At 39.5% G+C, this 288,358-nt stretch overlaps 6 protein-coding genes across 14 annotated transcripts in view; 4 read left to right on the forward strand and 2 right to left on the reverse strand.

Moving 5' to 3' along the window:
* Nucleotides 1-16,315: 16,315 nt before the first annotated feature.
* On the reverse strand, nt 16,316-28,875 carry ANGPTL5 (angiopoietin like 5). Its single transcript, XM_050915126.1, has 8 exons — nt 28,777-28,875; nt 26,915-27,062; nt 25,802-25,905; nt 25,134-25,227; nt 24,108-24,208; nt 19,118-19,238; nt 17,878-18,063; nt 16,316-16,635 (listed from the first exon to the last, which is right to left on the reverse strand). The coding sequence occupies exons 1-8, from the start codon at nt 28,873-28,875 to the stop codon at nt 16,316-16,318; spliced, it is 1,173 nt and encodes a 390-aa protein (XP_050771083.1).
* A 3,673-nt stretch (nt 28,876-32,548) lies between these two features.
* CEP126 (centrosomal protein 126) lies at nt 32,549-73,490 on the forward strand. The gene is made up of 11 exons (XM_050911478.1): nt 32,549-32,643; nt 33,645-33,770; nt 44,267-44,412; nt 45,743-45,863; nt 50,379-50,577; nt 61,281-63,411; nt 67,478-67,602; nt 67,901-67,988; nt 68,521-68,730; nt 71,186-71,250; nt 73,071-73,490. Exons 1-11 carry the CDS (start codon nt 32,549-32,551, stop codon nt 73,176-73,178), a joined length of 3,414 nt encoding a protein of 1,137 aa, XP_050767435.1. The 3' UTR covers nt 73,179-73,490.
* A 30,355-nt stretch (nt 73,491-103,845) lies between these two features.
* Nucleotides 103,846-125,356, forward strand: CFAP300 (cilia and flagella associated protein 300). Its single transcript, XM_050914715.1, has 7 exons — nt 103,846-103,955; nt 104,446-104,527; nt 106,191-106,263; nt 111,996-112,162; nt 114,382-114,554; nt 120,713-120,779; nt 125,179-125,356. Exons 1-7 carry the CDS (start codon nt 103,846-103,848, stop codon nt 125,308-125,310), a joined length of 804 nt encoding a protein of 267 aa, XP_050770672.1. The 3' UTR covers nt 125,311-125,356.
* Nucleotides 125,357-126,569: 1,213 nt separating this feature from the next.
* YAP1 (Yes1 associated transcriptional regulator) lies at nt 126,570-221,075 on the forward strand. 9 transcript variants are annotated; one of them, XM_050891122.1, is made up of 9 exons: nt 126,570-127,087; nt 130,091-130,338; nt 179,138-179,253; nt 187,515-187,628; nt 200,365-200,558; nt 202,069-202,116; nt 214,381-214,511; nt 219,848-219,960; nt 220,576-221,075. In XM_050891122.1, exons 1-9 carry the CDS (start codon nt 126,770-126,772, stop codon nt 220,812-220,814), a joined length of 1,521 nt encoding a protein of 506 aa, XP_050747079.1. In that variant the 5' UTR covers nt 126,570-126,769; the 3' UTR covers nt 220,815-221,075. The 9 variants fall into 9 exon arrangements, with proteins under 9 accessions (XP_050747079.1, XP_050747090.1, XP_050747101.1 ...); XM_050891133.1 differs by having other exon boundaries at nt 200,365-200,546; XM_050891144.1 differs by lacking the exon at nt 202,069-202,116.
* A 37,904-nt stretch (nt 221,076-258,979) lies between these two features.
* Nucleotides 258,980-269,585, forward strand: BIRC2 (baculoviral IAP repeat containing 2). Its single transcript, XM_050891884.1, has 9 exons — nt 258,980-259,057; nt 260,767-262,845; nt 262,955-263,054; nt 264,275-264,353; nt 264,940-264,988; nt 266,023-266,265; nt 267,498-267,752; nt 267,915-267,956; nt 268,806-269,585. Exons 2-9 carry the CDS (start codon nt 261,972-261,974, stop codon nt 268,997-268,999), a joined length of 1,836 nt encoding a protein of 611 aa, XP_050747841.1. The 5' UTR covers nt 258,980-259,057; nt 260,767-261,971; the 3' UTR covers nt 269,000-269,585.
* Nucleotides 269,586-277,315: 7,730 nt separating this feature from the next.
* Nucleotides 277,316-288,358, reverse strand: part of TMEM123 (transmembrane protein 123) — a 12,834-nt gene continuing 1,791 nt past the window's right edge. The window contains exons 2-5 of the mRNA XM_050915053.1: nt 287,766-287,831; nt 282,913-283,104; nt 281,293-281,446; nt 277,316-279,330 (exon numbers count right to left, since the gene is read on the reverse strand). Of these exons, the coding sequence (XP_050771010.1) occupies nt 279,306-279,330; nt 281,293-281,446; nt 282,913-283,104; nt 287,766-287,831 (437 nt within the window). The 3' untranslated portion in view covers nt 277,316-279,305. The remainder of the gene's footprint in view (nt 279,331-281,292; nt 281,447-282,912; nt 283,105-287,765; nt 287,832-288,358) is intronic.

The raw sequence follows: 288,358 nt of genomic DNA on the forward strand, positions 1-288,358 counted from the left end.
GTGGCAGAGTAGCAGCCTTGCAGGGTTCTGCGGACTCCTGCAGCACTCATTTGCTCGATCATGTGTGAGGAGCACAGGAGGAAGATGTTTCCCCAAAAATAAAACTGACTTTTTGTCCAAAAAAGTGGAAAGTCTGAAAATTTTGGCTGAAGACCTGTGAGTCTACATTTTCCTTCCCATGGCAATTTTAATACATTTTTCCGGCCAGGCCTATTGATAAGCCAAGCTCCCATCTGTTTGCTGTCATTAAAAATGTAACTGTTATTTTTAGATTAATTTAAGCACTAACCTCAATGTCCAGCAAGGGAGGGTATTGTGCCCAGCTACTGAAAACCCCAGTATTTTGTGCCTTATGTGCCAGAGACTCATCCCATCACAGGACTGACAGCTTCTACTTAGCCCATGGAGTACTCCCTAATTGCAGTGCCAGCTTTGCTATTTCCAGCACCTCCTAGACAATTAAGCACCAGCATTTCACTGCACCAGCTCAGTATTCCCACCAAACTAAATGTTACTTTTTGTAGACAGAGGCTATACCATTGCAGAGGGGTTTACGCACACCATCGTTTCTGAAGCGGGGAGAGCATAAAGGCAACCCAGGAGGTGCTCTCTCTTATAGGACAGATCCCTGCTGAACACATTCGCAACCCCGTACTATTTGCTAATGCTCATTGCCAGAGCCAAGCTCTTGTGAAATGGTGAGCTATCAGGTGCAAATCAGGTACTGCCTACCCTGAATTACCAAAATCAGGATAAGGGTACTGAGCAGACTGCTTTATTTCACCTTGATGGTATCTGTATCTCACTGGGAATTGAAGTGCTTGTTTGATATACACCACGGCAAAGCAGTGATTTGTACAATAGGTCACACCTGAAAATTTTTTTAAAATCCTCTAAATAAAAGGTGTATGTGATGGGTTGACCCTGGCTGGATGCCAGGTGCCCACCAAAGCTGCTCTGTCACTCCCCCTCCTCAACTGGACAGGGGAGAGAAAATATAATGAAAGGCTCGTGGGTCGAGATAAGGACAGGGAGATCACTCACCAATTACCATCATGGGCAAAACAGACTCGACTTGGGGAAAAATTAGTGCAATTTATTACTAGTCAAATCAGAGTAGGATAATGAGAAATAAAATCTAAATCTTAAAACACTGTCCCCCCAGCCCTCCCTTCTTCCCAGGCTCAACTTCACTCCTGATTTCTCTACCTCCTCCCCCTGAGCGGCACAGGGGGATGAGGAATGGGGGTTTGGGTCAGTTCATCACACGTTGTTTCTGCCGCTCCTTCCTCCTCAGGGGGAGGACTCCTCACACTCTTCCCCTGCTCCAGCGTGGGGTCCCTCCCACGGGAGACACTCCTCCACGAACTTCTCCAACGTGAGTCCTTCCCACGGGCTGCAGTTCTTCATTAACTGCTCCAGTGTGGGTCCCATCGACGGGATGCAGTCCTTCAGGAGCAGACCTGCTCCAGTGTGGGTCCCCCACAGGGTCACAAGTCCTGCCAGCAAACCTGCTCCAGCGTGGGCTCCTCTCTCCACAGGGCCACAGGTCCTGCCAGGAGCCTGCTCCAGCCCGGGCTTCCCACAGGGTCACAGCCTCCTTTGGACATCCACCTGCTCCAGCCTGGGGTCCTCCACAGGCTGCAGGTGGATATCTGCTCCACCGTGGACCTCCATGGGCTGCAGGGGGACAGCCTGCCTCACCATGGTCTTCACCACGGGCTGCAGGGGAATCTCTCTGCTCCGGTGCCTGGAGCACCTCCTCCCCCTCCTTCTTCACTGACCTTGGTGTCTGCAGAGTTGTTTCTCTCACATCTTCTCACTCCTCTCTCTGGCTGCAATTGCTGTTCCGCAGCGGTTTTTTCCCCCTTCTTAAATATGTTATCACAGAGGCGCTACCACCGTCGCTGATGGGCTCGGCCTTGGCCAGCGGTGGGTCCGTCTTGGAGCCGGCTGGCATTGGCTCTATCGGACATAGGGGAAGCTTCTGGCATCTTCTCACAGAAGCCACCCCTGTAGCCCCCCCGCTACCAAAACCTTGCCACGCAAAGTGTTTTAGAATGATAAGCACTAATCAATCATTCATTTTCATTAGAATGAAGGAGTTATTTCTGCTTCTGCCTTTTAATTATTAATTAAAAAGGACAGAAAGAAAGTGGAGACAAATTGTTTAAGCATCTAAAAAGATACTAGTAAAAGAATGTAAGGCAAAATCTGAAAAATTACATAGCTGGATTCCTTCAAATATATGACAAGAAAATAGAGTGTGCTTTTTCTTCTGATTGCAATTTTCTAATAAGGAAAAAGTTATTAAAATTGTAATTTCTAACAGACTTTGTATCAAAATATTCTTTTATATTACTTGGACCTTCTCAGCTTTTGTACTCTCGTCTGCTGAATTCTGTTCTGTTTATTTCTTGGCATTTTAGTGGACTGTCAATCTATGTGGTTGGATCAGAATTAAATCAGAGCACTAGAAAGGTTTGCAAAATACTTAACTTTGCAATAATGCAGGACCTTATTGAATATTATGAGGCAAAAATAGCTGCAAATATAAAAATGAATCTGTTGTCATAGGCAGGAGACATACAAAATGAAGTCTTATTTTTTAAATACTTAGTTTTGTATTTGTGTGTCTGTGCCGAGTTCTCAGTTTCATAACTCATGTATTTACTTTTGCAACCAAAAAAACACAGAAGAAAAAAATAACTTCTATTTTATATCTCCTTATTGTAGAAAATTAATTGGGTTTTGACATTTTTTATCTGCAGCTACATACCACAAAATAGCTGAGACTTGGAAACATTTACTGCGTTTTCCTGTATATCTCATAGTTTCCCCATCCCTGGTTCAGTTTAACAGCTTTGTCAGAAGTTTGTTGTCAACTGAGTGTTGAAAGAAAATATGATATTACAATCTGCAAAAAAGGTTAAAGGGAAAGTAGAAAAAGAAGTTTGGAAGAAATTATTTTATAAAGAAAATGTCATCTTGTGTCCATTTATAAGTTCATTTTTGCCATATTCAGAATAGTCATGAAACAACATCCTAAAAGCGATGTCTGCTGGCACTGGCAATTAAACTGTTTCCTGATTTGCAGTTCAAAGGCAAAAAAACCATATTAGCTGTTTCCTAAATTCCTAGCCAGTGAAAATTTACAAAAGATTTTGCATAAGCCTAGTGCTGGCAGCCTGAACTCTACTATAATATTAATGAAAATTCAGGGATTGCTGTCTCAGAATAACGTGTCCAGGTGTTAGTTTATGGGAAATGACACAGTTAAATACATCAGAAACAGAGGTGACTCTCCGAAGTGCCAACTAACTTGATTACCGCTGCAGTCAACAGCATCCAGCCATAAGGCTCACCTGCAAGGAGACATTAGCACGCACAAAAAGTTGCATCCTTGTTCACAGCACACCGGCTGCTCCTCATGCCCCACAACTGGAGCACCAAGACGCAAACCTACATTTTTGTACATGATCCAGGAAAAGAGGCACAAGGAGGGAGAGGGTGACATCTTCTCCCTCTGCACTTGGGTGTGGGTGCATGGTGAATTCAGAAGTCCTGGTCTGCCAAGTGCTCTGACCAGCACCTGGTGAAACTGTGCTGTAATGCCTGCCTAGGAAACGCCACGTGTTACTTCTGCATGAAAATGCAGGTGCATAAGAGGAATAAGGGTCTGGCACGCACCCAAGCACAAGAGGGGTTAAGCACAAGCGGCGTTAAGCCACTGCCAAAGCTTAGCTATCCCACCTTAGGAACTAGGAAGTGCTTCCCATATCTATACTATAAATGCAACTTCTGAGCACTTACAGAAGGAGACTACCCACCCCGCACATTCCCATTATACAATCTTCATCCAAAGGTCCTGCTGGGAGCCAATAGCAGATGCCTGTGGAAGCTATCAAGATAAAACAAGACTCAGTCAGCCTCCAGAAACCTCTGGTGCAGGGGTTTCCTGATCTCATGTCAATGTTTGTGAATGTAATAGCCTTCATACATTCGTCTTCCATGAATCCATCCAAGTCCTTTTTGCATACATGCAAACTGTTACTGTCTTTTTAGCAAACTGCAAAGCTTCACTAGAAATTGTGTGCAGACATACTGCTTTTTGTTTATTTTAAACTTGTCATCTGCTGATTTTATTTGCTAGGTCTTGGTTTGGAATATACACGACAGCTCTTCCCACTTCACCCTTTCCATGTCATTATGGTGCTATAGACCCCTTTTATATTCTCTGCTCCCCAAGGGGGTCAACTTATTTAACAGTCTTAATCTATTTATTTGCTCCCACATGGAAGCCATTCCCTAGCTTGAATCATCTTTGTCTTCTTTCTTTGTATCTTCTTTCTTTGTAGCTTGCACCAGCTCTGGTCCCACTATGTAAATGAGATGAACATTGAGGCTACTGGACCACATAGCTTCCCATTCTTCCCTCACCACCAGGGGTTCTGCTTGGGCTCTGAAAAAGTTTGGGAGTGACTTTATTGTTTTATTTGGTTTTTTTCCCCCAATTTCATATTGCCTACAGAGGGTCATTAATTTTTTCCCAGCCACTCCAGCACTTGCCCCTAAGTTCCATCGCCCATCCAGAAGCAGGTAGCAGCCAGAGCTGCCTCTGTGCTGTGCTGTGGATGGACCCCATGAAGGTGCCTCAGTGACTTTGGTTGCCACAGTTTGAACACCCTGGAAATGTCCCGTGCAACTACACTTGTACCTTCTATTTTACTATTTAACATTCAGTGCCTGTGCTACATCAGAGTCGCAGAGAACTCAGTGCAGTTACTTTTATGTGCAAAGATTCATCGCCATGAGACCCTCTTCCTTAGTGCTAAATATAAAATACCCCCTAAAGCATTGCACGGCACTGCACAGGGTAAATACAGAACCATACAATATTAAAAAAAAGGAGATGCATGAAAACCACAGCGCATGAAAGCTCTGATGGGCAGTGCATGCTCTACGTGTTTTCTCATGGAAAGCAAACACCGGCGACTGCGGTCCTGGCTACAAGGGGAGCCCAGCACCGGCTGTGCCTCCTGCCACCGTGCATCCTGGGCTGATACAACGCAGGTGAGTAACAAGTGACAACGCAGCTGGAGGATACTGTGTGCAAAAAACACTTAGGGTTAAAAAAAAAAAATTCAGAATAATTAAAACCCAATAAAACAAACCAACACAAAATAAAACAAAATAGAAACGTTTCTTGGAAAGCGGAACCAGGGAGGCTGGGAAGAACAACTCCTCCCCTGCCTCCCCGAGGGAGTCCCTCCCGGCGGGTTCACCGCCTTCCCAGGGAGATGTCAGCACGGCGGAGACCCGGCTGTGTGAAGCGAGAGGCGGCGGGGCCGCCGTCCCGGGGGTGCAGCGGGGCCGGGGGCCGGGGGCCGGGCCCGGCCGCCAACGCTGCGGTCCGGCCGCGGGGGAGGAGACGGCGCCGCGCACGGCGCTTTGGCGCCCCCTGCCGGCGGGCCCCGCGCAACGGCAGCGCCCGCGAGCGCCGGCCCCGCGGCACACGGGTTACCACGGCAACGAGGCAGCCAGCCCGCCCCCGCGGCAGCGGGGCCCGGCGGGGCCTCGGCCAGCGCGGTCCCGGCCGGGCGTGAGGGAGCGCACCCCACGGGGCACCGCGGGGTACCCAGGGCCTGCCGAGGGCCGATAGTCCCCGGGGTCGCAGGAGTTCAGCCCCGGAGGCCGACCTGCGCAGTGGGAGAGAGCCGGCGGCCCTTTGGCGGGCGGCCCCGCGCCGCCCCGCCGCCGTCACCCGAGCCGGGGCATCCCGCCTGTTTTGACTAAGACTTGAAACCACTGGGTCAAAACCAGGCGGGCCTTCCCTCCCGTCACACTCCTGGGATTTGAAATCGAGTGGAATTTAGGCACTTGGCAGTCCTCCGTAGTTGACAGAAGAAAGAGGTGTACCTGGAAAAACTCCCCAAGTTTTGAATGGTTTTTATAACAAAGCTTTGCTGGCCTCAAAGCTGAGCCTGGTATTTGCTTCTGAGGGCTTGTTTTTGTTACGCAGTCTTGTCCGCAAGCCACCTGCCAAGGACAGTCTTCTGCAAAAATAAAAAACAAAACTGTCAGACCATATGAGGCTGGGGAAAAGCTGAGGCAATGGAGAAAAGCACATGGAAAATAAATGCTTGCAAGCCCATTTTGTACTGGTCTTACCAGACGTCTCTCTCACTGAGAATTGCATTAGGAATACATACCTGGGTATGTCTGCTCGTGTGTGATTTCTACACACACACTCGCACACACAAAGCTAAAATTTGAAATCATGGCACAAAAAAGTTTTCTTTAATGAAAGGACTATTCCCTTCTTTACATGAATTGTATCTTTATACAATACTGCACAGTACAGTGTTGTTTGCACTGTTCCGTATAAGAAGTATTTATTAGAGCATGTTGTAAAGTAAGAACTTAACTTCTGGTCAATGAGTATAGAACATGTCAGCAAAACCTGCATCCGCTGAAAGCCAAAGATGCCTTTCTTTCCTCAATTTTAACTCATTTTACAATGAGATGCAAAATGAAGTGCAGCCTGTCTTTATAGGTTAGAACACGTGGCAGATCAATAGCCAGCCTGGAAATGGGTGTGCGTGTTTCCAGTACCCCTTTCATAAATAAATTCCATTCTCTGTACGGCCATGCAAACAGAAATCCCACAAAGCAGCTCTCCCGTACTGATGGATTATCTCTGCTGGCTTCTGGGTCAGTAATGGGGCTCCTGCAGGGCATGCTCCGGAGGGAGCAGTGCAAAACAAAACTAAAGTCACCAGAAAGATTTTTGATTCACTGACTGTAACTGTAAAATAGCTTCTATACTTCAGGTTTAGGTGTAGTAAATATAAACCTAGTTGCAGTGGCTGCATTTAGAAAGGATCTAAGTCAAAAGTAGAATTGGTGTACATGCAACATCTTGGTAACTCCCTGATTATGTATGGTTCAATGCAGTTTGCCAGCTGGAAGCTCATCTCCAGCCACGACACCAAACACATCTATGGCAGCATTTCTGGTATGAACCACCACTGCAGAGATTAAAAGAGAGAACAGATAACATCAGTCTCTATCTCGTAAGACCTCAGGGGGAGGCACAGTTTCACTCCCATGGAGACCTGTTTCATACTGGCCTGCCCTGCCAGGATGTCACTGTCAAAGTTATTTCTAACCTCTTCTCTGTCATTACAGACAGAGCCTGTGCCAGGACATTTCCAAGGACTCTGATGCCTCTGTGTAGGCAAGTTAATCCCTTTCTGAAGGTCTCTATGCCCCCAGGACTTGATTTCTCCTGCTGAGCTCCTGGCACCCTCCAGGGGAGCTCAGGTAAGAAGTGCAGGTTTCCTTTGCTCCCTGTGTAATCAATAGAGACAATTTGACTTTCCTCAGGCCCACTTAAGATCTGGCTCAAGCTCTTGATATGCATGCCTTCCACTGATGAGATGGGGAGCACTGAGTAACTACACTCCCAAGTTAAAAGTCTCAGCATATCAGCATTTAAACTCCTTTTTTTTTTTTTGTAATTCCAGTGATGAGACCAGCATAAAATTCTGGCTGCTCAGATGGTTATTTGTTAAGCCTGAGCGCTGTTCACAAATTCAGAAAGCAAGCGATAAGGACTTCAGGGCACCTGCAGATGGAAACCTCTGCATAAGCACAGGTTCAGTGCTGGAGGAGCACCACTCTGATGCAGATTCCTTATTTTACTGACTTATCACTAACACAAAATAATCTTGATCCGTACAAAGTCATGAGCCATAAGCAATATTATCCTGTCCTGAGGTATGCAAGTTTAGAAAACTTGGTTAATTTATGTTAAGACTGGCTTTCTGACCTTTGCATGTGGAAAGTATTGGTTTATTTCTCTCTTCTGCAACTTCTTATCTGCAATGTTTTCCAAGTCATCTTATTTCCTACTAATCTAACTAAAGTTAAGTTTAAAAAATGCTGCCTGTTGTTATTCATATTGGGGGAGCAGCCCACGTCTTAGAAACCACAACACCTGCTCAGATCACTATTTTGAGCAAAAAAGTAATGATTTTGTTCTCTGTTTTAATCTTGGAAAAAATCTAATTACATGGTGTCCAGATGTAACAAATGTGTGCTTATTTTATCTCACTCCTTCTTAGTGGATTCATTCCTTTTGCCCACAAGGAGAAGGACCCACACATCAAAACTTCCTTACCCACTGCAATCTCCTCTCTGTGCTGAATGCCAGATTTACACAGTGGCTTTATTTTTATTTTGATCAGACAAGAACCTTCCACCACAGCCTTCACAGGTCGCTCTCAGTCAAGCCACAGAATGTCATGATTCAGCTACTTCGGTCTCTTCCCTTTGCATTTCATAATAATATTCTCCCACTGTCATCTTTACTGTCTTACTCTTGAATATCTTTCATCTATGGGAATTCTGTAATTAGGCCTCTCACCCCTTTATCGACTTTCTTGTGTGACATTCCAACTACCATCACAGGAATGTTGCATACTAGAACTTTTTATGCACATAAATCTCTCCTTAAGTTTGAACAGTGATTCAATTACTGAATCATTACTAGGCTTAATCCAGTAATACTCTAGTCTTACCATCAGAAGCCAATTATATTTTTTCTCTGTAGGGAACCCAAAGTTTGAGTTCACTCTCTTTGCTTTTAGTTTAAGATACGACATTACAAAACCTAATTTTGTCTATTACTGGGAGTGAAATCACCTGTTGTAGTTTAGAACTGCATTTCTCAAAATCCAGCTATGTTGTAGGGCCAGCTCAGAGAGTACTGTTTCCTACCTTTTTTTAAAAGATTCATTCAAGCATTTTTGTCATGACATGGCTTATCATGATAACAACTATCTTCTGCCTAACAGATCAGTGGTTAGAGCAGCCACCCATGAAATGGGACATCTAGTTTTAGGCAGTCTTCAGCTGGAAGTCCAGCAGAACCATGTCCTATCTACTAGACTAGTTTCTTACTGAAAGCAATCTCTACCTCGTCCCTTGACTGTTATATTCATGACTGTTGAGTGGCCAGTTCCAAAAAGAGGTTGCTCTAGAGCTTATAGCCAAAATAACCTCCGACATATAGGTGATCTGATACAAACCCTAAGCTTCAAGTTGATCTACACTCCTACTTCATGGCAAAGTATTGTAGACGCTGAAAACTGTAAGCCATTATGCAAACAGGGAGCATTTCCACTGCTATTATCTTTTTTTTATATAAAATCCAAATGTATCCTCACAAAAGGGGAGGAGTTAGGATCCTGAGTGAATGAGGGCACTAAAATTTCTTCTTTTTTACTATATAGACAATGAAGGGAATAAAACATTGGAACTCTCTCTGGAGGACTTCAAAAGGTGGATCTCTGGACAGTGGAAAACACTTTTTTACTGTGGTGGTGGTTGAACACTGAAATAGGTTGCCCAGAGAGGTTATGCAGTCTCCATCTGTGGAGATACTCAGAATGCGACAGGACATGGTCCTGGACAACCTGCTCTAGGTCACCCTCCTTGAGTACATGATCTCAAGAGTTCCCTTCCAACCTCAATGATTCTGTAATTCTGTGATCTCTCTCCATTGATCTTATCAGAAGTTGAAACAGTACTCCAAAAAAAAGTGTCATTGTCATTGCTCAGGACTAGGCAGCTGAATTTCAAGTGCATCTGGGCCTACGCTGTGGACACTGGATCCTACCTTAAGTTCCTAGTGAACTTTAGGCAGTGATTCAGGAAAAAAATCACCACACTGCAATTTTAGTACTTATTTGAAGAACCTAACTTCTACAGGGTGAATATTTTGTGTGCTAGAGGCTTATTTTTTTGCCATTCTCACATTCCTTTTCAGTCACCTTTCAACTTTGGAAGTAGAGAAAAATAAAATTATGTGAAGAAGTTCCAAGAATTTTTTATTCTAAGTTTGAAGAGAACAATCCTATCCTCCTGTTTCATTCCTGGCAAAGTCCTTCAATTTACTATTATGACAGGAAGAGCTCACATGTATTTCCCTATGCATTAGAGATTTGTTGCAGAAACTTGACTTTACAAAGAAAAATGATGTTATTGTTTGCTGTTGGTTTGTAGTTCTGTAACTGGGATGATGTCAGCACTTCTGTAACAAATAATTGCACTGCAATGAACTTGGAGGGCTTTTTAATTAAAGACTTAGTATATACTGTGGAGAGCCAGATTTTTCTCCAGAAAGGGGAGTAATCAGTTCTTAGAAAAGTAGAGTTCTTGTAGGTGAAATGTAGTAATGCCCTCAGGCCCTGGTCCCTGCTCTGTTGTAATAATTGCTATTAAAAACCCCACACAATAAGAAAGATGATCATTGGAGAGCTTTAGAATCTAGAAAAACACCGCAAAATGTATACATGTGCGTATCTATTCCAAAGAATGGGAAGTTGAGCAAGCATGGCAGAAGGCCAGCATGGGTGAACGTGGAACTCATGACTAAGCTCAGACACAAAGAAGGACCCAGAAGGTGGAAGCAGCAACAGGCTGTTTGAGAGGAACACAAAGATTTTGCCTGCACGTGTCAGAGTAGAGTTTGCAAGGCCGAAGCTCAGCTGGAAGTGAAACTAGCAAGGGAGGTGAAGGGCAACAAGAAAGGGTTTTATAATTACATTGGCAGCAAAAGAAAAGGTAAGGAGCATGTGAGCCCATTGCTCAAGGGGGCAGGGGACCTCATGACCAGGGACATAAGAAAGGACAAGGTACTCAGTGGCTTTTTTGCCTCAGTTTTCACTGGTAAGGCTTGTCCTTAGGCTTCCCTAGTCCCCCAAGCCTGCACCCAGAGCCTGTGGGACTGAAGCAGGACCCACAGTAAAGGAAGAGAGAGTTCGGGATCACTTAACCCACTTCAGACATACACAAGAAGTCAGAGTCAGTTGGGACAGGACAAATGGCAGCAGACACAAGCTGGAACGTGGGAAATTCCAATCAGATATTGGGGAAAAAAAATCACCATGAGGGTGGCCAAATACTGGAACATGTTGCCCAGAGAGGTTGTGGGATCTTCATATTTGGAGGTGTTCAAGACTCAAATAGAAGGGTCCCTGAGCAATCTGATCTAATTAGACATGCTGTTAGCAGGTAGCTGGACTAGATGAGCTCCAGAGGTCATCTATGATTCTATGAACTTTAGCTTGTTTTATAACCCCATATAATGAATACTTCTGTCTCTACATTCTTTACATGCACCATGAAAAATGTAACTAGAACAGATGAGAGAGAATAAGGGCTATAGTGAAGGTTCCCAGAAAATACATGTTAAAGCATCAAAATGTGTGCAATGCCATGTGCGCGCACACACAAATATTCTAAAGGACATAAGCTTTTCTCCTGGCTTTATATAAGCCTGAATGGAGTTTGATCCCTTAAATAGACCCAGCAAGATCATCTGACCACAGGAGTCACAAGGAGCTACTAGTACCTATTTAGTTTTCTATTAAAGGTAATGGCTGATAAAAGACAGTACCTGTTGGGACTGATGTTTCTGGACAACTTGTACAAAACAGGATCACTGTTTCCTCTGAAGAGCATGACAAGTCAGGACTGTCTCTATTTTACTGGATCATCCAGCAACCTTGGTCAGGAAGAATGAGAGCCCATGCTTATTAGAATACCTATGGGCTTAGTTTGTACACTTTCAAGTAAGCAGGAAAACTATCTCGCTCTATACAGACCAGTCACTGAACGGAGTTTCCAGATGAAGCTGTGGGCAATTACGTGATGAACTACATGTAATTGATAGTTACAGCCTTCATGAAAAGAATAGTGGGCTTGGACATTCAAAACAAGCAGCAGTGGGGAGATCTCGAATTTTAATCATCTGCCATTACTTCTTCTTTCTTGTCTTCAAAATGCAGTCATGCACAAGTTTAACTATAGGCCCAGTCTCATCTCTCCTTCCATTCTTCCTTGCTCACTGCAGTGTTGAGTTCTTGTTGAGCTCTGCATCCCAACGAGCTAGTATTTCCATTAAAACCACCACAGATTCTGTTCAAGGGAGTCTACAGACATTAGAGTGAGGCTAAAGGGAACTTTACCATGTTACTGCATTTAGTGTTTTAGTGTTTAGTGTCCCCATCAGATGGGGGGAGGGAAAAGCAGATATTCCTTCAGTCTCAGAAACTTCTTCATATAGCTTTGTGCTTCGTATCACATCATTGTACATTGGCAGTGGATCTGTGCACTCTGCTTTAACCCACTAGGGGCATGCATCAGAATTTCTTGGTATCGTGCTTTTCAGGTTGAAGCACCTTCATGTCAGTGATCATGCTGCCAACATTTGCAGAACATCCAACATAGTAGATTTCAAGCAAGGGTTCTTGAGATGGTAGTTTAAATAACTGCATATTAATTGTGCATTACATTAGTGATCCTTAAATAATTGGGAAGACTTATGGAAACTGTTGCATGCAACAAACTAAAATTTAGAGTCAGGCTATGAATCAAAGTTTCCTACCTGCAACTTGGAGTACTGTACAATGCATATAAACATGCTATGTATTTTGTAGTGAAGTATCAATACAATGTAGTGTTATTTTTTCATATGTTCCATAACAGAGACCAGTAATAAAACCAAAATGTTTTTTCATGTTAATGAAACATGACTGATTATAAAGTTTTAAATACATGCCAGAATTTACAGTTAAAAAAAAAAAAAGAAGTAATCTAAGTAGTTTAGAGGATCTTTTACTGCCCAGTTAAGGATTTTCCAAGTGGAAAGTAAAATACCTTTAGTTGTACTGTTTTGTTATTTCCAGATGTCTAATACACTGAACCTGCACTGCCGCATCAGTAGTACTCAGGCTGTGGAAACCATGTTGTCATTTATTTATATTACTGTAGCATCATAAACTGGGTCAAATAATTGGAGTTCACCAAACTGAGATTTATAAATTGAAGACATACTCTTGGAAAAAGAAAACAAAAGAAAGAAATGCAGTTTCATAACATCAGAGATTACATGTCCTTTGAAGACAACTTCTCATAGTCTGAAGTATCATTCCTGGAATAGATACTAAATGTAGTTTAACCAAGCTACTTTTTATTTGGAACACTCAATCAGTTTCTTTTAATATGCTTCACCCTACATGTTCCTTTTTATTTAGTTGAAACAAGACTGTTTGGGCAATAACCGGATGATTACCAGCCCTAAATATATGGCCACAAAAATCTTATGTATGGTGGTTGGGAACCATCAGCTGTAGGTATGGAACATAGGCCCCTGGAGTCAGTTTAATGTCCTTGTAAATTCTCTGTGTTTAACTAAAAAATTATTTGTTTTCACAGTTGTTTTATTCTTAGAGAGGAAATGGAATGAATCTTTGAAGACAGTAGCCATCTATCACATAGAAAATGTTCTATTGTCATTGCTGTATTTCAGATTTGCACAAGGCAAGCTGCCAACTAATCTCTAGCACTCTGCTTTTCTAAGCATATGTTAAATTTTAAAACAAAACCAGACTATACCAATACTCATATTTCAGAACATTCAAATGATGATAAAACTATGAGATTCCCATGCTCAAAAGCTTTTCATAGAAACCTTATTCAGATCCTCTCAGCTGCTAGACTCCATGAAAGGAAATAAAATCATTAAATGATATTAATTATTATCTAAGTACTTGTTTTGGTGCCACAGAAGCACTAAGTGTGATTATGACTAGTAGGTAATATGGCAAATACAAGAGGAGCAATTCATAACAACCTCTATTTTCATATATGGTTTCTAATCTGAAAAAGGGATAAAGCATTGTCCGTCTTTTGCTTAAGACTGCTATATTGAAAACGGAATGATTTCAAGGAGTTAAAACCTGACTAGTATTTGGAATTTGGACTTCATCCTGTCTGCAGTTTACACTTCAGATCCAGCTCTCACAGCACAACAAAGACACAAGTCAAGCCTGGGGCAAAATGAATTCATTTTATCTACAAAGGAAAGGAACTCTAAGCCACAGAGAACATAGTGTCTACCTGTGACCTTGCTAGTAGAGCAGTACTTAATGGTATTAAAGCATATGGATTGTGTTCAAAGCAGTCTCTGCAAATAGTCTTGGAAATGTTTTTATCTTCCAAGGAACAGTAAATATTCAAATGCCCTCCCCAGTACTGATATTGAGAATTCAATTCATTTTTTGTATAGGTTTACAATTTGACTTGACTTTAAGATCCAATATCTATTTGCAAGAATGAACCTTCAAGCTTTAGTTATCTTTTCAGGCCCATCTCCTCTATGATTTGTTACTGCCAGCTAATCTAGCCAACGCTGACAAAGGAGAGATTAAACTTGGTAATTAAATGTGGTAATATCTGCCAGCACAGATCTACAATCTTCATTTTCCACCTTCATTTTTAAGCAGGGATTCTAATAAAGCCAAAAGGAGCCTCAGGGTGTCAGTAGACTCTAGTTCTGCACTCAGCATCCAGATTCCTACTTAGACTCTTCCTTTCTGCTCACAGGCTTGGACCTGGTTGTTAGAGCAGAGGTCCCACTGTCAAAGTTTGAGGCTTTCATCAAAGCCATTAAATTTCCGTGAAATTTAGCCACCGGCATTCTCCAGTAGGATCGTTGTACTGCAGCCTGGGGACTCTTTCTGACATAATAGCCCTAACACAGTGACAACATCCAGGTTTGCAGCCAGAATTAATACTCTTTAAACAATCACATACTGCTCTAATGCTTGTTAATCATAGTGCAGAAGCTCTTTCATTCTAGTATCTACCTTTATAGGTCTGCTGGGTCCATGTCGCTGTTAGAAGGGATTGCATTCCTAATAAGCCTGGACTGGGAGGGAGGGCTAAAGAGGGCATACATACTATCTCTCCACCTCTAATTCCAAAGACTACATGGTCTGACCACAACACCCCCCCGCACTCAGAGAATTCAGTCTCCCCCAAGAGCATGAGCTACCCCCTCTCTCACAATCCCTCTACAGGGCCGGTGATATTTTTCCTCAAGCTACTTCCTACCGTGCTTCTACCATAGGCCCCTGCTACAAGGATAGTCCTCAGTTTCTCTCTAGCAGAGAGAAACCTTCTGCCTTTAGCAACTTTTAACCTCCAATTCTTAAGGACTAGTCAAGCATAGAAGAAAAGAGGAATTTTTTCTCTCCCTTAACCTTGTAACATACCCTATCAAAAGCTTCATTTCCTCCTATAGCTACATATATCTTCAGAAAGAAGTTCTAAAACATGGTGGTTCTGAACTGATGATGGTTTCTGCTCACTCTGTTAATGCTTGGTCGAAGTGCGAGACAGCAAAGAAGAAACCGATAGAGTTTTTAACTGATTTCGTTCCACGTGTTACTACAGAGCTGATCTACTGAAATGGAAGCAGAGATGAGAAGTACCACGTCTAGTTGCCACAGAATGGATGCCAGGTTCCAGAAACACTGCTGTACTGACAATATTCACATTTTTATTGATATTATTCTATTTTTACTGACAGAAATTCAAACAATTCGCCCTACTTAATTTAAAATGTACTTATACAATTCAAATTGTTTTTGTTGATTACCACATGAGCGTTCACAAAGTGAATGTCAAAAAGAATGAAAAACATAAGATCAGGCCCATATATCCAAAAATTAAAACTCCACAGGTTATATGAAATGTTATATATTTTATTTGAAAAAAAGTGTCCATTTGTAGTGAATTGTGAAATAGACAATGGTAGAGTAAAAATCTGATTATGAAGCACATTGACTGTGAAAATTGAATACAAAACAGACCATAGTTCTTGCATGTCAGTATCTACCTTACTTGTACAAAAATCAGGCCCTGAGAGTATACACAACCTTACATATGTGTTGAAATAAGTCAGTGTTATCTTGCCTCATAAGGAACATAGAAAGAAGAGCTGATTCTGGAAAATTAACCTCAGGTGAAGAAAAGGTATTTTTTCAAAATATAATGATGGAAATGGCAGGTATATGGCTTTTTAAAAGAAAATTTGCTGAAATTTCTTGGCAATTCAGATATGCAGAGAGCAGAAAAAACACATTCAAAAGTCAGCATTAGACTCCTTTTTATAATTTTTCCACTGGCTCTGAGATTGCATAAGAGACAGTTGAATAAAAGCTGACAAACACTAAGCTTCATCCGTTTTCTGAAAACCCTGTTCTTCTTAGGACCTTCTTACTCAAGTGGGAACACTACAAATGCTGACATTTCATAATAAAAATGAGTAACTGTATTATGGAAATATCTAATAAAGTTTTAAGACTGAACTGTTCAAGTGAAAATGAAAGGTATTTATGATGCAGTGATACATTATCCCACGTAATTACAAGAAGAGATATATTTCTATTTTCATAGGTTAATGGAAATATGGATTATAGGTTCTCCGAATTTTCATTGAAACTGATTTAATTTTGACTGGTTTATTGTTCATTGTCCATGTATCCCAGTGAATCCCAGTTGCAAGAAATCTACCTGTGTAGCGATGAACACCGTTAAGATTTGCAAGGCCACACTGGTTGAACCACCATCCAGTGTTATCACTGAAGTTGCTGCAGCTCTTTACAGGCTGTTCTTTAATAGTGCACATTGGCCTGCATCCATCATTATCAACATCAAATGTGCTGAAAGGCATTGAATTCTGGTTATCTTCTTTTCTATATCCTCTAAATGCATCACCTAAGTACAACAGATAAAACAGAAGGATAAAAGAGTTATTTATGGAGAAACATAACATTTCTTACTTGTTGCATACCTCACAAACTTCTCCTCTGAATTTATTAGAAAAATAGATTTCTTCAAAAGCTGTTCAGGAGCACCAAATAATGAGCTGGCAATGTGTTAAAGACATAGGAAAGAAAAAATATAAAATACTGAGAAGTATGGAAGAAGTTGAAATTCAATGAAACATCTTTATATTGTTGTTGCTTTTAGTGACACGCACACCAGCTATGAAGGTAAAGGCTTCTGTCCTCAAAGACAGTGGAAAAAAAGATAAAAGAAATGAAAAGGGTTGTTAACTTCAGATTTTCCAGTGATGTGCCCAAAGCCCCAGAGTGAGTCATGAGATAAAATGGAATTGTTAAAACACAAAGGTCAGTGATTACTGGTTCTGTTGTCTTACTAAAGAAATAATGGTTCTTACAAATACAGGTAGAGTAAAGCACCAGCACATTCAGAGAATAACTATTACGTTGGTAATAAGGTACATTCTTGCATATTAGTAAACATGCAAAAAAAAAATTAGAAAAAAGCAGTAAGACATGGTTACTTAACCATGTCTTGTGTTAACACTTAACACAAATCTTTGCACATTTGGTATAGTTATGATATTAAGGGATGTCTGGAATTGTAAATTAATTTGTGTCTATATATTAGCCAGTAACTGTTATACACTGTAGGCCTCATTTTCTCCAGCCGATTTCTTTTTCTGTCCTTTGTATGCCACTGTCTGGGCACTTCTGAACTAAACAAAGCAACAACATCAGGAAGACTTCCACTAACATCAGCAAATTTGGGATGAGATAATGGACATCTGAAGAATTGGACCACTAGATAGATATACACAAACACACCCAAAATCCCTTATGTATTATATATATATTCTGTGGACTTGAATCCATTAAAGTTCCTTTATTTTCTTTATTCATTTTCTTTATTAAAGGAGTGTTTATTCAATTATTTCATTAAAGACCTTGAAGCAATAGAATAAAATTATTTCTTACTATGTAAAGATTGATGTTGGCATAACCAATCACTACATCATTAACCATTTATCTGCATGTGTTCATTATACACCAGAGAAAAACAGATTAGAAAGAAACATTTGTAAAGTTATCTTAATTAAGTATTACTCTTTTGAATGCATTTTTTCACGTTAAAAAAGGGAGCAGCTATCTTTAAATACTTTAAAGTTCTTACCAGCATTTCCTGAATAACGCCCCAAATGGATCTTAAAAGAACATGCTTCATCCTCTATCCAAAATCCATCATATGATGCATAGGCATGCTTGTCATTTTCTGATTCCAAATCCACATAAAGACTGAAACTAGTGGCTTTTTGATTTACTATGTGAAAAATCTTCCTCAGTCCAAGCCAAAATTCCCCTAAAACAGAAATATAATATAGAGTCAATAAACTTCTAGAAATGGAAAGTGTAAAAGAAAAGAATGGACTCTTCTAGTTTTTCTACTTTCCTTCCTGAACCAAGTGTAATAAAAGTTGTATGATAGGCTTATATTCCTTTGAAAGACTAATGAAGGTACAGAGTGATCTTCCTACTTCATTGAGAAATCCATGGAAAGAATTCCCATGTGCGCACCATCTTTTTTCTCTGTGACATTTTTAGAAAATTGTCCACATGATAACTTTCAAGCGTTCATCTTCAATATACCTTAGAAGACCACAAAAACTGGATGTGCTAAAGATCCACTTGATTAAACAGAATTCAGTAGCATTCCTAAGGGCAATACTGAGAAATGATAAATGTTAGCATTCTATGAAATGCAACAAAACTCAAACCCTCTTCTTGAGATTTGCTGCCTCTGTAAATCACACTTTTTCTTCCATGAAATGTTGCCCCATATGAGCTGTGCTTTTTTGTATAGTTGAGAAGTTGTGTGCTTCCATTGCAATCCCAGATAAACTCTTGAAACAGCAACTGGGTTTAGACTTGCTGGATGAAAGGTGGCAGTAAAAAAGTAATAGCAGAGTTGTGTTGGTATTAGCTACTGAAGTATTTCCATTCTGTTTCTAACTTCACATGCCCTGTGGTGAAATATTACTGATTTTTCTCTGCTTTAATGAAATATTTTGCAAATGTGATTAAAACCAACTAAGGCTTTTTTTTTTTAAATCTGAAAGAAGGGGAAATACAATTTGTACATTATTTCAGGAAGAAAATATCACAAGATTTTAAACACCTCGTGAGACTGAGGATGGGCAATGGCTAAAGACTCTAGTAGGGTGATAGTCATTATTGAGAAGATCACACAATAGATTTAATGAAAAAAACCTCTTAAGTATAAATAAGACTTTTAAGAAACAAGAACTTTACTCTCTATACTACTACAAATCCCACACAATTTAGTGGAATGTAGCTCACATAAAGACAGCAGAAACGTTGGGTCCAAAGCGCTTTAGAGTATTTAAAATTAATACCAGAAAGGTCACCAAATCCATCTAGATATTCAGACCATGTTCTCTGAAATGGAATGATTCCATCAGTTCTTTTCTGAACCACAGTCCATCCACCTCCTTGAAATTCCATGTCACACAAAACCTAAAGTAGACATAGATATGATTAAGCATTCTTGAAGCAACTGTTATGAAGAAAACATTTTAATTAAATAAAGGTGGACTATTCAGAGTTTTGCTAAGCAACATACTTTTCAAATATCTTAATAAAAAGCATAAAAACCGAAGCTGCAGTATTTTCTTACACGTTCTTGTTGGACTGCTTGATTTGGATATTTCCTCAACCAGTAGAAACTGTCGTGTGCAAATGTCTGCTCGTATCAGATATAATAAATAAGCTTTGATGTTACTGTGTATTAATAATAGCATTAATTGAAAGCAAGATGCAATGTCATGTATTAATCATGCAAAGGATTACAGATACAGGCACTAACACTGAATATACCTTTATTTCAGCAAAGCAAAATAGACACAACTTCTTATGTGTTCTCCCTCACCATCATACCTTTCTTCCCCAGAAATACTGTGTTTGTGATGCCTGGGAAATGTAGAGCCCTTAATAAAGGTGAGGAAATGGAAAAAGTGATAGCAATAATCCAGTGTATAATAATTTACGCTGGAGCAGCAAAAAACTCTACATAAGCACGGGCCCCAATCCAGGGAAGTCCCAATGTGAACTTTTAACAGCCTGCAACTGAGCAGTCCCACTGAATACAGAAGATCAACTCTCAAATTTATGAGTCTTTATGAGTCTTCACTAAAATTTGTGCCCAACAGCATGTCAAATGGCAGTGGTCCAGCTGCCCTCTGCTCTGCTATGGAATATCACATTATGTGGCACATTTTCTCCTCAGCCCATTTAACTTTAGACACATAATTGAGTTCCCTAAGTTAGGAAACTTATTGCCCTTGTCTCCCCTGTAATCCCCCTTATCTAGAGAAATGTGCATTCATTGCATGGCTCTGGGAAACCAAGATCTAAATCACCCTCTACAGATGTTAGTCACCTCCACTGTCTACAGGAAGGGCCCCTAGACCCTTAGCTGCTCTCTAGGGATTTCAGCTAAGTGCCTAAAGTTAAGTGGAATGTATCTAGGTCACTCTGGGTATTTTTCAAGTATGTCCCCAGTGGCAGAGCTCGACCAGTTCTAACAGGAATTAGATAGTCTGGGCATCCTAATGTGGAAAGCTGCATATTGCATATTTAGACGCTGCACCACCTAAGCTGTTCAAAGTAGTTCTAGGGGATACTATGCTTAATTAGTGTTTAAAAACAGAGGCTCATTTCTCAGTGTCTCCCAATGTGACTAGTATCAGGAGAATTAACCTGGAAAATGCTTATAGCTATGGAGCCATTAAGCTACTTGTGATAACAAAAGTCAGCTCAGAATATAACGTTGGCTATCAGTAAATCATAACAGTAAGCAGATGCACAAGTGATGGAGTAAAGTAGGAATTTTTTGTTCATGCTACAGAGAATGTACACAATGAAACACGTTTCAGAAAAGAGAGATTTGCAATCTTAGCCAGTTGCTAAAAGTAGAGTCTAGGTGGACGACAGTTTAACCCTCAAAAAAATTGTGGCAGTTTGAGCTTTATTTGTTGCACTCCCATTGCCTGTACCAGCCAGATATTTTTCATGAAACCAAAGACTTGTTCCTTGGCAGGAACACATTGACATCACATTCAGAACCTCTGTGACTTAACAACATCTTCTCTATGAATGACGAGAAAGCAACAGGACAGAGCTGCAATGTGATCTAATACAACCTGGGGAATCCTGGATCTTCAGGTAAGTCAATGCCATTGGATGCTTTGAGCAATCCTTGCAACACAAATACTGAATGAATCATAGTAAGGGTCACGTGCATGAAAGAAAATTGTGGGCTTTATTCCCTGGAGAATCACATGCTTATTTCAGTCACCCAAGGAGGGTGGAACTGGAGTAAAAAGAAATACAGAAGATGCCAAAATGAATATTTAGATGCAAATAGCTAAAACTCATTAAAAATAATCCCATTGCCTCATCCACTGTCTTGAGAAGATGATTGCGTGCTTGGCTACTCCTCTTACTATGAGTCAGAAATACAAAGAGGAGCCCACTTGGTCACCATATCAATCTTCAGTCCAATATAAATCAGTGGGAGTGTTGATAATTCTCAGAAGGAGCAGATTTGGTTCTATATGAAAGGTCATCAGCCAATTAGATATGGCACCAAAACATACACCAGCTAAGTAAAAATATGAGATAGATACACAAAAAACAGTCATCGCTGTGGTTTCTTAATCCCTTATATACTGGAAATGATGCAATTTTCTTTCTTAAAGCCTTATAATAGTTAATCCATTTTACAGCTTGTTCTGTGTCTCATATCGTGCAAGGTATGAGGGGCATGACTGTGCCAGGTACAATTTAAATTAAATGAGCAGGAGGATGCTTCTACTGAATATTTCTTCCCTTTCCATCTTTAGTGTGTATGAGAGGTATATTCCAAACAACTGTTTAGTTTGTCTGACCCACCTTAGAAATATCATTAATCTAAACTTATTTATTGAAAAATGTATCAGAAAGTGATCATGATTCAGTTTTCCAGAAGTGAAATTGGTTTTAATTGTCTCATGTTTGAATGCTCAGACAAAAGCCCATTTGGGACTAATTTTCTGAGATGACGAGAACCTGCCACTGCCACTGAAATTGGATATTCTTAGAGCTCCTGGAATTCAGGTTCCAATTAGCCCGAGTTAAGCATCAAAATCTATACTCACTTTCAAAACCATGAGGTTTTAAACATGAAAACATGAGAACAGGATCAAGTTGTCTAAATAGTTTTCTTCATTTATCTGGTATCTTTATGCAAATGATTCTAAAGACATTTTGGTTTAGTTTCAGTTACACTTAAAGGACAGCTTATTGCTGAAGAGGTCCTCACTGAAATAAATTTTCATGCTGGCTTTGTTTTCTGTTTTTTAGTTTCTTACTATGGTTTTCTGCTTCTTTGTGTTTTTCTTATTTTGCTAGTCTACAGAACTTCCAGAACTCTTGGCTATTAGCCCCTTAAAATGCATTACAATTTCTTGTTTATGTTTTAATGTCTTGATATTTTTGTTCATCTATCATTTCTCTTACACACTTTTTATGCTTCAACACATGGAAGAATTTGCATTAAACAGTTTTCCTTAAAATAACATTCTTTATGGAACACACATATTTTAGATATTTTTCTTTGAAAACTTTTTGGCACTATCTTTTCAGTTCTGTGTAACATCTACCAGACAAGAAATGAGATGCTCATTTCATGAGTGCAGACGTTTCTTCTCATTATTTATTGTTACCTTGTGCTTTTAATCAAATTATTATGATTTTTCTTTTTGTTTCTTGTTCTCCTTAAGGAACCTTTCCACTCATATAACCGATTCTCAGATTCTGGCAGTAACTTTAAAATGTGGAAAAGTGTCAAAAATACTTTTGAAGTGAAAGGAATTGTATCATTTCAGATTTATTTGCCAAAAGCTAAAAGTGAACTGCAAAATCACTTTTCTCACATAGATTCGTCATACCACCTCTCAGGAAAAGTAATTTGGGTGAGGTATGAATATTTCCTTAATGGAATCCCCCTCAATCCAGAAGAAATTCTGAAACAGATGCATTTTGTGCTATGGTTCATCCTGGGGTGAGGCAGACAGCATTTTCTTCATACTATAAATATGGTTGTTCTGTGAACACTTCTACCTGTCTTTGCCTCTCTTTTACCTGGAAGGAACTTGCCGATGAGTTACAGATCTTCTCCCTGAGCTTGCTGCATTGTATAGAGAGAAATACACATTTTTCTATCAGGGGTCTGCAGAACCAAGTTCATTTTTTCTTTTGAGATCCCAGCATACTTCTGAAGCCTTTTCATAACCAGTTTGAATTCTTTTTTTGTAGCATTTTGTAGGGTTCCAATTGGCTAGAGATAAAGGGATTCATCTTTCCTTTGTTACATATAAAGGAAGACTATAAAGTTAGATATTAAATTTTGCTATTTATTAGCTGGCTTAAACTCCACATTTTTTCTCCAAAAACTAATGACCCCAGCATGTACTGCAAAATTAAAGGTTTGCAAGTTATCTGTCTTTCCATTATGCATAAGGACTTCCTGAAGTAGAACAGCCTGAAATCGAAATAAACAGACAAAACAAAGTACACCTTGTGTTTGCACGGATCTGAATGTCCTGAGCCTGAGGAAATTAACCCAAAACTCTATTCTCCTAGATGAGCACTATAACGCCGAGCAATTACAGAAAATGCAGGTGGTGATAGGAAGCATGACTGCTGCAGTTCATGCTGAATTTCATCCTTTTTTTGTCTTAAGAATGTATATCCTGCAAACTGGATATGAAAACTAAAAGTTTAGATGCCTCTCTGCCTCAAGACTGAGTTATAATGATGCTCAGACAAGAGCTAAGCACCTACTCCTCAGACCAATGTACATCTGCACCTACATTTAGATGCCTATACAGTATCATGTCCAAGCTAAAGGCATCAGCAGAGTCACCTCTCAAGAGAAGGCAACGCTATACAGTCATCCAGCAGAATAATTCAAAAGCCAAAGGTCCCATTTTAGGAGCCAAATGGATCAGTCACTTGGCTCCTCAGTTTTCCATTTCTAAAACAGAAAAGAACAGCACTTCTCAATCAAGAGGGGTGCTGGAAAATACCTTAGGTTTTCCTCTTTGGCACATTTTTCACTGTATATGAAAACTGATGATGGGATCTTATGACAGATTAAGTTTCTTTGTAGAAAATGAGAAACTCATCAAAATTATTGTAATGGCAGACACATTTGGATGATTTAATACATTTCTTATTTATCTGTTGAGAAATTGTCAAGGAAAACACTTTAAATCTATTAAATATATTGTAAGTGCATATTCTCAAGCAAATTGTGACTATCGTGAGAGATAAATTTATTACCTCAAAAGGATAATTTGATCCTTCTGGATGGATAATGTACAGACCAGTTGGAGTTTTTGAAACTGAACCAACGGTATCTTTAATATCGGTGCAATCCAACCCTAGAGAACAAAGTATTTGATGAAGTTCATTAGCAAAATATGTTAAAAAAACCAAATACAGCTTAAGCACAGAAATATTACTTTTCTTGGTAACGTATGAATGATTTCAAATTGCATTTTCTTGTCATGCAAACTTTAAAGTCATGTTTTGTCATGAATTTACCTTATAAATGAAAATTCTCTGAACCCCATTAAGCTCAGAAAGAAATGTAAATTATATTGCATAGAGAAAGTTCTTTCTAATCTTAACGGATATGATACAGAAATTAAAGATTACGTATCTGGATCATTTTACAGATTTTATTTGGGTAACACTGGTACTGAGAAAAAGACATATTATCTGGGGAAGGATGTCTTTTTCCTGCAGATATTTGTAGTTATACTTGTAAAAGCCTTTACATCATAATGTATACATAAAAACCCCTTTGCTTCTAAGTGTTAAGCCAGGTCTATGTTAAACATACTCAAACAAGCAGTTTCTACGGCCAGTAGGACTGCTTAGAAGTAATGTTTCCTTTAGTTGGGATGGACACTACACACAAGATTAACTGTCCAGTGTACAAGAGACTTCCATCCCATTTAAAGAAGAATATTGCAAATGCAGAGCACACTTTATTTCATTGCAAAAGAACGTGCCATTTACCAACATCAGATCACTTACAAACTGATGATCATACTTGGTATTTTGCGTAAAAATCAACAAGATGCTAAACAGGATGCCCAGAATTATCAGTTGCAAGTGATTTAAAGCAGTCTGTATGATGACGTTCTTAAACAGTTCACAAATTTTCCAGAGTTTATATGTTATTAACACAGAATAAATACTGTAAATGTTATAATTGCTTACCTTTGCTTTAATTAGTTCTTTGTCAAGATACAAAGATAAAAAGGCAAGAGGTCAAGACTAAATGCAAAAAGTACTTGCCATGAGATTGAACTGCTCTGTAAGGAAGTAGATCCAAATGCTTTCTCAAAACTTCTGCATTCAAAAGAAGAAGTCTGTTCATGAGTTCATTTACCTGCAAATTCAAATAAAAGATCTTTAATTAGGTTGCAATGAGGAATTTTACATTCTAAAGATGTTCTTTTTGACTCCTAGTAAATATAATCTGAAGTTCATTTTTGTGATGTGTTAGTGATTCATACCTTCATTAGGTTAATTGGCCTGATTTTTTTACTTTTTTCATCCAAAATCATTTTTTAGGCACAATTGCAGTTAATTAAAAAAAAGTCCTTCATTTGATTAAGGCATTTTATCTGAGTGATGCACAATGTTTGTAAACTACTATCAGAGTTAACGATAATATAACACGTCATCTGCACAAATACAACAGGACTGGAGATAGCAATCAATGTGGAGGAATGGTCCTCCACTTACCCTACTGCCATGTATGCCACTAAGCTATGGACTAGGTGGTGCTTATCACTCCTCGTAGAAATGGAACTCACACCCTACCAGAGGTACAAGGAATGGTGATAGAGACTCTAATTCTACTGTTTTAATGGCAATATAAATGCTTAATTTTCCTCAGTTAGACCATACCTGTAGTGATAAATAATAAATAAAAATCTTTATGATAAAGAAAAAAGTACCTGATTAGAAAGGTAATCCAAAGAAGATTGTTGATCATCCATCATGTTTCTTACCAGTTTTTTTGTACTTCTTGCATATTCAACAAGAGAGTTCTGCAAATTTCCTTTAAAAGAAATATGTTCATCCACTTTGTTATCATAAATCGAGAAATATTATTGACTGAATGACAACACACTTATTTATGATATCTAAGTGAATATTGCAGGTGTTTAATCTTAGGGTACTTAAAAGTGAAAGCAAAGTAGTACAGAGACCACAGATTAAAGCCAAAGATGCTAAAAACCTCAGCCTAACTCGTTGCAGTGAAGACATCTCAAGAATTGATGGCTCTTCTTAAGATTTGAAGAAGAATTTCATCTTATCCTTGGGCAACTTGGATGACCAGTTAATGGATATCACAGAAATACAAATGCAAATGATAAAAGACAGATATATAAGGTTTCCTGTCATCCTGCATTTACTCATTCACTCTGCTACTCCTGTTTTTTGCCCTGATGCTTAAAAAAAAAAAAAAAAAAAGTAAACCTGTCAGGTAATTATAATACATATTAAAAAAATCATATGGGAAAGACAAGAATTTTGACAATTTTTTTCTGAGGCTGATTACATCATTTGCTGTGTAGTTTGTCAAGGCAGTGAATAGAGAATGTCCTGCATAAGTATCTATAAAAGGCAAGCTGAAGTATAGATTTCCTCCCACTTTAATGAACTAACTAACTAATTAACTCCCACTTAACTCCTCCGTACCTAATTATGATGTTTAAATGGGGGACAGACACCCAACTCGTCCTCTCTAATGGAGAGAGCTACCAACATTCAGGGTAACACAGATCTAGGGGGGCTGAGCTGCTGCCTGGATTTGCCTGTCTTCACCAGTGATTATAGAGACTAGCATGATTGTACTTTAAATTTGTCACACCAGCTGCATCCCAAAAACACGGCACCCCAAATTTTTTCAACAATACTCAGCCTGGGCAGCAGAGGCAAAGGCTGTCACATGTGCTCAAGAAGATTAAAAAATAAATTAGCACAGCATAGCGTAGCATAGCAGAGGATTGCATAGCATGGCATTGCATAGCTTGTCGCTGAGAGTATTCTTTATGAATACATACTGCACATGTAATGTTTTTCCCCTCGTAAAATTTTAGCTTGAACATCACATGGTACAAGGCATTGTTCTTTTTGTTTTGAAATATCTGCAGATTTAATTTTCTCTTCTGCCTTGAGTGGTTCCTCCACAGCTGCAACATTCCTTGTGCCCTGTTGTACCAAAGAATGGAGGGGGAAATAAATTGATCATAAGGCATATATAAAATAGCTCAGTGTGCCAAAATGAAGTAGATTACTCTGTGGGTCTTCCTTCAAAACCTATTTTTTTAAAGCTTTATCAAGTGGTAATTGACAGAGCTGAGACCAAGGCCTGTTAGGTGTCTTCTGCTTAGCCAGACCTCACAAGAGAAAAAGGGTGTCAGAGGTAAAGAATAACCTCTATAAATTTAAAAAATACCATCAACATTTCTGGTAAAGTATTCTACCTGTAAGCACCGTGAACCAGAGGCAAGAACTTGCAAATCTTGCATTTAGGAAGCTCACATTTTAGGAATCACCACACCCAACAGACATCTCAAATGCTTACAAAGTTATTTTCACTGGAAAGGAGCAGGCTTTTGGATTTACCACATATTAGCAAAACACTTTCACTCTTGAAAGTCCCTAAATTAATTACTTAGACTCTGATCATGGAAATACTTGCACAAGTTATTAATCTATGCACACAAGCAGTCCCAAGCAGATTTGCAGACAAATTCAGCATTAAAAAATTATTTTAAATGCTCTTATAGAGGAAAGAATAAAGGGACACTATTCACAGGCACACAATTATGTGAAATAGTGACAATAAAAGCATTGGTAAAAGTAGTTACACCTATTAATGCTCTTTTAAAATAATATTTTCATATTTAGTATTTTTTCTTCCATGGTGCCATGTGACATAAAATAAGGGAATGCCTCTGACTCATCACTTAAAGAAATGCTAAAAGTAATTCCTGAAATATGTGTCATTGTCAAAAGACTAAGAAACATATTTTCATTTGAGTCTTTGTTTGTTGATTCCATAATCTCAGCAAAGCATAGTATGTTCATATACTCTATTTTCAAATGTAAATAAGATCCTTAGAAACATAAATATTTTAATGAAAAAGAAAACTTATTTAGACTTGAATATATCTTCGACATAATTGTTCTCCTTTCCTGCTTCAGGTTTCTCTTTCTGGTATTGGCACTACACTGGCAAAGCACTGAACAGTTTTTTTCCCTGATTTTTGCTTTTAAAAAGTGAAAGTAAAAATTACATAAAACTGTTAACACGAGATTTTACCAAAAAAAAGGCTTCTGAATTATTAATGTAATTGTATTTTTGTGTCTGGAGATAAATGCTAGAGAAGTAAAAGAATATGTTTCTTTAATTTTGAAATGAGCACAAAATAAAGGAAGAAAAATTCTATAAGAGTTATAAATAGATCACTTGAAACTATGGTTTGTTCCAGGGCTTTATCACAGCTACTCACCAGATGTTCAATTAAATACTGTCAAGCAAATATTTTTAATCAATATTTATTTTTAACAAAAGCCAACATGAAACAGGCAATTAAATCTGACCTCAGCAATTCAAGCAAAAACCGTGACTCTGCCAAAAACAATAGTTACTCTGCATTTACAGTCATGCAGATGAGATTAAAAATATTGCCTAACAACTGAGCTGTGATGAAGGACATTAATACAAAAATGTTCTAATATACTGAATTCCTACAATTTCAATGTAGTTTCTTTCCTCTAACTGAAAATACCTGATTCTTCTGTATTTTTGTGTCTATCCTGAATAAAGCAATCTACATTTTAAAAACATCTGTCACTTTTCTGAGAAATCATCGTTACATTCATTATCTTATCTAAGCAAAGTAATTAAAAATCTTACCTTAGATGAACAAGGCTTGACATTACTTATGACAGTCTCTCCTAAACTGAACAAAAAAATATTAAGACAAATCAGTGGAGTTACCCTAAAGCAGTTCATCTTTTACTCGAAGAAATGCAAATGTTTTGACGGGTTTCAAATTTCCATGGAAAGGATTGTACACTATGAAGTCCTCAGCTAACTATTTGGGAATGTCTACAGCACAAAGAGCAGCCAACACATCACTCCTTTAATGCCTGGATTTAATAAACCACATTTCAATTGCACAGTAGATTTTATATACTACTGCTTGTATCCTGAGAGCAATTACCTCAAACATATATATTTTCATTGGGATAAAACTGTAACAGATTTTCTTAGATGCTATTTTTGAGCATTGGTATATATTTGGTATTAAGTAGTCTGGGCTACTTGAAAGAAAAACTAGTATTAATCAATGTTTTCATCTTTTTACAAAAGTTTTTATCATTAAAACGAAAGTGTTTATATTGGTGTGGTGGTAGTGCAGTAGAACAGGCTGTGAAGGCAATTTTAGAATATGTCCTAAAAGCAAATTCAAAATAGAAAACTGAAAAATATTACTTTAAATTCATACTTTGTATTACATAGAAAATTGTTTACTGGGAGGACAATAGCAGTCTCTTGGTCTCACTGGTAGCCCATCTGTAGGAACACAGGTACTGAGAGTGAGACAGTCATTCAAATACAATGATTTTTATCCCTGAAGAATGTCAAAGTACAGGAGAATGTCCTGAAAAGAAGAAAGTAAATGTAGTCCACAGAAACTTAATTAAAACTATGAGGCACTTAGAATTTTCACACACTCAAATCCACTATTTTTGTATCTTAAAAACTGGATCTGATATTTTAACCAAAAAGCAAATTATTTGGAAAGTTTATTTGGAAATTTCATAAAGGTCCAACAGATTTTCAACTCCTCATGCATATTAGAGAATTTAAATTGTTTGTGATCTGGCTGAATAAATGAAACCTCAGCTTCTAACGTACCACTGGGAGATACACTGTCTAAAGGATCGTCACAATATACTGTTCAACATCACCTTACACTGGTACAGCCAGACAACATTCCAAATTTGTCTCGATACTGTGGTTCATCTCCATCCCTGTCTGAAGTTGGAATACACTGGAAATAGCTTTTGCTACAAAGAGATTTGAAAGCAATTGGAAAGGAGGGGTTAATACAGTTTTAAATCCAGATTTTAATCCAGTTTTTAATCCAATGTTTTCTTTCAAAATTAACAGCTAAAGGGCACTAAGCACCTATACCTGGCCTCTCTATGAGAGGAGCACATTTGACTGCCTGTGAAATTTTTAACAACTTTGAATCTTCAGTATCTCTCAAAATCAAATTTTTAATTTGTTCTAAAGTACTGCATAGCACATCATAGTTTTCCGATATAAGAATTACTCGAATTTAACTAGTGCATCAGTTGATGCTCTCTCAGTAAGATGCAGGTTGTGATCCATAGTTTAGTCTCAGGAAGAAAGTGAAAAGATTTTCATGGCTACCCACATATGACATTAAGGGGGAACAAACAGTTTTTGTTCCTCTTCCTATGCACAGAAATAGGAAGAGGTGACAAATTTCAGTTAAAATGGTCAGAACGCTGACTGAACTCCTTCTCCCGTGGAGTCGCCTACACAGTTAAACTGAAGCTTGGAGGAAAGCTAAAGGGCATTAGCAGATTAATCCCCCACTGGAACAAGAAGGAAAAAAAATATGTTTCTGCAGCAGCATAGCTATGCTCCAGCCTTCAAATAAGATTTGTAATAAATTCAGAATCTGTCCCACAAAGATTTAAGAGCTGATCTTTTTCCTTCACTGGAATATCAGTCTCTAGCCCACAGTAAAATTTATGAAACTTCTTTCAAACCAGCTGTAAGAGTGGGACCTTCCATTTTGTAACCACTTGAGATCAGGCTGCTTGCTGTCCCAGAATAATCATACTGTTCTGAAATAAATGGTCCCCAGCTAGCCACCTTCTCAGCCCACAGTCTGAAAGATGTGAGGTTACTTACCAGGAGGAATTATCTAATAACCGTAAAGGAGGGCTATGAAGAAGTAAGAAACAGGAAAAGGTAAAAAAGCGAAAGACAGAAAGATATATAAACACCATTCTTAATTGTAAATTGCAGAAGGTATCTAAGGTGAAGTTGCGAGTTGCGCTGGATAAGATCAGATTTGCAGTAAGTCTAAAGCAGCTCAGATTCTGCCAGCATGAGTTGACCGTGAGCTTGAATCTTCCTAGGTGTGACAAGGCCTCAAATTCTGCAGTTGTTTCCCAGCTCTGCTTCAGTCCTGTTTGGGTGACTCAGTTCTCCATACTGATAAAGGCTTCTACTGCATCCTAAATGAAACAGTGCATTTTATCAATCAGGCAAACTGGGAATTTTAAAAGTGTATGGGGGTTGAAAGGCACATGGTAGTAAAGTGACAACCAGTCTTCTACCTGCAACACAGAAGACTTCAGATTGGGCAAAGAGGTGGTGAATTTGGGGCTGGTATTCTGAACTAGAGGTGAAAGACTTCCATTTTAGAGTCATCTTCTGAACTGTGGTAGCTGTTGGATATTATAAACATTAAGCACATTTGGCAACCCTGGTATCAGTGGTCTTGAATGTAAAATGGTAATAGTAACAGCTACTTCACAAGATGTGCTACAAATACGGGGGGGGGGGGGGGGGGGGCGGATCTGTGGAGAAAAGTATTTTACAAATGCCGAGTACTATTTTTAGCCTTCTAGTCAAAGACATAGAACAGCTGCACACTGAAAAAGAGAAGAATTGGTTTAAGCTCAAATACAACAGCCAAGAAATGTCTCGCCAGGAAATCACCAAGGCATTTAGCCTTTTGCTGACAGCTCATCCAAGGCATGGCAATATCTCAAGACAACACACCCTGCTTTGCCTGAAAAAAAAATGAAGTTTTGCAGTCTTAAGAACAAACTACTTTTCTTTTTACTTTGTGTAACTTTATTTACTTTTTTATGTACTTTTTATATTTTTCTGTAAGATTTTATACAATTTTACTTTTTTTTTTTTGCATTGTGATTTCTGCACCCTGTGTTTAAAAAAAAAAAACAAAAAAAAAAGTTTAGCTTGTTAACTCTAAGTCGTTACCGTCAACAGATTTAACAGACATCCGCAGAGAGCTCTGCAAACCCACAAGCAGCAAACGGGCTCAGGGAGGTGTTTCGTTTGCCCTGCAAAACTAATGAGAAACGTATTTGTTCGGATACCGTTGGGTTTTGGGGTTTTTTTTTGTTTGTTTTTTTCAAATGGCATCCTGTTATTTATAAAAGCGCAGAGAGGATGGAAAGCCCGGTGAGAGCCAAGCACCGTGCCTTGGCACGGAGTCCGGCAGCGGGGTCCCTAAAGAGGCGAGCAGACACGGAGGGTGCCCGGCGGCGGAGCGAGGTGCCCACGCCTGGCTTCCCCCCTGGGCCGGGGACCTCCGGGGACCTCCGAGGCCCGGCCCGGCCCAGCCCGGCCCCCGGCGGGAGCGCTCCCTGCCGCGCCCCACCCGCCCTGTCCCTCGCGCCCGGTTCGAAGTCCAGTAAAGGCAGCGCCGGCCAAACCACTGCCGCCGCCGCCGCCCCCTCAGCCGCGGCCCCGCCCCGTTGCGAAGGAAGCGGCGTCTCCGGTTGCTACGAAGGCGGCGGCGCGGCCAGGGCCGCGCTGAGGGGCGGGCTGGCGCCCGGCACTGACGGCGGCGCGCTCCGGTATAGGGCCGGGGGGCCTGGGGCGCTGAATGGAGCCCAGCGGGAAGGGCGGCGGGGCGGCGCGGAGGCAAAACCTCCCCGGCGGACTGCAGGACTGCGCGGGTGGGAGGCGCCACGTTACTGTGTATCCTTCCGCGGGCTCCGCCGGCGGTGAGGGGCTGGGGCGGGCTCTCGGGGCGGGCGGTGGAGCGGTCCGTGAGGGCGGCCCTGAGGCGGCCTGCCTCGGGAATGGCCTCCCCGCAGAGAGGCAGGGGCGGCGGGGGCCGTCCTGCGCCCTGCGAAGGGGGGGAAGGGGGCCGCGGCGCTGCGTGGGGCCCGTGTGGGGCGGCGGCGGCGGCGGTGGGGTAGGGGCGGTGGTGGCACAGCCGCCGCCCTGCCCCGCGGTCAGGGATCGCCTCAGGGATGGCTTGAAATAAAACTTGTACGTTGGGTTTTTTAAACTGCTGTAGAAAAGTTGACTTCTCAGGCAACTTCGGAGTTTTCTTGGTTTCCCTCTTTTAAGAGGTACTGTCATTGGGAATTGTATTTTCCATCCGAACGTGGGGATCCTTATTTTCTTGAACTTAAGTAACAAGAAATACTGCCACAAGTTCTAAGCTCTGCCTGTAGAGTGCTACTTAAATCATTACTGGCATGAGGCAGGACTGATCTTGCTCTGTGGAGAGCTTTTATCCAGTGATATTAATGAATTTCAGTGTAAACAACTAATCCTTTAGATGGGGGGGGGGCTGGTTTTACTACTGAAACATTTTCCCTGTGATACATGTATCCATATGTTACAGGTTTAGATAACAACAGAAAGATGTCTCTTCAAATACACGTAATGAAGGTGAGATTTTTCATCTGCTGATACCATGAAAGATGAGTGCAAAGCCTCTGTTAAAGTCCCTGTAAACAGTAAAATGCAATTACATTTTTTCTGGATGAACATAAAGTTAGTTATGACTATAATATACAATTATGGGACCAACTGTTGTGTGCTTAGTCAAAAGGCATATCAGCATTTTGTATCTCATGGATAAAGTTTGCCCTTTCCCAAAAAGGTATATAAATCAATCGAACAGGCTATTATATCTTTTAATGAGCTGTTTGATACAGTTTCCATTGCCCTTAACACAATACTAGGGATAGAGCTTTAACATTTCATTTTGAATGGGATTTAGAAGAAGAACGTCGGGCATTGAAAGAAGATCAAAAAATATGTTGGAGTAGGGCACAGAAGTATTTGATAGAGACAAACAGAAGAAGAAGGTAAGTAACTAGGGTTCTTTTGATGGGAGATTGTTAAAAACAAAAAAGTCAAAGCCTTGAGACAGCTGAATATATTTCTACTATTTGCATGTTCACTTTGTTAAATAGCCTCACTGTTTTGTTCTAGAGGAATCTAGGCTGAAAAGTTTCACCAGTCCAGTTTCTTGCTATAGGACAAATGAAATATAAAAGGAACAATATTCTGATTTACTCGCTACTTTGTGGAAACTCACTGTAGTTACCTCTTATTGTATAAAGTAAAGGTGAGTAGCGGTTTCATCTTGTGGCTCTGATCTGCATTTCTAGTATTCTTCTGGTTTTCAGCAGCTTCAGTGGATGTGTGAAAAATGCGTTCAGGTGTACAGTATGGGTCAGCAGGCAGGCAGTTGTCGTTGCCTTCTGAAGTGTATGCTTTTCCATCTGCATGGCATAACAGCTGCACAGCCTCCCCTGCGTGGTGGGGCTTTGTGCTCCCACTTCCCAATAAACACAATGCAAAGTCTTTCTAGTACACGATTATATTTATAATAAAGTTATTCTGTACTGACATTTTAAACAGAGCTTTGAATATTCTGTCTTTCTGCATACATGAGAATGCAAAGTCATGAAATATTCTGTGACAAATGGATTAAGTAAATTACACACTGAGATGTTTCAGTGAAGTGCTGTAAGTAGTTTAATAGGCATAGGGGGCTTTTCCCTAGCATTGAGATCATACTTGCACACACAGGAGACTTGGCTGTGTATACTGTAGAGGCAGATGGGTTCCTCCTTGCAAGCCCCCAGCCTCAGACCAGGTTCCTCTGCCTAGTGTTAACTCGTTAACGCTCATCCCCCATAGTTCCCGTATCAGATGATTTCTGTTGTACAATGTTTACTTATTGAAATATGTTGATAACTCAGAGGCAGTAGATATTGTTTATACTGCCATTTTGGCTTGACAGTATGTGCTGTCAGCATATGTTTTGAAATATAAAGAAAAATGGAAGAGGAAATATAATCACCTGGGAGTGATTAAAGACACTGTGCAACCCACAACCTTTGCAGATAATAAACTGAGTCTCAGTTGAAACATCAAATATCTTATTTAGTTTTCTGGAACAGTACCACTGTAACACTACGCATCTCAGATGAACACTGTTTATTGTATTACTGGTCTTGAAATATTATACCCTAATGTAAAAGCAAATACCAGACAGCCTGCGTATTTTTGACAGACTGCTGTAGTTAAACTAATACTCGTTGATACATAAATACATTTCCATATGTATTTCATTGCAGCCTTAAGAAACACAGTATAAATCCAAGTTACTCAGGTGAGCCAGTTAAAAATTTAGGTATGGTATTCATAAAATTAAATTGTTTCCATTTGTGATAATTGAGAATGGCATAACTATAAGCATAATAAGCAGTTCAAATGGAAGTCTGTGGTGACAAGTCTTCCCCTAATAACTGAAAAGGAGTTAGTTGTCTAGTGTTAGAAAGGTAGTAAGTGCATACAGTATTAATAAAGTTGTGGGATATAATTCAAAATTAAGGGTCATTGGATATATGGAGGAAAGTAATTTGGAAATAAAAAGTTCCTTGAAACTGAATATTTTTTTCCTGACAGTTATGCAGGTAGGAAGTGATTGATCAACCATCAGGTCATGTCTCAAATCTGTGTATGAGCCAAGATCCATTAGCTTTGTAACACATGTAAAGGTGTTAGCTATGATGATGGTTTCTCAAGGGTAGCATAACTTCCTTAAGCTCCACATTCTCACCTGGCAGCACCCTAAATTCTCCCTGACAGGGCTTACAGGCTTGTATCAGAAGTTATTCTTGGCACTGCTGGTTTATAATTTCAAAACTGAAATTGTTTCTTTCATATTTTTTTTCTTTCAACATATGGAGAGTAGACATGAGTGCACTATGAAGATGACAGTCCATTTTCTACTTCTAACCTTCACACAGAATGGTTGAGGTTGGAAGGGACCTCTTGAGGTCATCTGGTCCAACCCCCCTGCTCAAGCAGGGCCACCTAGAGCTGGTTGCCCGGCACCCGCTTTTGAGCATCTCCAAGGACGGAGGCTCCACAACCTCTCTGGGCAACCTGTGCCAGTGCTCGGTCATCCTCACAGTAAAAAAAGTGTTTCCTGATGTTCAGAGGGAACCTCCTGTGTTTCGGTTTGTGTCCAGTGCCTCTGGTCCTGTCACTGGGCACTGCTGAAAAGAGCCTGGCTCCATCCTTTTTGCACCCTCCCTTCAGGTATTTTTAGACATTAATAAGATCGCCCCTGAGCCTTCTCTTCCCCAGGCTGAACAGTCACAGCTCTCAGCCTTTCCTCATAGGAGAGGTGCTCCAGTCCCTTCATCATCTTCATGGCCCTTCGTTGGACTCTCTCCAGTATGTCCATGTCTCTCTTGTACTGGGGAGCCCAGAACTGGACACAGTACTCCAGGTGTGGCCTCACCAGTGCTGAGTAGAGGGGAAGGATCACCTCCCTCAACCTGCTGGCAATGCTTTCCCTAATGCAGCCCAGGATACCATTGGCCTTCTTTGCAGCAAGGGCCCATTGCTGGCTCATGTTCAACCTGGTATCCACCAGGACCTCCAGGTCCTTTTCTGCAAGGCTGCTTTCCAGCTGGGTGGCCCCCAGCATATGTTGGTGCCTGGGGTTGTTCATCCCCAGGTGCAGGACTTTGCACTTCCTCTTGTTGAACTTCCTGAGGTTCCTGTAATCCCATTTCTCCAGCCTGTTGAGGTCCTTCCGGATCCCAGCACGACTCTGTGTATCAACCACTCCTCCCAGTTTGGTGTCATCTGCAAACTTGCTGAGAGTACAGTCTGCCCCATCATCCAGATCATTTTTGGTCAACAGCCGGCTGAATAAGAGCCGGCAGTGTGCCCAGGTGGCCAAGAAGGCCAATAGCATCCTGGCTTCTATCAGAAATAGTGGGGCCAGCAGGACTAGGGAAGTGATTGTGCCCAGGTACTCAGCACTGGTGAGGCCGCACCTTGAATACTGTGTTCAGTTTTGGGCCCCTCACTACAAGAAAGACATTGAGGTGCTGGAGTGTGTCCAAAGAAGGGCAATGAAGTTGGTGAAGGGTCTGGAGCACAAGTCTTATGAGGAGCGGCTGAGGGAACTGGGGTTGTTTAGTCTGGAGAAAAGGAGGCTCAGGGGAGACCTTATTGCTCTCTACAGCTACCTGAAAGGAGGTTGTAGTGAGGTGGGTGTCAGTCTCTTCTCCCAAGTAACAGGCAATAGGACAAGAGAAAATGGTCTCAAGTTGCAGCAGGGGAGGTTTAGATTGGATATTAGAAAATACTTCTTCACCAAAAGGGTTATCAAGCATTGGAAGAGGCTGCCCAGGGAAATGATTGAGTCACCATCCCTGGAGGTATTTAAAAGACATGTAGATGTGGTACTTAGGACATGGTTTAGTGGTGGACTTCGCAGTGTTAGGTTTACTGTTGGACTTGATGATCTTAAAGGTCTTTTCCAACTTAAATGATTCTATGATTCTATGATTAATGAAGACATTAAACAGGACTGGGCCCAGTATTGACCCCTGGGGTACACCACTAGGTACTGGCCTCCAACCAGACTTTGTGCCACTAATCACCACCCTCTGGGCCCGGCCATTCAGCCAGTTTTCAGTCCACCTCCCTGTCTGCTAATCCAGCCTGTACATCAACAGCTCGTCTATGAGGATCTTACGGGAGACAGCATCAATAGCCTTAGTGAAGTCCACATAGACCATATCCACTGCTCTCCCCTCATCTACCAAGCCAGTCATTTCTTTGTAGAAGTTTATCAAGTTGGTCAAACATGACCAGATTTAATGTCAACCTTAAATTTATAAAGCCTTTGCTGGAAAGTAATAGCGGTGAATTCCCTTTAGCAAATAGATCTAGGGAAGATATAGCAGAGCTTCTGCTCTGTTCTCAATCTTGTGTCATTTAGGTTCATTCTTTTTGTGTTGCATTGTGGAGGAAAACTTTTCTGTGGGTTTTTTGTGGTTTTTTGAAGAACCACCACCAGCCTACGTTTAAACAAGGTTATACCAAGGCTGAGTCCAAGTCTGATAGCCCCTAGTGCCCAGCACTTTTTAAGCTAATGAGAACTGCATATGCAGAGCTTGCAGATTGAGGTCTTCTGTTTTCAACCTTTTCTAAATGTACTTGTAATGAAATTTTCCCTGACAGTGTTGTATTGATCAGTTGTCAATACCTCTAAAATGCAGCAGCTTCAGCATTAAAAATACTCAACTTCTGACAAGATGTGCGCAGTTAATTGGTTTATTAGTAAAAGACAAAAACATCACTTGCACAGAAAAGAGCAAGTATAGCTTTGGAAAGCAAAGTCTCAGCAACTTAAGTCACAGATCTTTTTCAAAGTGAATACTTAGAGGAACCCATATTCCTATCTGATGCCATCGGTTTCTTTGCTTCTCTTGTACTGACCAAGCTCCTTAGTTTTGTGTTAAGAGTAGTACTTCAACACAGCGAAAAAACAGCCTACTGACCATCTTTACACAAGTTGCCTGAGTATCAGGAAAGTAATTCCTTTATTGTCTCACTGATACGTGAAGTTGCAATTTCAAGATCAGCTTAAGAATTAAATGTGCTCTGGGGCAGTAGTTAACAGACATTTTGTTTAAATAACAGTATTCTGGAAATAAGAGCTACTGACTAAGCACATATTTGATGTAAATGAACAGGATATCATATTTTGTGTTTATATACCACACTACTTTCTAAATACCAGCTGCCGATTTGCTGGGGACTGTAGCCTTCCCGCTGTTATTGCTCAATGCAAAATGTGCATCCCATTTTACTGTGATGTTACTGGCTGCAGGTAGCTGGTTCATTCTGGAAATGCAATTGTCTGTGCGCATTTTTAAATAAACCTTACAGTCAGCTATCTTGGTTCAGCGTTTTGAATTACCTTGAAATCTGAATAGCTAATCCATCTGTTGTAATTGGGGAAGGAAATGTTTTCCCTATTTATATCAGTTTCCAATCTATTCCCATTACTGTTGTTTTTTTCAATAATACTTTATTTTCAACATATGCACAAGCTTTGTGCTCCACCTACTGGCTGATTATCATTGATTATTTAATAAAAGATCTTTAAATTATTCATCAGTGTTGTTGATAGAGAATGAAAAGCAGTCTAGTGCCAGAAATAGGAGAAAAATGTTAGCACTTGGTAAACAGAGAGGGCAAAGTGTTAAGAATTTTGTATTGCTTTCTGCATCAGAATGAAACTGTGAAAAGTAGTGGTCACTGTAACCACGTAGACCTGAAATGCAGTATTGCCATTTCTGGTAACGGGCCACAGGATTGTGCTGAATTTGCAAGGCCTCAGGACAGATGCTTGCCAAGCTTGCTTTCTCTGAACTTTTCTTGACCTGCCCGCAGCTTTGTTTTGCTTGGTTTAGCCGTAAGCAATTTCTCTAATTGACCAGGTGTCTGTGGCTAATTTATTTTGCCTTTGTTTATCTTTTTATGGTATGACCATAGTTTTACATAGATAGCAGTAACAAGCAGTTATTCTATGTAGAGAATGAGATATTTATGGCTCTAACATAATGATGTAGTGTAGGGAAATACAGGCCTGGTACGATAGCAGAGGCCTTGAGAACTGGAGGTGCAGGATGCGGCGTAGAGGAGTACAGGCAGGGGATGATAAGAGGTGGCACACAGGCTTGGCACTGGAGACCCCACAGCTATAAACAACTCACCAGTAGTCGGTTAAAGAAATGCAGACCTAGATCTGACAAAACTGGCTTTAGGGGTAACAAAGAGAACAAAAGAATAGTATGTAATATATGTAAAAGGCACCATGTATGGAATATTTGGAGGTACTGTGGAGCTGCAGATTGATGAAGAAAGAACAAAGGTGTAAAAGCACGTTAGCAAATATAAAAATGACTCCAAGTGGATCCTGAGGTGAGGAAGAAGAAAGCATTAACATGAACATCATATTGTTCCTGGTGAAGGGACAGTACCTCCAGATGCTGGCAGCTCACCATAACACCCCAGCACCACCAGAATGAAACTACCAGCCTTGGGATGCAGAAGAGCAATGGAAGTGTGAGCATCACCAAAAGGGGTAGAAACTCAATGTGTGAATAACAGTTCAAACTGTTTTATCACTATTATGGAGGCTTTCTCTGTATAGAAGTATTCTAACTGTATTATTATTTTTTGGTAACAATTATATCTGGATTAATAATGACTAGACTCTTAAGGTTTGAATTATGCCAACAAAAAAATTCTTGGCTTTATATAAGGTGTGCTTAATTTTTGTCTATAAACAAGATTTGGAGTGTAACAACTGGTGGATAGTGCAGGCAGGCCTCCTGTGAACCTTTGGGGCATTTTGGAGGACAGCCCTCTGTGAGACCTTACAGCATTGTAAGGGTCGGTCCTTCTGAAGCTCTTACAGCAATTTGGGGCTGTCCTTTTGTATTCAGCATACAATAATCAAAGAAGATGAGGGAATAGAGTTAATATGTGTTCCTATGGTCCTGGTGAGTATCTCACTTAAAGAAAAAAATTGATTTATGGGCAACGTCTGCGGATCTTTTTAAGGATACAAGGTGTGTTTCCTGTTTGCCCATGAAAGGGATTTTGGGTGTGACACCCCATTCTAGCCTTTTCTTGATCTTGCTGTAGTCATTAAGTATATGAATACCCTCCTGCCTCAATTTTAAAATTACCGTGCACTGGTTTGCAAACATGCTATGGCAGTGGATGAATACTATCAACTCAGTATCAAAAGGTTCATTTCATAGCATTCCATATGCACTGTATATATTCCTTTTTTTATTTTCATCCAAGGCAGTAGTAAGCATTTAGTCCACCTGGGAATGTAGCATCCATCACTTCACTGTGAAGATTTTGTAATAAAATTAACCAGGAAATAGTTCCACCATCTAGTCATACTGTTTTTAACATAAAAATACCTTCCACATAATGTCTGTATATGTGAAACTGCTAAATATTTTAAGTTTCATATTCCAAATTCACTATAAACATTTTGGCAGCCATTTCAAAAATTGCTGCACCGCTGGGTTGTTTATAGTAGACAGAAAAACTGGGTTAAAAAAACACCAGTCAGGAAATTCTTCTGCTAACTCTCCATCTTAAAGCTATACTCTTTTGCCAATGTTACATCTGTGATATGAACTTAAGCTGGTGGCTTAAGGAGAGTGGATGAACAAACATTTGCTTTAACTGTTTTTCTGTAAGATGTCAATGTGCATTTGTAAAATTATTTATTTTACATAATGCACCTGGGTGTCACAATTTACATTCTGTGAGGTCAAGAAGTTAATGATGCAGGCTTCACTGAATATCTTTAATGCATTTCCTTACATTTAAAATAAGATCCTTTTTCTCCCTCATGTCTTAATCCAAACCAAATAGTGATCATGATGAGCTGTGGTGAAAAAGACCTCTTGCATCAGCATTTGGACTTGCCCATATCCAGCTATATGGAACAACAGCCTTTTTTTTATGCCAGTTATTAGGAATGTGGAAGAGTGCAGCTAAGTCATACTCCAAAATCGTTTGAAAAATAAATAAAGACTCTGTCAGAATTTACTCTTTCCTTTTTGGAGTTATACGCTGGAATTACTCCAGGTGCAAAGTTGTAGAATTTCCCATGTCTGAATTTAACAACTACAGTTCAACTAAAGGGCTTCTTGAGCGGCTTCTAGAAATATTAAGGGGATCAAGAAGAATGTGTTTAAAATACTTATTAGGATAAGCAAGTTTGTTTCCTCTGTTGTGATTTTCCTATTTGTTTAGTCAGGATAAAGATGTAAAATATTGCAGATTTCCGTATCAGATTTTAACGTGAGTGAAATACAGGAATACTGAAAGTTGACAATGAACTCTAGTTCTGCTTTTTTAGTTCTAACTTCTGGATTGTATGAACAATCAAAGTTCCTGTGAAATTTTAACCAAATTGCAATAAGAAGTTTTATGTGGATAGAGTTGTCTGCAGATTTTTTCTGGTTTTGGATAACTGCTTGTCTGGCTTCACCTCATGCCTCAAGTGAAGCCATTCCTGCTTGCTGACAAACTGAAATTTGCAAATGAAACTTGCAGCGTTGGGATCATATTTTAATTTGTTTCTCTTTGCATAAGTTAGTCTTCTGTCTTATCCTTCATTTCAAGCTGTAGAGTTTTATAACTTCACCTCTAGAAGAAGAGTTACCTTGAATTGTAGAAATTCACCTGGATTTTTGAAAGTGTAACTGTTAAGTGTCATTTGCAATAAACAGGTTGTTAAGATAAAACGTAAGCTACTGTCTGTATGCATTACAGGATGTAGTCTCAGCAGTTCTTGTGATCCAAGACAATTGTGAGGAATACTGCTGCTGGGAGATCTGGAGCTTTCTGAGGGGAATGTACTCCCAAAGTAGAAGCAGTAATTGCTTATGTTGTTCACTGGCATTTTGATTTCTGACCTTGGAGAACATTAATCCAGAGTGCTATATACGTTAGCAAAAGCAGTGGATCCTTTTGCACATTTTGTCTCTCTTCTTGCTTTTGGCTTTTCATATGCTCCATCACTGTCTTTCTTGAGCTTAACATTGGTAGTACTGGAGATGTAGTATTGAAGAAAGGAAGATCAGATGTTACACAACTTCCAGTTTCCCCTTATGATATGGGGAGGAGTTTTAAGGTGCACTCGATGGCAGCAATGCAAGTATGTAGTCTTTGTGATTTAAGGTTTGAATAGCTGCATGGAATCTATTTATAATGCATTTCCACTTTAAAAAAAAACAAGTATCTATTTTGGCTTCAGTTTCTATTAATGAAACGTAATAATTTGTCCATAAAATTGGGAAATCTCAGTCATTAGTTTCAGTATGTTTTGACAATGATGCCTCTATGAATTTTCAGAATAAAGTTCCTTATGTCTCTCTCTGCTACGCTTTGGCTTCCAAGTGGCTTAAAGTGGATATTCCTGTAAAAGTGTGTACTTGGGAATTAGTTGGCAGTTTTCCTATTTTTTACTATTGTGCAATTACAGCCTTTAGACTTTCTAAAATAAAAAGTACCTATTTCAAATTATTTTCTGTTTGTTTTCACAGGTGATCAGTCAGCACTTTGAAGGGATACTAGGGAGGGTCAAGTTGAATATTTCAGTTTGAACTTTTTCCCTGAAAAGCAAAGGGAAGAATAATTAAAATAGCTTGAGTTAAGGAGTAGCTCTGTTAAGTAGCAGCTTTGCTCTGTTACGCAAGAAGATCTATGAAGCAACTGCAAGTGATTAAAGTTATGGGAAGGTATCTTATTGTGATGAGAGAAACAAAGAACACATGGCTAAACATTACTACCTTTCTTTCCACTAATGCTGGCTAGGAGTGGGACCCTACTTAGTGTACTAGTGACCTGTTAAATCACATTTCTAGCACACAGAGAACTTTAAAGATGGGAAGCTCCCAGTTGTGATCCTTGCATGGCAGGCTTTAGAAGTTTAACTCGAAGAGTATTACTTTTACAGTATTACTGTATTTAGAATAGAATGTTTCCAGGGATGGGACATCTGCCACCTCTCTGGGCAACCTGTTCCAGTGTTTCACCACCCTCATTGTAAAAAATTTCTTCCTTATATCTATCTACCTTCTTTTAGTTTAAAATCATTATTTAAATATGACTTGCCTACATAGGTACTGTGCCAATAAATTTACTGGGTATATTTCATTCAAGGAGCTAGTTTAAGTTTGTCAGTAAAAGTTGATGTTTTTGTCAGCAGGAGTAAAAATTCCACATAGCTTCATCAAGCTTGTGCCTACCAAAGGCAAGCTTTGTGATGATGGTTGTTTTCAATTAGAGCCTGCTTTGCTTTCCAGCCAGTCGAAGGACACATTTAACATATTTGATATTAACAACTGATTCTGTCAATCACAGTTTCACATTACTGTTTTATCCCATTTTGTGCTGCTAATCTGGCTGTCTTCCAGGAAGCTTCTCAAACACTAGAAGTTGATACTAACTCTTACATATTTATAGGTAAAAGCTGTAGTTCCTTTGTGTCATTTCTGAATAACAACTTTTAAACTGTTACTATTTCCCCGACAGCTTGTGAAAGGCACACACAGAGAGCATTTGCAGTTCACCTTCCCATTGATCTGCCCACTGTGATACATTTACATGGTAATGTAAAGACTGTGGTGAAAGTCACACTGGTGACAAGAACTGGTTGAGTTTGCATGTTATTCACATATAAGAAAGAATCAAATCTCTAGTTGAGGCTAAAAAATAAAAAGATTATGGTGTGTCTCTTCTTCACCACCCACTGTCCCATTTACATTCAGACAAACCATAAAAATCCAGCTGTGCTGAAGTTTATAGCATTTAATTTATGGACAAACAAGCTTTTGTACTAAAATTGCAAATTGATAAGCAAGTAAGTTACTAATATTTTGGTAAATGTAATTAGAAAACATAGGGATCATCTACTTTTGCTTCTTAAATACAGAGCCTTTGAAGAAAGACAGAAGCAAGAAGAAGAAAAAGAACAAAGATTTAGAGAACAAGTTCTGCAACAAAGAAAAATTAAACTTCAGGAAGCAACTGATAAGTTCCAGCGTGCTCATCTGCCTTTTTCTCAGCACAAGCAAATAGGTTTGTAAATTCAAATTTAACCATTATTCACAATACAAGTGTTTTTCTATTAATATAATTAAGGCAAACAAAACAATTAACTTCACTCAAATTAATTGAATTCATATAAGCAAAACTTAACTGACAAGACGCTCAGATCTGATACATACAACAAAATTGGGTAGAGGGAATTAAAAGAACCAACATTTTTTTTCTAAAAATTGTATTTTGAGATATTTAATTATATTCTGGCCACAGTAAGTACATCACCTCCTTGGGATATTGTGGCTTCCTGGGTTTTCCCCACTTTTTTCACTGTGGTATGCTTATTGCTTACAATAGTGTGCTTTCACAGCTGGATGTGAGGTGTTACAAGGCCACTGAAAGTTACTAGGATAGTATAATGATCCACTATTTGAACCCCTGAATATGAAACATTCAAGAATGTGCATTTTGTTTATCATCAAGTAAAAGCAGTCCTAGCATATATTAATGTATTACATAACTTTTGCTGAATTAGTCAGCTTTTTAAGCTGTTCTCTCGCTGCTGGGAAGTAATGATCACTTCAGCTCAGTTCCTGCTTTCTTGGAATCAGTGCAGATTGGCAGGAGTTTTTAACAGTATCAGCCAAGTCTGATTTCCAGTCAACTTTCCAGTGTTGAAACTCTTAAGATATGGTATATTACTTAGGTCTTCTTTAACAGATTTACTCTCCCAACTGCAATTGTGCCAACTGTGAGGTAATGTCTCTGACTTCAAGATCAAATGTCAGATTAAAATAACAAAATAGAACAGTACTGGTTTAGGGCTTCTTCATAGCTCTACTGACAGCCCAGACTGTGTAGCAATATAATGAATCACAAGGTTTTTTCTTTGTTTTCCTTTATAGCAATTCTGCCTCTGCCACTTTCTGCCCTGCTTTTACTTACTTGAAAGAGGCAGCACCTTGTGCCTGTCTGGACTCTTTCTTTCTCCACTGATTCGATTATTAAATTACAATTTGGCCTCTATAAAATATCTGCAAGCCATAACTTTGACTTAGTGCATGAGCGGAATAATCATGATGTAAAAACAAAGTTAGTGCTGGATTTTTTAACCTCCTACTTTTTCAACAGTGCAGTCTAAAAACACATAGCAAAACTGTTGAATACATGTGTTACTGTAAACACTTAAATAGACTGGGGTTTTGTTTCAGAGGAACTAGAGATGCTCCAGCATGTCTAATGATGCTAAACCACTCAGTTTATTGTAACAGTCTGGATTTAGGCTTCCAAACTTCAGAAACTTAACCAAACCACTTATGGTAAAATATTCCAATTTTGAAAATATTTTTTTCCATTGTGTTTTTTACTCTAATCCCTCTAGTCCAGACAAAAGCAGCTTTTCAGTTAGAAGAAGCTCTTGAACAAATTAAAGGATCAGTTTTAACACCAGGACTGTGCTTTCCCAGCAGAAACAAAACCAACTTCAGGTAAGCATTTCTGTTTACTCTGATGATCAAAGGAAGTAAATTGCTTAGTGTATTCAACAAACAGCAGACAATTACTCTTGAAGAAATTGTAGGCCATTTCTCTCGTGGCAAAGAAAGCATTTCTGTGAACTGTTCCAATGAAACATTATGAAACATCCTTGAGTTGTTTGTGTCCATTTGGTAAAAAGGCAGAGGAGATGACACAAACCTTTTCCCTCAGCGGAATTCTGGGAATAGTCGGAGCTAACCCAGTCCCCATTCAGTTATAGCATGACTCAGATTGCCATGGTTATCAAACCATCTGCTGTTCTATGAATTATAAAGTAGTCTGTCTAGATGATTTCTTATTCTCATCCAGATTTTTTCCTTTTGATATTCAAGGATAGTTGAGTTTGTATATTCATCCCATGATCTTATCTTCTTCCCAGCTGTCATCCCTTTAAATTTCTCATCCTCTATATGTGTCTTGAGCATCCTGATAACAATTTTACCTGCAATTTCATTTTATATCACATACAATTTGAATTACGTACTTTTCACTCTACCCAAGCACTTTTTCTAAGGTACCTTGACTTATCACAGAATGTTTCCTTATGCATAATTTATCTGCTGTATTTAATACTCCTTCCTGATTGTCCCCTTCCTAAACTCTCATTTCTTTAACATTTCAGTTCAGAGTTTTATTTTTGTTGTTGCTTAATTAAATTATTATTTATTATTAATAATTAATATTTATTAATTATTAATACTTAATTATTATAATTATTTTCTGCATGCTGTAAATTGTGCAGATGTTCAGAGTAGAGATAAATTCTGTTTAAAAGGGGTCTCCCTACTTTTGAGCTTCAGTGTGTTCTTCGTTGTGATGTTAATATTCAGTTTGATTACATATCTACTGCTGATTAATACATGTTTGCAGGCAATAAACTGGGCAACTGAGAAAACATTTCATACCTCTTAGAGCTAAATACTCATGCTATCTGCCGGTCAACATGCATATAGTTCTGCAGCTACTACACTGGATTGACATAATAAAGCAGGATTGCAGCCATAAAAACAAACAAACAAAAAATCTACCTGCTAAATATAAGTTAAAATTATGGCAAAAAAATGTAGGTGTTTCTGAACCCTGTCTCAGGGTTCCTGATCGTTTGTCTCATTTCACTCATAGGCTCAATTAAGGACAGCAGCTCGGTGCCTCTTCCCCCTGCCTTTATCATTTGTTTCTTTATTTTTCATCTTTCTTCAAACTGCTCCTTGTGCCTCAGGGGCTCATATTTTTCTCTCAGGACCTCTTCAAACCATTTACCATTTCTTACAGTATAACATTGGTGTCACTCCATATTATATTTGTGTAATTTTAAAAATTCACTATCCTGTAATAATGATAGTGTGTTCTTTTCCTGTTTTTCATTTTTATAACCTGATTTCCTAAGGCAATTAAATGTATACATTCATATTCTTTTACAGTTTGTGTTCCCCTCGTAACAAAATTTGAGAGAGCGCTAAGAATCTCAAAGATAATTATATATCTACAGGTTTGAAATTGGTAATTGAGCAAGGAAGAAACTATTCAAACAAGTGACCCCAGCATGAAAAAGGTTTAAAACTGGAGTCCATATGAACCCGTTGGCAGGTCTCAAGACAGATAGTACGGATAAGACAGCACACGAATATCTTAGAACTTACCACAGAATGTGCTGCCTCTTCCCCAGCTGGTAACTAGGAGGCTTGGGTAGGAGCCACATGGGGTGGGTGAAGGAGGATGTAGAGAATATTGGCAGTATGGTAATAAGGCAAAAAGAATTAAGTTATTGCAGTACAGGCTTGTGTATAAAGGCAAGGTATATAAATTAATATGAAATAAAGCTTTGCTTATTCTAATGCTAACAATTTGACTTCCTTCCTTGTGACAGAAAATACTTTATGCATTTTTGTCTGCATCTCACACAATCCCTTACTAAGCACTGAGATTCAAACTGAACACGTGCTATGCAGCATAGATTCTTCTGGTCTGCTGCAGAAGATGTTAGTGCAGGGTTGTTCCTTTTAGTTTTGGTCTGGGAGCCATAGTTTGTGTGGGTCATGAAAGTGGCATTTCTGTGTTTTCAGACTTGGTTCCAAAAATTGTGCAAAATTCTCTTAGAGGGCAAATAAATTTCTTGCAAATCAGTGCAGCAAAGTAAGCTTTGATACAGAAAAGCATTTTGAGAAGGCTCTCAAAGATGAAGGTTCTTCAAAACTCACCAGTTCTGAGCTGTAAATCTTTAAAAATGTCTTATAACCCCTTTAATTGGAAATTTTGGGACAGCTAATAACTAACTCAGATGAGGTAGTAGATCCCTTTCTCTATTTCTATCTCTTCTTACACTTCCATAAAGTACTTAGATGTACTAAAAAGAAAAGGGATAGATTTTAACGGGGAGTATAATTTTAGATACAGAAAGAGGATGAAACAGATGAGGGCTCAGAACAAGGAACTGTGGAAACTTAGGCTGAAGAAATGGAGAGAAATGAAGGAAAGGGGTTATTGAGTTTCTGTACATATATTAGACATATGGTAGCCATCTCCAGCTAGGAACAATACATGTTTCTTAATAATGTATCTCTGCTGGATAGGCAGTAGAGGAGGATGAGGTCTGTGTACGTATTGTGTGACTGCACTGTTCAAATTTGCTCAATAGGGGTGCCAGCTGTTAAGGAAGATAGCTTTGTGTGGCATGAAGTAGTCATATCTTTTTATAAGTTCCTACACTGCATGTTGGCCATATATGAAAGGAACCATCATCTTCACCATCACCTTCACTGAAAATGAGGACAGGTAAAATGTGCGTGGTAGATCATCTTGTCAGGCCAGATTCCAATTAAAAAAAAAAAAAGAGGGAAATATGTGGAAGTATGATTTTCATATTTAGTTGCGTATAGACTAAAAGTTAACTTTTGCCACAAATTTAGCTAAACACCTTCACTCAATTTAGCAATATTTAAGGGATCGTGTTGATGCTGCTAAGGAACTATATATGAGAAATGCAGCCTGGGAATGTTAGAAAGCATCTGCATATTGAATGGACAATAAGGTTTGGTTTGTTACTCAAAATCCAGTGATTGCTGAGACAAAGTATCATTTCAAATATTGGACCTGATCAACCTGGTAAAATAAAAGCTGGATCTCCCCTTTTTGGTAAAAGTATACCCATTTTACAAATAACTTCACTGAATCTGTTTCCAAGATCTGTTCTCCTTCTACCACCATTTGTAATCATTGTGGAGTACAACAAATACTTGATTCTAAACCAGAGAGACATAAGCTTGGCTTTCTAATCAATTGTAAGGGTTATGGCTCTACTGAACCGATGTGAGAACTCAAAGCATGGACCTGGTGAGAGATTTCTGTAAGTGCCACTTTGGATATGCCAGCCTAAGGGCATTTAGGGCCCTTGAACCAGGTTGGAGCCAAAAGACAGGATCAGTGTCCTTCGCTAAACTGTTCCACCTAGGCAGTCAAGCATAGCTGGCAACCTGGTAATAGTTATACTTCCAGAAGACTAAAGCTTGATCTACCTATGAGCTGGTGGGTTTTAGTGTGGGGGTTATTTTTACTTTTTTTTAAGGCCTACCTTTCTTATTGGTTAAAGCTACTTGTTTCTTGTTTTTGTCATCCTTGATATCTACCTAGTTCTTGCTTCTTGTTTTCCAAAGCTTAGTTCCTATTCCTAGTGATCTTATCCAGCCTTGTTCCAGTTCTATCTGCTTTTTATTCTTGAACATATCTTGTTACACACTCCCTGCCTTCCTAGTCTCTGACTGCACATTTTGCTTGTCATTTGGCTTCACATGCTTCTTGGCTTCTTTGATTCCTGGGTGTCAACCAGCCCCATGGTTCTTGCTAATTCTCACCCTGTAGAAACCTGTGGTTTCCTCTATCTTAATTTGGGCTCACCCTGACCACAGTACCCAGCTACACTAGCTACTCCAAAGATTTTTTTTTTTTCAGGTAGCAAATACAAATTCTTTAATGTACCACATTACTGACATTACACATCGTCAGTAGAGTTGGGCTCTCTAGATACTACAAAGCCTTCTTGCTATTTGAAGTAAGGGAATATCTGACAGCATTAGTATATAGTTATCCTCTATATAAGCCAACCTTATGGAAAAATAAAGGCCATTTTGCTTGGGTTTTTTTTTTTTAAAAACCCTCCGTGTTCCATTTCTGTAAATGACCAAACTGTTGGCTGACATTTTCCAGATTAATTCAGCCTGAGGCAGTCACCCAACAACCCAATCAGAAAAGTCTGACTATTTATAAATAACAGAAGAGAAGGTTTAAAATGGAAAGTGTTGGACAGTTTTAGATAGTACTAACAGCACCACCTGTAGTTAAATATAGTACAGCTGTCCTTCACTTGCCAGGCATTTATTGATGATGTATACTTTTGGAAAGGAACATGTTTAAAAGTGTACAGTTGACGCATAGAAATAAGCAAAAGTAATAAGTTATTTGCTTGCATCAAGAACCACAGATGACACTTCACCTTCACCAGCATCTAGAAACGATTCTTTCCATCAGAAGCAGATTTCAACAATGGTTGGCTGGGATAACACAATAGAAGAGAGCAGTAGAACAAACATGGATAGTAACCAACTTCTCTTCCAGAAAAATCTGAAAGAAATGCAACAACTCCTTGAAAAACAACATCTCAGCAACTTGGAGGTATGATATTTCCATGTGATTCATTACATGATGCTTCTTAAATGTAATAGAAAGTTTCTTGAATGTGATAAAAATGAAAGGTCTGTTAAGCACTCTACCAAGTAGACAACACCTGAGGGCACACTGTACTATGCCTTACCAATAGATTGTTTATAGTAAAATTATACATATTTTTCAGTAAGAAATCAGAGATCTTTAAAAATGTTTGTAAGAATATTTTCACAAATTCTTCAAAGATATCTGTCATGTTGTCTTTCTTTCTGTGAACATAAGATTTGTATGTCGGACTTCTTGGCTCTGAAGTAGCTAGCCATTAGTCTATATCGCAGGAGTCTTGTGCTAGCTCCAAACTTAAATTGGCAGCTTGCTATTCACACTTAAGTTTCTGCTTTGCTGATTGCTACAGCTCAGCACAAAATGCTATAGCAGTATAATTATGGTAGGTCAAATGTTAGGGGTTTTTTTTGTTTCTTGTTTTTTTTTCCCAATGTGTGGTGATTTCATAGGGATTGACTTCAAGTCTCTTGAGATCCTTTTTTGTCATCTTTGGAATAGATGCAGGTGTTCCAGTAACAAGCCCATTAACGTTCTGCCTAACCTAATTTTTGAACCCAAAATCAGTTTCAAAAGTCACCTTAGAAACACAGTAAAAATCAAGAAGAACTGAGCTCCAAAGTGATTTCTTATAACTGCACTTTTAAGTGTGATTTTAGGTCTGTCAGTGTTGTCTTTGATTTTGGAAATATTGTCTTCAATATGACATTTTTTGGAAACCAGAGAACATAATTTTGGACTCATTCTTTTATTTCTATAATATTATCTACTGGTATCTGGACTCGTGGTATCTGAAATGACCTTGACTCTATGAAGCGCTGTCCCTTTATATTGGTGATGGCTAGAGGCATGGGATCATTGGTGGCAATAGAGCAATGGCTTTTCCTTTTAATACCTGTGTATGGATAACTTTTGAAGACTGTATACACTTCAGATATATTTCGAGTTCTTTGATATTGATGTTTTCAGGCACATTCATCTCTCTCTTTGTACCTACTTTGTTCTGATGGGTATTCATGAGAATCTTGAGCAGCTGATGGCTAACACAGAAAATCTCACTCAACTGGAGTAAATTTCAAAAAGGTTGAGAAGACAGAAAGTACAGTTTGTACTGGCAAGATTGTTGATTAGTGTTCATTCTTATTTTCAAGCATAAAAGAAGGCAATTTATAGAAGAGAGCTGATAAAACTGAATTCTAGATAACCACTCTCAAACAAAATACAAAAAGGTCTAAGCTTTTTTTTTTTTTTTTAATACCACATTGTGCGTTTCGTTGGTATAGTGTTTGCAAATCCCTCCCTAAATGATGATGCTGAATTTGGCAGTAGCTGCATTAGGACATATTAGAATTAGGAAAAAAAATGCAATCTCTTTGAGAAAAACATATTAAAAGATTCTTCTTAATATATTGTAAGACAACTATATGGTAGCGGATTTTATCAAACACAATTATCATATTCTAATTGAATTTTAGGGAAAAACTGCTGTGAGTCATGCATGATTTTTTACTTATAGTTTTTTTTAAATGTTATCATCAGCTTTGGGCACTGCATATAATATAGGAATTTGTGTTTACAAATTAATGTATTTTTGAAAATGCATTGGTCCTGTAAAAAATTTTGCTTTTTTTTTCCAGAATGCATTTTTCTGCTACCACTAGGGGTTGCTCAGCTTCTTCCCTCTGATAAATAGTTTCAAATTGTAAATATTTGTACTTCAAACATTTGGACTTTCTTTCTTGAAATTGCATGCTTTGGACTCTGATTAGAAAAATGGTCAAGAAAGCTATTGTCATTCTAAGGCCTGAGTTTTGGAAGTTTAATACTTGGATTGTGCTGGTGTGCATGTGCATTGTGACTGCCTGTGATACGAAATAGTATTTATAATACTTTTACTAATAAAATTTATAATTTATAATTATTTATAATACTCTTACTGACATGAATAGGCTTCAGTAGTCTGGTTACTGTCTGTTGTCCAAAGTCATTTCAACAGTGCTTGCCTTTCTGAACCTAATGTCAAAGTATTTCACTGTGCACATGCTTTGCAGTCTAACCATCCATTGAGATCCTTTGACCTCTCTTTGTTTCTGTTTTTACAGGCCCAGCAGGATTATAAAGATTCCTAAAATTCTTTTCTTTCCTACAGGGCAATAAAGTTCTATGTAGACCCTTACCAGTGGATTTGGTCTGTTCCCTGCTTTCCATCCCTAAAAATTTGTATAGTTTCAGCAGTAAGCCAAGGTTTTTGGTGACCCCTCTACCATTCTCCAAAACTATTTTGCTTAAAATATTGAGAGCAGTAGATTTTATTGTGTGCAACAGTTACATCTAAGCCAGTACATCAAATTATTATTTGTTATATGTCCATAAGTATGTTCTGTTTTGAAGAAATTAATATTGTTAACTTCATTCACGATCAAAGGTTTTGTTGCACAGTCCTTTCCTGGTTTTGTTGCAGGCATAAATAAAATCTTTAAGGTGGAGCTGGTAGCACAGTCTTTAGCTAAAGCTGCATGCAGCTTTTCACAAAAAGACATTACTCCCAAGTGCTTATCATTTTTCCAAATGTTAACTGTTTATGTTGAAATTTTCCATTTCTGGCACCTGCCTTGAACTGAATAATTTAGAAAATTTCCATTAAAATGGCTCAACTGTGACAAAGAATAGTATTATTCAGCTATCTTTTGTCTTTTTCTTTTCATCACCTCTTTAATTTTGTGGCCATACAAAATTGTTTTGGTCAGTACAATATTTTTATGCTCTTCCAGAAAAATACATTATGCTTGAATTAAATTGTTTGATTGATGTAATATTTTACCTCTGTTGTTTCACTTTTTAAACAAAATACTTGGAAGTAAGAGCTAATTCACAGATAAAAGAGGTATAGATTACAACATGGAGGCTGTATTTTCCTCTTCCCTCCTTTATATGACCATAATTAGGTTATTCAAATGGTATCTGGGAAATCCAAATTTAAATCCCTTTCTGATTGATTTGAAGCAGGAATTTTACCTTGGCTCTCCTTTTTTTCCAAGCATATTGTGCAGCCATTGAAGTACTCAGTATCAGTCTTTCTATGGATACTGTTCCCCTTGGCATAAAATACTTCAATATTTATTGAAATAGGGACTGGAACACAGGTATCATTTCTCAGAAATTGCAACCCAAACCATGAGGTCAGAGTGTTATTCTTATATTATCTCTAATACAATAAAATTTTGTATCCTGTTGTACTGTGTGTGTGTTTATCTATGTTACATATAGAATTAAATAAGTCTCTGAGAAATAATGAAGAATATTTTCTAAGTGATGTTCCACTGAATGAAAGCAGCAGATGCCACAAACACATAGGTATGGACATCACCTTACTTGCATGAGTGAGTTGACCTGTATGACTGTTAGCTGTTTGTGTTACTATGCTTTTGAGGTTGGACTGTGTCTATGAAATGGAGATGTTTCAGGTAACTGATGGAAAAACTGATTTCATTTTCAAGTGCATTTGTAGTATGGCTGGAATGAGTTAAACAAGAGTTCCTTCTGCAAGGTGTATTGTATCAGTCTAACTCTTCAGAGGCATAGACAAGACCAGCATGGAAAAAAGGAGTGCCTGTGTACAGAGTCTCTCCTGAGTGTCAAGAACTTGTAGAATGCTCAGGGCTAGTTAGTGGGAAAACAGACTCTTAAGGGGAGGGTTAGGATAAAATGGCATTGGAACTGAAGTCAGACTTGATTTTGAAGAGACCATGCAAAGACTTGAAATAGGTTTCTATGGTCACCTTAAGTCTAGAAACGTTGGCCATTTTTTACTTATAACTGTGAACGTTAACATATTTTATGTTGATCACTTAAATTATATGACAAACTTGAGTGATTTCCCTACTCATTTTCCTTTCGGCAAGATCAGAGGGGTTCAGTTTTTATTAGCTTTCAACCGATATTGCAACATACCACTATGTTCCACGTTATTTCACTAATCCAAAATTCACATTTGCTATAAAGGCAAATTGAAATGTATCTCCAGACTAAATTATTTTACCCAAATACTCGAACTTGTTTTGATTGTGTATTCCTCAAGAGCACGTTTTTTTTACGTAAAATAGTGGTTTATTCCAAGCCTGTGCTGTATAAAATGACATTACAATCTTTGTATCTGACAATCTGGATGTTCAGTCATTTGAAGTGTCTTGCCTCAATTCAAAGCCCTGCTTGAACAGGTGATAATGTAGGATTGAAGCTGAAACAGCATTTTCAGTACAAAAGAGTTTGTTTCACAGGTAGATTAATACATTAATAAGTTAGGATTATTATACATGCAGCATAGCTCACAGACCACAGAACCAGGGAAACTGAGAACTGTCATCTTAAATATACCTGGTCCTTCTTTACAAGCATATACTTTTTTCATAAGAATTGCTATATATATTAGCATGACTCCATTTTTGGTTTTACATTCATATCCATATATCCATATATCTCTCTCTCTCTCTATGAAATATTTATATATAGCTATGCACTAAATTACTTCTACCATACTTCACAGCTATTTTTGAAGTTATTTGTTTTACTGCAACAGAGTAAAATGTTCATAAATGTAGCTAAAGGAGAGGAACAGAGGAAAAAATAGCAGTATATGATCTTTAGTTTACTGCAGTTATGGTAATAATAAAATGTTTGCTTGGAGGAAGGGAGTGGAAGATAAAAAAGTTTGTGATTACTGGTCTGCCAGCATGCTATATTATATTATGATAACTTGGTATTATCAGAGATAGTATATACTTATGTCTCAAGGGGATGTTGGGAAATCTATTGCTTTCTCATCAAGATTCAAGTATCACTGTCCAGGGTAATTCTTCCCCTTTGAAGATGGCAGAGCTGTGTTTTGGGGTTTTTTAAAGAGATAAACCTTTTGTGAAGTGGAAAGCAAAACAGAATTTAACTACTTTTTTCTTCCAGTATTCTGCTTCTGTCCTAGTAGGCTCATGGTGGCCTGGGTACACAGAAATCTAATCAATTCTTTCAATTTTTTTTAATATTAATTATTATAAATCCACAGCAGCACTTCTGTGGTATTTAGTAGCTTTGCTGTGCAGTTTATGCCTGATACTGGCATGTCTCCATAAGGAAGTATGGCTCACCAACTGGGACATAAAGCATTAAACCAAACACCCAGAATTCAGAGGACAGGAATAAGCAGAGAATAACTGGGACCCAGGAGACTGAAAGATCTTGTAACAAACAAAGAATTACTCTGTTTGAAACAGTGGCAAAAAAAAAAAAAAAAATCAGCCTTTAAATTCAGTAGGCTGTTTAGGGGAAAGTAGATGCTGGAATCTTGTACATGCTCTTATAAATCGTATATGTAAAGTTCTTAAGAGGAATGTATGTCTTGAAGAATATCTGATTGAAAAAATGGAATTTGTAAAACAGGTAACATGTAACAGTCACTAAACTTTTTTTTCAAGATAAGTAATTATATTAATGAAGCATGCAGTGAATGTTGGCAATTACATGAAACTGTCTCATTAGATAAACTTATTTCTAGAGAGGTATAAATATATAATATTAAAAAATGCTCTTAGATATATGGTTTAACTTTTAGGTTGCCCTGTGTGGAGTCAGGCTTTGGACTCAATGATCCTTGTGGGTCCCTTCTAACTCAGAATATTCTATGATTCTGAAAGTATTTCTCTACCTGACCTTTAGGATTTCCTAATATAAATCCACCTTCTGCCTTGGTTGTGGCTATGCAGTGCACAAGATAGAGTGGAAACATGTTAAAAACTCTTCCATCTTTGCAGTGTATTTGCATTGCTAAAAGAAAAAGTAATGCTTTTTATAGACCATAAAAAATGTATACTAATTTTTTAGCAAGTCAGAGAGATCTGGTAGCATAGTCCCTCAGCTGAACTAGAGATTATTTTAAGAAGTATATTCACACACTGTATGGTTGTGGGTCTTTTAGGAGGTGTGTACTGGTCAAATAGTATTAAAACTTTTTTTTCTGATGCTACAGCTCCAGTTCACTTAAATCTGTCAACCCTAATGCTTTGCCTTATTTGTGTATTTGTGAATAAGAATAAACTGGGAAGACAGATTCTGAGTTTTCTAGAAGACGAAGAAATACTTTCCTCCATCAGTTATTCTTCTCTCCCCATAAATCACACTTTGATGGAAAGCTTTTCTGAAAAGGATAATTTCAGGGCTTTGAGTCTCGTCATTAAGACCTGAACCATCAATGAGAGAGAAGATTATTTCTTTGCTTTAAAATGGAAAAAAATCTCTGATAATTGTTTCCCTTTCATTTCTGTCTCTGAAGTATTGTCTAGAAATAGCTTCAAGTACAAAATATTTTTTAAAACATCATTTCTCCTACAACCTGCAAATTCCAAAGAAGTGAAAATGGATAAGTCTTAACTGATTTCCATTCTCCTTTTTTGGGATAACCAAAATGACATTGAATATAACACAGATTGTAAATAACTATGAACTTGCTCATTAAATTATGTCACTGCATTTTATATATAACATTAAAATGATTATTAGTTAAACAGTTAAGAACTTCTAGAATTAATATTGCATATGCACGCCCAATTTTTCTCCATGTTTATTTGCCTTATGACGGTTTTCAATTATGCAGTCCCATACTATTTTTACATGACCTCATCTCTTAAATTTGCAAAGTAGATGGTGCCTGCTCAAAATAAATTTATTAATGGGTTAGAAACAAAGAAGGGACTAATGCATTGTAGTGCTCAGTGCCTCAACATTTAATCATTTAATAATTTTAATAGTATTTAAAAAATAGTATTATGAATTCCACTTCTGGAGCTGACTGACTAGGTTAGTCTGTGAGTGTTAGGCACCTGGAACAGGGATCCTGAGGAGCAGCACTCTGAGTACTGAGATGCTAAATTAGTTAATAGAAAGCAACAGAGAGAAGCGTTTAGCTGAAAACCTGTTTCCTACACAGTTATGTACATTTACCTCAGCACTTCAGTAAAACTGGAAGTCAGAACTCGAAACCCTGACATTCAGTGTTCAGATCACCTTTCTTTAAAAATCCTTCAGTACAGTATGGCTTACTGAAGTGCCTGGGTGCCTATGAAATTGGAAACTTGAGTTCTTTTTATCCCAAGAAGTTTGAACCTGTATTTCTAGCATCCTGTGATGATTTTCCAAACAGGCAAATCAGGTCCTTTTAAATACTCAGGTTCATAGATAGCTAGTTTCTGTATCCTAGATAGCTTGGGGGGAAATTAGGCACCTAGGACTTAGCCTAGGAAAGACAGGGGTGTTGATAGGAAGCTTTTCTCTGGTCATCTTACACCTCCATAGCTTCTTTGGTGGGTTTGGCACAGTATAATGGATCTCTTGTGTAACATAAGCACCAAAATCCTTTCTCAGTGGCATTTGCTTTCTTGGGTCTGCCCAAATCTTCTGTGAAATCGGTATTGTGTAGTGCCGTGTACATTTTGTTTTCCAAACTTGCATAGAAAAGAGATTATTCATTTTCTAATGGACTTTCCTATTCCATAGTTGGTAAACTCAAAACCAGTAAAGGTGTTTAGGTACCTCACTGGCTTTGAGAGGTAGCTTTGTATCTGTATGACCATTGGTGTCTTTTACTTCACAATGCATGTGAAGTATAACATTATATATATACGTGTATAACACGCAAAGAACTCCTGTAAATAAACTGGTCGAAATCATCAAAAATAGCAAGAAGTGTGAGAGGTGAGGGGCCTGGGTTTTCAGAGTAGGTAGCATTTTTCCAGCATTTATCTTCAGAAGAGTGTTCCCATTCACCTCGTGGAATTGTGAACAGTCAGCACTTCTTTCGCAGAAAATGTCAAATATACATCTAGCAGCTCTTTAGCGTAATAGCGTTCTGACAGAGTCCTTTGGCAGAAAATTCACTTGTCAAGTTCTCTTAAAATTTTACTTGTTGCAATGTTGTTCTTTCATTGGCCTCATGAAAGATTTCTTAGGCTCATGTTTTCTCTTTGTTTTAGTGCTTTACTGAAATGAAATTGCTTGACACAGCTGTTCTAAGTCTTAAGACATACAAGTGACCTCTTTAACTCCTCGTAAGTGTTCCCTTTCCTAGAATACCAAGTATGTGGACAGGCTGGGTTTAAATTTCATGCATTAGGACATAAGATAATGCAGGCAACGGGCAATACAATAAATTGTACTTATATAACAGAAACAATATGCAAATCCAGAAAATAAAAAGATAGTACACTCTATGAAAATTTTCGTTTCCTTATCATCCTATAATATTCTCACAGATTAAATCAAATTAAATCATTGGGATTTCCAGGTTTATTTCCCTGTAGCTATTGGCCACTAAAAAAGAATAATTGTTGAATGCTTTTTTAGGTCTGCAGAAGTAGTTCTAGTTATGCACTTTTACAAGAAAACGTGACATTCATTTTCATTACAGAGTAGGCTAGAGAGGGAAATAAAATATGTAAATATTTTAATGAGAATGATAAGCATCTTTAATGTGTGAAATGATGAAATTGTATGATGCAACAAAATAAATGTAAATGAACTAAATTTGCATGAACTAAGTAAAAGTGAGTATGTGTTTAAATGAGGAATCCTTCTTTATTCTTTAATTCCTGACTTATTTCTGGAGGTTGCCTCAACTGAGATTTTGTGTTCCCATGAGGTTTTGTTTTACAAAGAGAGTAAAATTATATATAATGCAGGATCAAGTCTATTTTCAACCTCTGGAGCACAACTGGGTAGAATTTTTTTGATCTTAATTTTCAAAAGTTGCAATTTTTCTTGCACCTTCCAGATTTACCAGTTTAAGCTAACCTGCTATCAGAACAGGTTTTTTAAAATCAAGCCTTACAAAATTTTTCCTCTGTTTAACTTAGTCATTTTAGAAACACATGTTTAGCTATACAGGTGCAGTTTCCAAATTAGACAAGAAATAAGCCTGACACCTATAATTTCTTTTTACTGTTTTTTTCCCATCTGAAAATTTCGAAGTTAGTTCTTAAATTTGGCCTGGTACAGAAAACTCTGAGCATATGCCTTTTCCTTGTTTGGTGAAGTTCAAGCAGAGGTTCATAATATAATTTAGCCAAACATAAAGGTTAATAAATAAATAACAAAGCGTTATTTATTCTTTTCTGTTAGAAAGACAGTGGTTTGTATAGCTTTAGTTTGAAAATGTTCCCTAAAGGAATCTTTCCCTATGCTTGGTTCTTTGTTCTTCTATTTAGTTTCTTTATCTCAGATCATAACTATAATGGAAGACTGCACCAACCTCTGAACATTGAGTGCAAGATAAGATTTAATTCAATCATAAAAAGTCTGTCAGGACTCACTAAGCTTTTTATTCTGCAATTTAAAATATTTGTACAGCTATAAACTATGCAATATTATGGTATAACAATTTTATTAGAATAAAAAAAGGTTCACTATAAAAATATGTTCTTATTCACTAATGAAATTTATGCATTCTTTGGTAAGTTTTCAAAATTTTAATTCTATTGTAATTGCCAGGGGATACATAATCACTTACCGAGGTTAACAGATTTTGCTACTTGAAACATTTTCCATTTAAAGTCACTAATGAAAAAAAAAAAATCCTCATTGCATAAGATTGCATATCTAATGCAGCTTCTCATAGTTTTTTGTGCCAATTTTTTCCAACATATGGTTTAAAATCACTTAGCTGCTGAGTTGTGTGGAAGTGAACTTCCACTTCCACAAGAAAGAGTGAACGAGATTGTGAAAATAGTTGATATGCTTGTTTTCCTTTATGTGTATTTTGAAATCTCGTACTTAAAAAAGTATGTATTTTCAACCATGTCAGGCATCTCAGTGTTTGGATGGAGACGTAATAGTGAAGAAAATGCCTGTACAGTACATACATAAAGTTGTCCCACTGGTGATTGGGATGGTGCCAGTTGCTCTTATTCATCACTACATTAAAGTTTGATGAAAAAGTTGGGGGAGTGGATGGGACTCCCATATGCCCTTAGACCTGATCTGTCCTCATAGGTCAGATGACATTTTCTTCTTTCTGAAAGATGAGAAGAGGGGGTTTCACTGTGGGGAGGTGTTAATCACTGTGATTATGATAGCTGAGAGATGTTTTCTGTGTTTGCCATGACAAGGCTTAAATCTTCATCGCTTGTGGCACTTTGTATGAAAATAAACATATTTAGTCTAGTATTATGGAAAAATTCCAGTTTGGGGCAGATCCACTATCAAATCTGCATTTTCATGGGTTCTCATTCATTTTGTAAACTCCCTTACATGTTAGAGTATGAAAACCATCCTGTGTCATAGGGCAATCCAGAAACAGGAGTGTTGTTTAGACAAATCTTGTTCCTTTTTTGATATTGTAGAATTTATATAAAACTTAGGATTCAATTTGTTGAACTATGCAGCTCTTTCCTCTGAATTTCATACCCAAACTACATCATTTTCTTTTGCAATTGAACACAAGTAAATTTTAACTTGATGGAAACACTCATGGTGCTATGACCGCAAGTCATAAAAACACCAGGCTCAATATTGATTGTATTTTAGCCTAAGCTCTCATTAATGAAAATTTAGTATCAGCAAAAAATCATTTCTGATAACTGTAACAGTCTGGTTTTATGCCTGTATTTCAGAATTTTCATCAAGAAGTCAAGAAAACAGATGATTCAGAAAGCCTGTCAAGCCTTGACAGTCTTGAGGCTGGAGAACAAAATGGAAATTACACAACACCGAGTGAATCATCTTTGACTACACAGTGTGACTGTGCCCTGTACAATCCAGAAAAATCACAGACTAGGAATAATGGTTTGCTTTATACAGCTCAAAGTACTTCTTCTAAAAATATGCATCTAAATAATTGTCTGAGAAATGTAGAGTCTCAATACTACCGCAACTTACCTAGTCATGATCTTTTAGCTAAACATAATGTTCTAACTCCTGCTGAACATGTAAACAATTCAGAAGAGGAATCATCTGCTTCTCACAGATCTGGAAAAAAACCTGTAGAGTTCTCTACCTCTGGTAAGCAAGAAAGCTCTGTAAGTAATGCATTTGGTTTTCTGCAAAATATAAAAGAAGAAAGAAGCAAGCCATCTTCTGGAACGGCTAGCACATTAGCCACTGGTCATCCTGTTTTCAATCCTAGCAAAGCCTGGGCCAGCCCTGATTCTATTCCAGGAGAAAGAGTTCAGGATCTGATGCAAGATCAGAGTTGTAAAATGACCCCACAAAAAAGAACTATATCTGTGCAAACCTCCCGTCAACCTATTGCAACATCTGTAATCTTATTTCCTCATCAGGGATGTTCCACTGGCATTCCCAGCGCAGCTGATACATTACCAAAGGACAAAAACATCAGTACAGAGTTTTTTAAAGATACTTTGGGAAAAATGACTGAAACAAAAGAAGAAAATACTAAATGTATTGATGACATTAATCCAGGATCATCTTTATTTCAGGACATACCAAATGCCTCAGTTCTGTGCCATGTTAAGCAACAGAATAACAAAGAGGAAAAAAAGGGAAATATGGTTGAAACTATGTCACTGGTGTCTGATACAAAGTTCAATTCTGGCACTCCTGCACAGCACAAAACCCTGAAAAACAATATTCTTGAAAGAAAAAGAGCAAAGTTATCCAGAAGTATCTTAAAGAAGGATTCTAAATATGAACCCAGTCATTTCAAAGCTGTGGTTATGAACCACGGGATAAGTTTTGGAACTCGACCCATGTCTTCTATCAGAGACAGTTTAGAACTGGCAAAAATAAAAAAGAAAACTGCAGAAAATGAAAAATACAATAGAAAGCTAAGATGGTGTGATCAAATTAACCAGATAATAATAGAAAATAATGAAAAATGCTATGAAAAAGACACCAGTGAAATATCTTCTGCACAGCTGCAATGTGTTCAAACTACAAATAATTCTCCTAAGCCTAATTTAAGTATTGTTGCTCAACCTTCAAACCCCATGTTCATAACAAATCATCAAGAAAACTCTTATATATCAAAACCAAATGTTAATACTGAAGAATCAAATAAAGAATGTACATCTCTGAATATATTTATGTCTACTGGATCCTTTTCTGCTAAAAAAGCTTGGATGGTATCAAAAGATGAAGAAAGTAAACCCTCAGTAGGTAGTAATAATTCTAAAATTAATGAAGGTAATCAACTCAAAAATAAGGCAAAAATAGCTAGAAGAAAAACATCTGTAAGAGCCCAGTCAAGTTTTATGCCCAAGAAGAGAACAGGCACTATAATCCAACTGCAGTCGGCCGCTGAAGCCAACAAAACTCAAAAAGCTCCAGGGAAATTGCTAGCACCTCACCCACCATCCGCACCTCTGCCGGGAAACAGAAGTGGCGAAAACGCAGCCAGCCCTGGGTGTCAGCCACTGCCGCCTTCAAGTCTTCAAGCTACCACCACAAGCAGGAATGATTTAAATGAAAGGCATGTTGTGTTAGCAGATCGAGTTTTAAATAGAAACGGTACAGAAAACAGTGAGAGTATTACTTGTCATTCTGACTTGGCCACTGCGATATCTACACCTGGCTGCAGCACGGCCAAATACGAACCTTGGGCAAAAAATACTCGTTCTGTAAATAGTGTTCAGACAAGCGCCTGTCAAGATCATTCAGTAACTGAAAGAAGACCTGTTAACACAGAAAATGGATTACATCTCCATCATATCCCAGCAGCTGGAAAAACAAGTACCTCCTGGCAAGGAGCGCATGCTGCCCGAGCTCCAAAAGACTCTGCTACTGGTAAGAGTCGTGTTTCTGGGTTTGGGGTGGGGGGATGTTCAGATGAAAGTCTTTTTCAATTACATCACAATTTTGTTTGCAGTTAAAATATCCAGCCTTTCATCCATTCACGCAACACAGCCAGTTTTAACAAGTTTTCACCATTTGTCATTGTCATTTCTATTCTAGTGGTGCCCAGAGGCCTCTCAAACATCGATCCCCATTTTTAATAGCTCTCTACAATATTAAATGAAAAGGAAGTATTTTCCCGGAGATTATATTCCTGACTAATGAGCAGATGTGACAGGTGGTCTAAATAATGATATAGGAGGAAGTGACTAAGTTTATACGAGCAAGTTTTACAAGGTAACTGGGAGTCATAGCTTGTTGTCCAACAGTCACTGCCACCTGAGAGTGAAAGAAATGTAGATCTACCATGTTTTTAAAATGCTGATGCTGTAAATGCCTAAAATTATTAAGTTTTAGTCCCAGTAATACAATTAATGCTCAAAAAAATTAAATGTAAGTTAAAAATAAAGAGTTTCTACTGGACAAATTTTGCTGTGCTGCGAAGTATGTCTGATTTATAAAGAATTTTAAGAAATTGAGGACCAATCCTGTATTTTATTGAAATTAACCTTGGGAACAATATGATGTAGAGGTTGATTGGTAAGATAGAGGAAAGGTTCATAAGAAATTTTGGGAGAATAAACTTTAGTCTCCTGGTTTTTACATTTCAAAATAGGTTTCATGCTTTTTGATTTGCCTTGTTTCTCCTCTGCAGCCTAGCTATATTCTGTGCCTTGGGCACTGATGGCATCCTTGTGCTTGTAATGTGTATGGTGTATGCTGGTTTGCTTCCTCTTGAGGGTTGCAGCTGGAGGCAGAGCTGAAGCTGTAGACTCTGCTTCAGGTACAAGGAGCACTCCAAACCGCTTCACATGCTGGGATCACCCCAACGACTGGCCACGCAGCTCAAAGATACTTTCTAAGTATCTTTGTATACAGTATGCAGTGTACAGTATAAATAAGGAATTCCCATAACTTAAAACCCCTAAATTTCTAATTTTATCTACAGTAATACATAGTTTTAACTATGGAGTGATTCAGAACAGCTCTGTTGTGTAAGAGCAGAGGTAGGTGAATATTCTTGGCCTAAAGCAGGGGTGGGAAATGAGAAATGTTATCTGCTTGTCCATTCCAGTTCAAAGTCAAACAGATGAGCTTAAGATACGTGTGACTTAACCTATTTGATTTTACATTGGAAATGAATGAAGTCTTGCATTACCGTGCCTCGCCTCCAGCAGAGATATTTGCCTCTTGATGTCCTTATTTGCACATCAGATCAATGAATCAGGAAATTTACTGGGTCAAAGTCGTGTGCGCTACTAATACTGTCTTCACTGCAACTTTAAATGCTACATCCCCAGTGTCACATAGCTCCAGCTCTTTTAGAGGAAGAGCTGAGTAACCTCTTTTTAAAACTTGGATGGGTGGCCCTCTCTCAGTATCTGCTTAGATTTTGTGTTTTGAAAGTCTTCTTTATTTTAAATATTCTAGATAACTCTTAATGACTTGCTATTATTTGTTCTATTGCCCGCAAATGCACGTAGATCACCATAGTCTTTGTCCTGAAGTGCTTGCTATGAGAGACTGAATACTGCATTGTTCTTGAGTAAAATATCTGCTGTGGCACTATTACAGAGTTCAGTGAGGTCTGTGAGGACACTGTAGAATATGTGATCTGTTGAAATGCTTGGCCAAACGTACAGAAAGAATAAGTGAGAACAAGATGAGTAAATAAAATTGTTGTCCATGAGGATCTTCCTTTAATTGGGCTTCCAGGCTTCAAGTGGTATATCTTCTGGCTGACATTTATTATACTGTAGCTGGATATTAGAATTATTTTAAGTCCTTTGGTGTTCAGTCAGTAAAATGCTTTAAAAATATGTTTAACATTTAGCCTGTGACAAATACGGGACTAATTCACTTGCTTATAGTTAAACGGGTAGACTGCTCAGTATCTCATGCCCTTAAAGATACTATTGCTTATGAGATTTTCATCTTACATTTCTCAAAGGAGTCTTTTCCTTGGCATAGATCTAGCATGTCTTGCAAACTAATTAAATTAAGTGTTGATGCATATCAATAGAACAACTTTGGATTTTATTTTTCAGAAAAACATTATGTGATTGCTAATATAACAAGGGGTTTCTTCTTTGCTTCTTTTTAAATTTTCCCCCGTATTCAATATAACATGATCACATTTCCTTTTCTTTTCAGGTGCTATTCAGCACCATGTGTCACATTACAATAATTCGCATATAACTAAATGGCAACCTGTTAAAGCTAATGTGTCCCATGTTACTATTGATGGCAGCAGCCAGATGACTAGTTTCAAATCTGCTTCTAGGATCAATGAATTGTTTTCTTTTCCTGCAAATGGTAAGAATTCTGCTTTGTTAAATATCACTGTAATAACAGCTAAAGAAATAAAATTCTGTTAAAATCACTAAAAGACCTCTTGGTCTAATCATGAACTGTACATTAAACTGCACTTGTAAATATTTATTATGTAAATAAATAGGTAAGTTATCTTCCCAAGTATAAATCAAGTAACTGCATTTACAAATCAAGTAACTGCATTTACAAATGAGAATATAATATCTCCTTGGATATGTAGATTCTTGACTTGCACATGAAAATGCTGATTTGCATCTCCAGTTTGTATGCATGAAAGTTTAATTAAGAACTGAATTTTAATTTTGAAACTTGATGCTTTAACTTTGAAAATGTATTATTACACCATACAAAACTGAGATAAATTTGAGGTACAGTGCCTAGGTTAGGCCTCTCTAGCTGAGGGAAAATACTATACAGCAGCACTGTCATTAAAATTAGTCTACGGATGTATAAATTAGTAAGATTAACTACAAAATCCCAAGCTGTAGAACTAAGGTTTTAAACCATGACTTTGCATTCGAGTCACACCTGTGAGGCCACACCTGGAGGACTGTGTTCAGTTCTGGGCTCCTCAGTACAAGAGAGACATGGACGTACTGGAGACAGTCCAATGAGGGTCCACGAAGGTGATGAAGGGACTGGAGCATCTCTTGTATGAGGAAAGGCTGAGACAGCTGGGACTGTTCAGCCTGGAGAAGAGAAAGCTGTGGGGGACCTTATCAACATCTATAAATACCTGGAAGGAAGGTGCAAAGAGGATGGAGCCAGGCTCTTTTCAGTGATGCCCACTGAAAGGACCAGAGGCACTGGACACAAACTGAAACACAGGAGGTTCCCTCTGAACATCAGGAAACACTTTTTTTTTTACTGTGAGGGTGACGGAGCACTGGCACAAGTTGCCCAGAGACTTGTGGAGTCTCCATCCTTGGAGATACTCAGAAGCCATCTGGACATGCCCCTGGGCAACCAGCTGTAGGTGGCCCTGCTTGAGCAGGGGGATTGGACCAGATGACCTCGAGAGGTCCCTTCCCACCTCTACCATTCTGTGATTCTGTGAATCAAATAAACTGTGTGAACTATTACATGTTTTCTGTATGGTGCTATGTAATCTTAACAAATGTTGAATCCATTAAGATATAAGATACAGCATCTTGGCAACAGGCATTTACTGTGTTGGACAATTAGACTTTAGGATTATTCTCTAAATGCAGCTTATTTTCTAAAACATTACTTTTTGGCACAATATTCGACATTTGTTATATCATAGTTCACTGTTCATTCTCCCTTTTACTTGGTAAGACCACCTTGTATCTTTGTACAGACCATCTTTATTATCTGGGATTCAAAGTGGGGCTTCACTTAACCTGCTTATAAATGTCCACATACAATCCACATCTATATCTTATAGTCCTATGCTAACATGAAATTAAACAGGCCTTAGAAGTGCCTGTTTCTCTCTTTTCACTGTAAGAAAATACATTTAGTGAGATCAGATGTAAACATACACAAGGTAAGCATCTACATTTGGACAGAGACATTTACTCATCACGATTAGTTTTGCTGCTACTATCTTTATCATGTTTTTACACATTTTTGGTTTATTTTTGTATGCATGTCATTTAAGGTGTTGTTCCTGTTACAAGACAAAAGCAGGTTTTTGACAACCATGAAAATAAACACAGAGCTTTTCCAGAACACAGAAGACAAAGTGTAGCCTCTAAAAGATGGAAGCCTACTCATCATGCACAGGTAAATATTAAATACTATAAAAAATAAAAAGCTTATTTATCTTCAAAATGGAAAGAGTTTCAGGAATATCAAAGATTTGTTCAGTGTCCCACAATTTTGAATCAATGTGCTTAGTCAGCTTGCTGTCACTGCTAATGAAAAGAATAAAACCAACTAGAATACATCACTGTATTTGTACACACTAATATTTTTGCACTTGAAAACATGTAGTAATATGAAATAATAAATAAAAAATGTTCAGAAAGTAGTATAGTTACCTTAAATTACACTTAAAATATTCTTATAATATTTTTGATAGAATTCATTATGTACTGTCCAGCTGAGTCCTGTTCAGTCTGCATTTGATCCAGTACAAAATATGAATAGCACCTATAAGTCTGATGAAGGTATAGTAACACATCTCACTTCAATTCTTTGTTATACATAAAGTAGTGACCTAATATATCCACTGTGTAACATCACTTGTGTCTTTTGGCATCAGTGATGCTAAGTAAGAAAGGGTAGTTTGTTGTCTAGACCTAATATTTTTCACGGAAATGTAAGATACAGCATCATGTGTCATGATATTGATGGTTTTATAAATGCATTACAACATATACTCAAGTTTCATTCCATTCCTGTTTGTATTTAACTGTATGATAGCTGTATGTATCATACATAACTCTATGATGTAGACACATACCGCTTGCTATCATTACATATTTCCGAAGTCGGTAGAACTTGCTCTGGTGCCAACTGTAAGATGCATTAGTGATCTTAATTACGTCCTTTTCTAATATATCGTGCTTCTTGACTTCGCCACCTTTTTGATCTTTTCTGAATTTTGTGTGTTTCACAGACCTATAGTCATGAAAGCAAGAAGTATATTTAAATGTCATGAGCTCTTCTCATTTGAAGTTATCCCTGTAATCTCTTCAGTTTCAGAAAGCACTCTTCAGTTTCTTATGGCAGAAAAACTAGCCAGTACACCCGTTGCAGAGGATGAAATCCTGGCAGCTATGGAAAGTGTGCCACCAGCCAGACAGCCCTTACTGCTTAACAGGGCTCCGTGTCCAGGCATGAGTGCACTTTCAGTAGAAGAACAGAAGATTTTCCAGTCTCTTGATCGTCTCAATCAAAGGCTACAAAGTAAGTTTGATAATAAATAGGATCCTACATCAAGTGATTAAATAACTTTATATTTTGTTGCCTTGGAATAATTTGGATTAAAAACATGAATCTTGTGATAGAAATATTTTTCTTCTATTTTATTATTGTTATTATTCTTTACTAAATGTAGCAAACGGTAGACCAAAATCATGAAACCTTTCTTAAAGTCAATGAAATTAATTTAAAATAATGGTGACTTTGCCGTGGTCAAAAAAAATCGTTAAAAATGTGACTGGAGGACACCTTCAAAAACTGGCTCAGCCGAACTGTAGCTGTTGTTTCTAACAGATGTTTGTCAAAATTGTTCTTTCAAGATGTATCAGATGTATCAGCCTCACTTGGGAATCTGTTCTAATGCTTATACGTCTTAATTTTTTTGCAATTATTTTTGCAAATAATTACCCTTTATATTATATATCCTGTATTTTTGCAAATTTAACCCTTTATAATGAATGGCTTTTCATTTTCTTTCTTCTAGTCTTTTAGAATGTTCTTCTTCTCCTCCATGAATTCTTAAAGATCACGAACACTGAGTTCTGAGATTGCTGCAGCCAAATCTGAATGTTTAAGTAAATATCATTTGCGCAACTATTTTAAAAATGTCAGACTTACCTAAGTGTTCTCTAACCTGTTCTTTCTCTATGCCAGGCTGATTTCTCACCTACTTTATACTGATGCTTTTTACATGAGCTCTCCAATCACAGCTTCCATTTTGCTGAAGAATGTGGGGAAAAAGTCTGTACTTGTTCTTGATAGTTTTTTCTCTCCGGTGATTAGTTAGCTAACACTTTCATTCGTCATCCTTTTATAACTAACGTACTCGTAGAACAAACTTACTTCTTAGGTCTCTTGCTACTGTATCTGATGGTTAGTATTTGCTTTGATCTATGTGATCATACAGGTCTTTCATAAAAATTCTCATTAGTTTGACATAGTTTCTGTATTTTGTGTGCTCCATCCTGTATTTGAAATCAGCGGGGACCTTGTGACTTAGTCCACGTGGTGTCTTCACTGGACTGCTTGGCTTTCCATATCATTGGAATAGCTCCTGCTTGCCATTTTTGCTGTTTGTGGAGCTGCCAACTCTCCCGAACTTTATGTTTTCCTTGGACTTTTTTAATATGAAATTTTACATGCCAATTATTTGAGTTTGTAAGAGTCTGCTTTCTTGAAGTCCATTGATTCTATTTTACTATTCCACGACTTTTCCTTCTGGACTGCACCGTTTCATGGTCAAGTTACCCAAGTTTACCCCCTTATTGACTGGAATCAAACTAAACTTGATTTAGTGCAGGGCTTGTTAAGCTTCTGCACACTATCCAGACGTTTCTACATCAAATGGTGGATTGCTTGACTTTGAGGAAAAAGGCTTCAGTTTCCTGTAAACTGCAACAGCAGAATAAAAGATCTTTGCAACCGCTTAGAAACTTTCTGCAGCTGTAGCTTACAGTTCCTGCTCCCATCAAACAGTGGTTCAGAATTTCATTACACTGTACCTCATGGTTATTGCTTCCAGGCAAATAGAAGGGAAGAATTCTGTCTTTTGTCCGAGAGGAGTTTTAGTATGATGTGCTCGGGTCAAGAAAGTAGATCTGAAAAGAGAAATACAAGAAAATAGAAAATAAATTGCTGTATAAATAACAGAGAAATGACAAAGAAATCGAGCAAAGGTAAATGCAGCAAAAGAACTGGGAGCAAGAAAGCTGAAGTTTGCAAAGTGTGAAAAGGAAAACTGAAAAGTATAAGAAAAGTACATAAGGAATATGAAAGAAACAATGGAAGAATCGTAGGAGTTAACTGCAAATGAAGTAACTGTGAAAATGAATGTAATACATACATATATATATCTTAGAAATTTAATTAGCTTGCCTAATTATTTGGGGATTAAAATTGGTAATAAGAAGCTGGGAAATTTTACAGGTAGACTTATAGGACATGTAAGTACATGTAAGTATGTACCTGTAAGTAAGTAAAGTGTTGTAAGTACTTACATGTCATGTAAGTACATTGCTTTTTTAAACCGTGACCTTTTTGAACCCCTTTTTTTGGCTTTGTTTTCACATGTTACCAAATTAAGTGACTAAAACTGTGTACCTTCATAGTGGTCTTTTTAATGAATAACAGTTAGTCACTAACCAATCTAAGTCTGGAATTTTTGTTGCCAGCTTAGAGTAGCTGGCATTCTTTTCTCTAGCTTTAGATTTCTTTATTGACACTAAATTTTTTGTTCAGATAATATCTAGCTGCAAATTGAAAAATTCAGATACGGCATAGACTTCAGCAGCTGTTGGCAGGGGAAAAAACCCCAGTGCTATTAAACTACATTTCCACAATCTTTGGGAAGTTTTGTGTTGAATATTTGACTGTGAATCATATTTCTATTGTAGTATTTGGTTTACATAATATTTATGATATACTTTTATGCTATTTTTAGGTGTTCAAGAAGCCATTACCAGAAACCCATCTGCTTCAAATGTTTTGCAGATAACCACCCCTTTAGTAAGTATTTAATTTAAATATGTTCAGCTTTAATTCCTACAAACTGACCTTATGGTTTATTTTATAGTAAAAGTATAATTGAAAATATTGACATCAATCTGTTCGACTGGCTTGCCAGATTTTCAGATTTCTATTTATGCAAAAAAGATATGTATATGAACTTTATAGTACTGTAAACAGGCTTTAACAGTTTTTACAGACTGCCTCATCCTCTGGCTTCATTTTCCTTTTGGAATCTGAAGACACTTGCAAAGTCCAGGAAGTTCCAAGAACTTTTAAGGAATAGTAATTTAGCAGGGTCCATTTGAACTATATATAGCTCGTAATTCATTTTTATTTCTTAATAACGTAGAGAGGAAAGGGGGAATGATGCATGATAGTGCGTAAAATAATTGGTAATACAATGAATTCTTACTTTGACCTGCAGATATGCCATGTTCTATAAATGATAGGTATTGCCTTTCTTCAATAAGTGTTTGTATTTTGTTTCATATATGCTAGATCTTGGCAGTTTGAAACAAAATAATCATGATACCTGGAATATAAAGAACTGAATAGGCAGATGAGTGTCCAAAGTACGAAATTTACATTTCAAATGTTCAGTTTATAATGCAGGAGATAGTATTTATAATTCTGTATTATTAGTCTCCTTCTTTACTATGTATTTGTACTGAGGAAAAAATATAGACAGATGACTGTATACTTCACATACTTTATATACTTTCACATACTTCATACGTTTTACTGGATAAACTGTTACCAAAAATGTTAGAGAAAATACTCTTTATTCAGAAGGCTTTTGCCACTTACTGAGTTTGAGACTGAAAAACCTCAGAAAGTATCCAGGCTCCTAAACTCAAAATGATTGCCTGGTTTTGAAGTGGGACTGTGAAAAGAACACAGAGCACATCATTACCTCTCTTCTTGTGAATCCTGGTCGTAGGTGTGGCTTGGAACCTCAGCTTCCTCTCTTCTGCCTCCTGTCTTACAAATTTAATTCTTTATGGCTAAACAACTTGTAAATTTTGTATTTTTCAGCAATTAGTGTAGCATAGCTACCTTTATTGGGTCTAACTGTGTTTTACTAAAGCATTTTTGAGCTTATATGTTCTCTGGGCCTTTCTTCATAGCCTGTCCTACTTAAAAAAACAAAAAAAGCTGTTCCCCCCACCAATGCATTTTCCTGCCTTTCAGTAGTCAGACTTCTTGGCTGGCTGGTCTGTGACAAAGCTTTCTCCCACTAATTCTTCATCTACAAGATTTTTGTTTCATGAATAAGATATAAACACTAGACATTACTCAGGCTGTCCAGTCTCTGGAACTGTAAGTTCTCTGATGGACATTTAAGACTCTTCTTTCCCTACAAGTATATACTTAAGCATTTAAACAGGTGTCCAGCTGTAGATATACATTCAGATCTCAGGCACTGGCTTGGAATTCTTCTTGATGATAAGAGTGAACAACTGTCATACAAGTTCCCAGCTGCAGAAAAAGTATAGATGACTGAAATTTCATCAAATCTTCTGCTATGAGAAGCGATGGGATTTTAGATTTTTACTTCACCAAGAGAACAACCTGCTTCAGCTCTCCTAGTTTCAGAGCATCCAAATGAAGTATGGATATTCACTCAGTAATTCCTGTGAATGACGTTGTACCCTGTAATACCAACCTCTAAATCCTGATGGAGGTGCACAGTTGTTTATATAGTGGAAAACAGATCACATGATATCATCAAATGACGTTTCTTGAATGTTATATTATACGTAATCACATTTCTGTTTATATACCTGTATATCTCATTATTCTCCATTTTATTATAGAGTATTCAGCAATGTCTGTCCTTCCCTCTGGTGAACACTACAGTAGCCTCACAGCAGTACCAGAATGCCTCAGCTAGCAATCGATCGCAATTCTACAGGAGATACTGACATTATCTGCTCCAGGATATTGCAACTTTATGTACTTTATATGTAATGTGTATACTATTTGACACTATGAAATTAGCAACAAAATAAAGATGAAAGCAGTAACTCAAATAATGAATGTCAATTGACTGGTAAGCGTTTTTAGGATAATTAAGTCTATTTTATTATGCATTTTATTGTAAAATTAAAAGAATGAAAATACTTCACATTTTTAGTGTTTATATTGTTTGTGTAAATTTCCTGTACCCATAATTAAAGTGAAAGGAAAACAAATATTTTGCTACTTAGATTATGTGTAAACTACTTTCCTGACTTCTCTGGTTTTTTAAGATTTGTTAATAGATTCTATTACAATTGTAAAATATATATTGTAAAAGTGATTTGATTATCAATAAATAATACATGGAGTTTCACCTTCTATCTTCATATTGGTGGCTGTATTGCAAATTACTGCGGATTGTGTGTTGCCCTTATTCAGTAGCTACATCTGATGGCTCTAAAACTGGCTGTGCTCCCAACATCATACTTCTCCTAGCATGTGCTCCTGCACGTCTTGCTGAATTTGTTGGAGATTCCCGTTCTCCAGATTTTCCCAACAATGTTTATCAACACTTACACATTAAAGAGGAATTCTTCCTCAACTCCCCATGTAAAGAACCCCAGGCTGAAACTGTCAAGAAATCAGAAAGAAAGGTGCTTTGGAAGGAAATGTACAACTAATGGTATATAGATGCACTTTCACTGAAGCACAGAGGGAAACCTCTCTACACCAATGTCAGGTTTAGGCTAAAACAACTATTCTAGAAACACAAAACCATAAGCACCCCGCTAGCTCATCAACAAAAGCTGGTTTTCCTGATTGGCTTTACCTTTGTAATTCATATTACAAAATCTCTACATAAAAGGACGCAAAGTGGGGACAACAGGCCTGGAGATGAGGACTCCGTTCCTGTTTTTAAGATACCCAGATGGAGCCAAATATTCGTATATCTGCATAAGGGCATATATAGTCTAAGAACATGTCTGAGTGTCTTTCTGCAGAGCTAGATGCACTTGCAGTTGTCCTTGCAAGTGGTTATGTTGGAGGGACAGATTGGGTTTGGCAGTCTTGGATTGGCAGATTATACATTGATCCCTTAATTTTAAATTCATCTGTAGCATGATGATTAACATGTCAACAGATTTGATGTGTTTGGTGATAAACCTGTCTGCATTGTTATGTCAGTTCTAGATTAAAGGCCTTTGGTTAGTTAACTAGCATGATACCTAAATCTGTGAAGTTAGTTAATTGCTAAGGAGTGGTAACTTTTTAACTTCCTGTCTTTGCTCTTCCTCTGCTGTTTCAGTACGAAGTAGATAAACATAGAAACAAGCTGTAGAAGGTATATACAATGCACAGAATCAATCAACAGATCTAGGCTGGTAATTAGCTGCAAGAAGCAATAAAAGCAATTTACTAAATCGTTGGATTTATAACTCCCTATTAGATGCCTGATTTTCTGTTTGTATCGGTACAGTAAGAATTCTGGGGTTTGTCTGGGGACTTAGGCGCTACCGTATTTCCACCAGAGATGTGCCTGAACCCCACACAGCGTTATTGCTAGTCTTTGTTACAGTGTATGGGAGCTTAGGAGAGTCGTATTTCAGGAGTGGGCTCAGTGCTGTACCAGTGCTGTACCATGGGAACATGCTCCCAGAGGGACACTGGCGTTTCTCTAAATGGAATGCATCTTCCCAAAAGAAGCAATTAAATGATTATTTGGCAAAAGTATTTTTAAAGCTTTGTTATTCCCCATCATACCAAGATCATCATACCATTGTCTTTAATAAGTGCTGCCACTGCTTAGGAGGGAACCAGCCTGTAAAAAGGAGAGAAGAGGAAAACGTGCCCATGATAACAGCGGACAATTTATCAGGGGATTAGAGCTACCTGCTGGTGCGTGGTGTCAGCCAAGACTGAGGGGAGCTACGTATGTAGCAAATAGTTAGCAGCTGAAATTTTACAAAGGAGGTTTAGGGAGAGATTGATTTTTCCAAAACAATGTTTTGAAGAATGGAATGATGCTACCTTTCTCTTCTAGCTAGGCATTGCAACATCTTTGGAAGAAAAATCTGATAGGCTTAAAGGGGCTGACTTCAGTCTGGAGCCTATTAAGATGAACTGTATTTAAACATCAAAATTGCAGAAACTTGGTGTCTTATGATCGCTGTTGCCGTCTGTGGTGGGTTGACCCTGGCTGGATGCCAGGTGCCCACCAAAGCCGCTCTATCACTCCCCCTCCTCAGCTGGACAGGGGAGAGAAAATAAAACGAAAGGCTCGTGGGTCGAGATAAGGACAGGGAGATCACTCACTAATTACTGTCACGGGCAAAACAGACTCGACTTGGGGAAAAATTAGTTTAATTTATTACTAGTCAAATCAGAGTAGGATAATGAAAAATAAAACCAAATCTTAAAACACCTTCCCCCCACCCCTCCCTTCTTCCCAGGCTTAACTTTACTCCTGATTTTCTCTACCTCCTCCCCGCCCCGAGCGGCGCAGGGGGATGGGGAATGGGGGTTTGGGTCAGTTCATCACACGTTGTTTCTGCCGCTCCTTCCTCCTCAGGGGGAGGACTCCTCACACTCTTCCCCTGCTCCAGCGTGGGGTCCCTCCCATGGGAGACAGCCCTCCACAAACTTCTCCGAAGTGAGTCCTTCCCATGGGCTGCAGTTCTTCACGAACTGCTCCAGCGTGGGTCCCTTCCACGGGGTGCAGTCCTTCAGGAACAGACTGCTCCAGCGTGGGTCCCCCATGGGGTCACAAGCCCTGCCAGCAAACCTGCTCCAGCGTGGGCTCCTCTCTCCACGGATCCACAGGTCCTGCCAGGACCCTGCTCCAGCATGGGCTTCCCACGGGGTCACAGCCTCCTTCAGGCATCCGCCTGCTCTGGCGTGGGGTCCTCCACGGGCTGCAGGTGGATATCTGCTCCACCGTGGACCTCCATGGGCTGCAGGGGGACAGCCTGCCTTACCATGGTCTTCACCACAGGCTGCAGGGGAATCTCTGCTCCGGTGCCTGGAGCACCTCCTCCCCCTCCTTCTTCCCTGACCTTGGTGTCTGCAGAGTTGTTCCTCTCACATCTTCTCACTCCTCTCTCTGGCTGCAACTGCTACTCCCCTGTAACTTCTTCTCCCTTTCTTAAATATGTTATCCCAGAGGCGCTACCACTGTTGCTGATGGGCTCGGCCTTGGCCAGCGGCGGGTCCATCTTGGAACCCGCTGGCATTAACTTTATCGGACATAGGGGAAGCTTCTAGCAGCTTCTCACAGAAGCCACCCCTGTAGCCCCCCCCCTACCAAAACCTTGCCACGCAAACCCAATACACCGTCTGCCCTGACACTGCTGCCAGAAAAGGGAAACTATAGGTGCAGTCCACATGCCTAAAGGATTCTGATCTGTGTCAGTACTTATTGGGTCTTTGGTGCTCAAATACATGTCAAATTCCCAGCAAAAGACATGCGTGTATCCTCAGAGCAAAGGAACAAAGGCCTTCTGAGCTGGAACTCCAAATTGGTTTGCACTGAAAATACTGAGCCCTTACATCTCTGTTTGTATGCAGTACACTGCGACATTCCAGTATGGCAAGGATTTAATATTTAAATAGTGAGGGAAAGTTTCCCCACAGAGATTAAGAGAGGGGAAAGCAAATAATCCAAATACCAGAGGCCATGGATCAAAAACAATCCTGCTAGTCAGCAAGCCAGAGCCCAGCTTAAACAGGTTTCTTCTCCTGTTAATCGGTTTAGTTGGCAAAAGCAAAGCCCATGCGTCAGCTTCCTCTGTTACATGGAGAGATTTTTTTCAAAAACAGGTGCCTGCATTTACATTTCTAGGAAAATATTTTCAAATGAGTTATTTGATTTAGGGTTACAGGCTTCAACTCAAAGATAATAACCTTGTTTCCTGGATCACTTTGGCTCTTTTGACAATACGGAAGTATATTTTTTGTTTAGGTGTCTAAACAATGTGACTCTCAGGCATCGGGCATGTGCACTACGAGAGTGGACCCAGAGGCAGCTGCTGGATTCTGAGCATGTGTGAAGAGCCAACAAGACCTTTTGTTCCCATTGGTTGATGGTTATTCTTCAGATTGATGTTTCCAGGCTTTTCTATTCATCACATATAGAAATTAAAAAAAAAACTTAAAAGGCTAATTTTATTTTTCAAGTATGAAGAAAAGTAACTACATTAAAATCAACAAGTTTGGTTTAGACATGAACATACTGAAATTTGTGTACCTTAGATTTCTTTCAAAAACTCTTCACTCTGCCTACCATTTTTGCTGCTTTTTAAAGAAATTAGTCCATATGCTTTCTACAATAAAATTTTAGTATGGAAAGAAAACATGAAAGCCAGGTTAAAGATAGTTTCCAGTACAAGCCTAAATACAAAACACCCACAAAGCTTCTTTAAATGTGCCCCTATGTGCCTGATTTTCAACTTAATTGAACACCCATAGGGATGGTTTCAGGTGCAAGTACACTTCAGTGCATTTACAGAGAATGACATGCAAATGGTCCCAAAAAATAACCACGTGTCCTCAGTACATATCCTTTCCCATGTGACAAAGTATGCTTTAAGCAAAAGGCTAAAGACCAATAGGTCGCATGAAGTTGTATGGGGGACCCAGAGCACAAAATTAATTTTTCATTGATAAGATTAAACTTCCACATTTCACAGAAAGCAAACGTGTTCTTCTTCTTCTTGGAAAGAAATTTGCTGCTTTACACTCAACTTCCCTCTTAGTCTAATTTGCTCCTTGAGCCGCAACACTGAGTAAATTGGCCCACCCATAAATCATGGATTTACAAGGGAAATCTACCTGTGGCATAATCTTTTACTTACACAACTGCAATGCCCAGGAAAACTTGACTCTGATGAACACTGTACAAATCCGAGGCCTGCAAGCAAGCAGTAACGCTCCAGGGTCAAATGAAGGCAAGATTTCAGCACGAGATGGCAGCTCCACAGCTCTTCTGTGGCAGTATGGGGTGTGTAATGACAAACCCGTTCCAGCTTTACTCAGGAAGAGTTACAATAGTGGTGTAGACACAGCATTGTCTTCAGCCCATCAGCTAATACAAGGCAGCAGCCAGGGAGAATATTCCAAATGGGCTGCAAACAGCAGCCGAGCAGAGCCAGATGAGGGTGTCATTGACAAGCAGCCTCCCGAGCACAGACATGGCCAGGAGAAGGCCAGGGTTAGAAGAAAGGGGCTGATGTTAACACAATCTTTACACCCATTAGGGGTTTGCAGGGCGTGAAAGCACCCCTGCCAAGGTCCACCTTCTCCTCCATCTCCTATGCAGCACCCTCCAATGCCAGGAAGAATATTATCTACCTCTACATCTGGGAGGGCACCACAAGCTAATAGCCACCACCTGCTCCAGCACCTGCAGCTAGGTTTTAGGGTGGCAGGAGGCAATGGAGCCGAGGCCTCCTGATCAGGGCGAGAAGGGCCCCTGCCTGCTGTTGGCACTGGAGGCAGCGGTGACAGGCATGAAGGTGCTGTGGATGTGAGGGATGGGTGAAGCTGCAGCCACGTGGGGACTATGCCACGTCCTCAGTGCTGGCAGGGACAGGCAGGGACACAGGGCCTGGCTGGGCTGCAGCTGGAGCTGCCACAGCAGCCTGGGTTTTCTGAACAAGACTCTGATTTTCCATCCTCTTCTGGAGCTTTCTGCCAGCCAGGGGCATCAGGCAGCAGGGTCCTTGCCGATGCTGGTTGATAAGGTCTTGGTGGTGGCAAGAACTGCAGTGGTAATGGGAGGGAGGAAGGGGACTGGGAGAGGCCAGAGACCTTCCTCCTCCAGCCGCTGTTCCTGGTCAATTTGCTTTCATGGGGAAAAAGCGTTCTCTGTAGCTACCAGATTCACAGGATAACAGAACTGCAGCCTTGTGAAGGGATGAAGGCCTTTGCAGAGCCACTATTGACAGCTGTACTCCATGTTTCAAACATTTTAAGCACTATGTTTTGCAGCCGAAAGGGCCACAAGTAAACCTTTACTTTATGACAGTGTTTGGAGGCAGCCAACTTTTGTGTAAAATTGTGGCAGTGAACACTGCCGTTCTATACAACCACAGGCTATTAGGACTGAGGGTACCTCAAAGTATTTGAGACTAAAGGGCACCCCTGAAATATGCATTTACCTGTATTAGGCCAGTATTTAGTACACAAGTCTTGAGTTGTGTGGCAGAAGCTGTGGTAAAGCTCCTGCTGGGGAGGAGAACCTGACTGATCCTGTCAAATTCTGCAGACAAATGCAGATTAGAAAAGATGACAATGCACATTAGAAAAGAAATCAGCAAAATACGGGCAGAGTGAATACAGGGAGTGCCATCTAAAACATGGCTGCTGGTGTATGGGAATAATCAGGCTTACTTGTCATCAAATACACTGAAACACTTAAATCTGCTCGATGAAGTAGACAGGAGGTTCCATATTCTTTAATCGTCCTCATGATAATATTCATAATAGTCTGGTTCATAATGATTCCTGCTTTAACATCACTGCTTTTGCAAGAGAGAATTCACCCAGAGTGAACTTGACCCCATATAACTAGAGATGACTCCACAATGTTTTTGGAATTGTATTTCAAATCGTAGCCACAGGATTCCTTCAATATTGAATATAAATCCCAAGCCAGCAACAATGGTGGCAATGATCCAGGTGACAGAAGTGGCTGTGGGTGACACAAATCTACATATAAAGTCTTTATTATTGTATATATTAATTTTGTGTTTGTTTTGAGAAGGAAAGAATTGTTCAACATTTTTATTTAATCTGTATTGAATAGTTCATGCTCTTTCAGAGTGGCAGGAAAAGAAGAAGAAGAAGAAGAAAAAGAAGAAGAGAAGAGAGGAGAGGAGAGGAGAGGAGAGGAGAGGAGAGGAGGAGAAAGAACAGAAGCGAAGCGAAGCGAAGAGAGAAAAAAGAAGGGAAAAAAAATCACTTTTCTATGCATTTTGTCCAATTTTCAGCAATGTCTGTTGTCGTGGTTTAACCCCAGTCAGCAGCCAAGCACCACGCAGCCACTCCCTCACCCCCCACCCCACCCCCCCGCCCCCGCTCCCAGTGGGATGGGGAGGAGAATTGGGAAAGAAGGTAGAACTCGTGGATGGGATAAGAACTGTTTAATAAGTAAAGTAAAACATAATACTAACAATAATAATAATGAAATATAATAATAATGAAATATAATAATAATAACAGCAATGAAAAGGAATATAACAAAAAAAAAGAAGAGGGGAAAAAAGGGAAAAAAAGAAAAACCAGTGATGCACAATGCAATTGCTCACCACCCGCTGACCGATGCCAGAGCCACGATCCGCCCCTCCTGGCCAGCTCCCTCCAGTTTATATACTGGGTGTGACATTCCATGGTATGGAATACCCCTTTGGCTAGTTCGGGTCAGCTGCCCCGGCTCTGCTCCCTCCCAGCTTCTTGCACACCTGCTTGCTGGCAGAGCACGGGAAACTGAAAGTCCTTAACTCAGGATAAGCGCTACTTAGCAACAACTAAAACATCAGTGTGTTATCAACATTATTCTCACACTAAATCCAAAACACAGCACTGTACCAGCTACTAAGAAGAGAGTTAACTCTGTCCCAGCCGAAACCAGGACACTGTTCATATTTAATCTTTTCTACTGGCGCTGGGATGAAACTCTAAAAGATGCTGAATCTGTTTAAGGTTGTGCCATCACGCAGTTAGGTAAAAATGCCCATAGAATGGACCATTGTCTGTTATTTGATGGTCATTGAAGAACTGTGCCATTAAGCAAACTGAAATAAATGAAAACATTTATTTCTAAAGAAGGAAATGCTCCTGAAATACTTCATATTCAGCAAAGAGTTTTGGTCAAAGAAAAAAAAATCACTAAAGTTGAAATATTTCTGTTTATATTTAAAAGTCTGACTTTTCACTTCAAGATAAGGTTTTGAGACTAAATTTAGCTTAATCAGATTAGTCGAAAGCTATGTGAAATTTTTAGTTTCAGGTCCATTTAAATATTTTGGTAATTTCTTGCCAGTGGAAATTATTTCCCCTTCTGATTTCTCAGTTTGGCCATCTAATAAAAAGCAAAAATTATTTGCACAATCTATTCAAGAGGTCTGAATTCTGTTCTCAGCCGTAGGCAAAGGGTTTGGCACTGGAGAACATGGCCTTCAGAGATCGTATGGTCAGTTTGCTGGAGTTATTGTCTCTTAGTTATTCACGTTGCAACACTGATCTCTTGTGTTTTCTAGTCAGCCTATGTCCACAGTCTCCCTTTGGAGAACAGAGCTATATGGCACTGCTTTGCACAGCTGCTGTGGCAGTACCAACACAGACGTTCTCAGTAGTTGAGAACAGCACAGGGAGGTTTCAGCTAGCAAGGATATGGGCGGAAGGATGAGTATTTACACATACCTTTCATGATATTGCTCTTAACAGCAGACAGAACTAGGGGGACAGACCACAGGTTGCTAAGGGTGAACCTCTTTCCCTTCCTGGAGAGCCTTCCTGTAGACCGAGTCCTACCAGAGACGAGAGGTGACTTGGCTGACCAGAAAGATCGTACGTTTAGGTTAAGTGTATAATGGCCTACATTTGGTGGAGCTGAAGAGTGAGCCTGGGATTTCCTAGACAGCTCCTAAGCCAGTAATAAATATAGTAAGTCTTTCCTCTTTTTCTTGGATTGTTAGAAAGCTGGCTGAAAACGGGAAAGCAATTATGTCCTTCAGACCTCTCGAAATTACTGCACCGTCCGCACCCTGTGATTAAGTCCCTCTCTCTGACTGTCTGAGATTGTCAGAAGGGATCTGCTTTCTGAAGCAGAATGTGCTGTAAGGTCTTGTGGGACGGCAGAGGCTTTGCACACACAATACGCCTTTGCAGACACAACTAAACCTTCCAATTCAATGATCTTATTACACATATGTGTGTTTGTTTTCTAGAGGGATGGAGATATATAGGGCACATATAAACAAATTCTTAATCCTTAGTAATTAGCATTGCTTCTGAGACTGATAGACATAATAACTTTTTTCTTTTGTTTTTAGATTTCAGGATGTGGCACACTCTAATGCATGCTTCTGTGTTGTTGCTACGAAAATGCCCTGCTGCAAGGGGGGGTTGTAGACCAAATATGGCCCAAGCCTGTTTGATAGTTCTCTCGTAAATGAAATGATGACAATCCTCTTGTGACTAGGAAACATTCCAGAGCCGGGGTGTAGGGTTACACAATGGTACAGTGTCTTGCCCCTGATTTATAATTTGAGAAGCAGATTGCGTTCAGACAGAATGTGAGTTGAACAATGAGGTTTCTAGTCCTGATCTCATTAACAGAGATTTATACCAAGAGGCTATTGTATCTTGTTCTTTTGGTTTGCCATGCCAGCAAACATTCATAAAGTTATTTAAAAAAGAAAGCTTCTGTCACACACTTAGGTCAGAAAGTTCTCAGGAAAATAGCTAGTCAAATATAGAGTGGTCTCAATCTGCACTTACTATGGCTTATGTTTCTGGCCTTAATAAGTCTCAGAATGATTAGTGGATCAAACGTCACACTCAGGCTTATTACATGTAAAGATTTGTGGAGACACGGCTTAAAATGCCTTTTCACATATTTATGTTTGTTCATGGTTGAGTCACTCCAAGATAGCTTATTATTTGCAAATCATACATAATCACCAAAAGAATGTTCTTCCAGTGCAGAAGAACCATTAGTAGGTGGAATAACAATAATATCCCAAGAGCTACTTTCCCTCCTGCCGCCCCCAGAGCCTCAGTGCTAAATGAAAGGTCGTAAAGACATGGCCTGAACCTGCTCTTCGTTGACAGACGAGTAGTCATTGTGCATGCAGAAGAGGATGCACAGCACATTAATTAATGTTTCAATAATGCTGCCAGGCAATTTGGCCTGACCACCAGTAAAAACAAAATGGAGGTCTTTTTCCAGCTAGAAAATAGACTGGCCCAGCCGCATGTGTCGACAATGCAGCTCTGAAGCCCGCAGACCAATTCTGCTACCTCAGCAGGAGGCTGTCTCGGAGTGTCACGGCAAGAGATGAAGTCACACAGAGCACACCAAAATCCAGCATGGCTCTTAGGAGATTAAAAGACAGTGCATTCGGAATACAGGAGGCATCTGGCTTCAAAATAACTAAGTGCCACCCAGCTGTCATCACCACTTTTTCATACTTCTGTGAAACACGGACAGTTTATCATTATCAAGGCATGTGACTTCCCAGTTCCACCTGCACTGACTTTTGTGCTGTTGCTGGTATAAATAAACACACAGTGCAATTAGCCTATTATTCACAGTCCGGTCAAATATTGAGTGCTATAGTAATATTCCCATAAGCTATGTTCTCCCAGACAGCTGATGCACGTGAGATGAGTGGCCACTCAAACCCAAATTCGATGGCTAGTTTACATATATTGAACAGCTGCGAGTAGGTGAGGAGACAGGGCAGCAGAAACGTCAGGCAAATCTTCAGATGGCAGCCAGCTCCACATCATGGAAAACTGCTGCTAAATAGTAACTACTGTTGCAAAGAACATGGATCAGCCACATCACACGTAGAAAGAAAGAGAGTAACACTATACAGTGCAGGGGCATGGGGGAAAGTGGGTGTTGTGAAGATTGACAGCGACGTCTTTGGCATGTTCAATTTGTACTGTGAAAATAGGACACGTTTCTCCCCGGTAAAGGTACAACAGCTGAGTCTTTGCATGTTGAATTAGCAACAGAGATCGTCCTTACATCCTACTGTGGGGCTGTAGCTAGACCTTCTTTTTGGTCTCCTCCACATGAACTCCCAGTAGAGATTAACAGAAATAATGCAACATCCTCTCAATCAGCTCCTGGCCTCACTGTTATAGAAGAGTTGCACGGTATTTTTAACCTTCATTTTTTAAACAGATTTTGAAATGGATTCAGGCTATCACAGCTTCATATCATGTACCTTTGCTGGCTGGTGAGCCTGGGGAAATAGGAACATCTTGCTCATTTTTTCTGTGCTGTTCATTGTTTTGCAAGCTTTTTCCAGAAGAGTTCAGACTGTACTGCAATAGCAGCTTTTCTATCTTGCTAATGACTTGTCGCTGAATGCCAGACAGCCCAAATATGGAATAATTAGGATAGTAATGGATGACATTTTCTAGGCAATGTGTGAATGATAAGCTTTAACCAACTTTGGCAGTCTTCCACTTAATCTGTACCTTTTTTCCTTTGGCTGAACGTTTGGTGCTAAGTGACAGAAAAATGTGAACTTTTCCTTCTCTTTTTCCCCCAAATGTATTAACTATTCTTTATCTCCCACAATAGCCACACTTCCCATAAATCTTGTTTTCCATCAAGGAAGTTCTCCTTTACAAGTTTCCTATCCAAGTGCAATTGATTTCTAGCATTTTATGCTTCCTTTAGTATGAAGAGCTGGAAGAGACAATCCAGCGAGTTTGTTCTACTCCAGCTACTAAAGCTCTGTCAAAGTGCAACAATCTGACAAGGCAATGCTTAAAGCAATGAATATTATGTTAAATCTTTGCAACCAAAAAAGTTTTCAATTGTCTTCTGTGTTTCCCTGCTTGGAAAGCTCTCAGCGCCATTCACACCTTCCTACTGCAGTACTTACAGCAGGATCACCCAGCCTCCCTTCTGAAAACTGCACTTTTCATGTTTCTGAGGACCTAGCCGCAGAGTGGGAAAAGCAGGGCTGAGTTTATGCAGGAAGACACTAGGCAAAAGCTTCTGGCCTCAGTTTTGGAATCAAGCTCCGCAATGTGTTTGCATAAATCGTATTTTGTATTCACACACTCAATCAAAATGATGAGACACGTTATTAGATCCACACACTTGGATTTTGAAAAAGATAAACTTGACAGAAAGGCTCCTATTGGTAAGAGCAAATAGCTACGGCGAACTCACGGTCTGAGGGACTGCTCTGACCATTAGACTCCAGCACAAAAGACAACCAGGGCCACCTCCTCCACCTGTTGCCTTGCTCTGATGTGTGCTCCGTGTTCACTGCATCTGTTAGTTGTACTTTAAGGGTACCTCATTTTTCAGAGCACATATGCTCAGGGACATGTAGATTTGGGCTCTCAAATGCCTTAGACCTAGGACTGATGCCCAGATAGTCTGTTAACCCGAGGTAGTAGCATTCCTCTGCATGGGGGGGAACCAAACTTTGGGTATGGATTAAGTACTGGACCTGTGTCCTGATCTTATTTATCCACTTAGATAGGTGCATGTCATTCCGAATCTTCCCAGAGGTTAATATCCTTCAGAGAACTAAATAATTATACCTGGCTTCTAGTCACTCATATATATGTGTGTGTGTGTGTGTGTATATATATGTATATGTACCAATAGTCATAGTTGTGCTGTCTCATTATCTCAATGAATTAGGACAGAGGAGAGGAATATAAAAGAGTTCTCCAACCTTATTGAGGTTACGTCCTACTCTAATAAACAAACAGCTGTCTCCTGAGTCTTTTTTTGCCATGGTCCAAATGCATGGTCCAATCACAGTGCATTGAACCCCTATTAGGCCCCTTGCTCACAAGCTCTGATAGCTCATGTTAGAATCGTAGAATCATTTAGGTTGGAAAAGACCCTTAAGATCATCGAGTCCAACCGTGGCCCAATGTTGGGCCACTTAAGGAGTCACAGACCTCATCTGTCCATCCTCCCCATCTCTGGAGATTTGCATCCCCATGGCTCAGGTCTACTTCACAGCCCAGAACATGTTAGATAACACCCAGGGCTGGGACCTGGGGCACCTCGGGGCTCTGATTCACAAGCCCCATCACGGATAGCACTGGAAGCAAAAACACAACAATGCTGTTTGCCAGGCTATCCCCAAGTGCTGTTAGGGGACATTCAAAGAAGTAATTGGACAGAAAATACATACTTGCAAAAGAGAGAGCCCCTGTATGCTCACAATACCCACCCACCATCCCCTCTTTTCAGGGACCTGGTAGATGTTTTATGCTCTTTCTGGCCGTGAGCGCATGACAGGAAAGGAGAGGAGATGGCACTATAACAAACACTGCACAGAGACCATTTCCAGCAAGGAAACTGCACCTGGCACTGCATGTCAAGACAGTGGCTACACAGATACATAGATGGTGGCTACATAGATGAATATCTCGAGGATTTCTGATTGCAGTCAAAATAAGCTTGTTTGCTTTTCAGTTTAGGCCTATTGTTGGGGGTTTTTTCTTTTTTTTTTTTCCTCTGTTATTGTCTTTATATCCATTGCCAGATCAATACCCAAGGAGAATGGTTGCAGGGCCAGAGGCAGAGACTTCTGGATCCAAGCTTCGACAGGCAGGGAAGGAGAAGAGGAAGGAGGAGCAGTTGCAAACTGAGCTAACTCTGGGCAGCACCGTTCCCAGCAAGGTGTAGAGCTTACCAAAAGCCATTTGGGCACACGTGGTAATTTCAACAGCCAGATCTACTGAACTGCCTCCAGCACAGCTGTGGTCTAAATGTATTACTTTATTCACCACGTAGGGTACAATGCAACTGTCCTTCATGCATACTAGTTGGAGAGAGCACATTGCCCCTAGCTTTGTGTTACTTTTTATTGGCATTTATAGCAGACTCAGTCTCATCTCTTGTTTCACCTGATTCCTGAGAATGCTGTGTGGTACATATTGTTTGAGAGATTCTGTACAAATATAATTGCATAGTTTTGCGTTATAGCAACCCGAAGGATGAGAACTTCATCAGGGCAAACTTTGCCTGAATAACATACAGAAAACTATGCTGAAATTGTTTTGAGCGTGGCTTATCTCCATTCTTCATCCAATACAAAAAGAAACTTTGAGACCAGTTCTAAGTTGTTCTGCCTCTGCCATTAATGGAAGAACAGAGACCCCACACAGAAGAAAACTCCATACTTTCAAGCCAACACCAGAACAGCAGGAAGGAAAGTCAGCACCATCTCTCTGCAGAATGCGTCAAGGGTCTATTTTCTGAGGTCCTATCATCTGAGCTCAGTTATACCAACAAGAGCAGTAAATACTAAGATTCTTTCACCTCTCTGTGCAAGTGAACTTTTTGGCTCGTAGCTTTTACACAAACAGGCTGCTCCAGGAAAGCACATTTCAAGTTCCCTATTGGTCATATGAAAGGTTTTTAAATTAAACTATATACAGGACAAAACCTCTTGATTAGAAGTTTAGATGAAGGAGATTATTGGGAGACACTAAATCCAAATGGTCATTTGTTAAGTATGATTATATTCTAGAACAAATCAGGTATAATAGGTCAGATGCCATTTGGGGAGTCAGATATCCCTAGTAACTCAGCATGCTGATAGCTCAGAATCTGCTGCTCACAGATTTTAAAAATGTTGGGGATCTACAGCACAGCGAGGAGGAGCACTATAAAAGCTATTTTGCAATATTCTTATTATATAAAAATACATATAATAAGTATTATAGTATATATACTATATTGTATACATATGTTATTATATGTTGCTAATAATGTCATTACATACTTATTTTTATATTGATGTCTTCTACAAAATGAGAAGCCAAGAAAAAGCTTGAGTTCTGTGGCTTGCTGCATGGAGCTAGGAATATAGCAAACATAGGAGGAGATTACTTTTCTTTTGAATGTAAAAGCTAGATGATTCTGAAGAAAAGTGGCACTAGTCTCTGCGGAATACTTTAATTTGGCTTTTGTGTTATTCATAAAAATCCAAATTCAAGACAAACATGTTGCCATGAAATCATCAAAAGTGCTTTTTTTTTTTTTTTTCATTTTGGAAGGAGAGAAGGTGAAATAAAGTATTCAGCATACTGAAATGAATAGGTTTTTTTACAATGTTGTAATAGTCCAAGGCAGCTCCAGAAGCTTTTAGTGACACCTGAAGGGACAGGGTTCAAAGTTCCCATTCATTTTAATGGAAATTGGGTGTCCACATTTTTTTTAAAGATTTTAAAATCTCAGGTATGATTTATAAACCAAGTACAAACACAGCATTTGAACAGCACCCAAAAAGAGCAATAAATGTACAGAGCACATTGCGGCAGATCAAGGTGAATCCAATGGAAATGCCTAGTTCAGTTCCTGAGTACCAAAGTGTAAATCCTTTCCAGAAGTCATGTGGAAGAGACTTTAAAAAATAACATAATTCTTAAAATCATACAGATTTTCTCTGTCTGCCTGGGTCAAAATTCTCTTCCAGTGGTACGTAGCTGCCAGCCATGTTACCCTTCCCCTGAGAGCTGACTACAAACACATAACTTTGTGGCACAGCAGTTACAGCCCTGAACAGTCCTATCAATTTAGCTTGGCACTGCATACAACATCTGGCCCATAATTAATACAGCATTTTAAGATCCTTCTGGTACTATTAAATGCAAGATATATTAAACCCAATGAGTCTAAAAGTTACTCTTATTTTTTTTTTCTGGGGAAGAGAAAAACTGAAGGGTTAAGGAAGATGGAGTTATTAACATATTTTAAAAAGCAGGAGTACTAGATTTCACATCTCTGCCTGTTCCTCAGATCTCTTCTGTCCTTAGTAAGACAGTACTCACACATTAGCGTGTGGGGTATCAGATGGCCCTTTTGTGCTTATTCATTTCCTATAAAGAACGTAACTACTGTGGCCGCTCATGTTTCCTTTGGCAGCTGACTAGCCGGAGGTTTAACATGCCGTAAACCTGCAGCTGTAGCAGAGCCCAAGTCCCACCAGGTCCATGGCCGCTGCGTTTGCTGTGTGCTGAGGAGGGCCCCAAGCTGCTCCCCCAGGCCACCATGTGTCACCCCCATCCCACTGAGCTCTGCACCCCTACCCTTCACTGCCGGGCCACCATGGGGGGACTGGACGTAAGCTGAAAGCTACCCCTTGGGGGCCTGCTGCTGCTGTGTATGGATTTATTCAGGAAGTTTGAAGAAAATGTTAAAAGTAATTGTACCGAACCATTGTAGACAGAGGAATTAGAAGTTTCGTATGTCTCCTGTAGATGTGTAGAAATTATGTGTGAGAGAATTGCCATGTGCTTCCTTTATAACAACTGGAGAGAAATAGACAATTTTAAGGTATGATTCATCTGTCCCTATATATCTAAAATAGGTCAGATAAATCAGTCCCTAAAAGTACCTATTTGTCTCTAATGACTTGAAAGAGAGCTTAGAGACTAGCTCAGACATAAGCACCGTGTAGAAGGTAGATGATATGCATGCCATTCTAGGCAGACTCAGAAGAGGTCTACTGACTTATTTTCTTCACTTTTTCTCTTGGCGTACCGGTTTTTCTTTTAAACTAGATCTCAAGCTGAGATTACCAAAGTTAGCTACAAAAGGATGTATAACATGAGAACTTGATGATCACCAATGCATATGCACCTGTGGCATATCCTGGCCAAACTGGCCATGTCCCTGTAGATACAACTTTGTCCACCTGCAGTCAATTCCCCTTTACCCAAGTAACTGAAGCATTGGGATTCCACAAGTAAATGAAAAAATGTGTTTCCAAACCTAAACCAAGGAAGTTTGAAATCTCTGCATCCTAATTCCTAACATGTCTGGTGCAACCAGCACACTGGGTGTACAGAAGCTAAGCTGACTCTGCATAGATCAGTTTGGCTATATCTCTGTCAGTAAATAACATGGACCAGAGCCAATTCTTTAGCTCCAAAAGCAAGTGGCATGCTACAGCTTGCAACCACACAGCTAAACTCTCTTTCCACCTACAGCAGGTGGCTTGGTGCATTTGGGAAGAGTCCCAGGACTGTGCCAGGCCCTGAGCTGGGCTTGGACATTGTCTGGGAAGTGCTAGCTGGCACAGGCCATAGCGTGCCAGGGACTGTGCCGCCAGTTAAACTGTATAGACCATTAACACGTCAGTGCCTAAACCCATTCCCTGCATTACTACATGTTTCCAGTGTAACTATAGAGGTGGTATAAGAATCTAATAAAATATATTGGCTCAGACATACTGCTATGCGAATGTGGGTTACGGTTTCCATCAGGCAGCCAGATCATACATCTCTGTGCCTAGGACATGGTTTAACTTCAGTAAAGATAATCTGGCCATCAATATTGGACAATTGGCTGTATTTTCAATATCATAGCACGTTGTGAGCGTACCAAGGGAAAACAATATATTGCAGTACCATGCTCAACATTAAACTGGAGTGGAGTTTTGATATTACACCTTCCTAGTCCCTAGACTCAATCTTTCAAGGCAGAATTTTCAATGTTACCTAAATAATTTTCCCAATCCAGCCTGCCCAACTCTGCTATAAAGGTTTGAGTTACTCTAGATGGAAGATTTAACAGATAGGAAAAATGCTATTTCAAATTTAGTAAACAAAAAGTACATCTATACTGTCTTCTTGTTGTCTGCTAGAGTTTTGTGCCCAAGTCTTATCTCCTGAATGTCCATGCTGCCTAAGTGTTAGTTCACCCTCAGGCTCCATTCTGGAGCTAGCTCAGTTGTTTCTGGGCTGGGAAGAACTAGGCAGAGCCTAAGAGATGGTGTGTGCCAATATGTCCCACCCCCACACTGCATGAAGATACAGTATGAGTATGACTCATGTTGGATTTGGCTTCTCCCAGACTAACCAGTATTTCAGATGGCCTCATGTCCTAAGCCACCCTTGGTGTTACACAACAAAAAGACATATCTGGCAGCCTGCAAAGCAGCTTCCCAACAGCAGCCCAGGGCAACATCTTAAAAGGACCATACTCAAATCAATGGCTCCATTGTCGGGAAGATTTCTTAGCAGCAATTTGAAATTGTACTGAGTGCCGTAGCACAAGCTGATTTTATACAAACTGGAAAGCAGTGCTGGTTCTATTTCATGTATCTATCTGCATATCTATGTATATGCATATGAATTTTGTCTCCCATATGTATATGTGTTAGTGTGTACATACATGCAGGCGGGGTAACCAGCCCTTGGGTGCAGGCAGGCATAGCTGCCTAGGCTATACCAAGGTACATGTGATCCTTGTAAGCACAGCTGCAGCAGAGTTCTTCATGATCCATGATTGTTGTGACCATGACCTTGAGAAGCAGGTCTCTGCTTTTCTTCTCCAGACACGAATATTACTGAGAATCCTAGGGAAGAGCCCTCTTCCTAGGCTGTGACACGCACCCCTATAGACTCACACATCTAATGGATTCATCGTCACTGTTGCTCTGGTCGCTTGTTTTTAAGTTTTCACAGCAACTGGATATTTTTTTCTTTAGGGCATATCTATACTGCTAAACCAGAGGACCAGGTAATGAGCTCAGGCATTCACAGTTATTGTCACACTGCTTAATTCTTAGCGCCTTCCTTGACTCTGTTTTGGACCACTTCAGTTGTCACTAAGAGAAGTCAGTTGTAGAGGGAGTTGACCCTGTGGAGTGTGGACACAAGCCAGCCAGTGCTATTCAGCCTCAAGGCTTGAATCAACTCAGCAGTATAAACACAGCCAAACAGTCTGTATGTTCAATGAGATGAAAAGGAGCAAACAATTCCGATTCCATCTAATGCCAATTTAGGGCTCTTAACATTGCCTTTCCCACAAATCAAGCTGTTGTATTGTCTAGCTAAGGGCTTTTGTCCAATGATAGGATAAGAGTTTGAGAAATCTGTCTGTTCTGATAATGTTGCAAGGAGCGCTCAGGTTCACTATCAATGCTTCACTAGGACAAAGTCAACATGTTGATTTTGGTAAAATAAAAGTCTGGAATAAGGAACACATTCAAAATAAACAGGATCCTAGGAAGGGCATTCACTTTAATTTTATGTTTATTTTTCCTCAGAGGGGAAGAGGTAGAGCTTGCCAGCCTTTTAAGTTGCTTGCTAACTGCATAATGAATGGGGATAAGTTAACTCTGACTATGTTTTCAATTTCCTTAGGGAACTAGATGCCAATGAGTTTAAAGTTTTTCTGTTAACATCTGAACACTTCTATGCAGGGGCCACCTTACATATCTAACACGTCATTCAGTGCTTCCAAATTAATCAAGTTTATCTTATAGCCAGATGATTTGCCAGAATTACAGTTCACAGGATATTTGGCATCATTGATCTAATTTATGACAAATGAGAGGATATAAATATATAGGTATAAAAAATTGCTTCCTGAGACCCCTTGTTTATTCCTTGAACACTCTGCTGTTCCCTTATTAACTCTCAATGTGTGTTCCAAATCTAACTTTTGAAAGTATGTTCTTCAAAATTATGTATTAAGATTGAAAACCTCATTATCTACTAAGAATGATATGTTTGCATCTCGTGATATTCACATATGAATAAAATGCATGACTCCAGGCCTTCTGCTGTTGAAATAAAGGCAGAATTCAATAACTGTAGTGGGAATAGCATCTGAAACATTTTCAGGGACCTAAAATGGAGAAGATAAATGGCTAGCAAGGAAAGAAAAAAAAAAAACAACCTCAAAAAAACCCCAACGCAACCAAAACCAAACAAAAAAACCACAGTAGCAAAGCTTGTTTATGAATTAACTTAAATTTACCTTTCAAGGAAAAAAAAAAAAAAGACCTTACAGCCAATTCCAGGCTTGTCAGGCATAATAAGTTCTGTTAGAACAGTCTTTTGGAAAAATCTTTGTATCTCTGTGCTTATGGAATAAGGAAATGCTTACAAGCTCTCTAGAAAATTAAATAATATTTTCTGAAAGTTATGGAGGTCTCTAGATAAAATTATAAAGTATCAGACTGGGTACCATTCTGAATGCATTCAAAAGATGATTTTGTAAGCTCTGAAGGAAGTTATGGGTTTATTAAGAGCACCTTATCCTTTCCCTACTTGTGGTGTCTTGGGTACAAGCTTGAAAACCCTTAACACCTCTCCTTCAGATTACAAACTCTTTTATTGTACACTCATGTCTGGCACAACTAGTCTATATTTTGGCAAGGATCTCTTGGTCTATTGTTATATAAATAATTTCTCTAAATGTTGCTTCCCTGAGTTACTTTTTTTTTTCCTAAGAGTGTCTTAATACCCAAACATTTACCACTCTAGTCTAAATATTCCTCAGCTGAACTAGAACATGATTAGGAAGACAACTGCAACTTTAGAGAAAATGGCAATGATCCCATTGTTCCCTCTGGGAGCCAGACCGGGCACTGTAAATCGTGCATCCTTCAGAAGAAAAAGACCTCACATCCTTCCGTCAGAACTTCTGATTTTGAAGTTTGTAAGTTGAAACCTTTAGCAATCACTTCTTAGCTCAAGCTCTAGCAAGGAGAATTTTAATTGAGACACTGAAATACAGAAAGTATTAAAATCAAAAGTAAAATATTGCCACTTCTCTTTCAGACTCATTGCTAAGGAATAAAAGTAGATTATCCATTCTTCATCATGTCAGCTGAACAGGAAGGACAATCCAGTCTTTTTTGCAGGGGATGGAACTGATTGGTTTCCACCAATTTTCATAGTTTGTGGCTCAATGTGGCTTCTTGTTATTCCAAGTAAAAGGCATATATTCTCAGAAACACTTTAAGAAAGCATATGCATATCATTTTATTCAAATGATACTGTGCAGAATAACAAACAAGTGAGACTCTTACCTGGCCCGTATCTTAGAATGAGTTTGTCATTTCCTCATCAGGACAGTATTGCTTTAGTAACTGAGCCATATGCACTCATTTGGAAGGCTAAGAGGAAGCTCATCTCTTTTATACTGATTCTTTCAGAATGGAGTCAAAGGGAAGATGGGATTGATGCTGACGTTCTAACTACCCAGCATGATTTGTAAGACCGGAGGACTGAAAGGAGATGGAAATACCTGGTGGGGAAGACAATATAAGGACGGATTCTAGAAGAATTTTTTGCACTTGCAAAGTATACTATCCTGCTATACTTACTGTGGATCTGCAGCAGCCTTTTTGTTCAATTGTTTTGCAGGTGCAAATTTATTCTCACCAGATAAATTACAGAAGCAAACTAATGTACATATCTTCTTATCTATTGGCATCTCCAGACAAAGTGGTGAGCTCTCTGATTTGGTTTCCTACCAGAGGACATGCACAAGATTTAGGCCACACATTTCATACCCATAAACAAGAGCTCCACACTCTCCCTGCAGTCTTGGACCTGCATCTGGGGAGAGGAATTGCTTCCTTCAACATGGATTCTGAGGCATACTACTGTCAGGAGATCGGTATTTAACACTGCACAGCAAATCACACAGCAGCTTAGAATAGAAAATAGAGAAGAAAAACACCAACTGATCCAGGAGGAGGAGTTTGCAAAGATAATGTAGCAATCACATTCTCTGATATGTTATTTTATTCTGTTGTGTAACTGGAGGTTTTGGATAAGCAGACTTTCACTAGATAATCTCAATTTGTGTGAATCAAAACCAACTTCACCAAAACTCATGCAGAATTCTGAATAAAAACCCTCCTAGTTTCCTGCCACCAAAAAAACACTGCTTGGTAGGATAATCAGGAGCTTGGTCTTCCCTGGCCTGTGAATTCAATACAGATCTATTGTGCAGATAGATCTGGACTTCTAGACTCTATATTGTTGTTCCCAGAGCCTAAAATTTCTAACTCTAATGAGGGCTTCACCCTGGCACTGAGGAAGAAGCCTGGACGCTTGGTCACCTCTATCATAAGCTGTGGAACCCAAGTTTTAGACTTTCAGCTCTGCCCTGGGAGACTCTATGGGGTTTTCCTGACTACTAGAAACCCTGTAGACTTCTCCAACACTGACAAAAAGCCCCAGATTTGCCAACAGGTGAGAATTAACCACAGAGTTCCTGGAACTCAAACCAAAATGGTTACCTATTTCCAAACCTATTTCCTGTTTCTTCTGTAGGAAATGCAGAAATGTCAAGTTTTTGTTCAAACCGGGTGACGGATTGTTTTGACACCACCAGTGTTTCCTAAATTGACCCTGTATTTATTGACTTCAGGCTGTGCTGCCTTAACGCACCCAAAATAGATATCCTTGAAAGGCTACCCTCGCTCTTCAATTAGTCCTGAATGCTATAGCCTGTCTCTTAGGTTGAGTAGAATAACAAGAACCTTTTGCTTCAGACATTTACAGGGGTGCCAGTCTGCTTCCAGGTACTTATTATCCCTAGGTCCCTAGACATGTTTGTCTGTCCTAGAGTTGAATTTGCAGAGGTGAACAAAGGACAGTCATAGCACCTGATGCTTAGCGAGGAACCCGTTATCACCAGCTCTCTGGCAGAACCTTAATCTCACTTTGAGCAGGTCAAATTGCATGAAACATCTCTCTTACTCTGCCTTTGCCATGACAGGAGGTACTGGCATTACCTCTAGAAATAAATGTCTTGGCTGATAGTCTATTGGCTGCTGTGGAAGTCATAATTGTGGAGGAAAACAGCAAAACAGTCGGCTGGAAAATTTCACAGAAAAGAAAAAAAAAATTTCCCCCCAAGAATACCTTTTCTTGGTATTTGCTTTACTTTGTGGACAAGCCTACAACGACCTTAATCTTGACTTTGTGGAACATCTGTCCTACATGTAAATAGCATCAGGATTCAAAGCATAGGCTTTCCTCTTTTATGGGACTTCCCAAGCCCAATTCAGTAAGCATTCCCAGAGCTGCCCTGGTAGACAGAATCCTGCACAAAACAAGAGAGCCAGTGGCTGTGTTGCCCTTATCCTTTCATCTCTGTGGGTAAAGCTGGATTTTATCCATAGGGGAAATGTGTATTCATGTATCTCCTTTTATAACTTCCAGATCAGAGGGCAGTACAGGACAGATCTCCGTCAGTCTTGCTGTTGAAACTGTCTCTCTTTGCGTAGAAGCGTAATACTTGTTGGGCTGAAAAGCACAAAAATGACTGTAGGATTAGTGGCCAGAGTTTTCAACTGAAATCAGGGAGACTTCAGTCCAAGGGCAAGCCTCAGTTCTCATAATTCATATGAAACATCTCCTTTTCTCAGATACTGTTTCCTGTTGGCTAGTTTAGGCATCTTTTTGCTTAGAGTGGGGCTTTTGGGGAATCTCTGTAACTATTCACATTTTGAAGTGGTAGCCCAGACATGTAACAAAGAATCTGGATCTTGATGGGCATCTCAGCCCAACAACGCTACCTTCTATGTCCTTTGTGGGTCTAGTGCTAAATTACTTGCTTAAATTGCAGTAGAAGCTTTGTGGTCACATTGGGAACTGACTTCAGTTCTCCAAAGCCCAAAAGAAACAATTCACAGTGGAGCCCATCTTTTCATCCCCTTTCTAGGAAAAATAGAATAGACTAGATTTCCTTACACAATTGAAAACAATAGCAAGAAAAAATCTGTATAGGAATTTAGACTAAATGGTTTAAAATAAACCCCCAAACATAAGGCATTTTATAAAGGTCAAAGAACAAATATTGCAGTTTAGCAAAGACCTCATAATTTTAGTAAACAAATCCGAAAACAGAGCAGTTTCTCCACCCTCCCAGACTAGTTCAGGGTTTAGATTGCCAGTCCCTCAGATGACCTAGGTTAAGATTCATGATTATGCAATGAAGGATGCTTGTCAGACTGAATGGAAGATGACATTTGGGTACCTTTTTTTATAACGCTTCATAAACTTTGTTTAAACAGTGTAAACAGCAGACAAAAGAAACTGGATTTTGCAATAAAAGCTATTTTTATGAAAGCAAAAGTCACATGACCTCTTACCCAGCTTTTAAGAGAGCAATAGAACTTGCTTTGCCTGCCAGCCCTGAAAAAAGACTGAATTTAATGTCAAAGACAGAGGTCTTGTTAGGCAACAGTGCTACATTCCAAATCTTACATGTTTATAGCTTCCCTCCTTGCCTTAACTCCACCCTCTCGATGAGAAAAAAAAATGCAGCTAGGCTTAACCCTTCATAGCCTTTGACTTTTACAGCAGCTAGGTAAATTTTTCACTAGGTAAATTTTTCAAAGCAAAGTTTATTGATGGGTAGCTTGCATACATGGGACATGTTTGTAAATACTCAGCTCATGTGCACTGCAGGAGAGAAATCAAGGTCTCTGTGGGTCCTAAATATCCTAATTTCAAACCATGTCAAGCTACATTGAGATTTGTCACTGATGTATCCTTCTCAGTGTAAAATCAATACTGTAGGCAAGCCTTCGCTTGTTGCTTGCTAATTTCAACCCATACACATTTCTCCAAAGTCAGCCTAACAATATTTTTGGTAAATGTATCCTGCTGGATAACCACACTCAGTTTCCTTCTGAAATGAAGCTTTCCTTTTTCCTCACTGAAACCTTTTATAAATTCCTCAAATGCAGTATCACTCCCCTTAAAGCCCTCAGTACTGACTGAATTTCATATTTGATAACCCAAAAATGGAAACCCGATAAAATCCCATGCGATAAGAAAGAGAGCCAAGGAATATCAAGGTGAATAAGTAACAGAATAAGCACCCAAGGAGTATACATCAGTGATATGCTTATAACTCATCTCTAATTCAGTAGTCCAATATAAAATACACAAACAGAATCCTTTTAAATATAGTAATAGTATTGTATATAGCCCTTTTCAGAGAAGAAAAAACGGTGAAAAAGATAGTGGTGATATTTCTGCCCACTATTTTTAATGAAAGTCAACAACTGTCTGGCTTTGGTACCTATAGTGAAGGAGCTGTGAGTGAGACACAAATGCTATGGCACAGAGAGCAGCATAGGATGCAAAGATCCCTGAGGGTCAGTGGGAGGAGAAGGGACAAAGTAACCCAAGGTTGGGTACAACGTGCCAAAGGTGAGAGGGAGTGAGGGAGGATGCACACGAACTGGGATCCTGGAGACAGCTGTAATTTGCTTATCGGTATGGGGGAGTGGGGCTAAACTGGGATGTACAAAATACTGGTGGGGAAGGTAATAGTCTTAGATGCTTTATTGAGTATAAGTGGAGAATGAGGTGTACAGAGCTAAGAGGGATAGTAAGTAAATTTACAACAGAAGGGACAGGTGTGCTTTTTCAGCCACTCAGCCAGCACCTCCACAGCTGGAATTCATCCCTGAATCCTAACTTTAGGTGCCTGATGGGTAGATGTATACATGTAACATGCACTTTAGGTATACATGCAATCATACATTCAATAGAGTTCAAGTATGGAGTTTAGGATGTTTTTGAGCTCACCTTAGGGTAGACATCTCGTCAGCTGAATAAATCTGTTGACTCTAAGGACAGTACTGACTTGGACCCCAATTCAGATGCCTGCACATGGCCACCTAGTTCCATCTGAGACAAAGCAGAGTATTGCCTTTATGGAGCTGGCAGATATATCATTACTTAGAGTAGACTCAGCCTCTAGCTGCCATTCCAGAAAATCAGAAAAGGGGTATCTGGGGCAATCTGAAAGGTACCTTGGGCATCTGAAATGCCTCTCTATGCAATCAAATTGAGATCTTGATCTCCCCTGATGATAATGGAAGCTTAGCTGACCTGTAAACATCTACAAGTAGACACCTAAAATTAAGCTTCTGAAGCTGAAACACACCCCCAGGTCTCAGCTCTCACCTCTAGGTCTAGTGCCATTTGAAATGCCCACCTGACCTCCAGCCACCAGTCTGGAGGAGAATAGGTCTCCACTAGGTCTTGTGTCATACCTGACAGCCACATGAAGATGTCCCAGTCCCCTGAGGGATGTTAAATGGTAGCAGACACCAAGTTCAAGCAACTGAATCAGCCTCCAGCATCTAAACCTTCAGTCACTCCTACAAATACCCTGATCACTATCCAGCACATCCTGTAGCCTGGTACTGCTGTACTCAAGCACATAGAAGGGAGAGAAACTGTTACACTTTAAAGGAATTTGTTTTCAACACAAGAGATGTGAGCATCAAAAATCAATGAAGACAAAAGCATGTCTATAGGCAAAATTTAGTTAATATATATGTAAAAACTGTGCTGGGTAACTAACAGAACACCTTGCAGTACGGCTACACAGTTGTCTACAAATAATAAGGAAAAAAACCCAATTAGTCAGAATCAGTAAAAAGCATTTAAAATAGGATTGCTGAAGAATTTGCATGCCTAAATCCAAGATTACATCAATATTTCATATTAGCCAGGTAGTCACTGGAAAAAAGTAATAGCCTTTGGCACTTGAACAGGCCCCAGAGTTGCCCCCTCCCTCCTAAAGGCCCTAACCAAGAAGTTATAGAGACAAATTCATGTTTATGTTCTCCAATTACTATAGTAAAACATTATTTTCTACGTAGGGAAACAGTTTCTGAGATAAAATTACCCAGACGCCTTGTAAGCTTTTGTATGTAAGCTGTGTATGAAAAATAGGTATGTAAGCTGTGTGTTTTTGGCTTGCGGTCCTAGAAGAAAGGGGGTATAGTGCTGAACTCTCAAAACATATGGTGAATTTGAAACTGGGCATCTCAATTGCTACTTGTGTGTACGAACAACTCATGTATTGCTTGAAAAGAGGAATAGCAGCTCAGTAATCCTTTTATCTTCTGCTGGGTTTAAAAGAAACAGTAACCCATATCTGATTTAGAGAAAGGGTGTTTAGACACTAGCCTTCAAAGGAGAGCTTTAAGGCAGTGAATCTCCAGGGGAGTACATAAATTGTATAAGAGAAATGAGACTTAAGTGCATGAATCCTCTTTGTTTCCCTCTTAGATAGGCCTGGATGGTGTCACACACACTGTGTTGAGTTTCCTGGGCCTCACTCTAATTCTTACTGTGTGTCTCCAGCATCTCACATTTCTTTTTTGAGGACCAAGGAAAATTTAGGCATTGCAATGCTTTGATGACTAAACTCACTTTTGGTATTTAGCCTCATATATTTTCTTTGCTACTTATATCTCAATACTTTTTATGATGCAAATTGTAAATTATCTATTTTGGCATTGCTTTTTGAATTAAGCCTCATGATAGGCTGTAGCACACGTATAAAGTAATATATCACATGTCCTTTGGAAGCAGAGGTTATTAATGGAACAGTCACTCAGATATACTGAATTGATTAAACTAAAACAGGCAACATGGACCAATCTAGCATAAACACAACCATCTTTCTACCACATACTGTGTGTCAGGCAGCTGCAAGAGGGGGCTGCTCTGTAAAATGGGCTGAGCTGGGAGCCGAGGGTGACAGCGAGGCCGGTAGGGCAGTGCCCTCCCTGACATGGCCCGGTCCTGCAGCACCCCAATCAGAACAGCAAAGCAGGTCTGGTGACAGAGACCACATTCAGCCACGAGTCCAGATCACCAGACCAGTCCGTAGCGACGAGACAGGTTGAGTCTGAGGTCAGGCTCAGGATCAGTGGGGTTCATGGCCGGGCACAGGCATGCTGTCCACGCAGCTCCAGCGAGAAGCAGGGGCAACAGCTGGGGCTGAAATGCATCTCCCAAGCCAAGAGGATGAGGCTCCCATCAAGGTGCCTTGCAGCTCTGTCCCACCCAGCTCTTCTCTCAGCTGTCTCATCCAAGGTCACAGCAGAGCTGGCCTTGAGTGTAGGCAGCCACATCACTGGGAAAAAGTGGTTGCTGAGTCTCTGCAGGGTCCTGACACTGTGATCCAAAAATAACCTGCTTGCTAGGACAGTGGCAGGTTAACTCAGGGGACATGACACCAGCCCTAGTAGTTGAGACACTTTAGATGTAAAAGCTGTGAGCTTGGACTTCCTCATGCCGAAATAGGCTAAAATCCAGATCTCCCTCTTCCTGGGTGAGGGCTCTAGTTGCATGGTATGAACGTGGCCACCATGAGCCCTTTGGTTGTGTTTTAAAAGAAAGCCTCTGGCAGTTCTCTGGAAGCAGAGGTGTTGATGTCTGCCTTCACCTGAAGATCCAGAGCCTGGCTCCGGAGCAGACAGGGACTCCTGCCTTGCAGCCTTGGATTACTGAAGGGCAACACTCGGGGTGGAGGTGGAGAAAAGGGAGAATTCAGATCTACCATAGTCTTTCCTATTTGCTAATTTAGAGATATTTTTAATTGGCTTCTAATTGGCTTCTGTCTCTCTTGCAGACTTGAACCTGGAGTCTTTTATCAGTGTAAGTGCCTAGAATGGGACATTGATACCGTGTAAATCTTTTGCGGGAGCTGAGCTTCACCATAGTGTACAGTGCTTTCTATTCTGGGGGGTTCTAGTCCTCATTACAGACAAGATGCAGAATCTGGACTTTAATTTACTCTCCATCAGACTTTTCCTACAGTATCTTAACACTGGAAAGACTAATTTATTTCACAGATGTATACTGATAATTATCCCTTTCCTCCTCTGTTTGGCTAATTCGTGTGGCTTAACTATCCCCCAGCGATGCTGGAGACTTCTGCAGGAGGCAGGGAGGAGCTGCTGTTCAGGTTCTTCCCTACCTCCCCGACTGGAACGGGCTGCCACTCCATCACCGACTGACCTTTGCCTTAAAGACTGATGCACTTCGCAACAGGGCTGGTCCTCTGTAATTTGATTTTTGTTTGCCACGGAAAGGCTGGTTTGTTTGCTTTGCACTTAAGGCCCACAGTTTATTCAGGACTGTAAAACTCTTCAAAATCACATATAAGTAAATATGTGAAAAACAAACAATGCTGAAAATTAGTCTGGTCAAAAGTGAGGGACTACTATTGCTTAATAATATACACTTACAAGACTTCATTCTGCAGGAGAAAAATATATTTTCCACCCTCCAAATATCTTCTGTGAGACCATAAAATCCTTCACTTTTTAAAAAACAAGTTAAATGTTTGTGTTTAAAAGAGTACTGTGCCTGACTGTCTACTTCAGGCTGTTGTGAATGACATCAGAGGATAATGAGGTCAGTGTTTAAACTGAAAGTCCCAGTTTAACTTTTATTATTGTAAACTGCTTAAAACTGGAAATGTTAAATTATAAAACTACAACAGGTAGATGGCACAACATTAAAGAAATTAATACCATAGTTTAGAGCTTCCTGTCTTGATCCTCCTGAGCCAGTCCTGAAGTCCTTACTCATTTCCTTACTCCTGATTCATCAAAGCATTTAAACGCTGTAGATTTCAGTGGGATTTAAGCATATGCTTGTTGATTCAACACTTTAATCAGAGAAAATCCTCACTAAAGTCAGTAGGAATTTTTGCCCCAAAAGACCTAAAGTTTCACTCTTTTTTTTTTAATCCTGTATTCAAGCCTGCACAACTTGAAATTGAGAATTTATGTGTTTGGTAGTTGTTGCTACGCATCACTCCCTGCCCAAACCAGTTCTTTCACTTTGGCTATTTAATCTCTGGCTAGTAATATTAGTGGCAAGAGGAATTTAACAGATGGGGTAGTGCTGGAGTAGGTGGAGACGTATTGAGAATAAGGTTCTAATAATTTATTTCAGGTGCCTCCTCTTTAGATCATATTTAAATACTAAGAAGAAAGGCACACTTTTTCTTTATCCTCTCTTGAACTGTCTCTACCATTTAAACATCCTGAAGTATAGCGTAGCTTTATTTTCTATCGTTGTTTAGGTGTATGTAAAATTTTTTGGAAAAAAAAATGGAAGCGTGTGGGAAAACACTTGAAGAAAACAGAGTGGAGAAGATACAGGGGAATGGCTCCTTAAATGTCACATAGCTGCTACACAATGACTTGGTCTGCTGAACTGCAGCCCGCTGGTGTAAGCACTCTTTTACAAAATTTAGTGAGTATGTAGTAAGCAACAAATTCCACTGGACCTATGTTAAAACAGGGTTTCTTAACAGGCTTATGATATCTATTTCTTCTGGATTCCTTTGGTACAAGCCTGTTTGACTAACATTTCTTACAAGTTAAAGCTGTAGGACATCTTTTAGAGGCCGATGAGACAAGGGAGTGCAGATCAGCACTTTCAGCTTTCCTCCCTGCTGCTGTGGCATGCTGCACCTTTCTCTTCTGCTTTCTCACCAAATCGAATGTGATTCAGGTTAATTTTTTTTTTTTATTAGAAACAAACAAAACCACTGCTAAACTTCTTAGAAGCGGGTCTGCTGTTTAGCCCGAGCAGCAGATTAATGGGAAAATGACACTTTTGGAGATATGCAGCAAAGTGAGAGCTGGTTTTGGAGGGGGGTGGATTGCTAAAGGATATAGCGTGAGATGTGCAGCAGCCTTAAACTCTCACTGCTTTCCCTGCAAAGGGCAGGAAATTCCCCAAATTTTGCAAGGTGTCTCTTGCTTTACTGGACTTTTAAAAATAACTTCCTTAAGTAACGACGTACTTTCCTTAAATTTTCCACTGGGAAGAGCTTGAAAGCACGGCCTCACTTCTCCCAAATGGCTCAACACCCTGGGAAGCAAGAAGCAGCCTTGATTCATTAGAGCTTCATAATTCATAACTTTGCGCTTTTCATTATTTGTTTTGGCATTACGTTATTGGGGGTGGCATTGATTAAGCCAGCAACGGTAGTCCCTGCCTTTGCCTGCTGGCCTGCTAGGCTCTCTTTTGGCAAGCCTGAGTTTTCCCGGTGCAGAGACAGGAGCAGAGGGGAGGGGGGAGAAGACTGATGTTTAATTAGGGGATTTCATAGGTAAAAATCAAAGAAATCCTGTCAGAAGGGGGACAGCCGTGTCGTGCGCCCCCGCGGGGAAGGGGTGAGCGACGGCCCCATCGGGCGCGGAACGCTTGTGAGAGGGGCCGAGCGCCGCGGCGGGAGCGCGCCGGCAGAGCACCGCCTGCGCGGGGCTGTTTCCACGGCAACCGTCGAGCCGCCGCCGGCGCTGGAAGATGTCCGCCGGGGATCGGCGCTGCCCCGCGGGCTTCGTTTTCCGCTCCCTGCCCCAGAAAGCTTTCCCCTGCCTGGAGGACAGGGACATCCGGGACCGACTCCTCAAATGGTGGGAGGGGGAAAGCCCGCTGCGAGAGGCGCCTCGCTGGGGGTGGCGGGGAGCGATGAGAGGCGGGTGGGAGGGAGGGGAAAGGGCGGGCGGTGCTGAGGGCTGGGGCCGTCACCGCGCCCTCAGGGCTCCCGCTCTGAAGTGCCGGTGGGTCCGTGTCTCTCCCCCCGCCCCCGCCCACTTGGAAGTCTCCTCAGTGTTTTTCAGGCACGTAAAACGCTTGTTCTGAGGAGCAAGGCGTTTATCCTTGTTTTCCAGAGTTAGGCAAGATGTATTTCAGCTTCTCAGCGTTGCTCTGATGCTGCTTGAGCAGCGGTTGTGCTTCCCCCACCCCTCCAAGGGGTTATAAGTGAGAATGAGAAAAAGAAAAAGAAAAAAAGTATAATTATTGGTCAGAATAGGACTTTATGTAGTGTACCTAGGCAAATTTGCAGAGTGAATAAGTACCTAGTATGTCTGCAGAATATTTAATCTCATTTTTCCATTTCAGGTCCATGCAAGGCAGGATCACAGCACAAGCGTTCAGTTTTGACCAGCAGTTTAAGCCCTATCAAAAGGATGAATTTGTTATGGTAGTTCTAAGTCCTTTATATTTTAAGTTGACTTTTTTCCATGAAATTATAGCTATTGGAAAACTGCATAATGTCAAACATTGTAGCAGTGTTAGCACGCTATTTGCCTTCTTAGTCTTCTTGAAAGTAGGTGATTTAGGTGTGGTGCTCAAGTCTTACTTTGTGGGTTAACTGTATTGTCCAGTAAAAATATTTCAGTTTGTACTAATGTTACCCTGTTTTAAGAGGGAACAATTTAGTCATTCAAGATTCCCAAGAATGGGAATCTGAACTGGATGTTGATCTTGGCCACTGCATTTAATGTTGGGAAGTCCACCCAGGGGGAGACTTTAAACGCTGTACATGCAGTTGGTACCCTTGCTCACAGCTATTACTGCTTTGTCACAGTAAATATACCGTGCAATTAGACATGCATATGCACCATGTATCTGAAAATACAAGATTTTAAAATTTATTGGATACCATTGCTTTATACTGGAATTTGGAGTTCTCAGCTTTTTGAGACTCAAGTCTCTTGCTGATTTTGTGTCCTCCACTTTTGTTGTCTGCAAAGTCAAATCTGTTCATCTATTTGCAGACAGAAAAAAATAATAATCTGTGGTTTTAAAAACAGTGTGTTTTTTATGTCTGTTGTTTTAAAAACAACTCTTTGATTTGTTGTATGTCTACTTTATATTGTTATCCTGGATAAAGAATTCAGCCTCTTTGTATTTTAAAGAAATTCACGCAGAAATACACCAATATTTCGTCTCCCACTGATGAATATTTCAAATGATTGAAGTTTACAAAATATGCATTTACCCTCTCAATGCTTGTCTCTTTTGAATTAAAAATGTAAAAATATCACTATGAAGTGATGAACTCTGAGGAGCTGTGAATTAATTGAGAACAAAGGGACCATTGCATTATATAGTCTGATCTCTCTGTATCCCAGAGAGGTAGTAAAGAGATTTGGTGATACAGAGACTGAAAAATCCATCATTTTCTTAGCAGCTTCTTCAATGATTATTCACTCTGCTTGTATGCATATACATAAGTGTGGGTTTTCTTAATTGGCTTATCTATCATTTAAACTTGTCAGCTAACAACATTACTATGCATGTCTCCTTTTTTTAATTGATAAATCAATAAGTTTGAATACTTCAATGTTACTGTGGAACATCTTCTCCATCCCTTCAATAACTTACGGATTTCTTCTGTATCTGTTTAATAATTTTTGTGTGTATCTACACTTCTCCAAGCTTCAAGTTTATCTACAAAATGTAAATTTTACAATCATACTTAGCATTTCATTTTTTACTTCAACAACATTGCATGCAGAGATAGAATTGTTTCATCTCTTCTTCCATTTTCTGTACCTCCAAGGATTGCATAGAATCTTTTTGTGTGCTCTTGGACTAAAAGTGCTTTACTGTAAAACCTTAATACTGCATATATAAATATGTACATGAAGATATCCTGAAAATATAAAAGACAATGGTTACACAAAGTTACAAAAACATATATTTGGTGGTGTGATATTTAGTATCCAAACTGTAAGATGATACAGAATCTACTTACTAATTGGATCCTTATAATTTGCTTTGAAAGTATCCAAGGCACTATAAATGATGATTTTATGTTTCATTTCATTAACTTGCATTCTCTTATTTGAATACTATAGGCATTTTTTAATGATCAAAACGTGAACTCCAGTTTAAAGTTGCTCTCAGCTTCAGGACAATGGACTACATTGGGTAAATTTAGAATAAATTAATCTTAAATACAAAAGTCTGTGTTGTAACTATTTTCCTCTAATTTACCATTTTGTAATAACGACAGTTCATATATGTGTATCTTCACCTGGTTGAAATATCTTAAAGAATGCCTTCTTTTACTAAATAATAAGAAAAGATTCTTACCTAGTTTGTTACTAAATTGCCACATTTTTTCCTTGACTCCTGCATCAGTCCATAAACCAAGCTACTAGAATTGGTTTTAAATACTCTGTGACATCCAGTTGACCTGATCATGTATCCAGACATAATCGACTGCATTAACTGTGGAATTACAGTACTACCTTATTCAGATAATATTTGGAGAAAGACACTCTTCTACAGATACAACCACCTTACTTAGGACAGATCTGAGATTATTGCTCTGTTACAAATTAAAGTTGAGAGAGCAGAAGGTTAGATAGAGCACACGCCCAAGCTTGTGTAAATATGCTTATCTGCACAACAAAAGTGATCTAGGCGCAGAAAGAGAGCCATGTGATAGGTTGCTCTAGTTGCAATCATGGCATAAGGTTGACTTCTAGTTTGTTGCCATATCGTTAACTGCTTATAACACTTGATTATGTCTGTAGATGGAAATGAGACACTAAAGGGGAATGGCCAAAAGCAAACAGCACATGATTTTATGGCACCACTTTGAAATTGTATTTTTGATTATGTAAATGACACACAAAATTTCATGGAAATTGTATGTGATAATGTAATGGGATTTTATGCATAATATGAACTCTGATATTGCCAAAGTGATTTTCCTTAATAGGAATATTTTAAAAGGGGGTAATGCGAAGTCCTCAGGTCTTTTGGTTTGTCTGCAAATACTTTACTGTGTGTAAATATTTAATGGAGCTTTGGGAATTTTCTAACTTTTCCGTTTCAACTCTCTGGAATTGGCATAGGTTTTCCCCACTATATACAATGACACTAGACATTGCCACCTTTTTGTCAGCAAAATCCATTTTCCAAACACTGTATCCGGCTGTTAAAACAATTGAAATATATAAGATGCAAAAAATATCTCAAGTTCCCCTTCAGGTACCTCTTTTTCACTCTGGCAAGCAAAAAGAAAATAAATATATTTCAAACCATGGGTAAACCTTTTCCTGCTTTAGGCAAGAATTTTTTTAGGCTATCTGTCTAGCCTGTGACTTGCCAGTCCCTGTAGTGAAGGTCAGTAGGTTACATACCTCGTGTTAAGAGCGGAGGGTCACTTGCCAACTATCCCAGCTTAAGTCCTGATTCTGTTCAATCTTCCTCAGCACAGCAGTAATGCATTTTGTTCTGAGGACTGGAAGGGTTCCCTTTCTAAATCCTGAACAGCTGGTATACCCCATTTGCTCTCAAAATTTCATCTTCCCATTCTTTGCCTATTTTTGGTGAGGAATGTTGGCACATTTTTCTGTACTTAGTCTTCATGTGCATTTTTTGAAAATATAGTAAGAACTAGCTTTGAGTGGGAGAAGGTAAAAAATAATCTTCTAGTATTTTCTTCTTCAGACATGCCGATATATTAATCCAGATATACCATTTACTTATCACTGTGGAGTAATACTTTTAAAAACAAGTTCCTGTTCTTGAAAGAAAATACTGGAAATGGGCTTATTTTGCTTTTTAGAAAATCGGAAGAAAATTACATAATCTAGGTTGATTCAAATACTGTATTTATTCTCTTGCAAACAAAAATGTTAGGGTTTTTTTGCAGGGGGGAGATATTTTGGATGCATAATATAAGTGGGGTTTAGATAGGTTCTTAGAAACCTCCCTTCTCCTCCCCACCATGAGCTTGGGCAGAAAGTATTTATGGACCCACAGAAAGATGTCAGCATTATATAAAACAGGAATATAATATGACTTTACGAGAGTTTGTTTTCATAATCCTTTTGTCTTTTTCCAGGCTGTGGTCCCCTTTTACCTTCTCACTAAGAATTTATTTTTCTTTTTAATTTAGTGGGCGTGGTTTCACTTTCATATTTATCTCTGCCTCTTCTCTGTTACTTGTCTATCTCCTTTTCCTAAAATCTGTTTCTAAAAGTTCTTTATTACTGGTTTTTTCCTGTGTCTAATCTAATTTTTTTCTTCTCTTGACTGCTTTTCATCCTCACCTTAATATTATCAGACTGTAATATCCTCAGTCTCCATCTGTTAGATCAAAAGGTGGCATAAAACGTGGGGTCCCCAAGGAATGCAACATGTACCTCTCTTCTCAATCTCCCACGTGTTGGGATTCCTGGTAGAATCCCACAATAGTACATTGTCTCAAGGACTCCAGCTTTAACCTTACTTGAAATATAACATTTTAGGTAAACAATACACAAGGCTATTCTCTAGCTTCATCTGATCAGACAGATACTTAATTACCTATTCTCACACAACACTTTTTTGGCTGTTATAGTAGGGATATTTTTTCCCTGCTTCCTGGCTGCATGGCAGAGTACCTGATAGTTCTGTCATGTACTTTAAGCCCCCCCTTCATCTGTTACTCTCATATTTCTAAAATAGAAGCACCAAAAGGAACAAATTTGATGCATACCAACTTAAGTCTTGAGTCTTGTATTTTTAAATAGCTGCAATGAAAACTAAACAGTAGTTTTTCCTTGGACACATTACTGGCCTTGCACCTGTCAGCAGTCTTGGGGAGGCAGGACTGTATCTGTTTAAGCTCAATTAACACTTGAAAAGTTATCTTCAAAGGGATAGGATTACTGTCTTTTTGTGTAAATAAAAATTTAGTATTTGCTAAGAAAGATTCTTGAGTCGCCATATGTACTTGAAGCTCTAACGATTGCTGTCTTTGGAATGGGGTTTTAAAATCAGGAAGGTAATCTTAAATCAGCAATTTTTTAGACTACTGTTACAGGTTATCATTTGCAAAAATTTTAGATGTCATTTGAACCTATAAATCATCAACCTGCACCTTTTACTTTTGAAATACCATCTTTTTAGTACAGAGCACTGAACTTGCATTATGTATGTTCTATATAAACTGTTTTGTAAATAGTAAGTTGCAAACTGTTTCCCTGAGGTAAAAATTTTTCGTAAACTTTGGAGGAATTCTAAATATACCTAGTCTGGGGTTTGTCTGCCCCGTACTAGATATGCAACGTGTTCGTTTAAAAATATATTGGCAGCACTTTATAGATATTCCAGAGCTAGCTGTTATAAGAAGCTTAATCTGCTTCAGTATTTCTCAGCTGTTTGTTTTCCACTTGCAGAGTTGTCAAGTCATTTCTTCTTCCTATTTTATTGCTCACTTTTACAGTGTTATTAAAACTGGTCACTCTTTTCCAGGAAATTCTGAATCTCCAATTTCAAATCTCACCTCTCAAATGGCGAATAGGAGCTTCCAGTATATTTAAACTTTTCCATTTATAGTTTGTTTTTCTGAACTACTGAATAGATTACAAAGCTCTTGTTTTTGTTTTCCTGAAGAAAGTTTTCATAAAATCTTGTTTCAGAGCAGAAGTGTGTCTCCTTTCCTGCCCCTCCCCCAATTAAATCCTAACAATTCGAAGGCCTATAAATAGCTCAATTTCTTACACTTTGAGTTCAATAACTGGGAAAATATAAGATGTCTCTTTTTTCTCAAGTCATTTAACATCTGATTTTTATTAGTCTTGACTCAGTTTTGATTCATAGGTCCTTACAAAATAATTTCTATGTTAGAGGCTGATTTAGCTCTTATTGAATCTCTTATAAAATAAAAATTCTATCCCTGTGAAAGGAAGCTGGAGAATTAGAAGTTAGAAGAGTCTAGAGGTGAGGTGGTGGGAGGAAGCATGAATAAATAAATAAATAAATAAAAATCAGTTTGGTTTTTTTCTTAGGTTGTGAGACTTTAAGTCATGTTTTTTCTGACTTGTAATTTTGGTTACATAATTTGATTATTTTTTGATAGTCATTATGTGGACAGGTAGGAGAATGTCCTAAACCTTTCTTCTTTAATAAAAGGTACCCTTTTTCATAACTATATCCGTAGCTGTGAAGCCAAGCAATTAAATGCCGAGCTTTTCTCTATAGCTGATTTTCTTTACATCACATTGGCCCAATAAAATAATAATAAAATTTCATGCCAGTATTTTTAGCTTAAGTAGACATATTTTCAAGCCATCAACTTGTAAATTCTCTTTAATTTTTTTCTTAGTGTTGATCAGGTAGATGGTACAGTTTGCCTGGGTTTAGATACCAAAATGCCAGTCCTGCTTAACCTATGAATAAATAAGCTCCATGTAATAATATATGGGAGAAATCCCAAGGACTTTTTGGAAGTGTGGGGGCAAGAGAAATTTTAGGTTATGGTACACTTGCAAAGATTAGGATCAGGATGAAAATAGGTGCTCTTGGAAGCATCATGGTTCATACATCCCTTTTTGGCATGTTTCTGTTCCTAAAATATTGTCATCTAGAGTGAAATTTGGACATTTCCTAAATACTAGTCTTTAGTGATCCTTTAGGTCAATTTGTCAGGACACTACTTAATTTTATCTTTAATTGTATGGTCAAAAGCCTTTTGATATTGTGATGTTGTTGACCAGTCTCCTATCAAGGGAACCTACAGAGGAGAAAAGATAAGAGTAAACTCATGGAAAGGTGGAATGCTGCGAATATTATCTCTGCTGAGACGCATTGCCTTTGTGTTGCATGCTAACTTGTGCTCATGCTCACTCGTGCTCTCCTCCCCTCTCCTCTTTAGAAGCACTTTGAAGGGTGTTCAGGGGGACTTGGAGATGAGTAGAGAATATGTTCTAACATTTGGTCTGAATACCGGGACCATAGAGAGCAGATGGAACTGGACTGAGTCCAAAGCTTCTTCAACATGGAGTCTAATGCTATTTGAGATGCCATAAGTTATCCAACACTACGCATACAGATTTGTAGATGTAACACTGTATATAGAGAAGATATGTGCCCTTATGGACTGATACCTCATTAAGGAAAATACTGTAGGACATCTCAAATGGCGCTAGATGTCTATGAGCAATAGGATCAAGCCTTGGATGACTTGCAAGCACAGAAAACAGAAAAATTATAGAAAAATGTACTCTGCACTTAATGATTACAGAGATAATACTCCAGATTCATACAGGAAGTACTGGTAGTACCTTTTTCGTCTTCTGAAATAGCTGGTTAATAAAGCTTACAGTAGCTACAAAATAACTTTTCAAAATGTTCAGATATAATACATAACAAACCAAAAATTAGTCAGGGCTATGTTCATTTTGGTTTTTACTTTGTGGGGTGCTGTTAGCAGTATTGACTTCCGTACTTCATCACGCCAAATTTGGTATTTGTCCTCAGATTCTTGAAGGCTTAAGCTGTGGAATATGATTTTCTAAGGGTGTGATCTAATGTGATGTTGAGTTCACATGGTGGTTCATCTATGACTTGTTTTGGTTGATAGTATTACCAACAGGGGGAACAGACACATGAGCCTTAATGGAAGGCAGCATTCGGATGAATTTAATGTTTTCCTTACGCTTGTTTCTTTCTTAGCTTTCTTTGTTTTTTGAGGGACTGTGTGATTGAGTCATACATACTGTATTTTTTTTAAAGAATATGCCACACACAACCATTTAGAGAAGTTGATTATTTCCACACTGTATCAAATTACGAATTACTGTAAAACCATTAGTACATGGAAATTCTCCTATTTTATTTATTGCAAGAGACTTGGAGTGAAGCCTTCCTATATATTCCAGGTTCCAAAGTGACAAAAGTTGAAGCAACAGTGGTGCCCTGTACACAGATTTCCATGTCATTTTTTGATCGGCTATACTCTGAAGGAGTTGTTAGAGAAACTGGAGATATTGTGAAATGTTATGATGACTATTACAATGATATTCTCATCTCTGATGAATTAAGGAAGGTCAGTATAGCAATGAATAATTATAATTTTTCATACTCTATTAGGTACCGTAAGGACACATTTTTCAGTTTGGTTTTTTTTTCTGACAATACATACTTTCCCTGGTAAAAATGGGCGTTGATAGCCATGTGATAGAAATGACCGAGGCACTGCAGTGCCTGAATGTGTGAAAGCAATGGCTGTTTTCCAGGTGGGCCCTCTTTCCTTTTTAGGTGGGAGAAAAAGGCAAAACCTTCTTCTACCCACCCTTGTCTCAAGTAGTCAGTGCTTGGGGGGGGTGAGGGGGGGAAATGCAGCTACTCATTTGCCTAGGAGGGGAAAACAAGTGGTGCCAATGGAAAGGTCCCAAGATACTCAAAGCTGTGGGTTCACCCAGCCTTCCAGGTAGTTGATGAAATTGAATGTACTCAATAGCTACATCCTGAAGTATTCCTGGCCAGGAATGCTGACCATATCATATGTGAAGGCATTTAAGGAAAGTCATCTTCATGTATTTTCACTGAAACAAAGGAGAGGAAACTATGGAAAGGGAAATTATTTTTCGGTGTAACACTGGAAAAGGACTAAATATAACTCCTGAACAGGCCTGCAAGGTAAAAACTGTTTGTTATACTCCAGTGGAGGTGTCAGAGAGCAGATTATTCTGAAAAAGAATCTCTCTAACAGTGGAACCTTCTTAATCAACATATGTCTTCACTGGAAGTATTTCTTTTGCCTTCATAAGCTAAAACTTTTTTTTTACTTTTATGTTTGTTTAGCATTAGCAAAGTATAGCGTGGGAGAACTGGATTTTGCTCTTCCTTGTATATATAATCAACATAAGTACTTAATAATTATAGAGTTGCACTTATTTGCACTTGGCAAATCCTTTGAAGGCAATGTATTTGAACCAGTGACACTGGTTACAGGATGTGGCCTGAAATACTGGTCTGTCTTGTAAAGTTCTGGGAAAAGGAGAGAACTCAAGCTCATGTTTGAATTTCAGATGTGGTTTGTAGCCTAGCAGTTCAAAATACTATGTATTTATTTATAAGTTGGGTATGTGTGAAATGTTTTCTGAAAATTAAGTATATTGGATGCAGGAAAGTTAGAGGCAACATTTAAAATAAGAAATCATTGGAGTTTCAGTCTCTTTCCATTTTCCTTCCCTTGGAAGGGATGTGTGTGTCTGCATTTGCAAGTTGAAGGATTCACATTTGTTTGAAATGAACGTGATTCCTACTTGTAAGACCTAAGATGGCAGAAAGAATTAAGAGTCAAAATCTTCCAGGAACGACGTCAAAACTTCAGATTAGTCAGCGCCCTAGGACGGTAGACTGTAGGGGGCAGCAAACTGTCTATCTCCTGGCATCAGAGGGTGGCCCTCAGCTGCAAAACTCCATGTGTCTTTCCTATCTGCCACGTCTTCTCTTCCTTCCCTGACCCCTTTTTACTCAGGCTGTGTAATGATGTTGTAAAGAGGTCCAGAGAGCAGTAAGCTAATGTCTAGCTTTGACCAGTTTGCCTGGGTTAGCATCTGCAGTTTGGCTGATGTGACTCAAATGTCTTGTAGCCATACTGAGTTACAATTCCTGTCCACCCTTACAGTGTGCAGTGTTGGGACTAATGTAGCAAGTCCTCTGTGTTCACATAATATTGCAGCAAAAAGCAGGTGAGACGCATGGAGGCAGCTGCATAGCATGTCTGGTTTTTCCAGGCTAGAGATAAAGGCTCACTAGAGTCTGCAGTAAAGAATGATGTGAGTTTGAGTGATCTCCTCTGGGAGATCCTTGGGATTCCTTTACAAATGTGAGATAACCATGTAAACTTAGAGTAAAAAAGCAAACGTAGGTAAAGGTACCAAAGATGAACTAATTGGCAGTGATCGACATACCAAATATAGCTAGATTTATTTTCAGATTATTGATTGTTTCATTAGCATGATGAGCAATTAACCAGTGAATAACAAGACTCTTGAAAAATCTCCCCTTGTGTCTTGTGGGCACAAATCTGACAGTGATTCTGCTTTATATTGTATCTATAAATTTTGAACATAATTGCATCATTGGAAGAAGGATTTAGGGTGAAGTACTTATTTATTTCCATCCCTAGTTCCTCTATTTTATATGGACATAAACTCCATGTGACATACAGCAAAGTAGTTGCATTGTTTATAAACTTAATCTCAAATAAGAAATTTTCATCTATTTGACTTCTTTGTTATTTTCTTGTTCCACAAGGTCTTGCTTCTGGAAGATTCAGACCGTTATGACTTATTCAGTCAATTGGATCGCGAGGAATTTCTGTTCTGTCTTTTTAAGCATCTTTGCATTGGAGGAACTCTTTGCCAGTTTGAAGATGTAGTTGGTCCATACTTAGAAACTACAAAAGCTTTATATAAAGACTTGGTGAGGTAAGTGTTTTCTGTTTTATACAATTGTATATGTATGTGCTGTGCACCGATACTTTGTGTCGATTTGTGTAAATTTATTGTGCATTACTGCTTCAAAAATGGGGCTGTTATTTAATCAATTTGCAAGCTTATTTTTCTTCAATATCAAAATACCGTGTAACAATGGTAGTAGTTCAATGGCAAATTATATGCAATTTTAATGGCATCTGTCCCACATAAAAACTTTTTTTATATTACATATATGGACATTGATGTTTTATAATTCACTCCCATTTTAAAGATTTTTGTTTCTGTAATTGTCTACTGAAAACATGGCATGGCACTGGAACCAGATTGTGTTCCCACTGCCATTGATAAAATATCAACAATTAAGTCTTGGATGTGTAGTCTTGGACTACTTTCAAGCTGCTTTTGGCTTAGGATTTAAAAATTGAAATACTTTAGTTGAAATTTTTGGTTCTGTATGTATTTTATTCCAGCTGATTATTATTTTTTTAAAATACAGTTGGATTTTGGCATTCTTAATCCCACAAATACACTTCTCGCAGCGTAAAGCTAAGGGTGATAGAGTCTGGCTGTTGACATGACACAGTGGACTTACACACATTTTTTGCCAGGTCTGGTGTATGGAATTGTTTGGAATTTTATGTATTTTTTTTTCTTGAGAATAGAGGTGATTGATCAGAGGTTCAAATTCAGAAAAAAAGGCAATTTTTTGCCCTGTTTTGATATATCCATATGCTGACTTCTCCAATTGACAAAATTTCTTATTTCCTGGTTAGTGGGAAATGGAATGTATTTATCATTTATGCAAAGACTCATCCTAGCTAAGCTAATGGGAATATGAAGATCGTCAATGATATTACTAAAATTTTATATTATATTATACTTTGCCACTCATAAAAGTATTTGTGGGATAGTATGAAGAACAATATGAACCTGAACAATGGAAAACAATTGCAGACCTCTGAAATGAGAGGTAGTACAAGAGCTCTGATCATGTGGATACTAAGTAATGCACTACAATGTACACTGCAAAGGCTTCAAATTGCTTAAAGTAGGAACTGATATTTTTCTTCCTTCTCAACTCTGTTTGGAATGGTGTGATGACCAATTGTTATTTAATCTCCTATTTTAAGATTATACACAAGCATATTAGGAAAAAAAACGTGTAAGATGTATTTGCCATTAAGTCTGTTCTTAAAATATCTTTGGATAAACTTAAGAGTAAAATTTATATGTCTGAACAAAGATACAGTGAAAGGATTAGACCCAGTGATTCTTAATCACCTGAATATTTCATTACTTCTGTAGCACTTGTGTATAGATTGCTGTATCCAAACAAAATATTTAAACCAAAATATTTGGCTGGGTTTTGGAATTTTTTGTAATACTTAACCAAAGAAGCTTACAAATCTTTAATAACTTACAAGAAGCTTTCAGATTTTCTAATGATCAGTACTTTTCAGGGTGCAAGTTAATTTAGTCACGTGCTGTTTCCCAGCGTCATCTAAAATAAATGATTAAAGTAGCAGTAGAATAGTTGATACTTTTAGAGAAACCACTGAAACAGAGAAATTGAGCATTATCAATATTCCAAGAAGATTTTTTAGAAAAAATGAACTTAGATTGCTGCATGTGTTAATTTGAATACTGTGATTAGTCACCAGAGCTTTCTTATTAGTGTGATTAGTTTTGATATTTTCATATCATACATAGATGGAAATCAAGTGGGTTCTTCAGAAATACAGAATATGTCATAAAAGGATCCATCAGTGCTTCAGCTCTACCCTCCCTTTTCTTTTAAATCATTCACTCTGCACTTGAAACAAGCTGTTTGTTACTCTAATCCTTGGTGTTAGTTGACTCTGCATTGACTACAGCTGTTTCTGCTCTTGCATTGTTGAATTGACCTAGGACAAAGCACAAATCCAATCAGTTCCTTCACTTTATTGTTTCCCTTTGCTGTTGAGTTGTTTTCTCCTAAACACGTTCAAGTTTTGTTCTAAGCCACCCCTTTTCTTTACCTTGCTATCTCCTTAAACCTCTTCCCCTTCTTTTTCCTTTTCCTGCTGTAAAATTCAATAAGGATGTCAAGTAGTTCTTGTTACTTAAAAAATAAAAGCATCTGCCAAAATCTTCCCCACAATTTCATCCTGCTTTCAAGGTTTGCTTTTTCTATACCCTCAACCTGCTCCCTGTTGGCCCTTTGTACAATATCAGGAGAAAACCTTTCAAGCTCCATTCCTCTGTTTTTTGGTGTTTGTTTTGTTTTGTTTTTTTTTCCAGTTGGCAGCTTGCTTTCTATCTTCCAAAATTTTGAAGTACATCTACTGGGTTCATGTGACATAACTGATGTTCAATATTTATCTACCATGTGTGTCTCCATTTCTGTGCCTGTAAATGTCTGCTGGTTTCTCACTGCCAGTGGAGCTGGCGTTAACACTGACTAGCAGTTGAAAAAGAAACTCACAATTTAACTAAATCTTTTTTCTTGCTCCTTTGATATTAAGTTCTCTGTCGCTTTTGATCTTGACATTTCAGCCTTTCCCTCCCCATTCACAATCATCATTGTCTCCTGCTTTGTCTCATTTCCCCCTGCCCCCAGTTTATCCAAAATGCTGTTGCTGTTTTGTTACCACCATCTTAAGAGAGAAAAAGCCAGTGAAAGGATAAGCAATGCAGCTCTGAAGAGGGACACTCATGCCACAGTCTTGACTTAATTTCTAACTTCTAGTCCATGCTGTGCACTGTGTTACTTCATTTTTTGCACAAATTACACCAGAAAATAAAGCAATGAAAATTAATTTCTTACAGCCTCTTATTTTCAGTAAACAATTGCTAATGACAGTAGTGGTCTCTTAAATTCTGTTTACCAAACGGTTCACCTTCAAATTCCTGTTGAATACCAACTATTCTTTAAATTCTTCTTTTCTAGACTGCTATCCTCCATCTGGTTTCTTTTCATCTTGGATTGCAGTCACATTGGATACGTTTTAGTCTTTGTAAAGTGATATTAAAAACTTTTCGTAGTATTAAAAAATTCTGTAAACTGTACTCTTAAGCTTTAATTTTTATGTCTTGAGGGCTCAGAAGGCTTAGTGAAAAACAAATGGATGGTACAATAATTATTAGCTGTTAGCTGATGTGCATTGAAAAATTAGCCCCCCCAGATGAACTCAGTCTAATCATGATATGCTTATAGAGGTATAAACCACCACTGTTTGGTCCTGGAACAGTTTTTCTTACGGAAAAGAGCCTTGGCATGAAAAGTTCCACAAAAGTGTCTCTAGTGCCTGGAGAGGCAGACCTATTATGAGCTTTTCCCCACTTCTCTTTCTTACAGCCTTTCTTCTGGCCTCTCCTGAGTTCTAACTCCAAGGCACAAGCATTCAAAATAGTGTCAAAAGGTTTGAGATTTCATTTTATTAAAGCATTTCCATGTATATTGCTTTATTATGAGAGAATGCGATAATCTTTTGAAATTAACTGCTCTAGGTATTTTACAAGCACAGCTAGGGACTTCCAAATACAACTATTACATGGCAGACACTTTCTCCTTTGTAAAAAGAGTAATAATTACTTCCTAACGAATTAATGCACAACTTGTCTGTTACTAATCCAGCAGTAATTAGTCTGTGACCAGTTGAATCCATCCAAAATTTTAGCGTTAAGCATCGTATCCTGTGTAACCTAAATAATTTCAAAATCCTTGTTGTAGTATTTTTGGTTTAGTTAAAGAATACATTTACATGACTTTACAAAACTTGTTAATTAAAGTATAATCTATGAATCTTTGTTGATAAATCTTGTCTTCTGTACTTAACCCCTGATTTTGCTGATTTTTGTCTCTCCATGGTGACAGCTGCTGTAGTATCTTGTAGTCATAGTTCTCTTCTCGTTCCTTCTGTGCCATCTCCATGCCCTTTCCCCCATAATGAATGAATTTATGTGAAAGCATTGAGTTGTTCTTTTAACCTTTGGAAAGCCTAATACCATATTGCCAGTAAGGTTAGGATATAAATAGAACCCAAAGTGAATTGAGAGTCAATGAGGAAGTTTGCTCTTCATAAAGAGAGAATAGATGCACATTAAAATGATGAAGGAACTACCATATTCAATGAATAGTTTAGAAGTTAACAATTTGAAAGAACAAAGGGGGTATTAAGACTATTTTTAAGAAAATACTACTCTCTTCAAGAAGACAAGGTAGTTTTTTCTAAAACCTTTTAGGAAAAAAAAAAGAAATAGCAAACGAGCTTGTCAAAGCAACCTCCTGGTTTCTTTCAAGTCAGCACGGGAAGAACCTCATCTGATTTTGGCAGATACTTTGGTTAATTTTTAAGGCAAAATAATGTACTAGAAATAAACACTCAGTCTGAAAAATGACTTACAGGAAGCTAACCACAAGGGGAAAATTTCTCAAGGCAGTGGAATAAATAGGAAGACTTACTCTCTGTCACCCCTTACTTTGGTATCCTAGATATATATAACAAAAGTTAAGAAACCAGAAATGGAAAGCATTATTTTCAGACACAAGAATATGAAGCCAGAGTAACTTAAATAGAACTGTAGCTTTTGGAGGTGGTGATATATGGTAGAAAGTGCTAACCCCACTAACCCTCTATACCTTGTTCTGAAAGTTGTCACTCTTTCAGCAGAGATGGTTAAACAGTTTCTGAACTGCTGCAGTTTACAGCCCGGTATGTTAGCATAAACTGACATCCATGTTAGTTTATCTGAATATGCTGGTCTGTAAACTGCAGTGGTTCAGAAGCTGAGTCATGAACCAGTTGAGCTGTCCCTGCTGGGAAGGCAGTAATCTCTAGAGGGGTGGTAAGGCAGACAACTGGGGTCAGTACCAGTTTCAGCAATGCCGTCTTAATCCACTGTTGACTATATCAACATGTCAGTTGCAACAAAAAATTCTGAGAAAGCCTCGTTACTGACTCACCACAGGAAAGATCAACTTCACAGCATAGGCTTAATTCATACATGACTGTGTCACTACTCTACAGATGAAATCAATTAATCAGAGAGTCAATTTCTTTTATTAGTTGGAGAGATTGAATCAACAAAGGTGATACTGGTTGATTTGAGGTTTGTTTGTTCTTATAAAAAGAAGCTTTCTGAAAGCAGTCGTAATAGGGGACTGCTGTCACAGACAGCTTGGAGCTGGTGCGGTGTACAACTGGGCTGTGTTTCACACACACCCTCTAGCAACTTGGCTATATTGGGACCTTTCCCGGGAACTGAACCTGTTTATGACGAGGCAGGTTTTGAGCTATGCATTTCTTGGAACTGTATAAGTATGGAATTTATAAGGCTCAACTGCTCCACAGTGAGTTAATGTAAATAGGAGTCTGTGAAATTAGATAAATTAATAGAAGTTACATGATCTAATTTATGACAAAATGTAAGCATCACTTAGAGCACACCTGAGGAAAAATGACACGTTTAAAAATACTTAAATTTAAAATATGTTGAGATGCCTGGATGCTTTACAATAATATCTTAGTGTTATTAGTAATTGTGATGGAAGAAATGGCAGTCTTCACAACAAACACAGTCTAGGAATATAAGAATTCAGAACTAATACCATCCTCAGTTGCATAGCTGTCTCTATATACAACATTCCAAAGGAGGAAAAATAAACCTAAACTATAGTTATATATTAATTAAGAATGAGCTAAAGTCTGCATTTCTTCACCAGTACTGCTGCTGCTACTTGTAGTCGGTATTAAGATGCAGTTCACTTTGCAAGTTTTTTTCTCAAAGAATATGTGAAAAGATTTTTACAAAATGTTTAGCTGAATAACTTTTCATAGCTATCAAAATGCAAACTTTATATTGGAGTCATCTAGACCTGGGTAATACTGCTGTGATTTAGTAGCTGAAAACAGTGAAACCAACTCAGATGACTAGATACGTTCAATAGTTTTCATTCAAATGTCATAATATCCACGTTATCGAACAATGGTCAATGTACCTTTTCACAGTCAAGGTGACATGAGTTGAATTTTAACTATTAATTTGAAATTGATCAAATTTGAGTGAGAACAAAGTGCATATGTTAAAAATGTATTTATTAAATGAAGGAATCTAATAATCAGTGCTTACTGTACGTATTAAGTCTGTATTATTCCCCTGTATTTCAGTGTTCAAAAGAATCCTGAAACAAAAGAAATACGTATTATTTCTACAGTCTTCAGAGTGTCTGCATTTGTAAGTATTAATAATTTTTTGGTACAGGATTTTACTGGAAGTAACATGCATAACATGAAAATAATGAATTGACATTTACACAAAGAAAGCATAATATTCCATTTGATAGGGTTATTTTTCCATAGTTGTTGTCATTTTTTATTCATGAACTCTTTCCCTGATCTCATACTGCTTTCTTGTCCTCTTTACTAACTCTTCATCAATAACCACCAACTAAAGTTTTATTTGGTAGCTCACTAAAAATAGGTTTACTGGATTACACTTAAAGTCATAATAGTCATCCAGAAACTAGTTTATGAAAAAAACATATCTTTAGGTCTGAGTAATTCTGGGTTTAGATCTACTTGAGATAGCAGTAAGGATTAAGAATCCACTCTTGACTTTGCATAGTTCTGTTTTTAGAAATGTTGCTAGAGCTTTCTGAATAGATTGTATTGCATCTGGTTCTGTAAAGACTGCAAGGAAGTTTAGTATACTAAAAGGCTGGGGTGGTGAGATGACTGCTAACCTCTTTTCCCCTCCCTTGTCAAGTCTCATTCCTATCTGTTTCTCTTGCAAAATCATACATTTACCATCAAGATAAGTTTGAGAACTGGCTGCATGTTTACTAGATTCAGCATATCTGTCATTTAATTGTTACAGTAGGATGAACTACTCCAAATTCTTCTTGAGTAACCAGAATACGTAATAATTAAATGTCAGATAATGTACCCACTTTCAAAAGAACTAGCTGATGTCATTTCAGACTGCACAAACTTCCCTGTAAGTTGCCAATAGCCCAGTTGCTCATCTGTGGGTCATCATCTTTTAAGGCTTCATAAGACTTTAAGGATTCATAAAAGGCTTTTGAAAGGTTTTTGAAAATAAGCACTTTATGGGTGTATCAAAATTTACCTTTCTACTAGGCTGCAGACTGTAATAAAAATAAAATAAAAAACCAAAACCCTGATAACTTGATGTTCTTCTGTTATCAGTGTTTCCTCCCCATCTCTGAATCAAATGTATTGATGTGAACTTTGCAGCTTTCTATGTTTAGGTAGATGCATGATATTTAAGAGCTCCCCTAAATGTCTTTGCCATACATTAAATATAATCAGTATTAAAAAAAGAGAAAAAAAAAAAAAAGACAAACTTCGGCAACTTTTTGAAAACAAAGAAGTGGATGGACAAAAGAAAATCCAGTGTAAATACAGAGCAGGCTATCCTCCCTGTAGTCTTGGGGGAAAATTGGGCTTTACTGCACATTCTGAAAATTTGTGAGGTGAAGGAGAATTCTGACATTCTGGTTTCCATTAAAGAACATCCTGAAGAATTTTCTCTTAGAATAGAGAAAGGCTTAAACGGGTATGTCTGGATTGTTTGATGCCTATGGGGATCAAAACTCTTTAAACTCTACTTGGACATTACAGGAAGGGCACCTACTGGACCACAAATGTGCTTGTGATGAAAAGTTTCTCAAGGAGATAACTACACTTCTGCAGTAGATTTAGTTTCTGAGTTCATTTGGTAAATAACTGTAGAGTGTGTTGCTATAATCTCCATGTTGAGCTGACAATTTTTAAGCCATGTTTTCTTGGTTTGTATCTGAAAGAAATGGACATACCTTCTTAGCCTGATATAAAAAAAAAAAGCTGTTCTGGTAAAAGTGACTTGAAGAGCAGCTGAGAAGCTAGAAGAACACACATTTTTGCAAGCTGGATTAATAAATGGACAAATAAATACACTTGTATATTTACACAAGTACAAATGGAACCAGGAATTAAGAACTTTATGTAACACCATCCTGACACCATCCCTTCCTTTTTACTTGGTTTTTAAGCTGTGGCTAAGAAGCCCTTGTTTTGGAAACAATATCTTAAAAAGCACACTATTAGAGAGGTAAATATTTCAAAGTATTAAGGTGTAGTTATAAATGTCTGTAGATCTGTTTAGCATCAAGACTCGATACACCTGGGCATCACAAGAGAAATACTTTTAAATCTTGTGACCAAGTACTCTGTTGAACTCCAAATACCCTTGAGAGCTTTGGGGCTTGCATATAATGAAATGTTGTTACAGCTGAAGTATTTGGATGCTAACTGGTATTTTAGAACTTTCTTTACCTGAACCCAAATTATGGCAGTGTTCAGAATCAGTGTAATGCACAGTTTATTCAAAATATATCTAAAAAAAATTTGTTGATTAAATGATGCAGTTTTGAGAGCAGTTCAGCAGTATTTTTATTTCTGTATTATGCTATGCATATGCACTCTTAAATCATCAGCTGATTATCTGTGTTCCTATAAAGAAAAACCAAAATGATCCTACTCTAACATCAGTAAATCAATCATTACACCCCTGCATGTCTGAACCGAAGTCCACACTGCACATGGAATTGGTATGATTCTTAATTCGGGTTCATGCACCCTATTGCTCTAAAAACCAGAGTAAGTCTGTGTAAATTCCAGAGCCTTTATGCGCAAGTATTTTAGGGGTTTTACGACCTCTTTTACTACTTAAAATAAGTTTAAGAACCTTTTTCATTTAATTAGATTATATTTATTATTTTCCTGATACCAGGTTTGGTATATTCTGGAGTTTCTTGAAATGCCTCATCACCAGAACTTAACTCAGTTTTGTTCTTGAGTTGTTGAACAAATTTTTAGTGTGCTAACACTGCCTTTAAACAGTCAAAACCTCAACTGACATTGGTCAGTTCCATAAGGACTGCAGGAGTGGGATCTTCAGTAGCAATGGGAAAACAGTTTAACGAGCAATCACATCTTGATGTTGGTTTTCTCTTGTTTTTTTTTGGTTTCATGCATGAGCTTAGGTTATTTTTGGATCAAACTCCAAAGGCATTATGATGCTGAGTACTGTAAAATCTTAAAGCTTGCTCTCCTTCCTGCAATCGAGAATCCAGTGTTTGATACACATGTATCCCTAAAAAACACCTGAAGAGAGCTATGCATCTTAAAATTGGAGCTACAGAGCTTGCATGCTGCGTTGCTTAAAAATAGAATGCTATTTTTAGCTTGCGACATTTGACTGCCATAGGAAAATGCTGTGAATAAACATTATCAAATCTCTACCTGCCTTAAACAATGCTTTTATGGTGGTGCTTATCTTAATTTAAGATTTATGGTCTTGACTAATCCCCCAAAGGAAGACACTGGAACATACAGTAGGGGGTTCATCCTCTGTGAAATAACAGGAGAGAAATTGGGGTGCCAGTAACAGCTACTGGATAAAATTCAGAAATGGTCCTTGGAGCAGAAATTGGAACCCAGACCTTTTCCTTCTAAGCTGACTGCCTCAACCACTGAGAGAGTTTACAGTTTTCATGTTTCCTTGGTCCAAAAAAAGATGGATTATTGTATGCAAAGGAAGATAGCTTCAACGAAAGAATGTGAGAGATGTGCCTCTAATCTGGAATAGTCTGTAGTTCGGGAGTTTAAAATTTTCCTGGAGAAAATGGACAATATATGCAAGATAGCAATTTCCCTCAGGCAAAAAAGTGGAACAGACCCTACACCTCTTCAACTGTTGTATAAAGGTGTGGGGGAGCAGGAGGAAACTGTTACATGTTTTAAAAGAAAGGCAGCGCCAGCTACATATTTGTTGATCTTTTAAATGTTCAATTACCAGACTGAATGAATAAAAAAAAAATCAACCCTCCAAAAATCCCCCCATCTAGTTTCTGGATCCCTACTGGATTTGAAGCGTGTGTCAAGCTGTGCTGCCCTGTCAACACTGAAGCTTTTATGGACATGGGCAGACGTAGGATGTTAAATTGAAGAGCCCAGTTCTTGCGTTGGTTGTCAGCTGAACATGTTTTTTCAGAATGAGGATTTTGGAGCTAGGTGCCTAGACTCCCTTCAAACCCCTTCTGAGGACTGGCACACAAAATGTTTTCAGTAACAGTTTGAAGTTGTTAGTAAGAGCTGTAACGAGGGTTTTCCTTAAATGCAAACATTGGAAACTGAACAGATGCATTAGCAAATGTTAAGTGAAAAAGAATTACTGATACAACAGCTTTATGTATTAATACAGAGTCCCTGAATTGTTTTGTTTCAAAGGAAACATGATTGGACCGTTGTCTATTTAATCATCTGTATTTTAGGCTCTAATTGTGTAAACACATGCTTACATGTTTAATTTTACATTTTATATTAATATTACATTTACCTCAAGGTTATTGGAACTATTCAGACAGAAGTACTGTGCATTTTGTAGTGTCAGGATCCTCCTGGAGACATAATGCTGCTTAAATAAACTATGGTGTATTTATTCTATTTTGCCATGAAATAAACTGTTACAATTGGAACAAAATGATGCATTTCATTCCGATGTTATGAATTCTCTCATGGGTATCCATCTTGTCACTAATACCGGTTTGGTTTTTTTCACTTCCTCCCAGGATGATAATGGCCTGTGTTACCCTTCAAGCGAAAGCCACGAACAGACTTTTGCCTACTTGATTGTGGATCCCTGCAAGCGACATGTGCACGCTCTGTATCACCGTTTTGGTGGAAGCTTATTTACTAACTAGTTATAAACCTGGCTGTTCTCCAGTTTTATAATGGAGGTGGCCTTCTCCCTGCATGAATTCAGGTAGAAATTGCCTAGTTTTCCTACAAGGAAGGATGTGCTCGATCACCCGCTCTGAACGGCTACACGTTCACGTCGATGTTGCTATGTGGTTAGTGACAAAAGTTTTGTGTAACTTTTCTGTATTTAAAAGGCGTGCTTCTTGAAGCCGTTTTCCCGGCAGTGTTATCCCCCCTTCCCTCACCCGTTTTATCTACTTTCTCTAGACGTCTCGTCCCTTTATGAACCAGCTTTCCAAATCCACGACGCACAAATGCAGGGGGAGGCTCCCAAGCCAGTGAAATCTCTGCGGAATCGGGAGAAAGTGCGTCAGGCGGCCCGGCCCGCGCCGACCGGCCTCCATCCCTGCCCCCATCCCTGCCCCCCACCGCCCCTCACCCCCAGCCCCCGCTTCGTCCCGCGCGGTAACAGCCCCGGGAGCCCGGCGCCGCCCGGGGCGCGGCCGCCCCGCCACCGCCAGGTGAGGCGGGGGCCGAGGGCCGCCAGGCCGGGCCCGGCCTCCTCCTCCCCCGGAGAAGGGCCGGGCCCCACCGCCTCAGCCCCGCGGCTGCCCTCGCCGCGGGAGGGGGCTGGCCGGGGGCGGGGGGGGTGGGGGGTGTCCCGGGCCGATGCCCCCCTCACGCCCCGCGGGCGGGACGCGCGTGGGGGCGCACCCTCTGCCCGGCGGCGGCTCCCCGGCTGGCGCGGGGCGGCGGGGGCACCCGCCCCCCTTCCGGGCCGGCGGGGGAGGGGAGCGCGGCCGCCCCTCCCCACCCCCTCGCGGAGCGGCCGCCTGGAAGTTGGGATAGGAGTTCGGGGAGGAAAGAAAAAAAAAGTTCTGGTTGGCGGCACCGCTCCGTGGCAGCCGAGGGCGGGCGGGCGGCACCCGGGAGAGGTGCGGGCGGGCGCGCAAGGAGGGGCGGTGGGGGACGGGCGAGCGCGGGCGTAAGGCGACTGCGGGCCGCGGGCAGGGGGGGCCTGGGGGGGGGGCCGGGCAGCGCCCCCCGCGCCGGGCGCCCCCCGAGCGGGAGGCGGTGCGGGCGGGCGCGCGCAGGAGGGCTGCGCGGCAGAGGCTGCCTCGGTCGGATACGGTGCGGGCGGGCTCAGGAGGGGCGGAGCCGGCGGCGGAGGGTGATTCGGGCGGGCGTAACTCCGAACTTTTGTTTGGTGTGTTGTGTGAGTTAGTTTCCGCCGCCGGGACAGAGGCGCCGGCCGGGCTGGGCCGGGCTCGGGGAAGCGCCGCACGGCCGGAGTTGTTTTGCCAGTTGCTGCGGCCGGGTCGGTTTCCCTGCCGAGGGGCGAGAATCACCGGCGACAGCAGGACGAGCCGCGGCCCGGGGAGCGGGGCATGCGGGGCCGGGAATCCGGGCTCTGAGCCGCCGAGCCCCGCCAGGGAAGCGCCGGGGGGTCCCGACGGAGCCATGGATCCTGGGCAGCCTCAACCGCAGCAGCCGCCGCAGGCAACGCAGCCCCCGGCCTCGCAGCAGCCGCCGCCGCAGCCCCCGGGCGCGGTGTCGGGGGCCCCGGCCGGCGCGGCGCAGCCCCCGGGCGCGGGGCCCCCTCCGGCGGGGCACCAGATCGTCCATGTGCGGGGCGACTCGGAGACCGACTTGGAGGCGCTGTTCAACGCCGTGATGAACCCCAAGGGCGCCAACGTGCCGCACACGCTGCCCATGCGGCTTCGGAAGCTGCCCGACTCCTTCTTCAAGCCGCCCGAGCCCAAGGCCCACTCCCGCCAGGTGAGGGGGAGGGGGCGGCCGCGCCGCGGGCGGGCGGGAGGCGGGGGGCGGCCCGGCGGCGGGGGCGGCCCGGCCCGGCCGTGCACTCGCTCTCCCTCCCCGCCGCCGAGCTCCTCCCGGGGGAGGCGTGTGGGGGGAGGGGGCCGGGGCGGGAATCCGCCCGCTGCGGGGCTGAGCGGGGCGGGGGGCGCCCGGCCGGGGCTGCCGGGGCGCTGGCTGCCTTTCTTCCTCCCCCACAATGCGGGGGAGTCCGCCCCCCCCCCCCCCCCCCTTTATTTGTTCTTCCCCAGAGGCCGGGGCGCCGCGCGGCCCCTCTCCTCCCGCGCCTCGGGACGCTGAGGGGAGCCGGCGCCGCGGCGGGAGGCGGGCGGCCGTTGGCCCCGGCCCGGTCTCCGGCGGGGCCTCGGACTCCACATCCACTCCTTGGCGGGACCCGCGGCCGCTTTCTCGGCCTCGCCGGGAAGGCGGCGGCGGCGGGGAGCCCCTAAAACTTAGGTGAAAACGCTTTGCTTGGAAGACGGGGCGGATTTCGCTTTTGAGGTCTAATGCTCCTGCGTCGTGGGGCTGCCCGTCTGTTGAGGGGGGTAATGAGGGTGTGCCACTCCCCCCCCCCCCCCGCCCCGTCAAACAATATGGATGTAGCTCTTCCACCATTTCATCACTGCGCTGGGTTGAGTAGGATTAACCCACCGACACACACACTCTTCAGAAGTTAATTCCCGAGCCGCCCTTCAGGTCTGACGGCGTCGAGGGTCCGCCGAGTTAACCGCCTGCACCCTGGGCAGGAGCGGTTTGAAATCTGACATCTCGGGGCCTGGGCGCAGGGCCGGGGGCTGCCGAGGCCTCGGCGGTGCCGGCCCCGGGGAGGATGCGGGGCAGGGCCGGAGCGGGGATCCGGGGCAGGGCCGGCGCTCGGCCTCCGGGAGCGTTTGGTCTTTAAGCAGAGTGACTTTTGTGCCAAGACCTAAGTGTTGGTGCGAATATGACTGAAAGTTAATGTTTAGGCTGCTGTTACCAACTTTTTGGAAGGAGGCTGTGCCTATTCGAGTGTTTTATTAAGTAATGAACTTTGTTGCTGAGCTATAAAATAGGTTTTATTATTGGCTATTGTCACTTTATCTGTGTAGCCGGTAGGAGTGAAACTTGCTCTGTGTACTGGTGCCTGGTACTCTTGTTGTTAACGTTTCCATTATTAAACTTCTGTTTTGAAGGATTTATAACTTGGCTTCAGAAGTTCACTCCAGGCTGAACCTTGGCACGTACTCTCTCAGCCTAGGAGTTAATTCATTTTCCAAATACTTGAAAAATCAGTTTGGCCTTCATATTGCAAGATTGGAAAGAAAATAGAAAGGGGTGGGGCTGAGTTGCTTCTGTAGCTTTGCTTGCTTCTGACTTGCAGACCTTTAATAACATACTGAAATCCAGTGAGGAATAAGGTTATTATGTATAGTTTTTTCTAAGTTGTGCAAATCTTATCGCAGGTCCCTTGTGCACAAATGTGAACTGGTATACGTTCATCTAACACTTGGAGCTGTGTCTTGTTAAATACAGTAACTGCAGTTAAATAGCTGTCGCGTTTGAAATGCACTTAACGTGTGTGATGTTCATACAACTAACTTGTACTTTTAAGCTTAGTGTTATCTTGCTTGTGTACGTTACTCTTCATCTGTAATGCGTATTTAGTTGGGTCACTGTTCCTTGTACCAGTCGGTGGTTCCTAAAACATAACCTTGAAATCCAGCTAAAGCCAGAGAATCATTTGCTTCATTGTGGACTGTCTTTTAAAATAAGACTGTTTTCTTTGTCCTTTTTGTTTAGTTGTGCCACAAAAATACTCTGTTTAACAGAAAAGGTCTTTAAGTTTCTGTAATTTTCCCCATTTCTCAAGAATTAAAATGTCTCAAATTCAGTTGGTTTGCAACTTGCGTATTTTGTTTAAATGTAAGCTAATTCGTTTCCAGTTTAATATATGAAACTTTGCATGTGCTTGCATACAGATGCAGTGAAACAGAATTGTCAGTCTCCATAAGAGTATGTAAGTGGGGCCTCATGTATGGTGCAATAGCTTGTGTAGAGAGGTGTGGCAACGGCTGATATATGCATCTTATTATAGGTGTCCGTGTTGTTCTGGTGTATCTACAAAATCAATTAATTGGTAAATATATTAAAAAGAGTCAATATTACTTTAATTCAGTTTTCAGAGCTGCTTTTTCTATTTCACGGTGGACACGTATTTACTACTGGCAAGGAAGTTGTGTACTTATGACTGGTAACTCTGGTGAATGGTTTTATGAGTCATTTCTGATTGACTGGTTAAACAGTTTGCTGAAGCTTTGCTTTGGGTAAAGCATGGGCAGACTCTTTATAAGCTCCCAATACCCTTAAAAGTGTGGTTTGTGTGTGGGTTAGGAAATTTTGTGTTTAGTCTTGTATAGGGTTTTTTTATGGTTGAGTTCAGGAGTGTTCCTCCATTGGAACTCACTGCTGTTGGCTGGCATTTCTTTGTTGCTTTTCTCCTTGTGTAATCTTTCAAACCCCTGCAGAGGGTGTATGTGTAGGTGTCCTTGCATCCCCACACCCCCATTTCAAAAGGAGAGTGGGAAATTAACTGCTCCAGCAGAAAGCGGGTGCGATGGTAATGGGTGGGTGCAGTCCAGGAATGAACCATGCAATATGCTGTATGAGGTCTGCTGACTGTGGGCATGTTTTTTTCTTAACCCTGCACCAAGGAGTAAGAACTTTAGTTTTCAAAATAAAACTAAAGGCACTTAGCACATACTTATAGTTAATATTTCTTGACTTACACAAGGGCTTTTGTGATGCTAATTAACCAACCTGCTTGGAGGCTCTCTTGAACAGCAACAACTGGAAAATAAGCAGAAGTTTAGAATGACTAACCCATGAATTTCTTCTGAAAGGTTCATTTAAAGTGAAATGTCTTCGGACAGCTGCATTTCTGCTGAAATACAAGAATCTTAATGGGAATAATTTCACTCCTGGCAGGCCAGCACTGATGCAGGGACAGCAGGAGCCCTGACGCCACAGCATGTCCGAGCTCATTCCTCTCCAGCATCACTCCAGCTGGGAGCTGTTTCTCCAGGGACGCTTACACCCTCTGGAGTAGTGACTGGACCCGGAGCTCCATCTTCTCAACATCTCCGCCAGTCTTCATTTGAGATCCCTGATGATGTACCTTTGCCACCAGGTTGGGAGATGGCTAAGACACCATCTGGACAGAGATACTTTCTTAAGTAAGTAAAACTTGTTTTCAGTTAGCTGTATCTCTGGCATTTTTGTTGTTGTTTTTTTTTTCCTTTACAGTCTTTGAATTTTAGTAAATTTCATTGTGTTTAAAATAAATATTTTTAAAAACATGCTCCTCATTTTAAGTAGGAGATCCTACCACTTCAGTATTTCTCCCATATCAACTCTCTGTTTCTGAAAACTGTATGGTACTCCGTGACTATTTATCCTATCTTAATCTTAGCTGAAGAACGTTATCCATTATATTGTATGCTAAAAATCAGTGAAATGCGCATAGTGATTTTTAAACAATGTGGCTTTTGGATTTGCTGAATCTTGCCACAGTTCTCATGCAGGTCAAAATACATTTAACCTCATTTTTATGATGCAGATGTAAAAATACGGAGTACCTTTAGAAGCTGTTGTAGTGAGAATATATCGGGACTTCTTATTTTTTGAATAAGGACAATTGTGTAAGTATGCAATCAAAACATTTTTGCCTCCTCTCTACTCATGAGGAAATTAATGTATGTGTTTGATTGCAGGATTTGGGTCTGTAACTCTTAACTCATCTACATTCCCTGCAGTGAAAGGGAAATTGCAGAACTTCTAACATTGTTTCTTGTTCCTACAGCTGTAGCTTTTTCACACAGTGAAATTAGTATCACCTTTTCTGTAACTGAAGAGAGGTTACACATGCCAGCCATCTGATGCCTAATCCATCAGGGAGCATTTTCTTTTATGCTGTGTAGTTTTCTAAAACAGCAGGAGCTTGTCCTTCTTTCTGAAAGTGTGCCCACCAAGACACATAATTGGCCCTCAAATATTTTGACTATATTTTGAACATTTTATTTAACTGCAAGTCTCTAAATAACCTATTATGTGTCATTTTCAGGGCCGGGAGAGGGGAGGGGCAGCACAATGTGTTATTTATGAAAAACTTGTTTCAGCCAAGAAAGACATCTTTATCCCTACCTTTCTTGCTAAAACGTTGTCATTAATATGTGGATTTGATTGAAGTAGTTGAGTTTGTAGCTTCAAAAACAAATTTACATTGTCTGCAATGAAAATGGAACTTACAGAACTTCTTAAAACTGTTTCTTGTTTCTATGGCGATGGTGGTTCCATACAGAGAAATTAGCATCACTTTATTTAACTGAAAAGAGGTTACAGCAGTTGTCTGACATTATTTGAGCCTGAAGGTTACTTGTTGAAAACAATCATTCTGTATTAGGAATGCAAAAATGAGCATTAGCTGTAGATCTTGAAGATGTGATACTGTCTTTGGTGAAGTTTAACAAATCAGTGTATTCTAGAATCAGAGCTCTTCAGCGGGCACAAATAGAATTTTTTTGGAACTGTGTAAGTTTATGCCATTTGAGAACTGTAGCTCATTGGACCTTGAGGAGAGCACAGGCTGAGTTTTGAAATGAAAAGCAAACTTTGTTTTGACTGTGCTAGTGAGAGCTCTTAAAGAGCAGCTTATGAAGCATGAAAAATAGATATTTGATTTTTACGTTTTACTGTCACAAGTGTTGGTTTTTGATAACGCTGTCGATTTTACAGAAAATAGAACAGTTTAAGAGATGCAAAATGTCTTCACGCTCTTATAATTGATTTTTTTAATTATGCTCATTCAGGTGAAATCACAGTGAAAGATTTATTCTTGGAAAGCTTTTCCGCAGTTTCATTATTACCACAAAAAAAATCTTTTCCTTTTTTTTTTCTGCAAGTTTTTTGGTCCTTTCTTGGTGTCCTGGTATCCATTTCAAAGGGTCAGGTTTCAGCAAGAACAATAAAGAGCCTGAGACTGGAAAGTACACACAAGTCTGGCAAACTCATCTGCATGAGCAAGATCGTTTGTTCTCAAGCAGACATCCAAAGTAAATGATTGAAAGAGCTGCTAGCTGTGAAGGATGTGTCTTGAAGGGGAAAGGAGTGGAAACAAACCAGGTTGTTAGGAAGAAAAATAAAGGCTGTACTTTTTGAACCTCTCCCTGCTGGGTCACATGCTGACCTTGGGAGATTTTAAACAGCTTAATGGGCTGTTTTCTTTTGGCTTTCCTTGGGTGATGCTGTGGTATGGGAGAGTCTAATGCGGACAGTTCTGAAGGCTCTGTTCACACTTGAAGAACATTTGTTGTTCCTAAAAGGTTGTTTAATACTATCTACAGGTGAGATCCACCAAGTTCATTGGAGTTCATGAAGATTTGTAAAAAAACATTTCAAGTACTAGCAAAATGTTTGCTTTATATGTTTAGTAAATCCAAAGAAATGTAAGAATTATTTTTGAGTAGCAAGTTTGTATTTCAGAAGCTTTTTTCAGTGTTGAGTGATAAGTTCCATCTCATACCTGCAAGCCCGTTAAAACTCACATCTTGTTTAGTTATACCTTAAACATTTGCTGAAAGTGTGAGTACTAAGATTTCTGATGCTAAATACATTTAACGTGGTTCCTTCTACCATATGCAGATTTTTGGTGTCTCTTCCAAGTATTCAGCTTTTTTGTTGGATTGGCTGCATTGCTCTTTGTTTCCATTTGCTCTGTTCTGTAGCCACTCCATGAACAGTCTGGTAATCAGGCTCTAGAAAGATCTTTGCAGAATAGGTAACAGTATTAGATTTTTTCCAGATGTCAGTAAGCCTTATGGTTATAGTTATCGTAATATACTACAGTGCAAACAGAATAATATAAAATTGAGTACTGCACTTAATACAGTCTGGAATATAGTCACTTCCACTAATCAATGGGTCAAGTACTGCAAGCATAGTAGTTTGCGCAAAGAAATTAAAATAGTGTGTATGGGAGAGAAGATACTTGTCTATATATAGATAAATGCACAGAGTTATTTGGCCAGATATTTTATATACACACCACACATGTATCCATACATGTTAAAAGAGGGTGAGAGTGGTAGTGTAGGGTCTGAACCAGAACTACTTTTGTAAATCAGTCTGTCATCTAGATAAATAGACCCCTTTATGTATGAATGCCCAACAGATGATTTGCCAGAATTCCACTCATTAGTGTTCATCTCACTATTATGAGTAGGACTCCTGAGTATAATTTTCCGTTAGTGAAAATGCAGATGACTTTGGCCAGTGAGTTAAGACATGCTGGCTACATGGCTGGTAAAACTAATACTATTTTTTACTGAAACTGCTACTTAAATAGAACTCGTAAGTTAAGACTTGCCTGGTTACTAAGTGGTCATGTCTGAGTCATCTCAGCATTGCTGTGCGGTACGCTTTAGCCCATTCTTAAACATGCAGTAAAAAAGACTTGCTTGGTTTGTGTGGTGATGTCAACTGCATTGCTTTTTAACCACTTCCTGTTAGCCAGCTGCTGGTTGACATTTCGGTGAACTACGGAGAAAGACAGGGGATCGCTCTCTAGGCAAAAGATAATATGCCATGGGAGCAGCAGACAACAACTTGCAGAAATAAAAAATAAGTTTCGCTCAATTTTAGAATTACTCTTGTATCGTTTTAACTTAGTGTTAAGCTTTTAATTTTCACAAAGCTTGTGTAATACCTCTTCTCATTTTGTAGCGTGAGGAAAAGTTAACTGATTGTCCAGCAAACAAGTCTTGTAATTATTTTTCCTACAGGAAGTAGTTCTTGCAAGCAGTTTATCAACAACTTCCTATTTTTTTCTGTGAAGTGTTGAATGACTTCCTGAAGGAGGCCAAGGTGGTTTTCATTAGTATCTGTGGGTGTGTTTAAGGTGTTTACCCATCTGGCAGAAACCTTAAAAATAGATTGCTGTTACACATTTCTTATGTGCTCTATACAGAGGTATGGCTTTGGATGTTATGGAACTAAATCGTTTTAAGATGACAGGGAAGTTTGTTGCTATGCTTTTTTTTCTCATGTCATACATGAAAAATATCCAGCAATGCTGTTGAATTTCTCTCGCATCCCATTTTTGCCACTGACTGGAACCACCCACTACACCAATATCATCTGCTCCCCTCCTCCTCTTCTCCTCCCCAGCCCACCAAAGTAATCTTAGTCTTCCAGGGCAGAAGATGTTTATTGGAAAAATGGCTGCCACAGTTGCATATTTTATTGAATACCTTAATTTACTGGGAAAATGCATATTCAGAATCATCAGTTAATGTGACGTCTTGTGTTTATGGTTCTATAGTTCAGGCTAGTTTGTCATTAAAAGAGCTGTATTGTTGGAAACCAAAACTGCAACCGCTGCTTTTGATGGGTTTGTCCACTTTTTCATGCTTTTTATACTAAAAAGCAATTGAAGATTTTTCTGTTTGCTAAATTTCATTTGTAATAGGTCAAATTAATTTCATTTTTATATTGATGATTTCTGAGTGTTTATGAAAATATTCATAAGATTGATGATATACAGAAAAAAAAAGCCATGAAATTTATGCAGGGGAAAATGGGTACTGTCAGTTTCAGAACATAGCTGGAGGAAAGAAATATTAGTTAAAACACTTCTGAAGTAAAACTTGCTGTGGTATGTTTTTGGCAATTTAAGATTTTTTTTTTTTGTCTTGGAAGACAGTCATAGTACTACTACGTGTATATCTTTCCTTCTGCCTCTTACTTGAAGAGTCCTGTGAAGGAACAATAATAAAAAGTATTTTGAATTTGCAGTTGTACTAAAGATTTCCGTATCTTTAAAAGGGCAGAGGAATAAGGGCAAACCTGCCTTATTTGTGTTAGCACTGAGACTGAGCTGGGAGGAGGATGAAAGTACGTCTTCAGCCCTCTGAATTCAGAGAACTTGCAGCCAGCTTAGTGGGTGGGCATCAGTGAAAGAAATGGCATATGGTGCTTTTCTTGTTTAGTTTTGTTTTGCTTAAGAAAAATTGCAAATGATAATATCCATGCATTCAATACCCTGCCATACAAGGTGATTTTATGAGACTATTCCGAAAACAATTTAATAGTTGTGATTTCAGGTAAACCAAAAACATACCCTGTGGTTTTCACTAATGTATTTTCCTTTTATTTATAAGCATATTGGCATTCATTATCTTCAGAAGAAAACAGAACTGGCAAAAAATATAGGATCTGTGGCAGTTAGTTGTAAGTTAATTAAATTATCTCTGAGGATTTTCTTTTTTTTTTTAAGTCGGCTGTTGATCTGTACCTTTCTTCCTCCTACAGGTTTTTGCCTTTCAATATCTCTCATAAAAATAATCTTTGTGCTTCAAAGTGTCTGATTTGGTGCCTATTGAAATCTTTCCATAAACTCTAAAAAGCACTGGATTAAACCTCTACTGAGAGCTTCTAATACTGTAGGGGAGCATGCACCAGCTGTAGAAAATATAATGTGAATGTAATTCTTACAAATCTAAATAGAATCCGAATATACGTGCAATGGAGAGAGAAAGCAATGGCATACTTGGAAAAATAAGATTGTATTAATGCAGTGTTCATTGAGGAGGAAAAACACGGTTGTTTCAAGTAGCAAACATATAAAACTAAACCTTTCAACTTCCCTTATGGAATTGGTCAAAATTATTTCTGGTTTAGCTGTTGAGAACACTGGTGTAGTTTTGGTTTATATGCTTTAAATGCCTAATACTGTTTTATAGCAATGCTTTCCTATCTCCTGAATCTGATTTGAGATCAGTTTTATCATACTGTGGTCTGAAAACTTTGTATTATGTTGAAAGCTATAATTGTGACTGAGATCTTTATTAACTAGTCTTTTATAATGAGAAATCTTAGAGCCTCTCCGATCAGTAATAAGAAGAGGCTTCTGATACACGTTTAATGAGAATTTCATGTTTAAAAAAGATGCTTCTGCAATTCTACTTATTAAAGATTTTGTCAGGTTATATTTGGTTAAAAGTAGTAGCATCAAGCTCTGTGGGAGCAGTTACACCGCTGTGGAACCACTTCTGTTTTCTCAGGTCTTGACCTCTTCTAAAGACAAACAAGAATGTGATATAAATCAAGATGAGTGTCTTCTGGACTCTCTTATCCTTTTGCCTTTCTTCTTCTGTATGTTGAAGATGGCAAAGAATTATAGTTGTCGTTTTTTTAGTAGTCATCTGATTTGTAGCATAGGGTGATCTGTAACCCATCAGTCACATCATGGAGATTCCTACTCGATAGAAAGCAGTAAAATAGTAAGAGGATGTTAATTTGAAAGGTCCCATGAAAGTAAGACAGGCACTACCCCACCAGTTTTTGCAAAAAATACTTCTAATGGGTAGATGCAATTGAACTGATCAGTGGCATATGTGGTTAAAATCATACCTACTTTTACAAGATTCATCTCTTACTCTCTTATCTTTCCTGTTCTGGAAATGAAAAAAATCAGTAGCTTTAAAATTCCAAATATAAAACTTCCATTTATAGTTTGCTAAGTTTCCCTCTGCAATTGTGGCACAACAGCTGCAAATTTTTTAAAAGCTGACACAGAGCAAGCAAAGTGGATTTTTTGCTCAGTTTATCCATTTTTACAGTAGACTTTCAGAGAAAGGAGCTTAGTAGCACTGGGAATGCTGAAACATTTAACTGCAGGACCTAAATTGGGTCACATGTAAAATTAGAGCAGAGTTCCTAGTTTGCTCCCAAAGAAACACTTCACGTATCAGACATAAGCAGTTACTGGATGGCGCCCAGAAGAGCAAGATGTGTTACTCAGGGTTAAGATACAAGATTAACTGTTAAAACTAGTCTGATACTAACTACAAGCAATTTCTTTCAGGCTCTTGATTAAGACTAGACACCTCCCCCTGCAGCCAACCAAAGAAAAAAACAAAAATGAGGTAAACAGCTATAGAGAGCTGTCAGCCAAAACTAGAGATACTTCTCTTCTTTTTATATGTGGCCAGACCACTGCATGTGTTTATCTTCATAGCTGGGAACAAATTCAAATGATGTAATTAGATTTAGTTTAACCTTTTGAAACTGGTAGCTACTCAGTTCTCCTATTAATTTTGTGTCTTTGTATTTTTATAAATTCCAACGTATTTGCATTTATTTGTACAATCCAAACATACCTATGCAGTAAAACTCATTAATGGTGAAACTCGCTGTCTTTCAGTATTTGTGTAAATGTTGTTCCCTAAGGTGTGATTTTTTTTTCTTTCTTTTCTTTTTTTTTCTTTTTTTTTCTTCTTTTTTTCCTCCCAAACAAGCTGTGCATGATTACGTAAATCCTAATATTTAAATGACTCGGTTTCTCTTGTAAATTCTAAAGAAAATTTCACTTGGCTGAATGCAGGAAATTTCCAAGAGACTTCTGTGAGTAGCAGTCCTCTGGCAGGTCCCCCTAGGACATGGTCAGGATAGCATGTAGTTGACCTAAGAGAAAGATAGAATTGTCTGTAGGGGAAATTTGACAGCCTGGGGGTTAGCATAATGTGAAACAAAATTTCTGGGAGGAGGCTGTGTATTGGAACGTTAACAGATAGATGCAATGTAATGGCAGGACATACTCTCACAAACAGCTTGCTAAACCTTATTTTGATGTAAGACTATATTGGGAAATTTACCAGCTAAACTATATTTTTTGTTAAGCATTTAAATAGGAATCTAGAGCATGGGGGAAATTTGTCTTTATTATGAAAATGGTACCTAATAGCTATTTTTTGGTAGATAAAACTGGAGTTTTCTTTGGAGAACAGGAATTTTTGAAAGGCATGACTAAGCTGTGTCGCTGTTTCATGGCCTCCTGAAGCGCTTCTTGGAGTCTGTTTTCTGGGATTCACTCTGCTGGTGTTTTATTTGGCTTTTAACTAAGTTACTTCAGGCTGTGTTTCAGGCAAGTATGGCTAGGTTTTTTAAATTGCTGGTTAAGTCAAGCTAATAATATAAAGCGGCCTTGTAAAGTAAGACTTTTACCAGTATACTGCCTGTCAGTCATGCCAGTTGCTAAGGAAACAAAGCTGTCTTGAAAACAGTCTTGGACTTTGCTTTAATTTCACTAATGAGACTTTGCTGCGTCATAGTGAAAGACCAGATCCCTTTTGTTGAGTCTCTGACATGCTGTTTGGTAACTTAGATCAGTGTTAGTTGTTAAGTTTAGTTATTGATTATTACATTGAGGTTGTGAAGGCAGATTTTTTTCTGCTGAACTGTTTTATACGAAAGTCAAGTAAAGGTCATTTACTGTTGCTAGTTTATCTCTGATGGGTTCTGATTTATGGAGAGTTTTGTTGGAAGTCTGTCTGCACTGCACAGGTTTATTTAAATAGTGTTACTGCTTTAAGGATGTCTTTCCCTTTCTGATTACCTGTTGTAACTGAACTGCTAAGTAAACTTTTTGCCTTTTCCAGGTATGTAGTAAAATTAGACATTTATGACGTAATAAAGCATTATCTGGAAGCAAAAAAGCATAGGTTGTATAGGCAAAATGGAATTCTTTGGGGAAAGAAATGCAACTCAGGTATTTTCTCATAGGATCTCACTTTTCAAAAAAATTTTTTTTTAAATTTATTGTTCCTGTTTGAAAAGCTTAGTTGGCAGGTCCTCTGCAATTACTTTCATTCTGACATTTATATAGTCTCTTTAGAATGGTGAGAAATAGAGTAGAAGAGAAATTGCTTTCCATATTTACTAACTATGCTGATGGTATAGTTAATATAGTTGGTAGACCTAAATATCCAATGCACACATAATTCAGTGGTGATTTTTATTTTTTTATTTACAAAACCTTTGTTGTTGTCAGAGTAACCAGCTTTGCATGAGTTAAGGATATGAAATGAGATATACTTTAAAAGGTGTAATCTGATGTATAAAGGGCTGTTACAAAGAAAAGGTGAAAGGACTTGGAAGAATGTTCTATGCCCAACTTTATAGGCCATTTTTGTATATATACGAAAAACATGTTTGTAGAAAAAAAAGTAATACTGTGCTTTAATTGGAGTTTAGGTGTCCATTGACTTCTGTGCTGGTCTTTGGGTCAGGATGAATTATACTCGTTTAACAATAAAAAGTTTTAAATACTTCCAGTCTTCAGTGAAAACAATAGCACATTCCATGGTTACAGGGCTTTGTACGCATGAGCCTGACTAAGCTAAAGCTGCCTGCATTCTAGTTCGTGTATGGATAGATTTTTGAGAGGTTTTTGTTACACTGTTGTTGACATAATTATACATGCGTTATCATCGGTGTAGAGCCGTGTTGCATTTTCCTACCTTCCGTCCCTAAACGCATGCACACTTAATTTCCCTCTGTGTATGTCACTTAAACTCTTCTAGCCAGTGAGGTTAACTTTTGGACTGAAGTAAGCGTTCCCTTTCTTAACTGGTCTTTCAGGTTTTCACTTTTTATGGGAATCTTATTCTGGAACTATTCTAAAGCAGACCTAAGATACTGAGACCAAATAATTACTAGGTAACTGAGGACAGGAACTTTCAGATTTGTAGTATTAGGAGAACTGTTATCATCTGTGTGCTTGTGGGTTTTTGTTTTTGTCTTTTTTTTTTTTTTTACCATAATGACTAATAACTGGAAAAAATCTATTGGATATTTCACAATATCCTGATAATTTAGTCACTGGCTAGGCATAAGGAAGAGAAAATGTGAAACAGACCTTAGCATAAACAGTTAGTTAAGAATTAACATTTTAGCATCCCTATTAATAAGGTCAAAGGAAGTCTTAATTACATTATTTTAAAAAATAGTTTGCAATTCAAATTTGTGCCCTTTTTTTATTATGCTGTTAGATGGGTCTTGACATGATCAGCTTTGTATTATAGAGATTTGTTGAGGAACTTGGACAGTCCATTGTTTTCTTAATGCATTAAATGTCAGTTGTACGTGGTAACATCTCCAGGAAAAATGAGTCTTAATTCAGTTTCATAGTTGTGGTACCCATTTTCCAACTTCTGGTTTTAAGGTTGCATTGGAATAGGGAGGGGGGAAGCAGAAGGGGGATTTTTTTTTTTTTTTTTTTTTTTTCTTCTGGTGCAACTATTTGTGTGGCTTTTGCTCAGGGCTACAATTTGAATCCTATTTCTGCTCTGATGGTGAGCAGCTCGGAGATTGCGTGTGAACTTTAATTGATTCCTCCACTCTGCAATCCGATTGGAGTAGGAGTGGAGACCCTGGTCTGTGCCAAGTTTTGCCCTTTTAAAATGGCCTCAAATGCTTGCTCTGTGAAACTGAAAGGGGAGGATTTTAAGTGCTTTCTAAGCTGAGGTAACAGCTAACTTACCAAATAGTTGAGGGAATTGCAATAAAGTGAAAGTTGCTGGCTTTTGTAATGGATAATTTTTATGTAAATAAATTTATGGGGAGAAGTCTTTTATCCTCACAAGAAGCCATTGAGCTCTTGTTTTGCGCATGCAGAACAAGTTCGTTTGTATGGAATTTATTTGAAATGCAAGGGATTCTGGTGCTGATGCTTCTTGCTTTGCCAGGATCTGCACATAACTTGCCTATAACTTTGTAAAATTCTTTATATGAAAGATATAAGCAAACTTACAGTCTTGCTAATGCATGATGCTTTTACTTCATAACTGGCTGAAATAACTAGCTTCTATCCAATTTCTACAGATAAATACATTTGATCGTTATTGCCCTTACCTGCAGTTGTGATATGAAGTTACGAGAGCTTAGAATACTAACCATTCAGTTACATACCCACTGTATAAACAATCTTTTCATTTGCACTTCATTAGGACTAGTAGCTTTTCGTTTAGGTTAGTATATCACTTGCATACTGTTTGAGGCAATATTTCTGCTAAAGAAAAAACATTTATTTGTCAGAGCTGTTAGGCTCTTTAGGTCATGCTCCTGCCCAGTGTTTTAGATCAGCTGAGAATTTCCTAGCTGTTACTCCTCTAGTGGATCCTACAGAGCCAATATTTGGCTTTTGGTGGACATAGCAAGGCTGAACTGCAGAATCAGATGATAATGTTGTGTTGTTTCATGTAGGTATCTTTTTGTGTAATACATCTAAGGTATACTTACAATGATTAGGTGAACGAAAAAATTCAGATGATGATGTGTGGTTGAAGTGGAGATAAATAGGAATACTGGCAGTAGGGAGGCAGTAGAAGTAACTATACTGTTCTCCCTAAGTCTTCATCTGCTGTTCTTGATAAGACGTTCAGTTTCAAAACCTAGCAACTGCTGGGCCCTGCCAGCTTTGCTCTTGTAAGAGAGCTTGTTAGCAGCATCTCTTTAAACTGTCCATATTGATTCAAACCAAGTGCCTGTCCAGATCAGTATCTTGTTGCCAGTAGTGGTCATGAGCAAATTTCTTGGAAGGACTAAGAACAGGGCAAGCATATGTGATACTCTCTCTGAGAACTCTCCCAGCTTCCAACTGTCCTCCAAGACTTCTGCTGTCTCCCCTTGAGGCCATAGAAACTTTTAGCATCTGCTGCATACTTTGGCAAGGAGTCTCACTGGTTGTCTATCCACTGCATGAAGAAATGCCTTCGTTCTGTTTTAAGCTTGGCTCCGATCAGGTTTGTTCGGTGGTGCCCAGTTCTTACTTTGGAAGTGACAATGAACAGTTGATGCATATTTGTTCTGCTCAAGATTGATATAATTTCCTCTGGAAATTATCTCTTTTGAAACTTGAAGAGTTCTAACCTGCTGGGTCTTCCTGGGATAGAAGATTTTTTCAGTGATCCTTGCAGCCCTTCTGTAAGCCTTTTCCAATATTTGTTATTTTTCAAATGAAAAGTTAAGAATGTTTTACAACATCCACCATTCTGAACCTTTCATCTAACAAAATAAAATAAAAAAATTTCAATTTATTCCTTCTGCTGCTTGTCCTTTCGCTCTATATACTTTTTTTTTTCCAGTTCTTTGCAGTTAGCAGTTGACCAAGATTGTGTCGTTGGGAAACTTAGTGATGCTGCTGCTCTTTTTCTTGCGTAGATCCTAGTGTATAGGCCCCTGTGGAAGTTGACCAGAGGCCTGCCTCTGGTGCAAAAGCTGCTGATTCCTTCTTCCTGTTTTTTTGGTGTTTTTGTTTTTGTTTTTCATTTCTTACTGGTAACTGTTCATGTCATATCAGGACCTATCCTTATCCTGTAGCTGGTTTTTTTTTGTTTGTTTGTTTTAAAAAAAAACCCAACATTTGCTGTTCCTAATCAGATCTTCTGGTCATCGGTTTCTGGAACTTAATGCCTGCTATGATTGCTGTGTCTCCAGAAGTTGAGTCTTTCCTATGAACTTTGGGATGCAAGTACTTCTGTTGGTACATTCACCTTGAAAGGGAAAGGTCGTCTGCACTTGCTTCTGGCTTATGTCTGGGAGCTGCTCCAACAAAACGGAAGTATGCTGGTGTGATAAAATGATGTTATGTATGTCATTAAAAAAAAAAATCCAAGTGAGATTAATTTCTAGAATAAAATATCTTATCTTGTGGCTGATACTACACATGTATGTAGGTTTTTAATTGAATGGATATGTCATTAGAGAAGTAAGCAATGCCAGCGTATTTGGAAGACAGGTTATGTTTCTTCATATACTCAGTTCCAGCAATGCTGAAAGAATGTCGATCTCAACCTTGTTTTGGAACTGTAATTTCATATTCTACTTTTAAGTTTAGTTACAAAATAGCTTCTGTTAGTACCATGCCTTACTTCCTAGTATCTCAGTACCAGATGCTTACACCGTATTTTTCTGTCATGCAGTGTGTCTACATATCATGACAGTTCAGTAACCAAAAGAAAAGTATTTGGCTCTCCAAATTAGTGAGTTTAAGATTGTCAACCAGCTGTAACTGATTTTGTGATATTGAATATGTTATTTCAAATGTGGCAATCAGTAAATAATCAGATAATAACAGACGATTAATTGTCTGAGTCTAAAAAAAAAAACTTGAGTGATTCAGATGGAAGCTTCCTTCTCCCAACAGTGAAGGTTGATTAATTCTGCATAGGAGATTCAGGATTGTTAGGGTCTTAAGTTGACTGGAAGATTTGAAGAGCCGAGAATTTACCAGGTGATCTAGATATGTGGGGTTTTTTTTGGTTTGGTTTGGTTTGCGTTTTTTTCCCCCCAAAGTTCACGAACACAGCTGTTAGTGTCTTTATTATTATCTAGCCAACCTAGTATTTAGTGAAGGTTGGTCATCCATCCAACCGTCTGCTGAAAGCACGAATGATGCTAAAGCTAAATCAAGTCAGAAGTGGCTGTTTAGCCAAGTCTGGAAAACCTCCAAGGATGGAGATCCCACAACCTCCTGTTAATATGCTCCTTCAGAAAATGGTTCTCTGTAGCAGAGCAGAACATCTAGCGTAGCTCCTGATGGACAGCTCACACCTAATGAATCTTTAAATGGGCTGTAGTTTCTCTACTAGCCAAAAAAATGAAATGTCATGCTTTTGGTATGATTTTCTTAGGATTAGAAAAAAAAAGAGCAATTAAGAAACTTGCTGTATTGGGATTGCATGGCAAGGTTTTGGTAGCCAGGGGGCTACAGGGGTGGCTTCTGTGAGAAGCTTCTAGAAGCTTCCCCTATGTCTGACAGAGCCAATGTCAGCCGGCTCCAAGACAGACCCTGTGCTGGCCAAGACTGAGCCAGTCAGCAACAGTGGTAGTGCCTCTGGGATAACATATTTAAGAAGGGGAAGAAAACCTGCTGTGGAACAGCAATTGCAGCCGGAGAGAGGAGTGAGAATATCTGAGAGAAACAACTCTGCAGACACCAAGGTCAGTGAAGAAGGAGGGGGAGGAGGTGCTCCAGGCACCGGAGCAGAGATTCCTCTGCAGCCTGTAGTGGAGACCATGGTGAGGCAGGCTGTCCCCCTGCAGCCCATGGAGGTCCACGGTGGAGCAGATATCCACCTGCAGCCCATGGAGGACCCCACGCCGGAGCAGGTGGATGCCCGAAGGAGGCTGTGACCCCGTAGAGAGCCTGCGCTGGAACAGGCTCCTGTCAGGACCTGTGACCCCGTGGAGAGAGGAGCCCACGCTGGAGCAGGTTTGCTGGCAGGACTTGTGACCCTGTGGGGGACCCACACTGGAGCAGTCTGTTCCTGAAGGACTGCACCCCGTGGAAGGGACCCATGCTGGAGCAGTTCATGAAGAACTGCAGCCTATGGGAAGGACTCACATTGGCGAAGTTCGTGGAGGACTGTCTCCCATGGGAGGGACCCCACGCTGGAGCAGGGGAAGAGTGTGAGGAGTCCTCCCGCTGAGGAGGAAGGAGTGGCAGAGAACAACGTGTGATGAACAGACTGCAACCCCCATTCCCCGTCCCCCTGTGCCGCTCGGGGGGAGGAGGCAGAGAAATCAGGAGTGAAGTTGAGCCTGGGAAGAAGGGAGGGGTGGGGGGAAGGTGTTTTAAGATTTAGATTTTATTTCTCATTATCCTACTCTGATTTGATGGGTAATAAATTAAACTAATTTCCCCAAGTCGAGTCTATTTTGCCTGGGACGGTAATTGGTGAATGATCTCTCCCTCCCCTTATCTCGACTCACAAGCTTTTCATTATATTTTTTTCTCTCCCCTGTCCAGCTGAGGAGGGGAGTGCCTGAGTGGCTTTGGTGGGCACCTGGCATCCAGCCAGGGTCAACCCACCACACTTGCCCAGTCTGTTTCATATATGTAAGATAGTCGTGTGTGGTAACATCCCATGTCCCATCTTACATTGAATAAGTTGTCCAAATGACTGTGCTGTACTCTGCAGTCTTGTATATGTTCAGTAATTCATACAGGGACTTGCCTTCCTGGAATGCCTGGTTGATGTATATCAGTTTTCTACGTTATTGCTTACTGTTGTGATCATATTTATGCAATTCCTTTTAACTTGCTTGAAGCTCTGACAGGTTACTGGATGTGTAATACAGTAATTGCATTTCAGCTGGCACATGACATGGCTTCTTAAATGATCTGTATGCTGTGTGTTAAGTCATAATAGCAGGGAATCCTATTCAAAATAGAAGAAATTTCTGCTTGTCTATGAAATCATCCTCCATATTTGTACTCTTGGTGTTCTGTAATTATAGGTTTCTGAACAAGATAGAACAGAGAAGAAAGAACTAGGTAGAACAGAGAAAAACATATTTCCATTGGGAAAGTGTCTTTAATGTAGTTTGATTTTTGGAAAAAAAGTCTTAAAATGCTAACTTCACAGCTGATTCCAGTAGTGGGCCTATAATGCAAGGTAGCCACATTTATATACAGATATGGTTGTTTCATCAGCAGTGGTACTTGCTCTATTTTGGGTCCTGCTCCCTGGTTCTTATTGCTACAGTTACTCTTAATTTTTCTGTGCAAGTCAGTTGTTGGAGAACTTGTCATGGCACATGGGATGGGAATAAGGAAACTCATGGGAAGACAGCAGAGCTTAATGAGGTTAAAGATGTTCTTAGGTTAGGTTGGGTTTGAAGAGTGAAAGCAAGCTTTGTTTGTAGAGTTTGTTTGAGGCAGCCTCTCTGAGCTTCATAGCTGTTGCTGTGCTGGCATAGTTACTTGTGTAGTTATGTCATGAGCCATATACCAGTTTTTTTCTGCGATGATTTTTTTTTCAGCTGGATCCGTTCTCTGATCCAGTTCATGGTGTGACTGCTTAGAGGAGGAAGTAGAGATAGACGCTGCATGAGAGTAAATTAAACCTTAAATCAGTGATGCCACTAAAGAGAGATGCATGTGGAGTCATTCCATCTGACACAGGAATCCTGTTTTACTTTTTAGTCAAAACAAGCCCCTACTCTGTAAAGTATTGCTGATGGATTTTAATATTGTTAATCGAAAAGTCAATATAATCATACACCAAATATCATATGTTCTTAGAGCTTTTAAAGTAATTTGTACAGTGTTGGTGACTTTTATCAGAACTGTAGTAAATGATGTAATCAATTTTAAAAAAATAAAATTATTTATTTATCCCTACACATTTATAGTGATATTTTCGTAGAAGACCAAATGCAATTTTAGAGCCAGTAAAACAGTTTTGATTTACTCTTTGGGATGTACTGAATGGGTTTGGGGGTTTAGAGGAGGGGCTTGTTGGTTGTGGGTTTTGTTTTTTTTTTTTTTTTTTAGTTTGCTTATTTTTTAGAATTACTGTCAATACTATTCTTTGCAATGCAAAATCATATTGTTACCATTTCCTATGCCAAATAGGTGAGTTCTACATTGCTCTACCCTGGGCAGTTTCAGACAGGATTTGATCCATTTGTATTGGCTGCATATATAAATATATTTTAGATTTAACTGAAGCCTGGTTTTACTCTCTTACCCTGTGACTTACTCAAATAATATTTTGATCAACCTTATAATGGCTGAGTTGAATGATAAAACTACATTTACAGGAGAGATGATGTAAATATTTTTTAAAAGCTTTATTGAAATGTTACTTTTTAATTCTTGACTCAAGTTTCTAAGCAATATTCTTCTGTTGCTAGTTGCGAACAAATTCATTGTGAATATTAAACACAGTCATTCCAAGAGTAAGCCAGTAATAAGGCATAACATTTATTCTTCTCTTCCTTGAATCCAGATTCTATTATGAACCTCCACAAAAGAGGTCCTTTTTTGGTTTTTCAGTTAATCTCTACCCACATCCTAGCAGCTATGGTGGTGCTCAACAAAGCTAGCTATTAATCTAAAATTCAGAAAGCTGATTGACTGCAATCCTCAAGAAAATTAGCTTAAAAAGTCTACAAAATTTCACTCTTAAAATTGTATTTTGAGATACTTGGTTTAAAAAAAACAAAACAAAAAACTTGCGTTTGAGCTCCTGTAGATATGTGATCAGCATATTCTTCAATTGTGGAATTTGCATTCCCGTGCTATTTATAGAAGCATAGGTTTCATTGAATGGAGTAACCTGAAACATGGTGTAAGATTGTCTATTTCAGTGTCTTTAACAGATGATGTCAGTCGTCTTCTAGGAATATGTGGTACATCAATGGGGGACAGTGGAAATAGTACAGATAAGTTGGTGTAACAAATCATTGGTTTGGATGGGGTTTTTTTGGGAGGCGGTGATTGTTGGGGCTTTTTTGTTTGTTTGTTTTTAGTAAATAAAACAATGCATTAAATATGTAGCTTAGTATGAACTTCAAAAACAGCAAATAAAATAATGGGGAAAAGCAGTTCTTAATGAGCCATATGGAGAAAAAAAAAATAAAAAGCATTGGTGTTTGCCTGGCTTGTAAACTGAAATGGAAGAAGTTTTATTGCAGACATCTGTGTAGAGTTACCACCTTCCTGTTGCACAAAAACTGAACTAGGGTGACACAATGGTTCTTCCAATCCCACCAATACACATCTTAGTTACTTAGGACTGGCAATTAAAAAAACAGAAAAAAGACATACTTTAATGCTGGATAAGTGTAATATTTGGCTGTGGTCCGGTATGCATTCTGTAGTTGAGACTCTGAGGTCTGAGCTTGTTTTGTTTTTTTTTAACAATATGTGTAAACTTGGCTTTACTGCAGTTACAAATGCGATGTGTGAACTAAATTGAGCTGAAGTCAGCAAGGTGTGTGTGTGTGGTGGTTTTGTGGTTGAATTTTTTTTTTGTTTGGGGTTTTGGCTTTCTTGTTTTGTTTTTTTTTAATTAAAAAAACTGTCTTGGGCATTGAATTGAGCTGTTAGCCAGTATGAAGTGTCATGCTACCATGGATAATATGCTAATAAAGCTGTTCTGAAACCAAATTTTGTTGCCTTTGTACAGAATCGTTTTTTTCCTTGTAATTTATCAGAGCGAAAAACCTCTAGCCAAACTGGAAGATCTGAAATACTGTGTTGGGAAGAAGACAGCTTGGATTTTTGTCACTGCATACAAGTGTTTAATTTTTAAGCCTACAAGTGCTCAACAGAGTTTCAGCCTGTTCAAGCCTTTAACAGGGTTTAAAATCTGCACAAAATCAACATCTTAGAGTAGATAACTTTTCATTAGGGGTCAGAATATTAATTTTAGTTTAACAACAGTGTAAATTTTGTACACCTGGTATTCACAAGTTACTATTAGAAAAACATAGTGAGCTCCACTAATGAGTGACCTACGAGTGACTTTTAATCACAGAATCATTTAGGTTGGAAAAGACCCTTAAGATCATCAAGTCCAACCGTTAACCTAACACTGCCAAGTCCCACTAAACCATGTCCCTAAGCACCACATGTACACATCTTTTAAATACTTCCAGGGATGGTGAGTCAACCACTTCCCTGGGCAGCCTGTTCCAATGCTTGACAACCCTTTCAGTGAAGAAATTTTTCCTAATATCCAATCTAAACCTCCCCTGGCGCAACTTGAGGCCATTTCCTCTTGTCCTATCACTTGTTACTTAGGAGAAGAGACTGACACCCACCTCACTACAACCTCCTTTCAGGTCTCCCCTGAGCCTCCTTTTCTCCAGGCTAAACAACCCCAGTTCCCTCAGCAGCTCCTCATAGGACTTGTGCTCTAGACCCTTCACCAGCTTTGTTGCCCTTCTTTGGACACACTCCAGCACCTCAATGTCTTTCTTGTAGTGAGGGGCCCAAAACTGAACACAGTATTCGAGGTGCGGCCTCACCAGTGCCGAGTACAGGGGGACGATCACTTCCCTAGTCCTGCTGGCCCCACTATTTCTGATAGAAGCCAGGATGCTCTTGGCCTTCTTGGCCACCTGGGCACACTGCCGGCTCATGTTCAGCTGGCTGTCGACCAACACCCCCAGGTCCTTTTCCACCAGGCAGCTTTCCAGCCACTCTTCCCCAAGCCTGTAGTGTTGCATGGGATTGTTGTGACCCAAGTGCAGGACCCGGCACCTAGCCTTGTTGAACCTCATACAAGTGGCCTTGGCCCATCGATCCAGCCTGTCCAGATCCCTCTGCAGAGCCTTCCTACCCTCAAGGAGATGAACACTCCTGCCCAACTTGGTGTCATCTGCGAACTTACTGAGGGTGCACTCGATCCCCTCATCCAGATCATTGATAAAGATATTAAACAGAACTGGCCCCAACACTGAGCCCTGGGGAACACCACTTGTGACTGGCTGCCAACTGGATTTAACTCCATTCACCACAACACTTTGGGCCTGGCCATCCAGCCAGTTTTTTACCCAGTGAAAAGCATGCCCGTCCAAGCCATGAGCATCCAGTTTTCTCCAGGAGAATGCTGTGGGAAATGGTGTCAAAGGCTTTACTAAAGTCCAGGTAGACAACATGCACAGCCTTTCCCTCATGCACTACACGGGTCACCTTGTCATAGAAGGAGATCAGGTTAGTCAGGCAGGACTTGCTTTTCATAAAGCCATGCTGACTGGTCCTGATCACCTGATTGTCCCGTACGTGCCATGTGATGGCACTCAAGATGATCTGCTCCATAACCTTCCCCGGCACCAAGGTCAGAGTGACAGGCCTGTAGTTCCACGGATCCTTCTTCTGGCCCTTCTTGTAGATGGGCATCACATTTGCTAACTTCCAGTCAACTGGGACCTCCCGGGTCAGCCAGGACTGCTGATAAATGATTGAAAGTGGCTTGGTGAGCACTTCCACCAGCTCCCTCAGTACCCTTGGGTGGATCCCATCCAGCCCCATAGACCTGTGTGTGTCTAAGTGGTGTAGCAGGTTGCTAATCATTTCCCCTTGGATTATGGGGGCTTCATTCTGTTCCCCTTCCCTGTCTTCCAGCTCAGGGGGCTGGGTACCCGGAGAACAACCGGTCTTACTATTAAAGACTGAGGCAAAGAAGGCATTAAGTACCCCAGCCTTTTCCTCATCCTTTGTCACTATGTTTCCCCCCGCATCCAATAAAGGATGGAGACTCTCCTTAGCCCTCCTTTTGTTGCTAATGTATTTATAGAAACATTTTTTATTGTCTTTCATGGCATTAGCCAGATTAAGTTCTAGCTGGGCTTTAGCCCTTCTAATTTTCTCCCTGCATAACCTCACGATGTCCTTGTGGTCCTCCTGAGTGGCCTGTCCCTTCTTCCAAAGGTCATAAACTCTCCTGTTTTTTCCTGAGTTCCAGCCAAAGCTCCCTGTTCAGCCAGACTGGTCTTCTTCCCCGCTGGCTTGTCTTTTGGCACATGGGGATGGCCTGCTCCTGTGCCTTTAGGATTTCCTTCTTGAAGAATGTCCAGCCTTCCTGGACTCCGTTGCCCTTCAGGACTGCCTCCCAAGGGACTCTGTCAACCAGGCTCTTAAACAGGCCAGAGTCTGCCCTCTGGAAGTCCACGGTGGCAGTTCTGCTGACCCCTCTCCTTACTTCTCTGAGAATCGAAAACTCTTATCATTTCGTGATGGCTGTGCCCAAGACGGCCTCCAACCATCACATCACCCACAAGTCCTTCTCTGTTTGCAAACAACAGGTCCAGCAGAGTGTGTTCCCTAGCTGGCTCACTCACCGGCTATGTCAGGAAGTTATCTTCCACACACTCCAGGAACCTCCTGGACTGTTTCCTCTCTGCTGTATCGCATTTCCAGCAGACATCTGGTAAGTTGAAGTCCCCCACGAGAACAAGGGCTAGTGATTGTGAGACTTCTCCCAGCTGCTTATAGAGTATTTTGCCTGCCTCTTCATCCTGGTTGGGTGGTCTATAACAGACTCCCACCATAATACCTGCCTTGTTGGCATGAAACCATTCTCAGCAATAATTTGATCAAAGCATGCTAAAAATAAAATGGAGGAAAAAACGCGCATTTGCAAAAGCAGAGTGGTTTAGATCTAAAGTGGGGTATCGATAAGTATTCTGAGTTGTTCTATTTTTAAGTGGGATATTTAACACTCTAACTAGAGTACTTATGCAGCACAAGTCATAAGTAGTAGCTCTGTTGCGACTGACCGTTACTGGTCTGGGTAAAATCAGAATAAGTACTTTGAGGACTTTGTCCTCAAAAGTTTTGTAAGTACGCCTGTGCAAGAAAAAATCTCAGATGTTCTGATGATCTACATCAGTAGAATAAATCATAAAAAGTACAAGCTTTATTAAGAAAAGGGTAATCACATAATTTTATTCATAACTGTGGTGTGGACCACAGTTTTGGTTTTGGGGGGTTTTTTGGGGGTGGTTTTGTTGTTGTTGAACAGCTTGCAAGTTCTTGAAGCACAGCTAGCAGCAAAGTTGAAGTGTAGAGCAAGGTACAAATTCGTACAGCAGGTATTGCGAGGGAAAACTCATAGGGAGACTGAAATAGAAAGGAACTGAAAAATAATGCAGAATTGGCGTTTCTTCATTTCTCCCTGGTGTTGAAGCAAAGCTGTTCCACAAAAGCAATAAAACAGGTAATGATTTAGCTTAGTTTTAAGTAGTAATGACAGTTTGAAATGATAATTGCATGCCTATACAAGACAGTGTATTATGCTTTTCAGTGACAAAACTAGCATGCTACTGCTTTATTTCCTATAGTCAAGTTAGGCTTGATATAGAAGCCTAAGAGGAGGGATAGGCTTGTTTTGTGCTGTGTTTTTTGGTCGGGAAATACAGGTGGCTGTTTTGTTTGCCATAGGCAAAGCAGGATGATGAAGAATACTGCATGTCTGACCAACAGGAGTTGATGTGGGGAAACAAGAAAACAAGAAACATGTAGGTGCAGGTCTGCTAGTAAAGGAATTTGTCATGGTTTATTCTTGGAGGAACTGATAGTAACAAAGAATTCAAGCCTGTACCATTGTCTGTCTTCAGATATTCTACTAGACATTTAAACGTGTGAATAAAGTATAGTATTTTATAAACTTTCTGAAGTTCAATGCTTTTTCAAAATCTCTTCTCTGTTTCTTATGTAAATAGTTACTGCAGTTATGGTTCATCTCAAATGCCAGAACAAAAATTGAAGTTGTTCCTTACTACACATAGCTCCTTTTTGATTTATGACTTGTTCTTCCAGTTGACCAGCTTGATTTAACTGCTGTGCTGTGTAAAACTAAAGTAAACTTTGAATGCTTTAATTAACTTTCCTACTATATGATGATAGAGCAAATAGTTTCAGCATATGTGTTCATTACAGAAAGATGTATTCAACTCATCTGTGAACCTTTTATTCACCCATATGTATACAATCGGATACATAAATCAAAAGGTATTCAATTTTTTTCTAAGCAGAAGTCAGAACTATAACACACAAACACATTTTAAGAAATGCCATTAAAATTCTCAATGTTCAATATAGAATTTCAATGATTGACACATCCTTGGAATGAAAAGGTATAGATAGCAGTATTAGACTTAGATATTTTTTGTAAATCCAGTCAAAGATGTCGTATAACATGAAATTTCTGTTCTTTCAAAGTATAAATTATCAGGTGTGCCTGAGATGTAGAGGTTGTAGTTCTGATTCTGGAAATTTTTGTATTTGAAGTTATTTCATGTGGTTTTTAATATTCTTTACAGAGTAACTTTATGCAGGTTAGCCAGCGTGACAAAAATCATAAAGAGAGGGAAGAAATCTCGGTTGTGAGTTATGCACTTTTTTAATACTCTAGGTTGTGACTTTTTTTTTCATTCTAGTAGCACTAGATATGCCATTGGTGGTAATGTCACCCAGTAGCAACAGGAGAGAGACAGTAAAAATTAATGACTTCAATTTCCTTTTTTTAATACTGCTCTGTATTAAGATACAAGCTTTTTGATCGTACAGTTAATTGAAGCCAATTTACAGGTTTTTAGAGACTGAATACTTCCTTCTTTAGTGAATGATTTGGTATTAATAGTATTAAGATTGATTACCAGAAGTCTAGTATTTTAACTCTTTATTCAGTCTGCTTCTGTTTGATGAATCAATTTTCATTCCAAGGTTATGTTTTGATTAATTCTGAGAAACATATTGGGAACTGAGTAACGCAGTAAGGCTTCCTCTTAAGGGGAAGGGTCAAAAGGATAGTTTCTTTAATCAGTGCTTATAGCATGCTGTTCAGAGGAAACCAGTGGATTTCTATTGATTGTGGCAATTCAACCACTCATTATAAGGAAAGCCTGTGTGCTTAACATCTTTATTTTTGATTTGGCTTTGACCTCTCTGATTAAGTCCATCAGCAGTTATTTGCTGGGCAAATGTGTCAGTGGTGTAGAAGAAACTGGCAGTTAAGATTGCAAAAGCTCAAAGTTGTGGTAGGTTTGATTCTAAAAAGAATTACATATACACAATTCCACTGTTTGTGTGTGTGTGTGAGTGGTCTTATGTCTGTTAAGCTGTTTAAATAGAGTTCATACTAAATAACTTCATTTTCTGTGATGTTGCAAGCCTTAGAACTCTTCTACTGGTTGCTTTTGCAAATCAAAATCACACAACTTGGAGTTCAACCTGCTGTTGTTTTTACTAGTTCAACAGATTTTAGGTTGCACGAACAAGTCCAACCTGGCTAAAAAATTCAAGCGGTGCCCTTTCAGACAGATGCACCTTCCAGCAACAGCAAGAGAATTTGGAAACAGTAGAGATGGCTGTCACCTAGTTTGACCTTCTTGATAAAGGCCAGATAACATAATCCATTAATTTTGCTGTTAACAATATGTACACTTATTCTTACCAAATACTGTTCTATTTAAATGTTTACTTTCAGTGAAGTCATGCAAAGACCATGCAGGAGAAACTGAAGATTGTTTCTGCATGAAATGGGGATAGGATTCTGAAATTAATTTCTCTTTTGAGAGATCAGGCAGAATATTGGATTCGTTTTATTAGAGAAATAAAAAAGTAATGGAAAATAAATGGAAATAATATTTAACGTTAACTCCTCTGTTGAAGGTATAGACTTACTATTGCTTTTAGTGCTCAAACACTTTGGAGAACTGAGTCTACTAAAATATAGACACTATTTTAATTAAAAAAAAAAAGCTTGAATACTCCAATGGAAGTGAGAGTTAAAATTTTAATTTCTTTTCGTGAATATGGTCAGAGAACATGTGGCAGATAAAAATAGGTCCCTGCAGTCTGTAAAGGCAGCAGCTTGCATATTGACTTTACTTTTCAAAGTCAATGCATTCTATCCAAACACATTGTAAAGCCAATTTTAATTGGCATATAAGAATTAGTTTGAAACTTCCCACCTTCTTGTGGAGTTAATTAGACAGTCATGTTTTGTTAATTAATAACATTTAAACCAAAACCAAGTTAGTTACTTCACAACTGTTTGTGGTAGAGAGGCAGTGGATTAAATTTGAGGCCTAGTTTTCTTGACAGGGATTTCATAACATTTCCCACACAGTACTTTACTTGTCTCAGGCTTCGGACAAATATGTATCTAGATTTCTGTGGCTTCAGTAATTGCCTGTTTGTTTGCTGAAGCTCTGGTTTGTAACTTCCTTTGGCGCGACTTTTCAAATTTGAGAGGTGGGTTATGCAGTGGATTGTAAGAATAAAAGCTGTACTTGTATTTTTTTACCCAGGTTTAGTGATCAGTAAACGTAACTCAAGATCAGCCCCTTATGACACTTTGGCAATGGTCACTTATGACACTTCGGCTCTATTTAAAAGATAGTGCACTAAAAGCATGTATCAACTATTTGAAAAGAAGAAAGACGTGTGTGCCGATTCCTGAAAGTGAAACTGGGACTGATGTTTAAAAGGAAATTTGGTTCTCTTGTAGTTGTGCCAGTCTGATAGGCATGTAATGTTCCTTTCTTCTTGAGAGAAGCAGAGGAAAACAATCATATGAAGACGTGTTTTAACAGTGTCTTGCTCGGCACAACAATGTTTAGCCATGTTTTGAAGAATTCTGGGAAGTAAGGCCGAACGATGAGAAATTTTGAATAAATGGTGTGGGGAAATACATGCTACATACTGAAATTATTATAAAACTTATTACTGCCTGAGGGTACGCTTCACAACAAAAACATTAATTAAAAGCAGTATTATCCTGGCAAGACGTGGAGAACAAGATCTGTTCTTGTACCAGAAGCATAATTGCAGTCTTGTCAAAATATCATTAGACCCTGTGGCAACTGAAAGAACATCTTTCCAACGTGGCTTGGCTTTTTGGAGTCCATTTTTTTATGCTCTAAGTAATTTAGCAGTTTTCTATCTACAACTTTTTCTTTTAATTTTTGCAGTCAGGTTGAATAATAGTGTTTTTGTGAAGATCGTAAAAAAGTGAGACAAATGGGACCAGATGCCTTTCGGCTTATTATTAAAGGGAGTAATACATTGTTTTTGCAAAGCTGTTTTATCCTCCTACAGTATAAACCTGACGGCTGCTTGGTATGGGAAAATTAGAAGGAGATGCATTATAAAGACATGATGATTGTTAATTTAACCCTCCTTTGTTTTAGAAGGTTGTTTTCAACTTGAGTTAATGAAGCATGAGATATGGCAGACTATCTAAAACAGGTTTTATCAGCAGTGTGCTGGATGCAATGTGCTCGCAATGTCATTCATGACTGCTGTATTCAAGAAATGTTGCATGTACTTGAATACATCCTTTTGAAGGCTATCTTTACAGCAAGGCATTGCCATTTAAAAGGGGAAGACTGTTTTTGTTGTTGAGTGCTATCTTGTTGAGATACTAGCAACAAAAAGAGTGAGTTCAAATACAATCTTCACTATTTTAACTATAAAAATTTGAAACATAAACTCTGTACAGCCAGTCTGTACAGAAAAATATATGTACATCTGTACATGGATGCCTTTAATGTTTAGCTTGACTCAGTCTCTGTATTTTTGGTAACTGTGTGGTGTATTTAGTTGTGTGGTTTATAGGTGTTTAGACCAGCTGATCACAATTGACTTTCAGCTTCTTAAAGAACTCAAGGGCCTTTATCAGAGTTGCTTGGTGGTATTATGAAGACTTCAGTTCTGCTAGTCGCTTACATCTGGCAATAGTTTGAGAAGGCATAGTTTAATTATTTTTTCTTCTTTATTATTTTTTTCTAAAGCTGCTCAAGAGCTTTTGAGATTTAATAGTGTTGTTCTCTAAGGTGTTTCTTTTCATCAATTTTGGGGCAGGCAGGAGGAATATTAAGAAAACAAAATAGCTTGGTGGATCCTAAGATACTGAACTTCAGCTTTCTGAAGCTGGTTATAGAAGAGATTGAACCAGTTTGCTGTTTTAAATAAATAGTAATTGAATCACTTCAATTCCTAAAATTCAGCAGTTATTTTGATAGTTGGTATACAAATGTTGAAAAACTTAAGTTCCATTTCACTGTTGAATTACTTCATGAAACTTGTTTACTGTGCAAAACTTCATATCTTCTGATCTCTTTTTTTTTTTCCTAAAACGCTGTTTTTCCTGAAAGCGTTTTTCATCAATATGAATAAAAAGTAGTCTGCAGGAGTTGGCAATCCAGTCTGTCTGTAGCATTCAGGGTAATCTTTGTTTAAATTAGTTCTTAATTGACAACTTCACAGACTTTAAACTAATTAGAAGTAGATTTGTTTCTTCCCAAAACCTTACTCTTGGGAAGTAACTTGAAACAAATACTTTATAAGGTGGCTTAGTCAAAATCTAGTGAGGTGTGAGAGCTGCTGCTCCATGCATCACATGGTGTATATTGGTGACATGAATCTGCTTCCAGGCTTTTTCTTCCTTGGTCCCTTCTGTCTTGGATGTCTGAAATAGGAACTTAAAGAACCTGCTGGCCCCCATGTTCTTTAAAATGCTTGGACTTTCTGATGACTCAGTTTGCATATGGATATGTGAATTTTAGTGGAGTCAGTATAGTAGCTACCCAAATACATACTGTGTATGTATATATGTGCATGTGTATTTTGAAGTTTTCTGATTTCAGAACTGCTAAGAAAATTAAAATTTATAAAAGCTTTCATGGTTTAGAAACTGTAGCCTGTAGGAAAAGATTAGTCTTGACAATGCAGCATTGTCTATTGAGTCAGTTAAGCATGTAGGTTTAGCTAGCTTGGGAACAAGTTCCAGCATGTGACATTATAAATAGCACTCTCATATAACAAGTGTAGGCTTAGTAAGTGGGCCATAATTTCCCCTGCCACTTTACTAGCTTTTTTTTAGTCAACTGTACTGATGAAGAATTTGAGTCTTTCTGATGACTGTCTTGGGGTGCTACTACTATGTGCTTGCGGAGTGTTGGATCACAATAAGGCTGAGTTGCTCAAAGTGTTGTCTCTCGGTTTCCTGGGCGTGTGCTTTTTTTTCTGTTTATCCATATGTAGAAATGGAACCTTGTGGCTCAGTGACTCAAAAATCCTTAAGAGTAGTGCTGAATCTCCAACCTGTCCCACTTCTTATTAGCTCAAATACATTCTGAACACCTAATTGTTTGATCTAGCAAAAAGTAATAAAATTTGAAGAAATAAATACCTGTATAGATTGTCATAGCTCTGTTTTCTTAATAGAGCATCCTGCAAGCTGAAGTCAGTATTCTCTGAGGTAGTAGTTTTGAAAAGGTGATCAATGACTAGCTGGTCGCCCTTTAGATGTGAGTTGGTGATCTTAAAATTGTGGCAAGCTAAAGGATTCCTTCGCTGCAGCAAGCAGCGAATGGGGGAAACCTTGTCTTTGTAGTAGCTTGTGCCTTTTATGTCAGGCCTGGCTTCATTGCTGGCTCTGATTTTGTTTTGTCTTCTGGATTTGCGCTTGGCTTTATACTAGAACAACCTTTTTTTCCTCCTTTTGCACCTTCTCCCAATCCTGTTGTATTTGGTGGAGAATTATTAGGACTGAATCTCCTTCAGTGTGAACTCCAGGTCAGATTTCTCTTTGCACTTACGAAACTAGAAAGACAACAGAAATTCCAGTAGCTTTCAGTGTGAGACTCCTAAGTTCAGGTAGTATTTGTAATGTGCCTAAATGAATTTCCCAGTTAGAAAGATGAAACTATGTAATCTCTTGTAAAATAATATTTTGCATTGTTAAATGCTGCCAGCTTTACCTTGTCTTCTCCCTACACCTCTAGAAGAAGACTCAACAGCTGTTGATGGAATGTAACAAATATGATCCCTGTTAAAAATAAGTCTGTTAACAAACAAAACGTGTATGTTTTTAGCCTTGATTTAGAGCATAGCTCTCATCAGCCTTTCCAATAGTTGTACAACAAACATATAAGAGCACTGCGGTCAGCAAGCATAATTTATTTTAAAAACAATTTAATTGTATTTTTGGCTATTTTAGGGGAAATCATATTTGAAGTTCTGAAATTGAGTACATTTCAGAAGGATGACATTCACCTTTCAGACAGTCTAAGCCAGTGGTCTCCAACATGGGGTGCATGCATCCCAAGTGGTGTGCAAGACAGTCCATTGGGGTGCGGGAAGAAACTGTATTTTGTACCGTTAGTAAATGGAATTTTAAAAATAAAATAAAATAGTGTTTAGTTCATCTTTAGCTCATCCTTTTTTACTTCCTGTTTTTGTGTGTTTTATAATGTACATAATATGTAGTACATGTATATAATTTATAAATATACGTATATTGGAAGTGCATACTCAAAAATTTTTTACTGATAGAGTTCGTGGTTGAAAAGGTTTGGAGACCACTGGTCTAAACTACCTCGTAACAAGCATTTTGGCATGTGTGTTTCTGTTGGGTTCTTTGTCCTGCTTCCCTTTCCTATTGGAAAACCTCTGTATTCTCATGTAACTTTATATTTAAAACATTGGGAACAAAGCATTTTGCCGTTTTGTTTTTAGTTGATCAGGTTTACTTCCATGGGTGTACGTGAGGTTGTCTGGTGTGAACAATTAAATTTTGGTAAGATTGCTTTGATTCAGTTGTTCTGGTGTAAAAATGGTAGGAGTTGCACTTTTATATGATGTCAGAATTGAAATTTCCAAGAAATACTGGCCACTTTTAAACAACATAATGTTAGGTTTACTGGTGTTTATAGGCTGAATACAAAAAATAAAGCCTGTCATAGTTTAAGCTAAAAACCTAACTTTGGAGGTCAGATGTGATATTTGATGGGTTGAGCCATCCTTATTGCTGAAATAGAAAGTGTAAAACTAGATGATTTTGATCTGCATCCTTGTCTTTGTCCTTATTCTTCTCCTTTCATATTCTGTGTGATCAATTTATGTAGTTTTTTGTAATTTAGAAATTATGAGTTTATTGACCTGTTGGTTACATCGTAAGTCATAAAACTAAAAGAAACTGAGTTACCTAATGAAATGTTTAAGCTTTTTGCCATACATGAAACTCTCTTCAATTCAAATTTTGAGAAAGATAGGTGTTCAGGCTTTTTTTAATAATTTTGCTGTAATTTTAACTTGCTCAAAAAAAGGCAGTAGCTCTGGACATCTTTCTTCTGTACAGTTTCAGGATTGATGTAGGGCGCTTGGTACTACATCCACTTGATGGATTCTTGTATTGCTTGAGTCTTGTATCAGGGAATTACTCAGCATTTTCTTAAAATGTCTTTTTGAAGGGGGTTGCTTTCCAAAGCTGTCTTGGAAGTTCCTCCTGCTTTACATATAGCAGAAAGAAGAGGCTGGTTACAGTGTGTCTGTTCCTTGGCCCAGCTGTGTCGTCATTAAAGAATTACGGCAGTCTGAACCTTTAACATAAAAACTTACAAAACCATAGTCCTAAACTTAGCCTTCTCCCATGTTACAGGTTTGGGTGGGGTCTCGATCTTGCTGCTTACGGAGGGGTTTTTGTTCGTTTATTAGTGTCTTCTGTTGGTTTTGATACTCTTGGATATTTTAAGTATTTTTTGTTTTGGTTTTTTCCTTCCTCTTAGCCATGGTGTCTGTAAGAATACAGGACCTGTGGTAAGGTAATGTTGCTCCACCTTTTCCAGATACTGAATTTAATTCCTTAGATAGGAGTGGGTTACTGTAGTCATGAAGTAAGTACCTCTCAGAAAATGTGATTACATCAGCAGAGCCCCCTAGTGTGGATTCAGTAGATAATGGCAAAAGGAAGTTTTTTGCCTTGTACTTGTATCATCTGATTAACAAAGGCAGGGCCAGAGGAAGTGCCTTAATCTTGGCACAGCATATACCATGGGAGACTTTGTGCCTGCATAGCAACATCAGCCAGAAGGATAAGAATTTTTGTCCCATACTGAGGTGGTCAAAGACGTGCCTGGTAGCAAAATAGCATGTGTTACTGACTCTTGACTCAATTCTTTCTCCTCTTGGGTTTTATTGTCATGGCAAGTTTGAAAGATAAGTGATTTGTTGGCATTGTAAATGTTTCAGATAATCTGGTGACCCTGTCTTCTGCTGGCCAGCACATTGTGCACCCGGCATTTGTATGGGAGCTGAGGAGGGCTTGGGTTTGGTAGCTGTTAGGTGTGCTGGCCTTTGTAGCCACCCCCAAAGAGGCTTGAGAAGTTTGGTAAGGTTTTCAGGCAGAAGTGCTATCTCTTATTACACCAGCTAAAAAAAAAAGGCAAGTGTTGGTCATAAAAGCTCTCCTGCAAAAGAGGAAAAGAGGAATTTGGTATTGTGTTTTTGTGCTTTTTTAAAAGTTTCTCCAGTAAATACTAATGATGATCAGATGCAGCTCTTTCCTATATATACCTTTTGTTTTTTGTTACAGTATGGCTATTGCGCGGATTTCTCCCTGCTCTCCTGATGCTTCTGCACTTGAATCTGGACTTGTAGGTGAAGCAGTTCTGGAGACCCCTTGAAGTGTCTATACTTTTTGCTATATATTTTTACAGGTGAATGGATCAAAGTAACTGGGTCAAAATCCCACTTAAGCTTCTATGCTTTTATATGAACTATGATATTTCTTCTTCTTTAATGATGTACTTTATTGTTTTTAGCTTAGTTTCCTTAGGATTCATAAGGATTTCCTTAGGATTGTCAGTCATTTATTGCTGTCTCCCAATACAGATGGTTTGTTTTCCTAGATGTTTTGTGAACAAAGGTGACTGGGTAGGAAGAGGAAGCCTGTTGATTCCTCCTAGGAAGAAAAAGCCTGTAGTATGAGCCTCTCTGTTACTGGATATTGTTAAATCTTGAGAGTACTTAAACAAGCTGAAATACCTAGTTAGTGAGGCTGCACAATTTGACTACTTCTGGAAGTACATTCGACTCCTGGTAACATAATGAACTCAAAACAGCTGCAGAGGTGGGTTCAGCATCAAACACACTGATGGCTGAGTTTTAATTGGCCTCAGCTGTCCAAACATCTGGGTGATGGCACTGGAGGCAGAACTTGACACCTACGGTTATATAGAGAGGAAAGAGCCTGGCTTGACTTTCAGGGTGGTAAGAAAGCTTTTTGAGCAATGCTGAGAATCAAAGTTTTATTTGTAAAGTGATATGAAATTGTGCCCCCAAAATATGAAGCCTCAAAAAGCTCCTTTTTCAATATACAAAATTTACACTACTTTCCCCTACTTAGACCAACATTGAATCTGTTTCCTAGGAGTAGATGCTTTGAAATGGCTAGAGCTTTCAGTGTATACACTACAGGTTAAATTTTTTACGTTTAAGAAAAACCTAAATAGTTGTGGCTGCCTGTGGATTGGTAGGTTTGAATTTATAGAAAATGAGGAGTGTATTTAATCAACCATCTGAAACGTAATGATTGTTTTGCTGGGTATTACAAGATATCTTCATTACTTCACTTTAGGACCTAAAAATAATTGGGGTCTGATGCCTATAAATAAATTTTCATATATTCTGTAAGATTTTAAAAATGTCTCTGGTGTGATATTGCTCAGGAGCCGGAAGGTGCTACAAATCTGAATCCTGATTAGTTGGCTTCATTTCAGTCTTCATTAAGAGGGTGTGACCTGTGGGTTTCAGTTGATTAAGTCCAGGGATGGGGCAAGTAAACATCTTAAGAAATAACTTTTTCCAGACCAAGGTAGCCCAGTATGCATGTGTTTATATTCCAGGGAAAAGCAAACTATTCTTTTTTTTTTTTCCCTTTTGCATTTTTGTTAAGGGGGGAGTGCATGCTGAAATTTTTATTTTGAGTTTTCCAGAAAGAAATCAAACGTTTTAGAATGCTACATTTTCAGGCTACTCGAACAAGTAGAACTTCTGAGTGTTTTCAACTGTGTCTCCATGGAAATTCTTTCCTCCCCCACCACGTTCTTTCATATTTAGTTTCCATAACCAGTGCACTATTGTGAAGGAGGGGAAATGCAGGGTAACTGCAGGGAAGCCAGCCAATCACTCCAGCATCAGAGCAGACTCCAGGGCTTGTGGAGCTAACCTTTGTGACCTTCACAAGGGGCCTCTCCGAGGAGAGCCATTTTTCCTGCCTTGTAATGGTAAAGAAAAAACTTGGCAACTTCTTTGATCAGCAAAGCAAAAACAAGGAGAGCAAGGAGCAAATGGGCAGCTTTGTATACAAAACTGCTAAGTCAGTGCTGGCTTTCTCTGTGCTGAGAACAGCGTTACCACCTTACATAGAACACTTGCACATTTCTACAGGGTCTTGGGATATTTTTTGCGTAGTTTTAGAAAATCCTTCTGTTCAAAACTAAGGGAAAATCTTGGTTGTTACCAGTTACAGTGAAGTGAAAGTCTTTAATAATTTGCAATGAGAGAATGAGGGAACTTTTCTTATTTTTTGGGGGGCAAGATTTTCAAAAGAAAAGAAGGAATTGCACAACACTTTAAAAAATAATGCTAGCATTGAGAAGTGGACATTTCTTGTATGCAGCTGGCATATATTTTTTACTGTAAAACTTATTGCTTTGCAGCTTTTGATGATGTTTTTCTGTTTCCCAGTTGATGCCTACAATGCATTTCAAATACTTAATAGAAGGAAAAGTGCTTTTGCTTTGCAAGTATGTAAAGTTTTATTTTGACTTGTACAGATTTAAAAACAAACAAAATCTGTTCTTATCTTGGGAAAATTTTGTATCAGCTTTTAGCTTCTCTTCATTATGTTCTTCTTACTGTTCTTCAGCTGCTGATCTTTAAATGCAGCTGTATTCTTCTGTTACAGTTGCTAGTCTCTGTTACAGTTCCTAGTCTCTCTGATAAGTTATGTTCCTCCTCTGTGATAGTTTTCTGCTCAAAAAATAGAGTTCATTCTTCCACCTGAGCTGAAGTGCTCTGTATTCTTCCTCTGCCTGAGGGTAGGAGAGGGTTCACAATGTTTTTATTCAGTACTTTCTTCCATTCCAGTGAGAGTCTGCCTCCCAGTTTAATCTCCCAGACTAATGTATTTCTGTCCAGTGAACTCAACAGTTTGTTCATTCTCGGCAAGAATTCTTCCTGTGGTTTGTAAACTTGCAGATTTCAACCTCCTTCCTTGGCTACTTCAGCTTCTCTTCATGAAGCTTGGCTCCTTAGGAGATGTTGATATTACCAGATTGCCATATTCCTCTGCAAGTCATGTTTCTTCTTTTAGGCTTCCACTGTTCACTTTCTTTTGATGTTTCATCCTTTCCTATGCCACTCCCTAATTAATCACCCCTAGTACTGTGCTGAAGTGGTTCACAGTGATTTTCTTCTTTCTTACATGACTGAAAATAATCAGCTCCACAGTTATGGAGCCAGGTAAACCATGTTTTTAGATCTGCCTTGTTTTGGAGTGTAGTGCCCTTCAATTTTATGAAAGTGCAGAAATTTAAATGAGTTTCATTGTCTCACAAAATAGCTACAGGTTTTCAGTAATTAAACAGTTTATTAGATCCTTGCACAGTTCTGGATAGGATGCAAATTAATTTTCCATGGACATGATTTATTTTTGTGCATACTCTTCTTCAGCTTTCACCTGCAGGACATGTGTTACTCCGACATATACAGTGATTTTCAGATAAGATACTTAGCATCTGATGAAGATATCCAGGAAATTGATTTGCTTGAAGTCCCTCATCATCATTGAATTTCTAAGTAAATTGTAGCAGAGTGACTCCATCAGCAGATTCATTTGTCTTCTGTGTACTGATAGTGTGATATGGTCTTACTGCAGTTACTGTATTTAAGGGACAAATCCAGCATCTGCCTACTACCTCCCCCATTCACTGCATTGACAAAATCAGCAAAGAGCAGTTCCTGGCCTGCTCTGTGAGCAGAAGTGTGCCTCCAGGCCCTCCTCCTCCTCTCTCATGTGGAAGCAGTGTTGGCAGCAGCAGCTTCCAGCCAGCTCTGTGCATGCTCCAGCACAGAAGGTGGTATTTGGCTGCTTGGATGATGCTTGCTGTCCAAGCAGCTGTTCCCTGTAGTAGAGTAGGTGAGTTACCAGATAGACTGCTAGATTACAGGACTACTGCAATCAAGGTCCGTTTAGTTAGTCAAGTAAGATTGCAGTCCTGAAGAGCTCAGAATATAAGTAGTCAAGTCAAGATGAGGAGAAATGGAGCACAAAGATATGGGGACTCTGAAATAGAGCCACTCAACTCCAGGGTCTTGTCCACTTTCTCAATTTCATACTGGACATTTTGTCTGTCTTCTGCAGCGTATTCTTTGCCCTTGTTTTGCTGTTACATTTTGTTCTTCTTGATACACATGAAAATGCAAGTAGGTTTCTTGTAGAGAAGAACATGATATTGTCAGATCTGTAACAGTCCTTTTCAGTTCTCATTTTAACATAAATATTTTGTAATAATTTTCTGAAGAAACAGATTTCTGATAACGAGGTATCAGAGAAGAGTGACTAGAAGGTGTAATGTGCCAATTTATAGAACTATAGTCACGGTATCTAGAAGTAGATTTATTTCTTTTTAATGTACAGTTTACTTTTAAAAGGCTTTGAGATAAAATTTAAAATTATGACCTCTGTAGTGATATAAAGTGATTGCAGAATAAATTTTAAAGATAACACTAAACAGTGCATGTTTGCTACTGAACTTTGAGTGATAAATTCTGGAAGGAAGTTGCTGGGTAAGTACCTGGAACTATAAAGTGTTAAACCACAGCTCAGAAAGCATTAGCCAAGTGAGTGTTTACTTTTTGGTTTATTCAAGCCTCTCAGTTCAAAACTAAGAAACTGGGACCTGAAGAGCAGAGTGGTTTATTTCCTTCTTCCATAATTCTGAATACAAAATTGACGTGAAAAAATGACATCTGTTTTAAAAGGCTTTCAGTACATGGTGACTAGAAGAAATTGATTCAGATCACTAAATACAGACCAGACATTTTATGAGAATGTTGAAAATTACTGGAGCAGGGCAGCCCAAAGAGATTTTACTAGCCTAGTGTTAGGTTTTAGCAGGCTAATTGTGGATGACTATGCAGGAATATTAATTAAAAAAGATATTGGGGGTTTCATTCTCCTCTCGATATATCCTCCTTTTTTTTACCTGCAGGGACTGGTTTACATCTTCTGATCTGAAGATTGCAATCTAGATTACTGAGGTTAAAGGGCAAGAGTGGATATATTCTGAAGTTTGCAGTGACAGTGAGTCCCTATGATGGAGCCATATTGTAACTGTGTGTTCATTTGCAGTTCAGGCAGTTTGTCCCTGCAGGTGTATATTGGGTAGCCTATATAAAGGCTTGCTTTGTGAGAAGTTGACATAGAATTGGGATGAATATTGTCCCATTAACTGTGTTCTCTAATTTACTGCTTAAAATTCAGAAAAATTGTGTCCTATTACTCAGCTGTTGAAATTACTGATATGTGATAGTACATATTGGCACTTCTGAGATCAGCAGCAGTATATCTTCCAAACACAGGTTATGAAGCAAATACGTTTTGTCTCCGGAATTTTATATGCAAATAGACAAAACCTAAACAACCTTCAGAGCTTGCACTTACAATTTTGTTTGAATTGAAGTGTTTAAAACAATTTTGGCCACCTGGTTGGTGGGCAAAAGTAGCCCTGTAGAATGGTGATAAGAAGACTTTTGGCTATAGAAAGCTTATCTTATAGAAGAGATTAAAGGAACTCAGTTTGTCCAAGAGTTCAAAGTGACTTAATACTGATTGAAAAAAGCTTCTTCACCATCAAGGGAATTTCTAAAACAGTTTGTGAATTTTGCAGGCAAAAAAGGAAAAGCTGGAAGTTGATAATGGCAGCATTTGGAACTGAAAGGGAGTGGAGGAAAGGGATGGGTTGTAGGGAAGTGCTGACTAATGGTCAGCAAACACTGTAAGGGAGTTCTTACATTAAGAGCTGGCCTCACTTCCTAAAAGGAAAATAAACCCCATACTATTAAAGCATAAAGTTTGGGTTGGGGAAGTCGCTAAACTGGACTGTTAGAAAGCGGGGAGGGACTATGCTGAAAGGACAGCTTGATTATAATGATGTTCTTACCCATTAAAAAAGACACACAACTAACTTCTGGTGTGACCTGTATTCTGATCTCTTATGTAAGTAGGATGTATTCATGTCTTTATTGTATTAGAGAGGCCTGTTACTAGTAAGCATGATTTTAAATGCTAGACATACGAGTACACGTTTTTTAAAAACATATGCCAATAAGTAAATAGAATGTTCTTCCACCTTCTCCTACTGCAGCAGCACACTCCCCCTCACCCCCCCAATGGCTGAATGATGATTTTCATAACTAGTAAATGAAGACTGCAGGGATTCTAAATTTGGAATTAACTTATACTAAGTTAAGGTGATAATTTTAAGTTATTTAGGATTTATTGGGAACTTCAACTCTTACTATAAATCTCCTGCTGAAATTTAGTGAAAGTTGGAGATCTGTGATTTTTGTTTTGTGATCTGTTTTGCATCTAAGGGTAGGGCTGAACAGTTTCTAAGTAAGTACTTCAGTATGTTTATTGATAAAACATGGTAGTTGCTAATTTTGGCAAAGACTAAACTGTTACATATCTCTAAATGAAATTTGTACTTTAAGAACTGTTAGTAATTTAAGTGATGTGCTTTTAAATAAACTCCTGTGCTTAACACATTTTATAATCACTATTTTTAATTCCCTCTATACCAAAAGATACTCAGAAAGCAAATCAAATTACTGCAGATCAAATACATAAAAGCTGAGGTATTGGTATTTATTATGTTGATTTAATGCAATAAATGAAAACTTAAGACCTCTTAAAGAATACATGGGTCTTTGTTTTTTGATTCTAGAACGAAGGTAGAGTTTGTTTTGCTGCTGATGATTTCACTGTCAAACTTTAAGTTTCTCTCTTACTTCCCCAAGTTCTTAATAATAAAACAAAATAGAAATGAAAATTTCCATTTGATAACTTCTGAAACTTGCAATGAAATTTGAGTTCAAAATTAGTTTTAGTTTGCATTATTTATTTAACAATAGGCGTCTGAAATACTTTGTAAACTGATGCTCTTTAAACTCTTTGTGACTGGTGAAGGGAAATGTAGAGCCTGGAACTTGAAAATCCTCAGGTTGAAAACATTTTTAGGTCACTTTAAAAAATAAATATAATAGCTATTATATTTACATATACTATATATTTAATTATTATAGCTATCATTTTAAATTATATAAGTAGCTTAATTTCTTCTCATGCTTTTGCTCTGTGTTGTCTTTGCCACTCTAGGTTAAATGGGTAAATAAAAATAACTTTTCAAAGCATAGCCTTTAGACAATGTGTTGTATCTGGATGCTGAGAAATCTGTTGCTTTTGGTGCATTGCAACTTGGGAAATCTGTCTCCAGGGGGTTGAAGCGTGGGGGATGAAAAAGAATAATCTGCTGGTGAAAAATAGAGTATGCAAGACTGTCTAGAGTTGGCTGAGCAGGTAGCTCACAAGTACTGACTCGGGCAGCAACTTGCTGTTGGAAGATTTTGTTCTTTGTTTTACGTGGCAATCTGCAAAATCTTCAGGGACAAGAATAACTGCCTCCAACCTGAGCAGCACGTAGTGTTTGTCTGAATTGTAAAAGTAAAAAGCTCTCCCTGAGACATGGTCACAAGGAGGAGTCAAAAAGGGATGAAAAAAACCTGTAATACAGGAAGTGAAAAAGGAAGGAAAAAAAAAAAGAAAAACATAAAAAACACGTATAGAGAAAGGAAATAGAGGAGGTTTTTTTTTTGCTAAGCTGCAGTCTCAAATGAAGGTAAGATAGTCCATAAGACTATTTGTATGACTAAAACTGAGAACATCTAAAGAGCTGATCGATTTAAGGTGTGAAGTGTCAGTTCTGAAGCATACATTAAAAATAGTTGTCAATATTAATGATGTTAATGGCAAGAAAACCAGATTCACTTATCCTTTGTAGCAGAAAGCTATGCATTCATTTCCAGTAGGTCCTACCTAATGGTTTCTTAGAGTCAGCTCATCCTGTCAAGGCCATCTGGGAGCAATCATTGTCTGAACACTCAAGCAACCAGTCTGAACTGCCCTCTGAGGCTTCCTACTTAGAGCAATAAGGAAACAACCTAAAGAATCTTTTTATCTTAATATTTTGTTTTCCTTGGTGGTGGTTAGCCTCAGGGTTATTCAACAGGATTGCTAGGAACCCCCTTTAGATACTAAGGCAGCTGGCTGTAGCAGCTTTTATTGCAGCATGCTTAGGCAAGCCTCTCTGACTTGAAAACCTTCAGGCAACCAAAAATAGGGTATATAGAAAGGGGTGTAAAATTGCCTGGCTCCTGTTCATGCAAAGAGGCATTTGATTTCCCTCTTGCTTTCTTTGTCTCCTTTTAAGAGCTAACTAGGGAGAGAGAAATGAGATAGAATCTCAGAGATAAAAGGACAAGAAAGTGATAAAGGTTTCTATGGCCCATCACTTCTGAAAATCATCTGCCCTTCCCTTAATAATGTGAAAGTTAGTGTTTGTGTAATCTTGTCTTTAGTGTTACAGAAGACAAAATGGTTGCATCTTGAGAAGGTCTTCTCTGTGTTTGATAAGCAGGGGTGTAGAAGGGTATCTGTAAAGTTAAACGAATCCAGTAATTTCACTTGAAATAGCAGCAGAGACAGTTCTTCCTTTAGATTTGCCCTCCTTGGTGATATTTCTTTATCTCTTTCATTTAAAATTCAGGAGAGAAAGAAAGATGAATTCTGAGTATGCTGAGTGACTTAGCCACGGGAAGCAAACTTCTTAACTTTAGGGATAGGGTGGAGGGAAGGAGGAGGTTTCCTTTGAATAGAGCCTCTTTTTCTGCTGTGGAACTGAGTTGGCAAGTTTAAAATTAAATAAATCTGGTGATACAGAATGTGATCACAGCATTTAGTCCTTTATGGAGTTTAGGAAAGTATTGAACTGGTACAAGGACTGTAAGAGCAAAGACTTTTCTTCTGAGTCCCTGTGATACTGCTGTTCCTTACAGTTTTCAAAGTAATGGAAAGAGCCCTGGAAAAGAAAATGCCCTCATACTCCTTTTTTTTCTGAAACTCAGAAAATAATCTTATTTTATTTGGGAAATCCACAGAGGAATCCGAGAATCATATTTTTGAGAATCAATTTAAAGTACTTCTAAGCATTGTGATACTAGCCCTATTTTTCTAGATGAGGTCCTTGAGTGCAGGGCGGGAAGAGGGACAGGAGGAAAAGGAATAATAAATGCAAAAATAAGCAAGTTATTGCTTCCATTTTTGCTTTGACAAATGGCAGTTATTTCAAGAGTACATTATAATAAAAGTGGTGCTACCTTGGCAAACCTTTGAACTTCATTCATGCCTTCATCTCTTCTATTAGTCATGCATGTATGGTTAAACTGCCTACTGCCCACCGTCCATTTTAGCATTCTACACTCTGAAGTGAGGACCTTTCTGTGAGTGCTTTCCGAAGAAGGACAGTGCTGTTCTGCAACTTCAAAACAGCAAGATGTTTATAATCAGAACAGTAAGCTTAGTATTAAGTCCTTGGTGTATGTATTGTGCACTGTCTGCATGCAGGCCAGTGCTAATGAAGGCTGCCTTTGAATACCTTAATGTAAGATAATGTATTTTGTGTATCTGTAAAAACTCTCTATTTCGTGTATCAGTGTCCATGGCTTTATGGGCTACGCTTTCAGGAATTTCTGGAAGCTCTTAGCATCTTGCAAGCTGCAACCACTTTAGGAATAAATTCCAGAGGGATATCTGACAGGCTCTCTTCCCACCTGGTCAACAGGATGTTTGTGCCCACCATTCTCTTACATTTTGCTTGTGTTCTATCTCTAAAAGTTAATGAAATCACAGTTGTGGCACAACACATGATTGCGCACTGAACAATTACATGTTGATTTTAAGGTATGCTTTTGCAAGCTGAAAGTAGGATAGAACTGTCTATTGTCATATCACCAGTATGCTGTCTGTCATCATATGCCTGTGGTACGGTTTGGTGAGGACATCATCAGTAGCGTAGATGGAGTAGTCCAACACAAGCGTTGTTTAGTTAATGCATAAAGACCTGTCAAGCAGAAGAAAGAATATGGAAAATTCAAAAATACAGCCATCTTATGTATTGCAGCAATATTCAGAAACTTCTATGTTTCTATTTCTTTGACGCAATTAGGCCATGCTTGGATACATTACTGTCCTTAAGAGACAAACTGTGTTATGAATTTTAGAGTTTTTTTCTGACATTTTTGGGAAACAGTCAGATTAAGAAGTTACGAATTTTACTGCTCTGTGCTTTTATATGTATTAGGCTGTAATAATCCTGAGCCCTAAGGAAATACTGCAAGTTAATATGGAGTGGACAAGTGGAAACACAGTGCTTTCCCAAGCAACGGGTAGAATATCATCTCTCAGCAGATGAAATTTTCATTGCTGTGTGACCATCAGCTTTTCCTTTTGTTGTATTTGTTATTTACAAAGACAGTTGGAAAGTCCTTAAACGATCTTGGGCCACTTTAAGTGTGTCTCCTTGTCTAATACTGCTTCAAATTTAGGGAAGTGTTTATGGAGGACTGAATTGGGGGTAGAGATAATTGCTAACAGAGCTGTCTCATTTCCCCTTCAGGCTTTTCTCTTTACTGTTGCTGCTTGGAATTGAAATTTGTGTCATCTCAAACAATGTATTAATGCTACTTAAGGTATAAATCTGTAACTTTGTTACACCATTTGCAAAGAAATGTACTTCACTTTTAAGTCAGCAACACCTAAATAAAAATGGCCTATATAGCTGAAGACTTAGTTCCATGTTTTAATCTTTTCCAATTCTTGAAATCCCCTAAATAGGGTAGAAAAAAGGGTGCACAAAGAATGTTACAGCTTCTACCCTCAGGCAAAGCTGAATCTACTCCATTGTGTGTAGTATCCTAAGAGCATCATCAGCCATAACCCAGAAATCTCTGCATGCTACAGTCCAGTTTTTGAGAGTGGTAATCAGAGCAGTTCATGCTGAGGCTGTTTCTACTCTAAACTTTTTCTTTCATCCCATTTCTAAACCGAACTGTGGAAAATTCACCTGTGGGGTCCCCTAGCCCATCTGCCATGTTGGACTGATCTTGACCTTCTAGCTATTGCCACCCTTCTTAGGAATTTGCATCCAGCTCTGTTCTTGAATTAGTAAGATACTGTCACTTTCACAGCTGCCCTACAGTCAGACCACCACATTTGTGATTTTCCTCTAGAGGTTAGGCCTCTGCAGAAGTAGATATTCTGGTTTCTTCTCTGCCTGCTAGAAAGATAGGTAGGTGAGTGTCTTGCAGGTAGCCTACACTGCCTATGCACAGGACAAGTTTGTATAAGATTTGGCAAAGGGGTTAGTTGGGGGTTTTTTGAGACAATTTATGGTAGTTTCAAGAGCAGAAATACTCAGTTTCTCCTGGCGCCACCAGGAAACTAGCTTTCATTATATACATCAAGTCCCGATGAACTAAAATTTACTGGTGATGGCTCTAAAATAATTCAGTAATGGCATTCATGAGGAGACACTTACTCTGGTCGTGATTCATCTAATCTTTAAAGTTCCTAGATGAAAAGAAGTAAAAAGGGAAAACCTTTCAGAAAGTCGTGCATTATGTGGATTGAGGAAACCAGCTGGTTAGGAAGACAAAGGAAAAAATATGAAAGAATAGAATCTGTAGCTCAGTCATTTAAGGTAAAACAGAATCATAGATGACGTGCTTGTTGATGCAGCAGTTCACGTTTGGGATATAATGAAAAGTTGAAATTTCACACCAAGTTTAGAAAATAATTAGGTTTAGCTTCATTTGTGCACTTGCTTGTGTTACACAGAGACTTTCCTATCCATCCCCAATACAAAAAGTACACAATGCCAAGTCAACAGTTTTGGTAGGTCTGTCATGATGTGGTCAGTGGTGTGTGTTTGTGTTTTGCTTTTAATAAAATAGGATTTCCAGTGAATTCCTAAAACAGTCCCAAAAATCTGAAAACCAAAATCCAAGTTAGTCATCTCAACTTCACTAGAGACTGGAAATAATTTCCTCACAGACATAAAATATAAGTCTTGTCTACATTGTAAAACACAAGCATTACTTTATTGAGAGGTGCTCATGTAGTTTTTTATGGTGATGCTTTTATACTGAAGAACAACTTGTCTTTCTGAATGTTTGTGACTTTTTTTGAAATGTCCTTTTATGAAGAATCATGTCCAAACACAAAGAGAAGTGATGGATGATTTATTCTGCCTTGTTTGTATTCTTTTATGTGTAGATCAGACCTCTTCAGTTTTTTTGGTTCCAGAAATTTCATATAGTATGTTCATCTGGTACCTAAGATTAAAATATCTGTTGATTGTCTTTTGCTTTTCTTCCTAATGGCACATTTCTATTACACATTTTAGTAAAACACTCTGGCAGTTTCTGACCTCCTTATGTTAATAATCTCTTAAGTTTTCTGAGAAGATCCTTTCTTGTGAAAGAAAAGTTCTCACTACAAATGACGTAGCAGACGTGCACTGTATATAAGGTGACTTTATGCTAATAAAGACAAAAAAGAGGAAGAAAGAATCATGTTTTTTTAACGACTGGGAATTCTGTTATGCGAATGAAGTCCTCAACATACCTTGAGAAGTGTACCTACCAACAGGGACACTGTAGTTGCGATAAATACTACGGAATATCAAAACTGAAGGCTTCTTAGATAAGCCTTTCTCGAAGGATTTAAGTAATTTTTTGAGTGTCCTTTGTGTGTTAGTTCATTTCTGACATGGCTTTCAATAGTACAGCTCATGTCTTTTCAGTGCAGCAACTGGAGTGCAAGTGTGAAGATGTATCACACCGTGCAAAGTTCTCTTTGTGCAGATCAGTTCTCTGTTTTCAGGAATGGTTTTATTTTATTAGTCTGTTAGCATCTAAAGGTTATTTTCAATTAAAAGTAACAAATATGATTTTTTTTTTTTTGGTCTCTGGATCTCCTGCTTCTTTTCCATTGTAATTTAAAAAAAAGCCCCAAACCAACCAACAAACAGAAGACTAAACCTCCCCCCCCCCAAAAAAAAAAAACCCAAAACCAACAAACCCAAACTGCAAACTCTTTAAAATTAGGTTAGAAATTGAATCTGATAAATCTTCAGGCATGCGATACTGTTTAATGCCAATAAAGATTTCTTTCAATTAGAAATTTTGATTCTTAGTAACTGCAGAAATGCTCTTTGTATGCCTAAAATGAGAACATTTTTCTTTTCTTTAAAGTTGTTCTTGTCAATATGTAAATAATTTGTATATGACTAAAACTTGGGGATGGGGGGGGAGAGGCAGCCTGATTCTCTTCATAATGCATAGCACTTTGAAAGTGCTTTTTGGTGGAGGGTGGGGGGTGGTGTGGCTTGGAACAGTCACTCTTCTTGATACCAGAGTTGACATAAGTTTGCTAACAAATGTTTAGCATGTTCTAGGTGTTTTAGCTTTGTTTTTCTAAGGCCTGTTACCATAGACCTACATTTATGGTACAGTCTAAGTTGATTTCCTTATTGTCCAATTTAACAAGGATTTGCTTCACCTAGACATAAATGAACAATAATAGATAGTGTCAGATAGCTAGATGTTGGATTTGAGAATTTACTCTATAAAGTAAAATGTCTTACATTCCTTGATTGCCCTAGAGATTTTAATTCCAAGAATATTTACTCATTTTGTTCTGTGCACACAGTACATAGCTGTGATTCTAGTTCATGAGTAGTTAGAATTTAAGTTTAATTTGATAGCAGTGTACTAAATATAACGGTTGATTTATAGGTTTCATTGATTTGATATAATTTGCTATTTTTTTTAAATTTTGAGGTTGACAGTAGTGCTTTATCAAGATATGGCTCAGGTCATGTGAAATAGAAGATATTGAAGGTAAGGATTGGGGCAGTTGTCATGTAAATGCAGCTACTATGGAAAAAATCTGTGTAGCGCAGGGAAAGATAATGTAGCATCGGTGTCAGAGTTCTTGTTATGTCCATTTAGACCTTCTCTGCGCTGCTATTCAAAATAGAGGAAAAGATCTTCACCTGTGGAGAATGTCCCGTTTCCATACTTAACTCAATGAGAAATACGTAGCGTTTGTATTAAGTTACTCTGGTGCACATGCTGCAGGTATTAAACAAAATGAAGACCTCTGTTCGTTCCTTTAGTACTAGGATTTATTTAATCATTTCATCCATATAAGTGGCGGTTTGCCTGCTTTGTATTCCGTAAGTTGATGAGCATGATTTGGAAGTTGTGGAAAAGAATTGATCTGTTTTGATGTGTTTTGGGTGGTTTCTTAGTATATAGCATTCAAAAAACTCAGGACATGGAGCAGGTGAGATACATGTAAGGACTGTGGTTTGATGGAGGTTGAAGAGAAAGGTTTTGAGGGAAGGTATGGGGGAAATGGATGTGTAGGTCAGGAAGCACAGAGCTGAGTGGGAAGGGACAAAGGATTTGCTTTATTGAACAAGCCTTTTGATTAGTGTGATTTTAATGTAATCAGCTTGCTTACTTTGAGACTTTTCTTCTGTGGCTCTTTGCTCTAAGAGGACTACTGGTTGGAGTTTAGTTGGTCAAGTAAGGAACATGCTGACTTTTCTCAGGCTACACTCAGCTAGGGAGAAGTTGGAAGCTGCTGCTACCTAAAATAGCTATCCATGTTAACAACTCCATATGAACATTAAGTATACTTTGCGTGGTATGCTTAAGCAGTCTTGAGGAATTGATAGGGCTGTCCTTTTGCTCAAAATTGGAGGTACTTTTAAAATTGCTTCTTCCATAGCCCGTTCATCTACCCTATATTCAGACATGTTTGGAAAAACTGGTGAATGTTGTTTCAGTGTGTTCCTACAGTTAACTGCAAAAATGGTTCTGTAATGCAGTGAGACAAGTTTTTTCCTTCTGTTTCTTACTCTACACTCAAATAGCATATAAAAACAAAGGCTACAAAATACGTAGCTTAGGTAGACATTTTATAAGTTGTGGTTTAAGCCCAGCCGGCAACAAAGCACCACGCAGCTGCTCGCTCCTCCCGCTGCGGCAGGATGGGGAGGAGAAAACACAACAAAAAGCTCGTGGGTCGAGACAAGGACAGGGAGGGATCACTTACCACTTATGGTCACAGGCAAAACAGACTCGATTTTGGGGAAAAATAAACCAATTCAATTTGTTAACCAAATCGAAGTAGGATGATGAGAAATAGAACCATACCTCAGAAACACACCTTCCCCCCGCCCCTCCCTTCTTCCCGGGCTCAGCTTTGCTCCCGATACCTCTACCTCCTCCCCCTCAGCAGTGCAGGGGGGCAAGAATGGGGGTTGCCGTCAGTTCGTCCCACATTGTCTCTGCCGCTCCTTCCTCCTCAGGGGGAGGCCTCCTCACGCTCTTCCCCTGCTCCAGCGTGGGGTCCCTCTCACGAGGCTCAGCCCCCCATGATTTTTTCCAACGCGAGTCCTTTCCATGCACTGCAGTCCTCCACAAACTGCTCCAGCGTGGGCTTTCCCACGGAGTCACAGCCTTCTCTGGACCCAGCCACCTGCTCCAGCGTGGGGTCCCCCACGGGCTGCAGGGGAATCCCTGCTCCACCGCTAACCTCCATGGGCTGCAGGGGGACAGCCTGCCGTCTCACCATGGGCTGCAGGGGAATCTCTGCTCTGGCGCACCTCCTCCCTCGCCTTCTTCACTGACCTCGGTGTCTGCATGGCTGTTTCACATCCCACTCCTCTCCTCACTGGAGCTCCTCTTCTTCTGCCGCCTTCTTCTTCTTCTTCTTCTTCTTCTTCTTCTTCTTCTTCTTCTTCTTCTTCTTCTTCTTCTTCTTCTTCCTCCTCCTCCTCCTCCTCCTCCTCCTCCTCTCCTTTTTTTACTGCAGCTCTTCTTCTTTTCACTCCTCCATCTTATTCTCCACCTCAGGAGTCTGTTTCCCCTTCTTAAATATGCTATTACAGAGGCACTACCACCGTTACTGATCGGCTCGGCCTTGGCCAGAGGCGGGTCCGAGTTGGAGCCAGGGAAGCTTCTAGCAGCTTCTCACAGGAGCCACCCGTGTAGCCCCTCCCCCGCTACACAAACCCAACACATAAGTTCGTAGTGTTAGATGGATTTTTATTGGCGTTAAATGGAAATAAACGAATGTGTTATCATGCGTGAAGTGATGTTTTCACAGTTTCCACTGTTCCCAGAACTGAGTTGAGCAAATATAACAAATCAGAAATAGAGGGCAGGAGTAGCACATGCTGGTACTGTAATTTAAACACATAGTCTGTGAAGCATTGCTGTGCAGTGTTTTTACATCTGTATTATCTTTACCTGCTTTCATTGCTTTGCAAAATTGACCAGCAGAAAAGTGAAAAAATGTTCTCCAGGATGAAGGTTTATGTATAGTCCAGTATATATAGGGCAGTCTTTACTATGTTTTGCCTTGTTTTATAAATAAATAGGCTAAAAAGGAAATAAAGACGTCTTGCTGCATGTGGCATGTTTCTCAGTGGAGCTGAATATTGAAAAACATGCAACCAAAGACACAGTGTGCCTAATAGTACCTGTATTAAGTGAGCTATATTGTGGAAACTAACATGGCAGTGACACCATTTTAATTAACACGCTAGTAACGGGGTTTCCTGTACACAAGGGAAAACTGGCAGTAGTTGCCACATGCAGACAAAGTAAAGCTTTGTTTACTATTATATTTTTGTACAAGTAACATTCCTGCCTATTCTGTGACCCTGCTACAGTGTGTCTGTAACTCTTTGACCTGGAATTGTTTAGAGAGCGTAAAATATACATATCTTAAACCAAAACTTTTTTAAAAGCCACTTTGTGATACTTTCTGCCTTATAACAAAGTCCCTTCAATGATTAGAATGTGATAAATAATTCTACATAAGTAATTATTTTGGTCGCTACTGCCTCATTGTATGATCTTCTGAATTTGGATCTATTCATTCTCGCTTGTTTGAAATGATGAAGTAGTCACAAAAACTAGTATTTTGGGGGAAGATACCAACTTTTTGGACATCAAAGAACATGTTAAAAACATTTAATAATTCAGTGGAGCACATTTTTATTAATTGGAGTCAAGGTTTTGGTTAGTTTCTAGGCATAGCAATTAGTTGCTTAGGGCAGGGAGAAAATAATACTCTGTTTTATTCATCCAGTTTGACCTATGATGAGGTCATAATTTATGACCAGATCTCTTGGATGTGGTCATGCAAATACATAAAGTTTGGGATTCATCTCTTCTAATGTTACTGTATTTGACCTAGTTAACTTAGGTTCCCTTCTTGAAGGCAAAAATAGGCCTGATTCACTTTCAATATGTTCTTTAAATTGATGAAATGAATTGCATCGTAACAGTGCTTATGTAGGTTCCTTTCTTGTTGGTAGAGAGCAGGGTGGCAAGATCAGATGTCAGTGTCCACAAAGATGCTAGTGTTGAGGTGACACATCTGAATTACTTATCCCTTTAGAATGTCTAAAATAATAAAGTACCAGCTCCTAAACTTGAATATGCTTTAAAAGAGACACTGTGAATTGGGAACAGTTGCTGCACAATTATTTAATTCCAACAAAAAGATGTAAAATGTACAGCCTGTTTGATAGTTCGGTACAAATACACATTGATCCACCAAGATACATACAAAACACGATGCAACACTCGAGTACAAAGCAGAGGTATGAGTTGGAGTACCTAGTTTTGAACTCAGATCACCAGTAGAATTTATATTGCAGATTTAAATTTTGTGGTTTTGCTGAAGTAAATGAAAGTGGATGTTCCATGTAATCCAGAAAAAAGTAACTTTAGGGATTATTAATGTAAGGAAAGAATGGTACCAAGTTAATGATGCATTGGATTCTAACTGATAACAATACTATTTGAATATGAGTTTTAATTGATACCCGTTCTAAATGAATCGATAACAAACGTTGTCAGCACTCAGTGTGTATTAGTAGTTTTATTTTTGTCCACATGTACTTCTTGGAGCAGTGTTGCTTAATGGCATCAAGATAGCATTGATGCTTGTTACAAATAGCCTGCATTTGTTATTCATTAGCAAAACATGCTAATCACATACTCAAAAGGTGAAGTAATCATTCATTGCACTTTTGTATTTTCATTGAATTGAATACTTTCGTGAATGACAGTGCTGAATGTACTTTCCAGTTTTTTCAAAACAGATAGATTCTAAGATCCCAAAGTTTTGTAATTAGGTTCTGCAGAGGGCTAGTTGGGTTACTTGACAGTCCACCTATCCTCATCTTTCGACATGAAGTTGAAAGGCAGCAGCACATCACTTTGATATGACTGCTTTAGTGTGACTGGTTACTTAAATTACCACGGAGAGATTGTTCAATTGTCAGTGGCGAGGGGAGTAGTCCATCAAATAATCTGAGGATGTGGTCTATGCACAGAAAGTTTGGGAAGACTAATGATTACTCACTAGCCAGTTCATTACAACTCCCTAGGCATTGAATATGAACTCATCATGCCAAGTTACTGGACTGTGCTTGAGATTCCAGACATAACTGGCTTGGTTTGAAAGACACTGAAGTCACATTTAAAAATGACAAGTAACTAATCAACAAGAAAAGAAAGAGAATGTTTAGTTCAAGGGTACAACATCTAGTTATGGTACAACAGTCTAGATTACGAAATTCATGTTGAGCCTTCTCTCACCATTGCTCTAGCTCAGATTGCTACAGCTGTTTGTTGGGAGGGTGATTGTGGCCAGAGTAAGGGCTTGAGAATCTGACATACCCTGATGCTTGGAAAGAATCCAAACAGTTCTTGCTTCGTTTTGAATGTGGCTGTTGTTGGCAGGCTGAACCTTTTGTTGTTAAACTTTCTGTGCTAGGAGGTCATTGTTGCAAATGTGTGACTGTCCTAACTCTCGCTTTGTTTTGTCTTAGTCACATTGATCAAACAACAACATGGCAAGATCCTAGGAAGGCCATGCTTTCCCAGATGAATGTTACAGCTCCCACCAGTCCTTCCGTGCAGCAGAACATCATGAACTCGGCATCAGGTAAGCAAAATTTGTATTTATGAAAAAGTTCATACAAATGAAGATACCACTAGCTATTTTAATTGGGGGGGGAGGGAGTCCAAGCCTCACAACTGTCCTTCTAGTTATCCTGGTTTTAAACTTTAAATTTGTTGATGCCTGATGCATCAAGCAAGAGGCTGATACTTGAGGTAAGAGAATTTGTATATTTATGACGTCAACAGAAAGTATCCTGTAGTTCTTTGGTTTGTGTTTTTATTTTTTCAAATTAATGATTCAAACATTTAAAGAAGCAGAATTTTTGTCTATATTCTTCTGACTGAAAAGGCTGTTAAATTAATGAAGACCAGAATTTCCATTAAATTAGTGTCAATTTACATGAAAGCTATTGTGCTTCTACAGTGTTCTTCTGCCTCCCCTTGCTCACTTACTAGACTTAGTATACTCCCATTCATTTACCTTTCATTTGTTGTGAACATCTCATTTTCTCCTGTCTTCCCTAAATGAATAAAGCAAACACCTGGAAAATCTTGTTTAGAAGCAGAGGCGTTTTGGTTTTCCTCCTACTTTCCTATCATTTCCAAAACCCTGTATCACGATGATTATTCCTCTACTGAGGAAGTCTGATATCTTTTCCTGGAATATAGAATTGTTTTTCAGCTAGTCTGGAGGGGCTGTCACTAGACAGCAGTAAAGTGTGCTTGTTCTTGCTGTAGAATCTGCTGTGTGTTTTCAGAGCTCTCTTGTCCTGATGATGCAGAGAGCAAGCAGATAAATTTGGTGCCATGCTAGTTTGACTGCTGCGCTCTTCCCTATGCTTTGTCACCTTCTGTCTGTCACTGAGGTTCATGTTTTATTTATTTTCTCACAGTCTGATTGTATTTTGTGTATGTCTGCTGTTCCTGTATTTCACAAAGGTTATTCTCTTGGTGCTGCTTTTTGTTGTCCGTTTAGACAGCTTTGTTTCATGCTGCAATTCATATGTTGCAGACAATACCAAAAAATTAACAGGCATGACCAAACTGTGCTGTTCATGACTGAGTATTAGAGGGGAAGCTAATCAAACTTTTTGCTGGCTAGGCCAGGAGGTTGGATTATCCTGAAACAAATGAGAGTCCTGTTCAAGTTCAGGAAGTCACGATTCAGAGCAATTAAGGTCTCAGGCTCTGATGTGAAAATATAATATCTGTGATTATTTTTTATGTAAATATATCCCACTAAACCTGCAGCAATAGAGATGGCATGTTTTTGCAGGGACACTTCTGAAGAACAGAGAATAGGAGAAAGGAAACAATTCCCTTGGTCTGTCTTGCCTTTTGGCTTATCTTATTTGTGCTAAAGCTACATGCTTGCTGTTTGAATATTGACATAAATTCTGTGTTTTAAGATAACTCCTCAAACCTTCCGTTGTACCGAGAATTAACAGGAAAAAATATTAATAGTGAAGTAGGATTCACTTTATGTACTTAGAAAGAAATGAAGGGTCCTTAGCAAAAAAATAAACTAACTAGTTGTAAGGGGTAAAAATCTAAAAGAGAATCTAGCAAACAGTACATGAGGATTATTTTTAAAAGGAAATCAAGAATTTACATGTAACTGTGTGTGAGCAAGTGATACCACATAGATATTGTTGCTCATGCAATAAAGAACAGTTGAGACGTTTAAGTGGGCTGTGACTTGAGAAGGCACTTATTTGAATACAAGTTCATTGAACATTTATTTTTAATTTCATGGATGATACTGTATTGAATATGAACTGAAAATCTTGCAAAGTTTTTTTTTCTGCAGTGCTCTTAATTTGATAAAGTGCATGAAGAAATCAGAACTTATGTGTATATTGAGTTATGTGTTTATGTGGCATTGCTTTTTTTAAGCTTAAATCAGTTGAGGTGGTGTGACTTGGACCTGGCTCTTTGGATGCACCTGTTTACCCTTAACTTACTTGCATTTAACAAAAATCTGGTTTGAATTAAATAATACTGAACCTGCATTTATTGGATATGATTCTGTTTCTGATACCTGATTTGGCAAACCTTTATGTACTAACTTTAAATTATGACTGTATATTTGTTTTTACTAAAGTCTCTTATATCTTATTGCTTTTTACTACTGAGTTCATGGTAACTTATGCTTCCTTGGTGGCCTTGTAAAGAATCTTTGAGAGAAATGGAAAAATCAAGTAACTGTGTACCACTTCAGCACAGTGGAACTTAAATCTAGAGTGCTAACGTCATAAATATAAGACTACTTAATGTTCTAATTTGGATATTCATCCTCAAGAACTGGAAAGTAAATTTGAGACCTTTAAGACAGAATTTCCTTTTACGAAATATTGCTGGCAATGAAACACGCCCTAGTGCTTTGAGAGCCTTTCATGAAAGATATTGGGAAAAACCAAGTGTAAGTATTGTGACAGCTGGAGGTCACCGACTTGCAAAAAAATGTCCGAAATGCCACAAGGAAGAATGTTTTCCATTCTGTACGGTTCATCCTTGTATAGTGCTCCTTAATTGTAGTACTTAATCAGAAGTTACTGTCCAAGTTTTAGTATATTTAATTACAGACTGCCATAGGAGCTTGTGAGTAAAGTTGCTGTGGTAGAACATAAGAGAGAAGATTTTTAGGAGCTGTCTTGAAAGCCATTAGAAGCTTTAGCCATTTAGCCAGAATTAGAATTCTAGCTGTTAGCTAGAATTAAGAACAGGAAAACAAACTGAAGAGGGAGAAAGAGAACAGAACTCATAAAGCTGCTGTCTGCATATTGAAGATGAACCTGTTGTTTTTTGTGGATAAAAAGGATAAGTGGAGCTCAGGGAAAATGGGAAGAAAGCAAAACTAGAAGGTGTGGTAAGGGTGAAGGCAAGTCAAAAGAGTGTTTAAAATAAAAACAGGGGAGATGTAGCTTAGCATGAGGTTGAGATTTTTAGGTTGTTTTTCTTAAGAAATCCCACCTCGTGAGGCAGCTAAGACTGGATGAGAATCCAGGTATCTTGCTGCAAGTTACGTTTCTTTAAGAAAATTAATAGGCATCTGAACCAGCTTCATCTGTTCCTGGCATGATTTTGTGAATGAACTATTTTATGAGTGTTAGTTAGCATACATCCTTTACAGGAGGGCATCAGTATGTGAAAAGTGAGGATTTTTTTCCCTGATTGTTTTGGTTCTTTGATATTTTTTTTGTCTCAATCTTGCTGAACTTAGCTTGCTACATGTAGTCAACTAAAATGGTTTGGGCCATATGTACGCAGAGAAACACAGTGCTCTTTTAGATGGCGTTTGTTGGTTAATCTTCTGTGAAATAGAACTGCATCTTCACATCAATAATCAAAGAAAACAAGCCTGTTACTTCTAAATATGCAACATGTATATAAAAATTAGTCTTGACTGTTCTGATTTTTTGTGTGTGTGTTTCTAACTATTTTTTCCCTAAAGGTATTAAAGGAGAAACTATGTTCTTCTGTCTTGAATTTAAAAAAAAAAAAAAAAAAAAAAAAAAAGTAGTAATAACGGTACGTTATTCTTTTGAGGAACCTCTCCTATACATTTCTTATGGAGGTAAAGTTATAAATTTGAAAGTAAACAATGCCTGTTTCTTATACAATTACAGTTGATATAACAGAGATGGGACAGTAATTGTATTTATATACTTCCATTCTTCAGATACTTCTACTTCCTGAATCATGCTTGACAGCACTGCTTACTTAAGCCTCTTCTGCTTGCGCGTAGGCATTAGTTAATTAGCTTTGGAGCAGATTACCTGTCTTGGTCCTCTTTTGTCTTCCCTCTTACATTGCAGTTTTGAATTGGCTTCCCGGTGGAAGTTTGTAGACGTAGTGTAATTCCGTTGCCTCTTAGGGTAAGGCTGTAGTGCCATGTTAAAGGTTGGTAGGAAAACAGACACTCGAATTCATAACTCTTGAGGTTTTTTTTCCTCCTTGGGGGGCGGGAGAGTAGGGAAGGATATGCCAATAACTAAAACAAGTTCTAGCTCTTCTCTTAGATTCTTGCTCACTTCAGTTGCAGATTTCTCTTCCGTGTAACCAGTCACACTACAAATTCTGCTTTGTGTACAGTCAACACTACATATGATCTGTTGTGAAACTGGAGTTTCTAAGTATCTGCATGACAGTAATGTTAATTTCTTTCTTCATCTCCAAAAAATGCCCCTTTTTTAATAGTGTCTTTGTAAGTTTTACTGATTTGACAGAATAAAGGTGGACTTTAGGTAAATTTTGTAGACTTCAATATAATTTTAAAAAGTTTTGGAATCACAGTGACAGTGATTGAAGGGAAAGATTTCAGCTTTCACAGAGAAAGATTAGGAATGTTCTTAGAGATCAGTGTTTGTATTAGGTGAAGGTGAGTCCTGCTGTTGAATGTAGATGTTTCCGTTCCTAGGTTGTCCATGCATATTCTTTTAATATCTAGATGCAGATGCCCTCTAATATGCATTAACCTTTTGATAAAGTACAGCTTTATTTACATTTATTTTACAATTAAATATCAGAAACTGTAGGGACTTGCAAGATTTACTTTGTATCCCGGCATAGCTTGAATCTCTACTACATTTTTGCTCTTGTTACTCTTTCTGTTGCTTTCTGTCTGCCAGCAGCGAGCTCTGCTTTGTGTTCAAGACTCTGCATTTCATGGCAAAAATGGTATATTGAGAAAGTAAAAACTCACAAAAAATGGAGACATGCACCAGACAGACACATGCACACAGACTTTTAAAATTACATGTATTTATGTTAAGTTATACCATTATATAAATATTTAGTTACAGAGGTATGCCTTATCAGGAGTTCTGTAAGGATGGCTTACATTTGGAAATTGGAATCTGATTTTTGGATAACCTTGTCTTTAGAAGTACCACAGTAAATGGTGAGTTCCGTAGAAGGGTTGTCTCTGCCTGTGCAAATAATTTCATAGAATTGTAAGCTTATGGTTGTGATTGTGTTCAATTGACCTAGGAGGCACCAAACAGAACTAGTAGGAGACCATGCCACAGAGATATTGTTGGTGCTAAATGTTTAGAAAGGTTCAAGGGGAGACTGGAAAAGTACTTGAAAGAGAGATCCTTTGGCACCTAGGAAATAGAATTTGGCTCAAGAAAACACCTGAGGTGCTTGGAGGCCAAGTGACTATTCATAGCCACTATACTTTTTGGGTCTATATGTGTATTCAGTGCTTTATTTAAAAGTTCATAGGGTGTGACAGTCACTAAACGGGCTACTTTCAGCAACAAGATCTGTCCGTCACCCCAGGCTGGGGGCCTAGGCTAAAGGGGCTTTCGGTTAGACCCAGCACGGCTGTTTTTGTACAACATGGGCTACAGTAACTATGGAAATTTTAGTGGGAAGGTCTGAAGAGCAGCAATATAGAGCTTACATAACTTAAGTCACTTAAAAACAAGGTAATGCTGGGAATTCTGTTCCTATTGAGCCTTTTGGAGGAAAAGGGACATGTAATTGCACAGGAATTTTCCTAGATGCTCTGAGTGAATGTGTCTGCTATTCTTCACCATGGTTTTCCATTTTTCCTCTGTTACTTGCCTCTAATACAGAGTTTGTCAGACAGCCAGTTACAAAATCAGACTTGACAGTCTTCTGGTTTCACAACTGCTCACAAAACCAAATAGGAATTACAGAAAGCAGTACTAATCAATTTTTGAACTACCATTTCAATATGTAAGGATGACAGCAGAAACACAAGAGCAGTTTGCTGGCCAGGGAAGAAAGCAACATCATGATTAATGCCAAAAGTTTCTAGAGAGAAAAGTTCTGTTTCTGCAGCCGTTGGTGGCACTTAGCAAGGAAGACTTGCTACTATGATAGCCAGGTGAGCAGACAGACTTTTCCTGTCCTGTCCACAGCTGTGCATTTTAGATAGAAAGAGAACCTTGCCCAGGTTTGTCTCTAGTAAGCTAGTACTCATCAGATCACTGAATTTCATAAGCAGTGTTGTTCCACCAGGTAGGTGAACTGATCAGCTTCTGGCATCCTGCTTCAAAGGCATTTTGTTCTTATTTACTACAAAGGAACATGCTGGACCAGTATACACTTTCCTCAATGTTCAGCAAGACTGACACCCCAAGGCTAGTTTTGTTTTTCCTAGAGCCAGCTGGGTTTTTTGGCTTTGCAGTTCAAAAGAGAATTTCTTGCTGAGTTTCATCTCTGAGGGATGTGTGGCGTAGAAGGACTGAGGAGAATGGTAGCAAGAAGGTCTGCCCACATGGCTAGTGTGTTGGCTTAGCAGTCAAGGAACATTTTTGGTTCTTCATTGGCTTCTACACTTGGATGATGTGGGGCATGTCGCTGTGCTCCTATGCCCCAGTTTTATAAAATGGCATCTCACTGATTAGCTGGCTGGTCTTTGGGTATGGTAACAAAGTAAAGGGTTCTTTGCACTTGAGCTTTCAATTCTGTATTGAAGTCCTGTTATACTGTGAATATGTTTGGATTTATGAATGTTTTGCAGCGTTGTCACTCTTTCTTGCCTGTTCTGTTCACTAGCCTCTGATAAAAGCTGAGGTACTTTTGTTACTTGTATGCAGCATTTAAAGCTTGTGAGCATTAAGGATGGGAAGGAAATGTCCAATGGTTAGATCACTGGTTTTCCTCACTCAAAAACCTGTAGCTCTAATGGTGAGGTAGTGAGGTTGCTAGAGAAGGGCATAGTTTTCTGAGCCAAAATGAAATAGTTGAAATTAGAAATGTAGTTTGCAGGGGATCTTCAAAGACCACAGTAAGAAATTCTTGTCCTGGTTATGCCTTGGAATATTACTGGCATGCAATCGAATGATTATTTTACTCTTTTTGACATTTCTCCAAGAACATCTTTTGAGATTAAGCTAACAAATCTATCCTTCCCCCCCCCAGCTTTAGACAATGAATTCTTCAACAGGAACATGACTTTAGGACAAAATGACAGGCAAAGAGCTAATGTAGTTTGAATATGGATATAGTAGGTACTTCAGGCATTTATCAGATACACACACGTATTTTTGTGTGTCTGAATCTCATGTGTGGAATTATGATGTTTGTGCATACTTGATGTATCTTACATTATACAGAATGGTCTGTTAGTCCAAGTCTAACAGCCAGATGGCTTTTGCTAGTGTATTACTGTATTACACTGAGGAAGAGTGGAAGGAGAGGTTGAAATATGGTGGCTTCCTGTAGCAGGACTTGTTCTAATTTTTTTTACGTTCTTAACATTTGTAGTGGATCTTTTGCTATATCATCTTAGGATTGTACTTAAATCTAAAGAAATACAGGCAAGATCTTCCTGTATTTGATTTAGATATTTTTAAAAGTCCATATCTATGTGAGTATAAGAACATACATATGTTTGTAAAGCACCTGCCAGATAAGATGAGATGAATGTAACTTTAAGAATAGTTTTCAGTCTAAGCAAAATACAGATGAATGTACATGATCATATAGAGATGTTAATGAACTGTATAGCGATGAAAGGTGGTTTTCTCGAAAGCTGCTATTTGGAACATAAGGGAAACACACCTCAAGACTCTGTGTTCAGACATTAGCTATGGACTCCATAACACCATCACCTATCTCCCTTTTACCATTTCCTAAATGTAAGTTTCCCTGCCTGTGCCTTCCTGCTCATAGAGGTGTAGCACTGCTGTTAATAGCACTGTGTCTCTATGTCTGCTCCTGGTGTTTTCTTACCTGTGCTTTTTCATTGCTTGTTTGCCTCCTGTTCCTCAGGTTTGTGTTTTTGCTTGCTTAAGCCTTTAATGCTTTCACAGACAGTTATGGTATGAGGTAAAGGGAAAATGAGTTTTGTCACTTTTTTAAATTGTTTCTGAAAGATAGAGGAATATTTCAGGATCTCATCAGTGTTACCTTGTTGCTCCTGCTGGGTCTTAATCACTAGATGAACTTTCCCATGAGAGGTAGAATATCTCTGTGCTTGTTCTTTTTCCTGGTGCTCATGCTGGTTTCATTCTGGCAGGCTTGACTTATTGCTGGTTTTGTACTATAATGCTATAGCAAAAGGGAGTGTCAAAAGCGTATGAAAGGATGCAAACAAGTTATAAAATTGAACTCCAAATCCTAAATCAAAATGATAGAGTGTTTTCTGTTCTTTGATTTCCCACCCGCCACTTCTTTGCCCTTATCCCAGAAATGTTAGACATGAGCTTGAAACTCTTCTGTTTCATGTACTGTTCTATATGTAAAATGTTGGAATTTTTTTTAGATCAATTTCAGCTGGAGCAAACAAGAGCCCGCCATCAACTCCTTCCTTCTATATTTCAGGCCCACTCCCCGATGGATGGGAACAAGCTATGACCCAGGATGGAGAAATTTACTACATAAACCATAAGAACAAGACCACATCTTGGCTAGACCCAAGGCTTGACCCACGCTTTGGTAAAAGTTCATCTCACTTCAGAATTTTTGATTCGCTTCAGTTCACTCAGCTTTAATTTTGCAGGCATATTTTGAAAACTTTTTATAGTACGATTAAAATATATTTTAATCTGAATTATAGAGACCTTATTTAAATCATTATTTAAAAAAAAAAGATAAAAAGGATTAGCATATATCCTTTAGGAGTGTATGTCACCAAAGTTTCTAATGCTAGGGGTTGGTATTTTGCCATATGATCCATACATTTCCCAAAATTGGTGGCATTCAGAAATTACTTCCCTAGAGACAGTTTCGGCCAAGCTCACTCTTCCCTTTAAAATTGCAAAACTTTACCACAGAAGAATCTTTTAATTCCTAAACAAATATTTACTTTCCTTTGCGCTGTCTTAAAGAGGGCGTTGTCAAATAATAATTTATGCTCTTTAAATATACTTGAAACATATACCAGCTTATAATTCCAGCTTGTCACAGTGATGATCATGACAAAACTTTCTGTTTTAAACTATGTGGAGAGAAATGATTAGTTTTGTTGTTTCTACTTTAATAATCTTTTTGTGGGGTAAAGACTGTAATATTAGAAATAGAAATAGTAACTTAAATTAGGGATCACAAGGTCTAGATGTAAAAATTTAACAAAATAAAACTGATAACTCATTTTTTGTAATGTTCATGATCTATATGAAGAGCAGAGCGGCAAACATTTAAATAAATATTGGCACTGATGACTATGAATAGCAATAGCATATAATATTAAGAGACTCTAAACTAGTTTCTTAGATCGTCCAAGTGATTGTTCTGATGTATTTAAGGTGGTATTACAACTTCAGTTTTTGTATAAAGCCATGACCTGTGTGTGTAAGCTTTGTTAGTTGTATTAATTTGCCCTTGATTTGTTTTCCCAATAACTATTTTCGACTCCTTTGGATTTTAGTTACTTTTCCAGAGCCATGGAAAAAACAGTAGGGGTAAAAAAAAAAGAAGAGATCATTGTGGTTTTCAGGCTTTAGTTTTGGACTCAGTGCAACTAAATGAAAACAGTGTGCAGATCACTGAGTAGGTCAGGCCGAGGGGATACAAAGCCTTTGAAGCTTTACGGGGGATGACCTAACAACAACTGTGGGCCCCTTTTGGGAGAGGCATTAACTCCATGAATGCCATATAAACACAGAGCTGCAAAACTCAACAGTCGCTGTTCTGTTTTGTTTTTCTGAAATGGCTGTTAGAAATTTCAGCATTTTTGTTTTGTAGGCTTGAGTGCTTACTTTAAACATCCGTTTGCTCTTATGGAGAACACCAGATTGTCACACTTCGTTTATAAACTGCTCACCAGTTTGTAGACAGGTTGAACCACTGTGCAACTTGAGCGCAAAGGTGGGGCATATGTTGAAGGTTGTCAGCTTTGCCAAATGTCTGTGCTGGCTTTAACACCAGCCAGAGTTGCAGACCTGTTTGTGTGTTGCAAGAGGAGCGTGTGAGTAATTTGCAACTTCACAATTACTTAATATGTGAATAAGGCTGAAAAGGAAGCAGTCATTTTGAAAATCAGTGTTGCCTTTTGCAGTTAAAAGAGGCAGGTCAATTATATTTACTTAAGTAATCTTGCAGGGTATGTATTTTTCTTTTCGTTGTATTACTTTATAGTTTCCAGTGATGAGCTGGAATTAAAAAGGAGCGTGGAAAAGGCTTTAATTGACAGAGATCGTGAGTGAGATGAATCTTGTTTCTCAGAACTATTTTATACTCCTGTAAATAGTATGGTCTAACTGTAAGGGCAAAAGCTACTTGTCTTGTGCATACTGAAACTCCATCAAATGTTAAGGCTGTGCAGTTAAACTGAAAGAAGTTAGAAATGTCCAAAAGACTGCATAAGGGTTTCTTGCTGCATAGCTTCCCTTTTTGGGCCCACTGCGTATGTGTATCCCAGACAGGCTTGAGTACATGCCAAGGCTCTTTATTTTGTGGTCGGACTTTTAATCTATTCCAGACCTTTTCAATCAAAGAGCTCAAGTGTAACTGAAAGGGGCAGGAAAGAAAAAAAAAAAGCATGTGGGCTCTTCTGATCTAGAGTGACGGCAAATAGAGACAAGCTGCTAGCTGCTGTTGAGCTTGAAGGAGTTTTCCTTGAAATCTTAAGTTGTACACATTGTATTGTGGTTTATGTTTTTATCATTTGAGCCAAGAAAATACAAAATCTTATTCCTGTTGCTTTCTCACTTGTGACCTCCTTAAGTCACTCCAGTAAAGAAGGAAAAAAAATCTGTTTGACAGAGCTAACGTACTGAGCCTTGCATTTATCAATCATGTGGAGATCCTCAACAAATAATGTGCTGTGACCCTAAATAGCATGTGAATGACTCAGAAGTTTACCTTTCTGTGCTTAATATAGGTTGAAAATTCTGTTGAGTTTTTTCCCCGTGAGGATCACCATACTCTTTTCTGTTGCTGTGTTTTAATATAAGGGCTTGGTTTTCACTATTTTTTGACTACTAACACTTTCAGAAGCAATCCTCGGTGAATTCATCTTTGTAATGTTGAAGCTTTTGATTATTACAGTGATACCAATGTTGATTGAAAATGAAGGAGAAATTCATTTCTTCCTTGACACTGCCACTTGCACCAATCTGAAGAACCATTGAAAACAATAAAGCTATTGAATGGTATGTGCAAACATACTCTTCTGTGCCAGTATTCAGAAACAGAAGGTTTGAAGAGTCTTTGCTCTTACTACTTCTGAATTCCCAGCTTCCAGGGAGACAGCCCTTATGTCTCTGTATATTCCTCATCAGATGGAAGCTTTGCATTCATCTTTATTTTCTCTGGTAGGTGTGCATATACCTCCCCCCCCCCCCTCCTCCTCTCTCTCTCCCCTTCCTTCTTTCCTTCCTTCTTTCCTTCCTTCTTTTGTAGTGCTGGGAATTTTCCATTAATGTGGCTAGAAAAGAGAGAGAGGAAGGAGAATCAGTTTGAAGAAATTGTTTTAGGCGGAAACACTTATTGACTTACTTGGTAAGGAGAATTTGGTTATTGCATTCATGCTTTTAAACAGAAAATAAAAGGATGCACTTAATATGGATTCTTTCCTGGAGCAGACTTGTAAGACTAATGCATCAGATAAGAGTCCCTGTCAGAATACCCAGCTGTGGAGTAGGCTGGGTCTAAAATCTGAGTGCTCCAAGTTGAAGATAAGAACTCTGTTCCAAGACTCAGATCTAACATCTTTGAAGTGGGCTTGAGGTCTTCAGCTACACCACTTAAACGGCAGTGAAGTCTTGCGGCTCAGACGTTGATCCTCCAAGTCTACGTATTTGACTTTAGAACAGTTTTGCGTTAGGAGACTTAACAAACTTCAAAAATCTAGGAAAGAACCAAGTATGAAAGGAGGGTCTTCTCATGCCAAGCACAGGCAGTCATAAAAGATGACATGAGATCAAAGGAATGGGGATGGGAGGGAGGGTCCTTAGGCCTGTGCCAGCAGGATTCTTGTCTAGTGGAGCATCTGGTAGAAACATGCTGTCCTACCTTCTCAGTGCCTTTGCAGGCCTTGTAGTAAGGTGCTTCAATGTTGGTTTTTTTTTTGTTGGTTTTTGTTTGTTTGTTTGTTTGTTTTTGTTTTTTGTTATTTCTTTAAGGTAATTGGACTGTCAGGTTGAGCTTGTGTTTTGGACTGTTTTGTCTTTACTAGCTTCTGCTATTGTCCATTGGTCATTCTTCTCAGATCCTACTGTTTTTCTTAAGCCTTCCAGATAATGTTTTCTTGATAGTCAAAGAACGTCTGGGTAGGAAGCAGGTCAGCTATGCATTCTGAGTGGCTGGAGTTGGTGAAGTAGAAGAACATCTGCTTTTTCTATAAAATTAAATTTCCTAGAACCAGTTGAAGTTTGGAATCGTTCAACTTTATTGCTACAAGTTTCCAAGAATTGGCTTTTGTATCAAATACCATTAAAGGGATTTTAACTGTTATTTAAGTTTGCAGATGATAGGAGTTGTTTTTGAAATGCAACTTAAAATAATTTGCCTGTTTGAGGATACTTAATTTGTTAAATTCGAAGATGGGACAGTGAACTTGAAGTGGAAAAATACCAGAAACTGGCAGTTGATTTCTGTGTCTCTATTGGGTTAATATAAGTCTTGTGTTTAAACAGTAGTACTCCATTAGAGTAGTCAGACAAGTCTGTCTGCAGGAATTGGAATAAAACAAGATACTGTTTCAGTTTTCTTGTTATTTTATTCCAGATTTCAGTTTCATAGATTTGTTACTAGGGATCATACCAGTGTTACACATGCCCAGTCTTTTTCCTTCTGTTCTTTCAAATGTTGGAGCTGCCATATGGGGTATGAAGCAAAAGATGTGACCTCAGATTGAAATCATTGCCACAGCTTTATTTTTATCACTCCCACTTAGAGATTATGTTAATGTTTTTTGAAGTTCTGTATGAATTTTGGATGAGGAGGAAGGCAAGACAGTGTTTAATATCATTATGGAAAGTGCCATACTGTACACATGGGGCTCTGTGTACAGTAGCTGCTTGAATTACACAAGTAGGAAAAGAAATAAAAGCAATGATAACAGTAGGAGTATAGAGGATGCACATCAGGATTTTCTGCTTCCTTTTTTAGTAATGTACGAACATTATACCTTCGAAACAATGAAAAGGGCTTGTTCAGAAATACTGAAGTAAAATGCACCTGTAGATTTCATTGAAACGTGTATTTATCAGTGCCATTAAAAAAAAAAACCAACAAAAAACAACCACACAACAAACTTGAAATGCACTTAAAAGCTTAAGCTTCGGAGCATCTGCTAGTTTTTAAGTATTGGAAATTAAAAGGAAGTACTCCATAGTGTTGCTTTCTTATCCCTTACCTGTCTAGCACTTTGTTTAATATGTGTTGCTTCAAATTCGTTTGTAGGAGCCTTGCCAGAGGCACATTTCTGGACAAGATAGAACTAGAAAGCTAGACTGGAAAACTTTTTTTTGGCCTTTGTCTGGTCAAAAAAAAACCCCAGACCTTATGTCTGGTCACAGTGGCATTTCAGATTTTTTAAGTTCCAGATCTGCCTTCCATTTTTGCACAAAAGCAGAGCATGAGCCACAGTTGGTTTTGATCTGCAAATGCAATGGCATATCCTCTTTACGTGCTCTCTGTTTTTCCAGGAGAACAATTTCAGGAGATCACTTAGGATGGGGAAAAGACTTCTGTATGTTGGTATGTGTGTCAGAGAATGTGTACAGATGGAGCAGCATCAGTTTTCAGTGAACCAGTGACTTGTGTCAAAGTGAGCTCGTTGCGAATCTGCAGAGGCAGATGAAATTTCACTGGTAAGCATCCCTTTGTAATAGGGAGTGCTGCCCTTATGGTAGTGACAATAAATGTTTATTAGTGGTTCATCAATATCAGAAAGTGAAATCTTGTTTTGTTCGAAAGCAGGATGTATTTAGACCTCTTTGCTGAACAGAGTTCACTGAAGAAATCGTTAAATCTGTCCACAAGTATTGTGTAAGGATGCAGTTATCTACTTTATGTAGCATATTTGTATACTAATAAAAAGGGGGAAAAAAACCCACTTTTATTAAGGATTTGTCAGGGCAGTAGGTTTATGTAAGTTTATACCTGTTTGGGATTTTGTTTTGTTTTCAGAATAGTTTAATCCTGTTTGAGAAAGGAGATTTGTTGGTAATGGTGTCTTTATGCCAGTAAAAATAATGCGTACTTCCAGTGTTGTGCTAGAACAGCTGTGACAGTGAAAGAAAACTGCACTCCTAATAGGGTCATTTTCTCCTCCGTATCCTTCTGACACTGCAGTTTGCATGTCTCTGTTAATGAGCATACTACGTTAAAAATTGAAGGTGCATCGTTTTGAACACATCATTCATTATCTGTAATCTAAATATATATACGCACACACAATAATTATATATGATATCTAGTCATATATAATCTAAAATTCAAAGAAGCATCAGCTTTTTTCCTTCTTGAATTCAGTCATGTTGAAACATGATTTCAGTTTCTTATATACGGAAGACAATTTTGTTCTGTTTCTTGACAGTATACTGTTGATTTTTATTTTTTTTTAATTACGGTAGTTTTTACTGGATTTTGTAATTCCTGTTTAATCATTTCTAATGGGCTTATGACAGAGATTAAAAAAAAGATGCAGATGTGCACATGCATATACACCGGGTTTGTTCCCCTCAAATTGAAGGAAACCTGCATTTTAAAGAAAAAGTTCTCATTTTATAAGAAATTGTACAAAAGCTTGTCTTCTGACCTAATTAACCCAGGAGGTATTATGTGGTGATTAAGCAGTGAAACTGTTTGCAGCTAATACCCTTATGTAGACTCTTTGCTGATTGAACTTTGGTCTAAAATGTGGACTAGCTTTGATTAAATATATTTTGCCAGATACTCAGTGGACAGACATGGGGCCTTGATGAGCTCAGTCCTGCACTTTCTGTAGTCTTCAGTGTTTCATACATACAATTTAAACTTAGATGACATTAGTTGAGGTGTTTTCTCATAATCTGTCTTATGCAGTGTGTCCTACATAGTTCTCCTGTAGTACTGATACTTACACTGTCAGTTCCATTCTGTATGAAGATTTAAAAATAAAGTCAAATATTTTAAAAATTGTTTAGACTTCCAAAATTAAAATTGATTTCTTTTTAAATAATGGAAAATGGTTTGTTTTATATGCATGCACTGAGCAGAAGTTTCTTATAGCTATTTACGTTACTGCTGAATCTCATTTATATTTGCTTTTCTGGCTGGCCAGAATATTTCAGTTCATCTGAAACTGGCATACATTGAGTTAAAGTGCTTTATAAATATTGCTGTTGACTTCTATGGGGAAAAAAGTTAGAGCCATGAACAACTGCAACAGCATTTTACTCCAGTTTAGTTTCCAGTGTGTTAAGAGTCTGTCTGTGGATGCTATAGAGTCTTAGTGGTGGTCAATCAATGCAGCTGTTGCACCTCTGGATTTTAGGATAAAGAAAAACTTGTAAAAACAATGGCAGCTTTATCAAAGAAAACAAAGAACTGTTTAAATTAATTTATATTGTTTTAATCAGCAGGTGCTATAGTGATAGAAGAACAAAAAGAAAAATATTAATTTCATTTGAATACAAGTAATTGATAAAGGCAGAGTAACCAATTTGTAGTTTGGACATGCTTCTGTAATCGATAGTATTTTCATTGGATATATCTTGTTTTAACCAAGAGTCCAGCTCAGGAGTGTGTGAATATTTCTTTTTCCCTGACCAAGACACTAAGATTTGTTTGTACACTTAACACAGCAAAATGAGCCCAGAGAACAGTCTGTTTCAGGTTTCCCCCTTACTCTAAGCTCTAGGATCCTCAGATTAATCAGAGACTGAAAACAATGGAATATTTTCTTGTGCTTTTAGGTTATTTTGTAACAGCAGCATTATGAAACTGTGACTAGGATTTCCTTAAAGTAATATAGCAATGCGTTATAAAGAATGCAATCCAGAAACATGACTTGTATCCTGATTAAACAACAAATTGCTGTACCAAGTGTCTCTAAAAAAGCCACTTGGAACAAGTTTTTATTACTTCCGAGACTCATTCTTTCAAGTCTTGCTGGTAATTTTTTTTTTCTTCACAGCTCTTTTCAATTTAATCAAAGAGGATTTTTGCCTTTGTTGCAGTGCTGCAAACTAGCACCATTCAAAAACCTGGCTATAGCCAAAAATGATGCACAAAACCTGTCTAGTTTCCAAATCAAGCTGCAGGGGACAAGTGCTCTTTTTTCACTTCCCTCAATGAAAACATTGATTCTTACTATTGAGAACAGTAAGTTATGGTATGGTCAGATCATGAGCTTTTTTGTTGTTGTTTGTTCAAATAAGTAACATCTTTAAATTTGCAGATTAAAATTAGTTTTAGTTTTGAAGGGGGAAATGATAAATACAAAAGAAAAACCATCAAACATTCAGCTGTGCTTATTAATCATTAAGGGTGCTCTACAGCAATCTTTGCATGTAATTCTGCATAGGGGAAAGGTACTGTGTTACTGCAAACTGTCAGTGCCCTGGGACGTGTGATTTAAATTGGCATAGGATCTTGGGAGAGAGTTAGCCTTTTATGTTTGAGTTGTTAACAAACTGTTGGCCTTTTCTCTCTAGCACCAATGACTGGTAATTGTTTCTCTCTCCGTTTGTTTTTCTTTTTTTTTTTTCCATTAAGGATGTAGACAGCAGTCTAAACTTTTTTCAGTAACTGTCAAGTATTATCTGCTACAGTACAGAAGAGGCATTTTGCTGTTGAGTTTGGACAGTAGAACATTTAATGTGTAACATTTGAAGACCACTAATTCTCTGTTCTCGAAAGCATATTGCAGCTATTACAACTGACTGTATTCTGCAGATTGTGAAGCTAAGCCATATTAGAGGACGGCAAGATCTTTTTTATTGTCTTAAGTTGCCCGTGTTTTTTAACTTGTCTGCCCCTCCTCCTCCTCCCTCAAATCCCCCTCTTCTAGAAACAAAGACTTGTTTGTTCCTTCTCTGCCTGTGAGGTCTTTGCAGCCACCGCTGTGTGGGTGCAGAGCCCCTTATTTAAATGCTTTCCATAGCCATGGAAGGTAAGGAACAGGATGCATTAGAAAACTGTTAAGTCCTAACTCTAATAGATAAATGAAGCTCTTCGCCTTTGAATTCAAAGTACTTAAAAAGAGCTGTGCATGTCAGGATCATCACAAACCCATGAGGTGCGGAAAAAATAAAATGTGCTTATCTGAGATCACATTGATAAGCATGTTCTTTAGAGACTGCAGATTTCTGCAGTCATGTGCTCAGTAAGTAATGGAGAATTGAGAATTAAAAAAAAAACAAACCACAAAACAACCCAAAACAAACAAAAAACCAAACCACCAGCAAAAAAACTTTAAAACCCTCTTTTTTTTCCTGTCAGTTGAAACAAGATGTGTTTTCCCTCTTTTCATTAAATAATGCTTTGGAAATTATAGAAAATTACATTCTTCTTTCTGTTTCCCTTGAAGATAGCACTCTTGTGTAATCAGCCAAGATGGCTGAAAATCATTCAGTGTTATTACTGTTGGGTTTTTTCCACTAGTTCTTCACTTCGGTATGTTGTTAAGTCAGTAAAATTCAGTTAGCTTATCTTCTTTTAATGTCCAAACTTTTAGTTTAATTTCACAGTTAAAAATAGTTCCCTTACATGAAAAACATCTCCATGGTCTGTTCTGAGGACAGTTTAAAATCTTATCAATTTGAAGTCTTTTGTACTTGCATTCTTGAAATAATAAAATGCTCAGAAAAATCGTTTTAATGGTTACCTGAATAAGAATTTAGAAACTAGATTTTCAGGTTCAGTTTCTTAGGAGTTACCAAATCATATAATTAAATTTTCCCCCAATATTTATCGATGAATATTAAGTATACACTGAAGTCTCAATACCTTATGATATTCCTGTTTTAGGTACACTTTTATTTAGAAACATTACTTTCAATATGGACATTAGAAGGCGGCATTTCAGGGATCTAGGATGAGGGAATAAAATGAAAAAATCCGATAAACATGATTTGTTTCTTACAGTTTTAATTGCAAAGTCAGTAGATGGGAAGAATGGAGCAAACTGTGATCAGAGAGAACAGGAATAATACAAGCAGCTGTCAGAAAGATACAGGTGTACAAAATAGGAATAATTTGGCATGAGAAGGAAATTATTTCCAAAGCTGCATATTAGTGGGAAAGAGACCTAGGGAAGTAATACTTGTGTGGTGCATGCAGGAAAAACAAATTCATAACTTGTTGAAGGGATGTTAGTGATATTACACTTAAGCGTTTAACTAAGGCTAGAAACTGTTAAATTTTTATGAGGGTATCTGTAACGTGACTTGGCTGTGAACTGCATGAGGCAGGGACTCCAAAACCATGATTATATAATTGGAGACTAGACCATAAAGGTGGCCTTTTTAACCAAAAGAAAATTGACATTCTTTAGCTTTGGGTACTTAATTTTTACAAGCTAGGTAGTTTGCTTTTAACTTAGATGTGCTTCTTTCAGGTGATTGTAATTTTTTAACCTTTGTCCCTCTTTACTTTCCACTGTAATTGACCTTCCATCTTGTTTAATAACGAGGTTTGAATCCTGGAACTTCTGAAGGGTAGCATGGACTTCTGCTTGAGTTGCAGAATTAGCTAACAGCAAGAGAAGACTGTTGTTTTCTGTTGTCCCCTACAAACCCCTTCATTGTCTGCTTTTTGAAAGAGGGTAAGATATAGAAAGCAAAAGGCGTGGTCCTGCTTCCAGACTTCATAGGATTCTGGGTAAAAAGAGAGAAAGGAGGAGATATATTCCCCACTCCAGCAGTGTCATGTCTAGCTTGTCTAGAGCTGCTAGGTGGGCTGCCTTTCTTTTTGCATTGCTCTCTCTAGCTTCATCTTTGCCCTAATTTGGTAAATGTAGGTAGTCTAATTGCTGTCAGTCTTCCAGCAGAGGTTGCCCAGTGCAGGTCCTGGGGCTTGTAATTACAGTTCACTGCTCACATCCTTGCAGGACAGCTGTTGGTGCTGTTGAAACTTTTGCTTAACAGTTTCTGGTGTCTTGGGGCATATGAACCTTCTGTGTGTGTTCAGCAGAGGAACAAGCTGTCCTGCCTTTTCCTGTTGCTGGCCTGGGGACCACAGCTCATGTGTCAAAGCTCGTTGATTGGCTCATCCTGGTCACCTTCTTCCCAAAGTTCAGTTTTGATGGTGAAGTGGCGCTGGACATCTTGTAAGATCAACTGCTTGATTTTAAGCTTTAATCCACAGCAATGTCATCTTCCCACTATTTTTTTTTCACCAGTGGGTCAGGATGGGACTTGCAGGTTGGAGTTGAACCTCCAGCCCTTTGTATTCACTCTGTTGTTTCTACTTGGTACTGGGATTCAGTTTCTATTCCTACTTCACCTGTTCACTTACCTTTACAGGAAGTTTTATCTTATTTGTGATCATATGTATGAAGCTCTCTCACAAGTAACTACATAAAAGATTATTTCAAATTACTTCAAACTGTTTGACACTTCATTTTATTTTCACTTGACTCATGAAAATGTGACCCACCTGTCCGTTAGACTATTGACTCTGTGCTGGACCTACGGAATAGTTGAAAGGTTAGACTAGAGAGTTGAGTCTGTAACTGGTTTTGACTTCTGCCCCCCCCCCCCCCCTTCTGGTCTCACTCCAGTGAGCATATGGCATTTCTTCTTCATAGGTTACCTCTCAATGGAAAGATGAGCTGTGGCAAGGGGAAAGGGGAGCAAGGCTGTGAAGTGACAGCCATTTTTACTGCTGTTATGAGATAAATATATTTCAGCTTTCTTGGAACGGAAGAAAAGCACTACTGTACCTTAAGTTGAACACTCTAAAGACAGTGGAGACTGAAGGGTTTTTCAGAGAAAAGATGATACAGATTCTTCATGAGATAATTCTCCTTTCTTATGATAGTTAGAAGTGTTAGTGTTCCAGGAATCCTCTATATATGATGAAAACATTATTTCAGACTAATACAACAGATGGTTTTCTTTGCACCAAATCAGCCTGTCATCCTAAAAGAAGCTCACTCCCTTTTTTTTTTTTTCTTAATTCCTATAAACCATAATCCTCATTCCCAGGAAAAAAAAAATCCCTACCACTCTCCCATCACTGCTTCGGCAAATGTATTCTGCAGCATATTGTGAATGTTAACAGATTCAGGCTGTTACAGACAACAAGATGGAGAGCTAATTCCAGAACTGAAAGCCCCTGAAAATAGTGCCCCTGTAATACATCCAGCCTTTCCCAGCCCTCTGTTTCACTATGGGAACTCCAGTGCCTCTTGACTTTAACTGTACTGGTCTCGTGTGGGGGAAAAATCAGGCCTGTCAAGTAGATGCATCCCAGTCATGCATTATTTTATAAAATAAAACTGTCTTAGGTCTTGCTTTTATGGGGGAAGGGAAGATGGGGTCTCATTGTGCATTAGGCATACAAGATGACACTTTTTCTTCTCCACACCTCAGAAAAGATGCATCACATACTTCTGTGGGGTAAAAGAAAACAAAGCACTAGCAAAATGTTTCCTATGTTGATGGCAGTGTTTTTGGCTGTATAATTCATCGGCTGTATAATTCATCTGCTGTTTCTGTACCAGCTCTAATTTTGCATGTCAAGTGCCCTAAATGGAGTCTGTAACACTCAAAACTTGATGTGACAAGGATGTGAATGATTGTTACGTGACCTGCACCACATTGGGAAGAATGGTAGCCTTTAACCAAATTTAGTTTGATATAAGTGAGATGATCTGTTTTGTCAGTCTATGTGTTCTTGAGTTTAATGATTCTAAGATTTCACATGAATAAGAAAAGTGATTTTGTATTATTTGTGTCTAAATTGAGAATAGTTTATTAGGAAGAAGAGAGAGATATCCTTCTAATTAGACTTGAAATATTTTACTACCACTTTTGAATTTTTCCACCAACTTACACATTTAACTGTTTTCAGAAGCTTTTAGAACAAGTAAGTACTCTTAAACATGAGATTGCATTGTTTTCACAGGAATAACATGTGAGCATACATTTCACACTCTGAACATCAGTGCATGTTTTGTACTGTCATGGCTTGTAATTTTATGAAGTTTTTAATATATACCTTCTAAGAATAATACTTTCCTTGCAAGTATTTGTTTGAATTTAATTTTTAAATGTTTATTGTTTTGGTTCCTTAGCCATGAATCAGCGAATCAGCCAAAGTGCTCCAGTGAAACAGCCACCCCCTCTGGCTCCTCAGAGTCCCCAAGGTGGTGTGATGGGTGGGAGTAGCTCCAATCAGCAACAACAGATGAGACTTCAGCAGCTACAGATGGAGAAGGAAAGGCTGAGACTGAAGCATCAAGAACTGCTTCGGCAGGTGAGGCCACAGGTTAGACACCTACTTCCGCTATTTCTTTTGTATGTTCTGTTTTGTTTTGGCTAAATTGTTGTTTCAGTGAGTCTTAAAGACCAGTGACTGTACAAAAAGCTTTGAGATCTAAAAAGGTCTGAATTCATTCTGTTACTGATATCAGCTTGGTAGTGAAACCATCTGACTTATCAGGCTGAAGGATTTTGCTTTACTCCCTCGTTCCTCTCTAACAAAACTCTCCGAGAACAGGCTTCTTTACTATTAGGATGACATCATGGACCGTTGATCTCATTGGATATTCCTCTTGAGAATATATTTCATATTCATTGAGTTCTGAGTCATGCAAAAAGGCAAGAAGTTGGTTCCCACAGCTGCTTTAGTTCTCCTTTTTAAGTGGAGGAAAGTCTTTCACTTTTAGAACCTGTCGCACTTTGTAGGATTTCAAAGTACTTTTAAAGTTTGTGTAAGATACATTGAGGAGACACCTTGTTGCTAAAATCTTATCTGTTAAACAGTGGAGTGGAGCATGGAACAACTGAATCACTCGTGCTGCATTTTGAACCTGTGGTTTTCGTATGCTGAAGAATTTCAAACTTCATAATTAGGCTGCAAGCTATTCCTTTCAGTATTTTTCTAATATATGAATATAGCTGTAGCAAATGTTAAAGTGTAGGACTGGACATTGGAATCTCTGGATTTTGAATTCGGGCTTGACTTCCTTTTGATGCTAAGTCTTCTGCTTCAATTTTTCCATCTGAATGTTTTAAGAGTTACTACCATCTGTGCTAGATACTTAGGATATTCTTTGGTTTTTTGACACTGTGAGAGAAAGCACTAATCTTTTCTTTGAGGAAAACCTTCTAAAATCTTACCCTGTTCCCTTTTCACTTTGGGTGATGGGCCTTGTATCAGGAGAGGATAATATTTTAATGTCCTCAAAGACAGCTTTTCTCTTTCTTCATCACCTGCAGTATTCTGTCCTGGAATCTGACTGCCGTTATTCCCTTTGTAGTCAAGGCCTGTTTTGTAGGAATCTTCAGCATCTCTTGGTGTAAGATGGGTCATCTTTACAGCCGTTACTTTTTATAGTACTCTAGGTAAGAATACATTGCAAAAGTGGCATCAGGACTTTCTCTCCGCTTAAGCACCTGGGCTTCTGCTGTTCCTGCTTTGCAATTAATCCACCAACAAACATTTTACCCTGTGCTAGCATGCTTCTAGGTAGGCCTTCTAATTGTCTTCTTGCCTCAGTTGTCATTGAGAACCTGACTAACTTTGGACCAGGTGACAGCCAGTTCCCTTCATGTTGCTCTCCCTGGTCGTTAAGTTTATCTGTCAAATACACATCCTTGGTAAATCTGTGAGTTTTGTTTCACTGTGTCGTGATTTTCATAGTTTCTTAACTCCCTTATCCTGTCATCTGGCCTGTCTTGGGGGCTTGATACTACAAGATGGTGTTTATAAGACAGCCTGCATAGGCAAACCATGCAGCTAAAGTAATTTTTATCCATCTTATTTTTACTCTTAGGCATTGCGGAATATCAATCCCAGCACAGCAAATTCTCCAAAACATCAGGTAGGCTCTTAACTGATGTTTCAGCATAATTAGAAAAATGAAAGCATTAAATTAGGCTAGCAGGGGAACTTTTTGCTACATGAAGGCATTCTAAAAAAGAAAAACAAACAAACAAAAAACAGGCTCTGCCATACACGTTTTTGAACCACTTCTCTGGTCATGACCCTAACGTTGTTTTTAAGACTGCTGCATTACCACAACTTTATATCAATATTTAAAAGCAAATGAGGAATTCATTGCACATTTTTCTGCATTGAAAACAACCTTCTTGTTTAGCGTTCTTGAGGATACTGCTGTTCCAGTCCTGATGTCATCAAGATGTGTATTTAAAGCAAACCTCCCGTTATATCTAAGGTAGTAGTTTGTGACTTTTAAGTACTGTTCATATTAATGTTCTTATCAGTTTGTTTAAACAGGTATGATCTTAAAGAAGGATATCTGTAATCAGTTAATAAAAAGTCACTTGAAATATTTATGATTTTTAAGCATGTACAGTGTAACAGAATTATTGAATAGATTAGACTAACAAAATAACTGCTATGGGGATATAATATGTAATTATTCCATTTTGACATTTAACAGGCTCCTGCAGATACATTTTCTGTATAGGAAACAACAATTCTGAAAAGCCTCCCAAGCTCAGACCAAAAGAAAATTGGTCAAAATATGAAGCATAATAAACAGTTTAATGTGGACTTCTTTTAGGCTCTTAAGAAGTTGAATATGGAATGAATCTCCAAAAGGGTGGATTTACAGCTATATTCAGAGAGCTTCTTGCTTGCTATTGCTAACAGCATTCTTAATCTACTGGTTCTTAGGACAATATTTATATCGGCTTGTATTGTACTTTTTTTTCCTAAGAAAAAACACTATGCACTAGGCAAGAAAAACAGAATGAAAGAAAGTATCCTGTGTTTCGAAGCCATGCGTACAGGTGTACTACTGCATTCTGAAGAGTACCGCAAAATTTGTACGTTACTAGTTCTCCTGAGAAGATCATCTTGAAAATAGGAACCTCAGACCTTAGAAACAGTACTGACACCCTGGAAAAAAAACTTTCTTGTTCGACAATATCAGTGCAGCTCTAAAACTGAAGCATTTTAATTGAGATGTAATCATTTGATTCATTTACAGAGCATTAACCACATAATGATCTCATTGATCAATATTAGATCCTGTTATGGAGGAGAAAAAAATTCCTTAAGAATTGCTGGTATACAAGGGAATAAACAGAAGCACACTCCTCCACACCAGTTGGAAACACCTTATCTTCTGCCACAATTAGGTCATTCAGAAGGGATGTTTTTCTTACTGAATGCCAAAAGTGTATTCTATGTTTTCTTGTATGCCTGAAGCCCTGTCATACAATTGTTCGCTTTTCCACAGTAACTTCTTCCTGTTGCCAGCTCAGAAGTATGCAGCAAATGGCGAACTTTGGGATCAGTTTCATACTTAATAAGATCAGATTTTTTGGAACGTCTTGAAATTCTGGCTTAAAACACTAAAAAGCTGCAAAAACTCCAAGGCACCTTATTGATAATTCATTAAATGTATATGTAGTGGTCACTCTGCTTTGTTTGGGATGGGAACTGATGAAAGGATTTATGCAAAAATCAGGATTCCAGTTACATTTAAACTGGCTTCATACCAGGCTCACCTGTATAACTCACCTGCCTGGGATCAGTTTTATTAGTCTGCACTGGCTAATGAGTCAAGCTGTGTTTGAGTGATCTGGTAGATAGAAAAGTAGGCAATTGTGTCAACTTAAAAGTTCTATAATACTAGATTATTCATGTTGTATCATCTAAATGTATTTTTTGTGTTCTCATGTGTCACTTCAATAGTCTAGTGAGCAGCCACATGTGGAAAAAGGTGCTTAGAGAACTGCTTCTGGAAATTGTTCTCTAAATGCTTCTTGAGGCCTTGTACTGTAGAGGCAAATGTTGTCTGCCTTCTCCAATGATGCTGTTATTGAAGACCCAATCTGTACATCCCATCAGGTCATAGTCAACCGAGTGAATCTGTGAAAAATCTGTAAAAAGAACGAACGTTTCTTCAGTCAACTTTTTCTTTTTGACAGATCCTTTCTTTCCTTTGTGAATAAAATTAATGGAGTTTAGAGGGATTATCTGCTTTCGTGATGATAAAGCTGTGCTTGGGGGAAGAATAATAGCTTCTCTTGCTAAATTTTAGATGTTCTTTTAAGGAATACTGAAAATAAAATCTTCATATGTTCAGTGCTCTTTATTCTGGGAAGACTTAAGTCTCTTTTAAAGAGGGATTGTCAAGGTCTTCCGTTTGTAAAGAAATTGTATGACACCAGCATTCTTGAAGCTTGCCTCTAATGAAGTATCTCTTTTATATGGATTAAAAAACCTGAGAAATGTTCCTTAACTTTTAACTGGATCTCTGAACTTTTCTGAATCACAGAATCAAATAGGTTGGAAGGGACTGGTGAAGGTCATCTAGTCCAACATCCTGCATCCAGCCGAACCTCCTCTTCCTTCTTGACATTTTTGTCCACATAACCTGGATACAGTGCCATGGTTGTATTGATATCTTTGGTCAGGTTTTTTTGGTACTTGAGTGAACATTGCGTCCTTGCCAGTTTTTATTCTCTCTGCCATGATACTGTAGTATCCTGTAGTGACACTAACACTCAAAGTGTTATGTGTGGAGGCCTTAGCATTTAAATATCTCCTGGAAAGATTAAACAATTGCTCAGCTTCATCTTTTGTAACAAGTACTGTAAAAGACTCTTCTTGTTTGAATGAGGATGTATTTTATTAGAATTCTAAAAATGTCCAAGTCAAAGGTATATGAAGCAAAAATTATAACTTCCATATTTACTGTGTATAAACAAGAGCTATTGATACATCCAGGCAATCTGAAAACACCAAGCATCTGTCCAGTTACTTATGCTCATCATCATCAATTATCTGTGAACACCTTAAAGATGCCTACCTGTCTTAGTTAAGAGATTGAGTGACTTGACTTTCTCTCCATACCCAGTAGCTCTCCTTCCATTTTCCTGCAATTAGCATCCAGTTGTCAACAATGTCTCGCCTAAAGTAGATGTTGGTCAACTTTTGTATAAATCATAAAATTGGCTGGATGTTAGGTAGCAGATTTCTTGCCTTCCAGTATACGATGGAAAGAGAGAGGGGCAAATAATGTTGCGGTACTGATGGCATTATTCTTGGATGTTGTGCAGACTACTTTCTTGTGCTAAGACTGGAAGATTTCTTATTTGTCTGCCGCTAATATTAGGGTATTTGCTAGTAAGATCGGCATACTACACAGCCATTTACGTGGTAGATTCCTCTGTATATGCTTGCTCATTCCGTATCTGCTGCTTGTTTCTAGCACTGAATGGAGATTCCTGTCTGAGAAACAGATACAGCCTTGCTTCCTTGCTACTCTGCTCAGTTGTGCTTTCCAACTTACCTTTGTTATCTCTGTGCTGCTTTCTTGGTAGTTCTGCACACCTAGAATGTGCTCTCTGTTCATTGTCTCCATTCTTTTGTCCTTTTTATTTTATGAAGTACCTCTCATATTCTCTGTCCTGTTGCCCCGGACTTATTTCTTAGCAACTTCTGAGTGACGTTCTGGAAATTCCCCTACTCAGTGAAGAATCTGCAAAGACATATGGCCAGTCTGTCACTGTTTGCTGAATCACTTGGGTTTGTTTCATATCTTTTTCATATTTGCTCTTACTGCATAAAATATGTACTTACAGTACTGAATAGTTACTGGGTTTGAAATATTATTTTAGTTTCCTATGATTCCTTTTTTTTTTTAAAGTTCATTTTAGTTGGTGTTTGACACCTTTCATCAGCTTAGTCGAGAAGATTTCCAGTGTTCCAGGAAAGTATTAATTTCTTAGGACAGTATTACTATTTTTCAGTAAAAGATTTTTTCAGTCACTTTGCATGTACACCAATACAAAGCTGTGTTACTGTCAGATTTGTGACATTTTCTAGAAAGTAAGGAAGGCATCATTAAAAACAAGTACAGTCTTGAATTCTGTACTCTTGAACTTCCATGATGTTAGTGAAGCTGGAATTTTTACTGGGGACTTAGGTTTTGTTTTGGTTTTTTCTCTTCTCTGTAATATGTCTTTAAATAACAAGATATAGTTGTGTTCAAATCTTAGTGAAAATGGTGGGCAATAGTTATTTTAGTTTCTTAGTGAATCCGAAACAGTGTTGACCCTTGAATCTCGTTTCCCATCCCTCTGTGTGTTATCTGAAGCTGACCTAGATTAACAAAATAAGTGACTTGTCTTGATTTCATCAAGGGTGTTCGTGTTGGGGGGGGGGGGGTGTTGGCTTTTGGTTGGTTTTTTGTTGTTTTTGTTTTGACAGAGATAAGGTACTGAAGCCAGCCATTTGGTCTTTGAACAGGGCTTTTTTGACCAGTGAAGACATGACCACTGATAGACAGAAACATTTTTGAAAATTAAGTTTACAAGATGCAGGAAGAAAATAACAAGTCACTTGCAGCAAATTCATAGCTGTATTGTGTCCCTCAGTTTTAATTTGCCTTCTTGCTTGATATTTGATAGAGAAAATGTTCTGTGATATATCTTATTCTGAAGAGATCCATTATGTGAAGAGTTTTGAGGAGCGCTAGCTAAGACCCAGTGAAGAGTCTTTCCAACAAATTTTTTTCCCATTTAAAATTTTTGCTTCTGATTGAATTTTTTTTTTAATCAATAGTCACAAATAATACCTGAAACTTCTCATTTTAGTGGAAGTAAATATTATATCCCTCCTTTTGTTGTGTTTTGCTCACTTGATAGCTCTTTTTACTAGTACTAAGTTTTGCTTTGTCCCTCGTGGTTTAAGTTTTCTGTTAGATGTTTATTTTGCACAACGAACAGAAATTGTTACTGATTTCTTACTCTCCAAAATCATAATAAAATATTGCTGGAGAACTGTCACGCAGATAAGGGAACTGAGCAGCATGTACGATATTGTAAGTAACTTGAAGATTCCAAGTAGGCAGAAATCAATTTTGTATGTGTTTATCTCAGTTTTCATTGAACTGTTGATACATTATTGTTAGCAGGAATATTTTACTTCATTAGGCAACAAACCGTTGTTATTCACTGGACTGCCTTCCAAAAAATCTTTGTAATTAATGAACTGACTTCTTTAGTCTGTGGCAGTAAATTCAGCATGTAATAACAAATCTTAGCGTATTGCCTCTATTTATATAGGCATCTGTTTCTAGGAAAGCACTTGTATTTTAGGTAGCTAAAGGTTAGTTCAGATAATCTGTCAAGTACCTGTCATTTACTCTGCATCAGTTGCACAGAGCTTTGTTATAGTGTAACCATGAGGCTTACAGGTAAGGCAGCACACCTATGCAGTGCCATGATTTTAGAAATTAATTCAGGAGAAGACTTAACCAGCTGTCTAGAGCCATGCTAAACTGGGACTGAAGACTGCAGCTAGGGAGTTGTGTGGTATTTTTTAAGCAAAGTATTTGCTTCTTAATAAAATGACTTCTGACTGAGAGGTTTGGTAGACATGCTCTGGCAAACTGAACTGCAGCAGTCTAAGACACTAAACTCAGCTGTCTGCCAGAGATTGCCTTAATAATAAAGCAGCAGAACAGGATGTGTCTAACATTGTTTCTTCATAATCTAGTAGCTGAAGCATTGGTGTGGCTACACTGCAAGACAGATCAGACACCTGATCTATCAGAAAAATTATTTTTCAGCTAGGTCAGTTTTCTGACTTATCTTAGTGTATGGCCATAGAAATGCTAGTTCCAGCTGAAGGGATGGGTAAGAATATGCCGTCAAAGGCCATCTATAACTCTCAGTAAAAAGTCACTTTGGAATTGCCCCTGGGTTGTGACCCACAGTGATTAAGAGATCAAGGCACACGTCTTCCTCTGCCCTAACTAACAAACTCTGCTTCTTCTAAACACTATTAAATAAAACAGAAAGTTTTGTCAAAGCATGGGGAATTTCATATTGGAGTTGGATGTCCTGTAGAAACTATGGAGATGTTCCTTGACCTAATTATTATTTAAGTCTTTGGTATTTCTGATGAGCAGTACACTAAGGTACTACTTTAAAGACTGCCTAGAAAATGCAAGCATGATTAGACATAAATAGGCAAGTGTTATTGAAAGGGAGTCTTGTGTGGCTGGACTTGGTGGGGGAAGGGTATGTTGGCTGCCATCAAAATATACAAAATGTGGAATTCAGCTAGTTTTACTGCAAAAGCAACATTGCTATTGTTCAGCCATCTTGGGAACTAAGTGTTTTAAATGTTCTTTGGCCTATGAAATGGTATAGCTTCATTCCTTATTGAAAACCATAGATCTAAGTGAAACTTTATTATTTTGTGTGGCAAGAGCTGTAGAATTTGAGTTTCACACTCTCTGTTGGTTTAAGTGGAAAATGCTGGGCAGCAGTAGCTAGAAGTTACACAGTAGGAAAGATACTGTGATTATCTGAGTATGTTATAAGATTATATGAGTAACTTGGAAATTCAGAAGCTCTGATTCCACTTGCAGCACCTAAGCTTTACAGATTAACAAAATAATTTTATTGCTTGCTTGTGAATGTAGATCTTTATGGATAAATACTCTGTCCAAAAGTCTATAGAGTAAATCAGATCTGCAGCCATTGCCTTTGTCTGTTTTTTATGCCCCTAATTGCTTCAGGACACATTTTGTGTCTGTATAGGAGTTGCAGCTCACTGCAGTAGATTTCCTGGAGTCACTGGTGCTGCTTGCAGTTGCAAAAAATCACAGAAGTACTGCTAAAGCAATTGGTCAGCAGAAGATATGAGTCATGTTGACCTGAGTACGAGATGGCCATGAAGAACAGTTTTTGCTAGAAGCAATGAAAAATTGGTAGAGGGAGGCCATCCAGCTCTGCATGGCCTTCATGATTGCTGACTCCTGCTGACATGTACCTGCCTTACCGGTGCTCTGAGACACCTCGGCCGGGCAGGTGCAGTACTGGAGCCATGGGCAGATAGATAGCAAGAGCAGTATGAAGCAGTGGCACAGCAAAGAACTGCAAAACCAGACAAGAAGCCAGACTTTATTTACAATTGTCTATTCCAATTTATGGTGCCTTATCTGCGCTTGCAATGCTCTGCGTAGCATTGAGTTCTTTGCCAAGTGTATACAATACAATTAATTACCACTCTATCAGTATCACCTCTTAAATTAATTTTACTGGTTGTCATGATTGCAACACTGAATGATTTATGTTTCCCCCTTACTCTTCACTAATTACATAACTCCTCATTGCTGAATTCGTCTTCATCTGTCCATGTGTTTTCCCTGTTTCCTTTGTACATATGCTGTAACTTTGTGGCCCTCAAACAAGAACGTAAGTACTTAGTCTGAAGAAATAACTGGTGCTGTAAGTCTGCCCATAAGTGTCGTGGTCTTCTCTTTGCCCTAACACTTCTCTCCCATCCCAGTGAAGCCTGCGGATCGTTTGATAGTTGAGCGGTGTTTGGGGGCAAAAATGTTACAATTGGCCCTTTTAAAGCAAATATACCAAAAAAACCCCCCATTATAAGTATATATCAATTCAAGTTGAGTAGCATATCTTATGTTTAATACAGTAAGAATATGATACGTGAGTTGCACGAGGGAGTCTTTTACCTTTCCTCAAAAGCGCAATGAAGATAAAAATAAAAATGCTCTGAAAAGAATAATTTTATAAAGGTAATTTGGACATGGTGTGAAAGACCTGGGACTTCATGTAAAACTTAATCTGTATGCAATTATGAAAAAAAAATGGATAAGGTCAGCCAGATAAATTACACAGTGCTGACCTTATTTTTAAAATTACTTTGCTTAAGGAGATGACAGATCATTTTGGTCTTTATGTAATAACCAAAATTCATCTTTTGTGTTAACAATAGGAATGCTAAGCTTTTATTTTCCCAGAGGTACTTAAAAAAAAGTTTGACATACTTACAAAAATAGGATGAGATCAAGTTATAGAAATCTAAGCCAGGATTTTGTCATGGTTTTATTTTTGCCTCCAGACTTTAAATACTTCTAATAAAGGATATATTTTAAAGCATGAACGAAAAGCCTAGAGTTCACATTGCTCTCTTTGGAGCTGGGAGAGGCTTGTACACTCCCATACATTTTTTTAAGTATAGGAAACACGTAACTTTTTATTGAAAATCAGTTTTATAAGGAAGAAGAAATGAAAAGACCATTCTTCAAGCAACACAACTTTGGCTTCCATTACATGCACCTTTTAGGAAAAAGTCTTAATACACTCTTTAGGGCTCGTAGAAAACTTTGTTTATCTTACGGAATGATTAAAAATTGCTCTGTATTTGTTTCTGAATAGCTCATCTTTTTTGGTAATTCCTTTCTCTTTCAGACTCCTAGATTGACATAAATTTATTACTTGAATGAGTAATGGAATAACATTCTTTCTAGGGGGAAGTGCTGTGGTTCTGCCTCCTGAATAAGTAGCACTAATGCTACTTATAAATGGTTAAAAATAGTTGCAGTTTTGCACTTTTAGCAAAGTTGTTGAAACAAGGATAAAAGTAGTACTAATATTAAAAAGACTTATTTCACTATGTTGTACGTGCCAAAGAATAAGCAAAATACAGTTCTCTCTCCTGGTTTAATACATCTCTTTTTAGTGGGCCTTCAGTGAAATGTGATTTTTCTTTTTTAGCTGGCTAGTATCTGAGCTACATTTATTTTTACCATACTATTTAAGTTCATATTTTGATGAAACTTCAATCTCTCCTACCCTCTAAGGATTTAGAAAATACAAAGGTAACTTCCCCATTTTTCCAGATTGCTTATTCCTTTGTAGTGACTTTTTTTCGTAAGGTACAGAAGAGAAATTTGTGAGTGTTTTCTTTCCTGGTGTCAGTAGCTCTTGAAAAGGTGACCTGTATGGATTTCTCTTCTCTCTCTCTCTTTCTCTCTCTCTTCTTAAAAAAACCAAAACCAAAAAACTATTGCATCGGGAGGCAGTGCTGATTGGAAAGACCAGGCCTGCCACACAGTGAGATATAATGTCACTTTAGTGCTTTATATACAGAAATGACTCCGTGTTGGTTTTGCTTTGTCATCACTCTTTGGGGCACTGGTGTAAGCTTCTTCCGCAGGCTATTGGTACTTTTGGCCCCTCTTCTTCATCCTAGTCAGGAACTGCAGCCCAAGGAAGTAAAAATGCAACGCACAGGTCAAAGCAAGAGGGAAGGGGAAAAGGACAGAGCATTCTTGCCACAGCCAGGTAGTTGTAGCTACATAAGAGCAGAGCACTCACTGATTGACAGCTCTGCTGTCAGAGTGGAGAAGGAAGGTGTGCTGTATTCCAGGTATGAACCCAAGGCTGGAAAGATTCTAGAAGTAGTGGGGCAAAATCAAATGTGGGTTTTTTTTTTTTCTTCCTCCTTTTTCATTGGACAAATAGCAAGATAGAATTAGTTAAAAGTAGCTACATCACATGAAGGCAGTTTCTCAGAGAAGGGAAGGCTCAGGTGACATTTGGAAGAATTCTGGTCTCCAGAGGAAGGGCATAAAGATTGTGATGTGCGCGAGCAGTTCTTGAGCCATCTCTGGCATGGCTGCTCTAAGACATTCTGCCTTCTTCAGATCACCATTTGGGAAGCATTCCAGGAAAGAAAACCTTTTCCCTTTCCCCCCCCTTTCCTCCCCCTTTCCCCCCCCCTTTCCCCCCCTTTCCCCCCCCTTTCCGCCCCCCTTCCCCCCCCTTCCCCCCCCCTTCCCCCCCCTTCCCCCCCCTTCCCCCCCCTTCCCCCCCCCTTCCCCCCCCTTCCCCCCCCTTCCCCCCCCTTCCCCCCCTTTCCCCCCCCTTTCCCCCCCCTTTCCCCCCCTTTCCCCCCCCCCCCCCCCCCTTCCCCCCCTTCCCCCCCCCCCCCCCTTCCCCCCCTTCCCCCCCCCCCCCCCCCCCCCCCCCCTTCCCCCCTTCCCCCCTTCCCCCCCTTCCCCCCCCCCTTCCCCCCCTTCCCCCCCCTTCCCCCCCTTCCCCCCCTTCCCCCCCTTCCCCCCCTTCCCCCCCCTTCCCCCCCTTCCCCCCTTCCCCCCCCTTCCCCCCCTTCCCCCCCTTCCCCCCCCTTCCCCCCCCTTCCCCCCTTCCCCCCCTTCCCCCCCCTTCCCCCCCTTCCCCCCCCTTCCCCCCCTTCCCCCCTTCCCCCCCTTCCCCCCCTTCCCCCCCCTTCCCCCCCTTCCCCCCCTTCCCCCCCTTCCCCCCCCTTCCCCCCCCTTCCCCCCCTTCCCCCCCCCCCCCCCCCCCCCCCCCCCCCCCCCTTCCCCCCCCCCCCCCCCTTCCCCCCCCTTCCCCCCCTTCCCCCCCTTCCCCCCCTTCCCCCCCCTTCCCCCCCTTCCCCCCCCTTCCCCCCCCCCCCCCCTTCCCCCCCCTTCCCCCCCCTTTCCCCCCCCCTTTCCCCCCTTTTCCCCCCCCCTTTTCCCCCCCCCTTTTCCCCCCCCTTTTCCCCCCCCCTTTTCCCCCCCCCTTTTCCCCCCCCTTTTCCCCCCCCCTTTTCCCCCCCCTTTCCCCCCCCCCTTTTTCCCCCTTTCCCCCTTTTCCTTTTTTCTTTTCCTAAATGGATTGAGTCCACCTGTATATCAGCCTTCTTGTATAAAACTGATGTGACTGATAGAAGTTTGTAAACTTAGCTGTGAAGTAAGACCTCGTTATATAGTCTTTGCACTTGGTTTTATTACATAAGGAAATGAAAATCATATGGATAAGCCTATAGAAATGATTAAAAGGTGCATACCATCCTGTGATCTGAAAATGAGGAGAAGGAATATTATTACTGTTTATTAGAACAGTGGCCAGGTGAGTGGTGGTGAGCAGAGGACTGGATTTACTTGGAGTAGGCAATTGGGTGTGACGAACACAAAAACCAATGGTATGTTTGTACACTTTCTGCAAAGGTCTAACCAACTGGAGTGAGAAAACCAAAAGACATGAAACTTGGTATTAAAGGAATATGTAGAATAATAATCCACAGGAACGGGAGTGAAGCATATGCAGATTAGAAAAGGAGAAAAAACAGGTGGTAGGGAAGCATTCAATATTTCGCACAATCTGCTGGAAAATAAAACAACCTTAGACTTTTTAAAAAAGAAATCACTTTGAAGAAGAATTGGAGAAAGATTATTTTTATATATTAAAAGTCTACAGTAGTCCTTAGGCTCATAATTGAGAGTGGATGAAGACCTCTCATTTTACAAGTGAGAAATAGTGAGTATTGTCAACACTGACAAGATTGGTTTTACCTGAGATTAGCTTCCCAGGCACAGCCTAGAAATCGCATACTAATAATGGTAACAAGATAGTCAATAGATTTCTTTACCAGTCTCTACATTAACAAAGCACAGATTTGGTGAGCCATTGATGATGTTTTAGGAGAGTTGCTTGAAGAAAATTATTGTATTTTTCACATGTGTAACTCATGGATTACCTGTTTAAAAAGGGAGAGAGGGGGCACTGGAAATTACATGAAATGCTGCTTATCTTGACCAACCTTTAATTTTGTGTATTTCATGTTAAAACTTATTTTCATTAAATAGTAATGACAAGCTTTATGGATGGATTGATTCAAGCTGGTGCACAGTCAGATGCATAAAAATATATTTGTAGTCTAGGTTTGTAACTTCAGAAGTGCAGTGTCTTAGTCTTACTAAGAAGTGGCTAGGGATTTGAGAGCTTTAAGATTTACCTATGGGACATATCACTGATCAATCAGAAATTTCAAAATGCATGCCTCAAACAGGAGGAGTGAATGGGAACTTGTAGGGAAAGATTTTAAGCTTTGCTGAATGAAACAAGCAAGGTAAAAAGGCAACCACGGATTAAATCAGAACTTAAAAGAAATGGGGGAAAAGTGCTAGTCAGCAGAGCTAGACAGACATATCTTAGGGGTCAGATAGCGTTAACAATTCTTTTTTTTGATCTTAAGAATAGACTTAGCAAAAGGATATTGAAGTGAACTAGAAAAGACTTATGTAAACATACAGATATTTATATCCATAAATACATTTACAGTGAAGTCTCTGTAATACTGGGCTTGACTGGTGGAATTTTCATTATCCTTGAAGCCAGTAAAAATTCTTGCTTTGTCTTCAGAAACTTAATTTCGTTTAAATCTTGTAGCTGGAGACAGTAAAAGCATCAATTACCTATAATGTCATGTGTTTATGTATCTGAAAAGTGCATTCAAATGCCTAACATGATCTTTCTTTCTCCCCCTCCCCCTGTTCTAGGAATTGGCTCTCCGTAGCCAGCTTCCAACAATGGAACAAGACGGTGGATCTCAAAATCCTGTGTCATCTCCTGGAATGTCTCAGGAACTGAGAACAATGACTACAAATAGTTCTGATCCCTTTCTTAACAGGTTTGTAGGAGTAGCTGCTAGAGGGAAAAAAATCGATTTAAAATTCTGTTTGGTACATGCAATAGTTTATTTTGAACATCTGTCTGTGCCAAAAGCCACAGCTGTAAATGAATCTTTCCTTAAATGGCAAGTCTAGTAAAAGTTGAGGATTAAAAGCTGTCTCCTGTGGGAGGAAGTAGTCTGTTCAGACTTGTAGGAAGGTTTTTTATTCAAAGTCATAACATGTTTGCCTCTGCATAATATAATCTGTTGACTAACAGTCATTTCAAATTACTGACTCAGAAGAATTTGTGAATACCTTGCTATGAGATCAAATGAACTGTGAGGCACATTTAGGACTACACCTTGAGGTTCATTTTAAGGTTTCTCCATTCAGCCCTCCCCTCCACTTCAGGTATTTAATTTAGCAGTATTTTTACTCTGTTAATGTTAGGTCTGCAAATAGTGGCATGTTTCATTTTAAATGCTGTGTTATTTTGAAGTGAGTCTTTTAATTCAAGATTTAGAATTTTACAGTGTAGACTAGTCTTTTTCATATAATTTTTTCCTTAATCCCTCTGAGTTGGAGTGTTTGTTTTGTTGGAAATGCTGTTCTAATTACAGCTTGCAAATGCTTCATACTAACCATTACAACTTTGGAGAAACTGCTGCAGCTTGAGATAAGTTGTATCTGTATTTTTTGCTTAGCATGCTGGAAAGAAAAGATGAAAATGGTAAAACAGTCACATCTCCAAGCCACATAAACTTTTAATTAATGTGGTAAAAATCTACTAACATTTGAGCAGTATCAAGTAGTTGATCTTAAGTTGGAGTAATTAATTTTGGAGTTCTTCATTGGACTATATTTTGTCAGCATTCTAAACTGATATCAACTCAGTATACCCTACCATAGAAGAGAAAAATTATGTATTCTGTCAGAGTTCATCACTACTTTTCTGCATTACCTTGAACTGTTAGCCTAATTTTAGGATGCTTACTGTAAGTGCTCATGAAGTATAACAACATGCTTGTCCTTCTCTTTAATGGTACATTATTATACTCGTGGAAAACCGATAAAATTCATCTTCATTCTTTCAATGTAAGTCTTAACTTCCATGGTTTTTGCCACCAATACAGTTTCAAACCTGCTTGTAAGGCAAGAAGTCCACATCATGTTAGAACTGGCATGATTTTGGAGTAGGGCAAGCTTAAATACCTGCCGTAATTTTAGATACAGAAAACTGTTAAAATCTTTGTAAACCTTTGCTGCAATTATAGATCCCTTCCCATATTCTTTTAAATAACTTAATGTTGCTGATATCTCACACTTAGGTTCTTCATCCCTAAAGATGTGCTATCATTGTGTATGACTTTTCCAGTTACTGATATTCCATCAGTTTAGCTTAAGTTTGTTTCATTTTCTGCCTTTTCCAGGAGACTTCTCCGTCATTTCGTATACTCTACCCTCATTCTAATTCTCAAAATTAGTAAAGTTCAGTGGAGATGGTGCAAGAACATACCCTCCATCTTGCCAGTGGAATCTGTTATCATTCATATAGTTTAGGTTATGTAACTAACATCTGTTGCTCTTAAGCTTTTTCTGCTACTGCATGAATTATTGTCTGTGCCAGTGTTGTGTGTGCTACTGTGAGAGTGGGAGAAAAGTTTCTGTCTCAAGGTACACAGTGCTTTGTATATATTGGAGAAAACCAATTAAAAAAAAAAAAAAAAGGCCTTGCACATGGAGAGGTAAGAGTGGTGTTTTGTTACTAAACTCCCTAAGGAAGTAAGTAGTATTTCCAAGTTTTGAGTAAGCCCTTCAGGAAGACTTCTCCCCTACACAGACAAATCTGATTAGAAAACTTCGGGTTTTGTTAGAGGCAGGGATTGTCCTCCATGGAATTCATCCTGGGATCTGGTGTGAGCCTTAACTGTGCTGGCCCTGTCCCAAGGAATAAAAAGGACAAGAAATCTTAAAAATTACCTGCTCTCCTATGAGAAGCCTCTGTAGATAGATGATGGCCTTGATGTGGTATAGTAACATACTAGCTTGAATTTCTGGAAGGCTGTTGCCATCATACATTGAGCCCAGGTGTATTTTGAAATTTCTTCTTAAATGATGTACAATCCTCACATCTTCAAAACCTGTTTTCTGACCTGAAACGCATGCATCTTCAGGTTTCAAATGGCCATGGCAGTACACTAATGCAGTTTATCCACTGTGAGTCTAACACATGAAATATAAAATGATGGATCTTTACCTTTAACTAGAAACAGGAAAAAAGCTAGAAAGGGCAAATTCATGTTGTTTGTAATTTTTTGGCAGGTTAATAATTAGCAAGGACTATTTACTGTAAAGCGGAAAATGATACTGCTTGCCTAGTTGCAAATATGTTTAACTGGGCTTTTTTTTGTAGCCCTTACCCCACGCAAAATACTGAAAATCTGTACCTGACTTGAGGTCAGAATATCTTAATTTGCATTTTGGTCTAAGCATTGTCCCCTTCTAGGTAATTTTATGTACATCACCGCACTTAATTCTGGCATATGGATAAGGGAAAGGGATTTTAAAAAAGGACATTTGTGGATATGCATTGCTATCTCTGAATTAGATACAACAGTCCAATAGTTTCGCCCTAAAGATCTCCTTGATGTCCCTTATGTGAAAGTTCAGACTTAGAGAAATGCTTCTTTCTATCGTATAGGGTATATATAAAGTTCCTGGTAAGACAGTCCTCCTAACTTTAGGTACCGAAGTTGGATATCTAAAGTTTAGGTAGTTTAATATTTTCTGCTGCCTACATAATCAGAACATCCAAAAAATCTCAGAAAATAATTGCTACATTGGTGCAATTTGAGAAAATGTACAGTAGTGTTTTCATTTATGTAGTCAATCTTTTGCCTGCTGTCTTCAGTACTTACTGTCATTGTGGTATATTTTATTTTTTGAATGGGACATCCAGCAACGCAGACTTTATTAGACTATTTCACCTTGTGGTTTGCCACTCTGTTTATATATTTTTGTCTATTAGATTTATATTGTGACGGTAATTCTCTAACTCCTAAATTGGGATTTCTTCTTTTGTATACACATATTTTAACAAGTATTAGTTGAAGAAGCATCCACTCTATTTTGGGTAATGCAGTTTAGTTGCATGCGGTAATTTTGGGTGGTGCGACTACTAAATGAAGAAATCCTTGTTGAAGAAAGAGGAAATGTGTATTAAGGAGTGATTTGAAGAGAAGGGCTGGACATTCCAAGTGTGAGACCAGCAGCCAAAAAGCCTTCTGAACTAGAGTGATTTAGTTCAGCATAGTCTCAGTTCTGGTTTTAGTATTTTGTCCCACAAAGTAAACCAGCATTTTTTTCACAGAAGTTTTAAATAGCTTAATTGTTAGGATTGTTATCAAATGTGTCGTGATACTATTTTTAAATGAATCTAAAAAAAAAGAAATATTTATGATTTAACTATAAAGAAATGTTAGGTTTCTTTCTTGTATGGCAAAGATGTCTTTGTGAAATCTAATATATATATTCATGGCTGATGGCATTCTACTTGCATCCGATGTTGAATAGCTCCACCGTTATCTGTTTGGTTCTTCATACTTGACAAAAAGGCGTACGCTATATATTTCATGAGCACATTATGAGAAGGATCAGTATGTCTTCAAATGCTAATTTGAACAGTAAGTCAAGTTGATCTTCGTTCAGTATTCAAGCTGTAAAATCAGTAAGGATTCTCAGTGAATCTCTGAATTCTCACCACAACCTGGAGAAATACAGATTTTGAAAATATTTTGTGAAGCTTGGATATTAGGAGATGCAGGGGGAGGGAGGTAATGGTGTATTTCTACAGCTGCTTATGCAGGCCACAGTTCCTGCCAGAAAACCTGCTCCTGCTTGGGCTCCTCTCCACCGGTCACAGTTCTGCCAGGAACCTGCTCCAGCGTGGGCTCTCCATGGACTGCAGCTTCCTTCAGGGCATGTCCTCCTGCTGCAGCGTGGGGTCCTCTACAGGCTGCAGGGTGGATATCTGCTCCACCATGGTCCTCCATGGGCTGCAGGGAGACAACCTGTGTCACCATGATCTTCTCCATGGGCTGCAGGGGAATCTCTGCTCCGGCGCCTGGAGCACCTCCTCCCCCTCCTTCTTCACTGACCTTGGCGGCTGCAGGGCTGTTTCTCTCACATTTTCTCCTGTCTCCCAGCTGCTGCACAGTGTTTTCTTACCCTTTCTTAAATATGTTATCACAAAGGTACCACCACTGTCACTGATGGGCTCAGCTTTGGGCAGCAGCAGGACCGTTTGGAGCCAGTGGAACCAGCTGTTTCTGACATGGGGTCAGCTCCTGGTGTCTTCTCACAGAGGCCACCTGTGCTATGAAAACCTTCCTGTGTAAACTCAATACATTGGCCTACTTACACACCCCCCCACACCCCCACCCACCCACCCACAGACACCCCCCCACACCCCCACCCACCCACCCACAGACACCCCCACCCCCCCCCACCCCACCCTCAGACACCCCCCCCACACACACACCACCCACCCACCGACACCCCTCCCCCCCCCCATATACACACCCACACACCCCCACCCACCCACCCACCCCCTGCCCCATCCCAAATTTCTCACTCGCTCCACTGGCAGTAAGATGGCAGTAAGAAAGTGAATGCCTGTAAGGCCCCATGCCATCACTGTTTTGTTAACTGCTCTGTCAACGAGCTCGTTCTGAACAGGGTTTGTTTACAGGATGGCTTCTGTACCAGTTCTTGATTTATGTTAGGGTGCTCTCTTGCCATGACATGTATGACTGAACTAGTAGTAATGCAACAGTGGGAAGCAATTGAAGAATCGCTAAAGGAGTTCCAACTATAGCTCCTATTTATAACAGCAGTGACCTAAAAATACACTTCAGTGGTTGATTAAACACGGGGACGTTAGTAGTTGGAAATATTTTTTTTTTATCCTTATAGAAGTGTGAAAGGGTATGCCATTATTACATCGTCATCATTAGGGACTATCTGTGATATGCTTCCAATGGTTTTTAGCTGTGGGTGGGTGTGAAAAGTTTAAAACTATGCAGAACACAGGTAGGCAGTTTTTAAAAGCTGCTTAAGTATGCTCTCATCAAGTTAAATTGAATCTAAATAATATGGTTTTAATTGGAAAAGGTCTGCCTAAAATGAAACCCAAGTGTCTCACACAGACAAAGGCTTCAGTTTTTGATTACAATAGAGCATTTCTCAGGACAGCAGTGTTTTCAAAGCCCTTGAATTGGTTCAAAAACAAGCATGCATTTTAATTTCTTCAGTACTCTACCCTCATTTTTTTGCTCCCTTTCTTCTGTTACAGTGGAACATATCACTCCAGAGATGAAAGCACAGACAGTGGACTTAGCATGAGCAGTTATAGTGTACCCAGAACCCCCGATGACTTCCTGAACAGTGTTGATGAGATGGATACAGGTCTGGTTTTGTGTACATTCTTAATGCATGTTTTCCAGATTTCCTTGTGTCTATTTGCAATGAAAACAAGCAACTCTGAGAAGCTGTGATACTTTTCACATTGTTTTTCTACCTTCGATTTCTGTAATAGAAATATTATAGTTAGATTTGTGAAAAACATACTTGTAATCAACACTATTGGGAGGATGAGGGATTGCTCAAATAGTATCACTCCTGTTGTATATGGAATTTAAGTGTCCATTTGCTTTTTTTAAGTAATATTGTTTGTTCAGAGCTAAGAATAGTGCCACATCCAGTGTTGCTAATACTGCTCCAAAACAATATTTGACTCAGTATTGTCTTTTTCCTTTAAGCATAAAAATTAAAATATGCTAAATGACATCAAAGGTCTGTAGAGATTTGGGTCAGTAGGTGAAAAGGTTGAAGCTAAGGCATGTTCTTTGTACATCTGCATGCATTCAAGTCATCTTTGGTCTTTGTGATGGATTTCTATGAATCATGTTGCTTGTATGATGCAAGAGATACAGGATTAACCTTTAACCAGTTGTCCTGATAAATTGTGGGTTTGGTACTTCCAGTATATTTAATATCCATCTTGCTTTGTGTTATAACTAGGTGACAGTATCAGCCAAAGTAACATACCGTCCCATCAGAACCGTTTCCCAGACTACCTTGAAGCCATTCCAGGGACAAATGTGGACCTTGGGACACTGGAAGGAGATGGGATGAATATAGAAGGAGAAGAACTGATGCCAAGTCTGCAAGAGGCTTTGAGCTCTGACATCCTTAATGACATGGAATCTGTCTTGGCAGCCACCAAGCTAGATAAAGAGAGTTTTCTTACTTGGTTATAGGGGCCTCAGGGAGACTGAATTCTAAATCTGTGAAGGATCTAAGGAGATTAGGACATCTGTATCTGAAGTTCAGAACAAGCCACTGTGGCACACTTTGGCTTGTGTTCAGAAAAAGTAAATGAACAAATACTCAACAAGATTCTTTCGTTTTGCTCTTCCTTGTCCATCGCTGCTGTTATATATTGCTGACTTTTTTCCACAGTTGATTCTGAAGAACAGACATCTTCTTGATCTTTTTCTATTGCTGTTGCAACTACTGTTCAAGGGGGGTGGGGAGGGATGATGAGCCTATTTGGATGACGAATGCCATTCCTTTTGTCCTAGTGTGCGCTTGCATATCATTTTATCTAAGTACTCAGATTTGAGAGTTAATTTCTGCATGTCACTGCTTGTAGTTTGCTCAGCTAGTTGTCTCCTGCTGCCTGTGGCAAGTGGTAAAACATGACATACTGGGGTGACAAGCCAAAAATGATGTATCTGGTCAAACGAAGTCAATACTGATTTGGAGATATGACTTAAAGGAGGGCTGAAGACTGTTTGGCATTAAGTGTTTCTACTAGTAGCTCTTTCATTAGTCACAAAGTGCTCTTGTTCATATTTTATGTTATAGTAAATCATGAGTCATTTTACATAGAAACATATATGAACTTCGATTGTTGCCACATATTCTAGCCTAACTTTTGTTTGTCAAAAATAGTTTGATTATTTTTGTTAGTTGGTTTAACTGTAGCTGTAGGATGGGAAGTAATTATAGGTGTTCTTTTTTTTTTAAATAGTGAAATCTAAGGGTTTTTTCTGATTTCACATAGTCTTATTTAAATCTGAATTGTCTGCTTTTTTTATACTTAAAACATGCCTATTGTAGCCTGATAAGCTAGTGAGTACATAAACCAGTATGTTTTGCCTGTAACTTTTTTATTTTTTTAAAGGCTAGCTTTGAATGTAATCATTAGAATTCATGACCAGTGGCTTATTTTTCATGTTTATTTGCAAGATTTTGAATTAGAATCTGATTGCAGCAATGTAAAAGTTAGAATCCTAAGTGTCGTATGTACAATTTTTAAATGCATTTTAAAGTAGCAGAAACCATTTTAAAATGACAGATGCATCTAATCTCTCTTCTGGTTTTCAGTTTTGATATCTAAACGAGTTTTGATTTTAAAATCCTTAATGGGAAAAAACTATGAAAAGTTTCTCTTCAGTTAGCATGGAAAAAGTCTGAACTATTAATATCACTCTAAGTTGCAATGAAAAGGCTAGAACACCAAAAAAAAAAAGAAAAAGTCCTCAAGAAAAACTCCTAAGTGTAATAGTTATCAAATTCTGTTTGGTGAAAAATAAGCCCTGGACACTATATGTAGAAGAATGTAAAGATATGTGTTAGATGGTGACATGAGCAGGTAATGAAGTGTATATTAGTAGTAGAGCTTAGCATGGGGTAGAGGTGAATATGAATTTATCTTTATTTTAACAGGAAAAGATGTATCACTAAGTTGTCTGCAGGAGTTGACACAGTTTCCAAAGAGTATTTTTAAATGAACAAAATGAGCATGAATCAAACTTTCAGTATAAGCTATGAGGTTTTGTGGGGCTTTTGTTTTTTTCTGATGAAAAATAGTGTCACCAGTTAACACCTCTGTAATTAAGGGCCTGTCACCATTCTCAACATAAGCCTTTATTTTCAAGGGTGTATAACATGACTATAAAGATACTGTAAGCGTGAAACTTGGTTTTGAAAAAAATCTCAGCTAGCAGGGGCTTCTCCTGGGGAGAGATTTTTTGGGTTTTTTTGTTTTGTGTTTTTTTTAAAGACATTTATTATTTTTCAAGTTAGGAATGAATCAGCAAAACAAAACAAAAAACCATATTAATATCATTTGGGTTTTTTTGTGCTTCAGAAATAGTTGTGTTTTAGGATAATGTAAAGAATGAAAACTCTGAACCAAGTCTCATTTTAAAAACTGAAGCAGCAGAGGCAGAGATTTTAAATTTGCCACTATAAATGTACATTTACTACTTTACATAAGAATATTAGTGTTTGAAATACACAAAATTGTTTGTGGCTTGTTATGGGATACAGGCAAGTTTTAAAATACCAACTTTCAAAACACATCCACAATGACAAATATATTCTGCTACACCAATAGTTCAGCGATTAATAGGCCACTTATATTGTGCAATGACACAGTAGCTCCTAAAGCAGGATATTGTGTCCAAGATAGGGATTTTAGTAGCATTTTTGCAATTTCATTATGAATTCTTCTCTCTTCTTCCCTTCAGGAAAAAAAGACACTAAATTGTTATAACTTGAATGGTCTGACATAAAACCACAACAGCAAGGAAATTCAGAGTTGATTCCATTTCAGTTGTCTTCCACAGTTGTATCCAGGTCTAATAGCACATACGATGCACTGAGTGCAAACTCCTGACATGCTGTACCGTGCTACAACAGGGATGAGTACAGAACAAATTTTCTTTCCTTGCTTTTGTGTGTTTGTCACAGCTTTAATATTTGACTGTTTTCTTCTCATTGTAGAAACACTAAATGGCTTATACTGTATTTGGGTAGCACTGCTTAGGGTAGATACTGACAAACTGGGAATCCTTGAACTGCTCTAACATTAATTATGTTTTGTGATACTTACTGATTTTAATACATTTCCGTTCTCTCATTTATTAGGAAGCATACCATAGAGATGCTGTACTGTTGGCAATCAACATTAATTTGGAATTTTTTTTTTTTAATTCTGCAAATGCATTGTTTGATGAAGTGGTTAAAATTGTTTGAAATGCGCAAGTGTTTTGGGTAGTCTTTTATACTGATGTATATATTGAAACAGAAATCATTGTAATAATTGTAATAGCTTTTAGTTATAAATACACTACATGCAGACAGATGGGGCTGTACAGTACTGTGCTGTTCAACACCTGGGCAGGGCTACTGCTTGGAAACAGGTTGCAGTGTCAGTAAACCATATGGATCAAATATTGTACCATTCAGTGTTGGCGCTCACCAATGCAAAAGGAGAAGAGACGATTTCAGCATGATTAACACTACATAGCTTTCACACGTCTGGTAAATTAGTACTAAAGTGACCTTTTCACTTACAAGCATGTTTTTTATACAAATTAACAGGTGTGCCTGTGTAAAATAATTTGTTTTCTGTATCTTGGAAAAAATACTCTCCACATTTAGAATGTTGTATGTTAGAGAACTCTTAAATGCACCCTTGTCAAAAATTATATATATTAGTTATCAATGTTACTTTTAGATATGAGCATGACTGTAAGTTAGGTACTTAAGTACGTTCTGTTACATTATTTTTCTTTATGTAATACTTTTTCAGTTGTTTTATTTGGTATAAATATATACTTTGTGCTTAAACATCTTTGTTTGTTTTTAACATTCAATAGTATGTAAAGGTACTGATTTCCTTCAGTAAGATGGATGCATTGAATTGTTGCAATTCCTGTTGTAGTATGTCTGTTCTCATCCCCCTTGTCTTTTGTAGTCATAAACTGCAGTCCTGCAAACATTGTGTACAAGCTCACCTAAGAGACAGTCCCACTGAAGTCAGTGAAGGCTTAACATTAAAGTATACATCTCTGTGTGTTTGCAATAATGAAGAGACAGTGACCCTACTGAGCCTCACACAGTTTGTGTAAAACAATACTTCAATTGCATATGGCACTACAGTGAGAGCTGGTAACAGAACATCTGTTATCTACTATCGGAAAGCATCCACTTTTTGCAGATATGCTTGCAATGTTCAGGATCTTCCCACGTGGCAGATACATTTTTGGCTAATTCTAAGTTTATACAATAATTTGTGGCAGACTATCAATAAAGACACACTATTTTCATTTCCAAGTTTTGACTTGCGCATTGTGAAATATGTAATGACATACCTTAAAAGTGTCTGAAGATTTTAGATTAAAAAATCTTGACAGGATTCATTAATTTTGACCTTCTGTAAAACAGAAATTCTGAAAGGTGTTTTTTAAATGTAATGCAATTTGTGATGGTAATGCAATTTGTGATGGCTGAAGTCATACACTATTTGCATTTTAGCAGTTCCAGAGTTACTACTATTCAGCACTGAAATGCCTCAACCCTGTGAAATTCAGTGCAGTTGTGTGTTTTCTTAGTTAAAGGTCCAGGGCTCGATGCTCCTATCAGTTTGTCTTTTACTCGTGAGTTCATAGCTAGGTTTAGTCACTCAGATCCTTTAAATTTAAACCTAACATCACACCTTGCACCTGGGAGTAGAAAGCCAGTGCCAGGACATGACAGGGCACCAATTTTATTTGCTGATATCACTCTCTCCCATTTATAAGGTGGTGACATATTGCAGTAGTTGAAGTATGAGTGACCTTCTGAGGCAGCCCTAAATAGACTGTATTACAGCAAAGCAGGATGTCTGGTCCAGGTGTTCCAGGCTTGCTTAGCAATTCTTTTTTGAAATATTTTCAACACTTAGTTAAAAATAAAAAGTATTGGTTTCAGTAAGCCAGAAATAGTATGCTTCCAAGGAAGCTCTGAATCTTCTCTGTGCTAATGTGCAAGTTATCAGCAAAAAAAGTGTTTTTCACCTAGGATCGTTAACAAAATAATCATTTGAGATTGGGCTATGATCTGTCTAGCACCTTCTGTTCTGAAGGTTCATTTAGAGATAAAGTGGGGCCATCAATTTTATTTACAGTGTCAGCATCCATAGTTTATACGTTCCTGTTGAAGAGTAAAGGTGTGCTGCTTGCCCCTTGTCGTCACCGCTTATTATTGCTAACAATAGTTATTCGCACCCTCTAAATTTAGATGTCATCAAAATAGGAAGACGTGTACAACATGAGAAATCTTGGTTGACATGAAATGGTAAAACCAACACTAACTGAAGAACCAAATTGTCTTTAGAATATAGGGTAGAGCTTTGTATCAACTACCATATCCAGTACTTAATGTCTCTTAAACAAAAAAGCTAGTATGTTTTTCTCTAAAGAAAAAAGATTGAGGAAGCATGTTGAATAAGAAACGTATAAATACCAATACATTTGACAAAGCTGCCTAATGGTTTTTGCGGAAAACTCATGATTTTTACTTTTCCTGACATACTCCTCTCTCTTTAATGCAGAGGTTGTAACAGTGAATACTACAGATGTAGGCTGTTACTGACTGGTATTATTTTCTCTATATGGGAATGAAGTTGGTCACTCTGATTATAGTATTTTCTATATTAAACTGGCTTGTATTAGAACCTGAGAGGCAAAGTAATTTTATTGGATTTCCCTGTCTTTTTACTAGCAAGTGATTTAAAAAAAGGGGGGGGGGGGGGGGGGGGGGAGGAGGCAGGAGCAGCCTAAGAGGCTTTTTCTTCGATGTTATGCAACAACAAAATAAAGCTCCATAAAAATGGTATGTTAGATCTCAGCTGAAATGCTTTGTCTCCTTCTCCCATATATGTTACTTCTGAGCTACTCTAGCATGTTTTAAATTATTTATCGTATTTACCATCTGCAAGTTTTGCTTGCCTAACACCTAAAGACTGGGACTGTAGCACTAGGTGCTGTTCATCCCCAAAGGAGAGCAGAGTTCCTCCTCCAGAATTCAGCTGTCATCCTGATTAAACTCTGCATATAATGCAGAAATTACAGTCTGACTCCAAACACGCTGCCCAACTACTGTTACAGGATGGTTATTGGCAAGCATGATTTTTTTGAACGACTGTGGATTCCTGTTCTGGTTTGACTTCCCAGAGACTGGAAAAGTTCAACTTTCCTATTTCATTACTTTGGTTTCTGCAGCGAGCTCTCATAGCAGGGGCACGAAGTCCTCCCAATGCCAGTGCCACCATGCCTGCTGGAGGACTCCTAACCAGCACTTCAACCTGATGTTAACAGTGATTTTTTTAAAGCTGACAGTTTTATTCAGTCTTTCACTCATAGTTTCACTGTCAGGCATGCAAATACAATTGTCTCAGCTCTCTTGACTGACAAGTGACCCTTTTCAGACTTCACCAAGCAATATAATCCTTTCATACCCATCATCTGCTATTGAGTGTGACCCGGAGGCCTCTCGGAGGTTCAGCTGTAATCCTGGACTTTCAAAGTCTACAGTCGAAATGAGATACGGGTTATGTGTGTGTATGACAAAATCCCAGACCCACACTTCTAAGAAATCGCATGATTTAGGTGGTGATATCTCACAGCAAATGGCAGTAACTGTGAGATGCCTTCTGGTTAGACCAGTGGCCTTCAGCCTGTGGTCTGCAGGCTGCAAGGGGCTACGGACGTCTGTTGTGTCCAGGAAGCTGCTAGCAAAAGCAAAGCCTCCGTGGCAGCCTTACGCTTTCCGTACAGGAGAGATTCAGACTGCTGCTGAGAAAAGTTTCAGTGCCTACAAAAGGTGACAACTGCTGGACTTGCTAAAGCTCCCCTGCTGCTGCAGCCTGTACCTGCCGCCACCTTCATCCCTGCCCACCGGTGATTCTAACAACTGCTTTAAAGCCCTGGTTTTTCAATTTATATACACCGGCATGTAAAACTGTATGACTTGTTTTATTTCTTAGTTTTTGTTTTTCACTTAAGACATGGCTCTCCTTTTAAAGGTCTTTGCTCCTGTAAACAGCCTTTCAGGATCTGGTAATCTTTATATGGATATAGATTCCTCTAAGAATTAATCTGAATGTGATAAGCGCCAATAGATCACTGAGAAATAGAAACTTTTCTTTGCAGCTTAGTGGCAAGAATGCTAGAAAACCTGTCACCCAAACAGTAATATCAGTACTCAAGTTCCTGTCATCCGTATACTAGCCACGGCTCAGAAAATAAGCTGGTTTTACATGAAAATCCATGATTGCAGTAAGGCTCAGGTTCCTTACAACTGTGATCTCTGCCGGTGAAGTTAACTGTTGCGATACGTGGATTTTGCTTTATCATCACCTTGAAAATAATGAAGTCTGGTGAGATCCATGCAAATAGGAAGGAAGCAGACCTGTACTGCTGTATGAGGCCAGAGTTTCTTAGCTGCTTTTAGAAATGCCTCGCTTCTAACAAAATGAAGACATCTGGTGGACTTGTCTCTTTGTGGCAACTGGCTTCACATTTGCTTGCACTTTATTTTTAATGTCACTAACATCTAACAAATGACCATGTTATTGAAGTGAGTGCATCGGTGACAACTGAAACAAAGGATAAAGATGTTTTTTAAAATGCAGTCAGGTACACTCTAGCTGGGCGCACATTGCCCTGGATAAAGAGGACTCCGACCTTGTAGTGGCACATCTGACTTTCTGCTTAGCCCTTAAGCAAGGCATTTTGCCATTTCCTCAGAAAGCTGTGTGGCGTGGTTTTACTTGTGTCCTGGGAGCACTGAAATGTTAACGTTTGCAAAATGCTTTGAGGGTAATACATTATTTAAGTGCTTCCTGTTCATTCTCAAACCATGCTATTTTGGGGGTCTTTTACTGAGTGGCATCACCACGTAGGAATATAATTTTTGCAATGTAGTATAAGGTATGCATCTGATTCTACTAGCTTAAACCCACAAATACATTACAGAAAGGTAATATGTTAGTGCATATCAAACGACAGTTTTCACCGGCATGTGGACACTCAGTAGGAAGGGTGAGCTGGTTCAAGTTAGCCCTCCTCTGCTGCTCACCGGTTAACTTGAATTACCTTGTGTTTGGTGGAAGACAAGAGTGCACAGTTACCACTGACAGATTAATATGCACCAGTTCTTCCTTCTCTGAAAACTTTTGTGTCTAAGTCCTTAGGTTTTTACCTATTTTTCAGATTCAGCTTTCCTGTTGAGCTTTATTTGGTCTTCTTTCTGGGAAGCCAAAGGATCTTTTAGGTGTAAAAGTGCATTGATTAATTATGAGTGTGAGGGGGAAAAAATCTTGCATCATTATACATATATACACATAGAGTAATGCTGCATGCATTTGTGTGTGTATCTATATATAGACATACTATATATAAACACTAATTTCCTGTCTAAAGACAACTCAGATTCTCATGAGCATTATGTTATTGTTCTAGGCTCATAAGGGAAAAAAGCAATAAAAGTGCCATCCCAGTTATAAAGTCTGCATGGCTGTTGCTTATTTTTAAATCTTCAGGTTTTTAGGTGTGATGTAGGAGCATTTCAATCAGAAGACCAAAATGAATAATGAGAGAGAATGTGAATGCACATGTTATTCAGCTGTGCTGCCTCTCAGGAAACCAGTCTTGAGTAGCCGTAGCATGCCGTATGTAAGTTAGTTCAGCTTTTGGGGACTTAAAGGCACCTTGCACACAAAAAAACCCCAAAATCAAAGGGGTGGGGTAAGAGAAGATGGGTTGCCAGTCACTCCCCTCCTGTGAGAGTCCATCTGTTGCTTTTGAGCTGGGACAGAAGGGAAGTTGGCTTCAGATAAGATTCATCTACACGGAAGTTTGCCTTCAAGTTTAATGCATAATCCATGCTATGCATCTTAGTATATGCGCATTCTGTAATGGCATAGTCATATATGTGCATACACAAACAAAGAGATGTGTATGTGTGGCTAAGGAGATTGAGAACTGGTACATTATGGAGCAAAATGTTTGCTCATGGCAGGGATTAAACCCCTAATGGGTGCCTAATACAACTGAGTGCCATGTTCCACTGATACATAGCACATACTATGCTACTTGCTTGAGTTACTCTTTTTAAATAGAGATTAAGATGGTTTTGGATTACTTCCCCATCCCCAAGATCCCATGACAGTTGATGGGGTTTCTTTTGTTTTTGAAGATTTAAGCTGCCTCCATGGGTGGGCCTAGACTGTTTTAAAATGTATTAACATGTGGATGTATTCCACACGAGTATAACTATTTCTGTGCTGCGACGGTTGTTGCTAGGTATTTCTTTGGTGGAACAGTAGCACTGGAATATAAGATGACAAGCTGATGTCTAGGCATTTGAAGCCGATTCAGGGTGCTTTTGAAGTCAGAAGTCTTTGACCTTAGCTTTTGAGTCAGCCCTTTGGACTGCGTGCTGTGCTTGCATAGAACCTAGTCTGCTACTGGAACAAAGAGGAGATTTTTATATCCCATAACAGGCAAACTGAGTGCTCTAACTGCTTCTAGCACTGACTCTGGTGGCCACTCTCTTAGGCTTTTCTTTTTTTTTTCTTTTTTCCATTCTGTCATCTGTAAAAATGTATGATATACTTTCCGTGTTATTCAAATACTCAGATCTCAGCAGAGATGTTTGCATTTTATGCATTTATATGTATTAATACATTTGCATATATGTGTGAATTGTATTTAGAAATACACACACAAAATTTGGAGGGGCTCCGAGTGTGCTATAAGACAAGATCAGACAGTGAAGTGTTTGGAGAAAAAACGGAGGCAAACCAATGAAGACAGATACACAAGTATGTACTCAGAAATAGTCAGCTACAGGAACTGAAGATTAAGACCTGGTAGCTCAGTAGATAAAATTGCTTTTGTGAGGCAGGATAACATCACAAAATTGATTTATCTGTCAGTTTTTTGCTGTTATAAAAATGCACATGCTCTCCTGAGATGCACAAATGCAAATACAACAGACACAAAGCAATTCTACACTGGTTCGTATCAGTGAGCAGCTGGAGTGCTGGTCAGCCTTTTGGGTACAGCATTTGATGAAAGACATGGGCTGAAGATGGTCCAGAGGAGAGTAGTGATGATGAGGAAAATGTGAGAGAGGAATATTACAGTAGTTGGGCTGTTTATCTAGAGAAAAGCTGATTAAATGGTTAAAGATGATCTTCAAGTAAAAAGCAACTGCTACTATGAATCTATTATCCACAGAGCACAGGATGAGAAGTCATCAGTTACGTTGCAGTAAGGTAAACTTTAGGTTAGGAAAACCTTCTCTTACTCTTCTGGGTGCCTTGTTGGGGTGCCTGAGGAGGCTGTAGTAGCTCTATGGTAGAACTCAAAGAGCAACTTACATGAGCATCTCTCAGAAACGGGATAGAGCTGACCCAGCCTTGGGGTGGCTGGGTGGTCTAGCTGACCTCTGAGGTCCACTCCCAGGCACCATCTCAAAGAACTGGGGCCACTGTTAGAGCTCAAGCACTAGGTTAGAAAATGCAGGTTCCTAGAGTTTCAGATCAGCAGACCAGCTTTGGTTCAACTAGTAACCCCTGTTGTTCCTGTAATATGGCGTTAGCTAAGGTAACTCAGAAAGGTGCAGTTTTGGCTCCACCGCTTCATCTGGTAATTCCTTACAACGGATGATCACACTGACGGTACAAAATGGAAAAAAACTTACTTGCTATTTACATTTGTGCAGTTTTGGTTTCCAAACAGTGGTTCTTTCTCTGCTTAAGAAGTCCTTTAGTACCTGCTCTTTTCTTCTATTGAAAATATTTACATGCTTTAATTAAGCTCAACTGCTTTAATGAACTGGACAAAATGTTTCCACTGTGGTAAAGGGTGCTTTAGTGCTATCTGTCTTCTAACTAAATGTACTGCATGTGTTCAATTTGTCCGTGAATTAACCCAGCTAGTCGAGTTTGAGTGTGGCCAAGATACAATAGATTGAGCACAGCTCCCACTTAGTAGGAGAAAAACCTCCTGCGGAGAAGTAAATTCATCCTGAAAATCATCCAGCCTTTGTGGAAAAGATGTATTTTTGGCTGAAACTCTAAGGGAACTACTGATGAGCTTGAAGCTAAGCCCAGATACCAGTCTTGGCAAAAACAAAAGCATCAAACTGGGTAAGAGGGGAAAAAATCCAGCAGAAGTGTGTGGTCTTTTCTAATGGAACAGTCTTTTGCACGTTCTCCGATGCAGAGCAGTGTGGTAAAAATGATGGCCTGCAGACTTATACATCATTTGTTTACTGGTATATGTTTCCCTTAAGGGAGTGGCATGTTTCTCACCCTCTTCACCTCAAAACTTTCTCTTTACAATATCTTTTTTTCTTTTTTTCCTACCGAGGAAGGTTTTCCTTGTAGCTGACTTTCTGCTGTTTGCAATTCTGCCCTTGAATAAATAAGCTTCATGAGACTTGAAAGAGAATTTTTTGGAATATAAACCTGTTTGGGACTCTGGAACAATTTCAGTAAGTTAAGATGAAATGCTCTGTGTTTGGCTCAGGGTCATTAAATAATTCACTGTACTTATTGCCAAGCAAGGACTATTTCATACGCTGTTTTCCTGGCTAAATTCCAACCTGGCTAATTCATGTGCCCACCTAAATTATTCCTGCGTGTTTGAATAGAGGAGATGATATTCTTCACTTGCCTCTTTCAAACGCTTGTGCCCCATCTGGCTCGTGCAGCCTGCCTTCCACAGGTGCCTGTTTCATGGGTGGGTAGGCGATAACTCCTGTTACGTAAAATACTTCAGGCTCTCTCAGGATGAAGGGTGCTAAATGCATGCAAGTCATTTATTATTTTGCTCAGAGCCTGCCAGTTCTGCCTGAGCTGGAGACATGCACGACCTGTTCTGACTTTTCCAAAACAGGTTTTAATGTGCACTAAACCGATTTGCCAGCGCTGCTGAGCTGCCTTTTGTTTCTAAATTTACCCTGTTGCACAGCTGATTAGGGAGACAGGAAGCAATGTAGCTTGAAGCTTTCAGGAGACCGCCCCTCCCTGAAGATGTACTTTAGTGAACTAAATGTACAGCGAACAACATGCAAGAGGTGGAGTTGCAAGCCCAGGCATGCCAATTTAGGTGATACCATCAAAGAGCAAAAAAAGAAAATGGGATTAAACCACGACACCCTCAAATGATTTTATTTTAAAATGCAGGCAAGATAGCATTGCTGCTTCTCTCTGCCTTGCGTTGAAGGGATGGGACTTTCAGGAGTTCGGGATCGGCAATGTCAGCACTGGAGTAGGTGAAGCAGCGTTTTGGTGAGCTGAAACTAGAGCTTTAGAGCTGGGAGTGGTTTTTGTTCGTCTCCCTTTTATCATTTTGGCAAATGCCTCAAGAAGTATTGTCTCTCCCTCTTCTATTTTTGGATAGAGGGATGGGAACACTTTGTTCCCTTCAAGCAGTAGTTAAGTCCAGTTAGCAGTGAACTCCTTAGCACGTGTGTGCTTCCGTCTTGCACAAAAGACAACACACCATCTTTCTGAGGTTATTAACTGTATGATGCACGGCCTGCACCTGATGCCAGCAATCAAGATGCCTGATCTACAAAATGCACTGATTCTCTCGATTCCTTGATATGGAAAATAAGAGATTAAAAATTTTAATTTTATAATTAAAATTTTATACAAGCAAGCTTTTCTAGTTTGCTTTGTGTGGAAAAGCAAACAGCAAAACCAGTAATTTGATACTTCTGACTAGTGAAGTAGTCACTCGTGAGTGCATGGGTGGGGGTATTGCACAGCATCACAAACCAAACCCTGAACTGTAATAGAGCACAGATTTCTGGCAAACCTCCTCCCTTCACATGCCTTACCTGTGAAATGGGTATAGTTAATTTGCCACTATGAAGATAACTTGCTTTATCAAGTAATTTCAAGGTTTCTTTCCCTTTGCAAGCTAGCAAGTCATTCTTGAAAGGCATCCACAAAAAAAATGTAGGGTTAAGAACTACCCAAATATTTCCCGAAAGTGCGAAAACCCAGCCCCGAAAGGCTTCCTTGGGAGCCAAGGTGCACTTGGCCTGCTGTTCCCCAGAGGTATTTCAAGGGGCTCTTGGGGCCTAGCTCGTCAACGGTGTCACCTTTGTAGGCTTGGCAACACTTGCATCTGCCACGAAACTCTGGCGTGCCAGGAAACTGCCCTGGCAAGCCTGGCATCTCTCGTTTGTACCAGAGGGTGCCCGGACTCTGTGGTGCTTTAGATACTGTGCAGCTTTTTCTATGAAAAGCAGGAGCAAAATGCTACTAAGTCAAATCACAGGTGTAGAAATGAATTATCACAGGTAGTACAGACCCTGGAAAATTCTCCCTGGGATGTTCTTCAACCGCATTCGCTGTTCAGTATAAACCTGTTAATGCTATTCTGTCTAGCGAGACGAGGGAAACAGAAATCTGTAGTCAGTCTCAGTGCTGAAAAAAATGCTTGCAAAGGTGTAAGTAAGCATGCAGTCATGCCTAGTACAATTACTTCAATGAGAGCACAGTCATTCATCTGTTATTTCCCATGAATTTTACTAATCTTGTAAAGCTACCTTAAAATGCTTTTGCTGAAAGGTAAGTTGCTTGATTCATCCATTCAGTAGGTATGTGGAGTCTCTACATCATTTACAAAAAAATCATTGTTACCTTTGCCGTGATTCTTTAGTGGAGGGTGTGATGGCCAGGTGTCAGAAACGTATATAAATCCCATTCCCAGGGTGTAGTTCAATTATCAAAGCATGACCATAGTTAAAACTTACGGAACACTGAATTAAGTGCATCCTTCCAGAATGTGGATAGATAAAAGCAAACATAGAGCCAGCTAATCCAGCATCCTTTTGGATAGCTGTTGCTATGCCGTAAATTGCAAATTAATAATGCAATTGTTGGTTTAGGTCCTATTTTATTTTTCTGCCTGGGGAAAAACTATTTTATTTTTCTGCCTGGGGAAAAAAAAAAATTACTTTGAAGCACAGCTGAGGGGGCAGTAGGAGGTGCATCCTCTAAAAGCCATTTCTCCATTTAGCTGGATTTTTTTTCCCCTGTTTTATAGTAGTAATTCATTTAGATCTGTTACTTTCAAATTGCTCCTTGTTTTTGGCTTTAAATAATGTAAGAGAATAGCTGAAGTTGATACCAGCGGAGCCCCCTCTCAGCAGACCTCGAGCTGTCCCCCTGCCAGTGCAGGCCACGGGTTTTCGTGCGGTGAGTGAATCACCCTGATCCTAAACACGCAAATTATACTTGTCTGCTACAATTTCAAATAAGCTTGGAGCGCTGCACAACATAATTAAGAGCCGTGACAGGGAACTCTAAACGTTGCTTCCAGCCTAAAGTAAATCATGGATCTGCGTACGGGACCTCCAACAAACTGAATCCAGTTTTGCTTGATGCATACTTCCATGTTTTTAACCTTCCCTTTGCAGTGTAAATTCCACCTTTGCGTTAAAAGATCTGGGAGGAATTGAGAAGTAATCCGAATGCTACAATGCCGATCTGCTTTGAACCATCCGTGTTCCTGCCAGGGTGCCAGATACTCCAACAGCCCTCCATGCGTTGTACTCCTCTCAGCAGAGACCCCCCAAAACATAGGGGACTAGATATAAAAGCCCGGGATCTCCTATCCCACCAGTGATTCGGTGACTCAGGCCCCAGTATCCTTGCCTGAGAAAGTCCTCGGAAACCCACATGTCTGAAAGATTCTGTGCTGATGGGATTAACCCATTAAATCCAGTAACAACAGGGATCCCCCCAAAAAGCTGGTCTTCTGTGGCGGTGCTATATCTGGGCAAGGGAAATTTTTTTTTTAAGATATCCATATAGCTTTAGGAAGATCTGAAAAGAAGTGTGCGCTGAGAAGTTTGGCTTGATGGGTTTGGAGAAGCCACCGACTAACTCCTGCTGGTGAGATGGTCCTTACGACACTAGTGCTGTTGAAACTGGCCGAGAGCAGTTGCTTTCCAGCTGAAGCGGACTTTCGTTATTTTGTGGCATTTGTGTGAATAGCAGCTTTTAAGTTCTTGGCTGTCTGGGGGAGAGAGTTCATGAACATCAGACTCGGGGTGACTTTTGCTGTGTTACCAGCTGGGATAATCTCAGTTACTGACCGATTGACAGAAGAAGCTAGGACTGCATCTCTTCTTCTCACACAGAAAAAGCTAGGACTTCATCTGTTCTTCTCCTTCACAATAAATGAACGGTCTACAAATCATAACTGATTTTTTTTTTTTTTTCACTTTTTGGCCCTTCCCATTTTTTCTTCTGGCCTAACTCTGGTAGTTTTTCCAAACCAAAGGAATTTGAAATGGATGCAGCCAGTCCTATCTGAAGCAGTAGTCTTTCCCCTCCTTCTCCCAAGGAGAATGGCCCTCTCAACCCACCTTTATGGAAAATTGAGATAAATAAAAACTGTCTCTCAGGAAAGAAGAAAATACTTGACAACTAATTTTTAAAGAGATGGAGTTTGCACCAGCTGCTTACATAAAAAAAGAAAAAGGAGACGTATCCTACATAGCAGTGTTAGCTAATGCATCCACCAAACCACGGACCCCCAGGTGAATAAGACGACCCCAACAGCAGTTCAGAAGCTTGGGGACTTTTCAGAGGAGTATTGGTAACAACTACACAAATTTTGAAAAGGTAATACATCAGCATGGACCCAAAATGTACAACCTGAATATCTCCTTGCTGATGTTTTGAAAACCAGAAGAGATTCTCATCAAAGATTACATTTAATTGTGTGCTTGAATGATATTTTTACCAAGTATGAAGTAAATGGCAGTATGTTTCTTGGTTTTGTTTAAATGTTTCATTATTCAACCAAAATTCTCTTATGCAGAGCAGTGCTCAGCTTTTGAACGGATTATGTCTTAAATTGAAGAATTTCCTTTGTCCTCAATCCTTTGCCTCCTAAAAAATAATCTAGCCATAATGGTCAATTGGGAATGTCCATTTCTAAATCCTTAACTGCTTTATAAATGTCCAATGTTAAACATTCATAAAAGCCAGAATCTCAAACAGAAGAAAATATATAGATAAGACATCAAAAATATCCCAGCTCAGTATAAATCCAAATAGTGTTTATGATCCTGAAATAACTTTTTCAAGAGTCAGAGCAAAGTGGGGTTTTTTTTAGCTTAAGATTTCCTGGATCTTAATATATTGGATTTCTGTTAAATTTTATTTTAGCTTCATTATTTTTAGGTTGTGTTTGCTTTGGAATGATTCTAGCATCCTAAGCTATTTTTATTTTGTTCACAGTGCATACTTACAAATTTAATGTGGTTACTTCAGCTTTTTTTTTAATTGTTAAAACTTTCACGCCACCAGTGTTGAAACAGCAAAAGGATGTGTCATTTGTAGTGATATAAAGAAAAGCAGCCGCCTTCTAGGCCAATCGATTTTTTTAATGATAAGTTAACCAAATCCTTGGTAATTGTATTTCGTTCTGCAGTAGTAAATACAGAAGAAATCTCTCTGGCAGCTTAAACTGGATCTCAGCTGCTGCATCCCCAGAAGTGGGCTCAGCTTCCTCCTTCCCTCCCCCTATTCACTTGTATATGAAGAAGAAGGAGGTAATGAACTGCTGGAGCGCCTTAGGAGATCTGCTCCCCTCCCAACTCCCAGGCAAACCACTGCCTGCCCATATACAAAGCCGAGAAAAAGCCTTTGAAAGCACCTTGGAAGGCGGGCGATGTGCATTAAGGAGTAATTCCTCCATTACAATGAGTCGATGCTGAGACGCCATGAAGAGTTACCGTGCTTGGTGTTGCTGAAGATGCGCGCTGAGGGGAACCTGCAGAGCCCTTGCTTTCAGGTGATGCTTTTGCACAGGGACCTTCAGGCTCTTGGCTACGTGACATGCTCGTTGCAGTGCTCGTTGGGCACCATGTCACTACTAAACCACCAGACTGAAAGAGAAAGGCTCAAGAGATCATAAGGTCTTCTGTCAGCCTCCAGAGAGGCTGCTGCTGGGTGTGACTCAGTGCACCTCAACGGCCTCGTCTCCCTGTGGAAATTTTCAGGAGACCTTGAAAAGTTTCAATAGTTTTTGATCTCTTTGTAAAAACCATTGCCCCAGTCATCACAAGAGATGTGACAGCTCCATTTTAAACTAAACAAAGAAGATTTGCAGTATGAAAAATCATATTGGCTGAAACTTTGGCACCCTGACAGCACTTGGGACTTGAATGGAATTGAAAAATAAATACATTCAGTACCGTGTAGGCAGTGAAAGCCTTACCTCAGGATTATTATTTGGTTTATAATTTGTCCCACACAAAGAGCTATGTTAAAGCTATGTTAAGATTGCCAAGTTAGCAGTCATGGGAATGACAGATTGAAGGCTGCCAGGCAATCCTACCCTGCCTTCTCATATACATTATTTATGCTTATTCATTGTAATATAGTCTTCAAATAAATATGGCTACAAATCATCTTCCCTACAGAAGCACATAATGAAAATATTCAGTGAATGAGCAACCAACCTATACTATGTAAAAGGAGCTTGGAGCCAAGATTAATTTTTGAAAGACGACGTTACTTCAGATTTTCTTGTTTCAATGCACAATAAAAAAAAAAACATTTTTAGTTTTTCTATTGTAAAACTTTGAAAACAACTGTTCAAGATCAACTGAAAAAAATCTTAGATATATTTATCTATATCTTTGCACACTGTGTTTTTGTTTCTGAATTTTGTTTCGTACTTAAACACAATTTTTTTTCCCTAGGAACATCTCCACTTTCTGGAGCAAAGCTCTGCCGAGGCAGGCACCTCATTGCCAGCTGTGGCCAACAGCAGAGAGGTCGTAAGCCGAGGAAGACACACGTATACATATCTGTGTGAAGTTCAGAGTACAGAAGTATTATCACAGACTGCACTCTATGAGTACGGTGTAGAAGCCCTGAATGCTCTCCTGAGAGGTGGTAAACATTTCAGTATTCACTACGTCATGTAGATGTACACAGAGTTACACAGTTCTTTGCCTAATTAACTGTTGCGCAAATAGCCATTGCATCTTACTTGTCTTGAACCTGGTCCCTGCTAATTTCATTTGATGTCATCTGATCTTTGCAACAGAAGACAGGGTGAGGAGTAGTTTCCTGTTCACTTTCTTCCTATTTATATTTCATCTCTTTCTCCTTAGTCCTCTCTATTTTTGAGATGAAAAACTGTAGCTTGTTCAAGTACTCCCTGTGTGAAATTGGTCCCAAACCTCCGTGCCCTTGGAGCCCTTCTTGGAGCCTTTCCACTTCTACACTATCATTTTCAATAGAGAAAACTGCCCAGAGATTTCCACACATGAGCCCACCCTGGATTTCTCCAGTGCGTAATGTTGTCGTCTCCTCCATTCTCCAGTCTCTGTAACTTTCAACCCCTTCTGGTCAAGCTGATCAAACTGGAACATACGGACCTTAACAAAAGATATCCCTCAAATGTATTCTAAACAACGCCCAGCTGAGAACAGAGCTTTCTAGGAACAAGGATGGAAATGGTGGAAAAATCATTTCTGGAACTTTCCCTTATTTCTGCTTTTCAATAACGTTTACCGCCCTGGCATTTCTGTGCCCAACTGTGTTATGAATTTTTTTCTACACCATGCTTTGAGATCCAAGCTTTTACCACTAGGTGCTATGGTATGGTATGGTATGGTATGGTATGGTATGGTATGGTATTTGTTGTGTGCTGATGGCATCAATCAGCCAAGAGTGGTGCTGCTGAGTCACCCCTCGTGATGCAGGACACTGCTGTGGAAACTTGAAATGCTGTTTTGAAGGAAAATAAAGATCACTGCTGACTATGAATTAAGAAATAAGGGTAAATGTGCAATGCTGTTTGGGATGCAATCATCTCAACAAACTTTATGAGTCAACAAGGGACATACCTAAACTGAGCTAATCCCTGTCTCCACTTCCAGTGATTAGAGAGATAACAGTGCTTTTGGGGCAGCCAAAGTAAATGTCTAAATTGAGTTAGATCAACGGTGCCCTAAAAATGTCCAATTACCTCCATTCACTGTAAAGGAAACTGATGCTTACTTGGTTGGATGCAGGTGTCTAAGGTCAGCTGGGAGGAACCCCAACCCTCGGGACCGAGTTGACTGTATCTAGAAAAGATAAGAAAGCATTGTGCTGTTTTGCTGGTGAGGTCTCTCTGTCCAGCTCCCCTCGCATGGAGAGGAGGAGGCAGCTGGAGAAGGTGTTCGGGGTGACACTGGGAACTAGACCTTGGAGACTTGGGCAGCACCAGGGATGAGGGAGTTGTTGTAGGAATAGTCATTTGGGATGATACGGATACATCTGAAGGTGAGCAGGGTCATCGGTGATGTGGGGATGACTGGGGCATGAGGGTGTAGAGGCTACAGAATAACCAGGTTTAATGCAAGAGCTAGAAGGGCTCCAGGGTGCTGTTGCCAGGGTTGAGTTATCGGGAGGATGCTGGGATATTCAGATGATACTGGAGCTAAGAGGCCTGAGGGATAACAGTCACTGGGGGCAGTGGTATTGGGAAGATGCTGAGGTGCAGGACGAGGATATGCTGGCATGACTGGGGCAGAAGTTTAGTTTTATGGGGACTGAAAATATTGGGGTGAGGAGCTGGTGGGGGTGTGAGGGGAGACTGGCTGTTGACTTGGCTGGGGAAGAAAGAGATCATTAGGACATACGAGTAAGTATACGGTTAATGGCCATCACTTCTCACCTTTCTTCAAGTTCTTCCTCTGTAACTGCTCTGTGTTATGCTTCAGGGCCTGCAGCAACACGTGGTATTAGGGCCTTTTATCATCTCTGTGCAGCCCAGCCTGGTGACAGCTGCTCTTTCTTCCCCCCCAAGCAGCACGGAAGGGAGCACAGACAGCTAGTCTGGCTGTGCACCATGTCTCACTTCTCATCTCCTCCGCAGCATTAGGGGAGAGTATGCATGACAGATGGCAGACAAGTCTGCCCTGATCCCAAGCTGAGGTGCTCCACCAAGGAGAAGCGCTAATGCATCTCCCTGGTGGAGAACTGAAGCTTTAGACCTAACCAAGGAACAGGAGTAACAGGTTTTCAGCCAGTGCAGGAAGCCTCTGCAAGCAGGAAGAACCCCACGTGCCAGTTGACTTCCAGACTTCTGCTGGTAAAAGAGGAAGGAGGTGACCTCAGCTCTGCTCTGGGCTCTGGAAAGGACGTGGTAGCTATCACCAAGCTGTTTTTCTTCCCTCTCCCTTCCATTCTCCTTCCTCTTCCTCCTGACCACCCCGCTCCTCTTGTCCCACCAGTCACCCCGCTTCAGGTCCTGGACTCTTTGTTAGGCTGGGGCGCTAGTATTTACCTTTCCAGTTCCTTATGTCATCACAGTTTTATTCTTACTGGTTTGTAATCAAGTGCCTTTTTACCTTGCTAACTCAGCCCCAGTTCCCTGCTCACACCCACTTTCAGCCTTGAGCCTCCCAGTGCAGCTGCAGCCTGGGCGCCGAGGCAGGCGGCTGCCCCTGTTCGGGGCTGGTGGCAGCACTGGGTGCAGGCAGCGTCCAGCGCTGCTGCCTGCCGGGGACAGTCCTGCCAGGGCCTGGAAGCTGGCAGGGGACACAGTGTGCCCTGTCGTCGTGGTTTAACCCCAGCCAGCAACTAAGCACCACACAGCCGCTCGCTCACTCCTCCCCCTTCCCAGTGGGATGAGGAGGACAATCGAAAAAAAAGAAGTAAAACTCGTGGGTTGAGATAAGAACAGTTTAATAACTAAAGTAAATTAAAACATAATAACACCACCACCACCACCACAATATAATAACAATAATAATAATAATGAAAAGGAATATAACAACAAAAAAAGAGAGAGAAATAAAACCTAAGAAAAGACAAGTGATGCACAGTGCAATTGCTCACCACCCGCTGACTGATGCCCGAGCAGCGATCCGCCCCTCCCAGCCAACTCCCCCCAGCTTCTATACTGAGCATGACATCCTATGGTATGGAATACCCCTTTGGCTAGTTCGGGTCAGCTGCCCCGGCTCTGCTCCCTCCCAGCTTCTTGCACACCTGCTTGCTGGCAGAGCATGGGAAACAAAAAACTTTAACTTAGGATAAGTGCCACTTAGCAACAACTAAAACATCAGTGTGTTATCAACATTATTCTCACACTAAATCCAAAACACACTGTACCAGCTACTAAAAAGAAAATTAACTCTATCCCAGCCAAAACCAGGACATCTGTGCTGACACAACCCTCTGCAAATTCATCTGCCAAGCTGACAAGTCTCTGCTAAAGTACATGAGCTGAGACTTTTTAAAAACACATTTATAACTTGGCTACGTCTTCTGGCACCAGGGTGACCTCCCCCCTCTTTTGCCAAATTTCAAGCTCTTGCTCAAATAAACGGTTGCCTAATCTTGCCCTGAAAACCACAGAACCATTTTTACTGAAACTGCCTTCCCCTTTCCTGCTCCTAAAAGAAAATGGAGGGGGAAAGAATCAGCCCGAGGCCAAGCCTTGGCAGAAGACAGTGCAGCCTGGACGAGTAACATCTAACAAACTTATCAGCAACCGAAAGCAGGAGCTTATAACGAGAACTGTCAGGCGGTGGTAATTACAAGCAGTGCTACCAACTCTATCTGCAATGTGCATCACCCAGAAAAGGAGGGAAGTGCCTAAACGGTAAAGATAATTTTACGTAACCTGAAGAATTGGATGCATGCCTTGGAGTGTCTGTTTCTCATCCTACTTCATCTATCGTTAGCTTCCCTTTGTTGCTTCTCACAGTTGTGCTCTTCCTCCTCTGCAGTTCCTGCCATCTGGAACAGTGTTCTTGTATTCTATCAACTCTCTAATGTCAGCTTTCGGTTAAATACATATCTGGGATCCCTTGTCTTTTGCTCTTACTTTTCTCCTCATTCTGCTGATATTCATCTCTGAAATGGTTTACTTAACTCAGCTGAGAGTATTTGGGGTTTGTCTTAAAAAGGATTATAAAAAGGAGGCAAATCTACAAGTACATGTGATCCTGAATACATTAACATTTATGATACTGACTTTCACTAGGCAATTTATGTAAAGCTATTTCCTGATCATGAACCATTACTTAAATTAGAAGAAGGCAAAAAATCGGTGGGGGTAAAGCCATGGACATCTTAAATCAGATTAGCTCCATCTTAAAAAGACATCTTTAGTAAAATCTAGTCTGTTCCCAAAATCAGAAATATTAATAGATGCTTCATTTCACTCACTGCCCATTTTTTAATGATTTTTTTTTAAACTGCTGATGCTGCAAAAAATCTCCATGTGAGAAGCAAGCAAGAAGTATTAACTTACAATTTAGCATAGGAATGAGCTTCAGATAAAGCCAGCTAAAAAAACTGATAGTCCATAACCCCCATCTGTGGACACCATTTGAACCTCATTTATATAATCTTCAGATATAAGCTTAAAAATAAGCTAACTGATACCAGTGGCATACTTAGGACAGTATGTTGGTCACCAACCACACAGGATAAACTATCCACAGGTCAACTTGCTCGGCCAGCTCTTGCTTGGATTCACAGAGGGTTAAAATTCTGCCCAGTCAGTTGTAGGAAGGATTCAGCCCTTTCACAGCTGTAAATCCAGGAGACAGGTTTGTTATCTAATCTGGTATCTTGCATAACACAGGCTGTGGGGCTTCCCTGGATTGATGTTTACTCAATTAGACCATAATCTTCTTGAAAAAGCAATACCCCGGCACAATTTTATGGTAGCTCTAGGTACTTCAGACACTGAGCCCCCAGGTTTTACATCTGTAATGCTTTCAGGTTAACTATGGGTGTAACTTGTGAGCACTTAAAGTTACCTAAATAGTTGGCGCCTCCTTAATGGTGATGAATTCCTGTGATGTGGAGTTACCCAACTGCTAGGTAACACCAGCAGTTTAATCAGGGTCATACTAATGGACATTTCTGTTACCCAACAGGAAAACTTTCTCCTCGCTGGGATGAGAATGGTTCCAGCAGCTGCAGATGTTAAAAAGGAACATTTGTTTTGAAAATAGTCTATTACATTTCAATAGCAGGCTCGTTTACATCATTTGCTGTTAAACTAATTTACAATCTACTAATCGATGCAATTACCTGGGTTTTCTATTAGTGAAAATCTCTTTTTCCACTAACTTGGAGCAAAGGGAGCATGCTGCACTGAGGAGGCGTTTGCCTTTGCACAGCTGTTGAATTCTGCTCTGGAGACGTTTGCAGACGTCATCGGAAAGGCGACTGAGACAGAACGATCAGAATTGCAGGAAATTCACGCTTTTCTTTATTTATGGGTTTTATGGTTCAAAACTCTCTTTACATGGTTTACCTTTCTGGTTTCTTCATTCAGTGTCTTCTGGAGAAGGCGCGTGTAATCTGGTGGCTTGGTAGGTGACACCGCAGATTAGAGGGATGTGGTGTGGTAGGATGATGTGATGCACATGGGGTGTGGGGAGCTGTCGACTGGGTCTTGGCCTGTTTCCTTTCCATGTCTGTTTTCTGTTACCCAATTATTGGATGGTGCTTGTGAGAAACAAGCTCAGAAGAAGAATGGTTAATTGCTTGTTGGTGCCTCCTGGGGAGGATCAGAGAGCCCAGAGAGGGTCAAGAGGGGACAGGGTGAGAAGCTGGTCCCCAGAGGCAGGGAAGGGGCAGGGAGATGGTGGGTGCTGCTGAGCCAGCTGGGTTTAGCTCTCTAGGCTGCATTTCCATTGAAGTTCAGCTGGGAAATAAAACACATTGCTACATCTCTGAAAAGCACTGCAGTAGGTAAGTCAGCCTGAGGGCTTGAGCCAGCCACGTGGCAAGAGGGGTAAGAGAGACCCAAGCAATATACTGTAGCTGCGCTTTTTAAAGCCTTCATACTCCTAGTATGAGAATCATAGCACAAACTCTTTGGTTTCCTTAATGTCATTGCCACAGCTGGGCGAGCTGGAACAATATCTTCATTGTATTCAAATGCATACGTGGTCCTAGGTTTCTGTATCCCTTTTCCCATTACTGTGAGGTACTGGGACAGCTGTGGGGTAGTACAAGCCCTTCTTTAATCAGCCTTGTTCCAAGGGAGGCCTGGGAATTGCAAGGTCACAGATGCTGGCTTGTGAAACTGCTGAATGAATCAAGCAGGAGCAGGTTTGTTTACGCAGAAAGCTGGTACACAAACAGCTGGGCAATGCAGAATGAGGAGAGACAAAATGCAGATGCTCTGCTCCAGCCAGAACCGAGATCAAATATACTTTCTAAACAAGCTCGGTAATAGATCTCCCAGATGTTGAGAACCAGATGTAAAAGATGATTTATGTGCTTACAAATTGAACGTTGCAAAGCTGGACTTTAAGGAGCTTCCCATGTGGAATGGAAGCTGGACTCTGCGTTAGGCATCCACCTTCCCTGCACGCAACATTTAGGAGGACTCAGATGATCTCAAAGGGATCCAAAATGCCAACATGTAGAGCAAGAGCCACCTGATACTAAGCTGTTTTCTGGGAAGCTACTTGGAATGAACGAGCAAGAAGTTCTACGGACAAGCACAGATCAAAATTTTGCCTTTCAAGGTGTTCGTTGCCTTGCTTTACTTAGGGTCCATAGCTCAGAGGCTTCCCTTGAGCCCTGCTGTCTTTGCATTTACTTTCTTTCCTGGAAGAAAGGCTCAAGCTTATTTTAGAAGAGAGAAGGTGGTTGAGGTTGTCGTGATAGGGCATATTGCATGGGATCTATCACGCTTATTTCATATCCCTGCTGATTTGGGGTAATTTCTGCATCCCCATGTGTTCAGGTCTCCAGTCCCATGAGTTGCGCAGTGCCCGTGAGCAAGTAAGAAGTTGTGCTCTTGTGACTGCAAATTGGTGCCATCGGCTGAAGAAGGTGACCCAGCCCTGGCATCTGGGCCATCATGCTGGCCCACCTGACCTAGTAGCCTGCTGCACAGCTTATATGCCCAGGATGTGGAGGACCTGTTGCGAATTCCCTCCTTACTCTGAAGGGTTAAACGAGTACAACCAACATGTCTGGGTTATAGATAACTTGGAATAATGCCACGATTTGCTGATCTTCCTATAGATGCTTGGACTGTCAAGCAGCCAAGGATTATAGAGTGCTGGGGCTAAAGACGCGAGTGCCTCCTCTGGTGTGGGAGAGTGGCAGGTAGATAGGAGGTGGATTTTCCTCCACCAAACCAGCTTAACAAGCAAAATAGTAGTCAGGCTCCTTCTTGCCTTCTTTAGACCCATGACTAGTTGTCTTTGGCTGCATTATTTTGGACTTAGGTGCTCTGATGTCTTATAAACAGCTGAGAAATCTACTGCTAGACCTAGCTCTGAGCGTTCACTCATCCTTCAGAGGTGTGTGGGTGGGATGAAGGAGGAGAAGTACGCGACAAAGTTTAGCAATAGCTAGGATTTGTAGCCTTTGAGTCTCTGAAGGGGATTTTTTTCCTCCTTCATTCAAAGCTGAGAGGACCTGAGACGTCAGCTGTCTCTTAGATGCTTCTATTTTAAGCAGGCTGTGTGTGATAAGCAAGCAGCAAACATGCTGTTAAATGTGGAATTTACAGAAAGGGTGTGCGTAGTCTGCCCTGCGCTGGTTCCAGGAGAGCTCTGTTGGCTTCAGCAGTGTGGTCAGGTATCCCAAAGGATACTCACCAGTCCTCCAAGTGTTAACCTTTTATAGGATGTATTTCAGGAGCGTTGCCTCACCTTGTCTCCCACACCAGCATGCAGATTCCCTCTTGGAAAGGAACCATCTCTGCCTGCTTTCCACCAGCTCGGAGAGGGAGGACATCAAGACCCCTTGCACGGCGCAGGCCATCGTGGTGGTCCTGCTGCGGAGCTGCTGCGAAAGCAAAACTGTCTCGTGCTTTCATTTTCTCCCTGGCTTATCTCAGCCAACGGTAAGTAAGTAAATGCTTCGGTAAAGAGACAGGCGTGCATTTGTGGAGTAGCACAAAGGGCTCTCTAGGCTGTAGTGTAATCCAAACAATAGATCCATAACAGATAAGTCACAGGAGACAGAGCTGGCCAAGGCTTTAGGCAGAAGCGTGCCAGTAAAGTATAGAGAATATAGGCGGGGGGGTGAGTGCACTTTTATCTAATTCAGCAAACTATCTTATCTGGTGCCAGGGGAAAGCAGTTCTTTCGTAGCTACAGCTGCTACATGTCTTCATATATCTTCTGTGAACAGCATTAAAAGCCATCCAAGGCCAGCCACCCACGAGTCACTGTCCAAAAGCCCCACAGAACAGTTGCTGTATAAGAAACACTTTGAAACATTACATTAAGGGTTTTTTCCCTGTGATTTAGGGAATGACCCACTCATTTACCTAATGGGGCATTGATTTCAAGGGAGGCACAGAACTGGCAGAAAATACTGGGAAGTGTCTGAGCTATTTCTGAGGCAGCTGTAATTCTGTATTACAAATTACAGATTTTGTTTGGTTTTATGTTACAGTTATATTTATTACAGATATTATGTTTGTATTTACAGAACTAATGTTTTCTGGAGTGACTTTCCAGACTCTGGGACCACGTGCAGTGTAACAAAAAAGCCTGATTTGGTGACGAGGTGTGTGAAAGCTTCCCGAGATACTTGTCGATAAGAAGAAGAACATGGGTGAGGTTGGGGCACTGCTCGGGGCTCCAGCCCCATGGTGGGACCATCGCCTGCCAGGGGCCTGCCCGGGACACCCGCGCATCCACTCTCAAAAATGAACCTTTTTTCCCTTATTTGTCCACTCGGTGGTGCTAAAACAACAGGAGCCCTTCTTTGGCATTTTCTCACTGCCGTGTGTCAGGTAGAGCGTGTCTGCGCTCTTCAGGGATGTTCAAGTCACCACTTTCAAAAACTACCTCTGCAAATCCAATAGCCAGGAAACCTAATTAGCTCCCTGGGTCGCTGCTTCGTACCCTGGTGCTTCGTTTCCAATGGAATAGAGATAAGCAACACAAAAGACTCGTCATGCCTAATTACATAGGAAGAGATTAGCAAACCCGCGATCTTTTCCTCTAATGTTGATTATAATTTAATTAATTTGAGATTCTGTGTTGTTTTTAGAGAAAAAGTGAATGAGGTAACGTCACTACCAAAACTACTTTTGTTTTCAAAAAGAGTTGACAGAGAAGAATTGACGCTGCTAGGCAAAGTTTGTGGGGAAAAATCATTTTTTCTGTTAAACAACCGATATGAGAAAGATGGGTGAAAAAAACAAAATTTAATCTGCGACACACAGCCCTCTTCAGGTTCAATTACTTTTTTAACTAGTGTGTGAGATGAGCCCGAGCCTCAGCAGCCAGCACAGAGCCTGTCCCATGTGGAGCGGTACACAGCGAGAAGGACCAGGATTTGAACAGCCAGAAATGTTTCCTAACCCTAATTCTCAGAGTCAATGCTCACAAAATGGCAAGTGGCTCAGTATGTCTGAAGGGGAGGATCCTCTGAAGTTAAAATTGGTGAGAAAAACCTACATAGCATGTGATGTGATTACATTTATTGTATTTATTCTTGTAATATAACTCTGTGTGGACAATTGCAATACTATCTCTGAACTCTGGTTTTATGAAAAAACTCCAGGCATCCCCAGCACTCACCAGCACACGAGCAGTTAAATCCTTGCAGACAGTGCTGTACTTTGTTCTCCCTCTTCATACCAGTTTTTACCTTATTAACTTCCTGTGACCAGAAGCAGTGTTGGGGGTTAATGGCCTAATTTATAGCTTATGACCAGGTGATGTGCACAGACCTCTTGACCGTTTAAATTCTGTGTGAAGAGCCCAAGAACCAGCTCATGCTCCAGGAGTGTGCCCACATGCCAGGGACATGACCAGGTTGTCCTCTGCACCAGGTACCATGCCAGATGCGTGTGGCTGACACTAAGGTCCAGGGCTGGACCTCTTCCAGTTCACAGGCTGCCCAGGAAACACGGATTTACCTGAATCCTGGCTTCTCCTGTGCTGCGAGTCAACAAGACCCCGTAACTTCTCCTCTTTCAGGGAGAGAGATGGCTGTTTGTGGTTCCCTTTTGGGGCACAGATGCGGGAAGCATGGCCTTGTGGGCTCCGCGGTCACTGAGTGCAGGAGGTGATGGGGTGAGGGCTTCGGGGGTAAGGGGAATGCCGAGGGGAAGGCAAAGGAGTGAGCGTCTGGCTGTGTCGCTGCCCTCTTCACAGCAGCTTTCTGTAGAGGTGTGTGGTCTGTAGTGCTTATGATGACTGTAGCTACCCCGAGGAACCCCAGGGATGGACTTTCCCTGCTGAATACACTTCTGCTGGAAAAGCAGATGTTCACCATGGAAACAGTCTGGCTTTGCAGCAATGGTGTGCCTCTCTCCTCTGAGTCCTTGGCTCCATGAGCTTGGGAGATCCATCTTCAGTCCGTGAACTCTCATGTCCCTTCAGCCTCAAAGATGATTCCCACAAACTTTAAGGGTAATCCTGCCAAATTTCCTGCCCCCCCCCCGGAAAGCTCGTTCCCCAGAAATCAATCTGAAACCTCACCGAGGATTCCACTGCAGCCTCTTTGGCAATAAAATCCCACTCACGCCACATGATAGATCATATTCTGGAAAACGCAGCCCTTGGTGGGAACAGCCAGATCATTTTGATTAGCTTGACTACTTGTCTTGTGAAATTTGGCACCACGCCACACTTTGTAAGTGTGCCGAAAGTTAAAAGTTTCTTTGTGTCTGAACCCGCCCGTAGACTGCTCAGCTTTCCAAAATCCTGATGTGTGAAACACACTGTTGTGCTGTTCTGCAGGACCACCCTCCCAATGAGCAGTTTATCACTATGCCCTCTCTTCCCGTCTGGCCACCCAAACAGCAGTCACCTACTGCATTTTACTTGTTGGACATACAGAAGAAGGACGAGATGGCAGAACTGCTGATAACGCGTGAGATGCGGCTGCCATGACCGGTGGGTACCTGGATTTTCACGCTCAGAAGCGGCAGTGGGGACAGCGGTGCCCTGAGCCGCAGGGAGGAGCAGCCCAAGCCAAGAGAAGGTGCTCGCTGCTTAGAAGAGGCTCTTTGGGACCAGTGCATGTGGTTACCCAGCCTGGGCCTTCTGGGCTGGTGTTTTATGAGCTCAGGCCTGCCAAATGGACATCTACAGAAAGTTTTTAGTGTTCTACTAGGAATATGTTATTGTCATAGCTCATTCTGTGTAATTATTCCAGTAAAACAATGACCCTTTCCTGATTATCTTCTTAAAAAAACCACCCCAAAGCAGTGCATTTTAAAAAAAAACCCTAGCTCATGGGTTCTGATCCCCTGCCCCAGAAGGGAACATTTCAGTTTCATTTCTCTGCAGTTCTATCAAATCCTGTCCTTAATGAAACAAAAGTGAAAATGGACAGAAGCAAAAAGACAAAGGTATTTGAGGATCTGCTGTGTTTACTCATAATTCCTGCTGTAGAATTTCTTGTACCTTCTGCTGCTCCTAGAAACGGCAGCAGAGCGCCCCAGCCAGACCACAGGTCCGGTTCGTGGGAACAACTATTGGGTTCCTGCCTTTGATACATAAACCATGCACTGAAAAGCATGTAGATCTGGAGCAACCATTGACTCATTTATCGTCTTCCCTCGTCCACTGATTTTAGTTGTTAGCCTCCTATGATGTTACAGAAACGTGAGATTAAAAACAGATTTGTTTTTTGTTATGTGTCCTAATAGCCTTGGAACAGGCTTGCTAGCAACTTAACACTCTCACCTCCTTAGCAATTAAGAGAGAAAAAGGCACTTCAGAGCGGTGCATGTAATCCATTTTAAATGTCTATTTCAAGATTTAATAAAAAACACATCCTAAAAGCACATTTTTCTTTTCATTCGACTATAAAGACTGACCAGCTCAGATATATATATCTATGCTACAGCTCTTCTACGTTTTACTAGATGATTCTCTCTTGCTAATTGCATCATTGTAACCTTTGTCCTTCTCCTGCCTGACATTCAAATTCTGCACTCTTTTTTGGCATTTCCTAAGAGTTTTGTTGGTCAGCAGCTCTTTTTGTTTTCAGAGCTGCTGTAGCATGCCTGCCTTCTATAGCTTTCCGCAGTGCCTGTCATAGTGTTATATTACAGAAGACAAACACGCATTGCTTTGCAGAGGCTTGTCTTTTGTTCTGCTATTTATTGACCAGAAGAAATTGGTTTACAATGAAATTTGTAGCTTATCTTTGTCTATGAAAAAGCCATAGTCTTTCTTGCTGGGGCTGGGCAGATACACTGTAATGTGGGAGGCCTGACAACCTGTAAGCGATGTAGCTGACAACTTGTCAGCTGAAGAGTACTTGTGTGTAATAACTACAGGGACAAAACAACGTTTGAAAAACAGGATATTGTACAAATGTGCTCATTTTCTGTGTCCAGAAGATTAGCATTGGCTAGAAAGGAACTGACTGGAGGGGGAAAGAGAGATTTGAAAGGACAGAAACAAAAGAATAGCACTCACAATGTATATATATTTCAATCTACAAAGCCTTGGCCCATAGGTCTACATGTCTGGATGCAGTCTGGATGCAGGATTGAGCAGCTTCGTACGTACATGCAATGTTTTACTTCAAAACAAATTAATTTTTTAATTACTCCATAGGAGCCAGCAGAAGGGAAATCACTGCGGTAACACTGAATGTGCTAAGGTCTGAAGTAGGCTGTATCTTTTATAGCGATTGCTGCATATTGAGAAACGCAGCTTCAGAAGCGGTAACCTCATGAACTGCCTAGGCATGAATACCACTATTGTTTCCAAGTGAGAAAAAGACACACAGAAAACAGAGAAACTCCTGCAGTCCTGGGTTGATGCTAAACTGTTGTATATTCTTTCAGAGGAAGATAACCTGCTTAATTTTGGATATGTTCTCACAGTAGCTTGTTTTATGCTTATAACTGAGTGGCCAAGTGAAGGAGACAGCGTTCTGGAGACCTACAGCATGTGTTTGACAACGCTCAGACACAAACCAGGTTCATAGTTAGGAAGAACTTTGAGATAGGATAAAAGTTAACTTTCTCTAAAATAGAACCAAGGAAGTCATAAGGAAGTGGCAAGAGGCCCATATCAAACCCCAAGACATTGGTACTTTATTCAGACCCTTGCATTTGTACTTCTCAACATGCAGGTGGTGCTAGAAGTGATGCTGTGTTCTTAAGGCTTCGAAACATTTGACATTGAGACACACAGACTTCTTCTGTGCCAGCCCTTAGACAGTAATTTCATTTCCACTATTACCAGAGCCTGAAGAGAGCACAACGCCTTGAATCTCGGAACTGGTGGTCTTGTCTTTTTTAAATATGTGCCTTACTCTCAAAGCAGGATAAAATCCATCTCATGTCTACTTATGACATTAATGTTTTCTAAAGTAATGACTTCTCAAAGCCTCAGAGGCTGGGGCTTCGTTTTCCAGATACTGTACAAGCAGATTTTACCAAGTTTTCCTTTTTCTTGAAAACACGCTCTCATTGCTTTTGTGTGTTAGCAATGGGGTGTTTTATTTTGTTTCTTTAATCTCGCATAATGGAAGGACAGGAGAATCTTACTTTGTCCCTTCTCTTCACGTTCTTTGATCCCAGTGATCTTTATGACAGTGCTTTTCCAGCTGAAAATGGTCTCTCTCTGCTGAAATTAGTCAACACAGTAACAAAGGACCCTTTGCTCCTCCAAGGCTGCTGTATCCTCTGTCTTGGCAGCACTGTGGGGTAATGAACTCAGCATCTAGCTCCCGCTCCCCAAGCCAGCTGCGCTTGCTGGCACTCTGAATTTCTCGCCCACGAATGTTTCTATTTGGATGCAAACTTTTTTTTTCCCCAAAAAGCTTTGTTCATAAAATAAGGACTTGAGTGACCTTTTGGATTATCACAATTAGTAACACTGAACTTCAGCTAATAGGCCCACATTACTGGATTAGAGGTCCAGATGGCTTCCATTGCATAAACAGATTATCTGCTACCTGGGATGTCTGGTACTGGCTGGTACTGGGATAGATGGATTTTAGGTCAGTGCAGCCACTGGTTGATGCTAAATTAACCCCTGTCAGTATGTTCTGTGTTTTCTGAGTCTGAGGTGGTCCTTCTGAATCAGTGCACCAGGAACGGAGCAATTTTCCTTCCTACTCCGCTAAAAAAAAAGAAGTGAGTATTCAGCATGACATCTAGTGTGTGGGTTTTAGCCTGGTTTTGGCATCTCGTTTATGCAATCGTTTTTTCTGTAAGAATGTATCTGTCTGTCCACTCTACCCCAATAACTTTTCAATTGTTTGGCCAATTGAGCAGCAAATTTGTCAAAATTTGACAGCAAACTTCAGCCACTGGAAACCCAGTCTTCTAACCTTTTCACTAAATAGCTATTTATATTCACTCAATTAGCACTTCTTGTCTCTTCCTCCTTCTCCACTCCCCCCACCCCCCGTTATGTGTATCCAATTGGTATTGGTATGTGGGTTAATATTCAATTTGTAGCTGCCAGCCAAAAAATACTAGCTTAACCCCTTATCAAAGGCTCATCACCCTTCTTCCTGTTTTCACTATGTTTTTCCTTCTAATATACTCTCATGAAAATATTACAAATTTAACTTAAAGTCTAAAGGAAACTTTTTTTTTCAGTAGTGCATGTTAGATGATTACTTTTCATTTATTTACTCCTCTAAGTGCTAAAAAGACAAAGGGTTTTCAGTACAACTATGATACCTCTTATTTCTCAAAATATTCTTAAGAAACACACTATTGCCCAGCAGAATACAAAAAGGAAAAGCCCAGCTTCTCTCAGGCTGCAGTTTTACTACCACGTGGCAGCACGATTAACCTAAGCAGCCCCCGCTCCTGTCATTGAATCCTGTGTCTGCTACAAAGGTCTGTGCCATCGTTGTTCAAGTAGAGCTGATTTATGGCTTGTTCAGTTTGCGCACAGGGGATTTTTTTGTTGGTTTTGCTGTAAACCACAGATCGGTTCCCCATTAGCTGCATTGGGAACTCAGGCACAGAGCTCAGATCTCTGGTTTTGCTTCTAGAATTAAGGCCTTATCTTCCATGTGGCAACGTAAGACTTAAGCTCCTCTCTGCAAGCAGGTTTTTGGAAGTTAGTGAATTCCCATGTCCTATGTGCCATTTGAAACTGTGATGTATATACTTTGGGAAACTTCACCTTGTATCTGTAAGCTCTGAACGGATAATTTAATTTCTGAGGTAGTTGACCTTTTAAACGGAACACTCCATCACGGCAATGACCCAGTTCCTAGGTAAAGTGTGATGCAATCACATTTAGCATGATCCACAAACCACTTTTATCTTCCTGAACCTAATAGTAGTCTTAGTAGTAAAACTCCAGTGTAATCCTCAGGAAATCAAACAGTGCCACATCTGATTCTCTTTCAATTGAAGGAGTATTGACATAAAAGATTCCTCCAGAACGTGAATAGCAACAGCTAGCTCAACTAAAGCAAATTAAACACCTTAGGAAGGATCTAAAATTTGTAGAGAGATGATGGGGAATAAATGAGGGAAATAAGATCTAAAGAAACTTTCTTACTATGACAGCAGGAAGTAACTTGGAGTCAAAGTAGACAACCTGCTGTTTAGAAAGACAACTCCTTTGGAAGAATCAGGAATGTGGAGCTCTGAATTTACACAATTTGATGCAGCTGAATAGCAGCCTTTTGATTTCCTTGATATATAGGTGGTCCTAAATGTGGCTACACATTCCCACCTAAATGTGGCTTATTTTAGTCCAATCATCTCTCTTTTGGCATTCTTCATGTTCCTATCTCCTGCTGAATGTAATGTTTATTATACCATCAGAAGAACAAAATTGTCTTCCTAGAAGCAGAGAATAAAACTTAGAAAAGTGAGCAGATTCTCAAATGAAAAAGGGAATCAAACTCAACGTTTACCAAGATCTTCCTGCAACTCATTCCAACTCTTCTTTATCCTCCAAGTAAATAACAATGAAAGAGAGTTTCTGATTGATTTAAAAGCCTCAACTTATTCAGTGTGGCTTTGGTATGTTCTTGAGACTATTTATGGCTTATTGGAGAATTTATCTGAGCACTAAATGTGAGAAAAGAAAACCCACAACTGATTTAGGTAAACTTTAACATTTGTGCTTGTGATCCTTTGTGTAGGAGGATGTGGAAAACAAAACTCTGTCTGGGTGCAAAGGGAATGGAAACTTTCCAGATTGTGAATGTACTGACCTTCAGTAAGGGAGCAGCAAGATGTACGCTCTGGGTTTTGGGGTTTTTTTTCTTCTTGAACATTTGAGGTTATCACAATGAGTCATGGATGCCCTTAATGTCTAGATATGATATTTGTCCCTTGTGAGCTTTTTACCCATTTTTTTGCTATATGCCCAAATGCAATTAAAAAAGTCTCATTTAAAAAAAGATAAAGTAATAGTTATTGCTGGTCTAGACGTAGGTGCCCTGTTGCTGTGTTTAGTCAAAACAAAGTGGGCAGTTTGCATCCACCTAGATTATCAAAACATAGTTTGTCTGATCTCATGTTTACAGGATGTCAGAACTACTCTGCTCTTGGGACTTGGCTTCATTTGTAAATTAAATAGATAGTGCAACTTTATCTACAGTTAATATTTTCTGTCTCAAGTTGGCTTTTCCTAAGTTTTCCTTAATATCTATTTTGTTCCTATTTCTCTCATCATTATCCTCCTCATGTCCTGAAGGAGTTGATGAGCCACATCTTCCAAAGAAAATTTGGTCAGTAGTTTTTTGTGGAATGCTAATTGCCATCTTAAATCAGTTTAACAGATGAAACCTCTCTCTTTACTGCTGGAAAGGGGGTTGATGCTTGCAATGAAGCTAATGCTCCAAAGTTCAAAATAAGTAGATCATGTTCCATGGAGGCATTTGATACCTTTGGGAAGCTGAAAAATGTGGGCACTAGCCAGCGATAACTGTTTTTATTTTTTAATACACGTTTTATAGGTGGGTTTAGATTTGTGGCAGAGTGGGTACAGGAGTCACCTTCCATCTCTCAGTTCACTAGCTGAGTTGCACGGCTCCCCGAGGAAGCCTCATGAGGCCTTGGAGAAATGCCTTGTTTTGCACTCCTAAAACCAGCTTGGAATTAAGATAGTTTCTGTTATTTCTATATATCAACAACCAGGCAGGCTATAGACACAGTTGAAGTAATACATTTAATGTTCTAGGGAGTACTTTTTCTTCACCTAACTGAATGCTTGTCCCTAAGACAAAAACGCAACTACGGGTTACGTTCTTGTCTAGCATTAAAGACCGGAGCAGTTTTACTGAAACTGCAGATTATGTTGTATCTTATCCTCGGTAGCACTGACATGATGAATTTGCTACTTTGAGCTGGTTGTATCTGCAGAAAACATCTAAGATAAAAATAATGGTTAATATTTGTGCATGTCACGTTGTTAAGGTTGTGCGTGTGTAATTCATAAGGTTAAAATTCTAGTGAGGTATTCTGACAGTCACTTATGGTGGTGAGAAAGAGTATTTTTTCTGTAATTTATGGGAGAGAAGAGCAGTAGCAATGGAAAGGCAAGTAACAGTGCCTTTTCTCCCTCTCTCCCCTTCATAGATGTTTAGGGGTGTGTTACAGAGGCGCCATTAAAGCCAGATGTTTTAATGCTGTGGAAGACGGTAAACTGGAGAAGGCATCAGAGAAGGATGACAGCATGGGGAGACCGACATTCATCAGGCCTCTTGGAGAAGACTCCTGGACACGCAGTTACATCAGGTACTTCAAGGGCTGTCTGTGCTACTTGATGTTGGCATTGATAATGGACTCATGCTGCAGGGTCACTGTGTTCCACCTCCAGAAATTTGCTGTATCAATCACCTTTGCTGTTTCAGTCAACACTGCCATTAGGTTTATTTTCATAAACACTGGTAATGTGGCAGCCACACTTCTATTAGCACTTCGAACTCTATGATTAGATGGGACTCCTTAAGAAAGCAGTTTCCTTTGGTTGAGGACAGCTTTATCTGAATGCAGCCTTCTTCCCCCCTCTCCAGCGCTAAGAGTCTGCAGAGTGCCTTGTTTCAGTTTATCAATCCTACTGTTTTTCAGGTCAAGATTGTGATCTTGGAAGCTTGCTGCAGCAGGTGAAAGGGCTGGAATAAGGATCAGTCCCACTGTGATGTGCCACAGCCTGAGACCAAAGCGGAAGCCTGCCTTTAGCTTGGGTAGGACTTAAGCACCACTGCTGTCCTCTCTCTCTGCCTCTGGAGAGTTACCTTGGTCCCAGGTTGAAGCCAGACTCAGGATGCTGATGACAATGCAGTGTTCCGCAGGAATTTCAGTCCTAAGAAGAAACCTTTAGTTATGTTCTTACTTCATGTCCTTTGGGTAAAGAACTATCCATCATTGCAGCTAAGTAGGTGGGGCAAGTTCCCTCTTATCTCTTTCTCTGAAAAGCAAAGGAATTGCTGGGAATGGAGAACTGGGGGAGCTGCTACTAATACTCAAAGAGACAAAGCAAGCAGAAAAAGCCTGGCAGCTCAGGGCAGCTACACCTCTTTTTCTGCTATTACAAGCATTTTAGCCTGCTTTTTTATTCCTCCCCCTCCCTTCCTCCTCATTGCAACGTGAGGCTTGCCAAGCAGAAAGGGAGAGCCTGAAACTGCTCGCCTTGAGGCCTGGGAGGGGTGGAAAGATCAGCTTATATTGCCAGATTGGAAGGAGGCCAAAGGGTACAGAGGGGCAAAGGGCAGATACGGAGAGAGGGATGCAGGCTGCAGAGAGTTAAGGAGAAACACTGGATTAATTAGCCTTGCGAGAATGTATGGTAACAAGTCAAGAATCTGTTACAATAGATTCAATGTAACTTCATTTGGGGGGTCCTGCTTGAAATCCCCAAAGTGGGAGCATCCCCAGCTTGCTCTGAGAAAGTAAATCTTTAAGCAGTTGCAATTGAAGGCACACACACGTACATATACAGAGCTCGGTTCCTTATGTGATGTTAAACTGTTCCCTGTGTCCAATAAAACTCTCAATCCCACACCCCATCACTCTTCAGATATGGTATTTGGAGAGCTGACTCAATTTTTGAACCTGCAGCCTTGTCTTCTCCATGTCAGCAGCTTCCTTAAAATGACACATCAGTGACCTGATAACCATTTTAAAATTTTAAAAGGAGTTTTTAACCTGTTTTTTTTTTTGTGCAACTGCTGAAACAGCAAATGTTTCTATGTCTATAATTATGCCAAGTTAAATGGTGTTACAGTAGTAGCTATACTATACTAGCTGTTACTGCAGCTAGATGTTTGAAATTTTGACAGATAGTATTGTTATATATGATAAATGTCATCACATATGACAGGAAATTTGAAACAGTTTTAGAAAAGATATGAATGAGTCTCTTGCAAATTCATCTTACTGGAACTCTGTTACAGAAAATTACCCACTAGTGTCATAATGCTCTGTTCAGTTACACTTCCTTTATTTTTACTCTTCAGTTCTCAGTTGTGTAAACACCCTACTACCATTCTGTCATCACAAAATGGGGCTTTTTTTGTCTTGTATCTGCTGTTTCTTTATAGGAAATGCCAGACCATGACTGTGATGGGAGATTTTGAGCTTTGGTCAGTGTTCTGGCACCTGCTGTGGAAGTTTTTCAGATTTCTATATGCAGAGATACTGTCTTAAACCCCTCCAGTGGAAATTTATATTGTCTTCCTCGTGTTCTTCCCCTGTGACTTTCAATGACTGAAGTCTTTCATCGGTCATGTTGTTTCCCCTCTTGCAGTCTGCACAGCTGCCTATATTAGGAAATGTGGCCAAGCAACTGTGTTTTACGCTGGTTCCAAGGAGAAAAGGTAAAACTGCGGGGTTTGCAGCGAGTCCCGTCCTCGCCACCCCCTCAGGACAGCAAAACCGTGCGAGCCGGCTGCGTCTGTAGCCGACTGCTGTGGGGAGAGCAGTGCTAGCGAGCGCCAAGCTGCCATCCGAGGCACCCGAAAAGGCCGTCTCGGCAGCAGCCGTGCTTGCTTCCGTCAGCGCTCGTACGAGGTCCCGTAGGCAAGGCCGCGGGCCTGGGCCGCTGCCAGAGGCGCTGCCCCTCTGCCCGTTCCCCTTCCCGGCGGCGGGGAGCACAGGGCGCCCGGGCCGCCAGCCAGCCCCGCACGGCGCCGCGCCGCGGGGCTGGAAATCCCCGCCTTGGGCCGCGCCGGGCCGGGCCGGGCCGCCGGGGAAGCACGCTCTGCTGGCGGGTTTCCCCGGCCGGGCGGAAAGTACCTAACGTCCCTGCTGACACCGCCGGGGCCGGGGCCGGGGCCGGGGCCGGGGCCTCCCCCCCCAAGGGCAGCTACTTGAACGAGCGAGAGGGCGGCGAGGCCGAACGGAGGAGCCGGCTGGCCGGAGCCCCCCCGGGCTGAGGGGCACGGCCAGCCCAGGGGAACGCTCCTCCCGCCGGCGGCCGCCACACGAAGGCGCTCGCTAGGGAGGGCGCCGGGAGCGGCGCTCCACGCCCGGCGGGAGGGACGGAGGGAGGGGAGGCACCGCCCACCGCCTGCCCTCCCCGTGAGGCCACGCATGCGCCCGGCGGCCGCCGGGGCTTTCCCGGCGCGGCGCCTCCACCCGGAGTTTCCCGGGCAGGGGCGGTGCCGCCCGGGGGCGCCTCTCCCCCCGCGCCCCCTTGCCGGGCACCGTATATAGGCCGGGGCGCGCAGCAGGCCCGCCCGCTGCGGGGGGCCCGACCGGCGAGCGTGAGTACGGGGCGGTGCGGGTAGGGGCCGGGCCGCGGCCTGGTGGGGCCCTGCCGGGAGGGCGCTGGTGCTGCTGCGTGGGCCGCGTCGGTTCTTTGCGCCCGGCTGAGGGGTGCGGCGGGCGGGGGGGCGCGTCGTGTCAGGGGCCGGCCGCGCCTGGCGCCGGCCAGCGGTCGCTGGGCTCGGCCGGCGGCAGAGGAGACCGGGGGCGGGCTGAGGGGCCTGCTCTGTCCCAGGCCGTGGTCTCCGGCGCTGGAGGGGAGCGTAGCCGCCCTGGTGGGTGGCCGCTCAGGGCGTGGCGCTTGGGCCCTGCGGGAGTCCCGGGACGGCTCCCGGCAACCTGCGGTTGCGGCGGCAGCGTGAGGGTGGAGGAGCGGCGAGCGAGGCTCCGCCGTGCCGGGGAGGGACCGCGGGGGGCTGTGGTTGCGGGTGTGCGGCGGCGCACAGACCCCGCCAGGTGGATTTCGGTGCGCGAGATCTGCAAACTTAAAGAAGGGTGCTTAGAAGGTAAACTTCTTTTGCCTGGTTTATAACACAAGAGCAGAAGAATATTAAATTGAGTTTTGAGGTTGCTGTACTTTAAATATTGCTACTCTGGACTTAAATAATTTCTAGTGTCGCTGCAGGATAGTGGAAGAAAAAAACTGTGAGATTCAGAGCAGTTGGGTGACTCTGGAAATTAAGGATACTCAGGGCTATAGCGGAGGATAATATTAGAAGAAGAGCATTCGGCAGAAAATGACCGCAGGATCTCAGGTTTAAGTGATCCTAAATGTTTTAGGATTGTCAGGGTCTCAGTTTGCTCTGATGTTTTTAGCATTTACTCTGAGGCTTCTGACTGTCTGCAGTACAGAAACTGGCTTAACTTCGTGGACTAGCCATCGTTCATGTATGTCGATGGCTTAGTCCCACCATCTGTATTAAAGGAGTAGATTGGTGTAAGGCATTTGTAACTTGTGTCCTCAGTGATTAAGAACCTAGTAGTAGTAATAGTGTGACCGTATTAAGAACAAATCTACTAAGAGCTATTGAGATGAGTAGGAAATGGTCTGCTGTTTTCCAGTAGGTGATTTTTCTAGGGCTATGTCATCATGACAAGTATATCTGTTTCGAGTCTTTTCTGGAAGAACTTTTTAGGAACTGATACTGTAAAACAGACTGCTATATATGTATATATGAATAAATGTAAAATTATATATTTAAAAACTTTTGAACTTTGTCTTTGCTCTTACCTGAAATTTTTGGTGAAGTTCATTTTTGCTGATGTCCTGTGCCTCAAGTATCATTTGATTTACCTAAATAAGAAATTCCAGTACTCTTAATTTCAGTCAGTGTAATAAAACTGGATCTTCGTTGTTTGAGTATCTGCAGCCTTAAACCAATTTAAATGGATGCAGCTTCTTTAGTACGAGATCTTACCTTTAGTTATACAGCTTGTGATCAAGCAGCCTGATTCATCCATCTGCCAAAAAAGTTGTGCTTGTGGATTAAACAGTTTTGCATATGTGTCAGTAACAGGGAAGTTAACTGTGTAGAATCCATTTATATGACCGTATGTAAAGTTGATTCCCTGAAACTTTCTAGCTAACGTTACAAAAAAGCTTATGTTGAGATTTTAGTGTTTCAGTTTGTGTAGTTTCTGTTTGTATAGACATTACATGCACCTCATCTTGTATATTTTGAAACACTCCTCTCTTTCTTCCTTACAGATTTTGTTCAGCCCGAAAGAATTAAATGATTGAAACTATAGATACTTCCAGTTTCTTCTTGCGAACAGTCAGTATCAATATGGAGGCGTAGGCACCTTAGCAGGGACTGTAGTCTGAACTCTGGGAGGTAGTTCTGTGCACAAATAAAGAAACTAAGGCTTCAAAATTTTTTTTTTAATCTGAGGATTCTGTTTGCTTCTGTATGCCATAAACATGGCATACAGAAAAAACTTAATTCAAGAGTATAAAGCATTAGAATGTCCTGACACAAGGCAATTCATTTATGTTAAATTTGATAACTCTATACTTGTAACTAAAGCACCAGGTTAAAACTGAAATGCTCTGTTCAGTCTGTGCTGACAGTGATAGAGACAGAAAAGCCTGGGGCTATTCCAGGCTTGTTAATTAAGACAGTTCATCCTTGTCAGAGACAGCGTATAGGATTTGTTTATCTGATAGCTGAATATTTGATACATGTGAAGTTGAATATAAACTAACTTCTTCAGTCTTAATGATTATTACAACAATATGCAGAAGTTGGGTTTTTTTTGAAAGTCTAGTAGCAGCAAATATACCAGCTCAGTTCAGGGGCTCTTTTTTCATATGCCTTTTGAGCTTGATGAACTATTATTTTCAGCCTTCTAATGAGGTTTACAAACTAAAATCTTTACACGTGTATAAGCTGCATATTTATCAGCTGTCTAGGGTGAAATAGTTCTTAAATCACTTAATGTATGTTCTGGTTAAAAATGACGTCGTTTTAGTTGGCCCCCATTTTAGTTTCTTTATTGACAAAGGATTTTGATAAACCCATTTGAGGTTTTTCCCCCTCTGGATCCCACCTCCACTAGCCTGACAAATTGATACTGCTCTCCCAGATATACAGTACGAGGAAAGCATGTGATGCCTGTATGATTCAAGGGAAAGTCCTTTTTGACATGCTTTCTTCAATTGTCAAAATGGGATGGGGCAGCTTTTGCACTGAAAGCAGTTGTGTAAATTAAAGTACAAGAACTTCCCAAATGTTTAAAGGCTGTTAATCATGAGGCTAATTCTACTCACATACACATTCAAAGTTGCACACTAAAGTATTTCATTTTCAGGTTCTTACTTTTGTACAGGCAGGGGTTATTCCGAATTGCCTTTAATGCACACAACTACCTCCCAGAGGAAGACTTGTCCCATTCTTCCAAAAATAGTCCATTATGAACATAATGGAAAATAGCCCTTTCTTGGCTAGCATCATGAAGCAGAGTGCTTTGTGTCGTGAACTGAAGTATGACTTATCCTGTGAACTCTACAGAATGTCAACGTTTTCTACTTTCCCCATTAACGTGTCGGTGTCGGAACGGAGTCTTGCCCGGGCTGGGTTTTATTACACTGGTGTGCAAGATAAAGTTAAGTGCTTCAGTTGTGGCTTAACATTGGACAACTGGCAACCAGGAGATAATGCTATGGAAAAACATAAACAGCTGTATCCTAGCTGCAGTTTTGTTCAAAATATGCTTTCAGTTAACAACCTCGGACTGTCCTCTCGTTCTGCCTTTTCGCCTCTGGTCACAAACAGTCTCTCACCATCTCTACATTCCATAACACTTTCCCCAAGTTTAGAACAAGTTGGATATTTCAGTGGCTCTTTCTCCAGTTTTCCTCAAGACCCAATAACTACTAGGGCAGTTGAAGACCTTTCATTCTTGAGACCTAAAGTTCACAATCCTTCTATGAGTACAGAAGATGCTAGACTACGCACTTTTCACTCATGGCCACTGACATTTCTCTCACCCACTGATCTGGCAAAGGCTGGACTGTATTACTTGGGGACAGCAGACAAAGTTGCTTGTTTCACCTGTGGTGGTCAGCTGAGTAACTGGGAACCAAAAGATAATGCTGTGTCAGAGCATCGGAGACACTTTCCTACCTGCCCTTTTGTGGAAAACCTTACCCGAGACCAGCCAAGTTTCAATGTTTCAAATGTGAGCATGCAAACCCATGAAGCACGTGTTAAAACATTCATAAACTGGCCAACTAGAATTCCAGTTCAGCCTGAACAGCTTGCGGATGCTGGCTTTTACTATGTAGGTAAGAAAAAACGAAGCCTCTGGTTTTATTCGTATTGTTATGTCAGCATTTACTTTGAAGTAAATTGTGTCAATGCTTGCTAGATATTTTGCCTTGTTTTTTTTTAAAGGCCGCAATGATGATGTCAAATGTTTTTGCTGTGATGGTGGGTTAAGGTGCTGGGAATCTGGAGATGATCCATGGATTGAGCATGCAAAGTGGTTTCCAAGGTAACTTGCAAAATCTTTATCACAATTTGTTCACATCGTTAAATACTTCTAATTTTGGCAGATAAGTACTGCACTTAATAGTTTTGTTTAACTTTACCATATGATGTACAAATTCACTCTTTCATTTGGATGTATTTCATGTACCTCTATTTAAAACCTCTGAAGTGCTAAGGTGGCTCTTAATTAAATAATTTCTTCATTAAGCATGATATTTAGTGCTTTCCACTTCATAATTAAAAGCTGTGTGCATCCCCAAATCACTATTAGTAAATGAGGCTGCATTGTTAATGAGCATGCTTATCTAAGAGAAGCAGTCAGAAAGTAGACTGAAGAGAGCAAAAGCTGCTGAGAAATGAAGTAGAAGGAACATTAACTCCCTCAGTCTGGTTCTGTGCCCATGCTGAATGCTCTTGAACCAGTTTTTCAGCTCGTGCAGTTTAGTTTCTTAGGTGTCGAAAGGCTTGTGAAGAAGGCTTCAGCGGCTGTTTAATATGTCTCTACTGGAAAAATGACAGAAATAACTTTTTAATGTCCCCCATAATTAAATGGCAGTTGCATACCTAATTGCTGTCTGTGCCTGTGGAATTAGCCACCGACATTAACGACAGAAATAGCTGCATTTAATTTCAGGAAAGCTAATAATTCTTCACATTGTAGACCTCCAACTAGTCTTTCATGGGCAATTTACCAGCCACTGTTGGACTACATGATATATGTAGAGTTAAATGACACCTTTGTTTCCTTCTGTGTTATGCCTGTCAGTAAATGTACTTAAGAGATGTAACTCTGCATTAGCGAAGCAGATCTGGCTTTGATAGTGGTGTTAAATTTTGTTCACTTCTTTTGAATGATTTGAGTAGGAGGTAAGAATGGTGAGATGCGAGATAGAAACAGTTTATCACTGCACTTTGTAGTGATGCTGACACAGTATAACTTCTCATGACATGCCATTTTGATTAGAAGTGGTAGCAGAATGTAAAGCTGCTGCATTTATATACATAAGCCTACTGACTGCTGAACATCATGGAAAAGCTTTATCAAAGTGTCACCAGACACTAGGCTACATCAAGCTTCCAATTAAGAGAACTCTTTCCATTCTGTAGGAGGAGAAACATGTAGCTAAGTTATGCTGTGTTATTGTAAACTTTCATTCTTCTGTATTTTTTTTTTCCTTTGGCAAGTAGAAAGTATAATTTAGTACACTTTTGTCAATGTTTCAGGTGTGAGTATCTGCTTCGTGTAAAAGGAGGAGAGTTTGTAAGTCAAATTCAGGCCAGGTTCCCCCATCTTCTTGAACAGGTAAACTTTACTGTTCTGTAACTTTGGTTTTCCCTTGCTGAAGAGTGCTGTGTTCTTTTGGGGAGTTCGGTCCATCCTTCTGCCTCATTTCTGCATATATTTCTACTAGGTTTCTAACACGATAAATGCTCTTCATGAGCACAGAAATGAAACCAGTGCTGAACTGTGGCTAACGGACTTGTACTAGTAGAGTTTAACCTGTACAGATGACTTATGGAAAGTGTTATGAGGAAGTGAGCTCCTTTGTGTCAGGAGAGGGAAATTCTGATTATGTAAGTTTCAGTGAATAATGCAGATCAGTAATTGTTATTTCAGAAATCAGTCATGGACAGCCTGAATTATTTCTATCCATAACTCTTCTGGCAAGAGTAAGCCAAACTTCTCTTCATGGAAGTGGTCAGCACTAACTTTATATTGATAATATAGTTGCACAAAGTTGCAGACTGTGTAACTGCATGTAAAATACTTAATGGGTACCATTCAGATAAAAAGCTTAGCATGGTTGATGAGGGAAGAATGTATTAGAAAGGTATGGAGGGGGAAAAGTAATACTTTGATACTAATGTAGTTCTATTGTGTTCCACAGCTCTTGTCAACCTCTGATACGCCTGTAGATGAAAACATTGATCCCCCAAGTATGTATATTAAAGCATGTTTTTAAACTTCCTCAGCATTTTGGAAACTTAATCATTGGTTAGCCAAAGCTAACTTGCTTAACAAATCTTAGATTAGAAACAACAATGTTATAAGGATTTTCTAACTAATGATAAAAGTTAGGTAGCTCTGACGTTATATGGACAAACAAACTTCACGGAAGCACCTTTAAGAGATCTTGTCTTTCATTTTCCTTATTTTCATACTAGCAGCTCATATCAAGATTTTTGGCTTTGAATGCTTGGCAGCTGCTATATTTGTGGTTTTTAGTTTCATGGTTGGGTTAAACAAAACAAGTCAATTTGGCATTTGTTAAATTGACCAATGGTGTTGAACTTGGTGGAACAGTTGCTAGAGGGTGTCATGACTATGCAGTTATGCAGCTCCATTTTTAGGCACATAGCTAGGTAAATGCTCTGAGTTGAGCAGCAGTAGTCAAGGAGAGGGTAGGACAAGCTGATAAAGTGAAGTCTTTCTGAGCTGGACTCTAGTTATGGTGGAAATAAACTCCTCCCAGAGGGTGAGTGGGTTATGCTGTCATAGTCCCTGCTGGTTGAGGACAATGAGTCAGAATCCCATGTGTCTGGTGCTTAGTAAGTTGAATGGAAAATACTGATCAAGAGCTGGAATAGAGCAATTGTTTGTACTATAAACTGTGAATTTTGATCCCCCCACCCAGCAAGACATTTTTCAAGGCTGAAGTTAGAAATGACTAAGTATTAAAAAAAGCTGCTAAGACAATGGAATTCTCTGCGGTTTCTCTGGATTATCCTAGATTTTAGTGAAGGCCTGACATGGATTGAAGTTTATCATGGATTCAATCCAATTGAATCTAAGTAACTGGCTTCCATTTTTAAAGCTAACTATTTAAAGTCTATTTAACCATTGAAACTTTTTAATGCTAGGTATTCATGTATATATGCATGTGTGTAGGTAATGTCGATGTGTCTGACTTCTGGGTCATACAGGTGTTTTATTGTTTATACTATACATGGTGATTTTCCTCTTTGATTAGTTATTCATTTTGAACCTGGAGAGAGTCATTCAGAAGATGCAATCATGATGAACACGCCTGTGGTCAAAGCTGCCTTGGAGATGGGATTCAGTAGAAGGCTGATAAAGCAAACAGTGCAAAGTAAAATCTTGGCCACTGGAGAAAACTACAAGACTGTTAATGATCTTGTGTCTGATTTGCTCACTGCTGAAGATGAGAAGAGAGAAGAAGAGAAAGAGAGACAATTGGAAGAAGTGGCATCAGGTACACATAAGGCATGAATAAAAGTGAAAGCAGAAGTGGTTTGTATTACGTATAGATTTTATAATTGTTTTCATTCACTAAGTGATTTAGTTTAATTGCTATTAGGATCACCTTCTGTAAAAGCATCATCAGGGTATCTGTATGGAACTAGCACTCTGGGAATTTTTTCATTCCCTTTCAGGAGGATGGTTCATACAGGTGCAAAGAGTTCAGAATCACCTGATTCTCTCCACAGGAACAAAGCCATATTTTTTTAATTTGTGTGCCTTTATATTGTTGTCAATAAAATAAATGGAACCAAAATACTTTACTTGGCACACTCTACTAATTTTTTTTCCAAATTTGCCTGCTCTTTAAACTACTTGAATCGGTGAGCCACCATATCCACCTCCTAGAAGAGGCCATAAACTTTTACAAATTTAGATTCTGTAAGATGGCCAAAGGTCTGCTTTTCTGTGTCCGACTCAACAATGTAGGTCAGATATTTAACAGTGTTTATTTGATGTGTCTTTAACATTTCCTATTGTTTTAATACCATGTAAGTTTTGAAGCCTAAAAAAGCCTACTATTTTTGAGTCTGTGAAGCAGTAATGAAACTTCTCAATTATAAATTGAATTAAGACTGCTTCTTTCCTATTTGCATCTTCTAGCAAAAAAACATAGATGGATTCAGCCATTAAATCTTAATGGAGATTATTTTTGTTGTTGTTGTTTGTGATAGACTATTTAAAAAAACCAAATCTCCTGAGTCTGGCTGTGCTGTACTTCTGGTTTTCTTGCACATAATTCTGTTGGACACCTCTTAGAAAAGCTTGATTCTGTCTACATCTCAGACATGATTTTGACTGCCACTGACTAAAGTTAACCTGTTGGTTGTTGGTGAGCTAGCATTGGTGTTATGCAGAGGCTTTGTTTTTTCATTGCAATTCTGCAGAGAACGTAAGCCTTCCTAGAGTGAAGTTAGACAAGATCCCCTCGGATAATTTAACGTAGAGATGGGAGCAGGAGGTTTCATTGGTGAAAAGGCTTCAGCTCAGAAGCTGCTTGTACGTGGTTTTCTTAAGTCTGTTCTTTATGTGAATACCACTAAAACTTACTGAGGTCTTTATTAATGATGTGTAGTGAGCAAACATTTCAAGTAGAGTTTAAAGAATGTATCAATTATTGTTAAGCAGAAATGGAACTTGGAGTAGTGTATTCCTAACAAACATCTAATCCCCTTTGCATTCCAGATGATTTGTCCTTAATCCGGAAGAATCGAATGGCTTTATTCCAGCGTTTAACATGTGTACTTCCAATCCTCGGGAGTTTACTATCAGCTAAAGTGATAACGGAAATTGAGCATGATGTTATTAAGCAAAAGACTCAGACACCATTGCAAGCAAGGGAACTGATAGATACAGTTTTAGTGAAAGGAAATGAAGCAGCCGGCATATTCAGAAACTGTCTACGAGATTGTGACCCTGTACTGTACAAAGATTTATTTGGTATGTCTGTCTTTTTTTTTAGTTTGTTTGTTTGTTTAAGGATATAAGTTTATAGAAGTCTAACCAGTGCTGTCATAGCAACCTAAAGATAAAAAAAAAAAATCAGATGCTGTTTGAATATAGATTAGTCAAATGACTAGGATTTTTTTTCTCTTATTTTAGTGGAGAAGAACATGAAGTACGTTCCCACAGAAGATGTTTCAGGTACCTTAAACTCTTACCTTCTTACTTTAAAGGGTATTGTGGGACAAATAGCTAACATCATAAAAAAGAAAATTACTTTGGTTAAGAAATAGGTTTTATTACCTCTCCCTAATTCTGCTTTGATAAGATGGACTTACCTGAAAAAGTTAAGTGCCTGCGCCGACTTGCAAGCAAGTCTGTCTGCTATAAGCTATATCCAGTGCCTTACACATGCTTTTGCACCATAGGAGGTAGAGCTTTCTGGAGCTCAACAATTCAAGCACATGCTGGACCTGATCCTGGTACAAGCTTTCATTCAGGTGTTTGGTAAAGACTGGACAGTGAATAGTAGGTTAGCATTTCACAGCAGGTATCATCATCTCTACTCTTCCAGACTGGGTTATAGGTGTCCTAAGATTTAGCTTGACCAACAGCTGGGTAGATACAAACTTGTCACACATGGGATTGAGTTTGCTCTGGTTCTTAGTCTTGTAGTCTAATATGTTAATAGGCTACAGAAAAGTATACAAGCCTGAATACAGCTCACTTCCACCAGTCAGGCTGTGCTCTGTGCTTCTAATATCCAAGCAAGAAAAGTACAGCATTTGCTAGAATGTAAACATTGGTTGGTCTCAAGAACTACAGTTGGCCTCCAATCCCTGAGCTGTTGTCGTCTCACAGAAGTGGAAAGTACAGACTAGTTCCTTGCATGCCACTTTGAGCTCTGGAAAATGTACTTATTTTCTCACTGTCATCTATATTTAGTGAATACAGATAGGGAAATAAAGAGTGAAATGGAACATGGCTGTATTCTAATTAGAATGCACATTATATTCAGGCTTCTTAAAAAGTTAAATAATTTTTTTCCAGGTTTACCTATGGAAGAACAATTAAGAAGATTGCAAGAGGAAAGAACATGTAAAGTTTGCATGGACAAAGAAGTTTCTATTGTTTTTATTCCATGTGGTCACTTAGTGGTATGCAAAGAATGTGCACCATCCCTTAGAAAATGCCCTATTTGCAGGGGGACAATAAAGGGTACAGTTCGTACATTTCTTTCGTAAAGAGGGAAGCTTGCAAAATGTCTTTGTTCCTGTCATCCTCCAACTGCTGAAGCTTAAGCCAGCAGTGTCTTAAGAATGGAAAATTGTGGTACAGAAGATGATTAATCAACTACCTAACACTGTTGTGTAATAGTAAACTGTATCATCATTAGAAGTATACTCGGTCTTCCTTGCCCAAGACTACTTCTGTTCATAAAACTAACTCAATACTAAGGTGAGGTTTTTGTAGCTTTCCTTTCTGAGTAAGGAAAGCATTTCACTAGTATGCCCTTGTGTTACTTTGAATAAAAAAAACTTTCTGGTTGAGTTCCTAAAATGGAGCTTGGCATAACTCTTCTCATGAGTTTCCTCCATGTGGATGTGAGGAAATACATAAAGATTGCTGTTATTAATAATTAATATTAATTAACTTCAGCTACTGTTTTGGTTCTGTTTTGGCTTTCTTGTGGACTTGAGGAGAAAAGAGGCTAACTGTTGCAGGAACAGCAGGACTTTTCTTAAGTTTTAGTCATGTCTGGATACCTGTGTAATGTATATTAATAATAGTTTATATGAAGACTGAATTAAAATATTTCTACTTCTCAAATGAGTGCTTGTTTACTCTGTTCCCATTGTTGGTTTTTCTCTGTAGACTGCAGTGACTGGAATGCTGTCTTTTCCTGACAAAAGTTTGGGGTTGGTTGTTTGCCCGCAGAAGTACAATAAAACTTAATTCTGTGTGTCTTTCATTAATTTTGAAGAGGGAAGTGAGCTTCTATGCTGCTTGGTGATTCCCCATGGTAAAGTAGGGGATTCGGATTTTTATTTAAAAAAACCAAAACAAACAAAAAAACCTCAAAAAACCAAGCCAAAACCTCCAAAAATCCCTAACAGCATCTAGAACTTCCTTCTGTCTTGATTTTTCAAAGGCTAGAAATCCTGGCCAGGAATGGTCCTCATGACCCTAGAGATGAGGCAAAGAGTAGCTGTACAGCAATATAGCCTTTAGGCTAGGGATTAAAATGCAAAAGCTACTTTTCTGTATTTGGAACTTTATAGTGATTGTGCAATTAAATAGTAGGATCTTCCACCTCCCTCTGAAGTCTTGGGGTTTGTTTTGTAAGGTGGTAGTCTAGGGACTCCTGTTATCTTACTGGTTGATGCTTACTTCACCCTTTTCAGCTTTGTATCCCTAGACTTGCATAGCAGATACCTACAGAGAGAAAGTGTTCATAGGTATTTCGCAAGGATTTCATGTCATAGTGGAAGAATACTGCCAGGCGAACTGCATCAGATCCTGCAGTGGTGGTGTCGGTTTGTCTGGCTCTAAGTCAGTCATCTTCGGTCATATCTTAATGCCCAAGTGTGGACCTCTTGATCTTCAGACCTGCCAGCAATAAGATGTTTTGAACAGTACTTTGGTGTCTTACGCTCTGTAGTGTGAGGTGAAAATACCATTTCTTGAAGTTTTAGGATGCCAGTGTTTGCAAGTTGTGTGCATGTAACTGGCTTTCATCACTTCATATGTGGCTTTAGCTATACATGTGTTCTCTCTTTTAAAAAGTGAGCACCCTATGTGTGTGAAAGTAGTAAAGTGTATACATTAAAAAGAACTTGTGTGGGCTATGTAACTTGTGACTCGGTGAGTTACCCTGTGTAATGGTTGCCTAGTGTTTAGAGCAAGGCTTGTATTAAGTGGGGGAAGTGTTTGTCACTAGCAAATAAATTTCCATTCATACTTACAGATGCTGTATGTTTGGCATTTGTATACATCTTTCCTGTTGTACATCTGAGTTGTAATTTAATAAAAGCCCCCCTCTAAGTCTGTGAAAGAAACCTCGGGGTCTCCTGCTATAATCACCTGCCATCTTGGGAAATCTGTCCACTGAGTTTGGAATTTAGACTGTGTGTGGAATTAACAGTATGTTATATTTCTAGCATAATTGCAGCTGCAGCATTGAATCAAAGTTTTGGCTAGCTAAAAAGGGCCAAAACATGTACTTTTATTTGTTAATTAGGTGATTGAGGCTGACTTGTTAGCAGATTCGGGACGTTTCCATCAGTAGTACTGATCACTAAATCTAGTGAGGACAATTGTGCAAAGGAAGATACAAATACATTCCAGTTATCATGTTTATCTTTGCCCTCTATCTCTAAGCAGTACCTCCTGGGCTTGAGTCCCTTTCAAAATAATACTGGAGAAACTAATTTTGAAGTCTTGCTTTGCTGTCTGGGGGGGCTAGGGGAGGGGTGTAAGAATCTGGACTGGTTTGTCTTTAAACGTTTTTAGTGTGAATTCAGCAACACTGATGTTTGGTTTCATCCATTCTTCCATAATTTCTGCAATACTGTTCAATGTTGTGTATTAGCTGGCACCGTAATAGTTTTAATGCTTTGGTATACATTCCTTGCAGTACATAGGATTCTTTACTTTAACTGTAGATTGGTGTCCTGGTTTTGGCTGGGACAGAGTTAACTCTCTTTTTAGTAGCTGGTACAGTGCTGTGTTTTGGATTTAGTGTGAGAATAATGTTGATAACACTCTGATGTTTTAGTTGTTGCTAAGTAGCGCTTATCTTAAGCCAAGGACTTTTCAGTTTCCCATGCTCTGCCAGCAAGCAGGTGTGCAAGAAGCTGGGAGGGAGCAGAGCCGGGGCAGCTGACCCGAACTAGCCAAAGGGGTATTCCATACCATGGAATGTCATGCCCAGTATATAAACAGGGGGGAGCTGCCCGGAAGGCGTGGATCGCGGTTCGGGAACTAACTGAGCATCGGTCAGCGGGTGGTGAGCAATTGCATTGTGCATCACTGGTTTTTTTTTTTCCTCCCCCCCCCCTCTTTTTGTTGCATTCCTTTTCATTACTATTATTATTATATTTCATTATTACTATTGTTAGTATTATATTTTACTTTAGTTATTAAACTGTTCTTATCTCAACCCACGAGTTTTACTTTTTTTCTTTCCTTTCCTCCTCCTCACCCCACTGGGAGGGGGAGGGGGAAACGGCTGCGTGGTGCTGCGTTGCTGACTGGGGTTAAACCACGACAATTGGCTTGCTGTAATTCTTTTAAATGCAGACTTTTGTCCAACTTTATTACATGTATGTATCTTCTCCTTAATTTTGATGTTAAAAATGTGAGTGTTTCAAACCTAGAATGTAGTTTTAAACAGCTTTGATTAACATACTTTTGCTTTTTCTGGTTTTGAAATGTTTCTAAAGGCTCTTTTGTCTTGTGTAGCAACTTAAAAAGTTGTCAAAGATTATGAAAGCTTGTTAAAGAATAAAGCGCATCACTTGAAATTTCGGTGTTCAGGCCCAGAAATTAGTAATACTGGAACCAAGTATACTTTCTACAGATTAAGGTGAGTCTGCAGGGGGAGCTGGAGAGGTCAGGCTCACCTGAAGAGTGGAATTGTTAATATGTAAGCCCTATTTCTGAACAGGGAAGAGGATAGGGAAAAAACATAGTAGCAGGCAGACTTTTTAAGCAATGCGTTTTTCTTTAAAACCATATGGGGTTAGAGTTTTTCAAACATTGCAGTTACTATGTGCAGATCAGATGACAGGATATACAGGGCTTTAAAAACTGAGTGATTCAGCTGTTCAGTGTCATTTGTGATGCCTGAGGGTATCTCGGGACCTGCAACATACCTGTCAGCCCTGGTTGGTGAGTGTTTTGAATGTCCTGGGCAACTTCAAACAGCGCTGGCTGCCTGCATCTAGGCACCTGAACCGCTTTCTGAGAAGTGGAAGAACTTGATCTAGAAACCACTGGGTAAAATTCTTTGACCTAGTTTTGGCAGGAAGGCTAATCTAGGTTATGGCTTTCCACTACTCCTCACTGTAATGATTGTGGTTGCCCTGATCTGTAATGCTGTACATGTGAGCAGTTACGCTCTCCTCAGTACTATTCCAAGAAAGCTATAATAAAACTAATTGTCTGTAGCACATTGCAAACAGAACCCTAGCAAAATGTTAAACCATGGAGAAGACTGTCTGCATAGTGTTATGTTTGGAGAGGATCAAGTGACTTCTGTTGCTTGTGAATCAGCTGACCACGCTCACGCTGTGTTCTGTGCCCACTTCCTTCTCTGCAAGCACTTTGCAGAGCTCTGGCTGGGTTAAACAGCAATGAGCAGCTCCCCCGGCCCCCAGCTTCCTGTGCAGCTCTGCTGATCAAGCAGCTCAAGTTCTCAGACGTCAGCGTTCCAGGCCCAGAGCTTGTCTTGAGCGGGCAGTGTGCATGGCTTAGGGGGTGCAGAGGGTGGGAACATTGGTATCATTGGAGTTCAGTGGTCAGAGTTGCTGTAAGAGGAAGATAGAAGGCAATATTCCCAGCTTCTACAAATGAGCAATTTCTTTACCTGAATGAAGCTTATCATATCTGCAAGGGATCTAGCCTGGAGCAGTTGCAGTTTTTGATGCTGGTTTGAGATACTGCAGGGTACAGTGGCTTCCCAAGTAGCAGCTGTATGTTTTGTGAAGCAAGTGCCGTGAAGCTTTATTGTACTTATTTAGCAGTTTCCTGCATAGTTTTTTGTGCGTGTTCTTTATCTAACTGAATGTGTATCTTTCACTTCTGTTTGCTTTTGGGCATTGACCAGGAAGCCCAGTGCTCTTCAAATTGAAGACGGCATGCAGTCCTAGTATCCACAAGTGATCAGACTGCCACCGGTCATTATAACAGAGCACTGCTCTTACATGCTGAAATGAATGGCCATATATGAAATATCTAGGAACTCCATTAGCATGATATAAAATAAAAATGTTTATATTGCTGCTTTTTGTGACTGAGTTGGTTTAGTAACTCCATAGTGCCACGCTCTTGGAACTTGGTTCTTTGCTATATTCCTCACAAGACATTAGAAGAGAAGCACATGAAATTGTAAACAGTGTATTCATCTGCCTTTAATTCTGTGTTGTGGCAATTGTGGTGTAGTGAGGCTGGGGTATGCAGTATCATCATGTTTAAAGTTGCAGATGGACTGAAGTTGCAAATTCAGTTTTCTTGCTGTTAGTTATTCCTAAAGTGACCCATCTCCGGTGTGTGAATTCAGGCAGATGTATTCTCTGTTCTGTTGAACTACTTAACATGCAATTGTTGCCACTCTTGCTCCGGAGGTTACTAGTGCAGGGAGTAAACTTCCTGAGACAATACTAAATCACCAGCCCTTTGTTTCTGTTTTTAATTGAGTGTGTGATCACAACGGTTACTGATGCTCCAGCCCAGCTTCCTCACTGATGGCTGCTGGCATGGGACCCTTCAAGCCTAAGAGTCTGGGATATTGCGTACATCCTGCGCAAGGAAGAGCAGAACTCCAAACAGCGGATCCTGCTGTGCTGTTTTCAAAAAAGAAACAGGTGAGTTATTTCTCTTTGAAGAGATCAAAATATGCTGGAACATAGCAGGAAATTGTTTGCACAGTAAGCAACGTCCTAGCAGTGGCCTTCACATTTAGTTTTGGCCTGGTGAAATTTTTTTACGAAAAGCTGGAGAACTTGCCAAGGGTTTCTAAGCTCACGTGTTAGAGCGTGTAGACTTGGTCAGAACAAAGATCTCTTTCCTTTGGATCCGTATAGCTTGGCTTACTGATGCTCTATTCTTTTGGCAGAGAAGTGAAATACTTGGTAGTTACGCATTATAGTATATTAGTTAGGGTTGTGATTTGCCCAATGGAAGATAGCTTCAATTCTACAGGAAGAATAAAGTCTTTAGAAAAGATTGTCATATATGCAACAATCAAAAGAAGACAGCACCCCGTTTGTACAGACACTCGTTGCTTTTCTTTATGAACCCTGTCAAGGAAACAGTTACATTAGTTTTTCTTCTAACAGTTCAGAAGCACCCATCCACCTCAGTGCTGGCCAGGTGCAACACCTTGGTTTCCAAACTGCTTTAAACTTGATGTGGACAAGGTCAGAACAAACAATAGACAAACTCAAAACTTTGAGTATCAGAATGAGAATATCTTTCCTCTTGGTATTCTAGAAGGACACTTAAGAGCCTCCAGAGCTTGGAGTCCTTTTTATTCTTTCAATTTTCAGAGTTCCTGAATTGGATGTTTTGAAGTATAGGTTTTGACCTGACACTGAAGGATAAAATTAATCATCGATCCAGTCTTCGAAGTAGTGTTTTTATAGCGAAGCAAACACTACATTCTAATGCAAGCTAAAGCTTAGACACTGCAGGATCAACACCAGGAACTGGCAGTCCCTGTGTCTATGCCGTTTGTGAGAACTGTCAAATGCAGATTCCTAAATTAATTTAACTTTCCTGGTTTTTAAGACTCCTATCCATCTAGGTCATACACCAATCAGGACTCCTTCAGTGTTTAGAGAACACGTTTACATTCTGCACAGGTCCGTTTTCATTCTATCTGCTTCTGTATCACAGCTAAATTCTTAACTTGAGTTATCTAGGCAATTTTCAGCCTCTGGTGCTGTTCCACTTTTTGCTTTTGGCAATATTGTCATTTTGTTGCTTCTATCTTTTTCAATAAAGCATGTTAAGAATGCTATGTATGTCTTCAAGGCAAAAATAGAGTGGCATGAGTATGGAAGAGCTTTAACAGTCTCTGAACAAAAAGTAAAGGTATGAAAGTAGATTTACAAAGGGGTAATGTGCAAGTTACTGAATATTATCACAGTAACATGATCTTGCTTTAATAGTTGTTTTTAATAAAAAACCCCAAATACAGCACTGCAGCATTTCTGGACTGCTTTGAAGCCTTTGATGCAGGGCCCCATCAAAACAATGAAGCTGCAAGGGCTATGATTTGGTACTAGAATACAGGCTAAAGGCGAGTTGCGTAAAAAGGAAAGACCCGTGGGAGGAAGGCAGAATGCTGCAGTCCTGAGAGGTGGTCACATGGTTGATCTTGACGTGTTTGAAGGGCAAAAGTAACAGTCATGATATCTGACCTAAGGTGGCTACATTCTGTAGCCATTGGATAACTTCCCAAGCCTGTAGTATTAAATGAAATAAGTTTTAATATGAAGCACAAAAACATTAATTTTAAGGATTAAAAATGAGTATAGGGGTTGTGTGAAAGAGCTGTAATAATCAGTTGAATGCTGGTGATGGGCTTAAAACATCATACTGTAAATGCAGTTCTGTGATGTGTCACCAGAGGGGTTCCTAATCAAGACAGAACAGATATGCAGTCCTGTTGAGAGGATGAACTATAAACAGTTGAATCATCTTTACAATATTAAACTCAGTTAAGGAACAGTTGACTGACTGACTGTAGCATAAGTGTACCTAGAGAAGGGGAGAAGCTATTTATGCTAAAAATTTGTTGCATAAAATGGATATAAACAGATCATAAACTTATGATTGGATTTAGAATAAGTAATCACCAGAGAAGTGAGTGGGAAGAGATTTCCATGAGGAAGAGATTATACTTAAGAAACATTTCTTTACGAAGAGGGTGGTCAAACACTGCAACAGGCTTCCTACAGAGGTGGTCGATGCCCAAGCCTATCAGTGTTTGAGGCATTTGGACAATGCCCTTAATAATGTGCTTTAACTTGGTCAGCCCTGAATTGGCCAGGCAGTTGGTCTGGACAATCGCTGTAGGTCCCTTCCAACTACTCTATTCTATATTCTATGCCCCTGTTGCCTGGGATAGTGCTAGACTTCAGCCTGTAAGACAAAAGACCTTTTTCTGTCTTTTGCTCTTACTTCAGCTTTATACCTCATATTGGTCTACAATTTGGTAGATTCCTGTGGGAAACCCTTTCAAATGCTCTTTCCTTACAGAAACTGAGTGCCAATCTTTAGTTAACATAATCAGGATTTTTGAATGCTAAATTACTATTTCAGTTATTTAATACAGTCAACCCCTCTACCTGTGTAAAGCATAGCTAAATTCAGGTCCACTGCTTGTTCCAATGCTTTAGAGCGACCTCCAGGATTGAGGGCTAAATATATACTTAGTGGTGGTATGAGACACTGAAAAGCTGTCCTATTCATCCCACTTTATACATGTATGATTTAAAGCTGGGTTTTCACTTACTGCTGGAAAGCAAATGTAAAGTCAAAGGTAAGATTTATCAATTGCATCTCACTTTGTCTAGTATCCAAACACCTGAAAGGAGGTCAGGTTTTATATTGGCACTGCAATCTTAAGCAAAATTATGTGCTTTATTGTAGTAATCAGATTACAAAATGCACTACAAATGATTGACCTGGGCAAAAATGCACTAGGTCTGGTATTCTAGCATTTAAAAGTATATATAGTGAACACTTCTTATTCAATGGTTATGACTGTGGAAAGGGTTGAGGGAATTATGAAATCGTCTAATAAAATAGAAGTCCAACTGAAACTGATATAGTAACTCCAAAGATTTAATTTTATTTATTCATCTGTACAACAGAGGTGAGACAATCCCAGTAATTGAGTTGCACTTAATTGTCTTAATTTCTACAAAGGAATTGCAGTTCTATGGAAGAATTGCTTCCAAACTCTTCAAGTCAAAACCAGAAGTTTTCCACCGAACAATGCAATTAAGAAAAAAAATCACAAAAGTTACTTCAAATCACTCTTCCCCCTGTACCTCAATCTCAGTAAAAAACAAAACAGCCTTGCTACCCTCATTTCAGGTGTGTGGCTGGTGCTATTAAGACTACTCATTAGCCATCATTTGCTGGAGTCAGCTGTGCCTCGGACACAACAGTTTTACTACTCCATGTGAAAAAGGAAAAAAACATCCAGCCAGCCACTTTAACATTGCATGTCAGAATAAACTATTGCTTAACAAAAAAATTAACCTGTGCCAGAGCTGTAGTCTTATTTCCCCTGATGCGCTGTACCCCAGCCCCCTGACCGACCTATACGCAGTTCCTGTTGTGACCTTCCTCAGCTGTCACCACCTCCTGTCTGTGCCCTGCGTGATGGACTAGTGCCAGCAGTACCAGGATGGTCAAGTCCCACCACACCAGCCCTCTTCACCAGGGAGAGGTCTACAAGTGGAGCCTGAGCGGGACTGAATGATTATTCAGTGACATAAGGAGATGCAGGCCTGTGTTTCTGGATCCTTGCTCTAGTTTTCCTTACACCAGTGTAAATCAGGAGCCCATCCACTGAAGTCAGTCAGCCGGTTTCCCTCAGTGTAAATGCAGAAGTGATACGGAAGCAGCATCAGCCATCTTGCACAGGACCCCCAGTATATTTGGGCCTTAATCTAAAGGCCTTCTGAGAGATGCCCCGTTGCCTTCAGTGGGCTTTCGACCAGACCTCTGTACACTTGTGCAGCAGTACCAAGTTTGAAAATAGTTGTAAAAATGGAGATTATCTTCTTCTAAAATGCTATCTTACAGATTTTCCACTTCTCTGTGTAACTTTCAATGCTTATCAAATGCTGCTAAAACATTGCATACAGCTTCATAATAATAAAAACCAAGAGTGAAGTGATTGCTATATTCAACTTAAAAGCCAATCTTTAGAAGCAATTTTCATATTTTATCATGTTTATGATGGCGCAATTACTTTTTTCCATTTTTGTTTTATCTTCAATTCAACATGCTTCATTAGGACATGCTAGAAAAAAGAAGCTATGGATTGCATAGTCTGTTTTCTTATAAGGACCCATTTAGAGAAAAGGGTGGTGGATGGACATCTCCAGTCTGTCCATGCTTCTTGCAGCTAGTCTCACTATATAGCCTGTTAAGAAAAGTCTCTGCAGGTCACTGGTGAGCTAATGACTGAAGTTTAAAGTACTCATTATCACCTTCTGTACAGTTAGCAAACCATGTCCCTTTATAGCCTAATAAAAATTAACTAACTGAATTGTTCAAAATCCAAAATTTCTAAACTAAAGTTCACATCAAACTTCAAAATAAATACAATTTAATAAAAAATATTAGGAAAAAAAATCACTTGCAAAAACCTATGCTTGGTCTCAAAGGTATCCTATTTAACCTACTATATCCGTTATGGAACACATGGGATTTACGCAATATGATGTGAGAAATAATTGAACTTACTTAGAATTGCAATGATGTGATCCACTGTGCTAGTAATTAGCTATTTCAGAGACTTGTGTGTGTACCTTAAAATGACTCAATATGTGTGTTTCTTTAAATTTGGTTACAAATACTAGAAAAAGAAAATACAGTCTCTACAAAAGTGCTGAGTTCCTCTTCTTCTTATGAAAGCCAATGCAAAAAAAAAAATCAGGATGTTTAAAGAGCTTCTCAACATTTTGCAGGATCGCACCCAAGACAGGTTTAGACACTGATCATCTTTATGAAAGGAACTCTCGGAAGTTACAACAGCTGTGATAGGATGGGTTTCCAACATTGTCTTCCCTGAAGTCTCTTTTAAATGATGGCATCATGTTCATCACTGTAATAGAAACAAACACAGTAATTAATGTTCTGCAGTACACGCAACAGTCAACATGGGAAACAGCCACCCAGCTGCTGCTAAGAAGGTTATTTTGTGAACAGAGGCTGTCTTGCTGGGAAGGGCTAAGGGCACATTGATCTGGGAGTTACAGTCCTCTCTGAGCCAAGCCTGAAGTTAACAGAACAATTTCATTTTGTCAACGCGTCTCCAGCTTCACTAGCCTTATTAACATTTTGGCTTTCACGTTTCATTCAAGTACGTATTTTTAGATCAGCTGTTGCTCAGGCATTTTTATCCTATCTATCTTACCTATATCCAGTAGTAACAGCTAATCAAACCCAGTTTACAAGCTCAGTGACAGGTTTCCTTTGTTTTAAAGATACTGTTGATCTGAATTCTACAATATCCATTCAAACACTACTGTGGGTAAACACGTACAGCAGGGACTGACTGAATTCCATGACCAGCAAGCAGGAGTCAAGATGGAAAGAAAACACAAGGCCTAAACACCAGCATCCCAACAAGTCTAATGACATCACCTCACTTAAAACAAGCTTCTCAACTGAGATGGATGATACTGAATAGGAAAAAGAAAAGCAACCTAGTTCTAAGAATTCCCAGTTCTTAAACTAAACATGGGACAAGGAGGCAAGTCTGGAAGCCTGGAAGAAAACCGAGTAGAGCTGAGTATAAATGCCAAATGAGATGGTACAACTTTGATTGAACTATTCACTACAAAAAGGGTGACATGATACAAGATGAACGCAAAATCATGGATCTGTGACTGGTTCTGTGCTCTCAGAAATGAATCATATGCTGCAAAGGAGAGGAAAAGAGTAGCTCCACAAAGAAGAATCATACCCAAGACAAGACTGGACCTACTACCTCCTGTCCCCCAATCTGATACCATAAAGCAGAGAGACGAGTTGCCTGGAAGAAGATGGTGGCAGAGAATCTGTTTAAATCAGTGTTTTTCAACTTGTAGTCTACCGACTGTCTGAAGCCCACAGACAACTTCTAAACTTCTAAAGGGTCTTGAAAAGATAACTAAGAAAAGCAAGCTTACTCTCAATAGGCGTGTATTTGCTGTACAGCACCTACACTCCACAGGGAAAATATCAGCAGCCTGCAGCTCAAAGAAGGTTAAAGTTCTTAAAGGAGGTTCAGTGCATACAATTTTATGGACAAGTTTCTGGAGTTGAGAACAAGATAGCACAGAAAACTAAATATCAGAAATCAACCAGTTGGCCTGCCTGTATTGCAAGGTGGGGCAAAAGTTTGAGTTCATATATTGACAACAATCAAATACTATGCTTCTAAAAATGTGAATAATGGCTATATTGCCTTTGAATGTTTTCTGTGACAATAAATAAATGAATCCATTCAACAATGGTGGCTTAAGAATGTGGAATATTAGATGTCTGGCTTTAAAACTGGCTGCTCAAACTAGACTTGAAGGTACATAAGAGGTGATACTAAAGAGAGATGGTAACAGAGTTCCAACAAGACATCATATAGGTAATGGAAAATAAAGCTACTACAAAAAAATTAATGCCAAGGGGGAGGAAAACGCCAAAGAATGAATAGACCAATAGAGTCTAGGAAAAAGTGTCAGGAAGTACCAGAAGTCTTGCAAATTACAGCAAACATTTCAAGGAAATGTTTTCAAGGAAACGTTAGCTATTCATGGACTAAATAGCACAAGGATCATTTAAAAAAAACAGAATGATTTTATATAATAGATCAGAGAAAAAACCCACACAGAAGAGAGGCATAATAATAATGAGGAATAGCTGAAGTGGTGAAAGACAAAATATCACAGTTAAATCCCTTAATGATGTTAATATAATGTACATTAAACAAATGCATGTATCAGAGTTCATTCTCCTTGTTTTGTTTGTCCTTGTTCCCCTCAAGAAAAGTAATAAATTGACAAGGGACAATCCCTTGGGAACTTACATGGTTCTGTACTGAATGCCTCTTCTAGAGTGATAGGTTTTGCATCCGATGTAGAGAATAACTAGGACTCCAAGTGTCAGCACAATGCCACCTACAAAACTGCCCACATCAAATCTGGAGATTTTGGCTTCGACGGCCTCAGATTTTGGTGTGGCTGAAAAGAAGAAAACAAAAGGCACTTTTTACAGAGCTTGCAAAATTGTGTTTTGAGGGACTCCTCTATATCCTGCCCTCCCCATTGACATATCATCTAAAGACCCAATTAGACAAATTTAACATAGATCAACTGGCAAGATACCAGCCAAGTACACTGAAACCTAGAGCTCTGTTTTTAAGTGCCAGATTCTGGTGACGCAGGAGCAGCTGATCCAACTGCTTGCTGTCTCTGAAAGACTGACTGCCCCTTCTCCTCTCCACCTCCCTCTTTCCCCTGCCTTTTTCCCCCCTGCTCTCCCCTCCTTCCACACATGCAGCTCCTGCCCTTCTTAGGCCAGTTCTAGTGTTTTTCATACCCTCCGTGAGCCAATTTAACTCACTAAGCTGGCCTGACATTAACCCAAGCAGAAAAGGAAGTTGCTTTTAGTGAGATGAGCATACTGAGTCAGCCCGCAGAAGGGTCCAACAACCACCAAGTCAGTCAGTATAGTTACGTGGTGGGAGTAAAATACTTTTGGTGGCGATGAGCTGTTGGATTGCTTTACCTTGTCTCATGGAATTGTACCCTCACTCTCCAAGTGAGATCAGCTCTGCAGCCCAACACAAATATTGACATAGATAACATGACCTCAGATAAGCCATAGCAGTTTCTGTGTGAAAACTGGTTTTATCTGCTACAAACTCGCACCAAAAGACCCAGTCTGTGCCCATCTCTATTTGTACTTGCCACAGGGAGTGTTACGTGGCCAACTAAAAGTTCTGCTGATGACAGCTTCACCTACCCAATAATGCTTCACCGACATGTGAGCAACCCCGATCTGTTTAAAAGTGTAAGCATGAAGCAGTGTGAACAAGCAGCCAACCACAAGGAAATACTGAATTCTACACTTACTGTTTTCGTATTAAAGCGTACTGTCAAACTGTGTTTGACGACTTTTACATAAAGTGTGACTCATTCACAGTCACACTCTATCCTCCATTAGGGATAAAATTCCTTACACTGCTACAAATGTAGCTAACAGAACTCAGTCTTTCTACCAAGCCAGTGGACATATTTTGAGCCACAGCTCAGCTGTGAAAAAGGAAGTATTAGAGAGGAGTTTGTAAGCTGTGGAGGGGAGAGCTGAACAAATACAGCAGTTGTATTCAAAAGCCAGGCTTTCTGCTAACATTGCTAATCTCCTTGCTGGTGGCTGCTGGTTCAGACCACTCGCATTTTATTTTTTTTTTCCTAAGTATGTCAGGTCTCTTGGGTTAAGTGAAGCCTTATTTAAGTGAGTAAAGTACTCAGAGCAACATTATTGTAGCCAACTTAATAATAAAATCCCACCTTACTCTCATTTTTCAGCATGCAAATACCTTCTTTCTTTGTTACACTACTGTAAAACTAACAATTCTACAATTGTACAACACACGTCCACACGTATACAAAGCCTTTATGAGCTTCTCGAAATGTGAGCTCACCTGTTACAGAAGTGAAAGAAATCCTGGAAGTGGTCACCACTGTAATATTGAGTTCTGATGATGTGACTGATGAAGCTGTGGTGGATCTTGTTGTCTGGCTGGTTTTGGTGGGCTGAGTCATCAAAGTGACAGACATAGTGGTGTTGGTGGGCTGACTGGTACTGGTCAGATGAGTAGTACTGGTGGACATACCTGGGAAATTTTTATTTGTGATATCACACAGAAAAATACATGAAAATAATAAACTGTATACTCATTGAATAAGATAGCATTTATCATGCCCAAATAGAATGACAGAGTAACAATGAAAATGCCACTGCATGGATATCCAGGCTTGCATACAGACTCTTCCTCTATGCGTTTCCTTTGAAAAGAGCTAACTTCTGATTTCTGGGGCTCAAGGTCAGGAATGGTTTAAAGGAAAGGCTGTAAAGAAAACCTAGATAATATCTGTTAACTTTTAGAAGGGTCAATTTTTTTGGATAACACTACCTAATTCCATAGAATCACGCCTAACTTGCAGTATTTTAAAATGTGATAAAATTCTGGATCAAGAGTAACTTTCCATTTGAAGCACCCAACTTTTCAGATAACTAAGCTTTTCTGATAAGAACGGATTTTGCATGAAAACATGTGCCGCCGCCGCCCCCCCCCCCCCTTTAGTAATGATTTAATCTTTAATTTGCTTTTGAATGAAACACTGGCTTTACTAAGGCTGCACGTATATTAAACTTACCAGAGAGAATTCTGTATGTATGTTAAACTTAAGGTTCAAAAGGTTTTCCACACATGATAAAAATTCAACTAAAGTAAATCTGCTGGCTTGTATCATTTATTTAGTAGTAAGCTGTCTTGCCAAGGTTAAAACAAATATTGGAATGTTGTTTCACAAGTTTAATTGACACCTAACGTCTTTAACTTTTACTCTGCTTTTACCTAACACTTCCTCTTCCCTCCTCAGAAAGCAGTAATGAACTGTTCAGAATAAAAATACCATGAAGTAAAATTCAAGAATAGTAAGAGGTTGATGTTTACAGCAAAATCCTTAGAACCTTAGTAGAAGGCAGCCAGCTAGAATGATCTTAAGAATAATTACTTATTTTTCTAAGAAGGAACTAACAAGAACCATGAGCCTGTTATGCAACCAACATTTCTCTAAGTAGACAATATGAGGCAAATAGCTTTTACGTATGAAGGAATTTTAGGGAGAAAAAGCTCCCTTTGCAGCTGTCTACTTCTGTATTATTTCTATAACCTCACACAAGCTGGGTTCATTTTAAACACCACAAAAGCTTTTCATTATGGACATTCAAATGTCTAATTATACCCATGTTTTCTTGAAATTGTCTAAAATTATAACAACTGAAGAATAGGTAGTTTCATCTCAATTCCACAGTAAACTTGATATTCAATTTCTGCTTTTTTTATACAGCATCTAAAATACTTCTATAAAATAATCTTCCTGTAAGTGTGGTTTAAAATGTGAGTAGCTATGCACAGAATGGTGTCTTTGCTAAGACTTAAGTATCACTGCTTCCAGTACAGATGTGAACAGTAAAAACTTAAAAACCAAACAATATGACAATGTAAGCATTCAGAAAAGAACTGGCCTACACAATACTTTTCTGAGACATTTAACATTAAAACTACTGAAACAGCCCAATACAGTCCCCATAGTAAATGTTATTTATTTTCCTGTTCTTTGATGTTATAATTGTATTGTGCCATAACCCTAGGAAACACTTTGAAATGAGCATTCATTGAGATGGAACAGTTGGAATACTATATTCATGTGCTTACCTTGTTACAATTAGGAAATTCAGTTCCTCTATGAAGCATGTGTAAAATACATCAGATAAAATTCAGGGCACATTTTAATACTGACAGGTAAACTCCCCAAAGGCACAATGATCTATAAATATCAAATGGTTCCTTATTGTAGGAAATACGCAAGGAAATGTCTATATGGAAACCATCTACAGTTATATGACAAGAAACCACACTGCTAACTGCATTCCTAATATAAAAGATACCAAAAGAAAGACAAATCTGAATGCAAGTGTCAACCAGTCAGTTTTCTGTGTGGGGTTTTTTTTTTTTTGAGCCATGATTCCTGAGTGTCAAACTGGCTTGTGTTTCTAAGCAATATAATGGCTAATTGTTCCATACGTAACATTATTAAATGATGTTACACAAAGACTGTACTTATTCCATGGGCATTAAATTATCCTACAAAAAACCTGAGTCAGCACAAAAAATATCCAAGCAGCTATCATGAGGAATTTCAGCAAATTTGCACATTACTTTTTCCCCCCTTTCTTTCCTACTAGCAAACCTTTTTTCTTACTTTATCAAGATTACAGCACTTGGTGATGTAACATTAAGAGTAAAACCTGGTTAATCTCCTACAGACTTATCTTTCATGATGTATTTAGCATCAGTCATTTCAAAACATCAGTGGAAGGCTATCTGAGGCAGCTGAAGAATTTGGGAAGCTGACATGAATTGGGCACCAATCTGTTCTTCTGCGTCTTTGAAAAATCTTACCCGTACTATTTTACCAACAGAGTTAAGATGAAAGAATATTTGCTAGCAACATCTGTCCTTTTATCTTTTATTTCCCTAATTACTTTTCCCCTAAAAGACCAGCTGGGCTTCATCGAACATCATGCTAAACAAACCCAGACTGCCTGAGTTAATTTTTATTATTTAAAAAGGATGCATGCCAGTAATATAGTTCAGGTTTATGATGCTTTATTTTTAAGAGAGACAAGTATTTTACTTTATATGCTACCTGTGTTTAAACATTAAATAGCTATGCTATATCCATCAATCAAACTATATATATAGCATAAAGATAAGAATTCTTAGCAGCATGCACTACTCCCTTAGTGTTCTAACTCAACAAGAATGAACACAACAACTCAAATTGCATAAGCACTGTGCTAACATACAATATAATTATTACTGAATGCTCTTCCTAAAATAAATAAATACTCTCCTTTGCATGGAAAATGACTGAATGAAACAGACTTTTGCTTCTGCCATGAAAAGCTTCCAAAAAAAAAAAAAAAAAAGAAGAAACAAAAGGCAGAGACTTTAAGCAAAATTAAGTACATATATCCAGTAGTCTTTATTCTGAAGAGGTCGAGACAGATAATCAAAATGGATGAACACTGTCTTAAAATCTATGAAGTTTCTAACCAAAAAAAAAAAAAAAAAAGAAAGAAAAAAGAGAAGGATGTGAATCATAAACTATGTGAAGCAAGTCATAGCTGTCTGTTCGGTTTGTACTGTGCCTAACAGTAAAGGGCTCAGGCCTCTTTTTACTGTTATTATCCAGACATAGTAAAGCTCAGACCTCTGCAAGAAACCCATAGCCAGGGTGGGAGCAAAGGGCGGAAGGGTGGGAGCACAGGGTGGGTGAAACACCTGTGGTTAACAATGGCTTTGCACATGGGGAAGGCCCCGAGGCAACAAGGGGATTACAAAAATCTCTCCGCTTTCCAAGTCAGACATGCTTAAACTGGTACACTGCAGGCAATGGAATGAGACACTGCACCACTTCCTTGCTATCAAAAGGAAGGTCTTTGCAGAGACTTTTTTTTTTCCTGGTAAGTATTTTATTCTTAAATGAATAACAAGCAACTTCTGAGTGTGATAGCTCAGAGGTTATCTAGAGACTACAGAGACACAAAGTGAGAGTTGTACTGGAAATAGAATGACATAGCTGGGACCTTATGATCAGCATAAAACTCCACAAATACACGAAGTATCTCAGGGTAGGCACAATATTTCTGCCCTGCTTTCACATGGCTCTTAGCACAAAGGGGACCCAGTTCACGCATGGAACTAGCTTCTCTTCTATCAGATACAACCTTTTATCTGCGCATCACGGAGTAAACAACTGCACGACATTAATTCTTATCCAGTCTTTACTGATGTGGTGAAATATGCCTGTGCAAGTTCTTCCAGCAGATCATTTTTTTAATTTCCTTTTTTAATAATCTCACACTGACATAGCCAACAGTTGGAACACTGCAAATAAAAGTGGATGAACTGTTTGTTTGTGTTGCAGGTTAAATATCTCCTTTCAAACTGTACTAGTTGATCTAATACAGCTATTTCTTCTTTCTACAAAGATGTGTTTTGCAAACACGTTACTTATGTTGCAGCATCACGACTGCAACACTGCTGCCTTGCGAAATCATTCTTACCTACAGTTCTTTTGCCAAGTTGTGAAGGAAAGATGGTAGTGCTCAACAATGCAAAAGTACCCGTGACAGATTGTCCCAGATCTGCCGCTTGTGTCTCGCTTGAACTCCACTGTTTTGTGCTATGAGCTTTATAAGGACTATTTTCTATGGTGTAAGGTGCCATGAGACTTACCTAAAAGGAAATGGAGTCTTACTCTTGAAACTCAAGTCCCCAGGACTTCATTATACCCTGTATCTATTTACTATGAAATAACATTAAACAGATACGCATTGTTTGCACAACAACCTATTCATCTTTACTGCATGAAAATGGAACAAGTTTGCTTAGAGACAAAGAATGAACATTAAAAAGACCAACTTCTTTCAATTCTTCCTTGAAGTTTTATTTTGGTTCCTGTTTTTCAATGGCACCGCAAATGTCATTGTCTCTACTGATGAAGCATGCTACCTAAACTTGAAAAACAGTATAGCTTCATTTCAGAGTTGTTTTACATGTTGCCTCCCAGCCCTAAAATGATAATGCTTCTCTCAAATACCTACTTTTGATGGATATTTCTTTAGAATTTGGTATGATCTGGGGTAGGTTTGGCGCTGGCTTCTAGGTTCATAGTAATGGACAGATGAACAGATACGTACCTACTGTAGATGTTGCTGTAGATTGTGTGGATGACATAACAGTGAGATGGGATGAACTGCTATTGTCTTAAAGGAAAAAAGAAAACAAGAAAAGAAATATTATTCATTTTCACATACTATAATTAAAGTACCCACAACACAATACTCTCCTCAGGGTATCTGTGTTTGCAGGCTACAAGCGGGAATAGAGCAGAGAGTATTCTATCCCAAAGCAGATGGTTTTATCCCTCTGCAAAATGCTTCCAGATCTCAGTGCAGCAAGAACATAAGTTACACTGTATGCACAGCAGCGCCCAAATGGTCTGCATCTGAATTCTTCACATCTCCTTTTTGCTCTCTTCCACTTCTATGTCATGCTCTATTCCAGTTGCTGTTATCAGCCATACTGTCACTGACTTTCTTGACCTACTTAAGCACTTTAGGTTTTTTTCCTAGTTTTTATTCCTCTATTTCAGTTCCATTTCCTATCCCTCAATCTTTTCTTTCATTTTGCTGCATCTCTGTTACAAACTGGACTCATGCTAGGAACATACTGTAGTCATGTCAAGTAGGGACAGACCGATACCCTGTGAAACATCTTTCCGTGGGCTTAT

The sequence above is a fragment of the Gymnogyps californianus genome, chromosome 1, assembly GCF_018139145.2.
Source record: "Gymnogyps californianus isolate 813 chromosome 1, ASM1813914v2, whole genome shotgun sequence".
NCBI classification, from domain to species: Eukaryota; Metazoa; Chordata; class Aves; order Accipitriformes; family Cathartidae; genus Gymnogyps; species Gymnogyps californianus.

Coding starts and splice junctions, on each gene's coding strand:
- ANGPTL5 (XM_050915126.1), bottom strand. CDS start 28,875: ATGAACTGCTTTAGGGTAACTCCACTGATTTGTCTTAATATTTTTTTG. Junction 24,209..25,133: donor CAGAGCAGTTCAATCTCATG/GCAAGTACTTTT, acceptor TTTGTTCTCTAG/GGTTGGATTGCACCGATATT. Junction 16,636..17,877: donor GCGTTATTCAGGAAATGCTG/GTAAGAACTTTA, acceptor TGTTGTACTTAG/GTGATGCATTTAGAGGATAT.
- YAP1 (XM_050891122.1), top strand. CDS start 126,770: ATGGATCCTGGGCAGCCTCAACCGCAGCAGCCGCCGCAGGCAACGCAG. Junction 179,254..187,514: donor CATCATGAACTCGGCATCAG/GTAAGCAAAATT, acceptor TCTATATTTCAG/GCCCACTCCCCGATGGATGG. Junction 214,512..219,847: donor TCTGATCCCTTTCTTAACAG/GTTTGTAGGAGT, acceptor CTTCTGTTACAG/TGGAACATATCACTCCAGAG.
- BIRC2 (XM_050891884.1), top strand. CDS start 261,972: ATGAACATAATGGAAAATAGCCCTTTCTTGGCTAGCATCATGAAGCAG. Junction 267,753..267,914: donor ACTGTACAAAGATTTATTTG/GTATGTCTGTCT, acceptor CTCTTATTTTAG/TGGAGAAGAACATGAAGTAC. Junction 267,957..268,805: donor TCCCACAGAAGATGTTTCAG/GTACCTTAAACT, acceptor ATTTTTTTCCAG/GTTTACCTATGGAAGAACAA.
- CFAP300 (XM_050914715.1), top strand. CDS start 103,846: ATGTCCGCCGGGGATCGGCGCTGCCCCGCGGGCTTCGTTTTCCGCTCC. Junction 103,956..104,445: donor CGGGACCGACTCCTCAAATG/GTGGGAGGGGGA, acceptor TTTCCATTTCAG/GTCCATGCAAGGCAGGATCA. Junction 114,555..120,712: donor TTATATAAAGACTTGGTGAG/GTAAGTGTTTTC, acceptor CCTGTATTTCAG/TGTTCAAAAGAATCCTGAAA.
- CEP126 (XM_050911478.1), top strand. CDS start 32,549: ATGGAGCCCAGCGGGAAGGGCGGCGGGGCGGCGCGGAGGCAAAACCTC. Junction 50,578..61,280: donor AACATCTCAGCAACTTGGAG/GTATGATATTTC, acceptor CCTGTATTTCAG/AATTTTCATCAAGAAGTCAA. Junction 67,989..68,520: donor CACCTATAAGTCTGATGAAG/GTATAGTAACAC, acceptor TAATCTCTTCAG/TTTCAGAAAGCACTCTTCAG.